This window comes from Chelonia mydas, chromosome 5 (genome assembly GCF_015237465.2).
Source record: "Chelonia mydas isolate rCheMyd1 chromosome 5, rCheMyd1.pri.v2, whole genome shotgun sequence".
NCBI lineage: Eukaryota > Metazoa > Chordata > Testudines > Cheloniidae > Chelonia > Chelonia mydas.
The window spans coordinates 1,432,504-1,713,466 of record NC_051245.2 but is presented as its reverse complement, the minus strand read 5'-3'; the positions used below and the strand labels follow the sequence as shown (position 1 = coordinate 1,713,466).

The window sequence follows — 280,963 nt, the reverse complement described above, 5'->3', positions numbered from 1 at the left end:
TGGCGGAGCTTCCTGTTACATCAGTCCAGAAATCGCCCTGTGTGGCCCTTGCGTTCTCGGGCGTGCGCCCAGCAGAGGGCCTGGCCCCCCGCCATGTGCTCAGAGGACAGCGAACCCCTCCATCCAGACTGCGTACCAGTGGCCTGAAAAGAAGTGTCCAGGCCTCATCACAGCCAGGGGAACAAATCCCCAGCAGCCATCACAGGCCAGAGCCAGCTCCGGGACCGAGAACAAAAGGGCGTCAGCAGAAGAATTGTGTCAGGCCCCTGTATTGCCTGAACGGGTTGACGCAGAGGCAGTTGTCAGTGGCCGTTGCTGGGCGCTCCTGCTTTCTACGGGCCTTTCCTTCCCGAGCTGGGGGTCTGCTGGGCATGGGCACAGATGGCTGAAGGGTTTGCTGCAGAGGCCTGCTGTGTAGATACGGAAAGTCTCTCCCCGGTATGCAGCTGGCCCCCTCCGGAGGCTGCCTGCCCTTCAAACGGTGAACGTGTTTTGCAGCTTTGGCAGGAATCCTGTGGATGTGGCTGCTGTTGGAAAGGCCCGTTAGTGAGGCAGTTTAAAGGGGAACATCTCATGAAGAGAGCTGGCTGCTGGGATGTTTTCCATCGGGGCTGGGGCTCTGGGCTCTCGCTCTAGTTGTGTTCAGTAAGCTTCGTGCAGAATTGCATCATCCGTAACAAAGAAAACTCAGCAGACTTGCACTTAATGGCTCCCTGGCCTAGCTGCCACTGTGCATTGCTCCTGCCAGCTCTTTCCTCTCCATCCAGGGGGGCGCAGCCACCTCGCCCCAGCAGCAAACAGCCAGGCAGGCACAGCAGGAGGGCTGAAAATTACCGCCCTGGCATGAAAAGATCAATCTGGCCTTACTGTAGGCATCGATTCCAGTGCCCCAGCCACGTTCCAGCCTGGGCAATCCGCTGGGGTGGGGTGGAAGTGGGGGGGTATTTCTCCTGTTTCAAGGCCTTCAGCCTCTCTAAAGTCCTTCTCTGTTCTCAGATGGGTACAATATTTATCTTTGCTTCCTGTCCCGAGCATGCAGAGAGTTGCTGTGTGCTGTCAAGCGGCTGCTGTCTCCCACCCCAGATGCAGCTGCCTTTCGGTGGGTGATTCCTGTGGACGTGTAGCTTGCAAAGGGCTGTGGGGTGAATGATACCAGAGGAATGTTTGAATGACGACTGAACACTCCTCTTCTCAGGGTTCCTGATCCAGCTGGCTGCCTTGGCCCCTGGCACTACATCCTAGAGGAAGGCTGCAGCCAGGAATAGATGCTGGGAGCACGCTGCCTTTGGCCCTCTCAAGGTTTAGCTTGACCCTCCTTCCCAGCTTTGTCACCAGTTCGTGGGTATCAAGGCGATAGGAGCCCAAGCGATACCTGAGACTGAGCCCTCTATCCCCTTCCGCAGGTGACCCCGCTCTGTGTCTTCCCCTCGGCCTGGCTGGGGTCGGGGTGGGGACCAGGGCAGGTGGCCTGAAACGTAACTGGGAAGACTGAGCTGGTGGGGGAAGAAACGGGACGGTGTCGCAGGGCTGATTCCTGATCCCGGAGCTGAGAGGTTTGCCCACGCTTTGTCTAAGGCTTGCAGCGTTGGGGTGCGGGGACCCTCGCTGCTCCTGGAGTCTGGGCAGCATCACTGGCCTTTTCCATCCACGTTAGACCCCTGGGGCTCTCCCCACAACCACCCCCAGCTGGCCCCTGGGGGCTTCACCCTGCGAAGAGCATGGGGCGGGGGCTACGCTGCAGCCAGTGAGTCGGCTTTTGGAGGGTGTTCTTGTGATTTTCTAGGCGCTCAAAAGTTACGTGCTGTAACACTCAGCGTTGCAATACCTACGTCCCCTCGTGGATCCCACCCTTTGTGTCCCCGGCCCAGGTCCTCAGAGCTATGTAGGGTCCTAACGTCCCTTGATTTCACTGCACGCTCGGCGTCTCCATGCCTTTGGGCGCCAGCTCCCACCCTTAATGCAGGGATGACTGCCCTGCCCTGCCCTGCCCCACGGGGCTGTGGGAGGAGAAATACACTAGAGCGTGGGAGGCACGCAAATGCCATGGGGATAGTACCAAGGAGCGTTAGAGCAACCAGGCAAGGTCCCGGACGACTGGAAAAGGCTCATGTAGTGCCCATCTTTTAAAAAAAGGAAGAAGAAGGAGCCGGGGAACTACAGGCCAGTCAGCCTCACCTCAGTCCCTGGAAAAATCATGGAGCAGGTCCTCAAGGAATCAATTCTGAAGCACTTAGAGGGGAGGAAAATGATCAGGAACAGTCAGCATGGATTCATCAAGGGAAGGTCATGCCTGACTAATCAAATTGCCTTCTATGACGAGATAACTGGCTCTTTGGACATGAGGAAAGCAGTGGACATGTTGTTCCTTGACTTTAGCAAAGCTTTTGATACGGTCTCCCACAGTATTCTTGCCAGCAAGTTAAAGAAGTATGGGCTGGATGAATGCACTATAAGGTGGATAGAAAGCTGGCTAGATTGTCGGGCTCAACGGATAGTGATCAATGGCTCCATGTCTAGTTGGCAGCCGGTATCAAGTGCAGTGCCCCAAGGATCGGTCCTGGGGCCGGTTTTGTTCAATATCTTCATAAATGATCTGGAGGATGGTGTGGATTGCACCCTCAGCAAGTTTGCAGATGACACTAAACTGGGAGGAGAGGTAGATAGGCTGGAGGGTAGGGATAGGATACAGAGGACCCTAGACAAATTGGAGGATTGGGCCAGAAGAAACCTGATGAGGTTCAACAAGGACAAGTGTAGAGTCCTGCACTTAGGATGGAAGAATCCAATGCACCGCTACAGACTAGGGACCGAATGGCTCGGCAGCAGTTCTGCAGAAAAGGACCTAGGGGTTACAGTGGACGAGAAGCTGGATAGGAGTCAACAGTGTGCCCTTGTTGCCAAGAAGGCTGTATTTTGAGCTGTATAAGTAGGAGCATTGCCAGCAGATCGAGGGACGTGATCATTCCCCTCTATTTGGCATTGGTGAGGCCTCATCTGGAGTACTGTGTCCAGTTTTGGGCCCCACACGACAAGAAGGATGTGGAAAAATTGGAAAGAGTCCAGCGGAGGGCAACGAAAATGATTAGGGGGCTGGGGCACCTGACTTATGAGGAGAGGCTGAGGGAACTGGGATTGTTTAGTCTGCAGAAGAGAAGAATGAGGGGGGATTTGATAGCTGCTTTCAGCTACCTGAGAGGTGGTTCCAAAGAGGATGGTTCTAGACTGTTCTCAGTGGTAGCAGATGACAGGACAAGGAGTAATGGTCTCAAGTTGCAGTGGGGGAGGTCTAGGTTGGATATTAGGAAAAACTTTTTCACTAGGAGGGTGGTGAAACACTGGAATGCGTTACCTAGGGAGGTGGTGGAATCTCCTTCCTTGGAAGTTTTTAAGGTCAGGCTTGACAAAGCCCTGGCTGGGATGATTTGATTGGGGATTGGTCCTGCTTTGAGCAGGGGGTTGGACTAGATGCCCTCCTGAGGTCCCTTCCAACCCTGATATTCTATGATTCTACGAACCAGCTCCTGGATTGAAAGGTCCATGAGAAGCCCTCAGTTCTGGAGTTCACTCCTTGGCGCCTGCTGGTCTCGGGGCCCAGGAGAGAGCCCCTTGCCTGGCTCAGGCTTTGGCCTGGGTCCGTTGGGGCAGTCATGGGCAAGTCCTCACAAGGAAAGCGGGCTCAAGCTGGCCTGCCGATACTCGCTGGCTGAGTGCATTTGCTGAGCCGTGGCTGCAGCTGTACAATCCAAGGCAGAGCTCACACACTAGCAGAGTCAAGGCAGGTAGGTGCTGGGAAGTCCAGGTGCTAGCGGAAGTGCTGTGGACGAGATACTGGCAACATGCTTCCCTCCGAGGCAGTGCGCAGTGCGGCGTTGGGGCGGTGGCCTGATGGAGGTTGCAGCTTTCTGCGGAGGTCTTGCCCGTTTTGAGGATTTTCAAGCTCCCCTGGCAGAGGCGTGCATCTGGGTATAAACTCTGCTGAGCACTGGCATTTGCAGGTTGGATCCTTCAGGGCTTCCTCCCTTAACCAGTTCGTTAGTGTGATTGTGTGTCACCAGACAGCTGGATCCAGGGTTCCGGGAGGTGATGCCCGTTTGGGAGCGCTCTGAGCTCCTGCGGAAATGTCGCTCTGCCCGCTGGGCTATGCGTGTGTTGGTGAGAGAAAGTGGGGCTCGGTGCTCGCCTCCGATGTCAGCCGTCAGTTCAATGAGGCATTAGCCATTAGACAGCCAGTCTCATTCCCCTCCGTGCGGGTTTGCAGAAGCTTTGGGAGCGTGTCTGGGGGGCGGGGTGGGCTGGCGGAGGGTACGAGGAGTGGATTCTATTCGAGGGGTCTGCACTTCAGAGCTCGCGGGGCTGCAGGTGGCTGCCCTTCAGCTTGTGTCCTGTCCTCTGCCTTTGTGGTGGGGAGGGGCATGGACCAGCCCGGGGGGGGGGGGGGCGAGGTGCAGGCTAGTGCTTTTGAGGTGGGGAGGGGCATGGGCCAGCACTCAGGGAGGTGGGGGGAAGGGCATGGACCAGTCCTTGGACCAGCCTGCTGGGTGCCAGGCAGCCCTCTGCTATTGAAGCCCAGGGGGGTGCGGGCCCTCAGAACATCCACAGGGCCATGTGGAAGGGTACGTGGCTCTTCGCTGTAATGCCCGGTCTCTGTTGCCTGAGTGGCAGGACCGGTGGCCACTGAGGGGCGCTGGGGAGGGTCCTGGCAGGCAGATGCCCAGGGAACAGATTCTGGCCCCTCCACAGTGCCAGACGGGGCTCTTCCCACCTGGATTAAAGCGGTTCATTCCTCTGCTGGCACCCATGGGAGGGGTTTGCTGTGTGCGGGGCGGCAGAGCAGCCGGGAGCTGCCACGTGCCTGAGGCATGGGCAAGGGGAGCCCTGGCACCAGTCGCCCTGCCAGAGCAGTGCGTACACAGCTAGTAATGTGACCTCCTGCAGCCCGGCTTCATCACCCCTTAGCTTGCCACACAGGAGCGCTCGATAAAGGGAGCTGCGTGTTCCCGGCAGTGTCCCCTGGACTCAGCGGGGGAGGAAAGGGGAGTTTGACTCATGCCGATAAAACGAACCATTGACTCAGTGAAAAGTGTCCGTGTCCGTCGGGGTGGCATGAGGCCTTCTCCGCTCGGTTCCCAAGAACTCAGCTTGGCTCCGAAGGCGTCACTGAGCTTCCTTTATTGGCATGCAAGGGAACCAAACTTGGGTTGAGCCGGGTACAGGGAACAGTGCCCATCCACTGAACAGACTCCGGAGTCCGCGCTCGTACAGTGAACGACGCTGCTGGTTAAGGCGCATCGCGCCCTGTGTGTGTCTGATTCTTCGACTTGGTTTTGCCCCTGTCTGGCTCAGGAGCGGTTCTCGTGCTGCAGTACGTACGAAGCCGCCGCGGCAAGCGATCACACGTGGCTTACTGCCCACTCTGTTTTGCCAGCTCCAGCTTGGGCAAAGTTCCAGCTTGGCTCATTGTTTCCTGGCCTGGCTCCGAGTGGCCATACAGGGCAATGCCTGCCTGGGTAGCTATACTTCCCTCCTGCCCACGGGGCCAGCGGCCCTTCCAAACACACAGCCCACCACAATCAGCGGCCATGTTTCTCGCCAGCTGCAGGAGAGTGAGGGGGAGCGCCCCGCGCGGGGACAGGGCTGGATGGCACAGCGCTGAGTGGCTGGGGACATCCTCGCGTGGGGAGGGGAATGCTGCAGGGCTAGCGACGCTGCTGGCTGACTGCCACGCCAGCTGCAGCAGGAAGAACCCGTGTCCTATGTCGCCACTGCGGGCTGGGCAGGGGCACGCAGGCGCTCCTGCATGTCTCTGGGGAAGCTGGCGGGTTGGCTGCCGGCAGGAGCTGTCCAGGCCTGCGGGTGACTCCCTGGCAGATGCCTGCGCTGGCAGGAGGGACGCAGCGGAGGGCAGCTGCCCCCAGGAGCCCCTCGGTTCCAGTGTCTGGGCGGGTCAGTGAACCCGAATCACAAGGGAGCCATTGCTGACACTTGGGACCAGGGCAGAGCCGTGTGCTGCTGGGAGACCGCTGGGAGAAGGCTGCAAGTAGTCTGTCTCCCGTGTTTCTCTGGCAGACGTGCAAACTGCACCCTCGCACAACAGGAGCCGTGCAAAGGAGAAGCCCAGGCAGCTCTGCCAGGTTTGCTAGCAACGTCCTACTGGGCCTGGGAGCATCTTCAGAGCAACCTCTTCAAAGGAGGCTATGGGGACGCTTGGCGCCAGGAGGCCGTGGGGGTGCCCTGGTCATGGTCCCTGTTCCCAGACTGACATGGTCACTGCTGCTGTGGCACCTGCCATGGGCTGGGCCCGGGGGGATGGGGGGGTGGAGGGGGGGGGTTCTGCCTTACAGTGAAAGACAAAGCGGGGGAAGGGAAAGGAGAAGGTGACGGCACACAAATGGGGTGATCCTGTGACGGGGTGTATCAACCCCGCACTGGGCAAATGGGGGGGGCGGAGGGCTCGACACGCCAAGCCCCCAGGACCAAGCCCAGGGGTGGGTGGCTCAGGGCTTGGGGGGCCCAGAGGAGTTGGGGGGGGGGGATTTAGTATAAAGTATCTCCTGAAAAATGGTCTTAAATGGAATCTCTTCTGCTGGGCATCCCAGAAGAAATGGGGCTGAAGGAGGGATTGAAACGGGCCGAGGCTAGTGGCCTTGAGGACCTGCCGAGCGATAGGGACCTGCCTGAAGGGAGACAGAGACTCACCAGGATGGGCTGGAGGGGGCAGGGGCACAAGATAAGGGATGGGTCCGGAAGGACGGGCAGAGCTACAGGGCTCGGCAGGCCAGGAGGAGACAGTTAATTTTGATGCCCAGGTAAAGGGGAGCCAGTGGGTGATACGCTCAGTCTGTGAGCCAGGGAATCGGTGCAGTGGGGGGATGTGCTTGGTCTGTGAGCCAGAGCATAGGCGCCGACTTCCCCTCTGCCCAGTGGGTGCTCAATGCCCCCTGCCCCATTGCACCCCTTCCCCCAAGTCCCCGCCGCTGCCCTGCCTTTCTCCACCTCCTCCCCTGAGCGCCCGCATCCCCCTCCTCCCCCTCCCTCAGTCCTAAGCACTGCCAAACAGCTGTTAGGCGGCGGGAGGAGGGGCGGGGACCTGGCACGCTGTGGGGGGGAGAAGGAGGTGAGGGGGGGAGCTTGGCTGCCGGTGGGTGCGGAGCACCCACTAATTTTTCCCCATGGGTGCTCCAACCCCGGAGCACCCACAGAGTCTGCGCCTATGAGCCACAGGATCGTTGTAGTGAGTGCAATGGCGGGATATGCTCAGTCTGTGAGCTGGGGGCTCATTGCAGTGGGGGGATGTACTTGGGGGCTCATTGCAGTGACTGCTCAGGGGATTGGTGCAGTGGGGGGATGGGCTCAGTCTGTGAGCCGGGGACTCATAGCAGTGACTATAGTGGGGGGATGTGCTTGGTGTGTGAGCTGGGGGATCGTTGCAGTGGGGATGTCACGGCGTCCCCAGGCGATGCTCTCGAACTGCTCCCTGCGAAGCCAGGCAGGACTCTGGGGGAGCCTCCTCTCAGGGAGCAGCCTGTCTGCAGGACACACAGCTCACCCGGCTTCCACCTTCCCGGGTCTGACCTCGGAGCATTCAGCATCCTCTGCCCCTCCGTGCGCTTCCCCCAGCGAGTCCGCCCAGGCGGGGTCCTGGGGAAGCCAGAGGGTCCTGCCCCCCAACTCCGCAGTCAGACGGGACTCTCAGCCAGCCAGTAAAACAGAAGGTTTATTAGTCGACAGGAACACAGCGTAGGGCAGAATTTGTTAGCACAGAAATCAGTGACTTTCAGCCAAGTCCATCTTGGGGAGTCCTGGGCCAGGCGGCCTGGACTCCCCCTCTTCCAGTCCCCCAAGCAGACTGCCAGCTTCCAGCGACCCAACCTCAGACACCCCTGTTGCTTCTCCTCCTGGTCTTTGTCTCGCTTCCCGGGCAAAGAGTCACCCGGTCATCACCTGGTTGCATCCCCCTCCTGGATCTCAGGTTACGAAGGGCACCGGTCATAGCCTACATGCAGGCAGCTGGAACAGCCTCACCTGCCCCAGAAGTCTCAGCCAAAGTCTCACACCCCTATTCCCACCACTGAGGCATTGGTGCAGCACACAGGGAAACTGAGGCACACATTATTAATGCAAAACAATAAAACTCACATACGCTCAACAGTAAGACACACATACAACATAACCAGGGAAAATCCCCACGTCGTCACAGTGTGCTCAGTCTGTGAGTCGGAGGATTGTTGCAGTGACTGCAATGGGGGGATGTGCTCAGTCTGTGAGCTGGGGGAGCATTGCAGTGACTGCAATGGGGGGATGTGCTCAGTCTGTGAGCTGGGGGAGCATTGCAGTGACTGCAGCGGGGGGATGTGCTCAGTCTGTGAGCTGGGGGAGCATTGCAGTGACTAGTGGGGGGGGGGGATGTGCCCAGTCTGTGAGCTGGGGGAGCATTGCAGTGACTGCAGCGGGGGGATGTGCTCAGTCTGTGAGCTGGGGGAGCGTTGCAGTGACTGCAGTGGGGGGATGTGCTCAGTCTGTGAGCTGGGGGAGCATTGCAGTGACTGCAGCGGGGGGATGTGCTCAGTCTGTGAGTCGGAGGATTGTTGCAGTGACTGCAGCGGGGGGATGTGCTCAGTCTGTGAGCTGGGGGAGCATTGCAGTGACTAGTGGGGGGATGTGCTCAGTCTGTGAGCTGCGGGAGCATTGCAGTGACTGCAGTGGGGGGATGTGCTCAGTCTGTGAGCTGGGGGAGCATTGCAGTGACTGCAGCGGGGGGATGTGCTCAGTCTGTGAGTCGGAGGATTGTTGCAGTGACTGCAATGGGGGGATGTGCTCAGTCTGTGAGCTGGGGGAGCATTGCAGTGACTAGCGGGGGGATGTGCTCAGTCTGTGAGCTGGGGGAGCATTGCAGTGACTGCAGCGGGGGGATGTGCTCAGTCTGTGAGCTGGGGGAGCATTGCAGTGACTAGTGGGGGGGGATGTGCTCAGTCTGTGAGCTGGGGGAGCATTGCAGTGACTAGTGGGGGGGGGATGTGCTCAGTCTGTGAGCTGGGGAGCATTGCAGTGACTAGTGGGGGGGATGTGCTCAGTCTGTGAGCTGGGGGAGCATTGCAGTGACTGCAGCGGGGGGATGTGCTCAGTCTGTGAGCTGGGGGAGCATTGCAGTGACTGCAGTGGGGGGATGTGCTCAGTCTGTGAGCTGGGGAGCATTGCAGTGACTAATGGGGGGATGTGCTCAGTCTGTGAGCTGGGGAGCATTGCAGTGACTGCAGGGGGGGGAATTGCTCAGTCTGTGAGCTGGGGGAGCATTGCAGTGACTAGTGGGGGGGGATGTGCTCGGTGTGTGAGCTGGGGGAGCATTGCAGTGACTGCAGCGGGGGGATGTGCTCAGTCTGTGAGCTGGGGGAGCATTGCAGTGACTGCAGCGGGGGGATGTGCTCAGTCTGTGAGCTGGGGGAGCATTGCAGTGACTGCAGCGGGGGGATGTGCTCAGTCTGTGAGCCGGGGGAGCATTGCAGTGACTAGTGGGGGGGGATGTGCTCAGTCTGTGAGCTGGGGGAGCATTGCAGTGACTGCAGCGGGGGGATGTGCTCAGTCTGTGAGCTGGGGGAGCATTGCAGTGACTGCAGCGGGGGGATGTGCTCAGTCTGTGAGCTGGGGAGCATTGCAGTGACTAGTGGGGGGGGGGATGTGCTCAGTCTGTGAGCTGGGGGAGCATTGCAGTGACTGCAGTGGGGGGTGTCACGGAGTGTGGGGGCGCCGGGCCCTGCACCCCTCTTCCTGGGGTTCACTGAGACTCTCAGCCAGCCAGTAAAACAGAAGGTTTATTGGACAACAGGAACACAGTCCAAAACAGAGCTTGTGGGTACACCCAGGACCCCTCAGTCAAGTCCTTCTGGGGGAGCAGGGAGCTTAGACCCCAGCCCTGGGGTTCCCTGCGTTCCTCCACCCAGCCCCAACCTGAAACTAAACCCACCGAGCAGGTTCCCTGCTGCAGCCTCCGTCCACATTCCCGGGCAGAGGTGTCACCTCCCCTCCCCCTCCTGGCTCAGGTGACAGGCTCTCAGGTCTCCCGTCCCCAGGGCACATTCCCAGGTCAACACTCCCCCCTCCCTGCTGCCTCACATCGTCACATCTCTCCCCCCTTCGAGACTGAACTGAGCGGGGTCACTGTGACCAGTGACCTGGGGAAGTTCGGGGCCCCCTCTCCGGGACAGCGCATCCGCTATCAGGTTGGCACTTCCCTTCACGTGGACCACGTCCATGTCGTAATCCTGCAGGAGCAGGCTCCACCTCAGGAGTTTGGCGTTGGCTCCTTTCATCTGGTGCAGCCAGGTCAGGGGAGAGTGGTCGGTGTAGACGGTGAAGTGTCGCCCGAAGAGATAGGGCTCTAGTTTCTTGAGGGCCCACACCATGGCCAGGCACTCCTTCTCGATGGCCGCGTAGTGTTGCTCCCGGGGTAGCAACTTCTTGCTCAGGTACACGATGGGGTGTCTCTCCCCCTTTTCGTCTTCCTGCATTAACACCGCCCCCAGTCCCGTGTCGGAGGCGTCGGTGAACACCACAAAGGGCTTGTCAAAGTCTGGGTTTGCCAGAACTGGGCCACTGACCAGAGCCTCCTTCAGCGCCCGGAAAGCCTCCTGGCACTGCTCGGTCCAGACCACCTTGTCTGGCTTCCCCTTCTTGCACAGCTCAGTGATGGGGGTGGCTATGGCGCTAAAGTGGGGCACAAATCTTCGGTAGTATCCTGCCATCCCAATAAAGGCTTGGACCTGCTTTTTGGTGTGGGGAGCGGGCCAGTCTCTGATCACCTCCACCTTGGCCGGTTCCGGCTTTAGGCGGCCGCTCCCCACCCGATGGCCCAGGTAAGATACTTCAGCCATCCCCACCTTGCACTTCTCCGCTTTGACAGTCAGCCCAGCCCCCTGGAGTCGGTCCAGCACTTGTCTAACCTGGGACACGTGGTCCTCCCAGGTCTGGCTAAAGACACAGATGTCGTCAATATACGCCACGGCAAAACTCTCCATCCCCCTCAGGAGCTGGTCCACCAGGCGCTGGAAGGTGGCCGGCGCTCCCTTGAGGCCGAAAGGCAGGGTCAGGAACTCATAGAGCCCCAGAGGGGTGATAAAGGCCGATTTCAGCCGGGCATCTGTATCCAGCGGCACTTGCCAGTAGCCCTTTGTAAGGTCCATGGTGGTAAGGTACCGAGCTCCTCCCAGCTTGTCTAGGAGCTCGTCCGGCCTGGGCATGGGGTAGGCATCAGATACAGTGATGGCATTGAGCTTCCGATAGTCCACACAGAATCGGACCGACCCATCCTTTTTGGGGACCAGCACCACCGGCGAGGCCCAAGGGCTGGCCGATGGCTGGATCACCCCCAAAGCCAGCATGTCCCGGACCTCTCTTTCCAGGTCCTGAGCAGTTTTCCCTGTGACTCGGAAAGGGGAGCATCTTATCGGCGGGTGCGACCCTGTCTGCACCTGGTGGACAGTCAGATTAGTGCGTCCAGGCTGGTTGGAAAACAGCTATCGGTACGGATGCAGCACCCCCTGACCTCAGCTTGCTGGGCAGGGGTGAGCTGATCCGAGAGGGGAATTGTTTCCAGGGGGGAACCAGCTCTGGTCCCAGGGAATAGATCTACTAAAGGGTCATCTCCTTGCTCCTCCCACTGTCCACACACGGCTAACACCACATTCCCCCTGGCATAATATGGCTTCATCATATTCACATGGTACACCCGGCGGTGGTGGGCCCGGTTCGACAGCTCCACCACATAGTTTACCTCATTGAGTTGCTTGACGACCTTGAACGGGCCCTCCCAGGCGGCCTGTAGTTTGTTCTTTGTCACGGGGATGAGAACCATCACCTGATCCCCAGTGGCGTAGGCCCGGGCCCGCGCCGTGCGGTCATACCAGACCTTCTGCTTCCTCTGGGCTCTGGCCAGATTCTCCCTGGCCAGGCCAATGAGTTCAGCCAGTCTCTCTCGGAAGGTCAGGACATACTCCACCACTGACTCTCCATCGGGAGTGGCCTTCCCCTCCCACTCGTCTCTCATCAGGTCCAGGGGGCCCCTCACCCTCCTTCCATATAACAGTTCGAAAGGCGAAAATCCGGTAGACTCCTGGGGCACCTCCCTGTACGCGAACAGCAGGTGAGGTAAGTACTTGTCCCAATCCTGCGGGTGCTGGTTCATAAAGGTTTTCAGCATCATCTTTAGCGTCCCGTTAAACCTCTCCACCAGCCCATTGGACTGGGGGTGATACGCTGAGGCCCAGTCGTGCCGGACCCCACATTTCTCCCACAAGCACCGGAGCAGGGCCGACATGAAGTTGGAGCCTTGGTCTGTCAAGACTTCCCTGGGGAACCCCACTCGGCTGAAAATGGTCAGGAGCGCATCTGCCACGGTGTCTGCTTCCATGGAAGCTAAGGGCACTGCCTCAGGGTAGCGGGTGGCGAAATCTACCACCACCAGAATGTATTTCTTCCCCGACCGGGTCGTCTTGCTGAGAGGCCCCACGATGTCCATGGCCACCTTCTGGAAAGGCTCCTCTATGATCGGCAAAGGTCTCAACGCCGCTTTCCCCTTGTCCCGGGCCTTCCCCACCCTCTGACAGGGGTCACAGGATCGGCAATACTGCCGGACCGTGGTAAAGACCCCGGGCCAGTAAAAGTTCTGTAGCAACCTCTGCCGGGTGCGCCGGATTCCCTGGTGCCCTGCGAGGGGGATGTCATGGGCCAGGGACAGGAGCTTGCGGCGGTACTTCTGGGGGACCACCAGCTGCCTCCTGATCCCACAGGACTCCCCTTCCCCTGGGGGAGCCCATTCTCGGTACAGGAACCCCTTCTCCCACAGGAACCTCTCCTGGCAGCCTCTCCTCATGGTCCGTCCCACCCTGAGGTCGGCCAGGTCCCTGAGCTTCCGCAAGGAGGGATCTTTCCTCAACTCGGCCTGGAACTCAGCGGCTGGGGAAGGGATGGGGCCCGGTTCCCCCTCCGTGGCCAGGTCTGAGGCCTCCGCCTCTCTGAGCCGTGCCCCTCGGCGCTCCCTCCCCACCCGAGTAGGGTCTCGCGCCTCCGGTGTGGTACCCTCCCCAGGGTCAGGTCGCAGTGCCCCTCGCCGGCTCTGGCTACGGATCACAACCAGGGCGGTCTGGGGGTCGCTTGGCCAGTCCTTTAGGTCTCCCCCCATCAAAACTTCAGTGGGCAAATGGTGGTGTACCCCCACATCCTTGGGGCCCTCCTTGGCCCCCCATTTCAGGTGTACCCTTGCCACGGGCACCTTAAATGGGGTCCCGCCCACCCCCATCAGGGTCAGGTAGGTGTTGGGCACCACCCGATCTGGGGCCACCACCTCGGGCCGGGCCAGCGTCCCCTCCGCGCCCGTATCCCAGTATCCATTGACCTTCCTCCCATCCACCTCCAGGGGAACAAGGCACTCTCTCCGGAGGGACAGCCCCGCGCCCACCCTGTAAACTGAGCACCCTGAGTCCAGAGCCTCCAGCCCTCTGGCGGGGCTGGCCGGGGTGCTCTTTCCTCCTGAGCAGGTGGTCAACTGGTAGCCCCCCTTTCCTGGGTCGTCTGCCCCTCGTCCAGCTGAGTCCCTACCCAGTTAACCCTGGGTAGGTTGGGTCTGCTCAGTTTGTCCCTGAGCCCGGGGCACTGGGTCCGTATGTGGCCTCTCTGGCCACAGTGATAGCAGCTCAGGTCACGTTGGTCCCCTCGAGCGGGTCGGAGGGCCCCGATGCCAGGCGTTCCCCTTGGGAGGGAGTTCTCCCTATTTCCCCGCTGGGAGGCCCCATGGTGACTCTCTCTCTGCATCGGGGGGGGGCCTGTTGTTTTGGGACTCCTCCCAGCTACCCCCTGACCGACTGTTCACAAACTCGTCGGCCAGCTGCCCTGCGTGCTGGGGGTTCGCGAGCTTTTTGTCCACCAGCCACAGCCTCAGGTCGGAAGGGCACTGCTCATACAGGTGCTCCAGTACGAACAGGTCAAGCAGGTCCTCTTTAGTTTGGGCCCCCGCTGTCCACTTGCGGGCATATCCCTGCATCCTGTTGACCAGTTGTAGGTAGGTGGCCTCAGGCGTTTTACGCTGACCCCGGAACCTTCTCCGGTACATCTCGGGGGTCAGCCCAAACTCACGGAGCAGGGCCTGTTTGAACAGTTCGTAGTCCCCTGCCTCCGGCCCTGTCATCCGGCTGTAGACCTCCACGGCTTTGGGGTCCAGTAAGGGGGTGAGGAACTGGAGCCTGTCTGCAGGGTCAATCCTGTGCATCTCGCAGGCATTCTCAAAGGCCGTCAGGAAGCTATCGATGTCCTCCCCCTCCTTCCGCTGGGCCAGGAAGCACTGATCAAAGCTCCTTGCAGTCTTGGGTCCCCCCTCACTCACCGCAGCCGGGGCCCCACTGCTCCTCAGCCTGGCCAGCTCCAGTTCATGCTGTCTTTGTTTCTCCTTCTCCTGACGCTCCCTCTCCTTCTCCTGACGTTCCCGCTCCTTCTCCTCCTGCTCATGTTGACGTTGTTTCTCCTCATGTTGACGTTGTTTTTCATGATCCTCCAGCTCCCTCATTTTCATCTCTCTCTCCCATTCCAGCCGCATCCGCTCCAGGGATGGGGAGCTCCGCCGGGAGGATCCCCTGCTGGCTGCTGGGGTCAGGGTGCCGTCGGTATTCGCTGGGCTTCCCCCAACCCCTCCCCCAGGCCTAGGTAGGAAGGGTCTCGGGATGTCCTGGGCAGCAGTCTGACCCCTCCCAGCCTGGTCAGGCCCCAGGGCCCACGCTGCGTCCGCCGGGCGGCTTCCCTCAGGGACAGGGATCGGGTCATCCAAGCGATCCCTCTCCTCCAACTGGGCAATCAGCTGTTCCTTGGTGGACCTCCCAATGCGCAGCCCCCTCTGCCTGCACAGCTCCACCAAGTCGCTCTTCAGGCGTTTAGCGTACATCTCCCTGCTGGCCACTCGCAGGCCGGGCAGCTGTCCACGGTTTCCAGGAAAAGCCCCTAGTGTGCCAGTCCTTCTTGAGGTCACCACCTCTTTGCCAGGGTCGAGCTGCAGACTCCTCCGCCCCTGGGACCGCTTGCTGCAATCCCCCGGGGGACCCTGTTAGTGCAAAAGTCCTTCTCTCTGGTCACACACTCCCAGGGGTTAACTGCCCCCTGGAACAGTCTCTCTCTGAATCTTCAGCACACCTGGTCCCCGTCAATCCCCCTTCGTTTTACTGTTCCCCCGTCACTTACTGCAGGAAGCGCCGTTCACGGGGTGCAGTAGATCCCACCGCTGCCACCAGTTGTCACGGAGTGTGGGGGAGTCCAGGCCCTGCACCCCTCTTCCTGGGATTCACTGAGACTCTCAGCCAGCCAGTAAAACAGAAGGTTTATTGGACAACAGGAACACAGTCCAAAACAGAGCTTGTGGGTACACCCAGGACCCCTCAGTCAAGTCCTTCTGGGGGAGCAGGGAGCTTAGACCCCAGCCCTGGGGTTCCCTGTGTTCCTCCACCCAGCCCCAAACTGAAACTAAACCCACCGAGCAGGTTCCCTGCTGCAGCCTCCGTCCACATTCCTGGGCAGAGGTGTTACCTCCCCCTCCCCCTCCTGGCTCAGGTGACAGGCTCTCAGGTCTCCCGTCCCCAGGGCACATTCCCAGGTCAACACTCCCCCCTCCCTGCTGCGTCACATCGTCACAGGGGGATGTGCTCAGTCTGTGAGCTGGGGAGCATTGCAGTGACTGCAGCGGGGGGATGTGCTCAGTCTGTGAGCTGGGGGAGCATTGCAGTGACTGCAGTGGGGGGATGTGCTCAGTCTGTGAGCTGGGGGAGCATTGCAGTGACTGCAGCGGGGGGATGTGCTCAGTCTGTGAGCCGGGGGAGCATTGCAGTGACTAGTGGGGGGGGATGTGCTCAGTCTGTGAGCTGGGGGAGCATTGCAGTGACTGCAGCGGGGGGATGTGCTCAGTCTGTGAGCTGGGGGAGCATTGCAGTGACTAGTGGGGGGATGTGCTCAGTCTGTGAGCTGGGGGAGCATTGCAGTGACTAGTGGGGGGGGATGTGCTCAGTCTGTGAGCTGGGGGAGCATTGCAGTGACTGCAGCGGGGGGATGTGCTCGGTCTGTGAGCTGGGGGAGCATTGCAGTGACTAGTGGGGGGGGATGTGCTCAGTCTGTGAGCTGGGGGAGCATTGCAGTGACTGCAGCGGGGGGATGTGCTCAGTCTGTGAGCTGGGGGAGCATTGCAGTGACTGCAGCGGGGGGATGTGCTCAGTCTGTGAGCTGGGGGAGCATTGCAGTGACTAGTGGGGGGATGTGCTCAGTCTGTGAGCTGGGGAGCATTGCAGTGACTGCAGTGGGGGATGTGCTCAGTCTGTGAGCTGGGGGAGCATTGCAGTGACTAGTGGGGGGATGTGCTCAGTCTGTGAGCTGGGGAGCATTGCAGTGACTGCAGTGGGGGATGTGCTCAGTCTGTGAGCTGGGGGAGCATTGCAGTGACTAGTGGGGGGATATGCTCAGTCTGTGAGCTGGGGGAGCATTGCAGTGACTAGTGGGGGATGTGCTCAGTCTGTGAGCTGGGGAGCATTGCAGTGACTGCAGCGGGGGGATGTGCTCAGTCTGTGAGCTGGGGAGCATTGCAGTGACTGCAGTGGGGGGATGTGCTCAGTCTGTGAGCTGGGGGAGCATTGCAGTGACTGCAGTGGGGGGATGTGCTCAGTCTGTGAGCTGGGGGAGCATTGCAGTGACTGCAGCGGGGGGATGTGCTCAGTCTGTGAGCCGGGGGAGCATTGCAGTGACTGCAGTGGGGGATGTGCTCAGTCTGTGAGCTGGGGGAGCATTGCAGTGACTAGCGGGGGGATGTGCTCAGTCTGTGAGCTGGGGGAGCATTGCAGTGACTGCAGTGGGGGGATGTGCTCAGTCTGTGAGCTGGGGGAGCATTGCAGTGACTGCAGCGGGGGGATGTGCTCAGTCTGTGAGCTGGGGGAGCATTGCAGTGACTGCAGCGGGGGGATGTGCTCAGTCTGTGAGCCGGGGGAGCATTGCAGTGACTGCAGCGGGGGGATGTGCTCAGTCTGTGAGCTGGGGGAGCATTGCAGTGACTAGTGGGGGGGATGTGCTCAGTCTGTGAGCTGGGGGAGCATTGCAGTGACTGCAGCGGGGGGATGTGCTCAGTCTGTGAGCTGGGGGAGCATTGCAGTGACTGCAGCGGGGGGATGTGCTCAGTCTGTGAGCTGGGGGAGCATTGCAGTGACTGCAGCGGGGGGATGTGCTCAGTCTGTGAGCTGGGGGAGCATTGCAGTGACTGCAGTGGGGGGATGGGCTCAGTCTGTGAGCTGGGGGAGCATTGCAGTGACTAGTGGGGGGGGGATGTGCCCAGTCTGTGAGCTGGGGGAGCATTGCAGTGACTGCAGTGGGGGGATGTGCTCAGTCTGTGAGCTGGGGGAGCATTGCAGTGACTGCAGTGGGGGGATGTGCTCAGTCTGTGAGCTGGGGGAGCATTGCAGTGACTGCAGCGGGGGGATGTGCTCAGTCTGTGAGCTGGGGGAGCATTGCAGTGACTGCAGCGGGGGGTGTGTGCTCAGTCTGTGAGCTGGGGGAGTATTGCAGTGACTGCAGCGGGGGGGATGTGCTCAGTCTGTGAGCTGGGGAGCATTGCAGTGACTGCAGCGGGGGGATGTGCTCAGTCTGTGAGCTGGGGGAGCATTGCAGTGACTGCAGTGGGGGGATGTGCTCAGTCTGTGAGCTGGGGGAGCATTGCAGTGACTGCAGCGGGGGGATGTGCTCGGTCTGTGAGCTGGGGGAGCATTGCAGTGACTAGTGGGGGGGGATGTGCTCAGTCTGTGAGCTGGGGGAGCATTGCAGTGACTGCAGCGGGGGGATGTGCTCAGTCTGTGAGCTGGGGGAGCATTGCAGTGACTGCAGCGGGGGGATGTGCTCAGTCTGTGAGCTGGGGGAGCATTGCAGTGACTAGTGGGGGGATGTGCTCAGTCTGTGAGCTGGGGAGCATTGCAGTGACTGCAGTGGGGGATGTGCTCAGTCTGTGAGCTGGGGGAGCATTGCAGTGACTAGTGGGGGGATGTGCTCAGTCTGTGAGCTGGGGAGCATTGCAGTGACTGCAGTGGGGGATGTGCTCAGTCTGTGAGCTGGGGAGCATTGCAGTGACTGCAGCGGGGGGATGTGCTCAGTCTGTGAGCTGGGGGAGCGTTGCAGTGACTGCAGTGGGGGGATGTGCTCGGTGTGTGAGCTGGGGGAGCATTGCAGTGACTGCAGCGGGGGGATGTGCTCAGTCTGTGAGCTGGGGAGCATTGCAGTGACTGCAGCGGGGGGATGTGCTCAGTCTGTGAGCTGGGGAGCATTGCAGTGACTGCAGTGGGGGGATGTGCTCAGTCTGTGAGCTGGGGGAGCATTGCAGTGACTGCAGTGGGGGGATGTGCTCAGTCTGTGAGCTGGGGGAGCATTGCAGTGACTGCAGTGGGGGGATGTGCTCAGTCTGTGAGCTGGGGGAGCATTGCAGTGACTAGCGGGGGGATGTGCTCAGTCTGTGAGCTGGGGGAGCATTGCAGTGACTAGTGGGGGGGGATGTGCTCGGTGTGTGAGCCAGAGGATCATTGCAGTGGGGGGATGTGGGTGTCAGAGAGGCCAGAGGTGAGAGGAGGTTAGTTACAAAGGAATTGCCAGACTGGATCAACCCCGGGGTCCGTCTAGGCCAGTCTCCTGTCTGTGATGGTGGCCAGTGGCGGATGCCTCAGAGGAAGGTGCAGAAACCCTGCGCTAGCAGATGTGAAAAAATCTGCCCCCCACTTCATTAGGTCTCATCCTGGTTGTGAATGGGGGGCGGTTTAAGCCTTGAAGGAGAAGGTTTAATGACCCTGCCAGAATGTTTGGTATCATTTACTGCTGTAGCGCCAGATATCCTTGCTGTCCCCATAAACATCCAGTCCCTTCACAAGCTTGCTAGACTCTTGGCCGCAGTAGCACACAGGCTAATCATACGTTATGTGAGACAGGAAGAACAGAAGAACCCCGTCTCCCTTCTGTGACCACTTATTAGATTATAGATGTTTACATGTGCTCCCTTACCTGACCCTTCTCTACTGTACAATCCCCAGGCTTTCAGTCTCGCTCCAGAGGGGAGTTTTGCTGGGCCCTGGGTCTCATCTCCCCCCCTGCACCCCTGCTGTCCTACGTACCCTTTCTGAGGCTGCAGTGAGCCAGGGGAGGAGAAGCTGGGCAGTTGGGAGCCAGAGGGAGGCATAGATACTGCAGTGGCTGCTCGGCGTGTGGGGGTGGCAGGATGGAGAAGCCAGTGTGCCCACCATGGGGTCCCGGCGAGGGGCAGGCTGCCTGCTGGGTGGCGGGTGGAACGGCCACGCTGATGGGACATCCAGAGACATGATCGAAATCCGGGAGTTTGGGCTGCTGATGTGCAGAAAACGGAGGGTAAATTACCTGAGTGTAAGGTGCTGGCTTCGCCCTGTAAAGCCCTCAGCTGTGGGACCGGCTCAGGGTACACGGGCTGAGACCTCCCCCTCCGCATGCCACGCTGCCCCAGCTGCACTCCCTGACGGGGCCTGAGCTGGAGCCCCCTGGGTCCGTGAGGAGCCCTCGGCTGTTGAGCTCTGCCCAGCACCAGAGCTGGAATTGGCTGGGATCAGGGCTTGCTTCCTTTCACCCGAGCTTTGGGCAGGGGGAGGGGAGGTCTTGTTCTGAGGGCTACCTGGCCGGCCGTCTGCATGCTCCACGCGGAGGCCTGGCAGCTTTGTCAGGGTTGGGGTGACGTCCCCGGAGCCGAGAGGCAGGGGGAGGGGCTCCCAGAAAGGCGAGTAAATGGAGAATTGCATTGTGGGACGGGCGCGCTTGGAATTGAAGACGGGCAGCCTCACGGGACTGCATGGGCTGTGTTTGGCCCAAGGGCTGCACGGTACCTGGGCCACGTGTGCATCGGGACGGGGCAGCTACCAGCACGGATAGCTAACCGATTGCTCCTGACCCCCTCTGTATTCTGCCTCCCTTCAGGTCTCTGACTCCTCTCCTGTGATGTGTTCTCCCAGCCCTGCCCGCAGCCCACCAACCTTCCATGTAGCGCCAGCCTGGCTGAGTTCCTGAAGAGCACTCTCAAGAATGGATAGTCCACCCAAGCTGGCAGGAGAAACACTGATTGTCCATCACATTCCCCTGGTTCATTGCCAGGTCCCCGACCGACAGTGCTGCAGTGGAAGCAAGAGGACCAATCCCTTCTGCCAGCCAGACCTGGGCATCACGCGGACCGCCTCTCTGCCGGAGCGGGACCTCTTGCAGGCAGACTCCCTGGTGTACAGCAGCTTGCTGCAGGCCTCGGACGCGCCGGCAGAGGCTGCAGAAGACAAAGAGAGCAAAGCGCGAGACTCGGTCATCCCCGGCATCACGACACGGCACAATCCCTTCCTCCTGGGCGACAGTGAGGGGCATGGTCTCCTCAGCGACAGCACGGGCCAGAAGTCCTTCCGCCTACACAGCTCCATGGTGGCCGGCAAGCCGGCCTTCCAGCTGCATGAGCTGCCGCCCTTCCACCTCCATGACGCCGGCCACGTGGTGAAGCCCTGGAGCATGGCCAGCAGGTCCGGCGTGGTGGACGGGCAAGAGGACAAACGCACAAGCGCCGATGTCCAGAAGAGGAACAACGCTGACTACTGCCTGCTGGCCTCGGAGCGCATGGAGCTGGACGAATGCAGCTGCCAGCGCGGGAGCTTCTCCTTCGAGGGCGGCGACCAGGACTGGAACAATGGCTCTGACGAGTCAGGGAGGAACCTGGCCGCCCCGCACAGCCGGACCTGCAGCTGTTCCAGCACGGAGCTGCTGCCCTGCCGGTGCTACAGCACGTCCAGCCAGTCTGAGACCGGGGACCAGCAGATGGGGTACATCAGCGACTCTTCCTGCAACAGCTCGGACGGGGTTCTGGTGAACTTCAGTGCCCTCTACAACAAAATGAACGGCCATTCTCGCTCCAACTTGAACTCTGCCAACTTGTCCTGTGACTCTTCCTTCTGCAGCCACTCGGACGCTGGAGCCTTTTACCTGGATCTGCATTCGTCACCCACGGAATCCAAGATGTCTTGTGAATCACACAACCCGGAGAGCTCGGGAAAAGTGTGTGGGTGCCACCACCCGTCTTCGCCCGTCTTAGATGCCAACTGCAACTCCTACCACCTGCACTGCGAGCCGTGCACTTCAGAGAGCTCAGACCTCACCGCTTGCTTCCAGAGCCAAGCCCGGCTCGTGGTGGCCACCCAGAACTATTATAAACTAGTCACATGTGACTTGTCTTCCCAGTCGTCACCTAGCCCTGCGGGCTCTTCCATAACCAGCTGCTCTGAAGATCACACCAAAGGGAGTCCTGTCCAGCCCTCAGAGTACTACTTGTTTAGAAGGCCTGATGCTAAGCCGGAGGAGAGCGATGGGGAATGCTTCATGGCGGAGACCAAGGGCGAAGCTGTGAAAAACATGATTGAGGGGCAAGTGTATGTCAACATATCCCCGCCTAACCTAAACGCTGGCCGGCCACGCTCCAGGAGCTACGATCGGAACCTGGACCGGAGCCCCACGAGCAGGCTGGGCTCCCTGGAGCGCATGATGAGTTGTCCGGTCAAGCTGAGCGAGAGCCCAGCTCTAACGATCCAGAGCTTGCCCCCGAAGCGGGTGACTTCCTTTGCCGAGCTGGCGAAAGGCAGGAAAAAGAACGGCTCCTCCCCACCGCTCAGAACCAGCGGTGACTCTTCCTTGGAGTTCTCGCCCATCCCCGAGTTCCAGCGGGACTGCCCAGGGCTTCTCGAGGACAGAGCTCGACGCTGCCAGAGTCTCCCGCCCATGCCCTTTGGTCATTGCCTGAACCGGAGCTGCGAGGGCTCCCGTGTGGAGCACAGGCTCGGGGACGGCCCGAGGGCGTGTTCCAGCAAAGACTCAGGCGCCAACGGGCCTGAGGCAGCCGAGCAGGCCTCTCTCTCTCTGCTGATGGAGGCTGGTGCCAGCTTCTCAGGCAGCCCTGCCAGTGGGCACGGACAACGCGATGTTAGAGCCAGAGCGGATGGTAAGGAACCAAATACGAGCTTAAAATAGACCAGCAAATGCCCCCCTTTGGCCCCAGAGGGAGCAGCAGAGAGAGGCTCTGTGGGGAGGGGTGATTTAGGGCTGTGCCATCATTCGAATCCGGGGAGGAAAAGAGCTCCTGTGTGAGGACATGTAACGCCCCCACCCCCAGGCCAGAGCAGGCTCCTTGCCTGCCAGGTATTTCTGGCCCTTGCTGGGTCTTGTTTCAAACCTCCTGTGTGACGGGATTTGCGCAGCCTGCCATGGTGCTTGCAAACTGACATTAACGTCTCGTGTTGCCCAGGGGTCGGTTTGCCCCCTGTCCCTCTGATGGGTGCCCTCATCACCATTGGCTTAATCCCAGGAGGGTCCCAGGACCTTCTGCTCCCCAGATTGTCAGCTCTGTGCAGGCCAGAGCCTTGGTTACCAAGAACAATTCAGTGGCTTAGCCGTTCGCCTCCGGAGCCCCACATTCAAGTCCTACCCAATCGCAGTGAGAAGGGGTGGGGCGGTCACACTACAAAACCATCTCCCTGCGTGGCATGACTGGCAGCGTCTCCTCTGGAGGCAGCCCGGCATGGGCATTGGCCTGGGGCGCTCGCACCGTCCCGCCTGGCTCCTGCCGCTACGGCCCCCTTTTCATAAGCTTCAGTTCGCTGTGATAGAGAGAGGGAGGGTTGAGTGAGCAAACCCCAGCCCCAGCGTTTCGACAGTAAATAGCTCGTGGGGCAGCAGGGAAGCGAGGGTGGGGCCTGAGCCTTTAATGCCTATTAACTTCCCCTTTGCGTTGGCATCGCGTGCCAGCCTGCGTGGTGGCTGCAGTGAGCTTGGGCCAGCGCGAGAAGGATCAACCGGGCATTGGCTAGAGGGGCCTGATGGGTCACACCCACCTCTAAGTTCTACGGCTTGTGGTGTGTGCCCCTCCGAAGTCCAGCTCTGTTCCCCGGGCCCCCGTCTGTGCCCACTCCCCTCCGGCTGCTCTGGCACTGGGATCCCTGGCACTTTATGGTATAGACGGGGCTTGTCTGTGGTTGGGGCGACGTGGCCCTGGCTATGGCCCATTGTGTAAAATCCATCAGCTGTTGCATTTGTACAAAGTTCCTGTCACAGGTTAGTCAGGGAACTGCTCGTTTACCCTGCAGGTAGGTGCCCTCTTACAAACGGGCAGCTTTGAAAACCAGGCTGTCTGGAAAGGACAATACGGCCCTGCGCCCTGTGGGGCAATGGGACCCCCGGGACGGCCGGGAGCAGGGTTCTGGGGGCGCACCCTCGCAGCCCATTGGCCTGGGTACAGGGATCGCTGCCCGGCCCGGCGCGCCAGTCACAGCGTAGATCACGTCCGGGTGTGGGCCCGGCCTGGGTACGGGGATCGCTGCCCGGCCCGGCGCGCCAGTCACAGCGTAGATCACGTCCGGGTGTGGGCCCGGCCTGGGTACGGGGATCGCTGCCCGGCCCGGCGCGCCAGTCACAGCGTAGATCACATCCGGGTGTGGGCCCGGCCTGCGTACGGGGATCGCTGCCCGGCCTGGCGCGCCAGTCACAGCGTAGATCACGTCCGGGTGTGGGCCTGGCCTGGGTACGGGGGATCGCTGCCCGGCCCAGCGCGCCAGTCACAGCGTAGATCACGTCCGGGTGTGGGCCCGGCCTGGGTACGGGGATCACTGCCCGGCCCAGCGCGCCAGTCACAGCGTAGATCACGTCCGGGTGTGGGCCCGGCCTGGGTACGGGGATCGCTGCCCGGCCTGGCGCGCCAGTCACAGCGCAGATCACGTCCGGGTGTGGGCCCGGCCTGGGTACGGGGGGTCGCTGCCCGGCCCGGCGCGCCAGTCACAGCGTAGATCACGTCTGGGTGTGGGCATGGCCTGGGTACGGGGATCGCTGCCCGGCCCAGCGCGCCAGTCACAGCGTAGATCACGTCCGGGTGTGGGCCCGGCCTGGGTACGGGGATCACTGCCCGGCCCGGCGCGCCAGTCACAGCGTAGATCACATCCGGGTGTGGGCCCGGCCTGCGTACGGGGGGTCGCTGCCCGGCCCGGCGCGCCAGTCACAGCGTAGATCACGTCCGGGTGTGGGCCCGGCCTGGGTACGGGGATCGCTGCCCGGCCCGGCGCGCCAGTCACAGCGTAGATCACGTCCGGGTGTGGGCCCGGCCTGGGTACGGGGATCACTGCCCGGCCCGGCGTGCCAGTCACAGGGTAGATCACGTCCGGGTGTGGGCCCGGCCTGGGTACGGGGGGTCGCTGCCCGGCCCGGCGCGCCAGTCACAGCGTAGATCACGTCCGGGTGTGGGTCCGGCCTGGGTACGCGGATCGCTGCCCGGCCCGGCGCGCCAGTCACAGCGTAGATCACGTCCGGGTGTGGGTCCGGCCTGGGTACGGGGATCGCTGCCCGGCCCGGCGCGCCAGTCACAGCGTAGATCACGTCCGGGTGTGGGCCCGGCCTGGGTACGCGGATCGCTGCCCGGCCCGGCGCGCCAGTCACAGCGTAGATCACGTCCGGGTGTGGGCATGGCCTGGGTACGGGGATCGCTGCCCGGCCCGGCGCGCCAGTCACAGCGTAGATCACGTCCGGGTGTGGGCCCGGCCTGGGTACGGGGATCGCTGCCCGGCCCAGCGCGCCAGTCACAGGGTAGATCACGTCCGGGTGTGGGCCTGGCCTGGGTACGGGGATCGCTGCCCGGCCCGGCGCGCCAGTCACAGGGTAGATCACGTCCGGGTGTGGGCCTGGCCTGGGTACGGGGATCGCTGCCCGGCCCGGCGCGCCAGTCACAGCGTAGATCACGTCCGGGTGTGGGCCTGGCCTGGGTACGGGGGGTCGCTGCCCGGCCCGGCGCGCCAGTCACAGCGTAGATCACGTACAGGCACGTACCCAACCGATGCCTCCGAGAGCTACTGCCCAGCTCCGTGTGCTGGAGGGTCCTTGCAGGACCTTTCCAGCTCCCCCTTTTCCCCATGGCTCCCCGCTGACCGCTGCTGCTCTGTGTATGGGCCCCGTGAGAGGGTGGCCCCATGGCCCCTGTAACAGCTGAGGCTAGTGCTGGCAGGGTCGGACCTGTGACTTGCTGTCCCGTGTTCCAGCGACAAGAGTCCTGCCGTCAGTACCTGCGCCCAGCTCAGAGAGAGGAGCAAATCTGCCCCCCTCCAGCGGCTTCAAGGAGGTCGGGGGGGCTCACCCAAGGCTGGGCTCACCAACTGCCTGGCCTCCATCTGAGCGCAGCTCCTGGGATGGCTCCTGGCTAGTTTACGGGGACGGGGGGGGAGGGTGCAGGAGCCAGCCCCTGGGTGTATGGGGCTCTGGCAGCCGCTTGCTGGGCAGCGCTGAGGATGATCTGCCCGCAGGCAGTCCTGCTGCTGGAGGGTCCCCAGAAGCAGATGGAGGGTGGGGGAACCTGGGGCACGAGATCCCACTCGCTAGTGTGCGGTGCTGAGCGTCACGCCGGTGACCCACGCTCTGACTCGGGCCTTAGTCCATGGCGCTAGCTGCCTGCTCGGGCAGCCCGTCGCTCTGCGTTGGAACTGGCCTGGGGAGGCAGAGGAGAGGGCTCTGTGGGACACAGCCAGGCCCCCCGCAGGGCCCCCAGCCCAACCTCATTGGTATTTGGGGCTGGTGGAAGGAGGGTGGAAAATACCAAATGTGCCAGCCCCTCTCCGTTCCTACCCAGAGCCCTTCCAGGGCAGCCTGACCAGCTCGGAGCTCAAGCCCCCTGGGCCGAAGTCTCCTTGGCTGGCAAGAGCCTCGTCTGGCTGGAGCCAGGAACAGCAGTGAACCGGACAGGGCACGGTGTGCCCACAGCCAGCCTTCGCCCAGCCCCTGGCAGGGGAGCTAAGGGATCCCAGCCAGGTCAGTGTCACAGGAGACTTGTTTGTGAGCGGGAAGGCGCACTGCCCCTTCAGAAGGAATGTGTTGTCCGAGCACACGCAGGGGGGTCTCATTACATGAGCCCTGCGATCTGCACCGCTGCTCGGCAAAGCCAGCGGGGGCTGGCCGGCAGGGACAGGGCAGCTGTGGACGGGGAGCGGTGGGCGTGAGCAGCAGTGGCCGAACCCCAGGTTAGTGGTCAGGAGTAAGTGCGGGCAATGGTGCAAGCTGCCAGTCGGGCTGGAGCACGGCCGTGGCTGCGGCTCTCTGGAGCTCAGCTTGGGGCTGGTCCGGATCGGCACTGGGCCAGGCATGCTACGCCTGCTGGAAGGGCTGGAGTCGCTGAGCCGGGTGGCAGCTCCTTACCCCGTCCGGAAGGAGGGAGGCGGCTCTCTTGCATGTGGGTTGAGCCATCCAGGGCTGCCCAGCCTGGGGAGGAGGCTGGCGCTGAACTGCTGGGTGGTGAGTGAATGAGGCCAGGCCCCAGGACAGGGCTGGGTTTGGAGTTTCCCCAGGGCGTGGTTATAGCATAGCACAGATTGGACACGGCACCTGCACACCCCACGGCTCGGGGACTGGGGTGGGGCTAATGCTGCGGGGGGAGCAGGTGGGGGCCCCAGGAGTTGATTATTAAAATGGCTGGCTCTGTGTAATGAGCCGTGGCTCAACCTCGCATGGCGTAGTGGGGTCAGAGCAGAGGGAGTTCGGCAGAGCCCTGTCGGGCCCGGGAGGACGCGCACTCAGGGACGGGGCCCTGCAGCCCGTGGCCGTGCTGGGGAGGGCTGACAAGCTGACATGGGTTTCCTGCAGAACTCAGTGTTAGGGGACCGAGGCTCGCTGAGCACTGCCCCAGGGTGCTGAGCCGGCTGGGGACCTGCGGCACGCATCCTGTTGAGCATGTACGTAAAGTCGAGTTTACATCAAGTACATAAAAGTTTACAAGGAGGAGGGAGAAAAATTGTTCTCGTTAACTTCTGAGGCTAGGTCAAGAAGCAATGGGCCTAAATTGCAGCCAGGGCGGTTTAGGTTGGACATCAGGAGAAACTTCCTGTCAGGGTGGTTAAGCCCTGGAATAAATTGCCCAGGGAGGTGGTGGAATCTCCGTCATTGGGGATTTTTAAGAGCAGGTTGGAGAAACGCCTGTCAGGGATGGGCTGGACCAGTGATCCCCAGCCGGTCGGTAGCAATTGACTGGTCGATCCTGGGGACTCTCCCAGTCGATCGCCATCTCCAGCGGTGCAGCGGGGCTGCCGCTAAGACAGGCTCCCTGCCTGCCCCGGCCTCAGACCGCTCCTGGAAGCGGCCAGCGTGGCCCCACGGGGGCGGTGGGGTGGGCGCAGGGGTCTCCGCGCGCTGCTCCTGCTTACAGGCACCGCCCCTGCAGCTCCCATTGGCCGGGAACGGGGAACTGTGGCCAATGGGAGCTGCGGAGGGTGGTGCCTGCAGAGAGGGGTAGCGCGCGGAGCCACGTGCCCCTCCGCCCAGGGTGCATTGGCCCCTTCTGGGAGCAGCGTGGGGCACGGGTAGGCAGGGAGCCGGCCTCAGCCCCACTGCGTCACCAAGCAGGAGCCGCCTGAGATAAGTGCTGACAGCGGGACGCCACACCCCAGCCCTGAGCCCCCTCCCAGAGCCTGCACCCCCTCCTGCACCCCAACACCCTGCCTGAGCCCTCTCCTGCACCCATCTCCCTCCCAGAGCTTGCACCTGCACCCCAACCCCCTGCCCCAAGCTCAGCCCGGAGCCCCCTCCCACACTGCGAACCCCTCAGCCCCAGGCCAGAGCCCACATCCCCTCCCGAACCCCAACCCTCTGCCCCAGCCCAGTGAAAGTGAGTGAGGGGGTGGGGGCTTGGAGAAGGGGCGGGGCCTTGGAGAAGGGGCGGGGTAGATCCTGGGTTGCCCTTAAATTCAAAAAGTGATCTTGGGCATAAAAAAGTTGGAGACCCCTGGTCTAGAGAATAGTTAGTCCTGCCATGAGTTCAGGGGACTGGACTGGATGACCCCTCGAGGTCCCTGCCAGTCCTACGAGTCTATGTGCAGAGAGAAATAAAACTCACCAGCTGGTGACAGGCCTACGCTAGGCCGTAGCCTGTCTCCAGAGGGCCAGTGACAGGTGCCTCAGGGGCAGTGTTAAACCCCTGCACCTAGCCAGTGCTGCCCCATGGGGGGAGGGGGGTCACTTTCTGCCTGGCCCTAGCTGGTGGGCAGTGAGCAATGCCCTGTAGCGTGTCTGTTCAGAGCCTGGTCCTGGAACTAGCACCCCGTCCCCATGGTGGTGTTGTCAGGCACTGTGGCCTAAATGTGCATGAAAGTGCAACCCCCCGAGGGCGGGATGGTGAACACATGGTCTCTGTGTGTGTGCACATCTCCACCGAGCTTTTGCACACTCCCTTGTGGCAAATCTCTGGTGTAATGCCTGTGGGTTGTGCCTGCCGGTGATTTGCAGGCGTGAACGTCCACACGGCCTCTTGGAAAGCTCCTCTCAGGGAGGCTCTGCCTGCATGTCCAGCCCTGAGTCTAAGTTTCCCGCCCATGTTGTGTGAAGGCAGCAAACGCTGCAAGTCTGGGGGGCGTTTTGGCCGGGAGAGCATCAGTTATTGCTCTGGTGTGTGCCGTGTGGAGTCCTGGAAGTGTGCATGGGGTGGAACAGCCTGAAAGGCAGGCAAAGGCCCTGGAGGGTGGGGGACACGGGGGCCTTTCAGGTGTAACCCTTCTGACAGGTGGAGCCAGCAGCATCCAGGGTCGGGTTCAATATCTGGGGGTTCCTTTCCATCGATCCAACACAGAACTGGCTCGAGCCCCCACCCAGGGACCTGGGACAATTACACCCCAGCGCTGGGCACCTCTGAGAGGCAAAACTTCCCCTCTCGCAGCACAGAGTCTGAGGTAGAAAAGAAACTTTTAATAAAAGGAGGGAAGTAACTCGGAGTGAATTTGGGAAAACACCACACACAGGGTTCATAAACCTAAACCCTGAGTAAAGACCCACCCCCAAGTAGGTCGGGCAGTGCCCTTTTCCCCTCAGGGTCTTAGCTCCAGCAACCTAAAAGTCCCTTTCACATGCCCGGCCTGACCCTTCTCTGCACCCCCCTCACAGTTGCTGTCCTTGGTCAGCGCAGACCCAGAGTTCACCTCTCCCCTGCCTGGGGCAAAGAGGCACCTTACTCGCTCCGCTGGCCGCTCACCGGCCACCTGCTCATTGCGCCTCTCCAGCGCCTCCCTGCTGGCCGCTCGTTCGCCAGCTGGCTCCGTCATCTTCTGCCTCTCGGCTGTGACCTCTGCACATCCGTCTCTCGGTGATTTTCGGTTCTTTTGCAGGCAGGGCAGAAACCCAGTCCTACCACAACTGGTTCCAGCTCTGGATTGAGCAATTAAAATAACAGTGGAAGCTTCTAATGAAGCTTATTTAGCTCTAAGTCCTTGAACAGTGGGAAAGAACAGGTGAAGCCAGTCTAGAAAAAATCTGGGGGCGGGGAGGTTTCAGCTGAGGGTGACAGGTTAAGCACCGTCATTTGGGACAGGGTAAGCACAATCCTGGTTTCCTGTATTCCTACAATAATTACAGCGTTGGTAACCATATTTCACTACCCCGGCGTTCGGTACTAAGGTGATTTGTACCCAACATCAGCCACAGTTGATCACTTTTCGCTGCATATGTAAGCAGAGCAAGAACATAAACACAGCCAAGTCTCCCCCACTCCCAGCTAGCCGTCAGGGAAGCAGTGATTCAGCCCCCGCTTACACAGGGTCCTGGACAGCGGGGCTGGAGGGGTAACGAGTGGCCCCGCTGAGCTGGAGGGAGGGAGGTTCCTACCAGGTAAGGGACGTGGGTGAGTGTTCCCACCAGTTCCTGTCGCCTTGTTCCCACTGCACTGGGGCCTGGCCCCAGCGGGACGGCACGGTGGGAGCTGGGCTTGTTAATTCTGTGGAAAGCTGCTGCCGGGCCTGCCAGCTGAACGCCGCACCCGGGCCTCACAGTGGGACTAAAAGCCCTCTTCAAACCACCCTGGAGGTGAAGGCCTGAGGCCCCCCACAAGCACCAGGGGTCCAGCATGGAGGGGGCTCTTCCTGGGCCTTTGCAGCTGGGCTGCTCTGGGCCATGCAATCCCACCATCCCATTGCACCCATGTGGTGCTTGTGGAGTGCCAGGTCATATGCAGCTCTGGCAGGAGGGCCCTGCCCTAAAGGCCTGGTCCAGTACCTGGGGTTGTCAACGTTTCAGGATTAGCCTGGAGTCTCCCGGAATCGGCATCAATCTCCCGGTGACTAGTGAAAGCAATCCAGAGATTTTAATAGGATATTTTAAGACAATGACATTATGTCCTGTTGGGGAAGAAAATCTCCCGGAATTGTTTCTGTCTGAGTTGGCAACCCCACCAGTAGCAGCAGCCAGAGGGCAGGGGAGGCTGTACAGAGCCCTGGCCTGGTGGGCCCGTTTGCACTTAGAATCATAGAAGATTAGGGTTGGAAGAAACCTCAGAAGGTCATCTAGTCCAACCCCCTGCTCATGACAGGACCAACCCCAACTAAATCATCCCAGCCAGGGCTTTGTCAAGCCTGACCTTAAAAACCTCTAAGGAAGGAGATTCCAGCACCTCCCTAGGTAACGCATTCCAGTGCTTCACCACCCTCCTGGTGAAATAGTGTTTCCTAATGTCCAACCTAAACCTCCCCCATTGCAACTTGAGACCATTACTCCTTGTCCTGTCATCTGCTATCACTGAGAATAGTCTAGAACCATCCTCTTTGGAACCACCTCTCAGGTAGCTGAAAGCAGCTATCAAATCCCCCCTCATTCTTCTCTTCTGCAGACTAAGCCCATTCCCTCAGCCTCTCCTCATAAGTCAGGTGCTCCAGCCCCCTAATCATTTTTGTTGCCCTCCACTGGACGTTTTCCAGTTTTTCCACATCCTTCTTGTAGTGTGGGGCCCAAAACTGGACACAGTACTCCAGATGAGGCCTCATCAATGCCAAATACATGGAAATAATCACTTCCCTCGATGTGCTGGCAATGCTCCAAATAATGCAGCCCAATATGCCTTTAGTCTTCTTGGAAACAAGGGCACACTGCTGACTCATATCCAGCTTCTCATCCACTGTAATCCCCAGGTCCTTTTCTGCAGAACTGCCCCTTAGCCAGTCGGTCCCCAGCCTGTATCAGGACGGAAGAATCCCATGCACTAAGTGCAGGACTGTGCACTTATCCTGGTAGAACCTCATCAGATTTCTTCTGGCTCAGTCCTCCAATTTGTCTAGGTCACTGTGGACCCTCTCCCTACCCTCCAGCGTATCTTCCTCTCCCCGCAGCTTAGTGTCATCCACGAACTTGCTGAGGGTGCAATCCATCCCATCATCCAGATCATTAACGAAGATGTTGAACAAAACCGGCTCCAGGACCGACTCCTGAGGCACTCCCCTTGATACCGGCTGCCAACTAGACATTGAGCCATTGATCACTACCCGTTGAGCCCGACAATCTAGCCAGGTTTCTATCCACCTTATAGTCCAGTCATACAATCCATACTTCTTTAACTTGCTGGCAAGAATACTGTGGGAGACCATGTCAAAAGCTTTGCTTAAGTCAAGGTATATCATGTCCACCACTTTCCCCTCATCCACAGAGCCAGTTATCTCATCATAGAAGGCAATCAGGTTGGTCAGGCATGACTTGCCCTTGGTGAATTCATGTTGACTGTTCCTGATCACCTTCCTCTCCTCCAAGTGCTTCAAAATGGATTCCTTGGGGACTTGCTCCATGATTCTTCCAGAGACTGAGGTGAGGCTGACCAGAATGTACTTCCCTGGGTTCTTCTTCTTCTTCTCTTTTTAAAATATGGGTATTATATTTGCCTTTTTCCAATTGTTCGGGACCGCCCATGATCACCACGAGTTTTCAAAGATAATGGCCAATGGCCCTGCAATCACATCAGCCATTTCCCTCAGCACCCTCGGATGCATTAGATCTGGACCCATGGACTTGTGCATGTTTAGCTTAGCTTTTCTAAATAGTCCTAAACCTGTTCTTTCACCACTGAGGGCTGCTCACCGGCTCCCCATACTGTGTTGCCCAGTGCAGCAGTCTGGGAGCTGACCTTGTCTGTGAAGACTGAGGCAAAAAAAGCATTGAGTACTTCAGCTTTTTCCACATCCTCTGTCACTAGGTTGCCTCCCCCATTCAGTAAGGGGCCCACACTTTCCTTGACTTTCTTCTTGTTGCTAACATAGCTGTAGAAAGCCTTCTTGTTCCCCTTCACATCCCTTGCTAGCTGCAACTCCAGTTGTGCCTTGGCCTTCCTGATTACACCCCTGCGTGCTCAAGCAATATTTTTATACTCCTCTCTGGTCATCTGTCCATGTTTCCACTTCTTGTAAGCTTCTTTTTTGTGTTTAAGATCACCGACGATGTCACTGTTAAGCCAAGCTGGTCGCCTGCCATATTTGCTATTCTTTCTGCACATCAGGATGGTTTGTTCCTGCACTCTCAGTAAGGCTTCTTTAAAATACAGCCAACTTTCCTGGACTCCTTTCCCCCGTCATATTAGCCGCCCAGGGGATCCTGCCCATCAGTTACCTAAGGGAGTCAAAGGGTCCCTTAGCTAACTGAAGTCCAGGGTCCGTATTCTGCTGCTCTCCTTTCTTCCTTGTGTCAGGATCCTGAACTTGACCATCTCATGGTCACTGCCTCCCAGGTTGCCACCCACTTATACTTCCCCCACCAGTTCTTCCCTGTTTGTGAGCAGCAGGTCAAGAGGAGCATGGCCGCTAGTCGGTTCCTCCAGCACTCGCACCAGGAAATTGTCCCCAACACTCTCCAAAAACTTCCTGGATTGTCTGTGCACTGCTGTATTGCTCTCCCAGAAGATATCGGGGTGATTGAGGTCCCCCATGAGAACCAGGGCCTGTTTTCTGGAAACTTCTGTTAGTTGTCTGAAGAAAACCTCGTCTACCTCATCCCCCTGGTCCGGTGGTGTATAGCAGATGCCCAACACGACATCACCCTTGTTCCTCTCACTTCTAAACTTAACCCAAAGACTCGCAACAGGCTGTTCTCCAGTTTCGATACTGGAGCTCTGAGCAATCAGACCTCTCCCTTACATACAGTGCAACTCCCCCACCTTTTCTGCCCTGCCTGTCCTTCCTGAACAGTTTATACCCATCCATGACAGTGCTCCAGTCACGCGAGTTACCCCACCAAGTCTCTGTTATTCCAATCACATCATAGTTCCTTGACTGTGCCAGGACTTCCAGTTCTTCCTGCTTGTTTCCCAGGCTTCTTGCGTTCGTGTACAGACACCTAAGGTAACTAGCCGATTGCCCCACTTTCTCAGTATGAATCAGGAGGCCTCCCCTGTTGCACCCTCCTCCTTGTGTTTCCTCCCGGTATCCCACTTCCCTCTGGGCTTAGGTCATTGTCCCGCAGCGAACCTAGTTTAAAGCCCTCCGTGCTAGGTTAGCCAGCCTGCCTGCGAGGATGCTCTTCCCTCTCTCCATTAGGTGGATCCCTAAAGGTGCCCCCAAGAGGAGGCAACCTTACTTCTTCCACCCCAGAGCTGCGGGCCGGGCACCATGCGGGGAGGCGGGGAGATACCCATGTTCTGGGCCTCCCTACCCTTCACTGGCAAAGTCCTGGCCTTCCACGGTCAGGCCCCTGCCCTGCATTTTCCCTGTTTTCCCTGAGCCTGGGTTGTGTCTCAGCAATTGCACCTGTCTCTACCTCTGCCAGGGGCTTCACTCTGCCTCCCCGGAGCTCTCCGGCCCCCGCCAGCATCTCCCCCCACTATGGCATGCTGGGCAGCAGGCCCTGCCCTGAGGGCTCCCAGGCTGAGGGCACCGATGGTGGCAGAGGGGACGGGCAGGACAGGATCAGGCTCGGGGGGGGGGCAGGGGGTGACTGCTAGATCCTGAGCGCTGCGTGGTGCAGAGGACGGGGTTGTCGTGTCCCGCTGGAGGTGTTGCAGGAGTTTGGGGTGAGGCTCTTCTGGGCCCCAGGCGGGGTGGACGTCGGGTGGTTGGGGGCTTGCAGGGGAGGAGGCAAGCGAGTGGGAGCCCCGTGGGGTGGTGGGGGCTCAGGGCAGGGCTGAGAACGGTGCAGCTGCTGCTGAGGGAGTAGGTCCCCCGCCCCCCACTGACGGCTCTCTCCCCGCAGCCCGGGGGCCCTACATGGCAGCGAATGTCAGCGAGGCGGCTGCCCCGGCCAGCCTAGTGCCAGGAGCCCCACGCGCCCGCCCGCAGCTCCCGCCCTTCCCCTGCTCCCTCGCCGGTGCCGGCTGGGCTGGGCTCCCCTCACGCTCCCCGTCTCTCCCGCAGGTGGCGGTGCGGACAGCAAGGCCGTGGTGCGCTACAGCAAGGAGCAGCGCCCCACCACCCTGCCCATCCAGCCCTTCGTCTTCCAGCACCACTTCAGCAAGCAGCCCAAGGCCCGGGCCCTGCACAGCCACTTCGCTGCCAGCCTGGCCCAGCTCTACGGCGCCTCCAGCAGCCGGCCCGCCAGTCAGCAGCCCTCCTCCAACTCCCGGTCCTCCACCTCGGCGGAGCAGCCCGGGGCCGCGGGGGGCCCCGCGCACGGCGCGCTCCTGGCCCAGCGCTCGGCGGACGGAGCCGCCTCCCTTAGCGATGGCTACGCCAAGAAGCCGGCCCCGGAGAGCACCCGGCCGTCCCCCCTGGGGAGCTACTCTCCGGTGTGCAGCATGGCCCCTTTCTTCCAGAGCCTGGACTCCTCCTCCGGCTCACCCACCCCGGAGAGAGCCGGCGAGAGCCACCCTCCCCGCAGCAGGTCCTGCCCACTCTCTGCCAACCTGCTTCCCACCAGGGCCTCCCCCGCGGCAGGCGCCGCGCTGCCCGCCCAGGCTGATGCCCTGCACCGCCAGGAGAGCCCCCGGCCAGGCCCCAGGAAGGAGGCACCATTGGAGCAGAGCACGCGGGTCTCTGAGTACCGACTCCATGGCGGCTCCCTCCCGCCTCTGGCATCCGAGGGGGCGAGTGCGAGCCGAGCGGGGGGCCCTGCGGAGCTCCACTGGACAGGCACCAGTGAGGCTGGAAGTTCGGGGTCGCTGAGCAGTGTGGGCACGCGGCCCCTCAATGGTACGTCCCTGCTACTGGGCACTGAGTGTGGGTCAGCCCCGGACAGCACGCCCCCCAGGTGCCTTGCGCTGAGCACCCAGGCCGCCCCATTGCTACGGCCTGGCCCTGAGCGACCCCCAGCCCCCCTCCAGCTCTGAGCCCCCCCGGCGCCAGGGCAGCCCGGCAGCGCTGCTCTCTTGCCCCACTCTCTGCAGTCTGTGTGTGCTCGCTGCCCCCCTCAGCGACGGCCTGTCCTGTCCTTGCTGCTCAGCTCTGGCTCCGGTTCCCTCGGCACGCAAACCCTCTAACATCTCTGAAGCGCGGCTGGACTGTAACTAATGTGCTGTGTCTCTGTCTCTGTCCCTTTCCCTGTCTCTCTCCCCCCCACCCCACACTGGTCCCCGTCACCCTCCACCGCTAGCAAACCACCTCTCCCCTCAAGCGCTGAAGTGGCGGGAGTACAGGCGGAGGAACCCCCTGGGCCTGGACCGCGGCTCGGGGGTGGCTGGGTTAGCAGGCAGCCTGGACAGGAGGCAGCAGGAGCCCCAGCTCGCCCGGAGGAACCCCATCTTTGAGTTCCCTGGTTCCCTCAACACCGGCCACGTTCACGGCAGGCTGAATGGTGCGCCTCTACCTCGCTGGTGGGGGGCAACATGGGTCACGCTCCCCCAGCTTCTGCCCCACAGGGCCAGGCCAGGTTAGATGGGCCCCCGCCCCCGCGGGGCTGCTGGCCTGGCCCTGTGGGGCAGGAACACACCGGTGACCGTATGGGAGAAGGGGAGGTGTGAGCTTATCCCCCCGACAGACCCAGCCGGCCACCCCACTCTGCACAGCGGGCAGGGAGCGGCTCTGAGCACACGTCCCCCAGCTCTGGGCAGGCAGAGATGGTCCTAGGGCAGGCGCCCTCTGTTCCCCATCAGAACCAGCCAGGAGCCCCTGGGCCAAAGAGGAGCCTGTGGCAGCCACCTCCATTTTCCCACAGCCCTTGGAGCCGATGGGCCCTGCGTCCCACTGTCCGTCTGCTCAGATCCCGGGGCTGCACTGGCTGCAGGGAGCTCTAGCTTCCCGGGGCACCGCTGGGAAAGTGCGGCTGGTGCTTGGGCTGCCCCACGCTGCAGGGTGTGCCTCAGTCACCGCTGCCCCGTGCCAACAGCCCCCCACAAACACCCTTCAGGGGGGAAGGGACGGGCAGACTGCCCTGTGCCCAGGAGTGTCTGGTCAAAGCAGAACGACTCACCTGCTCAGCGTCCCCGGGGTGCTGTCTGGGCCGGGGCAGAGCTTCCTTGGGGCTCCAGGCTCTAGGGACCGTCCTCCGGCCTGCTTGACAAACATACCCGCACCACCGCCAGGAAAGGGCAGAGGGGTAATACACTAACGAGCCCTGGCATCATTTTCCCCGTGGAGACTCGAGGGGGTGAGAGTGGCATGTGCCACTAGCCGTGGTACGGAGCAGCTGCATGGCCCGGTGGGGACACTATTCTCCGTGTGGCTCTGTCGGGCAGCGAGCTCACATATCCTCCAGGCCAGGGGCTAGGTTGCAGGGTGGCCCTGGAAGTCTGGCCTGGGGCCCTTGACACCCCCCAGTCTGTGAGCAGAGGGGCCAGGTTCAGCATCCCCCGGGGCTGTGGTTGCTGCAGTGTGTGTGTGTGCTGTGTCAGCCGAGGGGGTGACGGACACAGGACAGGAGGCCCATCGAGTCACTGTCTGACTGGGGGCCCGACGGGGCGATTGCCAAGCCAGTAGCCATGCCGCACTGTCCCTGGGCCAGGCCTGGCTGGCTGGCAGGCTCCTGCTGCTGCCAGTTACCTTTGGAGCCAGTCGGCACATTCCCAGCCAGGCCTGGGGCTGCCTTAGCATGCGGGTGTCTGTCTGATTGCGCTTCCTGTCTCCAGGCCCTGCAGGTCAGCCTGTGAAACAGCTCCAGCTGGGCTACGCCGACTTCTTCCCGGAGTACTTCTCGCTGGCAGAGAAGCCGCCGGCTGAGTTCTGCCTCTCCCCGGACGGCAACACGGAGTCCATCTCCATCGACCTGCTGCAGAAGAAAGGTAGGGTCCTGCCTCCCCAGCAGGGGATGGAAAGCGCAGCGCCGGGAGGGGCAGCGCAGCCTCACGGCACAGCCAACCCTGAGCAGAGAGTTGGTGCTTTGAACCTGCCTCCGGGCCCTGAGCCCAGCCCCCTACCTCTGCCCCACTATCTACGCAAAGGCCACCCTAGCTAGGTTCCCGATGGGGCCAGCCCAAGACCTGTTCCCTACTCGACAGCGCTAACGGATCCACAACCTTGGGGTAGTTCCTGCACCTCGTAGTAACGTCACCGCGTTCTAAATAGAGCCCTGCCGCAGGAACAGAGCCCGGCACGGCGTCCTCCCAACCCTCCTCATGGCCCCCAGGGGCAGCACGTCACGCCGGAGCCAACAGCTAGCGCTGATGCCCCGCAACTGTGCGCCGGGTGAACCTTCACCTCCTGTGTCATGCCCCATTCGCCAGCCAGCCGCAGGGCATGGGGCTGAGGGAGCTGATTCTGCTCCTAGCTAGACACGGGACGTCAGCTAGAGTCCTTGGGGACGCCTGAAACAGCGCCCGGCTCCCCCGCCAGCCCCTCTCTGACGCCGTCTCTGTCCTCTAGGGCTGGTGAAGGCCATCAACACGGCCGTGGATCTGATTGTGGCTCACTTCGGATCAAGCCGGGATCCGGGGGTGAAGGTAAAGCAGTGCCCGCCCTGCCCCACTGACCTGCACGGGGCTGCCTTTCCTGGCCCTCCCCACCTCCTCCCAGTGGTGCTGTCAGGCCATGCCTTAGGGCTGGGCGGTCGGGGTCCCAGGTGTAGGTGGGGGCGGGGCAGTGCTGCTGTTGGCCCCGGGGCTCACACCCTTGGGGACTGTAATATTTCCACAGTGCTACAAAATGAGCAATTTGTTGAACCATCGTCGGCCGTGCCGGGTGCCAGAGCTTGGAACTGCGCCTGCCCTGGCTCTGTAACCTGCTGTGTCCTCTGCTGGCCCCAGTCTGCAGCTGGCCCCTCCTGCCCTGCAGTAACCTCGCCCGCTGCCACCGCCCTGGCCCCGGGTACGAATGTGCTGGCGGAGGCGGTGGAGCAGGGAATGGAGTGACTGTGCTGGTCACAGCCACTTGCCTGGTCCCCACCATGACCCCGCGGGCTGCCCCTGCTATTGGCCTTTCCGAGGCTCGCCCGGTCTTTGCAGGCCGCAGCTCCCTGCGTTCCCTTCTGTGACAGGACAGAGCCGTTCTGCACCTGCCCGGTGCCTTCCAGCCAGGGCCGTGCAAAGCCAAGGTGCCGCCCCAGGCCCTGCAAGCCCAGCGGGGTCAGAGGCCAGGCCGCAGTCAGAAGCAGAGCCGAGGCTGGGCATGCAGAATGGCGTCCCCGGCAGCCTTGCCTGCCCTGTGGTGACACCAGCAGCAGGAAGAGAAAAAGCCAGAGGCTTTAGAAATGGTTTGACTGTAATCTAGGTCCCCAGATGCTCTTGGGCCCGGTGGTGATCAATCACGGGGAGTGCAGGCGTCAATGGGGGGCAGAGTCAAGGCTGTTTGGGGCCCTAGCTGCATTGCCAGACCGTTCCCTGCTTGGGCTGTGCCTGTCCTGGCTTTGTCGTGTCCTCTGGGGAGATAATGGCACCGTCCGACCGTGGGTTTGCCCCAGTGATTTCCCGACACCCCCCCTGAATTTCCCCAACCCCCCCAATTCTGTGAACTAGTTACATGCAGTGTTGCCAATTTAGTGACTGTTTGGAAATTTGAATTGAAATTGAAACATTAATACACACTGTAAAAGCATATACAGTGTATGATAAAATACATGTATCTGAAAAAGTATCATAGATTTGAAAAGTATGAACATAGACTAGCTTCCTTGTACAGCTGTTGTTTTTATGACCATGTCAGTGCATTCATGTCGGCGATGTTGGCCAACCTAATCATTTCAAATGATGATTTGTAAGCAAAGTCCAAATGAGCTCTCCCTGACAGCTAGTGACGAGCTGGGGGCTGGGGGGAAAGGCTTCAGGACCAGATTGTATTTACATTCACACCTCATCTACCTAGGTATCCAGCAAACAGAGCTGCCTTGCCAGAGTGATAGATTTTGGCTGGGGTTGGGTTACAAATCACTTGAATTTGTGTATGGGGAGGGGGTGGGGGGGAATTAAATGTTGTTCTTATTGTAGGAGTAAAGGGCACGTAGCCTCTGCTGATTGAGGGCATGGAGAGAGAGGGTGGGGACAGGTGTTTTGCTTGATGGTCTGTCTGAATCACAAGTACTGTTTGACCTGCCCCCTCCACTGTTTAAAGACAGAGCGGATTAGGCTCCATAGAGAGTCTTTTGTTCTGTTAAGTGACCACTACAGCTGAAATCAGGTCTAAGTGCTTAGACCTGCGGTGGGGACAGCGTTTCTGTGGAAGAGACGGCCCAGCCTGCACTAGCAGCGAGGTTCCCCACCCTGAGAGCTCAGCTGAAATCACTGAGACCGATCAGCAAAGCCAATGCTGACAAACTACGTGAAAAGACAGCAAAACACAGGGCCTCTGGAGTGCATCAACATGCAGAAAGCCTCATAAGCCCACTTTCAAAGCCAATTTTAGAAGTACTTAATGAGGCTGTTAAGAATGCTGGAGACACAACACAGTTCACGCGAACAAACATGGCTGTGGCATCCTACTTCCCATTTAAGCAAGAGATACCACACACTACAAACCGGAGGCCAGTGTTAAGTGCATTGTCACTTGTTCATCCTGGAGCTGAACACTGGTTCTGAACAAGCCCAGCAAATGCTCACTGTCTTTCTGCAGGAAACTCAGTTGACTGGCTAGAAGCATGTGGTGCAACAAAGTGAAAGACTCAGTTGAAAAAGTGAAGAACTTTCTCACCACATTCGAAAAATTTGCATACATGGCTGATGAATGCACCGATGCAAATGGGCATCAAGAATTAACTTATTGTGTACGTTATCTTGATGTCAGTGGTAGGCCAGTAGATGCATTTCTAAATTCATAGGCAGGAGGTGTAGACCAAGCTGGATGAGCAAGCATCTCAGAGTGATGATTAAGAAAAAGCAGAAAGCCTGCAAGGAGTGGAAGATGGGAGGGATCAGCAAGGAAAGCTACCTTATTGAGGTCAGAACATGTAGGGATAAAGTGAGAAAGGCTAAAAGTCAAGTAGAGTTGGACCTTGCAAAGGGAATTAAAACCAATAGTAAAAGGTTCTGTAGCCATATAAATAAGAAGAAAAAGAAAGAAGAAGTGGGACCGCTAAACACTGAGGATGGAGTGGAGGTTAAGAATAATCTAGGCATGGCCCAATATCTAAACAAATACTTTGCCTCTGTCTTTAATAAGACTAATGAGGATCTTAGGGATAATGGTAGCATGACAAATGGGAATGAGGAGATGGAGGTAGATATTACCATATCTGAGGTAGAAGCCAAACTCGAACAGTTTAATGGGACTAAGTCGGCGGGCCCAGATCATCTTCATCCAAGAATATTAAAGGAACTGGCACATGAAATTGCAAGCCCATTAGCAAGAATTTTTAATGAATCTGTAAACTCAGGGGTTGTACCATATGATTGGAGGATTGCTAACATAGTTCCTATTTTTAAGAAAGGAAAAAAAAGTGATCCGGTCAACTATAGGCCTGTTAGTTTGACATCTGTAGTATGCAAGTATCTGTAGGTCTGGAAAAACTTTTAAAGAAGAAAGTAGTTAAGGACATTGAGGTCAATGGTAAATGGGACAAAATACAACATGGTTTTACAAAAGGTAGATCGTGTCAAAAACCAACCTGATCTCCTTCTTTGAGAAAGTAACAGATTTTTTAGACAAAGGAAACGCAGTGGATCTAATTTACCTAGATTTCAGTAAGGCGTTTGATACGGTGCCACATGGGGAATTATTAGTTAATTTGGAAAAGATGGGGATCAATATGAAAATTGAAAGGTGGATAAGGAATTGGTTAATAGGGAGACTACAGCGGGTCATACTGAAAGGTGAACTGTCAGGCTGGAGGGAGGTTACCAGTGGAGTTCCTCAGGGATCGGTTTTGGGACCAATCTTATTTAATCTTTTTATTACTGACCTTGGCACAAAATGCGGGAATGTGCTAATAAAATTTGCGGATGACACGAAGCTGGGAGGTATTCCCAATACAGAGAAGGACCGGGATATCATACAGGAAGATCTGGATGACCTTGTAAACTGGAGTAATTGTAATAGGATGAAATTTAATAGTGAGAAGTGTAAAGTCATGCATTTAGGGATTAATAACAAGAATTTTAGTTATAAACTGGGGACGCATCACTTGGAAGTAACGGAGGAGGAAAAGGACCTCGGAATATTGGTTTATCACAGAATGACTATGAGCCGCCAATGTGACATGGCCGTGAAAAAAGCTAATGCGGTCTTAGGATGCATCAGGCGAGGTATTTCCAGTAGAGATAAGGAGGCGTTAGTACCGGTATACAAGGCACTGGGGAGACCTCCCCTGGAATACTGTGTGCAGTTCTGGTCTCCCATGTTTAAGAAAGATGAATTCAAACTGGAACAGGTACAGAGAAGGGCTACTAGGATGATCCGAGGAATGGAAAACCTGTCTTATGAAAGGAGACTCAAAGAGGTTGGCTTGTTTAGCCTAACCAAAAGAAGGTTGAGGGGAGATATGATTGCTCTCTATAAATATACCAGAGGGATAAATACCGGAGAGGGAGAGGAATTATTTAAGCTCAGTACCAATGTGGACACAAGAACAAATGCGTATAAACAGGCCATCGGGAAGTTTAGACTTGAAATTAGACGAAGGTTTCTAACCATCAGAGGAGTGAAGTTCTGGAATAGCCTTCCAAGGGAAGCATTGGGGGCAAAAGACCTATCTGGCTTCAAGATTAAACTCAATAAGTTTATGGAGGAGACGGTATGATGGGAAAACATGATTTTGGCAATTAATTGATCTTTAACTATTCATGGTAAATAGGCCCAATGGCCTGTGATGGGATGTTAGGTGGGGTGGGATCTGAGTTACTACCGAGAATTCTTTCCTGGGTACCTGGCTGTGAATCTTTCCCACATGCTCAGGGTTCAGTTGATGGCCATATTTAGGGTCGGGAAGGAATTTTCCTCCAGGGCAGATTGGAAGAGGCCTTGGGGGTTTTTCACCTTCCTCTGTAGCATGGGGCATGTCACTTACTGGAGGATTATCTGCACCTTGAAGTCTTTAAACCATGATATGAGGACTTCAGTAGCTCAGACATAGGTGAGAGGTTTATCGCAGGAGTGGGTGGGTGAGATTCTGTGGCCTGCGTTGTGCGAAGGGTCGGACTAGGTGATCATAATGATCTCTTCTAACCTTAATATCTATGAATCTAAGTTCATAGAATCATAGAATATCAGGGTTGGAAGGGACCTCAGGAGGTCATCTAGTCCAACCCCCTGCTCAAAGCAGGACCAATCCCAACTAAATCATCCCAGCCAGGGCTTTGTCAAGCCAGGCCTTAAAAACTTCCAAGGAAGGAGATTCTACCACCTCCCTAGGTAATGCATTCCAGTGTTTCACCACCCTCCTAGTGAAAAAGTTTTTCCTAATATCCAACCTAAACCTCCCCCCCTGCAACTTGAGACCATTACTCCTTGTCCTGTCCTCTTCTACCACTGAGAATAGTCTAGAACCATCCTCTCTGGAACCACCTCTCAGGTAGTTGAAAGCAGCTATCAAATCCCCCCTCATTCTTCTCTTCTGCAGACTAAACAATCCCAGTTCCCTCAGCCTCTCCTCATAAGTCATGTGTTCCAGACCCCTAATCATTTTTGTTGCCCTTCGCTGGACTCTCTCCAATTTATCCACATCCTTCTTGTAGTGTGGGGCCCAAAACTGGACACAGTACTCCAGATGAGGCCTCACCAACGTCGAATAGAGGGGAACGATCACGTCCCTCGATCTGCTCGCTATGCCCCTACTTATACATCCCAAAATGCCATTGGCCTTCTTGGCAACAAGGGCACACTGCTGACTCATATCCAGCTTCTCGTCCACTGTCACCCCTAGGTCCTTTTCTGCAGAACTGCTGCCTAGCCATTCGGTCCCTAGTCTGTAGCGGTGCATGGGGTTCTTCCGTCCTAAGTGCAGGACCCTGCACTTATCCTTATTGAACCTCATCAGGTTTCTTTTGGCCTAATCCTCCAATTTGTCTAGGTCCCTCTGTATCCTATCCCTGCCCTCCAGCGTATCTACCACTCCTCCCAAGTTCAAGTTATAGAAGAGAGATTGGCAGCATCTGTGACAAGCCACATCTTAGAAGAGTTAAATGCGTGCCAATTGGACCCGAAACTGATGGCTGCTTGTGCATTTGATGGAGCTGCAAACTTCTCTGGAAGACATGGAAGACATGGTGGAGCACGAGCTTTGCTCAGAGAAAAGTGTAACCCTAATCTCTCCTATACACACTGCAGAGGCCATCTACTCCAACTAGCGCTAGTACGAGCTGCAGAATCTTCAAAAGACATTTAAAAAGCTATAAATTTAATGTCTTCATTATATTCTTTTTTCAGCAAGCGTCTAAAGAGACTGAATATCTTGGAAAATATAGAAGATACACTGGGACTGAAGTTCAAATTAGTCCAACCTGGGAAAACCTCTGGCTTTCTCATGAGCGATCCTTGGCTCTTGTCTTAAAATTACTCCAGCTGTTATTACTGGCTTTGGAAAGTATCTACCAAGATGGGATGGATCTAAGTAGTGAGGCTGGTGGATTACTTTTGCTACTATGTTCAGAGAAGACTATCGCCATTCTCTCTCTCTCGTAAGTCTACTGTGGAAACCGCTTGGGTCATTAAACAATGCCATCCGGGCATCTGCTACAACAGTAGTAGATCTTTGTCCAGCAACAGAAGCTACATTTGGATCGATCAGAGAGCTATCCATTGAAAAAGTACTGGAAGAAGGAAAGACTGCAGTCCAGAAGTTGACTAATGCAGGCTTTTATATTGAATCCTTAAGTGAAAAGGACAAGAAGTGTTTAAGACAACTGAAAAAGTACACAGACTTGATCCTTAAAAATCTACAACAGCGACTTCTAGATTCTACTCAACCTCTACGTAGCTTTTACAGATCCCTGTCCTATAAAACACCAACAGCTGAGTGGAGTGAGGCACTACCAGCAGCGGGGCTGCCGTGTGCTCAGGAGAGAACAGAGAATTTGAACACAGAGTGGTGTCATGGAGTCCCCGGGCGATGCTCTGGAACTGCTCCCTACGAAGCCAGGCAGGACCCTGGGGAAGTCTCCTCTCTGGGAGCAGCCTGTCTGCAGGACACACAGCTCACACAGCTTCCACCTTCCTGGGTCTGACCTTGGAGCATTCAGCCTCCTCTGCCCCTCCGTGCGCTTCCCACAGCGAGTCCGCCCAGGCGGGGCTCCTGGGGAAGCCAGAGGGTCCTGCCCCCCAACTCTGCAGTCAGACGTGACTCTCAGCCAGCCAGGGAAACAGAAGGTTTATTAGACGACCGGAACATGGTCTAAAACAGAGCTTGCAGGTGCAGAGAACAGGACCCCCTCAGCCCGGTCCATTTTGGGGGGCAGTGAGCCAGACAACCACGTCTGCACTTCACTCCAGGTCTCCAGCCAGCCCCAAACTGAAACTCCCTCCAGCCCCTCCTCCTCTGGGCTTTGTTCCTTTCCCGGGCCAGGAGGTCACCTGATTCCTTTGTTCTCCAACCCCTTTAGCTCTCACCTTGCAGGGGGAAGGGCCCAGGCCATCAGTTGCCAGGAAATAGGGTGTCAGCCATTCTCTGTGTCCAGACCCCTGCACACACCTGCCCTCTAGGGCTCTGCAATGATCATACACCCTTACCCCACCACCTAGAGACTTAAGAACTGCCTAGGGGAAACTGAGGCACCCCCACACTATTAAGAGGAACCATTAAGAACAGTCCCACTTCATCACAAGTGGAATATCACATGACGAATGAATGAAGATTTGACTTCAACTTCTTTTTTATCATCGCTCGTGGCTCAACCCGATCTTTGTGCTCTGTTTCCTGGGCTGAGAGAAGTGGGAATTCCTCTCTTGCTACTCCCAGTGAGAACTGCTACAGCTGAGCCTTCTTTTGCCTCATTGAATCGAATTTTGTGTTTGGAAAGAAGTCGCCTCCTGCCTGATCCTGTGAATGATCTAACGAGTCTATCAGTTGAAGGACTGAAGGTACTGGACACATGAGAACCCACTTTAGCGCCATCGCCGCCCCCATCACTGAGCTGTGCAAGAAGGGGAAGCCAGACAAGGTGGTCTGGACCGAGCAGTGCCAGGAGGCTTTCCGGGCGCTGAAGGAGGCTCTGGTCAGTGGCCCAGTTCTGGCAAACCCAGACTTTGACAAGCCCTTTGTGGTGTTCACCGACGCCTCCGACACGGGACTGGGGGCGGTGTTAATGCAGGAGGATGAAAAGGGGGAGAGACACCCCATCGTGTACCTGAGCAAGAAGTTGCTACCCCGGGAGCAACACTACGCGGCCATCGAGAAGGAGTGCCTGGCCATGGTGTGGGCCCTCAAGAAACTAGAGCCCTATCTCTTCGGGCGACACTTCACCGTCTACACCGACCACTCTCCCCTGACCTGGCTGCACCAGATGAAAGGAGCCAACGCCAAGCTCCTGAGGTGGAGCCTGCTCCTGCAGGATTACGACATGGACGTGGTCCACGTGAAGGGAAGTGCCAACCTGATAGCGGATGCGCTGTCCCGGAGAGGGGGCCCCGAACTTCCCCAGGTCACTGGTCACAGTGACCCCGCTCAGTTCAGTCTCGAAGGGGGGAGAGATGTGATGCAGCAGGGAGGGGGGCGGATTTGACCTGGGGATGTTGCAGGGGAGTTTCATTGGGGATGGGAGACTTCCCTTGAGGGAAGATACCTGAGCCTGTAACCTGAGCCAGGAGCGGGGTTGGGGCAAGGTGACACCTTCTTTCCGGGAAGCTGAACAAAGGCTGGAGGAGGAGCTGGGGGAAGGTTGGGGGAGACGGCTGGAGGGGTTTCCAGTTTTGGGGAGTTGGCTGGAGAAGAGGAGGGAACCCCAAGGCTGGGGTCTAATCTCCCTGCCCCCCAGAAGGGCCTGACTAAGGGATCCTGTTTATGCCTGCAAGCTCTGGTTTGAACTGTGTTCCTGTCGTCTCCAATAAACCTTCTGTTCTACTGGCTGGCTGAGAGTCACGGTGAATCGCAGGAAGTGGGGGTGCAGGGCCCTGACTCCCTTCAAGCCATGACAGCTGCCCCGCCAGCGCTGGGCTCTGTGCAGTGCCCCAGCCTGGCCTGCCCGTTTAGAGCCATCCCCAGGACTGAGAGCCGGACCGCGGCGCTGACTTCAGCCTCCCTGAGCCCTTGCGAGCAGGGAGCGCCCGGGTCCCCTGACACTTCGGTGTTTGCGATTTAAACGGCGTTTCCTGCTCCCAGAAGAGGAACAAAAAACGGCCCCTTGGGTCCCCGTCTGCCAGGCCCCATGGCCACGCTGCACCCGCAGGGAGCAGTGCCGCCACACTGCGAGGCCCCGGCTGCCAGCGGGGCTTGGTGGTGTGACGCGGGCTGCTCTGACTCCGTTCATCCCCCATGCCCTGTGCCCTGGCGCCAGCCCGGGGGCCACGGGCAGAGCAACGCGACAGGAAATGCGGGCTCAGGGCCCGGGAGGGGGAGAGCTCGGCTCAGGGCTGGCTTGGGGTATGCCAGCTGCATGGGAGCATGGGGCATAACTAGCAGCAAACAGGCCCCCGGAGAGCTCAGGGTGGGTGTGCGGACTCAGGGCCTCTCCCAGCCGCCAGACGGACGCCCCTCCTGGAAGGGCTGGCAGCTCCGGTGCCTGGGAGAGTGAGTAAGGGCAACGCCTCAGCGAGTAGGCAGCAGGGAGCGCTCCTGCTCTGGGCCTGAGACACACCCACGGTTTGCCTGACCGGCACCTAGGCACCGCGGGGACAGGTGCCTTAGAGACGCCCGCGGAAGTTGGCCTCTTCCAGCGCTAGAATCCCGGGGAGGAGCGTGCGCCGGCCTTGCTCTAGGAAGGGGAAGTGGCTCCACCAACGCCCCAGCTCTGGCTGACGTGGGCCCCACCCCGGCCATTGGGCCCCTGGGTGCAGCATCGGCAGCGGGTGTTTCTCCCAGGACCAGGGGCTGGGCTGGTTTTCCAGTGCCCCAGGAACAGCGAGGCGGGGAGGTGTTTGGGGCCTTGGGAATATGCCTGTGGGGCCAGCTACGCAGAGTAGTTGGAGGCCTGATGCCAGAGAGGGTCGCCCGTACCCAGCATGGTGTAGTAGAGACAGCACTGGCCTTTGCCTGAGGAATAGCCCTTCCTTGGCCCGAGGGGCTGCGAGGGAGGCAGCCTGACTGGGCATGGCCCACTCGCTGTGGGGAGCTGTGGGGGCTGAGCACTGCACATCTCAGAGCTGTTTGCTTCACTCAGCTCCCTGCAGTGACCCAGGCAGGCCAGCCTGCCTGTACAGCCTCCATCCCTCACCCCTGGAACTCCCCGCAGCAGGAGGCAGAGCACTCAGCCTCGCAGTGACTAACTCTCTCCCTCCCATGTGCTTGCTGCCAGGCCAAGCTCGGGAACAGCTCGGTGAGCCCCAACGTGGGGCACCTCATCCTGAAATACCTGTGCCCGGCCATCCGGGACATCCTGAGCGACGGGCTCAAGGCCTACGTCCTGGACGTGATCATCGGCCAGCGGAAGAACACCCCCTGGAGCGTGGTGGAGGCGTCCACCCAGCTAGGTACCGTTCGGCTCAGCCCCGGGCTGAGGTTTGCTCCAATGCGGCAGTCACTCGCTCCTGGGCCAAGAACCCCCCTAGCTCTGCACCCCGCCAGGCAGGGGCCTGGGCTGATGGCAGCCACCCCCTGGGGCAGGTTGCTGGCCTGGTGTAACGATGCTGGCTTTGGTGGGACACTTCTGAGAATATCAATTCAGGACAAATTGCTTAGAGCAGGGCAGTTACAGCCCCAGGCTGGGGTTTCTGTGCACACCAAGGCAAACCGAACCAGCCAGACAGAGAGGAGTTTGGTTTTACCCCACTGGCTAACCACAAGTCACACAAGCAATTCCCTTAGACACTCCAGTTTCCCAGGATCTCCACCAGTGCCACTAGTTATGGGGACAAATGGTTATGAAAACCAACACCCCAGCAAAAGAACAAAGGTTCCCTCGATCCCAAAGGACCAAGCCCCAGACCCAGGTCAATATACAAATCAGATCTTACCCACAAATCATGCTGTTGCCAATCCTTTTGAATCTAAAATCTAAAGGTTTATTCATAAAAGGAAAAAGATAGAGATGGGAGCTAGAATGGGTTAAATGGAATCAGTGACAGACAGTGATGGCCAAGTTCTTGGTTCAGGCTTGTAGCAGTGATGGAATAAACGGAAGGTTCAAATCAAGTCTCTGGAGAACATCCACAGCTGGGATGGGTCATTCAGTCCTTGGTTCAAAGCTTCAGTGTAGCAAAGTCCCTCCAGAGGCAAGAAGCAGGACTGAAGACAAGATGGAGGAGCTGCAGCAGCTTTTGATATTCTCCTGCCATGTCCCAAAGACAAGCTGTTCATCCCATGGCCTGGAAACACCTCAGAGTTCTGTCCATAGGCAGGTCCCTGCACACCTGGCTGAGTCCCAAGGCGTGTCTGCCTTCTCTCAATGGGTCAGGTGTGTCGCTGATGGTCCTTAATGGGCCATCCAGCAGGCTAGGCAGAGCTGACACCAACTTATCTGGGGTGTCCCCCAGAAGCACAGCACAAGTTTGAACTACAGACAGTATCGAGCCAATACTTATATCTTCAACTACAAAAATGATACACACATACAGACAGCATAATCATAACCAGCAAACCATAACCGTGTCTTAGACACCTTATTTGACCCCCTTTATACAAGATTTGGTGCCACGACAAGACCTTGGTTGCAACAATAATCTATACGGTCCCAGTTCCTGTCAATAATGTCACAGCTGGTCAGATGGTGAATTTCACATGGCCAAGGCGCTTTGGGGCGCACCCTGCCCTTTGTGAAGGGGAGTGAGTGAGGCCTGTTGGTCTGTGCATGCCCCAGGGGTGCGAGAGGACCTGCTCACCTGGTCTGACCCTGACCCTGCTCCGGGACTAACCCCCAGCCTGTCCCCGTGTCCCACAGGCCCCTCCACCAAGGTGCTGCACGGCCTCCACAGCAGGATCAGCCAGTTCGCCGAGCTGACCAGCCACAGCATGAGGTTCAACGCATTCATCTTCGGCCTTCTCAAGTAAGCGGGCCCCAGTGCGATGCGCCTCTGTGCTGCCACAGAGCCCCCGCCCGCCTGTCACTGTGCGCTGTCCCGGCTACCCGGAGCACTTGGGGAACAGCCGCCCCACGCGCCAGGGACTCGCCAAAGGGGAACTAGGCAAGCGCCGGAAATGGGAGGGGAAGCCATGGCCCAGACAGCTCAATGCAGCTGCCCGCTGTGCTCCTGCAGCTCCTCAGGGGCTGGCAGATCACAGGCAAACGGGGCTCTCCATCCTGGCACATCCTGGCTCTGGTGCTGCTCTGCACCCAGAATGCCCAGGACCCCTGGGACAAGACCCTCAGCAAAGCAGGCTGGGCCAGGAACACCTGCTGGGCTTGTGAGAGACGTGTTTGTCACAGCAGCCGCTCACCTGTCCTAAACCAAGCGGCCTCTTTAATGCTGGGGCCCCCCCACAGACATGTCTGCAGGCAGAGCTTGCTGCTGGGGAATTAGCCCCTGGCCCTGCATTGCGTTCTGCACCCCTGAACTGCTCCCCACCAGGCTCAGCTGTGAAGATGCCCCCCTCCAGCTGTGCTTCTTCCTACAGAACATCTGGAAGGAACTGGGCTAAACGGGCGTCACGAGTTCTCACCTTCATTGCTTGTGTTTCCTTTCCCGCAGTGTCCGGTCTCTGGAGTTCTGGTTCAATCACCTGTATAACCATGAAGGTAAGTGCCTGGGGAGGCTGGGCAGAGCACAGGGACAGAGCGAGGGGGCTGGGCAGAGCACAGACCGCCCAGCATATGCCCTCCCCTGGGCCAGGGGGATCGGTGCCCAGAGCCCCATGCTCCTGCCACCGGCCCCCAACTGGCCAGACCCCGAAATGCAGCGGGACACACTTCTCCCCTCCCCAGAAGTCTTTCTAATGGAGACGGGGGTGGCCGGAAGCGCCTGTGAGATTCTAAACAACGCCCGTTAATGTTCCTCTGGGCCATGGGCTGCCACTCGCTTGGGGGATTTCAGCAGCGCCCCGGGGATTGGAGATCCCCCCAAACGAGAGGCCCCTTTGTGCTGGCCCCTGGTTTGCAGAGCATCCCAGGTGCCCCCTTGCCGGGCCTACCTCAGCTGTGCTGCAGCCCTGGGTCTCCCGCCCCGTGCTGGGCGGAGGGGCCCCGTGGGGCAGGCCCTGCATTCCCAGCGCCCAGCAGGCAGGCAGGCAGGGCTCACTTCTGGAGGGCACGCAGCAGTGGGGAACCGTGGCACCCTGAGCACGGAGGGGCGGTTGGGGCCCCTTGGTGGTGAGCGTGGCCCTTGCGGTCCCTCGCATGTCAGACGGTGCTGAGTGGAGAAGGGGGCCGTGTCCCAGCTCTGCCAGCCCCCGGGGAAGGGCTGGCTCTGCGGCCAAGGCAGAGGAGTAGGGGGAGGGCATGGAGCTGCATCCCCGTGGCCAAGTGCCAAGCCTCTGTGCCCCTCGTGAGCTGGGAGGGTGACGGCCCCGCGGGGCTGGATTCATTCCTGTTTGCAGAGCACTGAGCCCCTCGCTGGGAGGGGCCTGGCGTGGGCGGCGAGGGGCACATGCAAGTGCTGGGTGAGGAGGACTCTCGCCCCCCTCTGGCCCCTCCAGCCCGCAGCTAACAGGTCACAGCGGTGCCTCTTTCCAGCGGGCGATTTTCATGCCAGACTCGGGGCTGCGCCGGAGACGGGCACGGGCCCAGTGTGATGGGCCGTCCTGGTGCTGGCGCTCGGTCGCCGGGGGCTGGCGAGAGTCTCCCGGGGGTGCTGATCTGTGCTCTCCGTGGGGCAGAGCTGGAGACACAGCACGGCCGGTACAATGGTGCTTGGCTGCTGGGTTGGGACCGTCCGAGTGAGACGCGGGAGCCTGTTGGGGCTCCCCAGAGCCACAGGAGGTTTGCCCAGTGCTGCTGGGCTGCGCACAGCTCCCTGCGCCTGGCCCCCTGCCCCGGGTGGCACCTCCAGGCCATGCCGGCCGCACCTCCCAGCCCTGCCCCCTGGGAAGGGCGTCCCTAGGGACGTGGGGTAACTGGGCGTCGTGGCGGGTGCGCTGGGCTCTCACCGCTTTCCCTCTGCCCTGCAGACATCATCCTGGTGCACTACCAGCCGGTGGGCTTCCTGTGCCTGTCGCACGGCGTGTGCCAGGCCCTGTTTGAGGAGCTGCTGCTCCTGCTCCAGCCTCTGTCCCTGCTGCCCTTCAGCCTGGACCTGCTCTTCGAGCACCACCTGCTGCAGATGGGCAGGGAGCAGCAGCAGCGGAAGGAGCTGCTGCGGGTCAAGCAGGACCTGCTGCTCTCCGTGCACTCCACCCTGCAGCTGATGCGCTCCCGGGGCAGCACCGAGGAGCCGGCCGGCTGGAGCGCCGCCCCGGAGCAGGGCCCGGGGAGCGCCGGGGACGAGCGGCCGTCTGCAGGCCAGGGCCAGGAGGGAGCGGCGTGGGAACGGGTCAAGGGGGTGGGCGCCTCCTGCGGAGACGGCGCCAGGGAGGAGGAGCAGAGGAAGGCGAAGGAGAGCGCCTGGGAGGGGAAAAAGGACAAGCAGGCCGGCTGGTGGTACCAGCTCATGCAGAGCTCCCAGGTTTACATCGAGGGCTCGGCCGAGGGCTCCAAGTTCATCCGCCCCGAGAAGAAGAAGCAGAAGGCGCCAGGAGCTGCGCCCAGGCTGGCCGAGGGCGGGAAGGCGCCCCCTCCCCGCGAGGGCGTGGTGGAGGGGGCGGAGGCCTGCCCTGTCGCCGAGGGGGCTGTGGAGGAGAAGCCCAAAGCTGCGGCAGAGCCCGGGGAGAAGCCAGGCGAGGCCAGCGAGCGGAGCTGGCCCTCCTGGATGGGGAGCCCCCCGGACTCGGTTCTAGCAGAGCTGAAGCGCAGCAAGGAGAAGGAAAATGGGGCTCCCCACAGACAGGAGGTGGTCGCGCCCCCCGTGGCGGAGAGCAGCCCTGGGCCCCCCGACGGCAGCCAGCCCACCAAGTGGGGACACCTGTTCGGGGCTAGGAAAATGCAGAAGGAGGCCAGGCAGCCCAACAGGTAGGGACGTGAGCCCTGGCTGCAGCGAACGGGCAGGGGGCAGTGCTGGGCCCGCTCACCGCCCAGAGCCTCGGGCACAGGCCAGGGGCCGCCCCACAGGAGACGGTTCACCCCAGCCCGTCACCCCCCGAGGTAGCAGGAGGAGCTGAGCTAGTGCGGTCTGGGGCAGAATGGCTCAGGCGAGGGGGCTGTCTGAGCTGGGACGTGCCCCGGGCATCTGCCTTCCCCAGAGGTGGCTGCATTTTGGGGGAGACGTGATTCCTCTGTGGGAGCAGGGCCCGTCGGGGTCTTTCAGGCTAGGAATAGAACCTGTCCCCTCCCCGGCAGGGCCGAGCCGCCCACCAGGTCCAGCTTCTCCTAGCCCCGGGGCCCTGGGACATGTCCCCGCCTGACTCCGCGCCCTTCCTTTCAGGTTACCCTCTGGCTGGCTGACCCTGGACAGGTCCATGTTCCAGCTCATGGCCCAGACGGTGGGGGCAGGAATGTGGAGAGAGGCGGCCCCTGAGCCCGAGCGACCGCAGGCGGAGCTGCCCAACGAGCCCCCTGAACAGGAGCTAGCTGGGGGGCTGCCCCCCCAAATCCCCTGGTGAGTGGCGCTGGCCTGTGGCGGGGGCAGAACCCCGGGGCGGGTGCGGAGCTCAAGCTGACAAGGGATTGGTTGGGCCCCTTCCGTGCAACAGGGCCTAGCACCACCTTCCTCTGGGGGGGGGCGCCCCTTCCTCACCCCCAGCTCCAGGAAATAGGGGAGCTTAGTCCAGTGCCCACTGGGCAGGACCTTCTCCCCGCTGCGCGACCATGGAGCTGGCAGCTGTCCATGCCCCATGAGATGAGCCGCAGGCCTCGCTGCACCCCAAACTCCCCTGGGGGGCTGGGCTGCACTTGGTATGCTCTCCACTCGGTGAGAGACACCCCCAAACCCCACCTCAGCACCCCCTGCCCCGTGGCTGAGAGACACACCCTGCCCCGCCCCCCAAACCGCAGCCCCTGCCCCACAGCTGAGAAATACACAACCAGCCCCAAACCCCACCCCAGCACCCGGTCAGCTCCCTGCCCTGCAGCTGAGAGACACACCCTGCCCCAGCCCCCGAACCCCACCCCAGTGCCCCCTGCCCCCCGGCTGAGAGACACACACCCGGCCCCACACCCCAAACCCCGCCCCAGCACTGCTCCGGGGCAGCCAGGCTGGGAATCATTGCAGTGGGGCTGATGGGGAGGACTGTGATGGGGGCGCTGGCAGGGGAGGAGGGTTCTGGGTGCAGGTGCCCCGGCCTGGGGGGGTGTCTCGTTTGCCTCCCCCGGCCGGCACGGCGCCCGCTCCCCAAGGGGCAGCGCAGAGGGCGCCTGTCCTGCGAGCAGCACCAGCCCTGCCATGCGTGACAGGCCTCCCCTCCGCTCTCCCCGCAGCGAGGTGAAAGCGCTTTGCCATCACATTGCCACCGAGGCGGGCCAGCTGAGCTTCACCAAAGGGGCCGTCCTGCGCGTGCTGGCCAAGGTGGACAGCGACTGGCTGCAGTGTGGGCTGGGCTCGCAGAGCGGGCTGGTGCCCATCATGTACGTCACCCACCCGGCGGACGAGGACTACTGACGGGGCCGGGACGCCGCGCCCAGGACCACGGGGGGGACAGACGCCGCTTCTCGCTAGTCCGTACCGTGCCCGCCCTGCCGGACATCCCGTAACCCCGGGGGCGCCTCGCCCGCCCCAGGCACCTGCCACGGCTGCTGCGTCCCGGGGGACCCCGCGCCAGGCGCCACCGTGCATGCAGCCCCCCCAGGGACTCGCCCGTCACCCCGCTCCGTCTCCGGCCCTGCATGCCCTGGCCCCCTATGTAGCAGGACTCCAGGCGGCGTCGCTCTGCAGCAGGGGCTGCCCAGCCGAGGACCCTGATGGGCTGGGGGCGCGCGGGCTCCCGGCTCCCGGACTGGGCAGGGGCTGGCCGCAGGAGACTACAGCCCCCAGCATGCACTGCTCCGGCTCCGTCAGCGCCCGCTGGCCCACCGCGTGCGGGCAGGGCCTCTGCTCTGCAGGCCGCCCCCTTGTGGCGTCAGGCGGCATTGCCGAGCTCAGGCCCCTTTTGCTCGGGAGCAGGGGCTCTCGGCCCGGGCCCGATCAGCGCACGGCTGCGGCCCCTGTGACATCCTCAGGGCCATACAGGGGGGCTGTATTGTGTGGCGGGGCCCAGGGGGGACACACGGCAGCTCGGCTGTGGAGCCTGTGCGGGTCCCGCAGCATGCATTGTACCCAGCCCGTCGCCAGGGCGGCGCCAGCCCCGGGTCCCGGCCAGCGGCCTGGCACTGCCACGCCACGGGGCCGCCTGCGTCTAGGCCAACGCCAGTCAGTGTTAGAGGGGGATGAGCCCCTAGGGGGTTAGTTCCAGCCCTGTGCAGACACAGCGCTGCGGGGTGCATGCGCCCCCCCCATCTGCTGCTCCAGCCATGGGGCGCTGCCTGGGGAGGGGCAGTGGCACAAGGCCATTCCCAGCAGGTGGGGGGGAGGGGCAGTGCCCCCAGCAGGGGCGGTTGGGGGGCACTCCCAGCATGGCAGGGCAAGGGGCAGGCTGTATGATTCAGGCAGGGCCCTGCCTGCGGCTGAGTTCCCAGCCGTGCCGTGGGGGAGGGAGAGCAGGGCCTGGGCCCCCAGCAGGAGGCGCCACTGTCAGTTAACCCTTGTCTTGCCATGCTCACCCCATTCCCAGGGCGGGCACGTGGGCAGTGCCAGGCAGCAGGCAGTATTAGTGCGAGGCTGTGCCAGTATTTGTTGCCAGGATGGTGCTGGTGTCTGGGCAGCGTGATGCCCGGGCTGGCTCCCCCGGGGCCAGGGGCCCGCGTCTCGCCAGGTTCCCACCTGCTTGTACATCGCTCGCGGCCGCTGCGCCCTGTGTGCCGTGGCCATTCCCGGAGGGGCGGGGCCGACTTTATTTATTTATTTATGAGGCATATTAATAAAAAAGGTGCTGACCCAGCTCTCCCCAGCACCCGCCCCCTGATGTCGCCCCCTGCCCCAGAGCACTGCTCCGGGCCTCGGGGCAATGCTAGCCCTCGCGCCATGCTGGCAGTGCCCCCGCCTTGGCACCAGCCCATGTGCAGTGCAGCATCACACGCCGGGGCTGGTGGCACTCCCTGGCGGGGAGGCTGCCCGTGTTGGGTGGGAAAGATTCAGCCAGGGCTGCGGGGCAGGAGCACTGATTTAAACACCGCCCCCCCCGGCATGTCCCCGCCGACGGTTTGCAGCGCAGCCGGGCAACATGGAAGGGCAACAGAGTTTGCGGCTCCTTCTCTTTATTGCTCCTGTACACGGTGGGGCAGGCTCCAAACAGCTTCGGGAAGGAACCGGCCCAGCCCCGCTGCTAGTCGGCCATCTGCTTCTCCAGGGTGCTCAGCCCCAGGGCGTTGTGGGTCAGCTGGCCGTAGGTGTGGCCAAACTGGAACTTGTAGCCTGCGGACAATGAGAAGGAGCCAGTGAGAGGAGCCCACCTGGGGCAGATGCGGCCCGGTCCCTGGGGCTGCAGCTACGGAAGGCCCAACGTGGGCTGGACCGCACAAGACACCTACCCGGCGGGAGAGCCACCGCCCATGGGCAGGACTGGGCACCCCGTCACTTGGGGCCTTTAGTCTGCATAAAGCCCCTGCCCCAGCGTGGCGCTGCCCCCCATGAGCTGTATGAGCCACTGCCTGCAACCGCCGCTCTCTTGGACTCAGCAGCACCGGAGAAGCCCTGCGGGAGGGGTGCAGGACCTGCCAGCTGGGAGGCTGCCCCCTGGGTTTAACTGCTCGCTCGTTCCAGGCAAAGCGCGGTAAGCTCCAGGTCAGGCTGATGGCAGCTCTCTCCGCGTGCCAGGGATGCTGTGTTAGGAGCCCACCATGGCTCTGGCAAGGCAAACGGTCAGCCCTGCAGAGGCAGAGCCATGGGCAGCGTTAACCGGCAAATGTCAACGCCTGGAAATTCAATCAGGTCCCCAAAGCCCCTTAACTCTGACCAGTATCCCGGCCCACTGTCCCCACCTGGTGGTGTCTAGGGCTCGCTGCATCGTAGCTGAAGGCTATGACCAAGGCTGTATTAATCACCTACCCCATGGACCCCGTGAGCCGGTGCTGAGTGGGGCGCGCGGGGGGTTGATCTGAGGCGACCCTCCACCAGCGATGGTCTTTCCTGCACACTGGGCTGCAGGTGCCGATGCTGGGTTTGTCTGGCAGTACAGTGAGATGGGATGGGGCTGTGGGCCAGGATGGAGCCGTGGAGAGTTTGGGGGTCCAAATTAAGGGGGTTTGTGGGATCTTCTGTGAGTCCTTCCTGGTCTTTCCTTCCATTGGCACTGCAGGAGCCAGCCATGGGTGGGTGCCCACTTTTCTGCAGGGAATGCCTGTCGTGCTGGCTACTTTGTCCCTTCCTAGCTGGCTGCCCTGGGTCCTTCCCCGGGGCCACACCGCTCACCTGGGACGTAGCCTGCATAGTGGGGCAGCAGCCCCATGTCCGTGGGATACGACTTCAGCAGCGGAGGAAGGACCGTGCTGCCTTTCCCGGCCTCAGGCCTGCTCCCTCTGTTCTGGCCAAACTCCACCAGGGCGCGGTGGGTGGTCAGCGGGTAGCCTGCCCCGATCAGGAAGCGGGCGCGGGGCACAAAGCCGGTGAAGCCTGCCCAGGTCACAGGAGGACAACCTGAGCCCTGATGCCTGGAAACGAGCCCAGCCCCACCACCGCCTCCCCACAGCGGACTGGCTCTTCCAGACCCAGCAGCCAACGAAGCAGCTGGGGGGCAGACCGTGTGGGTCGTGCCAGGGCCCCTGCAGGGACAGTGCGTTCCCACCACACCAGCACCCCAATTCGGGGCACCATGTCACCCCCTCCAGCCCCCCAGCACTGTGGGGGCCCCAGAGCTCTCTGCCAGACCCTGGGTGTGACTGGCGCCGCAGAGGCAGGTCCTTGGCTGCTAGGATGGTTGGTCCTTGCAGGACTCTGGATTAAAGGATGAAGAGGGGGGCTCCTCAGGGCTCCCAGGACCCCCCCCCCAATACACTCCCTCCCTTCTGCTCCCCAAATCCCAGCCCACATGCCCGGCCCCAGCCCTGCAGGCTCACCCGAGATGAAGCACTTGTGGGGGTTGTTGTCCTCCATGGAGTAGGGGGAGCCCTGTGGTTGGAAGGCGAAGGGCGATCCATACGGGGCTGCTGCCGGGCCCGGAGTCCTGTACTTGGCGGTGAGGAGCTGGGGGTGCAGAATGGGGGCCGTCACACAGGGGTCCCCGTGGGGGGATGGGTCAGGGAGCGCTGCCCAAGCTGGGTGGGCCGGGCATGCGCCACGTGGCAATGCTCTCGCTGTTAGAGGAACCGGCCAGAGAGCTCCCTGTGCCACCCCAGGCTGGGGCAGACGCTGGCGTAAGAACAGGACCAGCTAAATAAGCCAAACCCATCGGGCTGAGCGCGGCAGAGCCCACAGGCTACGCAGGGCCGCTCTTGGCAGGCAGACGTCCAAGGAAACCCCAGGTGCTGCAGGGAGCAGCATGGGGGGAGTCAGTAGGGGGCGCTCTCCCCTGGCAGTCAGGGCTGGCCCTATTGCCCTGTCCGGGGCTGTACATGGGGGAGGGGCAGAGGGTCCATGGGGTAGGTGCAGGGGGAGTGGACCTGTCCTGGGCTGTGCGTGGGGTAGGTGCAGAGGGATGGGTAGGGTCCGTGCAGAGGGGTGTGTGGTGCCATGGGGTGGGCCTGTCAGGGGCTGCACGTGGGGTAGGTGCAGAGGGTCCATGGGGTAGGTGCAGAGGGGTGCAGGGGGGGTGGGCCTGCCCGGGGCTGTGTGTGGGGTAGGTGCAGAGGGTCCATGGGGTAGGTGCAGGGGGGGTGAAGGGACGTGGGCCTGTCCTGGGCTGTGTGTGGGGTAGGTGCAGGGGTAGTGGGCCTGTCTGGGGCTGTGTGGGGTAGGTGCAGAGGGTCCATGGGGTAGGTGCAGGGGGGGTGAAGGGGCATGGGCCTGTCCGGGGCTGTGTGTGGGGTAGGTGCAGGGGTAGTGGGCCTGTCTGGGGCTGTGTGGGGTAGGTGCAGAGGGTCCATGGGGTAGGTGCAGGGGGGGTGAAGGGGCATGGGCCTGTCCGGGGCTGTGTGTGGGGTAGGTGCAGAGGGTCCATGGGGTAGGTGCAGCGGGGTGGGCCTGGCCGGGGCTGTGCGTGCCGACACTCGCTCCCAGCAGAGCAGCCCGGCGTGTCTGTCGGTGGGGAAGGGGTGTCTCTGTTGCTGGGGGAAAGGGGACAGAGCCGATCAGTAACATCCCCCAAGCTGCCCCGTGAGCCAGAGAGATTCGCCCCCAGAGCGCTGAGCTCCAGTAGCCCGTGCGGCCTCGCGAGGCGCCCGGCTGGGGCCGCAGGATTGATGGTGGCCAAGCTCCCTGCCCAGGCTGCTCCTTGCTCAGTGCCCCACACACCTGCGTTCTCAGACCCTGGAGCAGGCAGGGCACAGCCCCCCCCCCCCAGCATGCTGCCGGCGTGGCGGGTGACGGGCCGTGGGCGCCCTGGGGGCGGGGGGCAGTTCCTGGTGTGGCGGGTGACGGGCCATGGGCGCCCCTGGGGGCGGGGGGCGGTTCCCGGCTTGGCGGGTGACGTGCTGTGGCCCCTGGGGCAGGCAGCAGGGGCAAGCTCCAGGGGGGCAGCAGCAAGATGCCAAGTCGCTCTGGTGACTCACTTTGCCCTTGGTGCCCTGGGGCAGCCGCCCTGCCTTCTGCAGCTCCTGCTCCTGGCCTGCGGCTCTCAGCTGCTGCCTGGCAAAGTCCCTCCTGGCCTCCTTGCAGATCTCGGGGTAGGTCTTGGCGAAGAGGTTCTGGGCCCTGGGAATGAATCCTGGGAGCGGGGCGGCCCCAGTGCCCGGAGACGCAGGCGAGATGAGAGGCAGGTTAGTAGCCCAGAGCCCTGCTGCGTGCGGGAGGGCAGGGGAAATAGGGCAGGGGAGAGCTGGGCTCAGGGGTGGGGGAGTCCTGAGGGCTGAGGTGGGGGGAAAGGGGGTGATGCCAGCTGGAGGGGCGTTCCCCGGGCCCAGCCTCGCAGAGCCCAGCTGTGTCATGCTGGGCACTGAGAACAACCCAAGGGAGAGGCACAAAAACAGAGCTGGAATCCACTAAGCGGGCGCTCCGGAGGGGGGGATCCCCAGGGGGTACGAGAGATTTTCAGGGTGTCGGTGGCTATGAAGCAATTCTCTGAGTGCAATCCGGGCCTTCAGGGGGAAACGGCAGGTCCCCCCTTTCTTTTCACAATAACCAGGGGAAACGCCTAGGGTGCCTGGCTAATGCTGCCAGTGGGGCACTGCCAGGGGGCGGCTTTGCCCCACTAGTGGTGCCACCATGGCAGCGTGGCAGGTGGGGGCATCCTGCAGACAACGTGGTACGGAGGACTGGCCCCTCCGCTGAGCGGCGCCTCCTGTCGGCTGAGCCCAGCCCGGGGCACAGGGAGAGACGCACCAGAGGGGGCTGCTTGCGGCTCCCCCATGCCAACGGCGTGCCCCTGACCCCACTCAGGCTAGCAGGCCGGCCTGGGCTGATCCCGCACGATCCCTCCCGTGGCCCTGGACGGGGAGGGTGCAGCGGCACCAGGTGTGAGCAGAGGCCCTTGGACAGAGCCCCCTGGGTCATGGGCCACACTGAGTCCCCAAGAGGAGGCCCGGCTGCGATTGAGGGAGGATCCCTGGTGCCCAGCATGGTCTCCTGGGCGGGGGGAAGGGGGTGCAGCTCGTGGCATGGATGGAGTCCCTAGGAGAGGCGGGAGCAGTGGCCAGCATGGCTCCCAGGCCCCCACCCCCCTACAGCCGGCCATGGAGCCCAGCGAGCGTCGGGGGCAGCTGCCCCGTCTCCCACCTGTGTAGCCTGGGATCACGCAGCATCCCAGCGGCTGAGCTGCTGACCCCCAGCAGGCCGGCCTCGTCCCCAGCAGCTCCCCTGCCTGCTGCACGGGCTGGGCACCATGGCAGGGCCCAGGGGCGGGCTGCAGCACCAGCTGGCTGGAGCCGGCCACCTCGGGGCTGGTCAGGAGCGGTGAGGTCAGCAGCCCGCAGCTCTCGTTCGGAGGGCAGTACCCGGCGGAGCTGCAAAGGGCACAGGCCGCAGGGCTGAGGCAGCGCCCAGAGCGAACCGCCGCCCCCAACGTCCCGGAGCCACTGAACAAATCCCCAGGGCAGCCGACCCCAGACTCGCCCTGGGGCTGCTGCCCTGTCCCGCGGGGCAGATGCAGCTCCAGGAGCGGGGCCTGCAAGCTCAGATGGCTCCCAGCAGCCGTAAGCCCGGCCCACGGTGGGCTTGGGGCACCTACGGCTGTGCAGGAGGCAGACGTGCCAGCTCAGGGCCGGGGATGCCCATGAGACAGAGCAACGGGGAGCTGGACCGAGGTGCTGGGCACAGCGGGCACGGGGGGCTCTCCCCTGCCTTCTGCCACGGGGCTGGGCCTGGCCCTGGGGGCAGACAGGTTGTCGGGCTCTCCCCCATCTCAAGGCGCCAGCGGCCCTGGAAGTTTGGGTAGGGCCGGGCGCACCCTGCCCAGTGCCTCCGTGCCAGGGGGGTCTGGGTGCCAGGGGCCCAGCTGCGTGGGGAGAGATTGCCTGGGACAGCGATCCTTTCCTGGGAGGGAGGCGGGAGCCGTGGGGGGAAAGCTGTAACCCCCCCTGCACCCCCACTCTGCTCCACTCCCCCTCCTGCCCCTTCCCACCCACTCTGCTCCCCCCGCCCCTCCCCCTTCTGCCCCTCCCCTCCCCCACTCTGCTCTGCTCCCCCTCCCGCCCCTTCCCACCCGCTCTGCTCCCCTGCCCCCCGCTCCCCCCACTCTGCTCCACTCCCCCTCCCGCCCCTTCCCACCCGCTCTGCTCCCCCTGCTCCTCCCCTCCCCCACTCTGCTCCACTCCCCCTCCTGCCCCCTTCTGCCCCTCCCCTCCCCACTCTGCTCCACTCCCCCTCCCGCCCCTTCCCACCCGCTCTGCTCCCCCTGCTCCTCCCCTCCCCCACTCTGCTCCACTCCCCCTCCTGCCCCCTTCTGCCCCTCCCCTCCCCACTCTGCTCCACTCCCCCTCCCGCCCCTTCCCACCCGCTCTGCTCCCCCTGCTCCTCCCCTCCCCCACTCTGCTCCACTCCCCCTCCTGCCCCCTTCTGCCCCTCCCCTCCCCCACTCTGCTCTGCTCCCCCTCCCGCCCCTTCCCACCCGCTCTGCTGCCCCTGCCCCCCGCTCCCCCCACTCTCTTCTGCTCCCCGCGCCCCTCCCGCTCCTGACCCTCCCCCCCCCCCCCGTTGCTCACCCCTCCCCCTCCTGCTGCTCGAGGTTTCTCGCTCCCGCTCCGGCCAGCTGGGCTCGGCGTCCTGTTGCCATGGCAACCCCCGCCCGCAGCGCCGGGGCCGAGCCGGGCAGGCACCAATCGCAGGGCGCGCCGGGCCCCGGCTCCCTGCACCCCCCCCCCGCCGGGACACCCCCCATGCAATGTCCCCCCCCCCCCGGGAGTGCGCCGGGTCCCGGCTCCCTGCCCCCCCCCCCCGCCGGGACACCCCCCATGCAATGCCCCCCCCCCGGAGTGCGCCGGGTCCCGGCTCCCTGCACCCTCCCCCCCGCCGGGACACCCCCCATGCAATGCCCCCCCCCGGGAGTGCGCCGGGTCCCGGCTCCCTGCACCCCCCCACGGGACACCCCCCATGCAATGTCCCCACCCCCCGAACGCGCGCCGGGTCCCGGCTCCCTGCACCCCCCCCCCCCCGGGACACCCCCCCATGCAATGTTCCCCCCCCCCGGGAGTGCGCCGGGTCCCGGCCCCCTGCACACACCCCCCGGGACACCCCCCATGCAATGTCCCCCCCCCCGGGAGTGCGCCGGGTCCCGGCTCCCTGCAGCCCCCCCCCCGGGACACACCCCCTCCAGCCAGCGCCCCCACCCCCCCTCCGCAGGGCGCAGCGCGGGCGGGGCAGATCCTCCCCTTACCCGGGGCCGTGGTGCGGGTCGGGGCTCGCCAGGCTGCGGCCGAGCTTGGGGGCGAAGGCGGCGGCCATGGCCCGCGGGCGGCCGGGTGCTGCGGGCGGCGTCGGGCGGAGCAGCCGGTGCCCCGGGGACAGGAGCCGGGGACAGCGCCCGCCCCCGGTGGGCTGGCCCGGGCCACACGGGCAGGGCGAGGCCCGGCTGCCCGGAGCGGAGGCTGGAGCCGAGCGCCCAGGACAGGCGGCTGGGGGTGGGGGGTGTGCCATGCACGCACCCCCCCCCCCCCGCCCCCCGGAAGGCCAGGCAGGTGGCTCCATGAGGAGCAGGACCTGCAGCCCCAGCTTGCTGCCCCCCAGGGCATGAGGTGGGTGGGGAGAGAAGCCAGCGCTCTCCTGGCCGGGCTGGAAGGTGCCAGCATGGCAGGTGTCACGAAGTGTGGGGGCGTCCAGGCCCTGCACCCCTCTTCCTGGGATTCACTGAGACTCTCAGCCAGCCAGTAAAACAGAAGGTTTATTGGATAATAGGAACACAGTCCAAAACAGAGCTTGTGGGTACACCCAGGACCCCTCAGTCAAGTCCTTCTGGGGGGCAGGGAGCTTAGACCCCAGCCCTGGGGTTCCCTGTGTTCCTCCACCCAGCCCCAAACTGAAACTAAACCCCCCCAGCAGGCTCCCTCCTGCAGCCTTTGTCCAGTTTCCCGGGCAGAGGTGTTACCTCCCCCTCCCCCTCCTGGCTCAGGTGACAGGCTCTCAGGTCTCCCGTCCCCAGGGCACATTCCCAGGCCAACACTCCCCCCTCCCTGCTGCTTCACATCGTCACATCTCTCCCCCCTTCGAGACTGAACTGAGCGGCGTCACTCTGACCAGTGACCTGGGGAAGTTCGGGGCCCCCTCTCCGGGACAGCGCATCCGCTATCAGGTTGGCACTTCCCTTCACGTGGACCACGTCCACGTCGTAATCATGCAGGAGCAGGCTCCATCTCAGGAGTTTGGCGTTGGCTCCTTTCATCTGGTGCAGCCAGGTCAGGGGAGAGTGGTCGGTGTAGACGGTGAAGTGTCGCCCGAAGAGATAGGGCTCCAGTTTCTTGAGGGCCCACACCATGGCCAGGCACTCCTTCTCGATGGCCGCGTAGTGTTGCTCCCGGGGTAGCAACTTCTTGCTCAGATACACGATGGGGTGTCTCTCCCCCTTTTCATCCTCCTGCATTAACACCGCCCCCAGTCCCGTGTCGGAGGCGTCGGTGAACACCACAAAGGGCTTGTCAAAGTCTGGGTTTGCCAGAACTGGGCCACTGACCAGAGCCTCCTTCAGCGCCCGGAAAGCCTCCTGGCACTGCTCGGTCCAGACCACCTTGTCTGGCTTCCCCTTCTTGCATAGCTCAGTGATGGGGGTGGCTATGGCGCTAAAGTGGGGCACAAATCTTCGGTAGCATCCTGCCATCCCAATAAAGGCTTGGACCTGCTTTTTGGTGTGGGGAGCGGGCCAGTCTCTGATCACCTCCACCTTGGCCGGTTCCGGCTTTAGGCGGCCGCTCCCCACCCGATGGCCCAGGTAAGATACTTCAGCCATCCCCACCTTGCACTTCTCCGCTTTGACAGTCAGCCCAGCCCCCTGGAGTCGGTCCAGCACTTGTCTAACCTGGGACACGTGGTCCTCCCAGGTCTGGCTAAAGACACAGATGTCGTCAATATACGCCACGGCAAAACTCTCCATCCCCCTCAGGAGCTGGTCCACCAGGCGCTGGAAGGTGGCCGGCGCTCCCTTGAGGCCGAAAGGCAGGGCCAGGAACTCATAGAGCCCCAGAGGGGTGATAAAGGCCGATTTCAGCCGGGCATCTGCATCCAGCGGCACTTGCCAGTAGCCCTTTGTAAGGTCCATGGTGGTGAGGTACCGAGCTCCTCCCAGCTTGTCTAGGAGCTCGTCAGGCCTGGGCATGGGGTAGGCATCATGGGGTAGGTGCCAGGTGCTGCACAGACACACAGCGAGAGAGAGACAGGCCCTGCCCCGGCTGAGAACAGAGCCCCGGGGGCCAGGCGCTGCACAGACAAACAGCGAGAGACAGGCCCTGCCTCAGAGAACTCCGTCTGCAGCCGCACGTCACACTGAGGGTGGAAGACGGGAAGAGTGGCTGTTATGACCCCATTCCAGGGGTGGGGAATTGAGGCCCAGGGTCCAATACATGACAGCTTGTTCCTCTCCCTCCTCCCCTCCCTATTCTTTGCTCAGCCAATAGGAATGCAGAGGTGTAGCTGGATGAGCCAATAGCAGGGCTGGGAGCCTCCGCAGCACTTTTTCATAGAAGATCAGGGCTGGAAGGGACCTCAGGAGGTTCTAGTCCCACCCCCTGCTCAAAGCAGGACCAACCCCAACTAAATCATCCCAGCCAGGGCTTTGTCAAGCCTGACCTTAAAAACTTCTAAGGAAGGAGATTCCATCACCTCCCTAGGTAACCCATTCCAGTGTTTCACCACCCTCCTAGTGAAATAGTGTTTCCTAATATCCAACCTAGACCTCCCCCACTGCAACTTGAGACCATTACTCCTCGTTCTGTCATCTGCTGCCACTGAGAACAGCCGAGCTCCATCCTCTTTGGAACCCCCTTTCAGGTAGTTGAAGGCTGCTATCAAATCCCCCCTCATTCTTCTCTTCTGCAGACTAAATAACCCCAGTTCCCTCAGCCTCTCCTCATAAATCATGTACCCCAGCCCCCTAATCATTTTCGTTGCCCTCCGCTGGACTCTCTCATGGTCACTGCTGCCCAGGTTGCCACCCACTTATACTTCCCCTACCAGTTCTTCCCTGTTTGTGAGCTGCAGGTCAAGAAGAGCTCTGTCCCTAGTTGGTTCCCCAAGCACTTGCACCAGGAAATTGTCCCCAACATTTTCCAGAAACTTCCTGGATTGTCTGTGCACTGCTGTATTGCTCTCCTAGCAGATATCGGGGTGATTGAAGTCCCTCATGAGAACCAGGGCCTGTGATCTGGAAACTTCTGTTAGTTGTCCGAAGAAAGCCTTGTCCACCTCCTCCCCCCAGTCTGGTGGTCTATAGCAGACGCCCAATACGACATCACCCTTGTTCCTCTCGCCTCTAAACTTAACCCAAAGACTCTCAACAGGCCGTTCTCCAGTTACGTTCCGGAGCTCTGAGCAGTCAGACCGCTCCCTTACATACAGTGCAACTCCCCCACCTTTTCTCCCCAGCCTGTCCTTCCTGAACAGCTTATACCCATCCATGACGGTGCTCCAGTCACGCGAGTTACCCCACCAAGTCTCTTATTCCAATCACATCATAGTGCCTTGACTGTGCCAGGACTTCCAGTTCTTCCTGCTTGTTTTCCAGGCTTCTTGCGTTCGTGTACAGACACCTAAGATAACTAGCCGATCGCCCTACTTTCTCAGTATGAATCAGGAGGCCTCCCCTGCTGCACCCTCCTCCTTGTGCTTTCTCCCAGTATCCCACTTACCTCCGGGCTTAGGTCACTGTCCCCCAGCGAACCTAGTTTAAAGCCCTCCGTGCTAGGTTAGCCAGCCTGCCTGTGACGATGTTCTTCCCTCTCTTCATTAGGTGGATCCCATCTCTTCCTAGTAATCCTTCTTCCTGGAACAACATCCCATGGTCAAAGAATCCAAAGCCTTCTCTCTGACATCACCTGTGCAACCCCGCATTTACCTCCACAATTTGATGGTCCCCACCTGGCCCTTTTCCTTCAACAGGAAGGATGGACGAGAACACCACTTGCACCTGAAACTCCTTTATCCTTCTTCCCAGAGCCATGTAGTCTGCAGTGACCTGCTCAAGGTCATTCTTGGCAGTATCGTTAGTGTCCATGTGGAGAAGTAGGAAGGGGTAGGAGTCCTAGGGCTTTACCAATCCTATTCAATTTATTCATAAATGATCTGGAGAAAGGGGTAAACAGTGAGGTGGCAAAGTTTGCAGATGATCCTAAACTGCTCAAGATAGTTTAAGACCAAAGCAGACTGAAGAACTTCAGAAAGATCTCACAAAACTAAGTGATTGAGCAACAAAATGGCAAATGAAATTTAATGTGGATAAATGTAAAGTTATGCACGTTGGAAAAAATAACCCCAACTATACATACAATATGATGGGGGCTAATTTAGCTACAACTAATCAGGAGAAAGATCTTGGAGTCATCGTGGATAGTTCTCTGAAGGTGTCCATGCAGTGCGCAGCGGCAGTCAAAAAAACAAACAGGATGGTAGGAATCATTAAAAAAGGGATAGAGAATAAGACAGAGAATATCTTATTGTCCTTATATAAATCCATGTTACATCCACATCTTGAATACTGTGTACAGATGTGGTCCCCTCATCTCAAAAAAGATATACTGGCATTAGAAAAGGTTCAGAAAAGGGCAACTAAAATGATGAGGGGTTTGGAACGGGTCCCATCTGAGGAGAGATTAAAGAGGCCAGGACTTTTCAGCTTGGAAAAGAGGAGACTAAGGGGGGATAGGATAGAGGTCTATAAAATCATGAGTGGTGTGGAGAAAGTGAATAAGGAAAAGTTATTTACTATTTCCCATAATATAAGAACTAGGGGCCACCAAATGAAATTAATGGGCAGCAGGTTTAAAACAAATAAAAGGAAGTTCTTCTTCACTCAGCGTACAGTCAACCTGTGGAACTCCCTGCCTGAGGAGGTTGTGAAGGCTAGGACTATAACAGGGTTTAAAAGAGAACTGGATAAATTCATGGAGGTTAAGCCCCATTAATGGCTATTCGCCAGGATGGGTAAGGAAGGGTGTCCCTAGCCTCTGTTTGTCAGAGGTGGAGATGGATGGCAGGAGAGAGATCACTGGATCATTACCTGTTAGGTTCACTCCCTCTGGGGCACCTGGTATTGCCCACTGTCGGTAGACAGGATACTGGGCTGGCTGGACCTTTGGTCTGATCCAGTATGGCCATTCATATGATCAGTCTCAGCAAACACTCCATCATATCATGAATTCTAGCTCCAGGCAAGCAGCACAATTCTTGAGTTTCCCGGTCTGGACGGCAGATGGATGACTCCGTCCCTGTCTCCTCCTCTTGGGAGTGATGGTGGTGGAACCCCCATCCCTAGGACACAACATCCCATGCCTTCCGGTCAATGGGGTCTCCTTCTGATCCCTTCCCTCAGGTGACTCTTCCAAACCATTCTCTGCCGTAGTACCTGTGCAGAGAGCCTGAAAATGGTTTCTTACCTCTATCTGTATTGGGGGTATATGCGTTCTCCTCTTTCTTCTTCTGGAGGTCACATGCTACCAATTTTCTTCCCCGTTCTGCATTGCCCTCTCTGATTCTTCAGCATGCTGTGCCTGCAGTACTAAACACTGACTTCTATCCAGAAAGTCTTCATTTTCTCTGATGCAATGCAGGGTTGATACTTGGGTCTCTAGTCCTTTAACCTTCTCTTTCAGTATGGAGACCACCTTGCACTTCATACAGACGAAGTCGCTTCTATCCTCTGGGAGAAAGACAAACACGGCACATCCTGTTTAGGTCACAACAGCTGATCGCTCACTATCCATATTGTCTTCCTTCTAAGAGCCTCTTCAAATGTTGTATTTACTGCTCACAGAAGCCCAAAAGGCAAAAAACTCTGTGGGAACTTCCCCTAGGCCGGTAGTTCTCAAACTTTTGTACTGGTGACCTCTTTCACATAGGAAGCCTTTATAAATTAAAAAACACTTTTTTATATATTTAACACCATTATAAATGCTGGAGGCAAAGCTGGGTTTGGGGTGGAGGCTGGCAGCTCGTGATCCCCTGTGTAATAACCTCCCAAGCCCAGTCTGAGAACCCCTGCCCTAGACATCCTCCCAGACAAACTCCCTCAGGTTTTGAAACAAACCTGCTCAGGGAGGGAGAGGAGGGGAAAGCTCTGCGCTTAGGTCAGAAGATGCTTGCTGCAGATTTCATCCTGAGCTGCCATTCACCTTCCCATGGCGACATGTCACAAAGGCAGGAGCCAGCCCCTTGTGGCACCAGTAGGCACAGGGCTTCTCAGGCAGGGGAGGGGGCTGCTGCCCTTGGCACATTCGGGGGTAATTACCCCTCAGCCAGCCCCGCTTTGGAAGTTTCAGGCTGCAAGAGCAGCACTGAGGCATGACCACCGGGGATCTTTCCCTGCTGGGAAGAAACAAACGTGCTGTCACACCACAAAGATGGTTCAAATTACACTTAAAACTTTCCCATTTTTCCAGTGCTCTAATTTTGTGTGTGACTGGCAGTACCCCAGTATCAGGGGGTTGCTGTGTCAGTCTGTATCCACAAAAACAACAGGGAGTCCGGTGGCACCTTAAAGACTAACAGATTTATGTGAGCATAAGCTTTTGTGGGTAAATAACCCACTTCTTCGGATGTAAAGCTTATGGCCAAATAAATCTAGTACCCCAGTGTGGTCATTTATTCCAAGATTTAGTCCCACCTGTCTGTGGGAAGCTTTCCTTTGCCTACAAGAGGCTTTGGGTCAGGTCACCAGGCAGGTCCATACAGGCTCTGACACAGAAACACAGATTCCTCTGGGAATGCCTTGATCTTACCAGGTCTCCCCAGGGTTGCACATTTCTATGACCTTTCCCCTAGAATACCTTTTGAGGAGCTGCCGGTCCTTTGCATGTGCAGACACAGGCACCTGCTGCCTTCACGCAGCCATCGTGTAGCTGTAGGTCTGCTGTGCGGTACGGCCACCTCTTCCAGCTGGGGAATCGTCTGAGCTCCTGCTTACTTACTCTGTAATATTTCTGAGGGTGGCGGAGACTCACAAACTCAAGTACCATCCATGAATGTCATGGAGGTGATGTTTACTCTCTCAAATCCTTCCAGCAACACTCTAGAAACCGCCTTCCAACTGAATCCTTTGTATTTATCAGAACCCCTTCAATGCACAGAAACCCAAGCCAATCTGAACACTCTGTAAGATTTGGCTGCCAAAACTTGCTCGTTATGGATCCATGCTGCTAACATCCTCCATTATTTACTTACATTCTAGAGAGTGATTTTTTAAGAGATCTTTTTCCCCAAAGTTTGGTACCTCAGCTACTGAGCCATCACCAATTTCATCCCCCCCCCGACCTTCGTTTGTTAATTAATGCACATACTGTCTCTCTAATACTATTTCCTCCCTCGACAAACTTATAAATCTTCATCTTAACCCCTGTAGTTTAGCATCAGCTCATTTATGTTGGTGGTGAACGACCAGGTTACAACACATAGTCTGAAAATTTCTTTCATGATGCATTAGAAAGATCTCCAAGAATATCATGGCCAAGAATAATCTAGAGATCCTTCTGTCACTGGACTGGCCCTGTATAGGACAGAAACCACTTCAGCCAGGGGGTGCTGTATCCCCGTCCCCCTAGTTCCAGCACCTATAACTTAGTTTTAAAATAAAACTAAGTTATAAAACCCTAGACTACAAGAAAGGTTCCAAACCCCTTTTTAAAAGGCTACGTATCGGACTGAAAATAGTTCTTAGACCAAGATTCCTGGGCCGTGTTTGAAACGCAGACATTGGAGCACCAGGACACTGAAAGTGAAATGAATTAAAAGCAGCAGAACTGATCTTTTCCCCATTGTCTACACTTAGAGAAATGCAGAAAGTGGAGCACAGAAGTAGTTACCAACTACATTTAAAAATTCTTTCATTTGTAGTGGCCTAAATCAGTGTTGTCGTCCTTATTATCTGCTAGTCAGTCGTGCATCGTGGCAAGTGGGCGAAGTATGGTGTGATGAAGTCACAGTGGGACTGTTCTTAAAGTTTTCTCTGAATACTGTGTGGGTGCCTCAGTTTCCCCTATGCCTTTCTTAAGTAACTAGGTGGTGGGATAAGGGTGTGTGATCGTTGCAGAGCCCTAGAGGGCAGGTGTGTGCAGGGGTCTAGACACAGAGAATGGCCGACACCCTGTTTCCTGGCAACTGATGGCCTGGGCCCTTCCCCCCTGCAAAGGTGAGAGCTAAAGGGTTGGAGAACAAAGAGATCAGGTGGCCTCCTGACCCAAGAAAGAGACAAAGGCCAGAGGAGGGGCTGGAGGCGGTTTCAGTTTAGAGCTTGCTGGGGAAATGGAGGGAGGCCCAGAACTGGGCTCCCTAAAACCCCCCATGATGGACCTGACTGAGGGGTCCTGTTCTCTGTACCTACCAGCTCTGTTTTAGACCATGTTCCTGTCGTCTAATAAACCTTCTCTTTTACTGGCTGGCTGAGAGTCCCGTCTGACTGCGGAGTTGGGGGGCAGGACCCTCTTGCTTCCCCAGGAGCCCCGCCTGAGCGGACTCGCTGTGGGAAGCGCATGGAGGGGCAGAGGATGTTGAATGCTCCGAGGTCAGACCCAGGAAGGTGGAGCCGGGTGAGCTTCTTGCCCTGCAGACAGTCTGCTGCCAGAGAGGAGGCTCCCCCAGAGTCCTGACTGGCTTCGTATGGAGCAGATCCAGAGCATCGCCCGGGGACTCCGTGACATACGGAAACAGATTGGGCCAGTTTGGGGCTACTTAAGTGACTTTACGCTATCAATGCAGTAGAAATCTGGCAACTTCAGGCTGCAAGAGCAGCGCTGCAGAATAGAGCACCTGTAACCTTTCCCTGCTGCGAAGAAACAAGCATGAGCTGCCACCACCACAAATATTGTTTAAATTACACTTAAAACTTGGCCATTTTTTCCAACTCTCCAATTTTGCAGTGAACGGCAGTGCCCCAGCGTGGCCATTCATTCTGCCATTTAGTCCCATATGCCTGTGGGAGCCTTTCCTTTGCTTTGGGTCAGGTCCATAGGCTCTGACTCAGCAACACCGATTCCTCTGCGAATGCTGGGATTTCACCAAATCTCCTTTTCCCAGATACCTTTTGAGGAGCTGCTGCCCCTCAACTGCTGCCCTCAAACAGCCATTTTGCAGCTTTCTGCTGTGTCTCCTTCTCTTCCAGCTGGTAAATATTCTTCTCTCTGGTTGTACTTACTGTTTACCATTTCTGAGGCTGGCAGAGTCCCACAGACAGGGGGAACATCCATGAATGTCACTGCGGTGATGTTTACTCTCCCAAATCCTCCCAGCAAAGCTCTAGAAACCTCCTTCCAACTGAATCCTTTGTATTTATCAGAACGATTTGTATAACCCGTCAGTGCACAGAAGCCCAAGGCAACTGGTAAGATTTGGCTGCCAAAATGTGTTTGTTATAGATCTATGCTGTGAACATCCATCGTTTAATTACACTCTAGACAGTGATTCTTTTGAAGGGTATAGACCCTAGTGTTAATAAAAAGATTGTTAAATAAAGAGATTGGGCTATGTGGGGCTAGTTTTTAAGTGACTGGGGACTATTGACGCAGTAGAAAGTAGCACATGAGTAAAGTTCCCCCCTCGACCAAATTCTGAAGTGGCCCCGCTGGGCGGGGAGTCAATAGCAGAGAACTGCCCTCACATTTCTGGGGCCCCTAGGCCAGAGCCTAGCCACCAGCCCAGCTGCCCTTTCTTAGCGGGCGTGTGATTCTTTGCAGGAGGCAGGGTCTGGGCATTGCTGGGGTTAGTTTATTCATTGATTCCCAGGCCTGTTCCTTTGAGCACGGGTTCCTAACTATGCCCCTTCCGTCAGTGTAACCCTATCCTGGTCCCTATAAAGGGTTTGTTTCTTCTCACAACTGGTTGGTCCTTGGTTCCTTTTAAATGTAACATTAATGTAAGCGAGGCTGTAGGGGCTGGATGTTCATTCCCGCGCCTGCTGGTGGAGGCGGTGTGTGTTCAGAACATCAGCGAGCTAAGGGGCGGACCAGCCGTCAGTGCCAAGTGCATAAAGAACCCAGGAGCAGCATTCCCCCTAGTCTCTCCCACCCGCATACCGTGTGACACGCCACCTCCGTATTGGTGCACATAACAAAATTCATGTGGCAGAGGTGGGGCCGAGGGGTTCGGAGTGTGGGAAGGAGCTCAGAGCTGGGGCAGAGGGTTGGGGTGGGGGTGGGGGGGTGAGGGCTCTGGCTGGGGGTGCGGGCTCTGGGGTGGGGCCAGGGATGAGGGGTTTGGGATGCAGGCTGCCATGGGGCTATGGCGGGGAGAGAGGACTCCCCCCAGCTCTCTCTCCCTGCAGCAGCACCTGGGCCGAGGGAGAGGGGCTCCTCTCCCCGGCAGCTCCTGCGGGGCCTGGGCCGGGACACCTGTGCGGCCCTAAATAGCCGGCTGCGAGGCCGTGCAGCTTATAGGGAACCTAGCCCAGGACCCATTGATCCAGGGGCGGGGGGCACTTAGGGGACAGCCCCACGCCTAGGGGTCAGGAGGCTCTGAGAGAGGAGAGGGAAAAAACACACTGAGGGACAGCACGACTCGGACGGCGGCAGGGCGATTTAAAGAGGTGTGTAACGGGGTCCACTCACCACTCTGGCACCTCCTCAGCCTGTCTTGGGAATTAGCTCTGCAGCTGCGTGCGCCCCCTTTGGGTGGTGCCTTGCCGCCGTGACTCCCGCTCTTGGACCCACGTCTCTCCAAGGACCGTGGCGTCCTCTTCAGCGACACAGCCCCCCGGCTGCCACACACTGTGCTCCCCCCTTCCAGGGGACCTGCAGTCCACGGTCTAGCCGCTTCCCGCGTGGCTCCGGCACCCTCTTTACCCTTGTGTCAGGGCCTCAGTCTGCAACCCCCCAGCAGCCAGCCAGGAGCTGTCGCTGGCTCCCTCGGCTCCTGTTTGCAGCACTGCTCGGTCCAGGATGCTGGCAGTTCTCTTAGCCCTCCAGATACACAGTCCGTCCGTCCGTCCGTCCGTCCGTCCGTCCGTCCGTCCGTCCGTCCGTCCGTCCGTCCTTCCTTCCTGGGCTCCTAGCAGAGAACTACCCTCTTCTGCCTTGCAGCTCCCTTTTTATATGGGCCTGCTTGGCCCTGATTGGCAGCTCTTCTCAGCCCTCTTCTGATTGGCTGCCTCTGGCGCAGCTTCCCTAGGGCTGCTCTGAAGCCCTTTTCTGCCAGTGAGGGGCAGCTGCCCCATCACAGGTGCCACCAGTTAAACATCACATTCCCTTCAATTGACCCTGGCACGATGACACCTCCAGCTGGCCCTCAGGGGGCCGTTTCTCTGATTTCACCTCTTTCTTTTGCTTAGGTCAATGAGCCTGGTGAATGGGATGACCTGGGTAATAACAGGCTTGTCAGTCTGACATGGAAGCTGGGCAAAAAACAGCTGGTGTAGCACTCGCTTAACAAAGAATTAAAGAACAGGAGGACTTGTGGCACCTTAGAGACTAACACATTTATTTCAGCATAAATTTCATGGGCTACCGCCCACTTCATCGGATGCATAGAATGGAACATATAGTAAGAAGATATAGATATACATACAGAGAAGGTGGAAGTTGCCATACAAACTGTAAGAGGCTAATTAATTAAGATGAGCTATTATCAGCAGGAGAAAAAAACTTTTGTCGTGATCATAAAGCTGGCCCATTTAGACAGTTGACAAGAAGGTGGGAGGATACTTAACATGGGGAAATAGATTCAATATGTGGAATGACCCGGCCACGCCCAGTCTCTATTCAAACCCAAATTCATGGGATCTAGTTTGCATACTAATTCAAGCTCAGCAGTTTCTCCTTGGAGTCTGTTTTTGAAGCTTTTCTGTTGCAAAATTGCCACCCTTAAATCTGACTTAGGTCTCGTCCCCTAACGCCCCTACTCTACTTGCGCTACATTGATGACATCTTCATCATCTGGACCCATGGAAAAGAAGCTCTTGAGGAATTCCACCATGATTTCAACAATTTCCATCCCACCATCAACCTCAGCCTGGACCAGTCCACACAAGCGGTCCATTTCCTGGACACTACGATGCTAATAAGCAATGGTCACATAAACACCACCCTGTACCGGAAACCTACTGACCGCTATACTTACCTACATGCCTCCAACTTCCATCCAGGACACACCACACGATCCATTGTCTACAGCCAGGCTTTAAGATACAACCGCATTTGCTCATGGCACCTTAGAGACTAACCAATTTATTTGAGCATAAGCTTTTGTGAGCTACAGCTCACTTCATTGGATGCATACTGTGGAAAATACAGAAGATGTTTTTATACACACAAATCATGAAAAAATGGGTGTTAATCACTACAAAAGGTTTTCTCTCCCCCCACCCCACTCTCCTGCTGGTAATAGCTTATCTAAAGTGATCACTCTCCTTACAATGTGTATGATAATCAAGGTGGGCCATTTCAATGCCCCTCTGCCATGTACATTGGTCAAACTGGACAGTCTCTACGTAAAAGAATAAATGGACATAAATCAGATGTCAAGAATTATAACATTCATAACATTCATAAACCAGTCGGAGAACACTTCAATCTCTCTGGTCACGCGATTACAGACATGAAAGTTGCGATATTACAACAGAAAAACTTCAAATCCAGACTCCAGCGAGAGACTGCTGAATTGGAATTCATTTGCAAATTGGATACAATTAACTTAGACTTGAATAGAGACTGGGAGTGGCTAAGTCATTATGCAAGGTAACCTATTTCCCCTTGTTTCCCCCCCCCCCCCCCCATTCCTCAGACATTCTTCTTAAACCCTGGATTTGTGCTGGAAATGGCCCACCTTAATTATCATACACATTGTAAGGAGAGTGATCACTTTAGATAAGCTATTACCAGCAGGAGAGTGGGGTGGGGGGAGAGAAAACCTTTTGTAGTGGTAAACACCCATTTTTTCATGGTTTGTGTGTATAAAAAGGTCTTCTGTACTTTCCACAGTATGCAGCCGATGAAGTGAGCTGTAGCTCACGAAAGCTTATGCTCAAATAAATTGGTTAGTCTCTAAGGTGCCACAAGTCCTCCTTTTCTTTTTGCGAATACAGACTAAACACGGCTGTTACTCTGAAACCCGCATTTGCTCCAATCCCTCAGACAGAGACAAACACCTACAAGATCTCTATCAAGTGTTCTTACAACTACAATACCCACCTGCTGAAGTGAAGAAACAGATTGACAGAGCCAGAAGTCACCTACTACAGGACAGGCCCAACAAAGAAAATAACAGAACGCACTAGCTGTTACCTTCAGCCCCCAACTAAAACCTCTCCAGCACATCACCAAAGATCTACAACCTATCCTGAAAAATGATCCCTCGCTCTCACAGATCTTGGGAGACAGGCCAGTCCTCGCTTAGACAGCCCCCCAACCTGAAGCAAATACTCACCAGCAACCACACACCACACAACAAAAACACTAACCCAGGAACCTATCCTTGCAACAAAGCCCGATGCCAACTGTGTCCACATATCTATTCAAGGGACACCATCACAGGGCCTAATCACATCAGCCACACTATCAGAGGCTCGTTCACCTGCACATCTACCAATGTGATATATGCCATCATGTGCCAGCAATGCCCCTCTGCCATGTACATTGGCCAAACTGGACAATCTCTATGCAAAAGAATAAATGGACACAAATCTGACATCAGGAATCAGAACATTCGAAAACCGGTAGGAGAACACTTCAACCTGTCTGGCCCCTCAGTAAAAGACTTAAGGGTGGCAATTTTGCAACAGAAAAGCTTCAAAAACAGACTCCAAGGAGAAACTGCTGAGCTTGAATTAATATGCAAACTAGATCCCATGAACTTGGGTTTGAATAGAGACTGGGAGTGGCTGGGTCATTCCACATATTGAATCTATTTCCCCATGTTAAATATCCTCCCACCTTCTTGTCAGCTGTCTAAATGGGCCAGCTTGATGATCACGACAAAAGTTTTTTTCTCCTGCTGATAATAGCTCATCTTAACTAATTAGCCTCTCGCAATTTGTATGGTAACTTCCCCCTTCTCTGTATGTAAATATATCTATCTATCTTCTTAGTGTATGTTCCACTCTATGCATCCGATGAAGTGGGCTGTAGCTCACGAAAGCTCATGCTCTAATAAATGTGTTAGTCTCTAAGGTGCCACAAGTCCTCCTGTTCTTTTTGCGGATACAGACTAACACATCTGCTACTCTGAAAAGCATTAAAGGAGAGTAATGGAATTAAAGCCAGTCACCGTGGGTTTATGGACACTAGATCTTGTCAAGATAACTTGTGAGCTCATAAAAATACGTCAGGTCTGGTTGATAAAGATATTAGCACTGATGTAACAGTCTTAGACTCCTGTAAGGCGTTCGCTCTGGTAGCGCAAGACATTTAACTAGAATGATACAAAATGAACACGGCCCACGTTCCATGGATTAAAATCTGGCTAACCGAAGGCCTCACGACGGAAGTGTCGGCAGGGAATCCGCCTCAAGTGGGAGTGCTGGTAGTGGACCTCTTAACCCTACACGATTTAACATTTTTATCCAGGAGCTGGAAGAAAACGTAAAGCCGTCACTGACCAGGCTGGCAGATGATGCAAAGGGTGGGGAGTGGAAAATAATGAAGGGAACATGCCACTCAGACAGAGCGATCGGGGTCCCTGGGTAAGCTGGCCACAAGCAAACAATGTGTATTTCAGTATAGCCAAATGTAGGGTCATACCGCTGGGACCAAAGAATGCCGGCCATGGTTCCTCTGAAGAAGACGACTTGGGGGTCATCAATAATCGTCAGAACTTGCGCTCCCAGTGCGACACTGAGGCCAAAAGGGCTAATATGGGACGTATAAGCAGGGGAATCTTGACGAGGAGTAGGGAAGTTATATTTCCTCTGTATCTGGCACTGGGGCTACCGCTGCTAGGATCCCGTGTCCAGTTCTGGAGTCAGCACTTCCAGAAGGACATTGAAAAACTGGAGCGGGCTCAGAGAAGAGCCATGAGAATGACGAAAGGGTTGGAAAACCGGCCCTGCAGTGCGAGACACCAGGAGTCCACTATATTTAACTTAACAAAGCGAAAGCTAAGGGGTGATTTGAACAGCGTGTGAGTCCCTGAGCACGGAACAGAGATAAGTTAGAGGCTCTTCAGTCTAGCAGACAAAGGTAAAAGAAGATCCCAAGGTAGACGCTGAAGCCAGGCACATTCAGACTGGACATGAGGTGCAATTTTTTAACCGTGCAGGTAATTAACCATAGGAATAATTTATCAAAAGTCCTGGTGGATTCTCCATCACTGGCAATTGTTGTACAATCAAGCCTGGATGTTTCTTCAAAAGAAACTGCCACACGTCACCTCAAACCCGCCCCCCTGGGGAATCACCCTGATACAGGGAGTGAGCGAACTCTAGAGCCCAGCAATTGCCCATCCCCACTGGGCCCACCTCCTGCTGCATGCAGGATTGCCTTCTGCTGCACTTTCCCACGTGCTGCTGAATTTACTCCATGTGCTCAAACCTTCACTAGCCCTGGATCTCATAAGTGGCCCTAGCCGGTGAGTAGGAGGGGGCTGGGTCCTTCACTCAGAGGGACAATGGTCACGTCTGTGGTGTCATAACAGAGCGGATCTCCTCAAGCGGTAGTGCCTTTCTCGCTGCGCCGACAGTTCCCATGGATGGGGGGGGGGTGTTCAGGGGGTATCCCCTACCTCGAAGAATACGCAGTAGAGCCAATGCACTGTACTCTGGAGCAAGCTGGATCCACTCCTCCTCCCTGGGCACGGCCAAGAGCCCAGGAACCCTGCGCTAAGTCCTAGAAATGCTCCTTCCCAGCAGGGCCAAATGAGGGCCGTTAGGAAGATGCTCTGCCTTGGTTGGCCGGAGCCCAGATTTTTAACATTGAGGGCATCTGGCAAAGCTCTCCATGTACGCGGGCTGTGGGGAAGGGCAGGGAAGGCTAGTAACTCTTGTGGGCATTATTTCAGCCAGGCCGGTCTGGTGATGCTGATTCTTTATCCCTGTTCACTGATCGGTTTTAAATGCGTCAAAGTAGCTGGCGTTGCAAGGCCAGGAGTGCAGGGAGACCTGCTAACTGCACACACCCTGTTTGCACTCGGGAAAGTGCTTTCCGAGATAACTAATGCCACTGACAATGCTGACCTGCGAGAGCTGCACCTGGGCCAGCTGTACCCTGTGTCGGCTTGCCGTGCTGCCAGGCTCCGGCAGGAGGAGTGTATCTGGAGAGAGAAGGAAGATTGGAAGTACCCCCAGGGGAGCCCGTTTTGCTGGCCAACTTGCTTTCATTTGGGAGACACTCGTCACTCCATAGTTAAGCTGCTGCTAAGTTTCCATTTAAAGCTGGATTTTGCATCTTCTCTAAACCCACCCGAACTGTCAGATCCACCTGAAAATTGGAAGCTCAGTTTAGGGTCCTGAGTACGGTTAGTGGGGAAATTTGAAGCAACTTCACCAAGGGCTCATTTTTAGGTGTAAAAATTCTTCTTTTCCCACAAAATTCGGGGCATTAGGCTCTATTAGCAGAAATCTATGCTTGGCACCGAAAGGTCCATAATGTAAAATACAGACAGTTATTAGACTCATAGAATCATAGAATATCAGGGTTGGAAGGGACCTCAGGAGGTCATCTAGTCCAACCCCCTGCTCAAAGCAGGACCAATCCCCAATTAAATCATCCCAGCCAAGGCTTTGTCAAGCCTGACCTTAAAAACTTCCAAGGAAGGAGATTCTACCACCTCCCTAGGTAACGCATTCCAGTGTTTCACCACCCTCTTAGTGAAAAAGTTTTTCCTAATATCCAACCTAAACCTCCCCCACTGCAACTTGACTCTCTTTGAAACAATCAAGTGCTACGACACAGTGCTGAGAGTCCACTTGTAGATCACTGGCATGGTGTGCAAATTCCTGAGGGTGTGGGAGAGAGAGAGCCCACCCTAACAAAAAGCCCCTTAAACTAGGGGAAGGTGCATTGGGCTGGGAATCAGGAGACCATGAGTTTTAGAGCTTGTCTGGATGGGGAAAGGGAATTGATCCAAGAGCTGTGTTAGGTGAAAACAGATCCTGAGAACAGTACGTGAGGAGCCCACCCACCAAGGACCTGAAGTACATGAACAGAGAGAGGGTGTCTGAACATCTAGTGACAGGATAGAGGTCAGAGGCGCCTCCTGGACAAGTGAGGGCCCCTAGGCGAACAACCCCCACTTGATGACCAACTTGGTGAAGAGAGGTCCAGCCACAGGAACAGCGAATCAAGAGAGCACTTCCAGCGGGAGAGAAGCAATGAACAGGACAGCAAGAGTGGAGCTGGACATAGAGCCATGAAGAGGCAAAGCTGATTCGTCTCTGAGGTGACACAATAGACTTGTAACCCTTCTGCCCGTCAGAGTTGGCAGCAACAAGGGCCGGGTTCAATATCTAGGGGATCCATTCCAATAACACAATGCAAAACCGGCTCGAGCCCCCCCCCAGTGACCTGGGACAAATATATACCACCCCCGCTGGGCGCCTCCAAGAGGCAATACTTCCCCTCTCGCAAGCACAGAGTCTGAGTGTAGCAAAAAGACTTTTAATAACAGAGAGAAACAATGCGGCATTATGTTGGGGAAACATCACCAACAGGATTCATAACACAACCCATGAGCAAAAAAAACCCACCCCAAGCAAATTGGGGCGTGTCCTTTCCCTTTGGTTCTTGAGTCCAGCAACCCAAAATCACCCAAAGTCCCAAAAGGCCAATGACCCAAAAGTCTCTGTCCCTGTTCAGGGTAGCCCCAGAGTTCGAAAGTTTATCTGCAGAACTTTACCTCCCAACCTGGGTGGAGATGGGGGGGGGGGGGTTTAAGGGGCACCTTATGTGGTCCAACGCTGATGGCCCCACCTCTCCATGGGGCTCCACTCTGCCAGCCGCCCCATGAGCTGCTCTAGGCATCCAACAAACTGCTCTGCTCCACCAGCCGCTCCGCTCGCGTCCTGCAAACTGCTCCACCATATAGCTTCAGGCTCCCCCACTACTTAACACAACACTCAGTGATTTCAGCTCTTAGTCAGTTCAGCTCTTTTGTGATTTCAGCTTGTAGTAGGGGAGCCTCAGTGCTGGGGCACCATTGGCCCAAAGTGAACTCAGCTCAGCAGCCTGTAACTAGACTCCTAATGGAATCAAAATTAGCTCTGACATTCTATAGTGGAGAGAGGAGGAAGTGCAATTAGCATGTAAGGCCCTCACCCAGGGAGGGGCCCATGCCACTAAGTATTAATACCTGTCCCCAACCTCTCTCCATTCACAGAGTTTTGGAACCCATGTCCCTTGCCTAGCGAGTGCTACTTAGTTGATGGCGAGTCCCTCCATCATAACAAAAGGCCAGGTGCAGTTCCACTGTCCTTGATTCCCATACTCAGGGTAATAACAATTTATTCTTCCTGCCCCAATAACAGAGACACTGGGGATCCTACAGCAGCCAAAGTGACCATTTGGGCAGCTACGGGCTCATGCTAGGCAGGGTGGGTGTGCCTATGCAAATGAGATCGGCCCCTGAAGTTCTTTTCCACAACTTGCCACACCTCACCACCAGATGTCAGGGTGGAGCTCATCCTGACTCTGCTCACAGACTGGTAAGTAACTTCCTTTGCTCTTGTTATCAGTGCGTTTGGTACTAAATGCACAGAGTAGCAGGTACAAGCTCCCAAAGGCTAGTGAGGTGGTAACGTATCGTTTCTTTTAAGTAGTGAGTCTTTGGTAATGTTCTCCATTATTTATGCTCCTGGTACAATTTTGGGATTTTCCCTTATAAAGTTCTAAACATTTGAAATGATCCCCGTTGTCTCGGTTTGCCTCGGCATCTCCTGGCAGTTAGCCTCACCCCGCCAGGTCACCACGGTAGCATAACGCACTTTGGAAGTTACATTGCCTGAGGGCACTTTTAGTGCACGGTCTGAGTGTTCACATGGAGAATTAGTTCAGAGTCAGTAGTGTGCTTTCAGTTCCCCGCTAGCTTAGTGTGCACGAGCTTCCCTGTGGAGACAAGCCCCTAGATTCACCTCTTCCACTGAATGGCAGTAATGAGTCCGTGTACTTCACTTCCTGTTTGCAGAGCAAGCCCACACACTCTTGCCCAGGGCTTCTCACAAGACATTTTTTGGTGGCCTCAGAGTGCGGCCACCAACTCTTACTGGTGGCTGCTCTGACAATTTTTCCTAAAATACTCAATTAACTTTAGGAAAAACAAATAAACATGCACATAGCCACGTCCAAATCATTGTAATTTATCTATGTAGGGTTTTCACAGATTCAATAATAAAAATAATGTACAGTTGTCTCTATTCTTTACTGGACCTAAACAGAATAGAAACAAATAAGGTGCTTTGCATGTTCTTGTCCCTTTTTGTTGTTGTTTCTTTTGTTTCTTTTGGTTGCTTTTCTTTTTTAAGACTTGGTAGCTAGTAAGTCTGTTTCTGTGAAAAGTGATATTTGTATTTTGTTAATATCACTTTTCACAGCAGCAGACTTGCTAGCTAGCAGGAGCCTGCCACCCGCCACCCCAGGTCTGAAGCCCAAGCCCCTCCACCTTCCTGCTCCGCCAGCATTTGTGGTTCCAAAGGGAAAGAGGGCCCAACCCCTGCTGGCAGCCAGGCTGGAAGGTGAACTCTGCATTCACACCTCTGGGTCTGCACTGACCAAGGACAGCAACTGTGAGGGGGGGTGCAGAGAAGGGTCGGGCCTGGCATGTGAAAGGGACTTTTAGGTTGCTGGAGCTAAGACCCTGAGGGGAAAAGGGCACTGCCCGACCTACTTGGGGGTGGGTCTTTACTCATGGTTTAGGTTTATGAACCCTGTGTGTGGTGTTTTCCCAAATTAACACCGAGTTACTTCCCTCCTTTTATTAAAAGTTTCTTTTCTACACCCAGACTCAGTGCTTGTCAGAGGCGCCCAGGGGTTGGGTGTAATTGTTCCAGGTCACTGGGTTGGGGCTCGAGCCAGTTCTGTGTTGTATCGATGGAAAGGAATCCGCAGCTATTGAACCCAGCCCTGGTTGCTGCTGGCTCCGCCTGGCAGAAGGGTTACACAGAGATGTGGTAGTTTTGTGTGAGATGATACTTGGGGAAACCGGGTGCCACATTGCAGCTGTCCGTTGTTGTACTGGACACGCAGCTGCAACGTGGGACGCTCATGAAAGGGCCACTGGGCTCTAGCAGTGGCTCGTCTGTGGTTTGCAAGGCTGGCAAAGAATCGGCCTGGGTGTAATTAGTGCAAAGAGAGGAGAGCAAATCTAAAGCCTTTGGACTCTCCCTTTCCATCAGGAGCAGCTGGCATCTCCTATCACCACAGCAGCTTTGGAGCAGGCTCGCACTTTGCCGTCTGGAGCTGGAACAAACGGTGCAAGTTCAGGAGAGCCCCTGGTGTGGGCTGGGAGTGAGCAGCTAGGGGAACCAGGCCTGTTAGTTGAAGTGGTTAACCATGACATTAGGCTGGTGCAGGCTTTTAAGTGAAGGGACCTCCCCCAGCTGCCGAATGCAAAGCCCAGAATCTGACCCCCATCTCCACAGAGGTGTGGTCCACCTGCCGCAGGTGTAACTCACCTGCTGTATCCTGCAGCATTTCACTGTGTGTCTCCCACTGTGGGGCAGAGACATGGGCAGAGGCATGTGTCTTTGCACAGGTGCAGAGGGCAGGGCAGGGCAACTTAGCCAGATGGCCCCAGGAACATCCAGAAGAGGGTGTGACAGTCACTGGCCATGCTGAGTAGCTGTTTCTGAAGCTATAGTGTACAGCCCAGCCCAGGAAATTTTCATTGTGGGCAACCTGCCTGGCAAGTCACCCCCTAGTCACCCTTTGAGAGCTGACTCAATCAGAGCACAAGTGGGAGAAGGCGATAAACGCAGGAGTGGGCTTGACTGACGGATGTAGGATCAATAACTGTGCTTGCTGCTGAGGGCTGGGTCCCAATCTAGCCGGGATACGGGCTCTAGATTCCTGTTGCACCAGCAGCTGAGGTGGGCCCAGCCAGCTGTTAACCCCGGGGCTGCCCTGCGGCTAGCTGCAGAGCCCCAGGCTGTGGGTTTGCTGACACGGTTCTAAAGCACGGGAAGAGACAGAGATGCTGCTGCCCTTGTCACGCCCTGGGTGACACACTACGGCCACGCCCTAGGGCTGCGCAACGATCTCCGAGAGCAGATCAGGGGGGAAGCGGTTCTGATGTGTGCTCTGAAGGACACAATCATGTTGACCCCTCAGGTTTGAATGTATGGAACAGACACAAAGGGAGGGGGTCCGTGCAGGGAACTTTTCTTTAACAGGTTTCAGAGTAACAGCCGTGTTAGTCTGTATTTGCAAAAAGAAAAGGAGGACTTGTGGCACCTTAGAGACTAACCAATTTATTTGAGCATGAGCTTTCGTGAGCTACAGCTCACTTCAGCTGTAGCTCATGAAAGTTTATGCTCAAATAAATTGGTTAGTCTCTAAGGTGCCACAAGTACTCCTTTTCTTTAACAGTTACCCACAGTATTCCCAGTACTACTGCCAGGGTTTCAGACTCTTTCCTGTGTTTTCTGAGGGGATTCAAGGTTTGTTTTCCAAGAAGGCAGACAGTGCTCTCTCCTGGACATCAGTGGGGAGCGATTACCATCTACTTATCAGGGTTTTACACCCAAGAGCCCCAAGGTTTAACTCAGCCTGTCCAGAAAGCATTCCCCAGAGCTCTGGCCTGTGCTGGTGCACAGAGTCAAGGCAACGGGAAGGAGGGGGTGTAATAGGGTGAGACATGACATTGCCTCTGTGTTGCCTGCTCCTGTCACAGATGCTCTCTTAGCCCACCATAAACCAAACCCAGCTACCGCCCACCTTGGATTTCTGATCCACCCAGCTCGAAAATAGCCACTTGTGGACAGCCCAGAGAAATACTTAAGGGGCCACCTGCACTTTAAGTATTTACATGAATGATGTAAATGAGAGGGTCACCTTGTGTGACGTGACTCGTTAGCTGGTTCTTCCCAGGCCCGAGGAGCCAGCCGCGTAGAGCACTCTGCTGATAAACACGTGGCCGGCAAGGGGAGCCGAGCGGCTCCAATAGAAACAAGCCATACAGACCTCTGAGCCCCTGCCCTGATCCCCAGCCAGCCCCCTGCTAGTCCAGCCCGTTCAGGACCCGGAGACGTCACTGGCATGACAAGCGAGACACGCGCAGTGCTGGGCTCCCCAGGTGGTTCGGCTGCTGCTCCTCAATCCCGACCTGCAGCCCCTCTGTTAGGTTCGTCCTGGGTCCTCCAAGCAGCTTACTCCCTGCTGCTGGCCCACCCCTTGGGTAGCCCCCCGCCACTGCACTCCTATCCCTTCCCCAAGCTGCTCATCCTCTGGGTGTCTGTCTGTCAGCTGCCTGCAGGACACTGGCCTCTGGGGGGCAGGACAGCAGGCGCTCCCCGGGAGGTCTGTACAGCGATGAGTCTCGGGTGCTTTATTAGGGCGTGGCTGGAGTTTGGAAAGTTGAAGCCCAGTGTGGACAGCTGCTAGGCTCTGGCCCCGAGGGTTTGGCCCTCTGTGCACCTGACAGCACAGAACCCAATGCTCTGTGGCCCAGCAGCGTCAGAGCAAGAGCAGAAACTACCTGCACCCCCGCAAATAGCTCACAAGGCAACAGTGTCCCGAGCTTTGTGTAGGAGGATGCCCCAGACAGGCGGGTGTAGCCGGACAGGGAGAGAATGCCTGTCACAGGCTCTCTGGGCGATGGCCCCACTGCCACCCTCTTGAGATTATACCCAGAGTGCGCAGATACCAGTCCCGGGACAGCCTGGGGCTCCGTGCCATGGAAGGGGTGACAGAGCCCAGGCATGGCATGGGGCACAGGAGGGTGCCCTTGCCGTTGGGCCGCTGGGCTCTGCAGTAACTGACTCCCCCCCACCGCCCCCCACCGGTTTCTCAGAGGTAACTCCAGCTCCAGTCTAACCCAGCCTAGGAACGCGCTGAAGCAAAGACAGCCCACGTCACTGGGCGTGTTGCTATTGCTTATTGTACGAGCCCGTCACGTGGGATTGCACAACGGGAACACAGCGGGGTGTGCTTGGAAACCGGCGCACGCTGAATGGTTGCAAGTTCCTTTTCAGCTGCTCAGAGAGGAAGGGTGGCCTTGTGGGGCAGGCCCGAGATGGGGCTCAGGAGATCTGGGCTCCACCTCAGGCCCTGCCATGGACTCCCTGGGTGCACTGTCTCAGTGGGGAGCACATGAATTCCTTTCCCTACCCTTCTCCTGCCTTGTCCCTTCCCTCCCCTCAGTTGGGCAGGCTCCGTGCTGTGCCCTGCCCTTTAAACAGTCCCTTGGGAGGAGCCCATCAGTGGGCCACACCCCCAAAGGGTCACACCCTGCCATGTGTCTGAGCCTTGAGCTCCAGCTCTTCTCCCCATGAGCTCCGTCCTGCGAGGCAGATCCCTGCTCAGAGATTTCTACTCCCTCGGGGAGCTTCAGCGACCCCCTGCAGTCTTTTGAGTTGGGTTTTATTCATCAGCTGGTACCCAGCACGGGGAGAGCCATAGGTCAGTACACAGAAGCCAAGCCAGGGCTCCTGTGGGAACCATCTTGGCTCCTCTCCTCTGTCTCTGTCCCTTTGGCTAGTCCCAGGCAAGAGACCAGCTGTGTCCCCAGGCGGTTCCTATCCCGGCCCCCTCTCCTGCGGCATCGCCACACGGAGCTCACCTGCTCAGCCTGCTGGCAGCCTCCCTTGGTGCTGTCCGTTGGTCACTCCATTTCCAAGGTCTCATTGCTGCTCGGTGGTGTGGGTCCCAGCACATCTAAGCAGCCGAAGGCCCTGGGGTGCAGAGCGTGGCGGACAGCTGTGCTCCTCCGACACAAGGGTAAAGCTGGCCTGTGCAGAGCGGGTCAGTCCCAGGATGTGGGACGATTTCCCACAGGAACTAAGGGCAACCACAGACATCACCACCTTCCACTGCACAGGCCATGTTCACTTCTCCCTCGGGCCTGCTGTGTAAACCCAGAGCAAAACCCCCAACCACCCCAGTGCACACACTTCTCCCCGTGGGAGAGGAAGAACAAACCACACATGGTGGATGTTTAGCGCCCTCCTGGAAGGCGCTCGGCTACTTGAGTGACCACCAGGGTAGGCTAAGGCCCTGTATAGGACAAAGTGCCGTGCAGCACCGAGCGCAGTGGGGCCCCGAACTCAGCTGGGCCTCAGGTGCTGCTCATTGTTCAAAGGAGATCTGGGCGATGGGGGAATATTGTGCTGCTCACTCGAGTCCTTCCCCCGACCCCACTGGGCTGGCTCCAGACTCCACTTCCATGGTGTGCTCTGTGACTTACCAGCACCCCTCCGACCCACTGTCTGTGCCGTGCGTCTGGGTGTGACGGCCCCTCAGGGCCCGGGTTAGAAGGAAGGTTAGTTGCACAGACTGCTCAGCAGAGTGCTGGCAGCCGCAGGAAGCTGCTGTACACAGTGGGCAGCGTGCCAAGGCAAAGCATTTCAGGAGCGTGCAAACCAGACCCAGAGAGAACAGACCTACGGCCCCAAGACGAGCCCGCTGAGCTGGAGCAGCAGGGGGCACAGGAGCCTGAGGCGTCCCGCCCCTCCACCACCTCTACTCTTGGCTCCGAGGTGACAGCCGGAGCCCTGCTGTAGAAGGGATTGGGGGGCCCCTCAGAGTCAGGATTTCTCACATTGCAACACTGCTCCTGCCCTCAGGCCTTCTACCCTGCACCACCTCTGTCTTGAGGGGAGTCCCCTGGCTTGCTGGCATCCCACTTGGCTTGCCGTTAGAAGTTTAAGTTAAGTTTGCAACTAGCAAAAGACTCAAAACCTAATAGCAAAAAAATGTAAGTGCATGTGACAGGTTTGCTCTACTCACCGCTGGATGGTGCTGCCTCCTGGGGATTCGCTTGGTCAGGCCAGAGCCCCTTCCAGCGGTTACACCCCGTCAGTTTCCCCCCTGCAGCCCCCCTCTCACTCTCAGGAGCTGCAGCGTCCTCTTCGGGACTCAGCCCTCCGGGCAGGTCACTACTGTGATTTCCCTTTCTGGGGGAGCGTATCAAGGTTCCCGCTCTCCAGCAGTATCGGGCAGTCTTCTGCCTCACAGTGCCGCTCCCACAGGGGAACCTGGGCCCACCTTCTACTCTGGGTCCTGGCTCAGGGACCCTCAACACAGCAGCCAAGATCCGTTCCCTGCACCTTGCTGCCTTTCCCTGAGCTGCTTCTGTACCTCCTGGCCTTCCCCACTCCTCTGGGCTTGCCAGTCTCTTCCCTCCCTCTGCCCAGGGACTAACTTTAGGGACCTCATCTCTGCAGCCTCCAAACACTCTCCCAGGGAGTGACTGCAGCCTTTCCCAGCTGCCTCCTCCTTTGCCAGCCTCCTGGCTTTTGTAGAAACCCCTCCTGTCTCTCGCAGGTGAGCATCTATCTGATTAGCTGCCTACAGCCTAAAGCTCCCCTGTTTGCAGCCTAATTAGCTGATTGGGGCCCCCTGGCCTAATTCAGTTCTTGCATGGCCAGTGTGGAGAGCACACCCCATCACAGTACAGCAGAAGCAGGAAGCCTGCCAAACAATCAGTGGGGCCCCTGGATGATCGAGATGCTACAAGGACGATAAGGCCACTGCAGAGCAGCTAAATCAATTCTTTGCATCAGTCTTCACGGCTGAGGATGTGAGGGAGATTCCCAAAGCTGAGCCATTCTTTTTAGGTGACAGATCTGAGGAACTGTCCCAGATTGTCTCCAAAATCATGTCAATCAGTAGTGGAGAATTTGGAACAAATTGATAAATTAAGCAATAAGAAGTCACCAGGCCCAGATGGTATCACCCAAGAGTTCTGAAGGAACGCAGACATGAAACTGGAGAACCATTAGGTGTGGTATGTAAACCGCCTCTGGACCAGATGACTGGAGGAGAGCTAATGCGACGCCAATTTTTAAAAAGGCTCCAGAGGCGATCCTGGCAATTACAAGCCAGGAAGCCTGACTTCAGTACCAGGCAAATTGGTTGAAATTATGGTAAACAACAGAATTATCTCAACTCATAGATGAACACGATATATTAGGGAAGAGTTGTTAGACAACAAAGATAATTTTCCCCAAGGATCAGGCAGGCACAGACAATACTGAAGGGGGTTTATTCACGGTACCTGGAAGACTGACAAGTAGCTTCAAAAAGTATGGTGTCATAGTGACCAGTTATATACAATTTTTTATTTATACATTTACATTTATTTTGTACTTACAGGGACAAACATTTGTTACCAAAAAACCACAACTCTTAACAAAAATACCAGTAAAAACAATACCTACGTATAGACCCATCCTGATTACATCTGTTATCTGTGACTACTTTCGGGGTGAAGAGACGGGGTGGGGCAGGTAGGGATGAGTGCTTACAGATAGTGGGGGGGCCTTGAGGGTGGCCCGCATTGTTCTTTCTTACCAATAAGCTGAGATAAGGTATCAGGTATTGACAGAAACTATGTCCTTGCTTCTCAGCAGTTTCAGTCTTTTCTGCTGGCTGAATTTTAAACTCCTTTCTGACAGAGTCAACACGGCTTCTGTAAAGGGAACTCAGGCCTCATCAATCTACTGGAATTCTTTGAGGGTGTCAGCAGACGTGGACAAGAGGGATCCAGTGTCCTTAGATTTTCAAAAAGCCTTTGACAAGGTTCCTCACCAAAGGCTCTTAAGCAAAGTAAGCTGCCATGGGATAAGAGGGAAGGTCCTCCCACTGGTTAAAAGATGGGAAAAAAAGGGTAGGAATAAATGGTCAGTTTTTAGAATGGAGAATTAAATAGTGGTGTCCCTCAGGTATCCGTACTGGGGCCAGTCCTATTCAACATATTCATCGACGAGCTGAAAAAGGGGTAAACAGTCAGATGGCAAAATTTGCCGACAATACAAAATTACTCAGGGTAGTTAAGTCCAAAGGAGACTGCGACTAGTTACAAAGGAGTTTCACAAAACTGGGCGACTGGGCAACAAACTGGCAGATGAATTTCAATGTTGATAAATGTGAAGTAATGCAAATTGGAAAACATAATCCCAGCTGTACATATACAATGATGGGTTCTAAATTAGCTGTTACCACTCAAGAAAGAGATCTTGGAGTCATTGTGGAGAGTTCTCTGAAAACATCCACTCGATGTGCAGCGGCCGTTAAAAAAGCGAACAGAATGTTAGGAACCGTTAGGAAAGGGAGAGATAAGACGACAGTAAATATCATAACGGCACTATATGAATCCATGGGAGGTCCACACCTTGAATGCTGCGTGCAGATCTGGTCGCCCCACCTCAAAAAAGATCTGTTGGAATTGGAAAAGGTTCAGAAAAGGGCAACAAAAATGATGAGGGGTTAGAAACGGCTTCCTTATGAGGAGAGATTAATGAGACTGGGACTTTTCAGCTTGGAAAAGAGACGACTAAGGGGGGATATGATCGAGGTCTACAAAATCGTGACTGGTGGGGAGAAAGTAAATAAGGAAGTGTTATTTACTCCTCATAACACAAGAGCCAGGGGTCACCCAATGAAATTAACAGGCAGCAGGTTTAAAGCAAACAAAAGGAAGTATTTCTTAACACAACACACAGTGAACTTGAGGAAATCATTGCCGGGGATGTTGTAAAGTCCACAAGTATAACAGGGTTCAAAAAAGAATTAGATAAATTCATGGAGGATAGGTCCATCAATGGCTATTAGCCAGGTAGAGGATAGGTCCATCAATGGCTATTAGCCAGGATGGGCAGGGATGCAACCCTATGCTCTGGGTGTCGCTAGCTTCTGACTGCCAGAAGCTGGGACTGGACCACTTGATGATTCCCTGTTCTGTTCATTCCCTCTGAAGCATCTGGCATTGGCCACTGTCAGAAGACAGAATACTGGGCTAGATGGACCTTTGGTCTGACCCAGAATGGCCTTTTTTATGTTCTTAATTAACAGCCCAAACATCTATGCATCATTATATGTCTAGGGACAAAGAATGGAGGCCACATTTCCAGGGTGGGGGACTGTATCCTGGAAAGCAATGACTGAAACAGACTGAGGGATCATGGAGGAATCCAAATGAACATGAGCTGCCAGTGGGCTGTTGTGCTTAAGAGAGCTAATGTGATGGGTAAACGAGGGAACGTCAAGCAGGAATAGGGAGGTGACATCACCTCTCTACATGGCAGTGATGAGAGTGCTTCTGGAATAGAGTGCTTCCTTCCAGTGTCCACTCTTCAAAAGGACGTGGACAAATTCAAAAGGGTTCAGAAGAGAGCGACAAGAAGGGCTAGAAACCTGCCTTCCAGTGATAGGTCTAGGAATTTCCATCTATTCAGCTTCTCCAAGAGAAGGTTCTCTGTGGGTTTCCAGTCCAGTGCTGAGTGGAAGCTCCAGGAGGGGGTTGTTGGAGAGTGAGCCTACCCCACAATGGCAGCTCCTGGCCTGCAAGGCCAGGCCCAGTCCCCGGCTCCAGACATTGTGGCGTGGCACATGGGGTTGCAGCACTGCTCGGGTTTGGCCTGGTTGCTCCTCTGCCATGACAGGGGACAGCCGAGCCAAATTTGAGGGAGTGGCGTTGGAACCTGGTGCAGTGCCACTCACTCAAATTGGGCCTGGCCATCCCGTCGTCTCCCCGCCCATCAAGACAGAGGGGTGGCCGGGTCAAACCTGAGCCGTGCTGCGACCCCCAGCACAAAGTCGCAAAGCCAGGATGGGGAACCGGGCCCAGCCCCACGGACAGGAGCCCCCGCTGTGGAGGGAGCTTGCTCTCCAGCACCTCCTTTCTGGGAGCCACCCTGCCCAGGTTTGGATTAGGGCTGATGGGTGGTTGGGCCCCCACGGTGAGACAAGGAGGAGGTGGCAGTGCAGAAGGCCTGCTGGGGGATCCCCTCATGAATTCACACCCAAGACTTCACACACACCCTATCCCTGAAAGCCCCTGACTCCACTCAGTTTACCAGGCCTGAGCTGTGATCTCTGTCACAAACCGGCAGCCCGACCCATGCCTGAGAGGCTGGAGCTGGCTGTAAACATGAGACTCACCAGCTGCTCTACGCCTTGGGCGCCCAACAGCCACTCTGGCCCCTTGCTGATCTGCCTCAGCCAGCTCACCATTAGTCCCCCCCGTCCTGGGAAACCCGAGCCCAGCATGCCACCGGGCCAGCAGCATAGAATACCAGGGTTGGAAGAGACCTCAGGACGTCATCTAGTCCAACCCCCTGCTCAAAGCAGGACCTATCCCCAACTAAATCATCCCAGCCAGGGCTTTGTCAAGCCTGACCTTAAAAATATCTAAGGAAGGAGATTCCACCACCTCCCTAGGTAACCCATTCCAGTGCTTCATCACCCTCCTAGTGAAAAAGAGTTTCCTAATATCCAACCTAAACCTCCTCCACTGCAACTTGAGACCATTACTCCTTGTCCTGTCCTCTTCTACCACTGAGAATAGTCTAGAACCATCCTCTTTAGAACCCCCTTTCAGGTAGTTGAAAGCAGCTATCAAATCCCCCCTCATTCTTCTCTTCTGCAGACTAAACATCCCCAGTTCCCTCAGCCTCTCCTCATAAGTCAGGTGCTCCAGACCCCTAATCATTTTTGTTGCCCTCCGCTGGACTCTCTCCAATTTATCCACATCCTTCTTGTAGTGTGGGGCCCAAAACTGGACACAGTACTCCAGATGAGGCCTCACCAGTGTCGAATAGAGGGGAACGATCATGTCCCTCGATCTGCTGGCAGTGCTCCTACTAATACAGCCCAATATGCCATTAGCCTTCTTGGCAACAAGGGCACACTGTTGACTCATATCCAGCTTCTCATCCACTGTCACCCCTAGGTCCTTTTCTGCAGAACTGCTGCCGAGCCATTCGGTCCCTAGTCTGTAGCGGTGCATGGGATTCTTCCGTCCTAAGTGCTGGACTCTGCACTTGTCCTTCTTGACCCTCATCAGATTTCTTTTGGCCCAATCCTCCAATTTGTCTAGGTCCTTCTGTATCCTATCCCTACCCTCCAGCGTATCTACCTCTCCCCTCAGTTTAGTGTCATCCACAAACTTGCTGAGGGTGCAATTCATCCCATCATCCAGATCATTAATAAAGATGTTGAACAAAACTGGCCCCAGGACCGACCCCTGGGGCACTCCGCTTCATACCAGCTGCCAACTAGACATTGAGCTGTTGATCGCTACCCATTGAGCCCGACGATCTAGCCAGCTTTCTATCCACCTTATCATCCATTCATCCAATCCATACTTTAACTTGCTGTCAAGAATACTGTGGGAGACCGTGTCACAAGCTTTGCTAAAGTCAAGATATGTCATGTACACCCCTTTCCCCATATCCACAGAGCCAGTTATCTCGTCATAGAAGGCTATCAGGTTGGTCAGGCATGACTTGCCCTTGGTGAATCCATGTTGACTGTTCCTGATCACTTCCTCTCCTCCAAGTGCTTCAAAATGGATTCCTTGAGGACCTTCTCCATGATTTTTCCAGGGACTGAGGTGAGGGTGACCAGTCTGTAATTCCCCAGATTCTCCTTCTTCTCTTTCATAAAGATGGGCATTATATTCAGTACCAGGTTTACCATGGCACCAGGCCCAGAGTCAGAAGGGGCCCCAGCCAGCCTGAACCCCTGGCTGGATCAGCCGGCCAGGAAACCTGCCCCTGCCCCACCTCTTCCCACCCCTTCCCACCCCAACACTACCCCTGCTCACCGGGAACCACCCCGCACCTCTTGGGCTGGTGGCCATGGTGTCCATCTGTAGCGTTTCAGGCTCCACTCTGGCCACAGCAGCCATCAGGTGACCCAAGTGAGCCTAGGGCTGGTGGGTGCAGTGGCAGTTTAGGGGGAGGAGAAGCCCTGATCCTGGCAGGAGCTGCGCTGGGTGGGGGGGGAGGAAGGAGGAGAAGCCCCGACCCAGGCAGGAGATGCGGCACTGAGGGCCCCAGCTGCCCTAGTGCAGAAGCTGAGGGGCTGAAGCCCCAACCCCCCTCTGTGCGGAGCTGGCCTGAGCCCCTCTCCCCTGTTCTCACCTATGTGGAGTTGGCTCTCATTCTCAGGCTGTGGAGAAATTCAGCCCAAATCTACCCACATTGGTATGTTCATTTCCCCCATCATCACAGTGCCATGAATGGATTTAGCCTAGGAAGCAGGGTCAGTATTACCCACCTTTGGCAGGTGGGATCTAGGGCACAGAGGTGAAGTGACTTTCCCAAGGCTAAGCAGGGAGTCTGTGGCAGAGCAGAGAACCAAACCCAGAACACCTGGCCCCCAGGCCTTTAGAATCATAGAATATCAGGGTTGGAAGGGACCTCAGGAGGTCATCAAGTCCAACCCCCTGCTCAAAGCAGGACCAATCCCCAATTAAATCATCCCAGCCAGGGCTTTGTCAAGCCTGACCTTAAAAACTTCTAAGGAAGCAGATTCTACCACCTCCCTAGGTAACGCATTCCAGTGTTTCACCACCCTCCTAGTGAAAAAGTTTTTCCTAATATCCAATCTAAACCTCCCCCACTGCAACTTGAGACCATTACTCCTTGTCCTGTCATCTGCTATCACTGAGAATAGTCTAGAACCATCCTCTTTGGAACCACCTCTCAGCTAGCTGAAAGCAGCTATCAAATCCCCCCTCATTCTTCTCTTCTGCAGACTAAACAATCCCAGTTCCCTCAGCCTCTCCTCATAAGTCATGTGCTCCAGCCCCCTAATCATTTTTGTTGCCCTCCGCTGGACTCTTTCCAATTTTTCCACATCCTTCTTGTAGTGTGGGGCCCAAAACTGGACACAGTACTCCAGATGAGGCCTCACCAGTGTCGAATAGAGGGGAACGATCACGTCCCTCGATCTGCTCGCTATGCCCCTACTTATACATCCCAAAATGCCATTGGCCTTCTTGGCAACAAGGGCACACTGCTGACTCATATCCAGCTTCTCGTCCACTGTCACCCCTAGGTCCTTTTCCGCAGAACTGCTGCCTAGCCATTCGGTCCCTAGTCTGTAGCGGTGCATTGGATTCTTCCATCCTAAGTGCAGGACCCTGCACTTATCCTTATTGAACCTCATCAGATTTCTTTTGGCCCAATCCTCCAATTTGTCTAGGTCCCTCTGTATCCTATCCCTACCTGCCACCGTTTCTACCACTCCTCCTAGTTTAGTGTCATCTGCAAACTTGCTGAGGGTGCAATCCACACCATCCTCCAGATCATTTATGAAGATATTGAACAAAACCGGCCCCAGGACCGACCCTTGGGGCACTCCACTTGACACCGGCTGCCAAATAGACATGGAGCCATTGATCACTACCCGTTGAGCCTGACAATCTAGCCAACTTTCTACCCACCTTATAGTCCATTCATCCAGCCCATACTTCTTTAACTTGCTGACAAGAATACTGTGGGAGACCGTGTCAAAAGCTTTGCTAAAGTCAAGAAACAATACATCCACTGCTTTCCCTTCATCCACAGAACCACAGAAGGCGATTAGATTAGTCAGGCATTACCTTCCCTTGGTGAATCCATGCTGACTGTTCCTGATCACTTTCCTCTCGTGTAAGTGCTTCAGGATTGATTCCTTGAGGACCTGCTCCATGATTTTTCCAGGGACTGAGGTGAGGCTGACTGGCCTGTAGTTCCCAGGATCCTCCTTCTTCCCTTTTTTAAAGATGGGCACTACATTAGCCTTTTTCCAGTCGTCTGGGACTTCCCCTGATCGCCATGAGTTTTCAAAGATAATGGCCAATGGCTCTGCAATCACAGCCGCCAACTCCTTTAGCACTCTCGGATGCAACGCATCCGGCCCCATGGACTTGTGCACGTCCAGCTTTTCTAAACAGTTCCTAACCACTTCTTTCTCCACAGAGGGCTGGCCACCTACTCCCCATGCTGTGTTGCCCAGCGCAGCAGTCTGGAAGCTGACCTTGTTTGTGAAGACAGAGGCAAAAAAAGCATTGAGTACATTAGCTTTTTCCACATCCTCTGTCACTAGGTTGCCTCCCTCATTCAGTAAGGGGCCCACACTTTCCTTGACTTTCTTCTTGTTGCTAACATACCTGAAGAAACCCTTCTTGTTACTCTTAACATCTCTTGCTAGCTGCAGCTCCAGGTGCGATTTGGCCCTCCTGATTTCATTCCTACATGCCCGAGCAACATTTTTATACTCTTCCCTGGTCATTTGTCCAATCTTCATTTTTATATGTTTAAGATCCGCAAGCATTTCACTGTTAAGCCAAGCTGGTCGCCTGCCATATTTACTATTCTTTCTACACATCGGGATGGTTTGTCCCTGTAACCTCAATAGGGATTCTTTGAAATACAGGCAGCTCTCCTGGACTCCTTTCCCCCTCATGTTATTCTCCCAGGGGATCTTGCCCATCAGTTCCCTGAGGGAGTCGAAGTCTGCTTTCCTGAAGTCCAGGGTCCATATTCTGCTGCTTACCTTTCTTCCCTGTGTCAGGATCCTGAACTCGACCAACTCATGGTCACTGCCTCCCAGATTCCCATCCACTTTTGCTTCCCCTATTAATTCTTCCCGGTTTGTGAGCAGCAGGTCAAGAAAAGCTCTCCCCCTAGTTGGCTCCTCCAGCACTTGCACCAGGAAATTGTCCCCTACATTTTCCAAAAACTTCGTGGATTGTCTGTGCACCACTGTATTGCTCTCCCAGCAGATATCAGGATGATTAAAGTCGCCCATAAGAACCAGGGCGTGCGATCTAGTAGCTTCTGCGAGTTGCTGGAAGAAAGCCTCATCCACCTCATCCCCCTGGTCCGGTGGTCTATAACAGACTCCCACCACGACATCACTCTTGTTGCTCACACTTCTAAACTTAATCCAGAGACACTCAGGTTTTTCTACAGTTTCATACCGGAGCTCTGAGCAGTCATACTGCTCCCTTACATACAGTGCTACTCCCCCACCTTTTCCGCCCTGCCTGTCCTTCCTGAACAGTTTATATCCATTCATGACAGTACTCCAGTCATGTGAGTTATCCCACCAAGTCTCTGTTATTCCAATCACATCATAATTCCTTGACATCACCAGGACCTCCAGTTCTCCCTGCTTGTTTCCAAGGCTTTGTGCATTTGTATATAGGCACTTGAGATAACCTGCTGATCGCCCCTCATTCTCAGTATGAGGCAGGAGCCTCCCCTCACAGACGTTCCTGCCTGTGCTTCCTCCTGGTATCCCGCTTTCCCACTTACCTCAGGGCTTTGGTCTCCTTCCCCCGGTGAACCTAGTTTAAAGCCCCCCTCACTAGGTTAGCCAGCCTGCTCGCAAAGATGCTCTTCCCTCTCTTCGTTAGGTGGAGCCCGTCTCTGCCCAGCACTCATCCTTCATGGAACACCATCCCATGGTCAAAGAATCCAAAGCCTTCTCTCCGACACCACCTGCGTAGCCATTCGTTGACTTCCACGATTCGACGGTCTCTACCCAGGCCTTTTCCTTCCATGGGGAGGATGGACGAGAAGACCACTTGTGCCTCAAACTCCTTTATCCTTCTTCCCAGAGCCACGTCGTCTGCAGTGATCCGCTCAAGGTCATTCTTGGCAGTATCATTGGTGCCCACTTGGAGAAGCAGGAAGGGGTAGCGATCCGAGGGCTTGATGAGTCTCAGCAGTCTCTCCGTCATATCGCGAATCTTAGCCCCTGGCAAGCAGCAGACTTCTCTGTTTTCCCGGTCAGGGCGACAGATAGATGACTCAGTCCCCCTGAGGAGAGAGTCCCCGACCACCACCACCCGCCTCCTTCTCTTGGGAGCGGTGGTCGTGGAACCCCCAACCCTAGGACAGCGCATCTCATGCCTTCCAACCAGCGGAGTCTCCTTCTGCTTTCTCCCCCCAGACGTATCATCTGGTCCACTCTCCGCAATGGTACCTGTGGAGAGAACATGAAAACGGTTACTTACCTGTGTCTGCGTTGCTGGTACCCGGACATTCCCCCTTCTTCTTCTGGAGGTCACATTTTGCCAAGCTTCTTCACTGGCCTCTTGGCTCCGCTGTGCAACCTGCTCTAAATCTTTAGAGCTTTGTGCCCGTAGAAGCATATTCTGACTTTTGTCCAGGAAATCCTCAGATTCTCGTATGCAACACAGGGTCGATATCTGTTGCTCCAGACCTTCAATCTTCTCTTCCAATATGGAGACCAGCTTGCACTTTGTACAGACAAAGTCGCTTCTGTCCTGTGGAAGAAAGATAAACATGGCACATCCAGTGCAGGTCACAATAGCTGAACGCCCCCCTTCCATATCACCTTCCTACTATGAGCTTCCTCAGAGAAGTTGGCAAGATGTAAGCCTCACTGGGCTCACCCCAGGCGAACTCCCAGGCAAACTCCTGCTGTGTGCTGCTCTGCTGTTCCCCGCTGCTCAGCTGGTCCGCCGCCGCTCAGCTGGTTCACGGAGCTCTGGCTATTTGACTTAACTGGTAGGCCACCCTTCCTACCCCAAGGAGGGGGAGCCTCTTCTGTGCTTTGAGTGCATAGGCAGGCCAGGCACTAGACAAAACCACCAGGATGGGGGAGTAGAGAGAGAGATGGGAAAAGGGACATGGGTGGGAAGAAGGTGCCCGCCCCGAGGCAGGTGTTAAACAACCATTAGCCAGCAGGGGAACTATAAACAAGAGATCTACAAGAGACTCTTATTGCTCAACTGTGTGACTCAGGGAGGCCCACCAGGACAGGCCTGGGCCGGTATCTCTCCAGGAGCAGGGATTGAGAGTATAAAATAAGGAACAGTGGCAGCCTGAGAACATCGTTCTCCTCTCCCACCTATGCTGAGGGCAACAAGAACGCTGCAAGACAAAGACTTGAACTGAGGAGACTGCTCCCAGGCCGAGAAGGAAATTCAGCCCATGCATTAAGAACTGTCACCTACCTGCAACGTCCAGTGCAGTGAGAAAAGCTGTTTGATTCAACACTTGCTTAGTCTAAAAGTTGAGGATTTAGAATGCGTGTTTATGTTTTACTTTAAGGTAACTACCACATATAATCACTTAAAAAAAAAAATCTTTCTGTAGTTAATAAGCTTATTTTGGATGAAGGGGAAGCAGTGGACGTGTTGTTCCTTGACTTTAGCAAAGCTTTTGACACAGGCTCGCACAGTATTCTTGCCAGCAAGTTAAAGAAGTATGGGCTGGATGAATGGACTATAAGGTGGGTAGAAAGCTGGCTAGATTGACGGGCTCAACGGGTAGTGATCAATGGCTCCATGTCTAGTTGGCAGCCAGTATCAAGTGGAATGCCCCAGGGGTTGGTCCTGGGGCCGGTTTTGTTCAATATCTTCATAAATGATCTGGAGGATGGTGTGGATTGCACCCTCAGCAAATTTGCGGATGATACTAAACTGGGAGGAGTGGTAGATACGCTGGAGGGGAGGGATAGGATACAGAAGGACCTAGACAAATTGGAGGATTGGGCCAAAAGAAATCTGATGAGGTTCAATAAGGATAAGTGCAGGGTCCTGCACTTAGGATGGAAGAATCCAATGCACCGCTACAGACTAGGGACCGAATGGCTAGGCAGCAGTTCTGCGGAAAAGGACCTAGGGGTGACAGTGGACGAGAAGCTGGATATGAGTCAGCAGTGTGCCCTTGTTGCCAAGAAGGCCAATGGCATTTTGGGATGTATAAGTAGGGGCATAGCGAGCAGATCGAGGGACGTGATCGTTCCCCTCTATTCGACACTGGTGAGGCCTCATCTGGAGTACTGTGTCCAGTTTTGGGCCCCACACTACAAGAAGGATGTGGAAAAATTGGAAAGAGTCCAGCGAAGGGCAACAAAAATGATTAGGGGTCTGGAACACATAACTTATGAGGAGAGGCTGAGGGAGCTGGGTTTGTTTAGTCTGCAGAAGAGAAGAATGAGGGGGGATTTGATAGCTGCTTTCAACTACCTGAAAGGGGGTTCCAAAGAGGATGGCTCTAGACTGTTCTCAATGGTAGCAGATGACAGAACGAGGAGTAATGGTCTCAGGTTGCAATGGGGGAGGTTTAGATTGGATATTAGGAAAAACTTTTTCACTAGGAGGGTGGTGAAACACTGGAATGCGTTACCTAGGGAGGTGGTAGAATCTCCTTCCTTACAGGTTTTTAAGGTCAGGCTTGACAAAGCCCTGGCTGGGATGATTTAACTGGGAATTGGTCCTGCTTTGAGCAGGGGGTTGGACTAGATGACCTTCTGGGGTCCCTTCCAACCCTGATATTCTATGATTTTAATGTTTTATCTTTACCAGTGAGTTTGTCTAAAATGCTTGGGAAATCTGCTCCAGTTACAAAGGCTGGTACATGTCCATTTTCCTTTGATGAAGTGGTGAGCCAATTAATAAGCCTGCACTGTAAGACAGTATATTACAGTATAGATTTGCTGGGGTTTCCCTGTGTATAGTTCACAGAATCCAGACCCATGAGTGGCTTGGAGAGTATTCATGCGACGTAGTTGGGTGTGCCTCTGCATGCTGGTGGCTGAATGATCACAGCAGTTTGCTGCTGGCATAGCTTTGTGAGAGACAGCCCAGGCTGGAGAGTTAGGGGACACAGGTTGTACCCCAGGGATCCCCTCAGAGTGGCTCAGCAAGCAGGATTGCACAACCTGTCGTGCTGAGCAAGATTTACACTTTATGCACTGGTGTAATGATTTTAAGTGTGGTGGCTGAGAATAGTCAGAGGAGGGGACAAGTGTGTTATTTTCTGTTTGCTTATTTTACGGGAAAGGAAATAGGGACAGAAAGGCATAAAGATGAGTGAGAGCTAAACAGTTGCAATGTTAGAGATGTTGCAATTACAGGCAGCAGAAAAAGAGAGACCATGAGTGGTGGCTGGAAATGAAAGAACTGGAGCTCAAGGAGACAGAGAGGAGGCAGTATATCAGTGGGTCCTAGAGCTGAAAGCCAAAGAAGCTGAGAAACAAAGAGCAAACACACCACCTGGACTTGCTAGAGAAGCAGAACCAGGAACCACCAAGGCCAAAGGTTCCCATCACTGAAGAAGGCACAAATGGGACCAGTTACATACAAGGAAACAGATGATATCACAGAATATTTTGCTACTTTTGTGAGGCTGTGTGTGCAGTACACAAAATTCCTGCTAACTTTGCAATCAGGGACTTTCTTGTTAAGTGGTAAAACAAACTATATTCAGTGAAATGACAATTGAGGATGCTTTAAACCACTAAGTTTAAAAATGCTGTTTTTTGCAAAGGTTTCAAATTACCTCCGATAGGTAGAGTGAAATTTAGAAATCTTAGAGGGGTGCTGGTAGTAGTAATGGTGAGTATGTAAACAGGATGAATGACCTGATAAGAAAATGGGGGGGAGGGGGAATCATTGAAAACCTTGAGCCAGTGACTGATCTCATTGGTCAAGTATATTTCTTAAACTAAGATGATGTAAAACAGTGTTTGTGGGATAGAAATGTGAAGACTGGAGGAAACGGCGTCTCTAGCCGATGCCTTTGAGCAGACCCTGGCCTCTCTGGAAAGTAAACCCCACAAAGGCGTTTGAACCTGGGGGAAGGGAGGTTCCCGTTTTACTCCTGGGAGAAAGGAGGGTGGCTGGGAGGTGGGGCACTCACTGCCCTAGAGCCATTCGTCTAATTCCCATCCCCAACCTACTGTAGGAGCAGAAGAGCCTAAACGGTGCCATCGCTGCAATGCCACTGATCACCTGAGGGATAAATGCCCCATGCAGGAAGGAACCTTACTACGGCTGTCCTCAGCACAGAAGCCTCTGAAACTTGTATTGCTTTTTGTAGGATTGGACTCCACAGAGCCAGACCTGGAGCAAATCAAGCTTGTCAAAATGACTGGCAGGGACTACTTCGGATGGGAAGATAAAGGTGCAGGGATCTCAGTGGTTCAGCAGAGTGTAGTTCAAGAAGGTGACATATTGCCAGGACAAAGCACAGAGCTTTTATTAGTAGGGGATGTAATGATGCTGCCTTTGGTGGGACACTTCTGAGAGGACCAGTTCAGGACAAATGCTCAGAGCAGGGTAGTTACAGACCAAGGCTGGGGTTTCTCCACTTCTAAGGCACCAAACCAGACAGGACTTACAGGTACCCAGTGGAGTAAAAACAGTCACAAGCAATTCCCTCTAGACACTCTAGTTTCCTAGTATCACCACTCATTATGGGGACAAATGGGTATGAAAACCAATACCCCAGTAAAAAAACAAAAAAAGAAAAGGTTCCCTCGATCCCAAAGGCCCAAGCCCCAGACCCAGGTCAATATAAAAATCAGATCTTACCCACAAATCACGCTGTCGCCAATCCTTTAGAATTGGAAATCTAAAGGTTTATTCATAAAAGGAAAAAAAGAGATGAGAGCTAGAATTGGTTCAATGGAATCTGACATACAGTAACGGCAAAGTTCTTGGTTCAGGCTTGTAGCAGGGATGGAATAAACTTCTGTTTCAAATCAAGTCTCTGGAGAACATCCCCAGCTGGGATGGGTCATTCAGTCCTTTGTTCAGAGCTTCAGTCTGTAGCAAGGTTCCTCCAGAGGTAAGATGGAGGGAGCTGCAGCAACCTTTTATAGTCTCTTGCCACATGGCCCCTGCTCTTTGTCCAAAGGACAGGCTATCCAGCACATAGCCTGGAAAAACCTCAGAGTTCTGTCCATTGGCAGGTCCCTGCATGCCTTGCTGAGTCCCAAGGTGTCTGCCTTCTCTCAACGGGTCAGTTGTGTAGCTGATGGTCCTTAATGGGCCATCCAGCAGGCTAGGCAGAGCTGACACCAACATGTCTGGGGTGTCCTCCAGAAGCACAGCACAAGTTTGAACTACAGACAGTATAGAGCCAATACTTACACTTTTAAATACAAAAGTGATACATGCACCCAGATAGCATAATCTTAACCAGCAAATCATAACCTTGTCATAACACTGGTCCTGACACTTGTGGAAAATAACTGTCTAAGTCAAGATGCAGGTCACACCCCTGTAATAGCCAAGAAGTTGAGTCCAGGCGGCTTCCAGGAAGCAGTTGTCTGTAAGCATGCAAATGACCCAGCTGGCAGAGTGGAAGGGGACTTCCCCCAGGCTGGTAAGACACAGAACCCTGCTGAGGGAGAGCTGCTGGGAACAGAAGCATCCAGTGAAAGATCAAGTTCTCTTAACGCAGAGACCACAACCCTCTAGGAAAAGGGGGCAGGAAAGGACCCAGTGCTGGGAGTGGGGAACACAGGGTAACCCCAAGAGAGGAGATGGAGTGTTTGCATATGTGCAGTCCTGGCATTGGGAGACAGCTCCACAAAGTGCCAGCCAATATGTAGGAACCCCTTATCTCACCAGACCCTGAGGTACCAGAATCCCAGAGACAGGACTAGATTAAGAACCCAAACAGAAGGGTACGCTGTAGTGAAAGGAAAGCCAATACATTACATGTAAAGGTTCAAGAAGAAGGAAAAGACACAATGGGTATTGACCTGTAGCGAAGCAAAGCCTCACCAGTGCAGCACCTCCTGCTCGTCATCTTGGAATTAGCTCTTTTCCAATATAGAGAACATCCTCTGCAGGCCGGGCTCTCTCCTGCCACTGGCCCCGTGTCCCTCCCAGACCCCAGTAACCTTTTACCTCAGGCTTCTGCCCCACAGTACCCCCACTCTCTGGGTCTCCCCTCCCAGGGGAACCCCCAACCCTCTAAACCCACCTTGCCTCAGTGGCTACTGCCAGCCATCATCTAGCCACCACTCACAGGGGCAGACTGCAGTCTAATGGCCACTCATCCCTGACAGTGGGGTAGGACCTGCTGCCTTTGCTTATCCCTGGGCTGCCCCTCTGCAGCCCCAGCACCTTTTGTAGGCCTTCAACCAGGCTAGAGCTCCCCAGCTCTGCTCCATTTCAGGGACCTTGCTCTCAGGCAGCTAGCCCTTCTCCCTCCAGGGCTGGAGAAAGACTCTTCCAGCTTCTAGCCCACAGCCCTCTTATCAGGGTCAGCGAGGCCCTAATTGAGCTGGCCGCAGCTGTAGCTGCTTCCCCAATCAGCCTAGCTTGACTGCTTTTAACCCCTGCCTATCGGAGTGGGGCAGTTGCCCAACTACATGACCAAACCAACCTCAAAACCAAACTGCCTGAACAGAAGGTGTGGTATGATAAAGATACTTGTAAAATGCCAACCTGTTATAAAAAAATGGTATTAATATTAAACCTTGTGATAAGACACATTATGTACAATTTTTGGAAAAAGTCTTTGGACATGCTGTGAAGGTAACTCAGAACACATGTAATGTCAAGGAGCCTTATGGTAATGCTGCTTCTCAGCTATCACCTGTAAATGGACTTAAAGCTTGTCAAAACAGAGAAATCATAATAAATGTGGTGTGCTGTGTGGAAGGAGAAACTGAGGCACACCATCTCATTGCTTTGATGGCTGGATGTCAAGATACCTACATACTGGAAAACATTAATATCTACACTGAGTTTATACAAGTTGGGAGAACAGAAGTGTTAACAGGAATGCAGAGGTACAAAGAGATGCTTTCTAAGTACCCAGATAAAACACACTTTTTAACTTATAAGTGTGATGGGATCCCCAGAGTATAACCTGGAACTGTGGAATCACTGTGCCCCCTTAACTGGGCTGTCACTCATAATGTTTTGCCAGTGACAAGCAGCAAAACCTTCCAGGTGCTGTGATCACTCAGCCACCAGCATGCAGAGACAGCTGCCAGAGCTGGCATGTGGGCGGAGGCAGCATGTGCAGCTAGGTGCTGGGGAGGGGAGTTCCTGTTGCTCTTCCGGGGAGCCCCCCTGCAGGTAAGCACTACCCCCACCAACCCCCAGTCCTGAGTCCCCCCACACCCAAACTCCTGCTGCTGGGGAGTTGGGGGGCCCTAGACTGCCCAGCAGCAGCCGGTGCAACTGGCTCAGGGGCTGCCCAAGCTGCTCTGTTGGCTCCCGGGCCAGGCACATGGGCCGCTGCAGAAGTCATGGAAAGTCACGGAATCCGTGACCTTCATGACAAACACAGAGCCTTAATCATGAGACACGCAATATGACTAGGGAGCCCAGCCTATAGAGAAGCATGTGCTATGCAGGAGGTCAGATTAGATGATCACAATGGTCCTTTCTTGCCTTGGAATCCATGAATCTATGAGAACAACTCCCATGAGGCATTGTGGCAGCATGTCCAAATAAAACTATTTTTGTTCAATTTTTTTATGGAAAAGTCGATTTTTGTCAGGCAAGTCGAGTTCCCTCCCCTCCCCGGCCTCGATCATATGGAGGCAGGTGCATGTCAGGGAATGCACAGCAAAGAGGACATGTTAATCAACGGAAAGCAAGGTCAGGCTCCAGGCTGGGGGGTCCCAGGCCAGTCCCAATGGCACAGAAAAGGGGAAGCCAAGTGCAAGGCACAGAATCTGTGCTGGGAATGACAGGGAGGCGATCCAGATGCTGAAGAGTTTCACTTCCTCCCCGAGTCCCAGCTGCACATTGCAGCGGCATGTGAGAGGGAGAGAGGGGGAGGGAGTGCACAACAGACACAGGATGAGTTACTCCACCTCTGGCATAGGTTGGCTCCAAGGGGTCAGGTTTGCCACTGCTTCCAGATCTTACCACCCTGATGAAGACCATCATCCATGCAAGGGGGAAGGAGTATCCTCGGCCCAGCACTTGGTGGCAGTAAAAAGGTGGGGAACTTTGTTCCTGAGTTTGGAGGGCTTTATGCCCCGAAATCATGGGGTTCTCTCTATGAGCTCTAGGGCAGGAGGGAGACACTTTACTCCGAGGGCACCACACCATCTGAGCAGCGACTCCATGGGGCTCTCCAGAGCACCCATCCTAAACCTTCTCCCTATCACAGCCCTAGCACAACCTAGCCATCTCGTCTGATGAGGGGAGGGTTCAAAAACCCTTGTCAGTCCTGCCCTATGAATTCCAGGATTCACGAGCTGTACCATGACCTGACAGCCGCTGGCACCCTGGAAGCCCACATCCTTCCTGGAACTCTGGTCCACGGCTTGCATTATTACGCTAAGGCCCAGCTGCTCTCAAGTTCCCTGACTGCCTGCCACCGCAAGCTGGGCATGGGCCAAAGGGACCCAGGAGTCCTGGCCCAGTGATGAGGGGAAGCAGCAGATTGTGTGTTCCCCTGACAGCTCCCAGAGCAGCGAGGTTACAGAACAGGCCTGGAGCCACATGGTGCCCCAGCAGACCCGGAGAGAAACAAGAGCAGCTCTGACAGGAGTTTCCATCTCCAAGGAGGAAGCTCTTGCACCACATGCAATCTCTGTGTGTCTGGCTGTTTCCTTTCTTCGCTGGTCTCTGCCACGCTGAGCTCACACGGGAGCTGAGCAGAGAGGCAGAGCGCCTGGGGCTGAGTTCTGCCCTGGGGCTGTCTTGGAACATGGCCCTGCAGGTGTCGGCTCTGGCCCTTCTCCTGGCCCTTCCCCCACTGCTGTCTGCCCAGGGAGCAGGACTGCCCAGTCCCAGCCGCCCCAAGACTCCAGGTAGGACCCGACTCAGGCTTTGCTGCTCCCCTGGCTGCAAGTGGCTGCTGGGCTTTGCCCTGTCAGTCTTGCTGCAGTTGTCCCGGGAGGGGGCTGCCCTCTGCGTCCATGCCAGAGCCTGAGGGGCTCAGCGCCAAGCACCGCTCAGAGAGCTGGGGTGAAAGGCAGCTGAGGGTGACGCTGGGGCAGGAAACCATGTTCCTCTGGGGGGGGCCAAGTGAGAGCTGCAGCTGTGCGCCCCTCGGGGAAGCAGGTCCCTCCCCTGGGAGCAGCAGACAGGTCAGCGTCTGTCTCTGGACTGGGGATAAGAAGCCCGGGGAAGTGGCCTTCATGCTACCCTACAAATAGTATCACCAGTTCCCTGCGGGGCAGGTGTGAGTCCCACATGTGGGTGGCGGAGAACCTGTGGGGTTCTGTTTCTTTTCCGGGAACAACTCTGGTACCAGGAGCAGGAGTCCAGCCAGCCACCCTGTGCTCCCTGCTCCCTCTGAGCCATGCAGACCCTCCTGGAGCCCCCAGCACAGTGGGCTCATTCCTGTAACGAGTTCATTGCATTCTCAGTGCCCACTGGAGGGGGGATACCTGGTATGAGTGATGGGACCATGCAGCAGGGATTCGTTTCCATAGCAGATGCACGTTGACACAGGCGCTGTGCTGTGGGGCTGGCAGCTTTCTGTACGGAGCGCCTGGGAGTGCCCCAGTAAGCACCCTTCTCTGCCGGGGGAGCCTGAACTATGAGTCATTGTCTGTGGTGGAAAATGTGGTACAGAGGTGTCTTGCCATAACAATTCCCCTGCATCACATGGCCTACAATACGCATCTCTGTTCACAGTGGGGACCCACCCCTTCTGCCAAGGTGCAACTTTCATCTTCCCCTCAGCAGGGCAGAGTGACTGCAGGCATGAACCCGGGCGAGAGGAAGGTGTGCAGGGAGCGTGGCTTGTGTCCTGCATTGTTTTGCCAGCCCAGTCACTGGTCAGTGGAAACATGGCTCTGAGAGGGTGTTTGGGTTTGAGCAGAGTGGGACTGCCTCAACCTGTTCCTTAGTTGCGTTTGTTTCCATGAAAAAAGAACAGGAGGACTTGTGGCACCTTAGAGATTAACAAATTTATTAGAGCATAAGCTTTCGTGGGCTACAGCTCACTTCATCAGATGCATAGAATAGAACATATAGTAAGAAGATATATATATACATACAGAGAAGGTGGAAGTTGCCATATAAACTGTAAGAGGCTAATTAATTAAGATGAGCTATTATCAGCAGGAGAAAAAAACTTTTGTCGTGATCATCAAGCTGGCCCATTTAGACAGTGGACAAGAAGTTGGGAGGATACTTAACATGGGGAAATAGATTCAATATGTGTAATGACCCAGCCACTCCAATGGAGGCTGTAGCACCCCGCCCTGCAACTCAACGCCTTTTGGCAGGATCTTTCTTAAATCAGTTGTTTCTTGAAATGGATCTGTCTGGAAAGAGCTGACAAGCTCGGTAAATTAGGAGCAGTTTGCATCGTAGTCACCGCTAGCAGAGCTGGCTCTGGGCTGGGCCCGTTTAAAAGCACTGGTGCTCTAAGGGCCCTGCAGGTTGGCTCAGGAGAATGGAGATGGGCCTGTGACCCGCAGGCTGCTGGCTTTCATTCGGCCAAAGAGGAGGCACAGTCCTGACCTGACGGATGTCTCGGACTCATGTGAAACGAGCTGGTGTGTCTCAGTCAGGTTCCGAGTGGACAGGTGCCCACACTACAGCACCCAGCCGTGCTGGCAACCGAAGCAGGGACCCCAACTGGCTGTGCCATGGAGGCTCAGCTCCCCTCCCGCACTGTAGCTTCCACTAGCTCAGGGCAGGCCAGGCAGCGTTCGGGGAAGCTGGCGCTGCCTGGGCTGATGTTGCCCGGAGGAGAAACAGAGGCTTCCTGTCCCTGGGGCTTCAGGCTGGCAGTGCTATATTGAGTAAAACCACTTGCGCAGCCCGTGAGATGGCTCCCAGCCGGGGCCTTGGTACCCCTGGTGGCACCGACTCCCTCAGAGAGGGCAGCAGACTCACGCCAGTGAGCGGGCCAGGAGCCTGAGGGAGCTGGGCAGGTCCCATCTCAGCACCCCAGCAGTCAGGACCATCTCCCTTTGGGTGTGTCATGAGCGGCTGCTGGCATGAATGGTGCCCAGGCAGAAGCGGGAGGGGCTGCCTTGAACCATCACGCTGAGGCTGAACTGAAAGTTGAGCTGTGCGCGGAAAGAGGAACCATGCCATAAACAACCCCCAGCGCCCTCGGAGACACCAACCATCCCCGTCAGGGCCCGGCCGAGAGACGTGGCCAGGCCCCCTCAGAGACATGAACCATCCCCCCCAGGGCCCAGCTGAGAGACGTGGCCAGGCCCCCTCGGAGACACCAACCATCCCCCCCAGGGCCCGGCCGAGAGACGTGGCCAGGCCCCCTCGGAGACATGAACCATCCCCCCCAGGGCCCAGCTGAGAGACGTGGCCAGGCCCCCTCGGAGACACCAACCATCCCCCCCAGGGCCCGGCCAAGAGACGTGGCCAGGCCCCCTCAGAGACATGAACCATCCGCCCCAGGGCCCAGCTGAGAGACGTGGCCAGGCCCTCTCGGAGACACCAACCATCCCCCCCCCCGGGGCCCGGCCGAGAGACGTGGCCAGGCCCCCTCAGAGACACGAACCATCCCCCCCAGGGCCCGGTTGAGAGACGTGGCCAGGCCCCCTCGGAGACACCAACTATCCCCCCCAGGGCCCAGCTGAGAGACGTGGCCAGGCCCCCTCGGGGACACCAACCATCCGCCCCAGGGCCCAGCTGAGAGACGTGGCCAGGCCCTCTCGGAGACACCAACCATCCCCCCCCCGGGGCCCGGCCGAGAGACGTGGCCAGGCCCCCTCGGAGACACCAACTATCCCCCCCAGGGCCTGGCTGAGAGACGTGGCCAGGCCCCCTTGGAGACACCAACCATCTCCCCCGGGACCCAGCTGAGAGACGTGGCCAGGCCCCCTCGGAGACACCAACTATCCCCCCCAGGGCCTCGCTGAGAGACGTGGCCAGGCCCCCTTGGAGACACCAACCATCCCCCCCGGGGCCCGGCCGAGAGATGTGGCCAGGCCCCCTCAGAGACACCAACCATCTCCCCCAGGGCCCAGCTGAGAGAGGTGGCCAGGCCCCCTCGGAGACACCAACCATCCCACCAGGGCCCAGCCGAGAGACGTGGCCAGGCCCCCTCAGAGACACCAACCATCTTCCCCAGGGCCCAGCTGAGAGACGTGGCGAGGCCCCCTCGGAGACACCAACCATCCCCCCCGGGGCCCAGCTGAGAGACGTGGCCAGGCCCCCTCGGAGACACGAACCATCCCCCCCAGGGCCCGGCCGAGAGACGTGGCCAGGCCCCCTCAGAGACACGAACCATCCCCCCAGGGCCCGGTTGAGAGACGTGGCCAGGCCCCCTCGGAGACACCAACTATCCCCCCCAGGGCCCAGCCGAGAGACGTGGCCAGGCCCCCTCGGAGACACCAACCATCCCCCCCGGGGCCCGGCCGAGAGACATGGCCAGGCCCCCTCGGAGACACCAACCATCCCCCCCAGGGCCCAGCCGAGAGACGTGGCCAGGCCCCCTCGGAGACACCAACCATCCCCCCCGGGGCCCGGCTGAGAGACGTGGCCAGGCCCCCTCGGAGACACCAACCATCCCCCCCAGGGCTCGGCTGAGAGACGTGGCCAGGCCCCCTCAGAGACACCAACCATCCCCCCCGGGGCCCGGCTGAGAGACGTGGCCAGGCCCCCTCAGAGACACCAACCATCCCCCCCGGGGCCCAGCCAAGCCCATCCCGAGAGCTGCCCAGGGGCCCAGTGCAGCCCCACCAGAGCCAATGGGGCAGGGGGATTCTGGGGTGAGAAGGCTCCATGGCAGTTGGGCTCCAACGGCCACCCCATAGAATGCTGGGCCCTGTAAGCCCCGCCCCCTTGGTGCAGGAGGAATCTAATTGGTGGGGAGGCCAACCCAGGATCCTGCTCCTCCAATAGGGCCTCAAGGAGGGAAGGCTCTAAGCTGAGGGCAATTTTAAATGGGGTTTCTCCTGAGGAGAAGGAGGAGGAACCCCCGGAGGGATGGGCGAGCAGACAGGGTCCCCCTGCTCAGAGCGGTGGGAGAATGGACAGGGATACCCCCCACCCAGAGGAGTGAGAGAGCAAAGAGGGGCCCCTCACTCAGAGGGGCAAGAGAGCAGACAGGGGCCGCCCCACCCAGAAGGGCAGAGAGCGGACGCGGCCCCGTTGCCCACACACACTTGCAGCATCGCCAGCCCCAAAGGTTCAAAAATCACAAGCCAGACCCAAAAATCATGAGACGTTTTAAGGATGAAGTGGTTGTTTCGTTCGGTCTCTTAACTGGGGACTCCCCCTTCCCCAGTGTGTGGGTGGCAAGTAGTGTCACCAGCGCTCCCAAGTGTATAGAGCGAGGTGACTTGGGCTGTCCTCTCCCAGCGGCTTGATCCCAAACAATTGTTACACCCATGCACTTGTTATTCAAGGAAGCTCACTCGTGCAGAACTAGACTGGAACTCCTGGCGACACAAACCACCTTTGCAGAATGGCAGCACTACCTGGAAGGAGCTCGCGACCCAGTCCAGTTATTCGCTGATCATAAAAAACTGGAATACCTATGTAGGGAAAAAGCCTTCGATCAATGGCAGCTTCAGTGGGCCCTGTTCTTCTGATGATTCGATTTCATTATCACATACTGCCCTGGATCCAAAAATGGCAAGGCCGACGCCCTGCTCCGAAGACACATTAGCAACTCATGAGGCCTCAGCCAGGAACAACCCACATTCTCCAATCCCATAACTTTCTCAGTGCCACTCGTCACCAGGATTTTCTCAGATTGATACACTCAGCCTCCGCCTCAGGAATTCCACCTGATGAGCAAGCTATTATCCACAAGCAACCGCATGATTCCCAGGAAGGGTTCACATACGTGAGGGACCGCGTCTCTGTTCACCCTGGACCCACAAGAGTTGCAGTCTTACATCTTTGCCATGATTTGCCCCTAGCAGGACTGCTTCAAGACCCAACGAATAATATCCTGCTCCTTTTGGTGGCCCCGGATGTGACCGATGATGCAGTCATTCATTGCCTCCTGTGATGTTTGTGCCTGCACCAAGACACCACGCCACAAGTCCTGTGGTCTCCTCCAGCCCTTGGACACCCCATCTTGACCTGGGGGACCATCACATAGACCAGGGGTCCCCAACGTTGTGCCCATGGGCGCAATGGCGCCCGCCGGGGCAGTCATGTGCGCCCCATGACACCGCGCCGCTGAAATGCCGCCGAGACGTGTTGCCGTTTCTCGGCGGCAGTTCGGCAGCAACACTTCTTGTCGCTGCTGCGTCTCGGTGGCATGGTGTGTGGTGCCCACCACAGTCATCTGGGAATAGGAATATGCTATTCCCACAAAAAGGTTGGGGACTACTGATATAGACCTTAGTCTAGTGTAGGATTACCAGCGTCCAACACATTTACAACAGTTTTCCTAGTAGCGGACCACTGTACAAAATGGCCTACTTCATCCCTTGCACAGGCCTCCCCTCAGCTGAAGAGATAGCCCTGCTATGGATAAGCCATACAGACCAGCTCCACAGCCTTCCGGAATGCATCACCTCCAATCAAGGGTCTCAGTTCACAGCCTGGTTCTGCTGGGGGTCGGCACGTCTTTCCTCTGCTTGCCATCGCCCGTCCAAAAGCGAGATGGAGAGGGCCAACAAAATTCTTGAGCAGTATCTGCAATGCTACATCAGTCATCACCAGGACGATTGGTCCTCATTTCCCTTTTACTCACAGTTTGCCTACATCATCGCAGACCATGCGTCTACAGGTCAAAGCCCCTTTTTTACCACCTATGGGCACCACCCCGATTCACCTGCAATTACCCACATCCTTTCCCAACCTGGCCGCCTCAGACCTAGTGCAGCAGATTTGTCTGGCCCAGGAAGAAGTGAATAAGCACCAGGAAAAAGCAAGAGCAGATTATAAGTGGCATGCAGCCAAGCACCAACAGAGAGTTCCCACCTACTCTGTGGGACACAAGGCATGGCTCTCCATGGAGCATCTCCATACCAACAGACCCACTCACAAGCTAGACTTTCAGTTCTTGGCTCTTTTAAGATCCTGCGACAGGTTAATCCAGTCAGGTTTGAACTTCAGCGATCCTGCTCTCTGAAGATACACCCAGTATTTCCCATATTGCTTTTGAAGCCCTACATAAAAAACCTTTCCCCTTATATGACCCAACTGGCTCTTCCAGCAGTACAGGTACAGGGCCATGAAGGGGTACATGCTTCCTAATACCCTGGACTCTAAACAGAACTGTGGCAGGCTTTGGTGTCTTATTGATTGGGAGGGGGATGGTCCTACGGAACACACCTGGGAGCCTGCAGAAAATATACACCTGCCCACACCTGGGCACACACTCACCGGAACAGCCTGGCCCCACATCATCCTGAGGGCGCGGGAAGTGATATTGGGAACTGGGATTCTTGAACCCAAGTCTACATAGCTCTTAAGAGCTAGGCAGCCCCCCTGCCGCCGGCTGGTCTGCTAGCAAGTGCTAGAATCGCAGCTGAGCTCTAGCAGAGGACGCCAGCCTGGGACCTGATCAGTGAACCCCGGTGGGGTCAGAACTGGCCCAGCCTCAATTTAACCCAAGCACAGGAACTGGAAGTTGACGATGCAACTGGATTCTCCCTGCTCAAGCCTGCAGTAGGTGCGTCTGCTCCCCTTGCAGCCTGACCCTGCCCGACTCCCCGTGTGCCCTCTGGCCTGCCTTGGGCCCTGTTCTCCGGTATCTGACCTGGCCTGGTGTAACGAGGCTGGCTCTGGCGGGACCCCATGGAGAGTGCCAATTCAGGACAAATGGCTAAAAGCAGGGCAGTTACAGCCCAAGGCTGGGGTTTCTCTGTGTAAGCAGGGAACAGTCCCGCTCTTCTGCGGAACTTTCCTGGCTTCTGCACGACCGCGGTGAAGTGGGCTAGCGAAAGGATCTGAGTCCTCGCTCCCACTTCCTTTACCCAGTGGCCTCCCTGCCCTTGAGGACTCCCCTTCCACTCTCCTGTCTGGCAGAGTCCTCGTAACCCCAACAAGGCTGGGCCCAGGATTCCTGGGGGGCTCGACCCCCAACCCTGCTGTGGTCACCTAGGGCAGGAGCTAGGGTGTCCCACTGCGGGGTACTCTCTCTGCACTGGACACTTCTCCGACCCACTGATCATTACATACAATTTAAAGCAAATGCAAGTTATTTAATCAACAATTAATTTTTAAAAGAATAAGGGGAAATGGGAAAGGTTAAAGGAAACACATCACCCCGCTCTGTGGCAGGGAACATCACAAACAGTGTCTCTGGAATGTCAGGGCGGTTCACAGTCTGTTCCTTGTAAGTCCCAGGCCTTCTTCTTAGGCCCTGGCTGTGCTGCAGGGATGCTGTGGGTTGGACACTCGCTCTGGTGGTGGTCACACGCTCTCAGGCTCTAGGTGGCAGGGCCCTTCTTCCCAGCGTTGCCCCCGCCCTGATGGGGTTACCAATCCCCCTCCGAGTCTGGCCTGCAGAGCCTCCTGGCTGAGGCATCTCCCTGTGCTGGGCCCACTGCCCAGGGTCCCCCCTCGCTCTCCCCAGCTGCTCACGACACCTGGCTCCGGACTGCTCCAGCCCCAGCCCCAGCTCCAGCTCCCTGGGCTGCTTCTCTGGCCCCTCTGGCTCTGGTTGCTGCAGCTCTGCTCCCAGGGCAAGTCTGCTCTCTCTGGTCTGTGCCTCTGGCTTTGGGGCTGCAGCTCTGCTCCCAGGACAGGGTCTGCGCTCTTTGGATCTGGCCCAGCTCTGCTCCCCAGCTCAGCTCAGCTCAGGCCCCTGCTTTCTCCTTAGCTCGGCCCCACTCTGTCTGACCCAGGCAATTCCAGCTCACACGGCGGACGGGACCTCCCTGGCCTCCTGACTCCCTGATTAGCCTGCCCGCCCTGTCATTCAGGCTGACTTGGAGCATTGGTCTCTCCCCATTGTTCCTGGGGACTATCAATCTCAGGGTCCTGATTTCCCATAGACCCTTCCCCTTTTAGTACTGGGAGCTAGCCAACCAAAACACCCCACTGAATGTTAGTAAGGGGGCAACAGTTCCCTTACATATGCACACCAAGGCAAACCAAACCAGACAGACAGAGAGGACTTTGGTTTTACCCCACTGGCTAACCACACGTCACACAAGCAATTCCCTTAGACACTCCAGTTTCCCAGGATCTCCACCAGTGCCACTAGTTATGGGGACAAATGGTTATGAAAACCAACACCCCAGCAAAAGAGAAAAAGTTCTCTCAATCCCAAAGGACCAAGCCCCAGACTCAGGTCAATATACAAATCAGATCTTACCCACAAATCACGCTGTCGCCAATCCTTTAGAATCTAAAATCTAAAGGGTTATTCATAAAAGGAAAAACATATAGATGAGAGCTAGAATTGGTTAAATAGAATCAATGACATACAGTGATGGCAAAGTTCTTGGTTCAGGCTTGTAGCAGTGATGGAATAAGCTGCAGGTTCAAATCAAGTCTCTGGAGAACATCCACAGCTGGGATGGGTCTTTCAGTCCTTGGTTCAAAGCTTCAGTGTAACAAAGTCCCTCCAGAGGTAAGAAGCAGGATTGAAGACAAGATGGAGATGAGTTATCAGCCTTTTATAGTCTTTTCCAGGTGTAAGAACTCCTCTTTGTTCTCACTGTGGAAAATTACAGCAAAATGGAGTTTGGAGTCACATGGGCAAGTCCCTGCATACTTTACTGAGTCACGAGGCGTATCTGCCTTCTCTCAGTGGGTCAGTTGTATAGGTCCTTAATGGGCCATCCAGCAGGCTAGGCAGAGCTGACACCAACTTGTCTGGGGTGTCACCCAGAAGCACAGCACAGGTTTGAAATACAGACAGTCTAGAGCCAGTATTCATAACTTTAACTACAAAAATGATACACACATACAGACAGCATAATCATAAGCAGCAAACCATAACCTTGTCTTAGACACCTTATTTGACTCCCTTTATACAAGATTTGGTGCCACTGCAAGACCTTGGTTGCAACAATGATCTATACGGTCCCAGATTATGTCAATAACGTCACACCTGGCTCTTGCTCTGACCATTGGGTCAGACTGCCCAAGACCCAGTTGTGACAGTGGGGAGGGGAGGAACAGAGGAGCTGTCCCTATTGCTCATGGGGCAGAGGGGGTAGTGGAGTCATCCCGAGCTGCTGGGCTCTTTCTGCTCCTCCCACCCTTCCTATGAGAACAGTGCTGCCTCCTGTGGGGAAGTGGGGGCAGTTCTGCCTGCCTCCTGCAGCAGCCCTGATTGGCTGCTCTTCCTCAGGAGGCGGGGCAGTGGCGTACCTCCCAACATTTCAGGTGGCCAAAGCGGGATGCAGTGCAATCAAATCCATACAATGATGACATTCCTGGGGAAGGTTTGGTGTAACGCCTGTAACAATGACATGTTCAAAATAATGGAAGAAACTAAGACAGGTAAATGTTTCTTTATCTGTCCTCATGAGTGACAGACAACTTTTGAAAAGACCGTGAGCAATCGGATTTTTTTCATTTTTACCGCTGGTTTTGGAGAGAACAAAAGTAAGTTTTATGTACATAAAAGTGCCTGCGTCCGTTACTCTGCAGAGTGTTTCCTTTTGTCTGAACAAACTGGTATACGTGGCAGACTTTGCCTTTTTGCACAGTTCAGGTGAAGGCTGCCACCGGTGACACTTCATATGGGAAAAGATACTGAGTTTTGCTGCCAGCGTAGCATGTAGTGTGTCCCACTGTTGCCTCGTCATACACATTGGGCACAGGTTGCTGGGTGAGTTGTGTTTTCTCCCCTCCCGCCCCCAAGGAACTTCTCATGCTGGTTATTGTTTTCTGAACTATGCTGAATAGTCTTTAACATAAAGCGTTGCTGTGGGAGATTAAATGTTTGAATGTTACAAGTTTTCAAAGCACAGAGAATCTTTCCTGTCCCTTTACTGTGTTGTTCATTTGAGATCTTGTATGCCAAAACCCATCAGTTCTCATAGGGCTGTCATATTCAGGAAGTGCCTCACAGATTGATAATCCCTAAATTTGGAAAGCAGAGGATCCATTTGTTGCATGCTGATCACATCAGGTCCAGGGAATTAATCGTCAGCTCATATCACAGAAAGATACTGATAAACAACTGGTTGGGTTAACAAAATCAGGCTCTTACGTACAGGGTCTTCTAGACGCATTGCCTTTTTCATGGATGTGACAAAGTGGGAATGTTCTTTATGCTTTCTCTAAATACTGTGTGGGTGCCTCAGTTTCCCCTATGCATTTCTTAAGTATCTAGGTGGTGGGATAAGGGTGTGTGATTGTTGCAGAGCCCCAGAGGGCCAGTGTGATGGCATCTACACAGAGAATGGCCAACACCCTGTCTCCTGGCAACTGATGGCCTGTGCCCCTCCCCTGCAAAGGTGCCGACTGAAGGTGTTGGAGAACAAAGAGATCAGGTGACCTCCTGGCCCAGGAAAGAGACAAAGGCGAGAGGAGGGGCTGGAGAGTTTTCAGTTTTGAGTTTTCAGTTTGGAGCTGGCTGGGGAAATGGAGGGAGGCCAGATGGACTTCTGGCCTCCCTGCCCCCCAAGATGGGCCTGATTGAGGGGTCCTGTTCTCTGTAACTACAAACTCTGTTTTAGACAATGTTCCTGTTGTCTATTAAACCTTCTGTTTTATTGTCTGGCTGAGAATCATGTCTGACTGTGAAGCTGGGGTGCAGGGCCCTCTGGCTTCCCCAGGAGCCATGCCTGGCTGGACTTGCTGTGGGAAATGCATGGTGTGGAAAGGGATGCTGAATGCTCCGAGGTCAGACCCAGGAAGGTTGAAGCTGTGTAAGCTTCTTGCCCTGGGGACAGTCTGCTCACAGAGAGGAGGCTCTCCCAGAGTGCTATCTGGTTTCATACGGAGTAGTTCCAGAGCATCGCCCGGGGGCGCCTTGACAGTGTAATCCAGTGCTTTTTGCAAAAAAAGAAAAAAGAAGAAGAAGAAAAAAAAAGAACGCAAACTCCACAACTTCAGCCAAGAATGTTTTTACATGGCTTTGTGTTCATCATGTTTTCCTGTCTTGCACAGTTACATATCTCAAAGCCTACAAATAGTTCAGGTGCCCCTAACCGCACAGAAGAGTCTTTGACGTTTAGTTCCATAACATTTTCACTTGCAGCTAGCACAGAGGACCACACAAATCTCAAAATAATAACTTTGTGTAGCGTCATCATTGCTGAGTTCAAAAGGTGACTCACTGGTGCTTCAGTTTGGAGTACGTTTAACTTGTTAAACGTGGGCAGCACTGCATGCAAAACCACTAAATACACCTTAGTTCCCATGGTCCAGCAGCAGCTCTTTGCTCTTCCTCGTCAAAACCACTGACAAAGTAGGAGTAGAGCCCATCCCGAGTAGCCAAGGTGCATTCAGCAGATCCCTCCAAAGGCAGCCCGCGCTTTTTCATATGCTTCAGTTTTCTTCACACTAGTACTGCAAAATGCCCTGTGTTCATTCAGGATGTCACTCTTTTGACACTTCTCTGAAAGTGGTAGTAAATGTCAGTATCGTATGCTCGCCACGCATCTGCAGTGATGTTGAGGCATGCTTGGCCATTAGGTGCACAGGGTGGCAGAGGCACCCCTCTGCATACGCACTCCCTCGTTCGTTGTTTGCTTGGCTTTAATTTGAGGCAATATACTGTTGTGCTTACCCTGCATGATTGCAGCATTATCCGCTGAAATGTAGCACGTTTAATCCAGTCAGCATTGTGTTTTGGTAGCACGCTGGTTCCATCAAACAATTCCTGAGATTTATTCAGTGTGCAATAAAGGATTGGGCCAAAAGAAATCTGATGAGGTTCAACAAGGACAAGCGCAGAGTCCTGCACTTAGGACGGAAGAATCCCATGCACTGCTACAGGCTGGGGACTGACTGGCTAAGCAGCAGTTCTGCAGAAAAGGACCTGATGATTACCATGGAGGAGAAGCTGGATATGAGTCAGCAGTGTGCCCTTGTTGCCAAGAAGGCCAATAGATATTGGGCTGTATTAGTAGGAGCATTGCCAGAAGATTGAGGGAAGTGACTATTCCCCTCTACTCGGGACTGGTGAGGCCACACTTGGAGTATTACGTCCAGTTTTGGGGCCCCCACTACAGAAGGGATGTGACAAATTGGAAAGGGTCCAGCGGAGGGCAACGAAAATGATTAGGGGGCTGGGGCACATGACTTACAAGGAGAGGCTGAGGGAACTGGCATTATTTAGTCTGCAGAAGAGAAGAGTGAGGGGGGATTTGATAGCAGCCTTCAACTACCTGAAGGGGGGTTCCAAAGAGGATGGAGCTCAGCTGTTCTCCGTGGTGGCAGATGACAGAACAAGGAGTAATGGTCTCAAGTTGCAGTGGGGGAGGTCTAGGTTGGATATTAGGAAACACTATTTCACTAGGAGGGTGGTAAAGCACTGGAATGGGTTTCCTACGGAGGAGGTGGAATCTCCATCCTTAGAGGTTTTTAAGGCCCAGCTTGACAAAGCCCTGGCTGGGATGATTTAGTTGATGTTGGTCCTGCTTTGAGCAGGGGGTTGGACTAGATACCTCCTGAGGTCTCTTCCAACCCTAATATTCTGTGATTCTAAGAAACTATAGCTAAAAACTCTGTCACTGTACAGCCGATTTCTGGGTGTGTGTATGTAACCAAGAATGGAAAATGTTTCTCAGACTTGTCCGAACCAGCATCCAGTGCCAAACCGACGTTCATGGCCTTCAATCCCACACTGTACATTTTCAGGTGTTAGGTGCGATTTCCCCTTGTGTAACATGAGTTGTTTTGGGGGAAGCATGCTCATAGCTCTTGGCAATTTTGGAGACTGGGAACATTTCTTGACTAAAGGTCTAACATGATCACTGCTAGCACAAGGGATGTTGCACTCCCGAAGAAATCCTCTGAAACTTCAGCTTCGGTTACACCATCACGCACGGTTGACCCAGCGGGTGGGAAAAAAGCTGCTGCTGATTTTGACTGTGGCAGCCGTGGCACAGCTTGCACGTTTCTCTGTAGCAATATAGCGTGAAAGACCCTTGTGTCCGCCAGGACGACCAGCTCACAAAAATCAGTGTGAGCCCTCGCCTTGATTTTTGTAGGAAATGGTCTTGCACCTGCCACGAGTCTTTAAACTGATAAAGACTTTTCATGGGTTTTTTTGGTGGAGCCTGGGTGTCGTCATCCACCATGGCTGCCGTCGAGTCTTTGCTTTTCTTTGTAATCTTTCAATTTCTCAACTATAGGCAACTTGAATTTTTAGTTGTTGGAGACGGCACGGCCACTATGATAGGCCTATGCCTACAGTTCCTCGTTTAACACTCGGGTCTTGTGGCTGATTGCCCCTTCTGAACTACTTCTTGAGTTACAACTCACACAACTACTGCTGGACATGGTGTTCAAGCTGGGTGTGGGGTTTTTAATAACAAGGAAGGTGAGAGTCATTTAAACAGACAGTGAGAGTAATCACCCGAGAGAGACATACGGAGTTGTTACTCTGCACAACAAATGAAATACAATTTTGTGGCTACGTGTGCACACTCAGTTGTAACGGTATTTTTGTTCACCCATGGTAATTGATTTGCCTTTAAGGTAGCAAGGTTAATGTGGGAAATGTTCTTCTTCAACCAAGCCAGGGGGTTTGGGGGCCAAAGCAGGACAGTCCAGCAAAAGTCGGGACTGTTGTGAGGTATGCAGTGGGGCAGGCAGCTGGGGCAGGCAGAGAGGGTTTTCCCCCAGGCCAGACTGACGTTGGCAAGAGGGCTGGACCCATGTAGGGCAGTGGGCGGGCAGACAAGTGCCGTCCCCGCCCACCCAAGCATGATGGGTCCCATGTGGGACATGGCTTCAGAGGGCACTGGGCAGGACCTCTGGCAGCGTGATCGTAGAATGAGGCTCTCACAGCCTTTCTGTAATGGGTGTTGGGCAGTCTGGGGCCAGACCCTTTTCAGCACTGGTGAAGCAGGCGCTGGCCAGGGTCAGCCATGGAAGATGCCGTTTCTCAATCCAGGGGCACTTCCTGAGTGTGGCTGCTGCCTTAGTCTTTCTTGAAGCAAACTGTGCCTAGGATCCCTAGGGGGGACCCTCCCCTGGCTTTGGGGGGTGGAAGTGGGGGGCTTGTAGTCCCACGGGTCTTTCATCCCAGTCCTGGTTGTTATCGATATTGATTCTTGGACAGCCATTCAGGTCACTGTGCCCCCTGGGGTGAGGCTCTGGGGCAGCGTAGCTGGGGCCAGAGGAGCTCTGCTCTCCCTGAAAAGCGCAAGGTGCAGCCCAGCGTGACGTCTGCACAGTGCTGGGGGCGCCATGTGCTGCCTATGCCAAGTGCGGGGAGTTGTTTTGCTCCGAGGGTGAGGCTGCTGGAGAATGAAGAGCAGCTGCAGGGACAGGATGTGGTCTCTGTGCATGATGCATTTGTGAACTGCAGAGGCACTTCTCTGTTCACACTGCCCGGGTGTGTGCACGTGCCCCAGGGGAGGGAAGTACAGGGCATTGCACTTCAGTGATGGGGAGCGTGCTGTGCCAGAAGGGTAAAGGGGGGGGGAAGCAGAGTTTATCTCGACCTGATCCCTTAGGTTAAAGCTACAAATTACCTGGTCTTCACTAGAATTTTCCCTCATGTCAGTTACCATGTGTCAGCTAACACCAGGTAAGAACGCGCCTCTTTTCCTAGTGAGGACAGGGCCCAAGACTCTCAGACACCTAAGATGAGTAGCAAGGACATCCGATTTCTGTTACCCTTCCTTGCCTCCTGGTCTTAGGCTAGGTTAGAGCCTGACTAAGCCCATCATTTAGACTCTATGTTCTTGGGGACAGGGCCCAAAGCTCCATACGTTTTCTGTCAAGTTCTTAGCCCAGCTGAGAGTGCTACAGAATAATAATCATAAAATTACATAAGGGAAAATATAACTGTCTCTGATTGCATCAGGCAAATGTAAAATACATTTTACAATAATCCCTGGCTAGGAATGTAGCAGTCAGCATTTTCAATTTACCTCCCCTACTTCCATATTATAAAATCTGCCTGTTTCACCATATCTAAAACCTGTTTTCAGTGCTGAAAAGCCCTTGGGTCTGACAACCTCTTTCCCACAGCTGGTTGTGGGGGGCTTGGCATGTGCTGCTGAGGATGGTAGGGATTTCTGCTATGGTGCAAGGGTAACCGAAAGAGAGCTGGGGGCAGTTTTCTCCCTCCCCTAGCTTCTGTTAGTCACTGCTGTGCCCAGCCCTGCTGAATGCCTCGTTGTGACTTTCCCTGTTCTGACTGAGCACAGTTCCTGCTCCAGCTACACTGACAGTTGCAGACCAAAGGGAGTCCATCTCCTCTTGCCTGACTGATGAATTCCAGATGGCTGACACTGAGATGACTCTGCCAGTTACAGTCTGACTAACTTAGACCTTGTGTGCACATTTCCCGGCCGTTTACATTGAGTAATCTCCTCTGCAAACACATATTCAGCTACCATCTCTATGCTGACAACTCACAGATCTGCCTCTGTGCTCCAGACCTGTCTCCTTCTCTCCAACCTAGGACCTCAACCTGTCTCTCTGACATCTCCTCGTGGCGGTCGAGCCAGCAGCCTGACCTCAGCATGGCTAAACCCCAGCTCCTAATCTGCCCTCCCTGCTCCCTCTCTTCTCTATCACTGGGGTCAACACCACATCCTGCCTGTCATGCAGGCCTATAACTGGGACGTCATCATTGACTCAGCCTGGATGTGAGGATCTAGGCCCAGGGAGAAAACTTGACAATTCTTTCTGAATAGCATCTCTACGATAGGCCTTCCACCGAGCTACACCTCACCTCAGGGGTCTCATCATCTCAGGATTGCAACATCCTTCTCTCGGACCTTGACAAATGCAGTCTTTGAATCATAGAATCATAGAACTGGAAGGGACCTCGAGAGGTCTCTAGTCCAGTCCCCTGCACTCGAGGAAGGACTAAGTATTATCTAGACTGTCCCTGACAGGTGTTTGTCCAACCTGCTCTTAAAAATCTCCAATGACGGAGATTCCACAACCTCCCTAGGCAATTTATTCCAGTGCTTAACCACCCTGACAGTTAGGAAGTTTTTCCTAATGTCCAACCTAATCCGCCCTTGCTGCAATTTAAGCCCATTGCTTCTTGTCCTGTCTTCAGAGGTTAAGAAGAACAATTTTTCTCCATCCTCCTTGTAACAACCTTTTATGTACTTGAAAACTGTTATCATCTCCTCTCTCAGTCGTCTCTTCTCCAGACTAAACAAACCCAATTTTTTCAATCTTCCCTCACAGGTCATGTTTTCTAGACCTTTCATCATTGTATCCATCCATCCATCCACTGTCACTTGTCGTACAATTTGGACTGGAAGCTCCTTGGCCAGGGACCATCTTTGTGTTCAGTGTTTGTACAGGGACTCACGCGACGGGCTCCTGGTCCGTGACGAAGGGTGCTAGGTGCTGCAGAAATACAAATAATAATAATAATAGACATGGAATCTCGGGTCCAAAGGCAAGTGAGAGGGCCAAAAATGGCATTTCCATTTCCCCAGCTTTAACAATGAATGAAGGGTGGGCCGCCTGGCTCTGTTCAGGGATGCCACTGAGACTCTGAGGCCGGCTACACTGGGGCTGAGGTGTAATTTTCAGCTCAAGCAGACACACCTGTGCTAGATCTGATCAAGCTGGCAGGCTAAAAGTAGCAAAGTAGCAGCAGCAGGAGGAGCTAGCCGCCTGGGTACATGCCCCGGGTCTCAGGCAGGTGGGAGACCACTTGGGGTGGCTCAGCTGTCCCACTGGTTGTGCCACCATGACTACACTCCTGTTTTTAGCCCAGTATGCCATCACACCTAGTGCAGGTACGTCTGCTCAAGCTGAAAATTACTCCAGTGTAGACCTACCCAAAGAGAGACGAAGTCTGAGACCTCCCAGCCCTGCAGCAAGGGAAGCAAGAGATTTCCATAGCCTCTGCCCTCAGTGCCTATCGGAACCATAGCAACACCCATGGGCACCTGGGGGTGAAGGTCGGGTGGTTCGCCTGGCTGCTCTGTGCTACACCAGCTCTCTTCCGGTGCCCAGCAGCACCAAGCGCCCCACAGCGTGGAGGCAAGTGCTGAAGGTGCTTCAGCTGCTGGGCCCCCTGGGAGCTCACCCTGCTGGGTTCCGGTGACCCCTCGGACACCCAGCTAGAGCGAAGAGCCCTTGGCTAGGGCTGGCCCAAAGGAAAGGTTGCCAATCGCCTACACCTCAAGGTCAAGCACTGCAGTTCCCATCTTGGCCCCTAGAGTTGTCCAACAGAGGGGTTCGGCTTCTCCAGCCTCGTGCCTGGGGAGCCCTCGCCGGGTCCCCTATTACAGAACATCAGCTGGCAGCGGGTCTCCTGACTGGGATCAGTCCATGTGTGCACCATTATGGGCCCCCCTGTGTTGTCCCTGCCTAGCTCCGGCTAGCAGGATGCCCCAACTGTGGGAGGCAATTAGGCTGCAAGCCCCCTCACAGTCCCTGCTGGGTGTATATAACCTGTACAGCAGCCCCTTCTCTTGGGCTCAACCCCCGACTGAGGATGCTGCCAACTTCCCAAGCTCATCCCCTGTGTCTGGGGCACCTTAGCTGCAAAAGCCATCAGCAGGCTCCTGCCCCTTAGGCTGGCAGCTGGCTGGGTCCAGAGAATTCCCTCTAGGCCCCTCTCTGTTCAGTCCCCTGCTGGGTCTCTTCAGCATCCCACCAGCTCTGCACAGACCTACAGAACACCTTTCCAACACGCTGTTAGAACACCCCAATAAACCACACGGCTCAGAGAAACGAGAAAGCCGAGGGCTGAGATCCGAACACACCGGCATTATCCTAGCAGTGGTGTCGGAAGAGGTTCTCTCTGCCTTTTTTCTATAGCACCCGTCACTTTACTAGCTCCTGCTGGCAGAGCTCCCTAAGGTCCTAGTGCAGAAATATCACCCCCAAAGCCCCCTTCAAATATCAGAGAAAACGGGAGAGCGCACTCCGGGCGCCATTAGCAGAGGCAAGGACAGCCCAAGTCCGGCTAGCTTCATTAGCGAAGGCAGTCGCACATTGCTCGGGGGCTGGCAGAGAGAGCGGGCTGGAGAAGAAGGAAGATGAGGCCAGTAGAAATGGAGGCGCCATTTCAAAAACTCCATGAAGTTACACGATCACGTTTCGGAGCAGCCTGTGCATAGCAGTGCATGAAAATAGGTGTGTGCATGATTGGCGTCCATGCTTGTTACACCTGCCCGCACGCGTGCAGTCACTGTGCCCGCAGCTGGCAGCTCACGGGACCTAGACCAGGCCTGAGACACTCAGCTCTGAGAGGGGGCAGGGCTTAGCACCCCCACCCGCTCCTTGGCATCGCCCATTGGCTAGCTTTAGTGGCTCGCCACCGCTCGTGCTGGCTTTGTGGATCGCGGGCGCCTGTCTCTGCCCAGTCCCAGTACAGGGAGCCCAGGTGCCCAACTCTGCTCTGTGGATCCCAGGGTGCTCCTGTGATTTTCTAAGCGCCCAAAAGTTAAGTGCGGTGATGCTCAGCGTTGCAGTGCCTACATCCCCTCCTGGTTCCCCCCATGACGCTGTTCCTGTGCTCAGCGGAGCAGAGGTGGGGGTCAGAAAGAGGCAGGGGCGGAGGCAGGGGATCTGCTAACATGGCAGACTTGCCTTGGACTCCACGACATTATTTTTTCATGTGAAGTTTTAGGATCTCTTGTTGCTGCCAATTTTCCAGAGCTCTGGGGCCCCCCACACCCTCCTGCCACTGCCACCCCCACTGGTTTGCTCAGTGTGTGCTGTGGTGGTAGGAGAGAAAGCCCTGCCCCCTGGCCTCGTGTGACTGACAGCAGGCCCTGTGCCAGCCCTGGGGCTCCCTTCTCCTGCCTGGCAGCACAGCTCCAAGGACCCACGCGACTCGGAACTCCCTTGGGTGCGGCAGCCCCCAGCTCCTTCTGAAAGGGGTCCTAGCGCAGCTGGAAACACAGCTAGTGATACACTCCTCAGGGCTGGTGGGGGGCGCTGTGCACCCACCCTGCCCCTGGGCTGTCCCCACCCAGGGCAGGCCCAGCCACACTCTGCTTCCTGCCCACCCAGATCCCACTCCTCCTCACAGGGACCCTTCTGCAGGGTTTGGGGTGGGGAGGGTCCCTGCAGGGAGCTCTGTGCTCAGACACCCCCCTGCACACACATGTCTGGGTGGTGCTCTGGGCCTAGGGTGACCAGATGTCCCGATTTTATAGGGACAGTGCCAATATTTGGGGCTTTTTCTTAGATTGGCACCTATTACCCCCCACCCCCATCCCAATTTTTCACACTTGCTATCTAGTCTCCCTATCTGGGGCAGAGAGATGCAGATAGAGAGGGCTGAATCCTGCTCTTGATTTACCCCCTGCAGCCTCGAGAAGGCAACAGGGGTGCTCTGGGTTTGCCCCTGGCAGCTAACGGAGGGGGACTTTGATAGGAACAAGTGTGGACTGAACTGGGTGCTGCTGTCTGCTCCCTGCACTCACCTGGCTCGGGTGGATTCTCATCCCCTCCCCTACCGGTCTGAGAGGCAGTTCTTGGGGCAGGGACCTGCCTGTGCAGGGCCTCTCCCTGCTGAAGCCGGGCAGTTAATCCCGCCATGTTCAGGACCAATCTAGGGCCAGGGGGCCGGGAAACATCCTGTCCCCGGAGCTTCCACAGGGAACAGCTGAGAATGCCCCCGGCTGGGCTCTGTCACCTCTGGGTGCTGGGGCCCTTCTCTGACCTGACCGGTGCCCCCAACCTGCCACCCTCTGCACCGCTGGGGGCACTGGGAGCAGGTGCTGCTGCTTGGGCCCTTCCCGGGGTGTTTCCTCGGACTCCGGGCAGGCCGCAGCGGCGCTAAGGGGGTGAGCAGGCTCCATCTCCAGCCAGGCCTCAGCCTCTTGTTCCCCCCGTCACAGACACGTGCAGGAAGGAGGGAGCCTGGACCACGAAGGTGACGTTTCCCTCCGAGCCGACGGTGTTTCCGGTCAATGGCACGGTGCAGGTGACATGCACTGAGAAGCCTGAATCCGGGCCGTTCCCTGCAAAATGCACAGAGCTGAAGGACCGCGGGGCAGTCTGGGAAATCAGCGGAGTCCAGTGTCTCAGTGAGTGTGCGGAGCCTGGTACACCCCCCGTGCCCACCCCCCGGGCATGGGGCCAAACCTCCCCAGCCAGCCTGGGCATGGGGCTGCCGCCAGTTCCGGGCAGGAAATGGCCAGGGAAACCGGGCCGGTGATAACCAGCCCCTGGAGATCAGTGACGTGATGCTGGGGCTGGGAGACCTGGGGGTGGGAGATCTGGGAAGCCGTGACAATGGGCAGAGAAAGGGGGACCCCACTCCCTCAGCCTGCTGAGAAACCCCTCTCAGGGCTGTCACCGTGGGCCCTCCCCACAAACACAGGCTTCCCCCTCCTGGTGCACATGGCTCCCCACCAGGCCCTGAGGCGGCTGCTGGCGGCTGTGGCCGCAGCCTGGCAGGAGTCTCCGCTGGGCACTGCTGGGCAGCTCTGCGAGGAGCGAAGCCCTGAGGCCTGGGAACGGATCTCAGCATTTCTCAGGGTGCTTCTTCTAGCACCGCTTCTGAGAGCGGCCAGGCCCGGGCCCCCCAGACACGCGGTCCCCTCCCTGCCCCAGACTCGCTCCTCGAGCCTTCCCCGTGGTCACAGGCTCCTTTGTGCAGGGCCAGCCCCCGCACCTGTGCGATCCTGGGGCCAGCTCCCCAGAGCCAGGGGCTGTCAGACCGTAGGGCAGACGCCCCCATGGCCGCTCTCCTGTTCCTTTCCCAGGGATGTGCAATGATTGGGTGAGGCAGGTAGATTTTGACCCTGCACAGACGGAGTTCGGCGTCGGGGCCGAGGGTCGGGTGACCTGTCGTCAGCAGTTCCTGCAGAACTCGTTCAACGTGACGTGCAGAGAGACGGCGCCGGGGCACTTCGAGTGGGAACTGGGTGCACACAAGTGTGTCAGTGAGTGCGGGGAGCCGGCCCTGGGGCTGGCCGGGCTCCGTCTGGCCAGGGGAGGCTCCAGCCAGGCTGCTGAGAGGCCGTGGGGAGAGTCCTGCTGCAATGAACAGCTTCCCCCCCATGGTGTCCCCGGGGGGGCCGGCGTGTGGGTCTGATGCCGGCTCCTGGCCCTGCTCCCTGTGCAGGAGCAGCAGAGACCAGGAACACCGTTCTCCCCACGGCCCAGTGGGGCTGACTGGTCTGCACTCGCCCTGCCCACGGCGGCCCTGAGCGTGTGAACGGAGTAAATGTACCTGAGCACGTGGGGCCTGATCCTGAGAGGGGCTGATCCTCGCAGCCCCCCATCTCCTGCTCTTGTGGGCGCCCAGCATGGTTCAGGGTCAGCCCATAATAGTCAGTGGAGTCTGCCTGGTTCCAGTGACCCCCAATACTCTGCTCTCATTCCATGCCCATAGGAAAATGTAAGATACTCAAAACCTGGGACTCCAGATTGCAGTTTTCCCCCAAAAGGCAGTTCTACTCCCCGGGTGAATCGGTGACGCTGAGCTGCTCTGAGGGGTATCGGCCATCACCACCTGTGATCAAATGTGTCACAAATGGGAGCCTGCCTGTCTGGAGTGAGACCCCCACCTGCCAGGGTAAGTGTGAGACCCCCCGAGTCACTGTGGTCACAGGGTCTGGGCCGGCAGCCAGACTCTCTATGACACTTTGGTATCTCCGGAGCCAGGTGGATTCTCGCCCCATAAACCCTCTGGTTCATTTTGGCCTCTCAGCCTCTAGTATGGGGACCCTAAATCCTGCTGGAATTGCAGGGGGCCTCAGTCAGACACCCCCCCCCCGCCCCGCCCGCAGGCCAATAATGAAGGGCAGGAACAGCCCAGAGACTCCCTGTCACCAGCGTGTCCATCTTCCTCGCTTCTCCCCCAGCCCTTTGCTGTGCTGGTTTCTCCAGGGCTCCCTTTGGCTCAGCTCTGCCCCGGGATCACCCAGTGGCAGCCAGCTGCACCTTTCACCAGAACAGGATTTGCCAAGACTCGGACATTTCTTTCCCTCCAGGGGTTTGTCCAACGGCAGGAAACTGGCCCCCGTCGGTCTCTGCTGCCTCCGCACAGACAGAGTTTGTCGTTGGCCAGAGGCTTTGGGTGACCTGTCGCCAGGAGCAGTACGAGGGGCCCCCGGCTTGGATGCAGTGTACGGAGACGGCTGGGCGCGTGGAGTGGGACACGAGCAATGTGAGCTGTGTGGGTGAGTTCTGCACAGACGGGCTGCAGGATCCAAACCCTGTGACACCAGGAGCCTCCAAGGAGGCCCCGCGACTTCCTGGGGGCGTATTTATGTCTTGAGTGTTCAGCTGAGACCTTCTGAAGGGTGTGAAGTGACAATGACAGCGAGTGTGTGGGGCAAAGCAGCTGCGTCGGGGGAGTGTGGTGAGGTTATAGGCCTGTGTTGGAGGGGTGTGAGGGGATGTCTGTGGGGTGTATTTGTGTGTGTGTGTGTGTGTAGGGGGTTGTGTGGCCAAGTATTACAGGGGTGCGTCTATGGGGTTGTGGATAGGGTGTCGGGGGGTGTTCTTGTGTGTATAGGGGTTTGAGGACATATTACAGGGGTTGGCAACCTTTCAGAAGTGGTGTGCCATGCCTTCATGTATTCACTCTAATTTAAGGTTTCACGTGCTAGTCAGACATGTTAACATTTTTAGAAGGTCTCTCTCTAGAAGTCTATAATGTATAACTCAACTGTTGTTGTATGTAAAGTAAATAAGGTTTTAAAAATGTTTAAGAAGCTTCATTTAAAACTAAATTAAAATGCAGAGCCCCCCGGACCGGTGGCCAGGACCCGGGCAGTGTGAGTGCCACTGAACATCAGCTCGCATGCCGCCCTTGGCACGCGTGCCATAGGTTGCCAACCCTGATATATCAGGTGTCTGTAATGGTGTGGGAGACGTGTGTTAGCTAGTAACGGTGTGTATTGCTGTGTTGCCGGCACCCAGTGCCGAGAGGCTGAACAACAGCTTGAGTTGGTTCGTTACCCGGTGTGCTACACCCAATAATCACAACGGGGTGGAGAAGCAGAAAAGTTTATTTGAAGCTTCAAATAGGTACAGGGAGATTTGAATCTCAAATCCTGTACACAGAGCAGGAAGTTACACAGGCTTTTATACATCCTTTTTCCCAGCATACTTATCCAATAGCAAGCTGCCCCAAGTATCCATATAGCCAGCCAATCCAGTTCCCAGCTAGTTCCCTGATTCTCTGTATCATTTGTTAAACTATACATAAAGCTGCTTTATTCAGCATTGTTCTTTCATATCTGCCCTGTTTGGCCTTGCTTAGTTTCAGGCAGTCTGACTCTGCAGCATATTGTTGCAGATTCTCAGCAGAACTGCTGTGTGTGCCTCCAGGCAGGGGGGCCAAGGACACTTGGGCCTAGTACGCAGAGCTGCTGTGAGTGCCTCCAGGCGGGAGGGAGGGGCCAAGGACACCTGGGCCTAGTGCGAGGGGGCTTCATCGACACTCGTGGTCTTCCATCCCCTCGAGTTACCTAGTGGCCATGCCCCAGTGTCCCCAACAACTCCCCCCTTTGAGAACACTCAACAACCTTGGCTATGAGTTTTCTCACTTGGGCTACTTATTTCTTTACAATAGGACTTTGCGTAAGCACTTTGTGATAGCCCTGAAGAGAATGACTTATTAACTTTTGCAAAAGGGCCCTAACACATGATACTGCACAGCACCAGTAATACAAGCAATACAGGAAAGAGAAGTTTCAATAGCAGGCTAAATAAACCACCGAGCCAAGACGACAAACCTCAGCCTGAAAACAAGGTTTGCAACCAATCGCTCTCGGGGGCAGTATAGGCAACCTGTGCTCCGGCTCGGGCATGGGCCTCAGCCTGTACCACCTTTTCATAGATCTTATAACTGCTATTATTTATATATACACAACATCGGGGCCCGACGAGGGCACAAACCCTTCCTTGGGATGCCAAGAGATAGTCCAAAGCCAGCCTGTTTTGGAGGGAAAACGTCCTGAGCTGCTGTACCTCTTTATTTAATGTTTTTACTGCTGACCCTCAATCAGTAACCGAGTCCTCTAACTCTAAGGCAACTTTCTCAAGTACCATTTGCAGCCTTACAGTATAGCAGCCTATGAATGCCATGGCTGGTCCGGAAACCAGTGGCGCTATTCCCAGTACAGAGCACCCTACAAGCTTCTCGGTTGTGAGGGGATTCTTCATATTGCCCTCCAATGCTGTAGTCAGTCGCCGCAGGGTCTTTTCTCGTGACTCAACAGAGGTGTCTTGGGCATTTCTAATCTTTCCTTTGGGCAGTGTGGCAGTTATAGAAAGATGAGGAACTCCATGAGCTATATAACAGCTACCTGTCCAGTTGGCTGGCAGCACCTTGTAAGCCTTTCGGCCACATACAAAATAGTGTAGGGCCCAGTAAGGACTGTTTCTTAAGGGGATTTCTGGGATATTTAAGGCTGCTTTTCCAAACAGTTTATATGCCCCTAGGGGGACATCCCATCCTCCTGATTGGGTACAAGTGGGGGCATTTTTAATTGTGCCGTTTAAATTACACTTGCCATAGGGACCACTACAAACCCACCATTGGCTTGCTACATTGGAGATATTAACTGGACGGCAAGTTACATTTCCAAACCCCTTTTTTGTGGTAAGAGTATTTGTAAGAGTTTCCCCAAAAGGGAAGGAACCATTACACCCACACTGCTGGCCTTCCTTTTTGGTCTTTATCCAATACCCATCAGCCCACTGTGTAATAACACAGGAGCTTTTTCCCACAGGACGCCCATAGTGATCAGATTGGTTTTGGGTAAAACATAACACTTCCTTAGTGAGTACTGCAACTGAATACTCCTGGTCCTGATAGGTGGCCTGCTGTAAAGAGGTCTTATTTCAGAACGGCGAGTCCGTTCTTTTCTGCTCTTTGTTGGTGACTAATTTTGCTAGGGTCAAGGGCAGCATGTCAAGGGGCATTCCCGTTTTGGGGGACAGTGGAGTTGGAGCACATACCCAGCAATCAGTCTGATTTGTTAAAGTAGCAACATGGTGCGCAAGCGAAACAAAGGAGTTATGCTCCCGATATGCACAATTTGGAAATACCAATACAGAGAATAACAATGTTACCCAATTAATTATCACCAGAGTCTTCCCAACCCAGGGTCTCCAGTACCTGGGTGGGTCCATTTTAGCATTAAGGTGCCCGCTATTTGTGTCTTTTAAACAGTAGCTTTAGCCCGAGATTGTCACTAGATGAGGAGTCAGCAGGTTGGACGGTCCACTGTTCTGCTGACGAGGGGGCGGGTACTGCCTTCAGACGAGAGTGATGGATCCAGTTTTTGTGTCCCTCGATCTTTGCCGCTGTATGGGAGATCAGCAGGACGGTATAGGGTCCTTTTCACTTTTTCTGGAGAGGCTCGTCTTTCCAGGTGCAAACAAGCACAGAGTCACCAGGCTGTAAGGAGTGGACGGGAGAGTCCAAGGGGAGAGGCTGGGAATCCTTGGTATACCTGTGAAGAGACAAGAGAACAGCAGACAGGGAACACATATACTGTGACAAAAAACCATTACCCAACTCCCATTCCCCTGACAGAACCAGGGTGCCATTCATAGGCCATGCCCTTCCAAACATAATTTTAAAGGGACTGAGCCCTAATTTACCCTTTGGGAGAACACGGATACGGAGTAGGACGAGGGGCAAAGCATCAGGCCACCGCAGTGAGGCTTCTTGACACACTTTTGAGAGATGCCATTTGAGGGTCTGATTGGTACTCTCCACTACCCCACTGGCTTGCGGTCTCCAGGGCGTATGGAGGGGATCTGTAAGGCATGTGAGATGCTTTGAATGATTTTTGACGTGAAGTGTGTCCCGTTGTCAGATTCCATCCACGGGGGAGTCCAAAGCGAGGAATGATTTCCTTAACAAACTTGAGGGCCACTGTTCTGGCAGTGCAATTACGGCATGGGAAGGCTTCTGGCCATCCGCTGAACCGATTCACTATAACAAGGAGATATTTGAACCCTTGGGTCCGGGGAAACTCAGTAAAGTCTATTTGCCACACTCGTCCGGGGCCCGGAGTGGGTTCTAGGGCAGCTGGTGGCACAGGATGTCCCGGTCGGGGGTTATTCTTTTGGCAGACTAAGCAGTCCGCTTGTACCTGGGCAGCCAGGGGTCGGAGTCCGGAAGTGATAAAGTATTTTCCCATTAGTTGGATAAGTGCTTCCCTGCCAGCATGAGTGGTTTGATGTAGTTTCTGCAGCACTGGCCGGATTAGGCCCTTTGGTAAGAGGACCTTTCCTTCTGGGGAATGGAGCCATCCCTCCTTTTCCCGGAGACCGAGTTTGTCAGTTAGCTGTCTCTCCTCCCCAGAGTACTGAGGGGTTGGAAGCTCCCCTACTGATGGGATAAGGGCATGCATATGGGCGTTCTCAGTCTGAGGCGATGGCAGGGTGGCAGCATGCTTAGCCTCTCTATCTGCCCGGGCATTACCTCTGGCCACATCTTGATCCTCCCTTTGATGGGCTTTACAGTGTACCACCGCCACTTCCGAGGGAAGTTGTACGGCTTCTAGGAGCCGGATGATTTGGGGCCCGTACTTGCCTGGGGAGCCTTGGGCTGTCAGCATTCCCCTTTGCTTTCATAGGCCAGCATGAGCATGCAGCACACCAAAAGCATACTTTGAATCAGTAAAAATGTTGACCCGCTTTCCTTTTGACAGTTTAAGTGCACGGGTCAGGGCTATCAGTTTGGCAAGCTGGGCAGAGGTCCCAGCAGGCAAACCTTCAGCTTCCACGGTGTCATGAAGGGTCACAATAGCATAGCCCGCCCTCCTTTGTCCATCTATTACAGTACTGCTACCATCAGTGTACCACTCATAATCTGCATTTGGGAGAGGTACATCCTTTAAATCCGGACGGCTGGAGTACTGGACATCTATGATCTTTAAACAGTCATGTTTCTGTTCCTCTGTTTCTGGCAAGAGAGTGGCTGGGTTAAGGGAGGGGCAAGGCTGTAAGATGACTTCAGAGTTCTCTAACAGCTTAGTCTGATACCGAGCAATCTGAGCCTGGGTGAGCCAAAGCCCTCCCTTTGCATCCAATACGGCTCGGACCATATGGGGAGTATAGATTTGCATAACCCCTCCCAATGTTAGCTTCTCGGCTTCCTCAAGCACAAGGGCAGTAGCTGCGACCGCCCGTAAACATGCCGGCCAACCCTTTGCAACCTGATCCAGTTGCTTAGAAAAATAAGCCACGGGAGGTCTCCATGCTCCTAACAGCTGTGTGAGCACTCCTAGGGCCACCCCCCTTCGTTCATGTACATACAACTGAAACGGCTTAGAGAGATCCGGCAGGCCCAGAGCCGGGGCTTCCATCAGTTTTCTTTTCAGGATTTTAAATGCCCTGTCAGCCTCTGGGGTCCAACAGAAGGGGCCATGATCTGCTTCTTTTACACAGTCGTACAGGGGTTTAGCCCACAGTCCAAACTCTGGGATCCATATCCTGCAAATGCCTGCCATACCCAGAAATGCCCTGAGCCACTTACAATTACTTGGAGAGGAACTTGACAGATAGCTTCCTTTCTTTTGCTTGAAAGCTGACGCTCCCCTTGCCGTATTTGAAACCCGAGGTACCGTACCTCTGGGAGGGCAATTTGAGCCTTACTCCGTGCTACCCGATATCCCTGGAGTCCAATAAAATTCAGGAGGCTCATGGTGGCTTTAAGGCAGGGGGTTTGGCCCACAGTGGCAATTAACAAATCATCTACATACTGCAGAAGGAGGGCCTCCTCATTATCCCACTCCTCTAGGTCCCTGGCCAGAGCCTGGCCAAAGAGGTGGGGGAGTTTTTAAATCCCTGGGCCAACACTGTCCAGCAAAGTTGCTTTTTAACCCTTTTTTCGGTCCTCCCACTCGAAGGAGAAGATCTCCTGTGACGGGGTGGCAACTGGGATGGTAAAGAAAGCATCTTTCAGATCAAGGACTGAAAAATGGGTATACTGTCACCCTATAGAAGCCAATAAGGTATATGGGTTAGGGACAAGAGGGTGCAGAGTCTTAACCCATTCATTGACTGCCCTTAGGTCCTGTACCAGCCGATACGTGCCATCAGGCTTCTGTATGGGTAGAATGGGAGTGTTCCAGGCTGACTGACATTCCCGGAGAATACCATACATTAGGAATCGATCTATAGTTTCCTGTAAACCTTCTCTGGCTTCCCTCTTGATTGGATACTGTTTTACTTGCACTGGGCCTTTCCCTGGTATGAGCTGAATAGTAATGGGGGTCTGGTGGGTGGCCTTTCCTGGAATCCCTGATGCCCACACGAAGGGATACACCTGGTCTTCCCACGGGCTCCATTCTGGGGCTTGCATAGCTGAGGGCCATGATCCATACATTCTCAGGGGGTAAGTAAGGGTTATTTCGTCCTCAGTAAAATGCAGGGTGGCACCGAGGTGACAAAGCAGATCCCGTCCCAGCAGAGGTGTTGGACACTCAGGGAGGTATACCAGCTTGTGGGATATAGTCCTGTTTCCCAAAGCGCATTCCGCTGGGGCATACACTGGGCACTTGGTGTCCCTGCCTGTGGCTCCCACCACAGTAAGGGAATCTGCTACGGGCAACTGAAGAGGCTGATTTACGGCAGTTTGGGCCGCTTCAGAGTCCACTAAAAAATCTATTTCTGAGCTTTCCACCCACATCTTTACTCGGGGTTCCGGGGGTAGGGTGGTCCATCTCCCCTGACACCCCTATTCCTGCTCCGCCATCGCCATCATAGGGGAACCCCCCTTTTCTTTCCTCTTTGGGCACTCATTTTTCCAGTGTCCCTCCTGTCAACACAGGGCACACTGGTTGAGACCCAGTCGTCTCTCCTGTGGGCCCGGACGGTCGCGTCCACGGCCCCTTCCTCCCCGGCCACTTCTCTTAGTGCCGGCCTGTACCGCTGTTACCATCAATCTCACTTGCTTTCTCTCCTTCTCTGTCTCTCTCAGACTATAAGCTCGGTTTGCAGTCTCTAAGATTTGTGCCATGGTCATGCCCATTAAATCCTCCTTTTTTTGTAACTTTCTCTTAATATCAGGGGCTGCTCTGCTCGTAAAAATTCCCTTAATAATTGACTCAGTTGCCTGATCATCGAGGTCTGCATTAGTGTTCTGTAGAATGGTGTCCCAAATAAGCTGTAGAAAGGCCCCTGGGCTTTCTTTTAAATCCTGCATTACTTCATATGGCTTTGCCCAATTATTATGTCGGACAGCCGAGTGACGGAGTCCATGCAAAAGCAACTCCTTATAGGAGGTAAGGCGGGTCATATCCCTTTCATCATTTGGATCCCACCTGTGGTCTGCTCGGGGGACTTACAAGGTGTGGGTGTAGGGGCCGAAGGGGACACCGGCTCTGCCATTACAGTGGGGGTGGGGGTCTGGGGACTAACATTAGCTGCTACCGAACCAATCGGAGTCAGATTACAGTGCTGTAAAATATCTGGTCGAGTACATAAAGTCAGAAACAAATGCACATACATATGTTCATTCCATTTACCCATTCACTGACAAAACAAAACTAATTGGAGGATCGTGTTGTAATTAATTGACCCTCCTGGTGGCCACCACTCCTGGTTCTCTAGTTGATATTGAGGCCAGTCAACTGTACAGAATTGTTTTAATTGGCTCTTAGTCATCGGATCTGCACCAAATACCTTCCAGTTTGCTAGAATGCACTCTAGGGGCGTACACCGTGCCCTAACCCCTGAGCTCTGTCCCTGTCCCATACCTACAGGGTAACTCTGGGCGTCCCCAGGTTCCAACAGAGCGTACAATCCGGATTTTAAAAGGTTCCTACCTTATCCAAGGGACCGGTTCTTCACCGTGGCCTGTAGCTGTTTCTCCCCCATGTCTAAGGGACCGGTTCTTTACCGCCGTCCACAACTGCTTTTCCACTATATGCGTGCGTTGCACCGTTGTGCCCTCCGGGGTCGATCAAATCGCGTCTCCTCCGAGGCCCCGGTGAACTCACCGGTGCGCACTGGGCGTCGGTTCTCGCCGCAATCCTCGACCTCCAGGAGGGGTCCGGGCAAGGCTAAATTGCAGCCTCTGGCCCACCCAGGGACGCCAAAAGCTGTTGCCGGTACCCAGTGCCGAGAGGCTGAACAACAGCTTGAGTTGGTTCGTTACCCGGTGTGCTACACCCAATAATCACAACGGGGTGGAGAAGCAGAAAAGTTTATTTGAAGCTTCAAATAGGTACAGGGAGATTTGAATCTCAAATCCTGTACACAGAGCAGGAAGTTACACAGGCTTTTATACATCCTTTTTCCCAGCATACTTATCCAATAGCAAGCTGCCCCAAGTATCCATATAGCCAGCCAATCCAGTTCCCAGCTAGTTCCCTGATTCTCTGTATCATTTGTTAAACTATACATAAAGCTGCTTTATTCAGCATTGTTCTTTCATATCTGCCCTGTTTGGCCTTGCTTAGTTTCAGGCAGTCTGACTCTGCAGCATATTGTTGCAGATTCTCAGCAGAACTGCTGTGTGTGCCTCCAGGCAGGGGGGCCAAGGACACTTGGGCCTAGTACGCAGAGCTGCTGTGAGTGCCTCCAGGCGGGAGGGAGGGGCCAAGGACACCTGGGCCTAGTGCGAGGGGGCTTCATCGACACTCGTGGTCTTCCATCCCCTCGAGTTACCTAGTGGCCATGCCCCAGTGTCCCCAACAGCTGTGTCTGTGGGATGTAGGAGGTGTTAGTGTGTGTCACTGTGCATCAGGGCATAGGCATCGACTTCCTCAGTTCCCTGGGGGGGTGCTCGACCCCTGCTCCGCCCTAGTCCCCACCCCCACTCCACCGCTTCCCCCATAGCCCCACCCCTGCCCTGCCTCTTCCTGCCCCCGCTGCACCCCTCCCCCGCCTCTTCCAGCGCCTGCTCCTTCCCCTCCCCCGCAGGGCCTCCTGCACACCGCTGAACAGCGGATAGCGGCAGGCGGGAGGCGCTGTGGGGGAGGGAGAGGGGCTGATCACGAGGATGTCGGTGGGTGCTGAGCAGCCCCAGAGTGCCCACGGAGTCGGCGCCTGCACGTGAGGGCGTGTATTAGTGTGTGGGGATGTTGGTGCCTGTACGTGAGGGTGTGTATCAGTGTGTGGGGATGTCAGCGCCTGTACGTGAGGGCGCGTATCAGTGTGTGGGGATGTTGGTGCCTGTACGTGAGGGCGCGTATCAGTGTGTGGGGATGTCGGCGCCTGCACGTGAGGGTGCGTATCAGTGTGTGGGGATGTTGGTGCCTGTACGTGAGGGTGTGTATCAGTGTGTGGGGATGTCAGCGCCTGTACGTGAGGGTGCGTATCAGTGTGTGGGGATGTTGGTGCCTGTACGTGAGGGTGCGTATCAGTGTGTGGGTTCATGGGTAAGGCCTGTTGTGATTATTTATTTGTATTACCAGTCGTCCTTAGGAACCCCAGCCATGGCCCAGGACCCCCTGGCGCTAGGCGCTGTACAAACACTGGACAGACAGACAGCTCCTTGGGGCAGGGACTGACAGTCTAATGTGGGAACTGGAATCTCGCCTTTTTCTACTGACACCAAACCTGATTGTTCTCCCAACAGAAAAGTGCCCCAAACCCAGCTGGGCCTCAGCTCTGCGGTTCGAACCAGACAAGATGTATTATAGCAGGGAGGAACCAGTGACCCTGAGCTGCCCTGAGGGGTTCGAACCCTCGCATCCCGTGATCACATGTACCGGACGGGGGAACCGGAGCGTCTGGAATGAGACTGCTGCCTGCCTGGGTAAGTGTGGGCCCCCTACGTGGGTCACCGTGATTCCAAGGGCCTGGACTGGTGCCGGATGCTCCGCGACCCTTCGATACTGTAGGGAGGAAGGAATTGCCGTCCCAGATCAGAGCAATGGTCCAGCTCAGGCTTTCGGGGATGTGCCGTACAGGGCCCGAGGCAGATAGACAGAGCTCAGGGGGCAGGGGGAGCTGAGGCTCTGTTCTACTGAGACTCCTAGAGCTGCCCCCAGGAGCCGGAGCTGCAGCCTCTGTCACTGTGCCAGTCCCTCGGACACGATGGGGTGGGGCCATTTCTGGTGCAACCTTTTAACAGTGAGGGTCATTCCCCAGGGGAACAGCTGCCCCAGGGACAGGGTGGAGTCTCTGACACATGGAGCGTTTACATCGAGGGTGGCTGCTGCCTTTCTAAAGATTCGCTCTCATTCAACCACCAGTTACTGAGCGCAACAGAGTCACTGGCAGAAGAGGAGAAGATCCCCCCTGCAGGGACCCCAGGGCGGGTCTCTGGCCTGGGCTAGGCAATAGGTCAGACGGGATGGTCAGAATGGGCCCTTCTGGCCTTGATACCTATTGTTGCCAGCACAGAGTGCCCGAGGCAAGCAGCAGCTGGGTTTGTTGCCCGGTATGCGTCGCGCCAATGACCACAACGGGGTGGAGAAGCAGAGAGATTTATTTGAAGCTTTAAATAGGGCGCAGGGAGACTGAGCTGTTTTAAATTTTGCAGCTCTGAATGCAGATTACGGTATACATTTATATTTTTGCTTATTTTATTATATAAGCTTATGCAATTAATTATTTGTTGCCCCGTACAATACCATAGCCAATTAGCTAAAGCAGCCAGTTGTGGTTTTTTTTAGTAGCATTGCCCGAGCCTTGCCTCATTTGGGTTTATTTGTTACTAGTTTTTGCTAAACATTTCTGCCTTATCTAGACGTTTCCCAGGCCGAAGCTGGCCTTGGCTAGTGAGCCGCGTGCAGACCTGTCTGTTTGTGTGCTAGCTTCCTCAGAGTTGGGCAGGGTCTCCGAAAGTTCAAGCAGCAGAGGGGCTTCAGTTTGCCTGGGCCCAGAGCACGAGGGCTTCACTGACACTTGTGGTTTTTATTTTTCCGAGTTACCTAGAGTAGTGCCCAGTGTCACCAGCAACTCCCTTTTCTGAGAACACTCAACAAGCTTGCAACTGAGTTTTTTTTATATTTGAAGGACAATAAGTGATTAGAGGAGTTAGAATCCTCAGCAAGAGGATATAATGGGGTTTTTGTGGAGTGGGAGGCAGATATTTTATATACGAGTGCTTTATAATAGGCAAGCAAGGGGAGAATGATAATACACAACACGGCATCTGTGAGCAGGAGACGAACAATGCCTTCCCCCAGGTCGGGCAGCCATTTTTAGAGTGAGTCAAAAAGAGTGGGCTCTTTTTTGGGGGGGTTTTATTGGTTAAGAGCCTGTTCGGCTGACAGGATGTGCTTGTTAATATTTTGTGCATTTTTTGGGACATACGTACAGCATTTATTTTTAATTAGGGCACACACTTTGCCCTGTGCAGCTAGAAGGTAATTTAAGGCCTGGCGGTTTTGCAGGGACAGCAACCGGAATTGGTAAAGCTCTGAATTAAGGCTTTTTTTTATGGCTAAGGTATTATTGGCGAACTTAGTGAGAAATACAGAAAGCTGACGATAGTGGTTGGCCAATTTACCTATTCCGTAGCCTGGGATAAGAATTATACTGAATTTGTCCCCTTCACTAATGGGTACAGGGGTGGCATACAGAGACCGCCGATGCCTGGGACGGCCAGACGGGAGTTGGGCCATGACCCGAAGGGGAGGGATAAGGTATCCCACATAACAGCTTTCATGCCAGTGGTGGGGTAGCCATTTATAGGCAGAGTTACTACAGATATAAAAGGACTGGCTGTTGGCCACCTGGCCATTAAGACCCGCTTTGATTTGAGAGGCCAGAGAGGGAGGATAATATATTTGTTTTATTTTTTGGTTTTAGGCCGTTTTATTGTACAGGGGAATAGTAACATTGTTACTAGAGGAGAGATAAAATTGACAGGTGCTGTTTTTAGCAAACCAGGTATGGTTAGCAGTGGCTTCCTGGCGTTTATAAAGGAGACTTAAGGGGACGGAGCGTAGTCGGATGAGGAGGGGGTTATGGGTCGAATTTCAGTAGGGTTTTTAGGGATTAATGTTGCTGCTAAACTTGGCCTTTTTAGAACAGTTTTTTATTAAGGTGGGCTGCGTTTGCAACCGAGTGGCGTTTGCTTTTATTTATTTGTTATAGAGGTTTGACCAGTTGTGTGTGTGTGTGGCGGGGGGGGGGGGGGTCACCGTTCATGGGAAGCTGGCCGCATGGTAGGGGATCTGGGAACGTATTTAGCAGTTGGAAAGATTAAATTTCCGGGCAAAGGCTATTTTGAGGCCTTTATAGGTATTTATATAATGGGTTGTTTTTTTTTTTTTAGCGAGAGAGAGATATGGGGACTACTAGGCAAATGACATTTACTATGAGGGACCTTATGGTGTATATGCCCTTGTAGCCCTGCTCCCCACCCCCCCCCAGTGCTTATGTTTTTTTAAATAATAATTTGAGTTTAAGATTGTCGGAGGGTGACGTGGTGACGGGCTGGACGGTTCACTGTTCCGCTGGGGGAGGAGTAGGCACCGCCTTCAGGCGAGAGTGATGGATCCAGTTTTTGTGGTTTTTGACCTTTGCCGCCGTGTGGGAAACCAGCAGGATGGTGTGGGGTCCCTTTTACTTTTTTGGGGGAGGCTTGTTTTTTTAGGTACGAACAAGCACGGAGTTACCTGGCTGCAAGGAGTGGACAGGGGCATCCAATGGAAGAGGCTGGAAGTCTTTGGTATACCTGTGGAGAGAAGAGAGAACAGCAGACAGAGAGCACATATACTGAGACAAAAAACCACACTTTATTTTTTATTTTTTTGTTAGAACCGGTGTCCCATTTATAGGCCATGTCCTTTTAAACATAATTTTAAAGGGACTGAGCCCTAATTTACCCTTTGGGAGAGCGCGGACGCGGAGCAGGACAAGGGGTAGAGCATTGGGCCATCGCAGGGGGGCTTTTTGGCACACTTTTGAGAGGTGTTGCTTAAGGGTTTGATTGGTACGCTTTACCACACCACTGGCCTGCGGTCTTTAGGGCGTATGGAGTTTCCAGGGGATCTGTAAGGCATTTGAGATGTTTTGAACGATTTTTGATGTGAAGTGCGTCTCATTGTTAGATTTTATTTATTGGGGGAGTCTGAAGCGGGGAATAATTTTCTTAATGAACTTGAGGGCCACTGTTTTGGCAGTGCAATTACAGCATGGGAAGGCTTCAGGCCATCCGCTGAATTGGTTTACCAAAACGAGGAGATATTTGAACCCTTGAGTTCGGGGAAACTCAGTAAAATGTATTTGCTACACCAGTTCGGGGCCTGGAGTGGGTTCCAGGGTAGCTGGTGTTATTAGATGTCCTGGCCGGGGGTTATTCTTTTGGCAGACTAAACAGTCAGCTTGTATTTGGGTAGCCAGGGGTCGGAGTCCAGAAGTCAAGAAGTATTTTTTTATTAGCTGGATAAGGGCCTTCCTGCCGGCGTGAGTGGTTTGGTGTAGCTGCTGCAGTATTGGCTGGATCAAGCCCTTCGGTAGGAGGATCTTCCCTTCTGGGGAATGAAGCCTTTTTTTTTTTTTTGAAGACTGAGTTTGTTAGCTAGTTTTTTTTTTTTTTTTTTTTTTTTTTTAAGAGTACTGAGGGGTTGGAAGCTCCCCCACGGATGGGATGAGGGTATGCATGTGGGCATCCTCAGCTTCCGGTGGAGTCAAGGTGGCGGCATGCTTGGCTTTTCTGTCCGCCCTGGCATTGCCCCTGGCCATGTCTTCATTTTTCCTTTGTTGGGCTTTACAGCGCACCACCGCTACTTCCGAGGGGAGTTGTACGGCTTTTAGGAGCCGGAGAATTTGGGGCCCGTACTTGACTGGGGAGCCTTGGGCCGTTAGCATTCCCCTTTGCTTTTACAGGCCAGCATGAGCATGCACCACCCCAAAAGCATACTTTGAATTGGTGAAAATGTTGACCCGCTTCCCCTTTGACAGTTCGAGTGCACGGGTCAGGGCTACTAGCTCAGCCAGCTGGGCAGAGGTCCCGGTGGGCAACCTCTCGGCCTCTACGGTATCACGGAGGGTTACGACAGCATCACCCGCCCTCCTTTGCCTTTTTATGACAATGCTGCTACTATTAGTGTACCCCTCAGAATTCACATTTGGGAGCGGCTGATCCTTTAGGTCCTGGCGGCTGGAGTATTGGGCATCCGTGGTTTTTAAACAGTTGTGTTCTTGTTCCTCTGTTTCTGGCAAGAGGGTGGCTGGGTTAAGGGAGGGGCAAGACTGCAGGGTGACCTCGGGGTTCTCTAACAGCTTAGCCTGATACCGAGCAATCCGAGCCTGGGTGAGCCAGAGCCCACCCTTTGTGTTTAGAAGGGCTCGGACCATATGGGGAGTATAGATTTGCATACTCTTTTTTAATGTTAGCTTTTTAGCTTTTTTTAGTACTAGGGCAGTAGCTGCGACCGCCCGTAAACATGCCGGCCAACCCTTTGCAACCTGATCCAGTTGTTTGGAAAAATAAGCCACGGGATGTTTCCAGGTCCCCAACAACTGGGTTAGCACTTCCAGGGCTATCCCTTTTTGTTTATGTATATACAATTGAAATGGCTTAGAGAGAGCCGGCAGACCCAGGGCTGGAGCTCTTATTAGCTTCCTTTTTCATGTCTCTGCCCTGCCTCCTCCCTTGCCTTAGCTGTAACCTGATTCCGCTCCACCTTAGACAACAAGGTTTTTAGGAGGATATTACAGTTGTCCCAATCCGGTTTGTGACTACTGAGGCACCCCTCAAAGGCTGAAATAAACTGGCTTGGGTTTGTGGAGAATTCCCCAGCCTGTGTTTTAAAAGCTGCTAAGTTTATTGGATTGAAGGGCACATGGGTGTAAACTTGCACGGTGGTAGCCTGGCGTCCCTCTGCCCCTGGGGGAGCCACAACAGTCTTGAAAAAAGAACAGGAGGACTTGTGGCACCTTAGAGACTAACCCATTTATTTGAGCATAAGCTTTCGTGAGCTACAGCTCACTTCATCGGATGCATTCAGTGGAAAATACAGTGAGGAGATTTATATACACACAGAACATGGAAAAATGGGTGAGGCTGGTTCACCTGCACATCTACCAATGTGATATATGCCATCATGTGCCAGCAATGCCCCTCTGCCATGTACATTGGTCAAACTGGACAGTCTCTACACAAAAGAATAAATGGACACAAATCAGATGTCAAGAATTATAACATCAGTCTCTCTGGTCACTCGATTTCTGACCTAAAAGTGGCTATTCTTCAGCGAAAAGACTTCAGAAACAGACTCCAATGAGAGACTGCTGAATTGGAATTAATTTGCAAATTGGATACAATTAACTTAGGCTTGAATAGAGACTGGGAGTGGTTGAGTCATTATACAAAGTAAAACTATTTCCCCTTGTTTATTCCTCCCCCCCCCTCCCCCCCCCCCCCGCCCCACTGTTCCTCAGACGTTCTTGTTAACTGCTGGAAATGGCCCACCTTGATTATCACTACAAAAGGTTTTCTTCCCTCCCCCCACTCTCCTGCTGGTAATAGCTCATCTTAAGTGATCACTCTCCTTACAGTGTGCATGATAAACACCCATTTTTTCATGTTCTATGTGTATATAAATCTCCTCAGTGTATTTTCCACTGAATGCATCCAATGAAGTGAGCTGTAGCTCACAAAAGCTCATGCTCAAATAAATTGGTTAGTCTCTAAGGTGCCACAAGTCCTCCTGTTCTTTTTGCGAATACAGACTGACACGGCTGCTACTCTGACAACGGTCTTGGTAATTAAAGGATAGAGTCCCACTGAGGGGGCAATCTCGGTAACCCGAGGCGTCCTACCCTTATCAGGTGGGGGTGTGGGGGCCGAAGGGGACACCGAATCTGCCATTACAACATTGGGGGGGTTCTGAGGGCTAACATTAGCAACTACCGGTCCTGTTGGAGTTAAATTACAGCTCTGTAGAATGTCTGTTTTATTTTTTAAAGCCATAAATGCTTGTGCATACAGATGTTTATTCCATTTAGTTGTTTGCTGACAAAACAGAACTAATTGGAGGATCGTATTATAATTGATTGACCCTCCCGGTGGCCACCGTTCCTGGTCCTTTAGCCAATATTGAGGCCAGTTTACTATACAAAACCTTTTTAATTTGCTTTTTGTTATTGGATTTGATTTAAACACTTTTTAGTTTGCTAGAATGCATTCTAGGGGCGTGCACTGTGCCCTGCCTATAGTACTCTGTCCCTGTCCTATATTTCTGGACGACTTTGGGCGTTCCCAGGTCTTAACAGAGAAAGTCCAGACCACTGGACTGTTCCTACCTTTTTCAAGGGACTGGTTCCTCACCGTCGCCTGCAGTTGCTTCTCCACGATAAGGGCGCGTTGCACCGTTGTGCCCTCCGGGGTCGAGCAAATCGCGTCTCCTCCGAGGCCTCCCGATGAACTCACCGGTGCGCGCTGGGCGTCGGTTGTCGCTGCAATCCGTCGACCGCCGGGAGGGGTCCGGGCAAGGCTAAATAGCAGCCTCGAGTCCCTTCGTGGTCGTCAAGAACTGTTGCCGGCACAGAGTACCCAAGGCAAGCAGCAGCTGGGTTTGTTGCCCGGTGTGCGTCGCGCCAATGACCACAACGGGGTGGAGAAGCAGAGAGATTTATTTGCCGCTTTAAATAGGGCGCAGGGAGACTGAACTGTCTCAAATCCTGCAGCCCCGAATGCAGATTCCGGTATACATTTATACCTTTGCTTATTTTATTACATAAGCTTATGCAGCTAATTCCCTGTTGCCCCGCACAATACCGTAGCCAATTAGCTAAAGCAGCCAGTTGTGGTTTTTTTTAGTAGCATTGCCCGAGCCTTGCCTCATTTGGGTTTATTTGTTACTAGTTTTTGCTAAACATTTCTGCCTTATCTAGACGTTTCCCAGGCCGAAGCTGGCCTTGGCTAGTGAGCCGCGTGCAGACCTGTCTGTTTGTGTGCTAGCTTCCTCAGGGTTGGGCAGGGTCTCCGAAAGTTCAAGCAGCAGAGGGGCTTCAGCTTGCCTGGGCCCAGAGCACGAGGGCTTCACGGATACTCGTGGTTTTTATTTTTCCGAGTTACCTAGAGTAGTGCCCAGTGTCACCACCTACAGAGAGACTCTGTCACTACCTACAGAGAGAAGCCTGCAGCCGCAGCCCAGACCAGCACTGACTTCTCTGTCGCAGCATCACAGAAATGTGGGCTGGAAGGGACCTCGAGAGGCCGTTTAGTCCAGCCCCCTGTGCTGAGGCAGGGCCAAGTAACCCTGGACCAGCCCTGACAGGGGTTTGTCCAACCTGGTCTTAAAAACCTCCAGTGACGGTGATCTCACACCCTCCCTTGGAAGCCTGTTCCAGAGCTTAACTGCCCTGAGAGTTAGAAAGTTTTTCCTGATAGCTAACCGAAATCTTCCTTCCTGCAGATTACATCCATGACTTCCTGTCCTACCTCCAGTGGCCATGGAGAACACTTGATCACTGTCCTCTTTCTAACAGCCCTTAGCATATCTGAAGGCTGTTACCCCGAGTCTCCTTTCCTGAAGAGTAGCCATGCCCAGTATTTTGACCTCCTCGCAGGTCAGGTTCTCTAACCCTTTATCGCTTTGTTGCTTTCCTCTGGACTCCCTCCAACTTGTGCACATCTTTTCTGAAAGGAAACTGCAAACTTTGCCACCTCACTGTTTACTCCTTTCTCCAGATCATTGATGGGTATGTTGAATAGGACTGGTCCCAGTACAGACCCCTGGGGGACACCACTATTTACCTCTCTCCCTTCTGAAAATGGACCATTTATTCCAACCCTTTGTTTCCTATCTTTTAACTGGAGTGCCTGGGAATGCTTTCAGGATCATCTAGCGATCTTTCATTTAATTTAATGACAAGCTGTCACGGAGTGTGGGGGAGTCCGGGCCCTGCACCCCTCTTCCTGAGATTCACCGTGACTCTCAGCCAGCCAGTAAAACAGAAGGTTTATTGGACAATAGGAACACAGTCTAAAAGAGAGCTTGTGGGTACAACCAGGACCCCTCAGTGAAGTCCTTCTGTGGGGCAGGGAGCTTAGACCCCAGCCCTGGGGTTTCCTGCATTCTACCACCCAGCATCAAAACTGAAACCAAACCCGCCCCCAGCAGGCTCTCTCCTGCAGCCTTTGTCCAGTTTCCCGGGCAGAGGTGTCACCTCCCCCTCCCCGTCCTGGCTCAGGTTACAGGCTCTCAGGTCTCCCATCCCCATGAAACTCCCCTGCCACATTCCCAGGTCAACACTCCCCCCTCCCTGCTGCGTCCCATCTCTCCCCCCTTCGAGTCTGAGCTGAGCGGGGTCACTCTGACCAGTAACCTGGGAAAGTTCAGGGCCCCCTGTCCGGGACAGCGCATCCGCTATCATGTTGGCACTTCCCTTCACGTGGACCACGTCCATGTCGTAATCTTACAGGAGCAGGCTCCACCTCAGGAGCTTGGCGTTGGCTCCTTTCATCTGGTGCAGCCAGGTCAGGGGAGAGTGGTCGGTGTACACGGTGAAGTGTTGCCCGAAGAGCTAGGGCTCTAGTTTCGTGAGGGCCCACACCATGGCCAGGCACTCCTTCTCGATGGCCGTGTAGTGTTGCTCCCGGGGTAGCAACTTCTTGCTCAGGTACACGATGGGGTGTCTCTCCCCCTTTTCATCCTCCTGCATTAACACCGCCCCCGTCCCGTGTCGGAGGCGTCGGTGAACACCATAAAGGGCTTGTCAAAGTCTGGGTTTGCCAGAACCGGGCCACTGACCAGAGCCTCCTTCAGCGCCTGGAAAGCTTCCTGGCACTGCTCGGTCCAGACCACTTTGTCTGGCTTCCCCTTCTTGCACAGCTCAGTGATGGGGGCGGCTATGGCGCTTAAGCAGGGCAGAAACCTTCGATAGTATCCTGCCAACCCAATAAAGGCTTGGACCTGCTTTTTGGTGTGGGGAGCGGGCCAATCTCTGATCACCTCCACCGTAGCTGGTTCCGGCTTTAGATGGCCGCTCCCCACCCGATGGCCCAGGTAAGATACTTCCGCCATCCCCACCTTGCACTTTTCAGCTTTTATGGTCAGCCCAGCCCCCTGGAGTCGGTCCAGCACTTGTTCAGCATGTCCCGGACCTCTCTTTCCAGGTCCTGAGCAGTTTTCCCTGTGACTCGGAAGGGGGAGCATCTTATCGGCAGGTGTGACCCTGTCTGCACCCGGTGGACAGTCAGATTAGTGCCTCCAGGCTGGTTGGAAAACAGCTGTCGGAGCGGATACAGCACCCCCCTGATCTCAGCTTGCTGGGCAGGGGTTAGCTGATCCGAGAGGGGAATTGTTTCCAGGGGGGAACCAGCTCTGGTCCCAGGGAATAGATCTACTAAAGGGTCATCTCCCTGCTCCTCCCACTGTCCACACATGGCCAACACCACATTCCCCCTGGCATAATATGGCTTCATCATATTCACATGGTACACCCGGCGGTGGTGCGCCCGGTTCGACAGCTCCACCACATAGTTTACCTCATTGAGCTGCTTGACAACCTTGAAAGGGCCCTCCCAGGCAGCCTGTAGTTTGTTCTTTCTCACGGGGATGAGAACCATCACCGGATCCCCGGTGGCGTAGGCATGGGCCCGCGCCGTGCTGTCATACCAGACCTTCTGCTTCTTCTAGGCTCTGGCCAGATTCTCCCTGGCCAGGCCCATGAGTTCAGCCAGTGTCTCTCGGAAGATCAGGACATACTCCACCACTGACTCTCCATCGGGAGTGGCCTGCCCCTCCCATTCGTCTCTCATCAGGTCCAGGGGGCCCCTTACCCTCCTTCCATATAACAGTTCGAAAGGCGAAAATCCGGTAGACTCCTGGGGCACCTCCCTTTACGCGAACAGCAGGTGAGGTAAGTACTTGTCCCAATCCTGTGGGTGCTGGTTCATAAAGGTTTTCAGCATCGTCTTTAGCGTCCCGTTAAACCTCTCCACCAGCCCATTGGACTGGGTGTTATAAGCTGAGGCCCAGTTGTGCCGGACCCCACATTTCTCCCACAAGCACCGGAGCAGGGCCGACATGAAGTTGGAGCCTTGGTCTGTCAAGACTTCCTTGGGGAACCCCACTTGGCTGAAAATGGTCAGGAGCACATCTGCCATGGTGTCTGCTTCAATGGAAGCTAAGGGCACTGCCTCGGGGTAGCGGGTGGCAAAATCTACCACCACCAGAATGTATTTCTTCCCCGACCAGGTCGTCTTGCTCAGAGGTCCCACTATGTCCATGGCCACCTTCTGGAAAGGTTCCTCTATGATGGGCAAAGGTCTCAACGCCGCTTTCCCCTTGTCCCGGGCCTTCCCCACCCTCTGACAGGGGTCACAGGATCGGCAATACTGCCGGACGGTGGTAACGACCCCAGGCCAGTAAAAGCTCTGTAGCAACCTCTGCCGGGTGCGCCGGATTCCCTGGTGCCCTGCGAGGGGGATGTCATGGGCCAGGTACAGTAGCTTGCGGCGATACTTCTGGGGGACCACCAGCTGCCTCCTGATCCCACAGGATTCCCCTTCCCCTGGGGGAGCCCATTCTCGGTACAGGAACCCCTTCTCCCACAGGAACCTCTCCTGGCAGCCTCTCCTCATGGTCCGTCCCACACTGAGGTCGGCCAGATCCCTGAGCTTCCGCAAGGAGGGATCTTCCCTCAACTCGGCCTGGAACTCAGCGGCTGGGGAAGGGATGGGTGCCTGCTCTCTCTCGCTGGCCAGGTTTGAGGCCACAGCCTCTCTGAGCCGTGCCCCTCGGCGCTCCCTCCCCACCAGGGTAGGGTCCTGCGCCTCCGGTGTGGTACCCTCCCCAAGGCAGGGCATAATGCCCGTCGCAGGCTCTAGCTACGGGTCACAACCAGGGCGGTCTGGGGGTTGCTTGGCCAGTCCTCTAGGTCTCCCCCCATCAAAACCTCAGTGGGCAAATGGAGGTGTACCCCCACATCCTTGGGGCCCTCCTTGGCCCCCCATTTCAGGTGTACCCTTGCCACGGGCACCTTAAATGGGGTCCCACCCACCCCCGTCAGGGTCAGGTAGGTGTTGGGCACCACCCGATCTGGGGCCACCACCTTGGGCCGGGCCAGCGTCACCTCCGCGCCCATATCCCAGTATCCATTGACCTTCCTCCCATCCACCTTCAGGGGAACAAGGCACTCTCTCCGGAGGGACAGCCCCGCGCCCACCCTGTAAACCGAGCACCCTGAGTCCAGAGCATCCAGCCCTCCAGAGGAGCTGGCCTGGGGTATTCTTCCCTCCTGAGCAGGTGGTAAGCTGGCAGCCCCCCTTTCCTGGGTCGTCTGCCCCTCGCTCAGCTGGGTCCCTACCCAGTTAACCCTGGGTAGGTTGGGTCTGCTCAGTTTGTCCCTAAGCCTGGGGCACTGGGTCCGTACGTGGTCTCTCTGGCCACAGTGATAGCAGCTCAGGTCACGTTGGTCCCCTCGAGCGGGTCGGACGGTCCTGACGCCAGGCGTTCCCCTTGGGAGGGGGTTCTCCATATTTCCCCGCTGTGAGGTCCCATGGTGACTCTCTCTCTGCATCGGGGGGGGGGGGGGGGGGGGGGGGGGGGGGGGGCCTGTTCTTTTGGGACTCCTCCCGGCTACCCCCGACCGACTGTTCACAAACTCGTCGGCCAGCTGCCCTGCGTGCTGGGGGTTCTCGAGCTTTTTGTCCACCAGCCACAGCCTCAGGTCGGAAGGGCACTGTTTATACAGTTGCTCCGGTACGATTAGGTCAAGCAGGTCCTCTTTAGCTTGGGCCCCCGCTGTCCACTTGCGGGCACATCCCTGCATCCTGTTGACCAGTTGTAGGTAGGTGACCTCAGGCGTTTTATACTGACTCTGGAACGTTCTCCGGTACATCTCGGGGGTCAGCCCAAACTCACGGAGCAGGGCCTGTTTGAACAGTTCATAGTCCCCTGCCTCCGCCCCTGTCATTCGGCTGTACACCTCCACGGCTTTGGGGTCCAGTAAGGGGGTGAGGAACTGGAGCCTGTCTGCAGGGTCAACCCTGTGCATCTCGCAGGCATTCTCAAAGGCCGCCAGGAAGCTATCTATGTCCTCCCCCTCCTTCCGCTGGGCCAGGAAGCACTTATCAAAGCTCCTTGCAGTCTTGGGTCCCCCCTCACTCGCCGCAGCCGGGACCCCTCTGCTCCTCAGCCTGGCCAGCTCCAGCTCATGCTGTGTTTGTTTCTCCTTCTCCTGACGTTCATGTTGACATTGTTTTTCATGATCCTCCAGCTCCCTCATTTTCATCTCCCTCTCCCATTCCAGCTGCATCCGCTCCAGGGATGGGGAGCTCTGCCCGTAGGATCCCCCGCTGGCTGCCGGGGTCAGGGTGCCCTTGGTATTTGCCGGGCTTCCCCCAACCCCTCCCCCAGGCATAGGTAGGAAGGGTCTCGGGATGTCCTGGGCAGCAGTCTGACCCCTCCCAGCCCGGTCAGGCCCCAGGGCCCATGCTGCGTCCCCCGGGCGGCTTCCCTCAGGGACAGGGATCGGGTCATCCAAGCGATCCCTCTCCTCCAGCTGGGCAATCAGCTGTTCCTTGGTGGACCTCCCGATGCGCAGCCCCCTCTGCCTGCACAGCTCCACCAGGTCGCTCTTAAGGCGTTTAGCGTACATCTCCCTGCTGGCCACTCGCAGGCCGGGCAGCTGTCCACGGTTTCCAGGAAAAGCCCCTAGTGTGCCAGTCCTTCTTGAGGTCACCACCTCTTTGCCAGGGTCGAGCTGCAGACTCCTCCGCCCCTGGGACCGCTCGCTGCAATCTCCCGGGGAACCCTGTTAGTGCAAAAGTCCTTCTCTCTGGTCACACACTCCCAGGGGTTAACCGCCCCCTGGAACCGTCTCTCTCTGAATCTTCAGCACGCCTGGTCCCCGTCAATCCCCCTTCGTTTTACTGCTCCCCAGTCACTTACTGCAGGAAGCGCCGTTCACGGGGTGCAGTAGATCCCACCGCTGCCACCAGTTGTCACGGAGTGTGGGGGAGTCCAGGCCCTGCACCCCTCTTCCTGGGATTCACTGAGACTCTCAGCCAGCCAGTAAAACAGAAGGTTTATTGGACAATAGGAACACAATCTAAAATAGGGCTTGTGGGCACAACCAGGACCCCACAGTGAAGTCCTTCTGGGGGCAGGGAGCTTAGACCCAGCCCTGGGGCTCCCTGTGTTCCTCCACCCAGCCCCAAACTGAAAGCAAACTCCCCCTCAGCAGGCTCCCTCCTGCAGTCTTTGACCAGTTTCCCAGGCAGAGGTGTTACCTCCCCAGCCCCATCCTGGCTCAGGTTACAAGCTCTCAGGTCTCCCAGTGAAACTCCCCTGCCACATTCCCAGGTCAACACTCCCCCCTCCCTGCTGCGTCACACCCTGTCTTTAGGGAATTTCATCTTGCCGGATTCACAGCAGATCTCCAATGTGTCAGCATTGTTTTGAACTCTAATCCTCTCCTCCAAGGGCTTCCAACCCCTCCCGGCCTGGTGTCATTTACAAACTTTATAAACGTATTTTCCACTCCATTATCCACGTCACTGATGAAAATATTGAGTAGTACCAGACCCAGGACTGACCCCACGGGACCCCACTAGATACAGCTTCCCAGTTTGACAGTGAACCATTGATAACTCCTCTTTGAGTATGCTCTTCCCACCTGTTCTGCACCCACCATATAATAACTTCACGTAGACCACGTTCCCCTAGTTTACATATGAGACTGTCAGGTGGGACTGTATCAAAGCCTTACTAAGTCCAAGATCTATCAAGTCTACTGCTTCCCCCAGCTGTTGTAGGAAGAGAGCCTAAGAGACAAGCCTTTGTATCAGAGGCCTGGTATGAGGCCGGAGCTAAAGTAGTGGCCAAGCTTTGCTGATACAAAGCAAAGTTGGCAAAAGTCGGGCTGTGAGCAAACGCCAGGCTCTGCCTGCGAGCAAGTTCACAGACTGCGGCAAGAACAGGGCTGATCTTGCAGAAACGCACATTCCTAAGACGTGCTCGGCACAGCGCATTCACATAGACACGTTCCAGAAGTGTGGTACCAGAACATTCCAGGATCAAGGATGGTACAAAAATATTCCCCAAGGAGAACAAGAACACACTGACCCCATCCTCCTGGAGCTCTGTGAGATAATTGCTAAGGGTTCGGAGACCGCTTCAGCCAGTTCCTTAGTTACCCCAGGGTGAATCATGCTGAGGTCCTAGGTGTGACGCAGCAGGGAGTGGGGCAGATTTGACCTGGGGATGTGGCAGGGGAGTTTCATTGGGGATGGGAGGCTTCCCTTGAGGGAAGAAACCTGAGCCTGTAACCTGAGCCAGGAGGGGAGTTGGGGCGAGGTGACACCTTTTGCCCGGGAAACTGGACAAAGGCTGGAGGAGGAGCTGGGGGAAGGTTGGGGGAGACGGCTGGAGGGCTTTCTAGTTTTGGGGAGTTGGCTGGGGAAGCGGAGGGAGCCCCAAGGCTGGGGTCTAATCTCCCTGCCCCCCAGAAGGGCCTGACTAAGGGATCCTATTTATGCCTGCAAGCTCTGGTTTGAACTGTGTTCCTGTCGTCTCCAATAAACCTTCTGTTCTACTGGCTGGCTGAGAGTCACGGTGAATCACAGGAAGTGGGGGTGCAGGGTCCTGACTCCCCTCACGCTGTGACACTAGGTCCTAGGGGCTGTTGCCAAGAAGAGGCCCCACCCTGCTCCTCCCAGGGTAGCTGCACTTGGCTGCTGGCTGAAGTGGTCCCTGTGTGTAGGTGGGGTAGAGCCTGGGATCCTGGGGGTGGAAGCTCGATAGAATGATAGAGACCAGGTGGTTGAGGTCCTTTTATTGGGCCAGTAAGAGAGATTACCTCACCCACCTTGTCTCTCTAATCTCCTGGGACCAACACGGCTACAGCAGCACTGCAAACAGAGTACAGAATGAGAGAAATATTAACTCTGTTATTATTTGTCTAACTCCCTTCCTTCCTCCCAGTCCTCCGCCCCCCGGACCTCCAGTGTGAGGTTAGATCATGAGCTGGATCCACATTCAAAGTTAATGCACAGCCAGGCCATGAAGTATTCTCTCTGCCAAGCAGGGAAGTTGTGTCTCAGGGCTGACGACGACACAGTGGGAGCCCGCCAGCCTCCCCCACACACTGCGGTCCCCAGCCGAGCGCGGGGCGTTGAATCCTGGGGTGGGTGATGAATGCACTAGTCAGGATAATAACAGCCCATGGGTGTGAAATCTGTCGGAGACCAGCCGGCCCAGCCCAGGGCCCAGAGCCCTGCGGACGTGACAGCTGGCAGCCTGTGGCGTGGTAACAGCGCACATGGCTCAGCCAAGGTGCCCCAAGAGACCTCTGTTCAAACCGTGTCTCAGACCCCTCACCCCCATCGTCTTACTCCTGTGAACAGAAAAGTGTAAAGCTCCAGAAACCTGGGACACCAGGGTCCAGTTCGCACTTGAGCAGCAGTTTTACAGCCAAGGGGACTTGGTGAAATGGAGCTGCCCTGCGGGGTACCGGCCCTCACAGCCTGTGATCAGATGCACTAGACGGTGGAACCAGAGTGTCTGGAGTGGGATTGCCGCCTGCACTGGTGAGTGTGAGCCCCTGGAGTCACCGCGATCAGAGGGCTCCGGCGTCCCACCCTCTAGCACCTCACAGCTCCCGAGTGACCGGCCTTCGCGCCCCCCTGCCGCTGTCCCGGCACTAGCCCCTGGAGTCCATGTTGGCGTCTCAGCCTGTGTCCTAGTGTCCCGGAGTCCCCGGGCGATGCTCTGGAACTGCTCCCTACAAAGCCAGGCAGGACTCTGGGGAAGTCTCCTCTCGGGGAGCAGCCTGTCTGCAGGACACACAGCTCACCCGGGTCCACCTTCCTGGATCTGACCTCGGAGCATTCAGCATCCTCTGCCCCTCCGTGCGCTTCCCACAGCGAGTCCGCCCAGGCTCCTGCACCCCAACTCCGCAGTCAGACGGGACTCTCAGCCAGCCAGTAAAACAGAGGGTTTATTAGACGACAGGAACATGGTCTAAAACAGAGCTTGTCGGTGCAGAGAACAGGACCCCTCAGCTGGGTCCATTTTGGAGGGCAGTGAGCCAGACAACCCCGTCTGCCCTTCACTCCTTGTCTCCAGCCAGCCCCAGACTGACTCTCTCCAGCCCCTCCTCCTCTGGGCTTTGTCCCTTTCCCGGGCCAGGAGGTCACCGGATTCCTTTGTTCTCCAACCCTTTAGCTCTCACCTTGCAGGGGGGAAGGGCCCAGGCCATCAGTGGCCAGGAAACAGGGTGTCGGCCATTCTCTGTGTCCAGACCCCTGCACACCCCTGCCCTCTAGGGCTCTGCAACGATCATACACCCTTATCCCACCCCCCAGATACTTAAGAACTGCCTAGGGGAAACTGAGGCACCCCCACACTATTCAGAGGAAACATTAAGGAGAGTCCCGCTTCGTCACACCTAGTGACAGGTGACCCCTTGTCTCTGGACCTGGCAGCCTGATATGAGGCTCCCTCTGCGAACACCCCCTGTGGTGTAAACCAAGGGCCAGACCCAGTGAGGTCTGAGCGCAGGATCCGGGGTCACTGGCGGACGAGGGAGGAGGATGAGGGTCCAGACCCAGCGAGGTGTGAGCGCAGGATCCGGGGTCACTGGCGGAGGAGGGAGGTGAGGGCCCAGACCCAGCGGGGTGTGAGCGCAGGATCCGGGGTCACTGGCGGAGGAGGGAGGAGGGTGAGGGCCCAGACCCAGCGGGGTGTGAGTGCAGGATCCGGGGTCACTGGCGGAGGAGGGAGGAGGGGAGGGTCCAGACCCAGCGGGGTGTGACGCAGGATCCGGGGTCACTGGCGGAGGAGGGAGGAGGGTGAGGGCCCAGACCCAGCGAGGTGTGAGCGCAGGATCCGGGGTCACTGGCGGCGGAGGGAGGGAGGGGAGGGTCCAGACCCAGCGGGGTGTGAGCGCAGGATCCGGGGTCACTGGCGGAGGAGGGAGGAGGGGAGGGTCCAGACCCAGCGGGGTGTGAGCGCAGGATCCGGGGTCACTGGCGGAGGAGGGAGGAGGATGAGGGTCCAGACCCAGCGGGGTGTGAGCGCAGGATCCGGGGTCACTGGCGGAGGAGGGAGGCAGGGAGGGTCCAGACCCAGCGGGGTGTGAGCACAGGATCCGGGGCACTGGCGGAGGAGGGAGGGAGGGGAGGGCCCAGACCCAGCGGGGTGTGAGCGCAGGATCCGGGGTCACTGGCGGAGGAGGGAGGGAGGGGAGGGTCCAGACCCAGCGAGGTCTGAGCGCAGGATCTGGGGTCACTGGCGGAGGAGGGAGGAGGGGAGGGTCCAGACCCAGTGGGGTGTGAGCGCAGGATCCGGGGTCACTGGCGGAGGAGGGAGGAGGGTGAGGGCCCAGACCCAGCGGGGTGTGAGCGCAGGATCCGGGGTCACTGGCGGAGGAGGGAGGGAGGGGAGGGTCCAGACCCAGCGAGGTGTGAGCGCAGGATCCGGGGTCACTGGCGAAGGAGGGAGGAGGGTGAGGGTCCAGACCCAGCGGGGTCTGAGCGCAGGATCCGGGGTCACTGGCGGAGGAGGGAGGGAGGGGAGGGCCCAGACCCAGCGGGGTGTGAGCGCAGGATCCGGGGTCACTGGCGGAGGAGGGAGGAGGATGAGGGTCCAGACCCAGCGGGGTGTGAGCGCAGGATCCGGGGTCACTGGCGGAGGAGGGAGGGAGGGGAGGGTCCAGACCCAGCGGGGTGTGAGCACAGGATCCGGGGTCACTGGCGGAGGAGGGAGGAGGGTGAGGGCCCAGACCCAGCAGGGTGTGAGCGCAGGATCCGGGGTCACTGGCGGAGGAGGGAGGAGGGGAGGGCCCAGACCCAGCGGGGTGTGAGCACAGGATCCGGGGTCACTGGCGGAGGAGGGAGGAGGGTGAGGGTCCAGACCCAGCGGGGTGTGAGCGCAGGATCCGGGGTCACTGGCAGAGGAGGGAGGGAGGGGAGGGCCCAGACCCAGCGGGGTGTGAGCGCAGGATCCGGGGTCACTGGCGGAGGAGGGAGGCAGGGAGGGTCCAGACCCAGCGGGGTGTGAGCGCAGGATCCGGGGTCACTGGCGGAGGAGGGAGGAGGGGAGGGCCCAGACCCAGCGGGGTGTGAGCGCAGGATCCGGGGTCACTGGCGGAGGAGGGAGGAGGGGAGGGTCCAGACCCAGCGGGGTGTGAGCGCAGGATCCGGGGTCACTGGCGGAGGGGGGAGGGAGGGGAGGGCCCAGACCCAGCGGGGTGTGAGCGCAGGATCCGGGGTCACTGGCGGAGGAGGGAGGAGGGGAGGGCCCAGACCCAGCGGGGTGTGAGCGCAGGATCCGGGGTCACTGGCGGAGGAGGGAGGAGGGTGAGGGTCCAGACCCAGCGGGGTGTGAGCGCAGGATCCGGGGTCACTGGCGGAGGGGGGAGGGAGGGGAGGGCCCAGACCCAGCGGGGTGTGAGCGCAGGATCCGGGGTCACTGGCGGAGGGGGGAGGGAGGGGAGGGCCCAGACCCAGCGGGGTGTGAGCGCAGGATCCGGGGTCACTGGCGGAGGAGGGAGGAGGGGAGGGTCCAGACCCAGCGGGGTGTGAGCGCAGGATCCGGGGTCACTGGCGGAGGAGGGAGGAGGGGAGGGTCCAGACCCAGCGGGGTCTGAGCGCAGGATCCGGGGTCACTGGCAGAGGAGGGAGGTGAGGGCCCAGACCCAGCGGGGTGTGAGCGCAGGATCCGGGGTCACTGGCGGCGGAGGGAGGCAGGGAGAGTGGCCAGACCCAGCCGGGCTCTGTGGGCCCAGGTGAGAGCATGGCAGGCTCGGGCAAAGGAGGCAGAGGCAAAGCACCGAGAGGCTGGGCCCGGAGGGACGTGGGAGATGAGGCCGAGATGCTCCGGGGCAGGGTTCAGAGAGTGGAGAATCTGAATTCAGCCCTGGTGTGACCGTGACCCCAGCTCCTCGGCCCAAGTGAGGGGCTGCTCAAGGGGGAGGGTTCTCGGGGAGCAGCTCCCAGGAGCGGGCAGAGGGCTGTGGGGAGGGGTGCTCGGGGGGCTGGGATCTGTCTGGGGGACAGAGGTGGCCTTTGCCTCTGAGGGAGCAGATCTTGCCCAGGCAGGTGTGCCGGGGCTGGGTGCCAGGGGCAGGTGGGCGGCTCAGGAGACACTAAGCTGCTATGGGGACACTGGGGCAGGAGCTCAGTTGCCATAGTGATGTGTGCAGCGCGGGGACCCAGACGGGCGTATTGGGGTGTATTGGGGGTGTTCGTGGTCTGGGGTGTGGGGGAGGGACATTGGCTAATGGGGGAAGGAGACGCGGTGGGATATGGGGCACTGGCCAACAGGTGTCAGCATCCCTCAGGTGACGGGGGTGGGGACCGGCCTGGGCAGATGGGCTGACAGCCCCTCTCACAACACTATGGGGCGGGAGCGGTATCAGCACTGGGTGCCCCCCTCCCAGGGTGGGGCGCAGTCCGGGTCGCTCTGCTGGGAGGGGAGGACGCAGTCGTCATGAGGTTGGGATTTGCGGAGACTGGACATTTCTTTCCCTCCAGGGGTTTGTACGACGGCAGGAAACTGGCCCCCGTCGGTCTCTGCTGCCTCCGCACAGACAGAGTTTGTCGTTGGCGAGAGGCTTTGGGTGACCTGTCGCCCGGAGCAGTACGAGGGGCCCCCGGCTTGGATGCAGTGTACGGAGACGGCTGGGCGCGTGGAGTGGGACACGAGCCATGTGAGCTGTGTGGGTGAGTTCTGCACAGACGGGCTGCAGGATGGGCTGAGGGGATTCGAGCCCAGGACCTGAGGTCCCCTGCGAGGCTCTGCGCAGGTGCGAGGCCCATGGAGCTCAGGGAGCTGGATGGGGTGGAGGTCTCTGCTCTCGTGACATTACCCCGCTGTCAGGAGAGCAGCACCCAGGGGCCAGTTCCCATCTCAGGACCCCAACCATCGGGGTGGGCGTTTGCCCTGCCTGACCCCTCGGGCCCTGGTCGCGCCCTGCGGGGGGCGTGTGCCTGAGGCAGGAGAAGCCCCAGGCTGGGCAGAGGGCGATGCCCCAAGGACATAAACCTTCCCAAAGGAGCCTTGTGGCTGAATCGTGCCCTCACCGCCCCCACCATGAGTTGCCTGGGGCAGCCCCGTCCCTGCCGGGCTCTTCCACTGTGTTCAGACCCCTGGTGCTTCCACAAGCGGCTGAGTTCGTTCGTTCACGGCCCTGCCCCACAGAGGGGGCAAGTGAGCCCATGGGTCGGACCAGTGAGAGCCGGGAAAGCCCGGTTAGACCCCCACCCCCGCAGGGCTCCACAGGCCAGGCCTCGTGCTCCGGCCCTCGTTCTAAATGGCCCAGGCGAGGGGGCGCCAGCCCGTCCCGGGGTGATTATCCCCCAGCGTCAGACGTCTCCCAGCCGGGCTGCCCCAGCCCTCACTAACACCACACCCCTTTCCTCTGGCAGAGAAATGCCCCCAGCCCCAGTGGGACCCCAGACTCCGGTTTGTGCCAGACCAGCCGTTTTATGGCCTGAATGAAGAGATGACGCTGAGCTGCCCTTGGGGGTCCCAGCCTTCGCCCTCTGTGATCAGATGTGTGAGATGGGGTCAGACCTGGAGTTACTGGGCTAGGTGGGACCGGGGCACATGGCGCCCTACCCCAGGGAACGTTACCTGTCCGGGTAAGTGAGGACACAGCGGCTCTCGGCCCTGGCCAGCTCCCTGCTCGCGCGGCTGGAAACCCAGCTGGGGCGTGGGGTAACTGAGAACCGTCTGGGCGCACCCAGAGCAGGGGAGCGGGGAAGGCCTGAGGTCAGGGTCAGTGCCTGCGAGAGGAGCCCACGAGGCCAAGCCACACTGGGGGGCGCGGGGGGGGGGGCTTTAAGGGTATTTTTTAAAGACTTGTAGCACTTGAAGCCAGCAAAGCCCCCTTGGGCCCAGCCAGCCCATCCGCCGGCCAGGGTAGGATTGTTCCCAACAGGGAGTTCCCCAGCGTTCTGAGCGGCCCAGTGTTAACTGCTCCCTCCACACCCCCAGAGAGGATGCCACTCCTGGGGGGCGGGGGTGTCCCTGTCAGGACGTCTGTCACAGAAACTGGCAGCGCCAGGCTGGACCGGAGCTGTCCATCCAAACTAGTGGCTTCAGACAGAGACATAGGAACCCCCCAGGAGGGAGCGATGGGGTCACCTGCCCCAGGGAGAGTCCCCACCCCCCAGTCAGAGGTTGGCTCACGCCCTGGAGCAGGAGGGACAGGTCTACTCCCAAACATTTCTCCTGCTGTTCAGTCTAAGCTCTCCTCGTTCCACCCGGTGCGCCCAGCTACAGTCCCCCCAGATCAAGGCTGTCTGCAGACTCAGGCAGACATCACCGCATCACTCACACTCAGGGCACTTTTCAAGTTCTTTGCAGCCCACCGGGCTAGAAGCAGTGTTTTAACGAGCGTTGGGATTGTCGTCATCCGTGACAGGGCCTTAGGCACGCACCTGCAGTGCCTGGGCCATAAACCAGCCCTGCCCCAGGGCATGTCCGGCCCCTCTGACAGGGAGCCGCGCCCTGGGAGCCCAGCAGCACCCCCTGTTTTCAACAGCCCCTCAAGCCACTGTGAGTGGCCTCTCGGGTAATATTTAAAAACCGCACACTCCAGCAGGAGTGCTGGAACCACCCCCGCTCTGCCCCTTCCCCCCAAGACCCAGCCCCCGTTCGCTCGCTGCTGTTCCCCTGTCTCCCCTGCCCGGGTGGGGAGGGACTCGCCTGCGGAGCCACCGCTGGGAGCTGCAGCGCCCGACGCAGGTAGGAGGCAGCCCCGGCTGAGGAGGGGCTGGCGCGGGTGGTGACTCAGCACCTCCCTGCCGCCCCCACCCGCAGTAACTGGACTTTGCGTGTCCGGTCAGCAGGTCTGACAATCCCAGCATGCACTCTGCTGCCGCTCGGGACCGCCTGGCGCAAGGCCTGTAGTCTCCATGGGCTGCGTCCCTGTCCCACTGCAGCCTGCATGTGCCCTGGGGCAGGGAGCTCCAGACTCCCGCTCCCTCAACGGGCTGTGTCCTGCTCGGCTGCCGAGCGACGGAGGTTGCGACGGGAGCACCAGGAGTGTTTGCAAAGGGGGTGAGGTTGCCTGGAAGAAAAGGAAATCAGGCTTGGATCAGAACCCCCCGGGGCTCAGTTAGGCGATACTGATGGTAATCCTGTGTCCTCTGTGGTGCCTTCCACCCGAGGAGCTCAGACGTTGGTGGGTTTGGCCTCTCACCCCGCTGTGGGTGGGGAGCAGGGGCTATTTGACTGGAATGCCTTTGCAGAGCTCTGTGCGTGCGGAAGGGGCAGGAAAGTAACCCTCATGCTGGTGCTTATTCTCTAGTGACCCCCCGGATCATCCCAGGGGCCCTGGAGATTTCACCCGCCACCATCAAACTGCACTGGACTTGTGAACCCCCCGAATCCTGCCAGGGCAGCTGGAAGATACGGGCCCAATGCTTGATGGATGGACCCCTGTCAGGCCCCTGCTGGAGACCACAGCACACCACCAGCGAGCAGCCATTACAGGGACTGGAAGGAACAGTAACGTGCAGCTCCCTGCACCCCTTCACCTCCTACAGAGTCACCATCTCTGGGGGCTACCCAGCAACCGTCCTTTATAGCCAGCAGGTCCACACGAGTGAAACAGGTAGGGGAGGTGGGGGAGTCACCCCGTGGCTGTGAATCCTGGGCTCGCTGCTGAGCGTGGGGGCAGACGGGCCCCTGTCGCTCTGCAACTCAACCCGCCTGTCCGAGCAACTGAGCAGGCTTAGCTGGTGATCGGGGCCCTGCCTGGAGGTTGAAGGGGGGGCTCAGGAGAAAGGGGTGTGGGGCTTATTACAGCAAACAGAGTCCCCCAACCACATCTCCCTCCCCATCTCACCCCACAGGGCTGTCCTGGGGAGCCTGGAACCTGAGGCTCGGTGCGGGGGGATCCCACGGCGTGTTCGGGGCTCTGAAGGCCCAGGAGTGGGACGGTTGGGAGAGGAGCCACTAGCTGCCCTAGCCCAGCTGGTCGGCTGCCCACCTTCCCAGCAGTCCGTCCATCCAGTCCAGTCCCGGTACCACGCCCCTCACCGTGGTGTCTGAGCCCCTCGTGCAGCCAGAGCAGGGGCAGGAGCTCTGTGTCTCTGCTGCCAGGGGCTGTCAGGGAGGAGCTGTAGGACGCTGCCAGCTCCTCATGCCCAGCCAGCCAGCATTGCCCAGGAGAGGTGGCAGGGCCTGGCCCTCGCCCTCCTGCAGCAGGGACCACCCAGAACGGTGATCCCTGTGCCGGGAGCCCCCCGACCCCACAGTGCTCTGCACACGGTGCCTCATCCTTGGGCCCGGTCAGTGAGCTGGGATTCCTTCGCTTTCAGCCCCAGACCAACCCAAGATTGAGCCGCTGGATCCCAGCACCAAAACCTTCAGGTGGAAGCAGCTGCCGCCCTGCAAAGGGGCGATCGTCGGGTACCAGGTAGCGGGGCAAGCGACTCGCTGGGATGCCTCTGGAGGGTGTCTCAGCCCGGGGCACGGTCTGAGTGGGCAGGGACAGCGAGAGAGGGAGAGAGATTCAGGGGGCATCGTCCAGGTGTCATTATCCATCTCTGCTGCCCTTCCCGCAGCACCGAGCCCTGCCCCAGAGCGAGGGGCACCTCGCCCCACTCTCCAGCTGCTCCATGGCCCTCCCTGAGCTTTCCCCCTTTATGGCCAGTTGGGAGTTTAAAACTACCCAATCCCTCCTGTCTCCAGCATTGCATACATCTTGCTGCGTGCTCCTGTGCTGCGGGCTCTGACCCAGATCCTGCGAGTGCAACATGCAGCTCCGTGCCCCTGTGCTGCGGGCTCTCGCCCGTCCCCTGCCTGGCACAGCATGCAGCTCCATGCCCCAGCACTTCCCCGGGGGACACTGACAAATGGGGGACCCCTGTGAGGGGGAGCGGCCCTGGGCATTCCCCCTACCTGAGCAATGCCCGTCTTGCTGCCCAGGTGGCCGTGCTGGCTGCCGCAGAGGAAGAAGAAACTCCCGGTGTTGCTGGGCAGCTCTGCCATGCTGGGGGGGGAGGGAGAGAAGGAGGGTGAAGTCCCTGCTCAGACAATTCCCTGCAGCGTGGGGCTTGTGCCCATTGTCAGGTGGGGCTGGGGGTCAGAACCGCTCCTCTCCAGAGCCGCGTTCCTTTCTGTAGCTGAACATCACGGCCAGGAGAGAGTACAACAGCAGTTTCCTCGAGGTCGAGAAGCTGCGAGTGAATCAGTCGGTCACCAAGTACCTGCTGCACCCCTGGAGACACGGGACCAACTACACGGTGACAATCCAGGGCCTGACGGCTGCCGGCCTTGGGCAGGAGTCGCGCTGGGACTTTGAAACCAACATCTCTGGTAGGGGCCTCCCTGCTCTAGGATGAGTCTGAGGGGGCCGAGGACCAGGGCACGGACCAAAAGCAACTCCCTGAGCTCTCTGGCGTGGCTCCCGGCCCCTCTCCTCTCCCATGGCGCTGTGTCCCAGGGAGAGCACAGGCCCAGCGTGCCCAGCTGAGCAGGGTGCGGCGTTACAGGCTGGGCCCGCATGGTGCACCCCTCCATGCTGGGCACTCCCTTACCCCCAGGGCAGGCACAGCATGGGCAGGAGCAGGGGTGTTTATGCCCAGACAGCCTGGCAGTGTTCCTGAGCCATGCCTGGCAGCACCCCCAAAATGGGTGGTGCAGACTGAGACCCGCCGTTGACTCCAGGGCAGTTCTGTGCTTCTGGCTGTCAGATGGGCCCTTCCTGTCTCCCCAGACAGCATGCGATGCTGCCCGCTGACGCTTTGCCTGTCGGTTAATCCCTGCAGAGCCGGCCATCCCCGCCAGCGTCACCGCCCTGAGCGTCTACAGCATCTCCCCGTCGAGCGGGACGGCTCTGCTCCCACTGCAGCCCCTCCCTGGGCTCCATGGACCCATCAGGTACACGCAGCTCAGGCAGGGAGTATTGCTCCTACCCGCAGGAAACCCGCCCCTGGAATCAGCGAGAGGTCTTCGCAGCCAGAGGCCTCAGCCACACACAGCACGTCACCACGCCCAGGGGGGCGCTTAGACCACCCCGGCCTGGGCGCCAGCAGCGCCTGGCTGCGGCCACATGGCTGGACGGTGTCCGGAAGTGTTGCTGGTCATTATTAGTATGTGTGTGTCTTATAGCGCCCAAAGGGGTGCTGAGCACTTCGTAGAGGGAACGGGACGCCCAGGCCCCTTCCCCAAGGAGCTTTCACCTAAACCTCAGACCAGCCCCCGTGGGTGGGGTGACTAGCAGTAGGGGGATGGGCTGGGGAGGTTTGTTCTCCATGGCTTTGTCCAGTCTGGTGTAAACACCCAGCGATGGCCTCCCCCATTCCCAGAGGGTTCCCCAACCTGGACCAGCCTGCGGCAGGAATTTTCCCTGACAATCACCCTGCGTTTCCCCTGTCACCCCTTGTCACGGCATCCCCAGGCGAAGCTCTGGAACTGCTCCCTACGAAGCCAGGCAGGACTCTGGGGAAGTCTCCTCTTTGTGAGCAGCCTGTCTGCAGGACACACAGCTCACACAGCTTCCACCTTCCTGGGTCCGACCTCGGAGCATTCAGCATCCTCTGCCCCTCCGTGCGCTTCCCCCAGCGAGTCCGCTCAGGCGGGGTCCTGGGGAAGCCAGTGTCACGGAGTGTGGGGGAGTCCAGGCCTTGCACCCCTCTTCCAGGGATTCACTGAGACTCTCAGCCAGCCAGTAAAACAGAAGGTTTATTGGACAACAGGAACACAGTCCAAAACAGAGCTTGTGGGTACAACCAGGACCCCTCAGTCAAGTCCTTCTGGGGGAGCAGGGAGCTTAGAGCCCAGCCCTGGGGTTCCCTGTGTTCCTCCACCGAGCCCCAAACTGAAAACTAAACCCTCCTAGCAGCTCTCTCCTGCAGCCTCTTTTCACATTCCTGGGCAGAGGTGTCACCTCCCCCTCCCCCTCCTGGCTCAGGTGACAGGCTCTCAGGTCTCCCATCCCCAGGGCACATTCCCAGGTCAACACTTCACCCCTCCCTGCTGCGTCACATCTTCACAGCCAGAGGGTCCTGCCCCCCAACTCCGCAGTCAGACGGGACTCTCAGCCAGCCAGTAAAACAGAAGGTTTATTAGACGACAGGAACATGGTCTAATACAGAGCTTATAGGTACAGAGAACAGGACCCTCAGCCAGATCCATTTTGGGGGGCAGTGAGCCAGACAACCACGTCTGCCCTTCACTCCATGTCCCCAGCCAGCCCCAAACTGAAACTCCCTCCAGCCCCTCCTCCTCTGGGGTTTGTCCCTTTCCTGGGCCAGGAGGTCACCTGATTCCTTTGTTCTCCAATCTTTTAGCTCTCACCTTGCAGGAGGGAAGGGCCCAGGCCATCAGTTGCCAGGAAACAGGGTGTCGGCCATTCTTTGTGTCCAGACCCCTGCACACACCTGCCCTCTAGGGCTCTGCAATGATCATACACCCTTACCCCACCACCTAGATACTTAAGAACTGCCTAGGGGAAACTGAGGCACCCCCACAATATTTAGAGGAAACATTAAGAACAGTCCCGCTTCGTCACATCCCTCATCCCCCATCTGGCTAACCCCATTCCCCTGCCCGGTTCAGTTCCCCCATCACCCCTCAGCCCCCATCTGGCAAACCCCATTCCCCTGCCCCGTTCAGTTCCCCCATTCCCCCCTCAGCCTCCATCTGGCTAACCCCTCCTCTGTCCCATTCAGTTCCCCCTCAGCCCCCATCTGGCTAACCCCTCCTCTGCCCCATTCAGTTCCCCCATTACCCCTCAGCCCCCATCTGGCAAACCCCTCCCTGTCCCGTTCAATTCCCCCTCAGCCCCCACCTGGCTAACCCCTCCCCACCCCGTTCAGATCCCCCTCAGCCCCCACCTGGCTAACCCCTCCCTTGCAGGGAGTATCAGATCATTGTGTCTGCGATGCAGAATGGCAGCGAAGCGGACGCCTGCTGCTCACCAGGTCTGCGGCCCTTCAACTCCAGCCTGGAGCGCGACATGTACCTGGCTGCCGTGCTCCCCGCGCACAACCTCACAGGCCCGACTGACTTTGTGCTGGGCGACGGGGCCCATCACTATGGGTACTACAATGCTCCCCTCCGCCCCCACAGGAACTACACGGCTGTCGTCCGTGTCATCAGCCGCTGGAACCAGGTAGCTCTTGATTCCCCTGGCACGCTGACCACTCCTCTGGGATTCCCAGGCCAGGGGCTGCCCATGCTGCAGCGGGCAGGCTGGGAGGTGGCAGCTGAGGGCTGGGGTATCAGAGACGGGGAGGACCTGGCTGGCCACCCCATGCCCGTCTCCAAGCAGTGCAGCGGGATGGCCCCTGTGGGTGGGATACTGCTCCCGCCCCTTCGCACCGTGGAGGCTGGGAACGGTCTGTTGGGCCACATCTAGTCCGTCCTTCGCCCACCCCACAAGCTCCATTGGTCCCTTTTGTTAGGATTTGTCCAGCCCAAAGCCAACACTCCTGAAATGGGGCTTCCAACATTTGCCCTTGCCACAGGCCGAGACATTGCAGGGAGTGTTATCTAATGGTTAGAGGAAGAGGCTGGCACCCAGGACTCCTGGGTTCTATTTCAGGCCATGCTGATGGTTTGCTGTGTGACCTGGGCAAAACTGAAGTAATAGAATTTATTTTCTCTAATTTGAGCTAATCTTTAGGATTTTAGGGCATCAACCCCCATAATATCCAGGTGCAAAGTCATTGAGCCCAGCTCTGCCTCGGTTTCCCCATCTGTAAAGTCAGGACAATATCTTACAGGGAGATGATAAGGGCTGTCAATTAATCGCAGTTAACTCACCCAATTAACTCAAAAAATGAATCATGATTAAAAAAATTAGTCACGATTAATCGCAGTTTTAATCGCACTGTTAAACAGATGTATTAAATAGTTTTGGATGTTTTTCTACATTTTCAAATATATTGATTTCAATTACAACACAGAATACAAAGTGTACACTGCTTACTTTATATTATTATTTTTTATTACAAATATTTGCACTGTAAAATGATAAACAAAAGAAATTGTATTTTTCAGTTCACCTCCTACAAGCACTGTAGTGCAATCTCTTTATCATGAAAACAACTTACAAATGTAGGTTTTTCTGGTTACATAACTGGACTCAAAAACTAAACAATGCAAAACTTTAGAGCCTACAAGTCCACTCAGTCCTACTTCTTGTTCCGCCAATCGCTCAGACAAACAAGTTTGTTTACATTTGCAGGAGATAATGCTGCCTGCTTCTTGTTTACAATGTCACCTGAAAGTGAGAACAGGCGTTCGCATGGCACTTTTGTAGCCGGCATTGTAAGATATTTACATGCCAGATCTGCTAAACATTCGTATGCCCTTCATGCTTCGGCTACCATTCCAGAGGACATGCATCCATGCTGATGACACTTGTTAAAAAAAAAAAAGTTGCGTTAATTAAATTTGTGACTGACCTCTTTGCGGGAGAATTGTATGTTCCCTGCTCTGTTTTATTTGCATTCTGCCACATATTTCGTGTTGTAGCAGTCTGGGATGGTGACCCAGCACACGTTGTTCATTTTAAGAACACTTTCACTGCAGACTTGACAAAACGCAAAGATGGTACCGATGTGAGATTTCTAAAGACAGCTACAGCACTCGACCCAAGGTTTAAGAATCTGAAGTGCCTTCCAAAATCTGAGAGGGACAAGGTGTGGAGCATGCTTTCAGAAGTCTTAAAAGAGCAACACTCTGGTGCAGAAACTACAGAACCCGAACCACCACAAAAGAAAATCAGCCTTCTGCTGGTGGCATCTGACTCAGATGATGAAAATGAACATACGTCAGTCCGCACTGCTTTGGATCGTTATCAAGTAGAACCCATCATCAGCATGGAAGCATGTCCCTGGAATGGTGGTTGAAGCATGAAGAGACATATGAATCTTTAGTGCGTCTGGCACATAAATGTTTGCAATGCCAGCTGTAACAGTGCCATGTGAATGTCTGTTCTCACTTTCAGGGGACATTGTAAACAAGAAGCAGGCAACATTATCTCCTGCAAATGTAAACAAACTTGTTTGTCTGAGCGATTGGCTGAACAAGAAATAGGACTGACTGGACTTGTAGGCTCTAAAGTTTTATATTGTTTTATTTTTGAATGAAGTTATTTTTTGTACATAATTCTACATTTGTAAATTCAACTTTCATGACTACAGTATTTGTATGAGGTGAATTGAAAAATACTATTTCTTTCGTTTTTTTATGTGCAAATATTTGTAATAAAAATAAATCTAAAATGAGCAGTGAACACTTTGTATTCTGTGTTGTAATTGAAATCAATGTATTTGAAAATGTAGAAAACATCCAAAAATATTTAAATAAATGGTATTCTGTTGTTGTTTAACAGCGCGATGAACGGCTTGACAGCCCTAGAAATGATGTTTGTGAAGCACGCAGCGATCCGTGCCTGGAGCCCTTATCTCAGGGGTCACAAGGCATTGATAGAAATGGCTAGTTTGGACTCATCCCTCTCTGTCTCTTCCATAGATGGAGAAATCCAGCTGTGTGCGCTATGACTTCTCCGTCGGTAAGCAGCCCATTGTGGCTTGGCTTTGACCCAGTGCCAGGGAGAAATCACCTCTACACCCTTCCTTTTATTAGGAACTCTTGTTTACAGCTCAGTAGAACTAGTAGAACTAGCTTGGACCCCGACAAACGGGCTCTGCCATGCTGGGGGCAGACGACTCACCCCCGAACCTGAAAGATGAGATCAGCGCCCCAGGGGTGGGTAGAGCCAGCCCCACCGTGACACTTAGCCTGGGCACCCAGCAGTGTGGAAATCACCTGGAACCTGAGGGCCACTCAGCTGGGCACAAGGGGGCCGATTGCAGCCACCCTCACCTCGAACAGGGAGCTTCTGCCCGCAGTGACCAGTTGTTCCAGCATGCTGTGCTCAGGCTTGATCTGACGGTCGTACCACAGAGACCACCCGTCCCAGCACTGGCTTCAGCCTGGCTGTGTGGTCCAAGGTGAAGCATTGCATGCTGGGTCACATGGCACTGGGCGGTCCAGGGGACAGGGCGCTGCACCAGCACGCAGATTGAGCTGGGTTCAGGCCCAGCTCTGCCGTGACCATCTGTGTGACCTCGGGCAAATGACTTCACTTCTCTCCCCCTCCCCCTCGTCGTCCTTGTCTATTCCAGTGCAAGAGCTTCGGGGCAGGGGCTGCCTCCCTGCATGTGTGTTTGCAGCCCGCAGTGCATCGGGGCCCAGAGCCTGGCTGGGGCCTCTGGACACCACCGTCAAATGACACACACGCAGTCGCAAAGGGCTGGGAGTGGCCATATGGGTCACAGCTGGGGTCCCTGCCCTAGCGAGGGTAATGGCAGGTGCCAATGCTGTCCTGGGCACCTGGCTACGCTCTGTGCCTGGCTGATGTCCCATGGCAGCTGTGCACTGTGCGTGCCGTGGTTCTGCCAGGGACCCGCAAGATGCAGGCTGGCTCAGCCAGGAGTCTGCCACATGCCCACTGGTTCTGGTTCTGTTGGTTGCAGGAGAGGCCCAGACGCCCCAGCGCGGGGGCATGGCGGTGGCCGTGGCAGTGCCGGTGGTCCTGGTTCTGCTGGTCGCAGGGGCCCTGCTGCTGTGGCTCGTGCTCTCCAGGTCAGTGTGACTGAGTGGGTCCCAGGGGTCACATCCTGCACCCCTCCTGCTCGACAGCTGGGAACCCGGCTCCTCAAGCTGTAGGGCTGGTAGTGCCAGGCGGCGAATCCCATGGGGTGTGACGGACAGTGCCTGGGGTAGCTTGTCCCTGAGTCCCTCGTGTCCCGGAGTCCCCGGGCGATGCTCTGGAACTACTCCCTACGAAGCCAGGCAGGACTCTGGGGAAGTCTCCTCTCTGGGAGCAGCCTGTCTGCAGGACACACAGCTCACCCGGCTTCCACCTTCCTGGGTCTGACCTCGGAGCATTCAGCCTCCTCTGCCCCTCCCTGCGCTTCCCCCAGCGAGTCCGCCCAGGCGGGGTCCTGGGGAAGCCAGAGTGTCCTGCCCCCCAACTCCGCAGTCAGACGGGACTCTCAGCCAGCCAGTAAAACAGAAGGTTTATTAGACGACAGGAACATGGTCTAACACAGAGCTTGTAGGTGCAGAGAACAGGACCCCTCAGCTGGGTCCATACTGGGGGGCAGGGAGCCAGACAACCACGTCTGCCCTTCACTCCATGTCCCAGCCAGCCCCAAACTGAAACTCTCTCCAGCCCCTCCTCCTCTGGGCTTTGTCCCTTTCCCGGGCCAGGAGGTCACCTGATTCCTTTGTTCTCCAACCCTTCAGCTCTCACCTTGCAGGGGGGAAGGGCCAGGCCATCAGTTGCCAGGAAACAGGGTGTTGGCCATTCTCTGTGTCCAGACCCCTGCACACACCTGCCCTCTAGGGCTCTGCAATGATCATACACCCTTATCCCACCACCTAGATACTTAAGAAAGGCATAGGGGAAACTGAGGCACCCTCACACTATTCAGAGGAAACATTAAGAACAGTCCCACTTCGTCACACCTCGACCCTCTCGCTCACCAGAAAGCAGCTAAGGGGCATCGGGGTCAGTACATTTCTTTTCACCTGGCCCATGGCTGAGCCAGACACGCCTCCTAGTTGGCACCCGGGTCATTGGCCTGGTAACATGCCCTCCGAACTGGCCTTGATGTGCCTGAGGACAGAGCACCCGGCACTGCTGGCTGGGCAGTGGGACAGAGCCTCTGGTATTGAATAAACTCCAGATGCAATCCAGCCACAGATGGAAGTGACTGAGTCACCGGTGTCCCCTGGCCCTGCAGTGACCTCTCCATGGTGTGGGAAACCTAGTGGGGGTGGCAGCCCACTTCCTAGTGCCAGAGTTTAATTTGTAATGAAAGCAGTGCCAGGGCTCAACTGATGGGGCAAACCCAGAGGTGCCGGGGCTCTGAACTGCCAGGCCCGAAGGTGCTGGGGCTCTGAACTGCCAGGCCCAGAGGTGCTGGGGCTCAGTCCTGCCAGGTGCAGATAGAGTGACCAGATGTCCCAATTTTATAGGGACAGTCCTGATATTTGGGCCTTTTTTTTATATGGGCTCCTATTACCCCCCACCTCCTGTCCCGATTTTTCACACTTGCTGTCTGGTCACCCTAGGCCCAGAGGTATGGGGGCCCAGCCCTGCCAGGCCCAGAGGTGCCAGGGCTCTGAACTGCCAGGTGCAGAGGTGCCGGGGCCCAGCCCTCCCAGGCCCAGAGGTGCCAGGGCTCAGCCGTGGCACAAATGAAGCCCTGCCTAATGCACAGACAGCGACATCCCAAACCACATTGGCAGGGACTGTGCGGGATGCATGTCTTGCGGAGCTGGGCATGAACAAGGCTGCCAGTTTGGCTGCAGGGCTGTGAGCTGGCTGCTTTCAGCAGCACCAGAGCGACTGTAATTCACAAAGTACAGCCCCTCCCTGGGCACGGCTCCCCTGCGGTTCCAGACTGCCTGCCCTGCCCACTGGAACGGCCCCTGCCTGGGCAGCAGAGCCGAGCCACCTGAAGGCCCAAGCAACTCCGGGGAGTGTGGCCTAGCCCCGTACGCTGCATAGCGGGGTCTTGGGGGGTGAGGCTTGGGCACCTGCACATCCCAGCGTGCCATGGGCCAGGCTCTTTGGAGCAAGGCAGAGCACTGCATCCTGGGGGCTGAGGTGGACTGGCCAGGCTGATTGACGCCGACGACAGCAGGGGCTGTTACATGGGCTGCCTTTGGCCTGCAGGCCCCAGGAGAAGCCACAGCCAGCTGGGGGGCATTCCCAGGGCGTCAGGGGACATGCTCTCCCCTCTCAGACTCTCCACTGCTCATCCGGGGTCTCACCTTGCTAATCTGCAGGAAGAAGCGGGACGAGCCAAAGGACAAGAGCAACGGGTCAATCCCCCTGAAGAGGAACCGAGGAGGTGTGGGCAGAGCGAGGCCAACCCTGGCCCTGTCTGGATGTGCTGGCAGATCAGTACACAGGCTGAGGGCTCCTAATGCCCTCCCGGGGACGGGGACCTGGCCGGCGGGGAGGGTGATGCCCTTACAGGGGTTGGGTGCCCTGGCTGGCAGGGGATGGGGATGCACTCCCTGGGACCAGGGCCTGCCCTGACCGGCGGGGGGAGGGACACTCTCACAGGGATGGGGGGCCCTGGCCAAAAGGGGATGCTGACACCCTCCCAGGAATGGGGGGCCCTGGCCAGCAGAGTTGGTGACGCCAGCCCAGTTCGAATGGCAGAGCTCCCAGGCCTCAGGGACAGGCTAACTCCTGGTTTCTGGATCCCAGCAGGTGCAAGCAGGCTGCGCACACAGATCCCGGTGGCTGAACTGCTGGAGTCTCTGAAGCGGTTTAAGAGAGCAGAAATGGAGGAGGAGGGGGCAGAGGACGATGCAAATCCTGAACGGCCCCCAGTGGGGCGCGATGCGGAGTACCAGGTCAGTGCCAGAACTCACTGCACATTTCAGTCTCACTGCGCTGCAGTGAGGCTGTAGGGCACGTCTACATGGGGAAATAGCTCCCCTTTGGGACACTCTGATTCCAAAATGGCCCGATGGGGTGCTGTTCCAGAGTGGCCACATTGTTAGACCCACAGCAGGGGCCTCCCTACAGGATGGGGGAGCAGGCAGATACCGGACACAGTGCTGGTATATAATACTTTACGTACTTTTTATTGCTTATAAAATAAACCTTACTTACTTTACATTTATATCCCAAGCATACTACCCCAGAGTTCGTAGTTAGAAGTTAGTTGGTTAGTTGAGGTTTTTTTAATTACAAGGTGCAGGAAGTTCACAAATACTGCACCTTATTTAAACTGGGCTTTGGATTAATAAATGACTTTAAATTGCCAATGTGTGAAGCCTTCATTTATAATTTACTTTGTGATGTCATTAGTTTTTGTTTTTGTTGTTAACACGTAATGCACGTACTTATGTTAAGCATACTTCATTTACACTAGGCCTTAATAGCCTATAACCTATTACGTGGATATATGGAGATACACATCCCAGCAACATGGGGTGCCATTCCAGAATGGCCTCAAGGAGCGCCGTTCCAGAATGGCCTCAAGGAGCGCCATTCCAGAATGGCCTCAGGGGGCGCCGTTCCAGACCAGCTGGAGCTATCAGCTATAGTGCTCAACCCCACCTTATTCTGGAATGACTCCCCGTGTAGACAAGCCGCTATCAGCCATGCTGGCTGAGCTGTGCAGGCCGCTTTGGTCGCGCTCTGGCCCCAGCGCCCAGGCAGGTGTGGTGCCCTCAGGCTGGATCCTGTGCCGATAGGGCTGGCAACTGGGTGTGCCTAACCTAAGTCCCTTCTCTTCCCCTGCAGAAACTGGTCTCAGGTTTGCTGCACCCAAGCCATGCCGGCAAGGAGCCCTGGAACCAGGCCAAGAACCGCTACAAGAGTGTCATCCCATGTGAGCGGAGCCTCTTCTCGCATCTTTGCTGAGCACTCTGTAAACACTTCGTTTTACAAAGGAGAAGCTGCAGCCAGGCCACCTGGGCTGGGATCCCAGCGGAGCTTAGAAGCCAGGCAATGCTGGGCCTGGGTGCTGCTGCAGATGGGAGACTGCCAAGGAAACCTAGGTGCAGCAGAGACTGGGGCGGGTGACTCAGTGGGGTGCTCTCCCTTAGGAGTGAGTGCTGACTGCAATGCCCCGGCATGGTGCTAGGGGGCGCTATGCAGCAGAGACCGGGGCGGGTGACTCAGTGGGGTGCTCTCCCTTAGGAGTGAGTGCTGACTGCAGGGCCCTGGCATGGTGCTAGGGGGCGCTGTGCAGCAGGGACCGGGGCGGGTGACTCAGTGGGGTGCTCTCCCTTAGGAGTGAGTGCTGACTGCAATGCCCCGGCATGGTGCTAGGGGGCGCTGTGCAGCAGGGACTGGGGCGGGTGACTCAGTGGGGTGCTCTCCCTTAGGAGTGAGTGCTGACTGCAATGCCCCGGCATGGTGCTAGGGGGCGCTATGCAGCAGAGACCGGGGCGGGTGACTCAGTGGGGTGCTCTCCCTTAGGAGTGAGTGCTGACTGCAGGGCCCCGGCATGGTGCTAGGGGGCGCTGTGCAGCAGGGACTGGGGCGGGTGACTCAGTGGGGTGCTCTCCCTTAGGAGTGAGTGCTGACTGCAATGCCCCGGCATGGTGCTAGGGGGCGCTGTGCAGCAGGGACCGGGGCGGGTGACTCAGTGGGGTGCTCTCCCTTAGGAGTGAGTGCTGACTGCAATGCCCCGGCATGGTGCTAGGGGGCGCTGTGCAGCAGGGACCGGGGCGGGTGACTCAGTGGGGTGCTCTCCCTTAGGAGTGAGTGCTGTCTGCAATGCCCCGGCATGGTGCTAGGGGCGCTGTGCAGCAGGGACCGGGGCGGGTGACTCAGTGGGGTGCTCTCCCTTAGGAGTGAGTGCTGTCTGCAATGCCCCAGCATGGTGCTAGGGGGCGCTGTGCAGCAGGGACCGGGGCGGGTGACTCAGTGGGGTGCTCTCCCTTAGGAGTGAGTGCTGTCTGCAATGCCCCGGCATGGTGCTAGGGGGCGCTGTGCATCAGGGACCGGGGCGGGTGACTCAGTGGGGTGCTCTCCCTTAGGAGTGAGTGCTGACTGCAGGGCCCCGGCATGGTGCTAGGGGGCGCTGTGCAGCAGGGACCAGGGCGGGTGACTCAGTGGGGTGCTCTCCCTTAGGAGTGAGTGCTGTCTGCAATGCCCCGGCATGGTGCTAGGGGGCGCTGTGCAGCAGAGACTGGGGCGGGTGACTCAGTGGGGTGCTCTCCCTTAGGAGTGAGTGCTGACTGCAATGCCCCGGCATGGTGCTAGGGGGCGCTGTGCAGCAGGGACCGGGGCGGGTGACTCAGTGGGGTGCTCTCCCTTAGGAGTGAGTGCTGTCTGCAATGCCCCGGCATGGTGCTAGGGGGCGCTGTGCAGCAGGGACCGGGGCGGGTGACTCAGTGGGGTGCTCTCCCTTAGGAGTGAGTGCTGACTGCAATGCCCCGGCATGGTGCTAGGGGGCGCTGTGCATCAGGGACCGGGGCGGGTGACTCAGTGGGGTGCTCTCCCTTAGGAGTGAGTGCTGTCTGCAATGCCCCGGCATGGTGCTAGGGGGCGCTGTGCAGCAGGGACCGGGGCGGGTGACTCAGTGGGGTGCTCTCCCTTAGGAGTGAGTGCTGACTGCAATGCCCCGGCATGGTGCTAGGGGGCGCTGTGCAGCAGAGACCGGGGCGGGTGACTCAGTGGGGTGCTCTCCCTTAGGAGTGAGTGCTGACTGCAGGGCCCCGGCATGGTGCTAGGGGGCACTGTGCGGCAGGGACCGGGGCAGGTGACTCAGTGGGGTGCTCTCCCTTAGGAGTGAGTGCTGACTGCAGGGCCCCGGCATGGTGCTAGGGGGCGCTGTGCAGCAGGGACCGGGGCGGGTGACTCAGTGGGGTGCTCTCCCTTAGGAGTGAGTGCTGACTGCAATGCCCCGGCATGGTGCTAGGGGGCGCTGTGCAGCAGGGACCGGGGCGGGTGACTCAGTAGGACTCGCTGTCCCCTCCAAGTCCATGCTGACCGCCAAGTGGCACTGAGGGCCCTGTGTTGCTGGAGGTGCCATCATTTGGCTGCTACGTAAAATGAAGCCCCTCACCTCTCGTGGTCGTTCTAGATCTCATGGCACATTTCTCCAGAGTCGGGGGGTCAACCTGCCGTCCTGATCAAATATCAACTCAGATAATTCTGTTCTGCCTCCCGACATTCCCCTCCTGGCGCCTTTCCTTGCACGTATGAGTCTCTCTTCATTCTCCCCCGGAGCAGATTTGTAATGTAGCTAAGCAGCTGCCACCTCTCCTGCCAGAGGTGGCTGCTCTGTGTGGTGGGGCAGGGCTGCTGTCCCCATTGTGCAGGTGGGGAACTGAGGCACAGAGAGGCTATGGGACTTGCCCAAGATCGCACAGGGAGTCAAAGCAGGGCTGTCCTTCCTCATCTGAGCGCTGTCCTGCGAACTCCAGCGTCATGGTGAAGCTGGGCACGGCACTGCCAGGGGACCAGGCTCGAGGCTGTGGGTCCGGCCATGTCTGTCAGTCTGGAGGAAGCATGGGCAGGAGCATGGGCACAGCCCCTAGACTGGGCTTCTCTGAGCAGTGATCGGCCCCCCTTTGTCTTTCAGATGATCACTGCCGCGTGGTGCTGCAGTCTGCCAACGTGGGCGCTGACTACATCAACGCCAGCTACGTCGATGTAGGTACCCAGGCAGCGACTGGCACGCTGCTGCTGCTCAGTGCGGGGAAAGGGGGCAGGGGAAGCTCCGGGGAACACGGGGCAGCCCCACCCTCCTGGCACCACAGGAACACCCCCCCCCCCCCCCGCTCAAAGCGACAGCCGCCCTCCCTCAGCCCTGCCCCAGGTCCCATAGGTACTGGGCAGAAGCTGCATACACGAGGCCACCGGGGCTGGGCAGCGTCTCTCACAGAGGGTGACCGAGTAGCAAGGGTGAAAAATGGGGATTTTTTTTTCTGGGGGATATGTGTGTGTGTGTGTGGGGGGGGGGCATGTATAGCTGCATATGTAAGACAAAGCCACTGCTATTGCGACAGCCGGTCATCCTACTTGCACACTCTGGTGACACCAGGCCCAGGTGGTTTCCTCTGGGGATGCCAGATACGGCAGGAGCTGGATAGTCTCACACTTGCGCTCTGCCTGAGCGCCTGCGTCCGAGGGGCCCCGGAGCAGAGATCTCCTTGTCAAAGAGGAGCGTATGTGGGCCCAGAGAGCCCTGTGTAGCTCCCAGCGGGCGGAGGGCTTGGCTACCGTGTGGGGGGTGGGTGCTGTGGGAACTGGCCCTGCCCTGTGACCCAGGCACATGGCCCAGCTCATGGCTGGCCCTGGGTATTTCATCTCATACTTCTGATTTGTTAAGTGTTGAGATCAAGTGACTAACGCTGTTGCTGTCTCCCCTCCCTCTCAGAGCTACCGGAGCCCCCGCTTCTTCATTGCTGCTCAGGGTGAGTGCTCCTGGCTGGGGACAATGGGGGGATGCTCTGGGGGGTGGGTAGCTTTGTCCAGCGTGTAGCCCTGTCCAGGGCCAGGGCAGTCAGTCCCACCTCTGGGGCGTGCCCAGTCCAGCCATTCCCAAGACGTGTGGAGCTGACACACGGACTGCAAGCCGGCCTAGCGCAGGGCCCATCTAGCCTGGGCTCCTACCTCTTGCAGTGGACAATGCCTAGTGGCCAGCTCTGGAGTGGCCAGCTGCTGGAGAAGTCTCTTCCTAACCTGCATCCACTGGGGCTGGCTCCTGCCCAAGGCAGCTGGTGTTAGACCCTGCTATTTCATTATCCCCTCTGAGGCAGTGCTGGCGGTTCTCACCCTCCGCGCCGGGCCGAGCCCTGGCGGACTGCTGTTAAGTGCTCCGCTCAGTGACACCTTGTAGCAGTGAGTTCCACATGCTCATTACGTGCTGTGCACAAAAAGGGTTTTCTTTGATCACTTCCAGGGGCCATGGCCCTGCTCCTGGTTCTGAGACAGGGCGAATGGGGGCCTCTGTCTGAGCCCCTCTGTCCCAGTCATTCTCTGCTCAGTGGGGTGACCGGGCATCAGCAGCTACAGCACCTCAGCTGGAAGGCTCCGGAGGAGTTTGGAGGAGAGGGAGGGTGATGCACCAAGCAACAGAGACTGAACCGCTCCTGCCCTGACCGTGCAGTCAGAGCCCTGATCCCTTTTAACAGCAGACAGGCACGCAGACAGGCGCAGACAGAAACACAGACAGGCGCAGACAGGCGCACAGACAGACACAGACAGATACAGACATGCACAGGCAAGTTGTCATGGAGTCCCTGGGCGATGCTCTGGAACTGCTCCCCATGAAGCCAGTCAGGACTCTGGGGAAGTCTCCTCTCTGGGAGCAGCCTGTCTGCAGGACACACACCTCACACAGCTTCCACCTTCCTGGGTCTGACCTCGGAGCATTCAGCATCCTCTGCCCCTCCGTGCGCTTCCCACAGCGAGTCCGCACAGGCGGGGTCCTGGGGAAGCCAGAGGGTCCTGCCCCCCAACTCCGCAGTCAGACGGGACTCTCAGCCAGCCAGTAAAACAGAGGTTTATTAGACGACAGGAACATGGTCTAACACAGAGCTTGCAGGTGCAGACAACCGGACCCCTCAGCTGGGTCCATTTTGGGGTCAGTGAGCCAGACAACCACATCTGTACTTCACTCCATGTCCCAGCTAGCCCCAAACTGAAACTCTCTCCAACCCCTCCTCCTCTGGGCTTTGTCCCTTTCCCGGCCCAGGAGGTCACCGGATTCCTTTGTTCTCCAACCCTTTAGCTCTCACCTGGCAGGGGGGAAGGGCCCAGGCCATCAGTGGCCAGGAAACAGGGTGTTGGCCATTCTCTGTGTCCAGACCCCTGCACACCCCTGCCCTCTAGGGCTCTGCAGTGATCATACACCCTTATCCCACCACCTCGATACTTAAGAACTGCATAGGGGAAACTGAGGCACCCCCACACTATTCAGAGGAAACATTAAGAACAGTTCCGCTTCATCACACAGGCATAGACAGGCACACAGACAGGCACGCAGAGAGACACAGACAGGGGCAGGCAGGCGCACAGACAAGCGCAGGCAGGCACAGACAGGCGCGCAGACAGACACAGGCAGGCATAGACAGGCACGCAGACAGGCGCAGACAGGCATAGATGGGTTCACAGACAGACACAGACAGGCACAGACAGGCACACAGACAGACACAGGCAGGTGCAGACAGGCGCGCAGACAGACACAGACAGGCGCAGGCAGGCACGCAGACAGACACAGACAGGCTTGCAGACAGGCGCAGGCAGGCACAGACAGGCGCAGACAGACACAGGCAGGCACGCAGACAGACACAGACAGGCGTGCAGACAGGCGCAGGCAGGCGCAGACAGGCACGCAGACAGACACAGGCAGGCGCAGACAGGCACGCAGACAGGCGCAGACAGGCACGCAGACAGGCGCAGACAGGCACGCAGACAGACACAGGCAGGCGCGCAGACAGGCACGCAGGCAGGCACAGACAGGCACGCAGACAGGCGCGCAGACAGACGCAGACAGGCGCGCAGACAGACACAGGCAGGCGCAGACAGACACAGACAGACACAGACAGGCACGCAGACAGGCGCAGACAGGTGCAGGCAGGCACAGACAGGTGCGCAGACAGCTCCCATGTGCCCAGGGGCTCACGGCGCTAGTCACTGAAAGTGCTGGGAGCTTCCCCCTCCAGATGCCACCCCCTGCAGCCCCCAGCCCCCTGGCTCTGTGCAGCGCCCGGGTCCTGGTCTCCAGGCTCCCATGCAGATAGGAGATGCCCCAGCATGAGGCCCCCCGGCCCACGGGATCCGCCTGGTAATGAGCTCAGAGCCAAATCACGTGCTACTGCAGAGAACGTACTTACCCCTTTGGTCACTGGACTGTGGGAAACAGCTGAGAGCAGCACCTGCCTTGACCACCCCCGGCTCATCCTCACCCCCACCCTGCCCCCTTGTGCCCAGCGGCTGGGCAGCCCCCACACTGGGCCCTGGCACCTCTGACCTCAGCCACTGTGCTCTCTGGGCTGCCCGGCTGCTGTGCATTGCTCTGAGCTGGAGTCCTCGGGGACAGGCCCATGGGCTGCGTAACTGGGCTTCCTGGTCCATTAGCATGCCAGCTGCCCGGGTCCCGGTGGTGCACTCACTCAGTCCCTCCCTGACCCCTAGGACGGGTGTGGCGCCCCGCCCCCGCCCTGGCTCAGGAGCATGGGGATACTGACGTGGTATGTTCCTCTCCCCCAGGCCCGCTGCCTGGCACCGTGGTGGATTTCTGGCAGATGATCTGGCAGGAGAAGGTCTCGGCCATTGTGATGTTAACGGGCCTGGTGGAGCAGAACAAGGTAGAGAACCCAGCTTCCTTTGGGGCCCAGGTCCTCAAACACCCCAGCCCCTCCCAGCCGGGGTCCACGCTCAGCTGCTGCTTTCCCTTCTGCACAGCTGTCCCCACGCGGGAGGGGAAGGCCAGCCCAGGGTGAGATGCACTCTGGGAGGGGTCCCTGTCCTGGGGCACCAAGGGGGAGCTGAGCAGAGACACGAGAGGGGGAGGCTAAGGGAATGGTGCACTGAGAGGAACCCCGGTCCTGGGTGGAGAGATGGAGACGGGGGTGGAGAAAGAGAGAGTGCCTCCGGCAGCTGCGGGGAGAGGGGAAGAAATTCCAGACCAACTTCCCAGCACATCTGCCTGCCAGTCAGGGGCCAGCGATCCTTGGGCCTGGCATGGGGTGATCCCTGCGCCCGTGGATGGGAAGGGGATGGGGCCATTCCCCTCCCGACTCTCAGCACGGCCGGGGAGCTATTAGGAGGCTGGCCGGCATGCCGGGAGGAGTACGGTGGGATTGCAGGTGTGGGCAGTGTGGGGAGCACCTGTGACACCACGGTGATGCCAGACATTTCCCCTGGCTGGTGTCCTGGGCATGCCCAGCCCAGAGGCCAGACCAGGGTCGTTCCCTGCCAGGGGCACCCGTCCCCACTCACCAGCACAGACCTCGCACAGGGTCGGGGGCGCAGAGTGGGGGTTTGTCAGTGCTCAGGAGTCGTCCGCTGTTAACAGACCAAGTGTGAGCAGTACTGGCCGGAGGGCGAGCAGGTCTGCGGGGACTTCACTGTGACTCTCAGCAACACCTGGACAACCACGAGCCTGGTCACACGCACCTTCCGCCTGCAGAGGGTAAGGCGGGGGCAAGGGGCAGAGCCTCCTTGGGCTTTACCGACAGCCTGGCAGCCCTGCCCCTCCAGGGCCCCAGTGTCTCCGCAGAGCTGTGGGATGGACGGCAATGTGGCGGGGGGGCATGGGGGAAGGTTCCAGGGGCCGGGAGCACCCTCTGCAGGCCCATGATACACTCACAAGCAAACAGAAAAGGAGGACTTGTGGCACCTTAGAGACTAACAAATGTATTTGAGCATGAGCTTTCGTGAGCTACAGCTCACTTCATCGGATGCACAAGCAAACCTAACCCAGAGCAGCTGTTGCAGCATGTATAAACTCAGTGCTGGGGTGCAGGCGTTTCCAGGGGTGCGGGCATTTCCCGGGGCCCAGCAGCCGGCTGGGAGGAGCTGCTGACCCGTCACTCACCTGGGGACCTGGCCCATCCTGGATGCGGGGCATGCCCTGTGTTGCTGTTGTGCCCGGGAGATGCAGGCAGGCCCCTGGAGAATAACACCCTGCGCGTTAGCCCGGCCAGCAGTCAGCTCCAGCTGTTGGCCTGTCTCTAGCCTGCGCAGATGGGAGAGCTGCTTGTGGGCAAATCCCAAAGGCGAGCGCGCAGGCCCCTGCAGTATGGCTGGGCCCTGGTGGCTCTAGATCCAAACAGCCTGAGGAGCGTAGCCTGGCTGGGCCCTGAAACTAGCCTGCACCCGCCAGCCAGCCCCACTCCATCGCCCCAGCCCTCCTGGTGCAGGGACTCCCCTGCAGCTCCATGTTCTCAGGGCTCCGGGGCTCCCAGCAGCCTGGCCTCGGGGGCTGCTGGTGCTGGAGGGAGTTCTGAGTGCTGGGAGCCCCTGCTCAATTCCCCGCCCCCGCTGCCCTTTCACAACCCTCCGTCCTCCCACCTCTCCTGTCTGCCCTCTCCTCAGGCAGGTTCTCCGCTCCCGAGAAACATGCAGCAGTTTCACTACCTGCTGTGGCCAGACCACGGGGTCCCCAGCAACCCAGCCAGGCTTCTGCAGCTGGTGGAGATGGTGAACGAGAGGGTGTCGGAGGCGCCTGCCGGCCCCGTGCTCGTGCACTGCAGGTACTGGGCGGAGAGGGCGGGGGGTGGGGGACAGGCCCAGGGCCCGGCGAGCGCCTCACTCCCTTCCCCTGTCCCCAGCGCGGGGATCGGCCGCACAGGCACCTTCATCGCCCTGGACGTCCTCCTGAAGATGGCGCGGGCCGAGGGCAGCGTGGATGTTTTCCGCTGTGTGCAGCGGCTGCGGGAGCAGCGGGTCGGCATGGTGCAAACAAAGGTGAGCAGCTCAGTCGAGTTCCCTGTGCCACGGGCAGGCCGCCCAAGCAAGGGTTTGCTGCCTGCCGCGCCCGTAGTGCCCAATTCAAAGGGCAGGTACTTTCAGGGTTCCACCCCCTGGCTGCTGAGCTCAGCTCCTGGCTCAGTTGTCACGGAGTCCCTGGGCGATGCTCTGGAACTGCTCCCCTTGAAGCCAGTCAGGACTGTGGGGAAGTCTCCTCTCTGGGAGCAGCCTGTCTGCAGGACACACAGCTCACCCGGCTTCCACCTTCCTGGGTCTGACCTCGGAGCATTCAGCATCCTCTGCCCCTCCGTGCGCTTCCCACAGCGAGTCCACCCAGGCGGGGTCCTGGGGAAGCCAGAGGGTCCTGCCCCCCCAACTTTGCAGTCAGACGTGACTCTCAGCCAGCTAGTAAAACAGAGGTTTATTAGACGACAGGAACATGATCTAAAACAGAGCTCGCAGGTGCAGAGAACGGGACCCCTCCGCTGGGTCCATTTTGGGGGGGCAGTGAGCCAGACAACCACGTCTGCACTTCACTCCATGTCCCAGCCAGCCCCAAACTGAAACTCCCTCCAGCCCCTCCTCCTCTGGGCTTTGTTCCTTTCCCGGGCCAGGAGGTCACCTGATTCCTTTGTTCTCCAACCCTTTAGCTCTCACCTTGCAGGGGAGAAGGGCCCAGGCCATCAGTTGCCAGGAAACAGGGTGTTGGCCATTGTCTGTGTCCAGACCCCTGCACACACCTGCCCTCTAGGGTTCTGCAATGATCATACACCCTTACCCCACCACCTAGATACTTAAGAACTGCATAGGGGAAACTGAGGCACCCCCACACTATTCAGAGGAAACATTAAGAACAGTCCCACTTTGTCACATCTCTCCCCCCTTCAAGATCGAACTGAGCAGGGTCACTTTAGCCGGTGGCCTGGGGAAGTTCGAAGCCACCAATGTTCCTATGGATGCCCCAACATCTCTCCCATTCCTTGGTAGAGTTACACCAGGCCCTTCCAGTTTCACGCCCTCACCTAGGTCGGGGGTGGTCGATAGCACTTGCAGGCTGCATGTGGGAAGGTTTATGCAGCCCGTGCCCTTTGGCCACCCCAAAACCCCAGGGGGTCAAACTGGGATTGGGTCTTCTCCCCAACAAGCTGGCCAAACACTGCCACTTGGTTATAGGACTGTTTAACTTTCTTAACAGCTTTCTTAACAGCTTTCACTTCATGTGTGACCTTCTCAAAGCTATCCACACTGGATCCTTCAACAGGAAAGTCAGTGGATCCATTCACAACAGAAAATGTCCGTTAGGAACTGAAACTTTCTTGATTAAATCACTTTCACACCCTTCAGTTGCAGTAAACTGCTTGCAAAGACTCCATGAGGATTCCTTTCCCGAGGGCTTTTCTGTGCAACAATTCACCCCTCCCAGAAATTCTGCTCTTACCCTCTTCACCGAGGGCTTGCTCTAGAGGAACACTTTCCTGAGCAACAACAGACGCTTTCTGGGTCTCCTTTACATCCAGAATTACCTCTGGCCCATCAGGCGGATTCCTACACAATCCCTTTTCAGGCAAACTCACAGACTTCCTAGATAAAAGGTCAGAAGCCTTCTCCTTCCCTTTGCCACACACAAGTTCAGGAATCTTTTCCTTCTTGCTACAGGTTTCCACACCCTCAGTAGGTAACACAATCAAATCACCTTTCTGCTCTCCTTGTGCCCTGGCTAGGATCTCACCCTGATTAGACAGAGTTGCTACACCCTTTCCCAGCCACACAGTAGCAACAGGCAAAATACAAGCACCAGAATTGTCTGGTCTCTGGGATTTTACATAGACCCTAACTGGATGCGACCTAGTTACAGGGCCATTCTCCTGAGCAGACCCAAACTTAGGACCCTTCCCTTCCTGGGCTTTAGCTGAATCCAGAACCAGCTCTGAGACAACTGCACTACCCTCAACCATCACAGGCTGAAAGGCCCCGTCTGTCTGCTCCACAGACAAAGAAGAGCCGGACAAACTTTCTCCTTTACCAGACACACAGCTTAGGGTCTCATTCCCCTTTTCCCAGCACACAAGGCTGGTCGCAGACAACTGCTTGGAGATCAGGGTAGCTCCCTCCATAGGCAAGTCAATACCCCTGACAGACAGACACATTTCCTTCACTGTCCCAATTCTCCACTCAGCTAACAGGTAAGGTCCAGGGACACTCATCTTCCACTCTCCTCGCCTTTCCATCCTGCTGACTAGACACAGCCATCAGCTCACAAGGCTGCCTAGGCTCATCCAAACTTTCCTTACTAAGCACCTTGCCACTCCCAACAGATCCCCTGCCCTGCCTGTGTCTCCCCCCAGTCAGCTGGGGTCTCAGCTCCCATTGTGCTCAGCGCCGCCCTTGCTGTCCCAGTGGGGGTAGGCAGCGAGCTCGCTGCTTTCCTCAGTGCATCAGAGCCAGCCTGAGCCCCCTCTCCGGTGTGCAAGGGGGGCGGGGAGCATCTCTCTGTCCCACCCAACTCCAGGGGTCTGGTTACAGGCAGGCAGGTAGCCTGAGCCTAGCCGCTCCTCCCCCCTGCCAGCCAGGTCATCTGCATTTTCACTGACCATTTCCCTCTCCACCGATTGGTTTCCTGGATTCAAATTCAAACCCTTGGCAGTTACAGGAGCAAGGCCTGGATCCTGTCCCAAAGAGACACAGTCACCCCACAACAGGGTCTCACAGCCGATATCCCGGAGAACCCCAACGACCAGCCAGCCTGACCCCTCCTGGGTCTGCACAGGGATCTGGGCCATAGGCAGGGCGAGGGGCTTCGTCCCTGAGACCCTCACCCAGCTCACACAGCCCCTCAGCATCTGAGGCTGCACCACCCAGGGCCTGACAACAGTTCTCTCTGTCCCATGATCTCTCCACCCCAGGAATGTCTCCCCATTGACCATCACCTTCCGCTCCTACTGGAGGTCCTAGGGGCCTGGCCTCAGGAAACTCCACACAGACATATAGGTTGGGACCAGGAGTGGGAGCCTGTCCACCTCCCCACCCATCTGGCTGATGGAGTCTATGGCCTTGGGACCCAGCAAGGGAGCTAGACACCGGGTCTTTTCCGCAGGGTCCCCCTGGTTCAAATCTCCCGCCTGCTCAAAGGCAGTGAGGTGGGCATCCACATCCCCCCGCTCCTTAACCAGGGGCAGCAATTTAGTCTCAAGGTTCCCTGCGGAACTGGCCCCCCGGGGTCTATCCCCACTCACCCCTGGGGGGTCCCCTAGGCCTCTCTGCTCCACCACCGCCAGTTCATGCTGCTGCTGCTTCTGCAGCTCTTTCTCGGGCTCTCGCTGTCTCTCACAGTCCTCTTGCTCTCTCGCACTCAGCTCCAATCCCATCCATCTCCGATCCCTGGATGGGGAACCCGATCGTGAAGACCCTAGTCTGGTTGGGGACAGGAGTCTTGGCGATGCCTGGCTCCCACTCCAGCTGCTCCCAGATCCTGCTATAGCCCCATTTGGGTCAGGAATCTGTCCCTTAGAGCGGTCATCCTCCTCCAGCTGCACGATGAACTGTGCCTTGGTGAACTTTCCAATGCTCAACCCTCTCTTTTTGCACAGGGTTACAATGTCCTTCTTAAGGAGATGGTGACAGGCCATCACTCCACTCTTCCCAAGTTGTTGTGGACTCAGGCCTGTGTGCGTTCAGCTCCTCACGGTCTCCAGGGAGAACCCCTAGTGTGCCAGCCCTTCTCGAGGTCACCACCTCTTTGCCAGGGTCGAGCTGCAGACTCCTCCGCCCCTGGGACCGCTCGCTGCAATCCCCCGGGGGACCCTGTTACTGCAAAAGTCATTCTCTCTGGTCACACACTCCCAGGGTTTAACTGGCCCCTGAAACTGTCTCTCTCTGAATCTTCAGCACCCCTGGTCCCCGTCAATCCCCCTTTGTTTTACTGCTTGCCAGTCACTTACTGCAGGAAGCGCCATCCGCGGGGTACAGTAGATCCCACCGCTACCACCAGTTGTCACGGAGTCCCCGGGCGATGCTCTGGAACTGCTCCCCATGAAACCAGTCAGGACTCTGGGGAAGTCTCCTCTCTGGGAGCAGACTGTCTTCAGGACACAAAGCTCACACGGCTTCCACCTTCCTGAGTCTGACCTCGGAGCATTCAGCATCCTCTGCCCCTCTGTGCGCTTCCTACAGCGAGTCCGCTCAGGCCTGGGGAAGCCTGGGGAAGCCAGAGGGTCCTGCACCCCAACTTCGCAGTCAGACGGGACTCTCAGCCAGCCAGTAAAACAGAGGTTTATTAAACGACAGGAACATGCTCTAAAACAGAGCTTGTAGGTGCAGAGAACAGGACCCCTCAGCTGGGTCCATTTTGGGGGGCAGGGAGCCAGACAACCACGTCTGCCCTTCAGTCCATGTCCCAGCCAGCCCCAAACTGAAAACTCCCTCCAGCCCCTCCTCCTCTGGGCTTTGTCCCTTTCCGGGACCAGGAGGTCACCGGATCCCTTTGTTCTCCAACCCTTTAGCTCTCACCTTGCAGGGGGGAAGGGCCCAGGCCATCAGTGGCCAGGAAACAGGGTGTCGGCCATTCTCTGTGTCCAGACCCCTGCACACACCTGCCCTCTAGGGCTCTGCAATGATCATACCCCCTTACCCCACCCCCTAGATACTTAAGAACTGCATAGGGTAAACTGAGGCACCCCCACACTATTCAGAGGAACCATTAAGAACAGTCCCACTTCGTCACACTCCCCCCACAAGGGACCCTCCGCATGGATTTGGCCCTGCAAAGCCAGCCCGACCACGCGGCATGTGGCCCAGCTGCAGGGAGCCAGCACTGAAGCTGCCTAGAGACTAGATTTTGGGACCCTGTCTCTGAGGAGAGGTCTGAGTCCCGGAGGTGCTGGCGGAACCCCCAAGCTGGGATCTGAGAGCATCCTGGGCAGGTACCCAGCTCCCACAGGTTCTCCTGGGATGGGAACCCTCACACATGTGCCTGCAGGGAACTGATCACCCGGCTGGGGTTACGGGGGCCTGCACCCAGGGCAGGATCCAGGGGGATTGTCTCCTTCTGTCATGGCGTGAGGGGGAGTCAGGGCCCTGCACCCCCACTTCCTGCGATTCACCGTGACTCTCAGCCAGCCAGTAGAACAGAAGGTTTATTGGAGACGACAGGAACACAGTTCAAACCAGAGTTTGCAGGCATAAACAGGATCCCTTAGTCAGGCCCTTCTGGGGGGCAGGGAGATTAGACCCCAGCCTTGGGGCTCCCTCCGCTTCCCCAGCCAACTCCCCCAAAACTGGAAAACCCTCCAGCCGTCTCCCCCAACCTTCCCCCAGCTCCTCCTCCAGCCTTTGTCCAGTTTCCCAGGCAGAAGGTGTCACCTCCCCCCAACCCCCGCTCCTGGCTCAGGTTACAGACTCATGTTTCTTCCCTCAAGGGAAGTCTCCCATTCCCAATGAAACTCCCCTGCCACATCCCCAGGTCAATCCTCCCCACTCCCTGCTCCGGCACACCTTCCTCTGGAGCATGAGGATGAGCATGTCCCACGGCTCTGCTGGTACGGCTCCCTGGAGGGGGCATGGCTGCAGGTGGGACTGTCCCCCAGATGGTGTCGCTCTGCAGGGCGCCCTGGCTGCATGTGACCTGGGTGGTGAGAATGTGGCAGAGGGGGTCGCTGGTCCCCAGCTGGGGCAGGGGGCACTAACCCATCCCTGTAACTGCTTTGTCTGGGGCACCCATCACTGTAGGGTCTGTCTGGCACCTGGGGCAGCACTGGCAGGCTCAGGGGGGCTGCGCTCAGGCCACTGGTACCAAAGGGAGGATTTCCACCATGTGGGGCCAAAGGATGGGCTGGGGGTGGGTACAGAAAATGGGGACTCTCCCCCCTCAAGAGAAATGTGCCAAGAGTCTGTTCCGTCGGCGTGAGCGTGCCTGGTGTAGGGGTGAGTCTCCAGCCTGCCCTCGGGGCAGTTGATGGCACATGGTATCTGGGCTCCCCGCAGCACCAGGCATCACCTTCTGGCCCCATGCGCCGGCCCCCTGCGGTGGGCTGGGCTCTGGGGCCGACGCCTGCGTTCTCCTCCCCAGGAGCAGTACACTTTCCTCTACGAGGTGCTGCTGGAGGGGCTGCTGTGCGGGAACACTGGGGTCCTGGTGGAGAGCGTCCCTAGCCACGTCAGCCTCCTGCGCCAGCCCGACGCCCAGACGCAGAGCAACGGGTTCTCTCGGGAGTTCAAGGTACCTGTGGGAGGAACCACGGGGCTGGCCCAGGGTCTGGGACTCTGCCTTCTGCCCTGGTCCAGGAAAGCAGGGGGCTGGGAGCCAGGGCTCCTGGGTCCTGCGCCGCCCTGAACTTGCTTTGTGACATTGGACAAGTCACCCCCCATTTGTGCCTTAGTGCTCCGTGTCGTCCGGGAGCAGCGTTTCCCAGGCCGTGGGACGTGTCGGTTGCTCCGTGTCGTCCGGGAGCAGCGTTTCCCGGGCCCTAGGACGTGTCGGTTGCTCCGTGTCGTCCGGGAGCAGCGTTTCCCGGGCTGTGGGACGTGTCGGTTGCTCCGTGTCGTCCGGGAGCAGCGTTTCCCAGGTCGTGGGACGTGTCGGTTGCTCCGTGTCGTCCGGGAGCAGCGTTTCCTGGGCCGTGGGACGTGTCGGTTGCTCCGTGTCGTCCGGAAGCAGCGTTTCCCGGGCTGTGGGACGTGTCGGTTTCTCCGTGTCGTCCGGGAGCAGCGTTTCCCAGGCCGTGGGACGTGTCGGTTTCTCCGTGTCGTCCGGGAGCAGCGTTTCCCAGGCCGTGGGACGTGTCAGTTGCTCCGTGTCGTCCGGAAGCAGCGTTTCCCGGGCCATGGGACGTGTCGGTTGCTCCGTGTCGTCCGGGAGCAGCGTTTCCCGGGTCGTGGGACGTGTCGGTTGCTCCGTGTCGTCCGGGAGCAGCGTTTCCCGGGCCGTGGGACGTGTTGGTTGCTCCGTGTCGTCCGGGAGCAGCGTTTCCCAGGCCGTGGGACGTGTCGGTTGCTCCGTGTCGTCCGGGAGCAGCGTTTCCCGGGCCGTGGGATGTGTCGGTTGCTCCGTGTCGTCCGGGAGCAGCGTTTCCCGGGCTGTGGGACGTGTCGGTTGCTCCGTGTCGTCCGGGAGCAGCGTTTCCCGGGTTGTGGGACGTGTCGGTTGCTCCGTGTCGTCCGGGAGCAGCGTTTCCCGGGCCGTGGGACGTGTCGGTTGCTCCGTGTCGTCCGGGAGCAGCGTTTCCCGGGTCGTGGGACTCTGTCGGTTGCTCCGTGTCGTCCGGGAGCAGCGTTTCCCGGGCCATGGGACGTGTCGGTTGCTCCGTGTCGTCCGGGAGCAGCGTTTCCTGGGCCGTGGGACGTGTCGGTTGCTCCGTGTCGTCCGGGAGCAGCGTTTCCCGGGCTGTGGGATGTGTCGGTTGCTCCGTGTCGTCCGGAAGCAGCGTTTCCCGGGCTGTGGGACGTGTCGGTTTCTCCGTGTCGTCCGGGAGCAGCGTTTCCCGGGCTGTGGGATGTGTCGGTTTCTCCGTGTCGTCCGGGAGCAGCGTTTCCCGGGCTGTGGGACGTGTCGGTTTCTCCGTGTCGTCCGGGAGCAGCGTTTCCCGGGCAGTGGGACGTGTCGGTTTCTCCGTGTCGTCTGGGAGCAGCGTTTCCCGGGCAGTGGGACGTGTCGGTTTCTCCGTGTCGTCTGGGAGCAGCGTTTCCCGGGCCATGGGACGTGTCGGTTGCTCCGTGTCGTCCGGGAGCAGCGTTTCCCAGGCCGTGGGACGTGTCGGTTGCTCCATGTCGTCCGGGAGCAGCGTTTCCCAGGCCGTGGGACGTGTCGGTTGCTCCGTGTCATCCGGAAGCAGCGTTTCCCGGGCTGTGGGACGTGTTGGTTGCTCCGTGTCGTCCGGGAGCAGCGTTTCCCGGGCCATGGGACGTGTCGGTTGCTCCGTGTCGTCCGGGAGCAGCGTTTCCTGGGCCGTGGGACGTGTCGGTTGCTCCGTGTCGTCCGGGAGCAGCGTTTCCCGGGCCGTGGGACGTGTCGGTTGCTCCGTGTCGTCCGGGAGCAGCGTTTCCCGGGCCGTGGGACGTGTCGGTTGCTCCGTGTCGTCCGGGAGCAGCGTTTCCTGGGCCGTGGGACGTGTCGGTTGCTCCGTGTCGTCCGGGAGCAGCGTTTCCCGGGCCGTGGGATGTGTTGTTTGCTCCGTGTCGTCCGGGAGCAGCGCTTCCCGGGCCGTGGGACGTGTCGGGGGCTCAGCATCCCAGGCTGTTGCTTATTACAAGGATCCTGCAATGGGATTGGTGCTGACGATCCTGGTGCAGGCCAAGCACCGGAACCCAGCTCTGCCTGAGATGGACCTGTCCTGCACTTCTCTGGGCTGCCTGGGAGGCAGCTGTGTGCAGTGAGGAGGGACCACTCTGCCATCCCCTCTCCTGATGTGTTGAACAGCAGAGTCCCCCTCATGCTTGCTGCCCCACGTTGGCCCCCGGGGCCCGGCCCCTGGAGAGTCGAGTGGGATCCACTCCGTGGCATGACCTCTCGGCCTGCCCTGTCAGCCCCGGGGCGGCTGAGTTGTGGCGTGGAGGCAGGCCGTGGGCATGGTGCTATCGGGTCTCGGTTGGGAGCAGGGAGCCACGGCTGGGAGCTGACGCCGCTGCACCCTCCTGCCCTGCAGGCCTTGCAGAAGTTTTCCGAACTGTTCCAGCTCTCCCCATGCAAGGAGGCCCAGCAGCCCAGAAACCAGCCCAAGAACCGCAAGCCGGCGATCCTGCCAGGTAACACGGTGGGGCCGGGCCTAGCCTGGGGCACTGGGTGGGCACCATGGCCCGGGAGCCCTCAGGGACCTGGCTTTCCCGAGGCCCTGGCAGGTGTCTGCGGAGACTCGCGGCCCAGGGAGTGCTGTGCCTCTCAACCCTCCCAGCCCCTGTCTCCGGCCGGGAGAGCTCCCAGGCAGTGCTTTTGCCAAGGGCCCCGGCCAGATCCCTGCGTTCATGGCCCAGTCCCACCCGGCATCCACCAGCTGGGACCCTCGCCCCGTTCCACCAGCATCCCGCCCCTGCACGGTGTGCGGCGAGTGCTGAGGCCGTGGCACTGGAGGCGGAAGGGGTCTGCTCCTCCACAGCGCCGCTGGGCCAGGCCCCAGGCACAGGCCTGTGAGCTCTGGGGGGCTGGGCGCAGCTGCACACGATGCTTCTCGGCCCACGCCAGGGGCTCCCGCCCGGGTGAGGTGCCTGTGTGCAGACCGCCTGGCTCAGACACGCCCTCTCTCCTTCCATCCCCTCCCAGCGGATTGCAGCCGCCCCATCCTGATGTCCTCCCTGAAAGCGGACGGCTCGCCCGGCTACATCAACGCAGTCTTTGTTGGCGTAAGGCTCCGTCTGGCCCGAGCGTGGGCGCGAGCAGCGAGCCCCCGGAACTCCCCAGCCCTTAAGACTGTGTGCCAGGGCGTCACCTGCGCCCGTTGGGGCTGCCGAGCACCAGTCTTCCCTTGGGACTCCCCCACACACCGGGCCTCAGCACCAGGAGATGGTCCCCACGGATCAGCTTCAGTCCCCTGCACCGCATCCCCTCCCCCTTCCCCGCCCCCAGCCCAGCTGTGCGGCATCCCCCCTCTCCCCCACAGCCCAGCTCTGCGGCATCCCCTCGCCCCAGCCCAGCTGTGCCTCATCCCCTCCCCCCCACAGCCCAGCTGTGCCGCATCCACCCCTTTGCCCTTGGCTTCCTGGAGCGGCCCTGCCCCACAGAGTGAGCCCTGCCGCTGTGTCTGGGCTGGGGACCCTGGCGGCTCTGGCTGGGGGCAGGAGGGACTCAGAGCCTGAAGCTGGGCTGGCCCCCTTGGGCTGGGGGGAGATGGTCCGGGGCAGCATGGCAGCCTGCGTGTTCCTGGGTTTGGGTCACGCTTCCTCTCGGCAGAGCCCCTGGCCAGTCCCCTCCATGGCAGGGCTGGGACCAGCAGCATGGCTGGAGGGGTGAAGGCTCTGGGTAGTGCCTGAAGCAGGGGAGATGGCTGGTGGCTCCCACCGGGTCTGTCTGTCTTGCAGACCTACGCGGAAGAAGACAACGTCATCGTCACCCAGCTACCGCTCAGGGAAACGCTGGTGGATTTCTGGGCCCTGCTCTGGGACTACACCTGCACCGCGCTGGTCATGCTGAACCGCATCGAGGAGTTGGACCAGGTCAGCCCTGTGCACCCTGCTGTGATCTCCCCTGCACACACGGGGCCTCATCCAGGCTCTGCCAGCCCTGGGGCATGAGCATCTCAGAGCAGGGCCCTGGCACACCCTGCTGAGGGTTGGGGTAGCCAGCTGAGGGCTTGTAGCACAAACGGGGGTTGGAGGGGTGTCACCGAGTCCCTGGGCGATGCTCTGGAACTGCTCCCTACGAAGCCAGGCAGGACTCTGGGGAAGTCTCCTCTCTGGGAGCAGCCTGTCTTCAGGACACACAGCTCACACAGCTTCCACCTTCCTGGGTCTGACCTCGGAGCATTCAGCATCCTCTGCCCCTCCCTGCGCTTCCCACAGCGAGTCCGCCCAGGTGGGGTTCTGGGGAAGACAGAGGGTCCTGCACCCCAACTCTGCCGTCAGACGGGACTCTCAGCCAGCCAGTAAAAGAGAAGGTTTATTAGACGACAGGAACATGGTCTAACACAGAGCTTGTAGGTGCAGAGAACAGGACCCCTCCGCCGGGTCCATTTTGGGGGGCAGTGAGCCAGACAACCATGTCTGACCTTCACTCCACATCCCCAGCCAGACACAAACTGATTCACCCCTCCAGCCCCTCCTCCTCTGGGCTTTGTCCCTTTTCCGGGCCAGGAGGGCACCTGATTCCTTTGTTCTCCAGCCCTTTAGCTCTCACCTTGCAGGGGGGAAGGGCCAGGCCGTCAGTGGCCAGGAGACAGAGTGTCGGACATTTATGTACCCTGGCCCTTTGCTCTGCAACAATTTCACCCCCTTATCCCACCACCTAGAGACTTAAGAACGGCATAGGGGAAACTGAGGCACCCCTACAGTATTCAGAGGACACATTAAGAACAGTTGCACTTTGTCACAAGGGGTCCTGATCCAAGCAGCTTAGTTGCTGGAGCTTGAAGGAGAACCCCCACCTCCCCTCCTCACCACAGTGACGGGGTTTCCCTCCCTGCCGTGGGGCTGTCTGCTCACACTGTAGCCCCCAGAGCTGCCTTTCTGACTCCCGGTGGGACAGATCCAGGCCAGGCAGCGGAGGGTGCCAGGGATGCTTGGGTGCTTCCAGGAGGGCGGGGGCTGTCGTGTGTGGAGTGGGGTTGGGGATGGTGTCTGTCTGTCTGTCTGGCTCTGGGGCTCTGTTGCTTACTCCCCTCTCACCATCACACACTGGCACCGTCTGCAGAGAGATGGGGATACGCCCGTGTGTCTATGTGTGTCGGGCGGCTGCAGCCTCCCACTTCAGAGGGGGCGCTGTGCTACCTCCCTCTCTGCTCCCCCCTGCCGGCAGGGTGCCTGGCATGGAGCTGTGGCAGCCCAGGCTCCCCCGCCATCCATAGCCCGTGCTGCAGCTCCCCGGCCTGCCAGCCACGTAGAAGAGCCCGGCTCGCCTCCGCGCTGCCCTGTGTAACCTGAGCCCTGCCTGTCGCGCCCGTCTCGCCCGCCAGCCCCAAGTGGAGCTGCCAGCCACGTAGAAGAGCCCGCTCGCCTCCCCGCTGCCCTGTGTAACCTGAGCCCTGCCTGTCGCGCCCGTCTCGCCCGCCAGCCCCAAGTGGAGCTGCCAGCCACGTAGAAGAGCCCGCTCGCCTCCCCGCTGCCCTGTGTAACCTGAGCCCTGCCCGTCGCGCCCAGGGTGTCTGCCAGCCCCCAGCCCCGAGTGGAGCTGCCAGCCACGTAGAAGAGCCCAGCTCGCTTCCCTGCTGCCCTGTGTAACCTGAGCCCCACCCGGGGCGCCCGCCAGTCCCCAGCCCCGAGTGGAGCTGCCAGCCACGTAGAAGAGCCCAGCTCGCCTCCCTGCTGCCCTGTGTAACCTGAGCCCCACCCGGGGCGCCCGCCAGTCCCCAGCCCCGAGTGGAGCTGCGCGGTCCCAGCCCGTGGAGTGGGACCCAGGGCTGGCTGAGACAGGAGATGCAGGCATGGTGGTGCACATCTTGGCCGGATTGCTGAGGTTGCAGTTGCACCCGTGGACCCTGGCTAGAGCCGCCAGTGGTTCCTGTAGCTGTCTGAGTGTACATGCGTGAGGACACCAGGCTGCGTGTGCCCTGTCTCTGGCCCGGCCAGTCTGTGGGCACATGTGGGGGTGGGGATGCTTTGTGCATCAGAACACTGCTCTGTGTGCCGGCGTTAGGCCTGTGTCTGTGCGTGTGCGTGGTCCGTGCGTGCCCTGTGAGCACACGTCTGTGAGCAGGTCCGTGTGTGGGGTCTGAGCATTTCCCCTGTGTGCCGGCATTAGGCGTGTGATTGTGTGTGCATGGTCCGTGCGTGCCCTGTGAGCACACGTCTGTGAGCAGGTCCGTGTGTGGGGTCTGAGCATTTCCCCTGTGTGCCGGCATTAGGCGTGTGACTGTGTGTGCATGGTCCGTGCGTGCCCCGTGAGCACACGTCTGTGAGCGGGTCCGTGTGTGGGGTCTGAGCATTTCCCCTGTGTGCCGGGATTAGGTGTGTGACTGCGTGTGCATGGTCCGTGTGTGCCCCGTGAGCACACGTCTGTGAGCAGGTCCGTGTGTTCACTCCCCAGACATACCTGGCGTTCTGGCCTGCGCACGGAGAGGCCTCTTACGGCCGTTTCCACGTCGAACTGATCTCGGAGGAGCCGGGAGCTGGCTTCACCATCCGCACACTCGCTGTAACCAACAGGCAACAGGTAGGCCCTGCCCCTGGGATGGTCCTGGGTCTTCCTCTGAGATCACCCCTTAGGGCCCTGGTCCCCAGAAGAGCCCGAGGTGGCCAAGCAGGGCTCCCAGGTCAATGGACACCCGGCTCAGAGCTGAGATTCAGGGCTAGCTACTGATCCGACCACCGAGATCAGAGACACTATCGCTGCCTTGAGAGGGTGACCCTCGCATGGCCAGGGCCCTGGGGGACTCCAGATGGGACCCTCGGAGCAGGGCTGGGCCCTTGCCTGCCTAGAGAGCGATCACTGCCCCCCAGAGGATGGGACTGTGCGGGGAGGGTGTTGGGGAGTCCCGCCTTTCAGAACCGTCCTCTGCGAAAGGCAGCCCGGCAGCCAGGCTGGAGAGAAGGCAGGGCCCACAGACAGTATCGTAACTTCCAGCTGTCCTGCTCTACTCGGCCAGGGGAGGCCTCGGCTGCAGTCCTGTGCCCAAGTCTGGGCACCCCACGCTTTGGGAAAGGGGGGGGCAAGCTGGAGAGAGGCCAGAGGAGAGCAACACACATGAGAGACGGTTGAGAAAACCTGACCGGTGGGGGAAGGTTCAAATAACTGGGCATGTTCAGGGCTGGGGAAAGAAGACTGGGGGGACCTGAGAACAGTTTTCAAATGCTGCGGGCTGTTATACAGAGGATGGGGATGAATTGTTCTCCATGGCCACTGGAGGTAGGACAGGAAGTGATGGGCGTGATCTGCAGCAAGGGAGCTGTCCATTAGCTATTAGGAAAATCTTTTGGACTCTCAGGGTAGTTAAGCTCTGGAAGAGGCTCCCAAGGGAGGTTGTGGGATCCCGTCACTGGAGGGTCCTAGGCCAGGTCGGATAAACCCCTCTCAGGGATGGTCTAGGGTTACTCGGCCCTGCCTCAGCGCAGGGGGCTGGACTTGGCGGCCTCTCAAGGTCCCTTCCAGCCCCACATTTCCTGGAGTCTGGCTTGTGGCTCTGTGGTGGGCCGGAGCCAAGCTGTTCAGAGACGCAGGCTGTCACCATTGGGAAGGTCGCTCCCCCAGGTTTGCATGAGGGTCTGACACGACTTAGGCCCTGTCCCAGTCCCATAGCTCGTCCTCGGTCTGGGGGCCAATGGCTGAGTTGTGGAAAGGTCTGTTGGCATGTAGCCCCCTCCCCTCTCTGGGGCTGCCCCCTTTTTGCCCATTAGCCTTCCCTGAATTTCCCACCAGCCCCACTGCGAGGGTTTCCTTTCTGCCCGAGGCTGACTCTGCTGCGGTTCCTCCCCTCCTCACCTGTCTCCTCACTAGCCCAAGAAGGCCGCGCTGGAGATCAGGTTCTGGCAAGTAGACGACTGGCCCATGCAGCAGCGGCTCCCCCCATGCCCTGCCACCATCATCAGCTTGCTGGGGGAGGTGGAGCGGAGCCAGCGGACAAGCCAGGACAGCCACGTTCTCGTCACTTGCTGGTGAGTGAGGGCTCTGGGCCGGGCAGCCCTGGTGCGACAGGCTGGCTCTGCCCGGAGCGGAGTCGGCGAGCGTAGCAGGAGCTCACTCCCAAGCCCTGCAGCAGGAGGTGGCTCAACACAGCGGGCGCTTGGCACGGACTCTCCTGGGGGGAGGCTGGCGTAGACTGGGACCATCGATGGCTGTGGAGCCCTTCTGCCAGGTGCAGCTGGCAGCAACCATAACCAGGGCCGGGTTCAATACCTGGGGGTTCCTTTCCATCGATACAACACAGAACCGGCTCGAGCCCCCACGCAGTGACCTGGGACAATTACACTCCACCCCAGGCGCCTCTGAGAGGCAAAACTTCCCCTCTCGCAAGCACAGAGTCTGAGTGTAGCAAAGAAACTTTTAAAGAAAGGAGGGAAGTCACCCGACATTAATTAGAGAAAATGCCACAAACAAGATTCATAAACATAAACTGTGAGCAGGACGCCCAGCCCAGAGTGCGTGGGGCAGAGCTTCCGCCTCGTGTTCTTGAGATCTACAACCAACAGTTCCCTTTCTGTGCCCCCCTCTGCTCCCTCCCTGTGACGATGTGACGCAGCAGGGAGGGGGGAGTGTTGACCTGGGAATGTGCCCTGGGGACGGGAGACCTGAGAGCCTGTTACCTGAGCCAGGAGGGGGAGGGGGAGGTAACACCTCTGCCCAGGAATGTGGACGGAGGCTGCAGCAGGGAACCTGCTGGGTGGGTTTAGTTTCAGTTTGGGGGGGGGTGGAGGAACACAGGGAACCCCAGGGCTGGGGTCTAAGCTCCCTGCTCCCCCAGAAGGACTGGACTGAGGGGTCCTGGGTGTACCCACAAGCTCTGTTTTGGACTGTGTTCCTGTTGTCCAATAAACCTTCTGTTTTACTGGCTGGCTGAGAGTCTCAGTGAATCCCAGGAAGAGGGGTGCAGGGCCCGGACGCCCCACACTCCGTGACACTCCCCGCACCCCACTCACAGGGGTTGTCCTGGGTCAGTGAGGACCCAGGGTTCAGAGGCGCAGCTGTGTGAGTTCCCCTCCCACCCGGGGGAGAAGGCACCTGGCTTGGTCTGGCCTCTGAGCACATGCTCTAGTTGGCTGCCCTGCCAGCTGCTCATTCTGCTCACCGCTGCACCAGCCACTCGGTCACCAGCTGACTGTCAGTCGCCTTCTGCTGCCACCTGCCTCTTGGCTGTGACCTTGGCACATCCGTCTCTGAGTGATTGCCAGCTCTGTGCAGGCTGCCCCATCTCAAGGGATTCCAGCTCTCAGTGGTTTTAGCTCTTAGCAGGCAGGGCAGAAACACAGTCCGACCGCAACCCGTTCCAGCTCTGACTGGGCATTTAACAGAACAAAGAGGCGCCTACCGAAGCCTATTTAGATCTGTTCTTTGAACAGTGGAGGGAACAGGTTAAACCAGTCTAGGGACCTTTAGGGAGAATCCAAACCCCCCTGGCTGGGACACATGTGCCCACCCCTCTTACTTTCATGGGGATCTGGCATTCGAGCCCCTGGCTTAACAAGGTCCTTTCAGCTGAGGGCGACCCCCTCATTTGGGGCAGGCTGAGCACAGCCCTTCTCCCCTTTACTCATACAACAGACAACAACGTGGATAACAGCATTTCACTCCCCTGCAGTCAGTACTAACGTGATTTGTAACCCAACACTAGCCAACGTTGACCACTTTGAGCAACTTACCTCTGTCTGCTAGTGTAACCATGCGGCCTTTGGCGGGACACTACGGAGAGTATCAATTCAGGACAAGTTGCTTGGAGCAGGGCAGTTACAGCCCCAGGCTGGGGCTTCTCCACCTCTAAGGCACACCAAACAGCCAGACAGAGCGGACTTCAGTTTTACCCCACTGGCTAAGCAAAAGTCATACATGCAGTTCCTTCAGACACTCCAGTTCCCCAGTATCACCACCAGCACCACTTCGTATGGGGATGAATGATTATGAAAACCAATACCCCAGTAAAAGAAAAAAGGATCCTAAAGGACCAAGCCCAAGACCCAGGTCAATATACAAGTCAGATCTTACCCACAAATCACGCTGTTGCCAGTCCTTTAGAATCTAAAATCTAAAGGTTTATTCATAAAAAGAAAGAAATATAGATGAGAGCTAGAATTGGCTAAATGGAATCAATGACATACATTAATGGCAAAGTTCTTGGTTCAGGCTTGTAGCAGTGATGGAATAAATGGCAGGTTCAAATCAAGTCTCTGGAGAACATCCCCAGCTGGGATGGGTCATTCAGTCCTTTGTTCAGAGCTTCAGTTTGTAGCAAGGTTCCTCCAGAGGTAAGAAGCAGGACTGAAGACAAAATGGAGAAGATGCAGCTGCCTTTTATAGTCTCTTGCCATGTGGCCTAAGCTTCCTTTGTTCCAAACACAAGCTGCCCAGCACATGGCTTGAAAGCCTCAGAGTTCTGTCCATAGGCAGGTCCCTGCCTACCTTGCGGAGTCGCAAGGCGTGTCTGCCTTCTCTCAATGGGTCAGTTGTGTAGCTGATGGTCCCTAATGGGCCATCCAGCAGGCCAGGCAGAGCTGATACCAAACTATCTGGGGTGTCCCCCAGAAGCACAGCACAAGTTTGAAATACAGACAGTACAGAGCCAATACTTATAACTTTAAATACAAAAAGGATACCTGCACCCAGATAGCATAATCATAACCAGCAAACCATCACCTCATCTCAGACACCCTTACTTGACCTCCTTTGTACGAGATTTGGTGCCACTACAGGACCTTGGCTGCAACCATGATCTGTACGGCCACGATTCATGTCAATAACATCACAGCTGGATACCTAGGAAGAGTAGGGTGTTCATGTAAATACAGTCTGGTCCTGAAGTCTCTCCCCGCACCCACCCCCAGCCATCTGTCAGGGGAGAATTCATTCAGATCCTCCTTACAGTTGATAGACCCTTGAGCTTCCAGGTCCTCATCAGCTGGAACGGCCTCTCTACAGCAGACCCATCTCTGCTCCCTCCCCTGGGCCTCGCACCCAGACCACCCAGCACAGTGCCCAGGGCTGCCTTCTGCGAGCCCCCTGGCTGGCTGGCTGGCGGGAGCATGCGGACCGGGCACCCCTGTCCGAGATGTGGCAGCCCAGGCTGCCCCGCCCCAGCCACAGCCTGGGCCGCAGCTCCCTGGTGCACCAGCCACAGGTCTGGCCACTGGCAGCTCGGTGCCATTGGGTGACTCCTGGCCTGCACCGATCTGCACTTCCCTTCTCCCCCGCAGGGACGGTGCCAGCCGCTGCGGGCTCTTCTGTGCCGCCACCTTCCTGTGCGAGCAGATCCGCAGCGAGGGGCTGCTGGACGTCTCGCAGGCGGTGAGAATGCTGAAGCGCCGGCGACGGCAGATGATCAAGGACGTGGTAAGTGCCCCAGCCTGGCCCAGAGAGGCCGGTGCTCCTGCTGCCAGCCCCAAGGCCAGGAGCCACAGCTCAGGCAGCCCCGGGGACTGCCCCAATCGGCCCAGGGACAGTCACACAATCAAAGGTCCTGCCGCCCCTGGCGTCCCGTGCGCTGCTCTCAGTCGCTCCCTCCCCGGCTCCTTGGGCCCAGGCTGATTCCAGAGCTCCCAGAGAGGGAAACAAACCCCAGCCCCAGCTGCCTCGGCGTGGCAGGGGGGAGAGAGACCTGCGGCCTCTTGGGATTGTGCTTCACGTCAGAGGCTACGGTGATGGGCTCTGTTAGAGCCAAGACAGCACGGCAGGAGTGGGAGCTCCTGCAGGCTCTGGCTCGGGGAGGCTGCGGCTGGGGGCCGGGCTCCTGCCGCGGCTGGCTCGGGGACGCTGCGGCTGGGGACTGGGCTCCTGATGGAGGCTGGGTTTCTGACCCTAGATCTGGTGGGGGGGACACACCTGAGCATGGGTCACTCAGGAGCTGCGAGACCCGCAGCCCGCCCTGCACGCCGAGAGGTGAGAGCAGGGGCATGTGCGGGTGGGTCTGGGCCTGTCACCTGGGGTGCTGACGTGCAGCCTTCTCTCCCCAGGAGCAGTACACGTTCTGCTACGAGTTAGCCCTGAGCTACCTGGACTCATTCAAAATCTATGGGAATTTCAAATAGAGGCGAGCGAGGGACCTTCTCGAGTCGGGACCTTCTCGAGTCGCAACCTTCTGCTGCTGCTGCTTCTCGTGGCACCTCTGTGCTGCTCTGTGCCCGGGCAGAAGCCCGTGTCCTGGGGAGCGAGCCGGGGCCATGGAAACTGGCAGAGACGAGAAGGGCCCTGGTGGTGCCGGCTGGGACACTCTGGACTCCTGACATGCCGTACCCTGGAGCCCACGCAGCTGGCTGAAGCAGACGGTTTCCTCTGGGGCTCATTTCCAGGGAGTGGGTTGGATGCTCTGAATCTGTTATCCCAGACTTTGTCCAGCCAGGGACTTGGGTGGTAACTTACCTGGAGCCAGAGTGCGTGTGCATTGTGACTTCTCAGGGGTAGCCGAGGTGTCCGGGGGGAATCGGTACCACCGCTCACAGCGGGAGGGAGCCCTGGCCATGCCCACCAGGAAAACTCTCCCAAAGTCCTGGCTGCTGGCAACACGAGCACTCCACTCTGGGCTCCGCGAGCCCTGTGCTTTCCCTCTGCAGGCTGGTAATTTACACACCCTACGCTGTTACACTCACTGGCCTGATCCCGTGTCTCCTGGACACCAGCAACACACACCAATCTGCTGCCCTGTGGAAACGGTGCCCTCGCTTTACCAGCTTCACCTCAGTTCAACCCACATTGTGGGTGTAGCCCAGCCTGTCGTCTTGTAAGCAAGGAACACGGTCCAGTGCTGGGGCAGCAGCTGTTCCAAGGAAAACCCAGTCCCCCAGAGCCCTGTTTCTTGCCTTATTGTCCTTAGTTATCGATTCTGTCAAAGCTCAGACGCATTAATACGCTTCCAGGCCGTGCGAGGGACTAAGGTTGCACTTGTCTTCAGGCACTGCCCAGAGGCTGGGCGCTGCCATTTGAACAACTTGGTATAAATGGGACAAGTTTAAACATCAAAAGCAGCCGATTAAAGCTCAGTTTAAAGCTCTCTTGGGCCACGTTGCCTGGGCTTACAGGGCGAGCCCACACCCAGCTTTAGCTACATCCAGCTTGGGGTCTCGCTAAAGTGTCGCCTGAACAAGTGAACCTTCAGTTATTGCTAGGAACAAGCCAGAGAAATCCAAGTTCTGGCCTGAAATCTCACCACCCGTCCTTTGTCCTTTGTCCTTTGGCCTGTGACCCGGGGTAGGGGAGAGGCTCCCTGCAGGGCGTCAGCAAAGCTCAGAGATCTGCCTAGTGCCAGCAGGGCTCTAGCCTGTCTCCGGGCCGGGAGGAGGCAGCTCTGCACTGGGCACTGACCAGCCGGCGTGCAGCTTTCAGCGCACTGGTTCTCTGCTGCTTTGCGTGGGTGCAGTGGAAGGTGTCGGTGGGTAACGACTCTCCTCACTGTGTCTTGTTGCCGGGAGGGTCAGCTCCTTCCCTGGGCTGTGGGTCAGAATTCGCCCAGACCAGCACCTGGGACCCCCCTTCTCAGCAGTGTCTTTTAATGCTCCAAAGTTCCACCCTGGTTCGGTGCTGAGATTCTTCGATGCTCAGTGAGCCAGAAGGTCCTTTCTAGACCCAGGTAATTGTCTTTTCCCCTCAGGTGCCGAACAATTCCTACCTCTGCTCTTGTGCACCAGTCGCTGCGCGAGACACCAAACACAGATCCCCTCTAGTTCCTACCCCAATTACATCCAGTACCTTTAATTTCACACTCCCGGGGGGCACACAGCACGGGGGAGGACCAAGAGCCGAGCCAGAGGGAGTGCTGGAGCGCTGATTCACAAGACAGCCCGACGCAGGGGTTGAGTGAAGGCGGGGGCGTTGGATTTCTTGGGGTAAGGGGGATTTGCCCCATTTGACCTTCACTTTTCTGGGTCTCACAGCAAGCTCTTGCTAGTTGGGTTAACGCCCACCGCTCCCATGCGCAGCCCTGGCCCCGCGTTCGCGCACGGGAGACAACAGGGCACCCGGCCCAGGAAAAGGGGCAGTTAGCCTTGCCTGGGGCCAGCAGGGCTGCTCAGGAGCTGGCCCAAGAGAGACGGGAGGCTGCCCCACAAGTGACTTATGGAGGCTGTGGAGGGAGGAGCTCACAGCTGGGGGATCCCCAGACAGGACCAGGGAACGGTGTGTTTGAACCTTAGCGCAGTCAACGCTCCCACGTGAGACGCCCGCCTGGCGGGATGGGCCTGTGGAACCTCATGGGCTCGAGCTCCAGGGGCAGCGAAGGGTTTGGGTCGTGCATGGGGGGGGTTGCTGGCAAGCGTCGTCGCTACGGCCAGCCAGATGGGCAGCGGTAGCGGTTCTGACACCTCCCCTTCGCACACGCTGGGTCCATCTCACTCCGTTAGCCATCGCTCCAGCTCCCCGGGCATCTCGCTGCTTCTCCGGACTGCCCCCAGCTCGCCCCAGTAGCCGGTCCCTGCACCGGGCGCCGTAGCCTGGGTGCAGCCACACGAGAGGCCGGCCTCTCGCGCTCGGCAGCGTGACGCTGCAGCAGGCGGCCAGACACGGCCATTGCTGCTGGCAGGGGCGGGAACTGCCCAGCCAGAGCTGGGACCTCCTGCTGCAAGGGCAGCAGCCCTTCCCCACGGGCTGGCTCCGGCACAGCCTCGCGACGCGCCAGAGGGGCCGGGGCCTGCTTCGGCACCGCCTGGGCCCGGGGAGGTGGCAGCGTTTCCCGCCCCTCTGCACAGGGGTGCACAGTGGCGCAAGGGGCTGGCTGGTGAGGAAGTGGGCACACAGCTGGGGCCAGTGCCCTGGAGGGGAAAGGCCCCGTACCCCCTTCCCGGCTCCGCCCGAGCCAGCCCTTCCCCACTGCGCTGGGCAGGGTGGAGCCAGCGCCCTGGAGGGGAAAGGCCCTGTACCCCCTTCCCGGCTCCGCCCGAGCCAGCCCTTCCCCACTGCGCTGGGCAGGATGGAGCCAGCGCCCTGGAGGGGAAAGGCCCCGTACCCCCTTCCCAGATCCCTCAGCTCCTGCATTTCCTCTCTTTACTCAGACGTGTTCCTCGGTGCCCGGCCTGGCGTGAGGAAGCGCCAACACTGAGCTGTGGGCCCTTCAGGGCGAGCAGAACCTCCCCATCGCCCCGAGCTCAGGGGCCTCTGTTCATCCTCCGATCCCCGGGGTGGGCCCCGGCTGCTCTGCCAACGGCGCCGAGGGGAGCGGGGTCCTGGCGCTGCTCTGCAATGGGCAGCCGTGCTGGGGGCCGCATGTGCAGAGCCAGGTCTGGGTGTCACGGAGTCACCGCGGAACGGCTCTGGATGAAGTTAGACGACTCTGGGGCAGCGTCTCCCACCAGGCACCTGTCCTGGTCACCCCAGGAGCTCCCTGCTGCGAGTCCCCCTGGACGGGACTCCTGGGGAGCCTCACACCTGCACAGCCCTCCTCCCCACTACAGCTGTTCAGCTACATACAGGCCCTGGTCTCCACCCCGCGCCCTGCCCTGGCCCCACTCGCGGAGCCCAAAGGGGGGACTCCTTGCAGCATGGCGCTGCGCCATGTCTCTGCCACGTGTGGGGCAGCGGGGGGTGTTCTGGGACTTGGGGCACTTAGTGAGACCAGCAGAGTCGTAGTCGGTGCCCATCCCCCAGCCCCCAACAGCTGGGGACCCTGCAGGCGGGGCCCTGGGTGCAGCATGCCAGCCAGAGGCTGTGCCGGTCCTACCTGCAGCTCCGTGTGCCGGCGTCTGGATCGTGCAGTAAATATCGGCCGTGTCCCGGGGCTGGAGCTCTGGGGGTGGGAGACGCAGAAGCACGCTCACTGCGCTGAGCTGGCAGGAGGGGGCCGGAGCAGGACGCAGACAGGAGAGGCGAGATTTGGTGGCAGCGTGTGGCTGGTGCCCATCCTTGGAGGGGTGGGGGGCATCACCCTGCTCCCCATGGTCCCGGGTGTTCCTGGGAGCTAATACTGGTGGCACTGGGAGAAGCCTGGGGAGAGGAGCTGCCTGGTGTACAGCGACCCTGGCAGCCAGCTCCCGGCCCAGTGGAGACGCCCAGAGCTCCTGTCAGGAGCATCGACCAGCCGCCTGCCCCAGGGAGAGGCGCCGAGGGTGGCCAAGGGCTAGTCAGCGTTCGCCGTGTGCTGCCAGGGCATGCTCCAGCAGGTGCCCTCCAGATGCAGCAGGGTACAGGGGTCTTCAGAGGACCTGTGGCCTGGGTCTGGCCCTTAGCCACCACCCACGCCCAGTAACCCGGCGGACCAGGGCAGACTGTGCCCTGTCGGGGCAGGGGGAGGCCAGGGCCAGCCCGCCCTGCTCCAAGGCCTGGCCCCTAAGCAGGCAGTTCAGGGAAGGATACCCAGACCCAGCTGGCACCGGGGCCAGGCACCGAAGCCAGGGGACCTTGCACTGTGGGTTATAACGCTCAGTCAGGAAGCCTGGAGCAGGGACCTGCAGGGAAGAGCCCGCGATAGACCCTGGGTGAAGCAGGCTGGCGACACCAGCCAGGGCTCAGGGAGGAGGGCTGTGGAGACCCTGGCCCGCGGCAGGAATCTGAGCCCCAGGGCTGGGCAAAGGTCCCTCCAGAGAGGTGTGGGGTGGGAATACCCCTGGCAGAGCTCCCCCCGGGGAGGGGTGGGAACGACCCTGGAAGAGCTCCCCCCGAGGAGCCCCATGTTACTAAATCCTGGGGCAGGGGCCGGGAGAGCTCAGGCAGGCTGACGGAGCCGCACCGCGGCTGACATGCTCCAGGGCTGCTGCTTAGGGCACTGGCCAGCGCCAGATGGCTCAGGGGTAGCTGTAACCTCCCCTGACTCCCCCTCCTTATTGGGGGGCTGGACTCCCTGCCCAGGGCAGATGGGAGGTGTGATGAAGCAGGATTGTTCTCAATGTTTCCTCCAAATATTGTGGGGGTGCCTCAGTTTCCCCTAGGCAGTTCTTAAGTATCTAGGTGGTGGGATAAGGGTGTATGATCCTTGCAGAGCCCTAGAGGGCAGGTATGTGTGGGGCTCTAGACACAGAGAATGGCTGTCATGGAGTGTGGGGGAGTCCAGGCCCTGCACCCCTCTTCCTGGGATTCACTAAGACTCTCAGCCAGCCAGTAAAACGGAAGGTTTATTGGACAACAGGGACACACAGTCTCAAACAGAGCTTGTGGGTACAAGCAGGACCCCTCAGTCAAGTCCTTCTGGGGGAGCAGGGGGCTTAGACCCCAGCCCTGGGGTTCCCTGTGTTCCTCCACCCAGCCCCAAACTGAAACTAAACCCCCCCAGCAGGTTCCCTGCTGCAGCCTCCGTCCACATTCCTGGGCAGAGGTGTTACCTCCCCTCCCCCTCCTGGCTCAGGTGACAGGCTCTCAGGTCTCCCCTCCCCAGGGCACATTCCCAGGTCAACACTCCCCCCTCCCTGCTGCGTCACAATGGCCGACACCCTGTTTCCTGGCAACTGATGGCCTGGGCCCTTCCCCCCCTGCAAGGTGAGAGCTAAAGGGCTGGAGAACAAAGGGATCCGGTGACCTCCTGGCCCGGGAAAGGGACAAAGCCCAGAGGAGGAGGGGCTGGAGGGAGTTTCAGTTTGGGGCTGGCTGGGGACATGGACTGAGGTGCAGACGTGGTTGTCTGGGTCACTGCCCCCAAAATGGACCGGGCTGAGGGGTCCTGTTCTCTGCACCTACAAGCTCTGTGTTAGACCATGTTCCTGTTGTCTAATAAACCTCTGTTTTACTGGCCGGCTGAGAGTCCCGTCTGACTGCGGAGTTGGGGGGCAGGACCCCCTGGCTTCCCCAGGAGCCCACCTGGGCGGACTCGCTGTGGGAAGCGCACGGAGGGGCAGAGGAGGCTGAATGCTCCGAGGTCAGACCCAGGAAGGTGGAAGCCGTGTGAGCTTCTTGCCCTGGGGACAGTCTGTTCCTAGAGAGGAGACTTCCCCAGAGTCCTGACTGGCTTCGAAGGGAGCAGTTCCAGACCATCGTCTGGGGACTCCATGACAACTGGTGGGAGCGGTGGGATCTACTGCACCCCGTGAATGGTGCTTCCTGCAGTAAGTGACTGGGGAGCAGTAAAACGAAGGGGCATTGACAAGGACCAGGCATACTGAAGGCTCAGAGAGGAGCGGTTTCGGAGGGCGGTTAATCCCTGGGAGTGTGTGACCAGTGAGAAGGACTGTGAAGTAATGGGGTCCCCCTGGGGACTGCGGTGAGCAGTCTCAGGGGCGGAGGAGCCTGTGGCTTGGCCCTGGGAGGGAGAAGACTTTTGCACTAACAGGGTCCCCCGGGGGATTGCAGCGAGGGGTCCCAGGGGCAGAGGAGTCTGCAGCTCGACCCTGGCAAAGAGGAGGTGACCTCGAGAAGGGCTGGCACACTAGGGGTTCTCCCTGGAAACCGTGGGGAGCTGAGAACACACAGGCCTGTGAGTCCACAACAACTTGGGAAGAGTGGAGTGATGGCCTGTCACCGTCTCCTTAAGAAGGACATTGTAACCCTGTGCAGAAAGAGAGGGTTGAGCACTGGAAAGTTCACCAAAGCACAGTTAATCGTGCAGCTGGAGGAGGATGACCGCTCTAAGGAACAGATTCCTGACCCCAAGTGGGGCTATAGCAGGATCTGGGAGCAGCTGGAGTGGGAGCCAGGCATCGCCAAGACTCCTGTCCCCGACCAGACGAGGGTCTCCACGATCGGGTTCCCCATCTGGGGATCGGAGACGGACGGGATTGGAGCTGAGTCCGAGAGAGCAAGAGGACTGTGAGAGACAGCGAGAGCCCGAGAAAGAGCTGCAGAAGCAGCAGCAGCATGAACTGGTGGTGGGGGAGCAGAGAGGCCTAGGGGACCCCCCAGGGGTGAGTGGGGATAGATCCTGGGGTGCCAGCTCCACAGGGAACCTTGAGACTAAATTGCTGCCCCTGGTTAAGGAGGGGGGGATGTGGATGCCCACCTCACTGCCTTTGAGCAGGCTGGCGATTTGAACCAGGGGGACCCTGTGGAAAAGCCCCGGTGTCTAGCTCCCTTGCTGGGTCCCAAGATCATAGACTCCGTCAGCCAGATGGGTGGGGAGGTGGACAGGCTCCCACTCCTGGTCCTAACCTATATGTCTGTGTGGAGTTTCCTGGGGCCAGGCCCCTCGGACCCCCAGTGGGAGCGGAAGGTGATGGTCAATGGGGAGACATTCCTGGGGTGGCGAGATCCTGGGACAGAGAGAACTGTTGTCAGGCCCCTGGTGGTGCAGCCTCAGATGCTGAGGGGCTGTGTGAGCTGGGTGAGGGTCCCAGGGATGAAGCCCCTCGCCCTGCCTATGGCCCAGATCCCTGTGCAGACCCAGGAGGGGTGGGGCTGGCTGGTCGTTGGGGTTCTCCAGGATATCAGCTGGGACACCCTGTTGCAGGGCGACTGTGTCTCTTTGGGACAGGATCCAGGCCCTGCTCCTGTAATGGCCAAGGGTTTGAATTTGAATCCAGGGAACCAATGGAGGAGAGGAAAATGGTCAGTGAAAATGCAGATCCTGGCTGGCAGCGGGGAGGAGCTGCTAAGCTCAGGCTACCTGCCTGCCTGTAACCAGACCCCTGGGGCTGGGTGGGACAGAGAGATGCTCCCTGCGCCCTTGCACACCGGAGAGGGGGCTCACGCTGGCTCTGATGCAGTGAGGAAAGCAGCGAGCTTGCTGCCTACCCCCACTGGGACAGCAAGGGCAGCGCTGAGCACAGTGGGAGCTGAGACCCCAGCTGAGGGGGGGGAGACACAGGCAGGGCAGGGGATCTGTTGGGAGTGGCAAGGTGCTTGGTAAGGAAAGTCTGGAGGAGCCTAGGCAGCCTTGTGATCTGATGGCTGTGTCTAGTCAGCAGGGTGGGGAGGCGAGGAGAGTGGAAGATGAGTGTCCCTGGACCTTACCTGTTAGCTGGGTGGAGAATTGGGACAGCGAAGGAAACGTGCCTGTGTCTGTCAGGGGTATTGACTTGCCTATGGAGGGAGCTACCCTGATCTCCAAGCAGTTGTCTGTGACCAGCCTTGTGTGCTGGGACAAGGGGAAAGAGATCCCAAGCTGGGTGTCTGGGAAAGGAGAAAGTGTGTCTGGCTCTTCTGTGTCTGTGGAGCAGACAGAAGGGGCCTTTCAGCCTGTGACGGTTGAGGGGAGTGCAGTTGTCTCAGAGCTGGTTCTGGATTCAGCTAAAGCCCAGGAAGGGAAGGGTCCTAAGTTTGGGTCTGCTCGGGAGAATGGCCCTGTAACTAGGTCGCATCCAGTTAGTGTCTATGTAAAATCCCAGAGCCCAGACAATTCTGGTGCTTGTATTTTGCCTGTTGCTAGTGTGTGGCTGGGAAAGGGTGTCGCAACTCTGTCTAATCAGGGTGAGATCCTAGCCAGGGCACAAGGAGAGCATGAAGGTGTGTGATTGTGTTGCCTACTGAGGGTGTGGAAACCTGTAGCAAGAAGGAAAAGATTCCTGAACTTGTGTGTGGCAAAGGGAAGGAGAATGCTTCTGACCTTTTCTCTAGGAAGTCTGTCAGTTTGCCTGAAAGGGGATTGTGTAGGAATCCGCCGGATGGGCCAGAGGTAATTCTGCATGTAAAGGAGACCCAGAAAGAGTCTGTTGTTGCTCAGGAAAGTGTTCCTCTAGAGCAAGCCCTAGGTGAAGAGGGTAAGAGCAGAATTTCTGTGAGGGGCGAATTGTTGCACAGAAAAGCCCTAGGGAAAGGAATCCTCATGGAGTCTTTGCAAGCAGTTTACTGCCACTGAAGGGTGTAAAAAGAACAGGAGGACTTGTGGCACCTTAGAGACTAACCAATTTATTTGAGCATAAGCTTTCGTGAGCTAAGCTATTACCAGCAGGAGAGTGGGTTTGTGTGTGTGTGCGGGGGCGGGGGGGGCGGGTTTGAGAAAACCTGGATTTGTGCTGGAAATGGCCCAACTTGATGATCACTTTAGATAAGCTGTTACCAGCAGGAGAGTGGGGTGGGGGGAGGTATTTTTTCATGCTTTGTGTGTATAAAAAGATCATCTACACTTTCCACAGTATGCATCCGATGAAGTGAGCTGTAGCTCACGAAAGCTCATGCTCAAATAAATTGGTTAGTCTCTAAGATGCCACAAGTACTCCTTTTCTTTTTGCGAATACAGACTAACACGGCTGTTACTCTAAAAACTGAAGGGTGTGAAAGTGATTTAATCAAGAAAGTTTCAGTTCCTAACAGCCAGAAATTTTCTGTTGTGAATGGATCCACTGACTTTCCTGTTGAAAGACCCAGTGTGGAGAGCTTTGAGAAGGTCTCAGATGAAGTGAAAGCTGTTAAGAAAGTTAAACAGTCCTATAACCAAGTGGCTGTGTTTGGCCAGCTTGTTGGGGAGAAGACCCAATCCCAGTTTGACCCCCTGGGGTTTTGGGGGGCCAAAGGGCACGGGCCGCATAAACCTTCCCACATGCGGCCTGCGAGTGCTATCGACCACGCCCGACCTAAGGGAGGGTGTGAAACTGGAAGGGCCTGGTGTAACTTCCACCCAGGAATGGAAGAGATACTGGGGCATGCATGGGAACGTTGGTGGCTTCGAACTTCCCCAGTTCACCGGCTAAAGTGACCCCGCTCAGTTTAATCTCGAAGGGGGGAGAGATGTAACGAAGTGGGACTGTTCTTAATGTTTCCTCTGAATAGTGTGGGAGTGCCTCAGTTTCCCCTATGCAGTTCTTAAGTCTCTAGGTGGTGGGGTAAGGGTGTGTGATCATTGCAGAGCCCTAGAAGGCAGGTGTGTGCAGGGGTCTGGACACAGAGAATGGCCGACACCCTGTTTCCTGGCAACTGATGGCCTGGGCCCTTCCCCCCTGCAAGGTGAGAGCTAAAGGGTTGGAGAACAAAGGAATCAGGTGCCCTCCTGGCCCGGGAAAGGGTCAAAGCCCAGAGCAGGGAGGGGCTGGAGGGAGTTTCAGTTTGGGGCTGGCTGGGGACATGGGGTGAAGTGCAGACGTGGTTGTCTAGCTCACTGTCCCCCAAAATGGACCCGGCTGAGGGGTCCCGTTCTCTGCACCTACAAGCTCTGTGTTAGACCATGTTCCTGTCGTCTAATAAACCTCTGTTTTACTGGCTGGCTGAGAGTCCCGTCTGACTGCGGAGTTGGGGGGCAGGACCCTCTGGCTTCCCCAGGACCCCGCCTGGGCGGACTCGCTGTGGGAAGCGCCCGGAGGGGCAGAGGATGCTGAATGCTCCGAGGTCAGACCCAGGAAGGTGGAAGCCGGGGGAGCTGTGTGTCCTGCAGACAGGCTGCTCACAGGAAGGCGACTGCCCCAGAGTCCTGCCTGGCTTCGTGGGGAGCAGAGCCAGAGCATCGCCCGGGGACGCCGTGACACCGAGTCCGGCTGGGAGGGACTCGCGCTCCTGCCCCACGCAGCGCAGCCCCGTGGGTGGAGCCCAGGAGCCGGGGACGCGGTGGGTGGGATGGCTCCTACCTGCGTACAGCGCCTCCCCGGTGTCCTTGGCGGGGCAGCTCGCCGAAGCCTGGCGTTTCCTGGGGACAGCGGGAGGGACGTCCTGAGCTGATGGGACGGCCCCGGCGCGGCCCCCCCATGCACCCGGCCGAAAAGGAGCATTGGGGGAGGGGGAGCCTCTGGGCAAAGGGCCCGGCTGGCTTTCTACACCTTGTGACAGCTCCACGCTGGGGCGTCGGGGGTCCCTGTGCTGGGCCGGGCGGCCGGGGGCCCCAGGGGCTGTGGTGGAGGACAGGGACGGACCCTGCCAAGCCCCTTGCTCATCAAATGCCCGTGCTGCAGGTGGGCCCATTGTGCACAGAGCTGGAGGCGTCAGAGGCTGAAATCCCAACACCCGTTTACACCAGGGCTGGCTCCGGCCGGGGGGGAGCTGAGCCGCTAGCCGCGCCTGCAGGGATTCCTCGCCGAGCTCCTCGCACGGGCACAGCCTGCAGGAGACGCGGCCGGCCCCAGAGAGCTCCCAACCCCCGCGGAAACCAGAGGGGCCAGTGGGTGTAACAATGCCCAGGGCAGGCGAGGGGCAGGCTGGGCAGGGGGCAGGGTGGGCAAGGCGGGGGCAGGCTGGGCAGGGTGGGCAGGGTAGGCAAGGCGGGGGCAGGGTGGGCTACACAGATGAGCTGTGGGCACAGTGAGCAGTTTGGGAAAGCCCCTGCCAGGGAGGAAGAAACCCGCAGGCGGGAGGGCTGGGATGGAGCAGTTGTCCGGGCAGGCTGGGACCCACACTGACCTGGAGAGCAGGAACCACAGCAGCAGGGCCCCTGCGGCCACCAGCACCAGGACCATCGGCACTGCCACGGCCACCGCCAGGCCCCCGCGCTGGGGAGTCTGGGCCTCTCCTGCAAGCAGCAGAACCAGAACCAGCGGGGTCAGAAAGAAAATAGGTGCCGGCGGCTGGAGCGGGACAGATGCTCCTTGCCAGGTTGTCGCCAGGCTGGCCGGACTGGCCTCGCTGACACCAGGGCCCCACAGCGGAGAACAGCAGCACGTCCCCCAGACGCAGCCTGCCCTGCGGGGTCGGCCAGGGAGAGCAGCGGAAGGGCACAGGGCCACGCCAGGCTCCTGGGGGTGCACTGGTGGGCACCTCACGTGGCTCTTAGGCCCCTGCGCACCACCAGCAAACGCGGGGCGCTCTCTGAGCCCGGCTGCAAGGCAATGAGGGGGCTCCAAGGCCCCTGGCCGGGGCTCGTGCTCTGCTAGGTATGGCTGGTCAGGTGTCCTATCCGCCGACCGCTCACTGGAACATACTCGGAGACATGGGCTGGGTGGACCCTGTGGAGCCTGGGGGGGCAGGTAGCTCCCAGGGGGTGTGGTCGAGTGGCTCCTGGAGGCCGTGGGCCAGGTGGCTCCTGGGCCCCACTCCTGCAGCTTGAAAATACTCCCACAACCCCCTCAGATCCTTGGGCCCCACGTGCTCAGGTACATTTACTCCGTTCACACGCTCAGGGCCGCCATGGGCAGGGCGAGTGCAGACCAGTCAGCCCCACTGGGCCGTGGGGAGAACGGTGTTCCTGGTCTCTGCTGCTCCTGCACAGGGAGCAGGGCCAGGAGCCGGCATCAGACCCACACGCCTGCCCCCCCCGGGACACCATGGGGGGGAAGCTGTTCATTGCAGCAGGACTCTCCCCACGGCCTCTCAGCAGCCTGGCTGGAGCCTCCCCTGGCCACACGGCGCCCGGCCAGCCCCAGGGCCGGCTCCCCGCACTCACTGACACACTTGTGTGCACCCAGTTCCCACTCGAAGTGCCCCGGCGCCGTCTCTCTGCACGTCACGTTGAACGAGTTCTGCTGGAACTGCTGACGACAGGTCACCCGACCCTCGGCCCCGACGCCGAACTCCGTCTGTGCAGGGTCAAAATCCACCTGCCTCACCCAATCATTGCACATCCCTGGGAAAGGAAGAGGAGAGCGGCCATGGGGGCGTCTGCCCTACGGTCTGACAGCCCCTGGCTCTGGGGAGCTGGCCCCAGGATCGCACAGGTGCGGGGGCTGGCCCTGCACAAAGGAGCCTGTGACCACGGGGAAGGCTCGAGGAGCGAGTCTGGGGCAGGGAGGGGACCGCGTGTCTGGGGGGCCTGGGCCTGGCCGCTCTCAGAAGCGGTGCTGGAAGAAGCACCCTGAGAAATGCTGAGATCCGTTCCCAGGCCTCAGGGCTTCGCTCCTCGCAGAGCTGCCCAGCAGTGCCCAGCGGAGACTCCTGCCAGGCCGCGGCCACAGCCGCCAGCAGCCGCCTCAGGGCCTGGTGGGGAGCCATGTGCACCGGGGGGGGTGGGAAGCCTGTGTTTGTGGGGAGGGCCCACGGTGACAGCCCTGAGAGGGGTTTCTCAGCAGGCTGAGGGAGTGGGGTCCCCCTTTCTCTGCCCATTGTCAAGGCTTCCCAGATCTCCCACCCCCAGGTCTCCCAGCCCCAGCATCACGTCACTGATCTCCAGGGGCTGGTTATCACCGGCCCGGTTTCCCTGGCCATTTCCTGCCCGGAACTGGCGGCAGCCCCATGCCCGGGCTGGCTGGGGAGGTTTGGCCCCATGCCCGGGGGTTGGGCACGGGGGGTGTACCAGGCTCCGCACACTCACTGAGACACTGGACTCCGCTGATATCCCAGACTGCCCCGTGGTCCTTCAGCTCTGTGCATTTTGCAGGGAACGGCCCGGATTCAGGCTTCTCAGTGCATGTCACCTGCACCGTGCCATTGACCGGAAACGCCGTCGGCTCGGAGGGAAACGTCACCTTCGTGGTCCAGGCTCCCTCCTTCCTGCACGTGTCTGAGACGGGGGGGAACGAGAGGCTGAGGCCTGGCTGGAGAGGGAGCCTGCTCACCCCCTTAGCGCCGCCACGGCCTGCCCGGAGCCCGAGGAAGGACCAAGCACTATGTCCCCTGGATAAAAGCATCTGTCCCTTTTCCCAGTCACTTCTCTGTCTGTCTGACGCAGCTTCTTTCCGTCCCCCCGAGCCTGTGGAGACACCTCTACATTCCTTGGACTCCTCCTGCTACTGGGGTCTCTACACCAGGCTGGGCTGCTCCTGCCCTCCCCGCCCGAGTCTGCACGCTCTCTCTGGTGCTGGGTGTCAGGGACCCAAAGCCTCCAGGCCCCAACCAGCAGGGCTGGAGGAGTCTTGCTTAACCACAGACTGCAGGGCAGGACAGCTCTCCCACGCTGAGTGCCTGGCCTCAGTGAGTCACCCGGGAGAAATGCACCTATGGCAGCTGGGAGAAGACTCCAGCTGCAGACCTGGGCAGCAGGCGTGGCGGGGGTGGGGAGATTTGACAGGAGTGCACAGCGGCGCATGGCAGCTAGAAAGGCCAGTGCAATTGGGAGATCTCGCAGAGGCCTCAGGTGTGGACGGGGAGGGGAGGGATCCTTGCCAAGGTGACCATGCCTGCAAGCAGAGGCGCTGACTCCGTGGGCCTGGAGCACCCATGGGAACAAAATAGTGGGTGCTGAGCACCCACCAGCAGCCCCCACCCATCAGCTCCTCCCCTCCCCCCACCGCAGAGCTCCCCTGTTCAGAGCGTGAGGGAGGTGCTGGGGGGGCAGAGCACGCTTGGGGGTGGAATGGGGCGGGAAGAGACAGGGCAGGGCGGGGCCGGCACCTGAGCCTGTAAGAGTGAGTTCGTCCGTGGTGCCTCCGTACAGGAAAGCTGTTACAAAGAGCAGGGGGTTCAGAGGGCTGGGCCAGAGGCCGAGTGCGCTGACGCTGGCTCTGCTCCCAACTGGAGACCACACGTACCCCTTCTCATTTAATGGAGTTACTTTGGGGCTGCATCTACCCTGAGTGTGTAATCACAGGCCGGTAACATCCCCTCGGTCTGTTCCTCCCACTCCCTATTCCTAATGGGGCTAATGACACGGACCCACCCACCTCCCAGGAGGATTAACTACTTAATGCCTGTCCTGAGAGCGTGACAGATCAAACGGTGTATGATGGATGAGCAGGGGCTGGGTTAGGGGAAATATGAAGAGAACTCCCTGTGTTTACTCAGCTGGGGGATGCTGTCATGGTCCCGTCCCAGCTGGGGGCTGGCTACAGAGCCTACTTCTAGGTGGGGTACACACCAGCTCTGATCGGTATCAGATCCGTTGCTGTGCTGCCAGGCTTGGCTGGCGTTAGCTTAACCAAGGTGTTTTCAACACAGCACCTGCTGAACTGTACAATACATCTCCCATCCCATTCCATCTCCCCCTTTAAGTTCTACATTCCTGCCCCTCACAATCGCTATCAGGTATTTACTTGTTCCCACAATATAAGAACTAGGGGCCACCAAATGAAATTAATGGGTAGCAGGTTTACAACAAATAAAAGGAAGTTCTTCTTTACACTGCGCACAGTCAACTTGTGGAACTCCTTGCCTGAGGAGGTTGTGAAGGCTAGGACTATAACAGGATTTAAAAGAGAACTAGATAAATTCATGGAGGTTACGTCCATTAATGGCTATTAGTCAGGATGGGTAAGGAATGGTGTCCCTAGTCTCTGTTTGTCAGAGGGTGGAAATGGATGGCAGGAGAGAGATCACTAGATCATTACCTGTTAGGTTCACTCCCTCTGGGGTACCTGGCATTGGCCACTGTCGGTAGACAGGATACTGGGCTGGATGGACCTTTGGTCTGACCCAGTATGGCCATTCTTATGTTCTTATGTACGATTCAGAGACATTTGTTTTCTAACTAGACACCCAAACACGGAACAACTCGCTTGTCGGGTTGTCCATTAGCTGTGATGCACGGCTATGGTCAGTATGGAATCCTGGAATCTTCTTGTTCTGCATCTGCCAGCTGTAGAGAGTTTAAACCATTAATTGCTCTTTCTGAGGAACAAACTGTAGATGTTGATGGTTTCTGTTGAACTCTCCACTGCTGGTCTCAATCACATAAGAGTGCATTGAATTCTTTGTCTTTGCGACAGCTGGAGTTCTCCATCCTTTTTCTCCATCTGATTTAACACGAACAGTCATCAGGTTCTAGACCTGGCAGTTCTCTGAGTGACTGTGAGCTAGGCACCCTGTATTCACACCCTACACACCATTGTAATAATTGTATAAAATAGGCCTTGTGAGGTGTGGTTGGAAAACTAATAACTCACTGGTCAATAACATCATGGTACAATGTATGTAGCACCATTATTTGTAAAGTTATGGTTACTCCCTGTAGGATGCTATTTGCACATGTTTAAGACCTGCCAGCCTTGCCTAAGTAAAGTTGTTAAACAGGTCTAACCTAAACAAAGGGAAGTGGGTTTGCCTCAATTTGCATATAGGCAGTAAACTGGACCATCGAGACAACAGGGGGAGGAGACTGCAGGAAACTGAACAATTTGCATTTTAGCAAACAGCAGCGCGGGGGGAGGGGGGGGAAGACAGCATGGAGCCTTCATCACCACCTGACTCCACGTCACCTTCCTCGCAGCTTGAGTAAACTTTACTTTGAGGGGGAGCCTTCAGAAGAATCCATTTCACAGTTTCACTGGAGTATAAAAGCAAGGGGCAGAAAACCGCCAGTTCTCCTTCACCTAAGACAACAAAGCAACCACCACTTTTGGGCTTCTGGAGGAGATCCCGGGGGTGGGATGGTCAGCCGTTAGCATACTGAAAGACCGAGGGTGAGAACGGACACCTTAAACAAAACCCTTGTACCTTGCTTGATTAAGTTTTAGACTTTTAGATGCAGATTTTTACTTTTGTTTGCTTGAAACCATTTCTAACTTTATTTCTTATTCCTGAACTCACTTAAAATCCTATCTTCTTTTGTTAATATACTTGTTTTGCTGTTAATCTAAATCAACAGTGCTGTGTTTCAATTCAAGTGAATGTTAACTCCAGTTAATGGGGCAAATGGTTGGGTTTGTCTCTTTAAAGGAATAAACGGAGGACGTTATTTCTCTGAATGTTGCAGCAGAGGTCTGGGCATTGCAGGGCGCACAGGATTGGCAAAGTTGGGGACTCTGGGTGGGGGGGTGGTGGGGGGCCACCTACTAACATTAACCAAGTCTGGTAAAGACAAGAATCTGCCTGTGATAATTGCTGCCAGCTCTGCTGGATCCGCGCGGGGAGGCTTCCACAGCACAAGGCGCATGCCGGCTGCTAGCCGTGTGTGTCCCAGTCTGGGAGCCACAAGAAGCAGAAGCATTTTGGGGCACTCAATAGAAGCTGTGACAGAACCTCTCGCTGGTCTGAATTGCACCTCAAAGCATGACCGTCTCATCTGTTGCAGAAGTGTTCATGAGCTCTTTCTGCCTTTTTAGCCAATTTGGTTACTCTTTTCCTGTCTGGCCACTTTGGAGACAGATTCTTTTCCAAAGCTGGAACAGTCGTTCTGAGTTGTCTTCCTATCCGGAGTTGTGCTGGGCTATATCCAGTAGCTGCTGGTGGTGTTGATCTGAGAGGAGCAAGGAGTGGATCTTCCTGCTGTAGGATTTTCTTGGCTGCCTGTACAGCTCTCTCAGCCTCTCCATTTATTTGTGGGTAATGTGGGTTGCTAGTGATAGGAGTAAAATCAGATTTCATTCAGAATGACTTAATGCTGCTGCAGTGAATTGTGGTCTGTTGTCCGTCACTAGTTCTGGAACACCAAATTGAGCAAAAGTGCACTTCACTTTCCCCAATAACACTGCAATATGTTATGAGTATCAAGTATATTATTTCTATTTACCTGGCAAAATAGTCCACATTGACCAGATAATGAGGTCTTGTGAATTCACATCAATCTGCAGCAAGTCTCTTCCAAGGTCTCTTTGGCAGGGTGTTATTAAAGGTTCTTTGCAGTGTGGTGGTCTGTTAGTCCTGCAGTGTTCACATGCAGATACTTTACACTGACTGGTTGGCCCATTCACGGCATTTAGTTGTTAATCCTTGATGTCCTTCATGGATGAAGTTTAGGATTTCTCCTCTCATATGGTTTGGAATCACAATGCAATTGCCTTTAAATCATGAGTTCATTTGACTGACTTAATTGTCCACACACCACAAAGTAGTCTCTTGTCAGTTCCTTTGTATCCTTTAGACACTTGGGCCAGCCACCCCTAATGTAACTTAGAACTTCCTGAAGTTGTGTGTCTGTCCAGGTTTCTTTTTGTAACTGGAGTAGTCTCCTTCCTGATACTGGTCTGTATGTGTCCACAGCATCCACGTATGCCTTTACGTCATCTTCGAGCTCACAGAGAGTGTGATGCTGGGCTCTGTGACAGAGTGTCTGCTACTGCCAGATTGTTCCCAGGAACATACGGAGCAATTGGGTTAAATCATGTTAACCTTAGCAATGGATGCTGGCATCTCAGCAATGGTTGGTCCAGGTCTTCTCCACTGATGAGCGTTACAAGTGATTTATGATCTGTTATCAGTGCAAACGAATCCAGTCTACACACAGATATCTGTAAAAGTTCTCAAATGCCCATACGCTTTCCTGGCATTCCTTGCCAATCTGTGTGTATCGTTTTTCTGCTTCTGTGAGTGAGCGAGAGCAAAATGCTACTGGTTCCCACTCTGAGCCATGTTGTTGGAACAGTGAACCACTTAGGTCAGAGCTGCTTGTATCTGCACCAACCACTGTGGGTTTGTTCACATCATAGCACTTGAGAACTGGAGCTGCTGAGATCACTTCTTTGATGTTTTTGAAGGCAATTTCTTAATTTGGCCCCCAGAGGTCCAAACTGTTGGACTTTAACAGTTCATTCCATGGTTTTGTCACTGTAGAAAGATTTTGTAGATATCAGCAAAGGTAATTTCCCATCCCCAATAAACGATTCAGTTCTGGTACATTAGCTGATGCATTCAATTCTCAAATTGCTTTATTTTCTCAGGGCTAGGACTGATTCCATCTGTTTACTGTCTGTCCCAGAGACTTGAGTTGGGGTAGGTGGAAAACACATTTGTCCTTGTGTAGCTTCAGTCCAGACTGACTAATTAGGCTTACGACTTCACTGAGGGTTTTGTTGTGTTCTTCCATCAATGATCCATATATCAAAATATCGTTCATGAAAACTAAAACTCCATTTGTGTTTCTTAACCATTCTTCCATCCTCCTCTGAAAAATTTCAAGTGCAGTGGTCATCCCAAAAGGTAATCTTCACAAGCAAAATATCCAAAAGGCTGTGATAAATATTTAGCACTTTCTTTGGCTAAAGGAATTTGCTAGAATCCACTTGATGCATCCACTTGGAGAATACTGTAGCTGTTTTCACTTTGGGAAGGAAGCTGTCCAGTGTTAGGAGATATTTTTCTCCCACAACTGCTTCATTAAGTCTTTTAAGATCCACACAGATGCATATTTTTCCATTTTTCTTTGTAATTGGTACCACTGGGGGACACGTTGCTGTTGGCTCAGAGATTTGCTCAGTTACGCCAATCTGCTCCATGTTTAACTCAGTCTCCACTCTATGAAGTGGGATATGAATATGTGTGATAGGAATCCCGCCAGGTGTATGTACACTATGTGATTCAGCATTGTCCTAGAAGGTGATTTGTACTGGGTCTTCTTTCAAAATCCCAATATCACCAAATATTCCATCGAGTTCTTCCACCTTTCTCACTAGGCCCATCAGGGCTGCCACACTGAGGCTGAGAAGGCTGTTGGCCCATGGTCCTTTGATCATGTACACTCTGGATGCATAGCTTTTGTCTTTGTATAAACAACGAGGAGTCCTTGTGGCACCTTAGAGACTAACAAATTTATTTGGGCATAAGCTTTCGTGGGCTAAATGCATCTGATGAAGTGGGCTATAGCCCATGAAAACTTATGCCCAAATAAATTTGTTAGTCTCTAAGGTGCCACAAGGACTCTTTGTTGTTTTTGCTGATAAGACAAACACAGCTACCACGCTGAATTTTGTCTTTGTATGTTGTTTCTGTGGTAGACTATGCAGTTCAGAATACCTCCAGGGCTAGTTAGAGCTGCATAAGGTGACTTCTGCTCTGGGAGAGGTTGAAGGTGATTGTAAGTCCCTTCTGAGATGACTGTGACATCAGTTCCTGAATCCATTTAAAAGTCAATAGTCTTGCCCTGAATATTCAGTTTCACTCTCCAGGCAGGCTCTGTGTCGTCACAAGTGTTAGATCCCAGAAACAAGGGCTCTTAGAATCATAGAATCATAGAATATCAGGGTTGGAAGGGACCCCAGAAGGTCATCTAGTCCAACCCCCTGCTCGAAGCAGGACCAAGTCCCAGTTAAATCATCCCAGCCAGGGCTTTGTCAAGCCTGACCTTAAAAACCTCTAAGGAAGGAGATTCTACCACCTCCCTAGGTAACGCATTCCAGTGTTTCACCACCCTCTTAGTGAAAAAGTTTTTCCTAATATCCAATCTAAACCTCCCCCATTGCAACTTGAGACCATTACTCCTCGTTCTGTCATCTGCTATCATTGAGAACAGTCTAGAGCCATCCTCTTTGGAACCCCTCTCAGGTAGTTGAAAGCAGCTATCAAATCCCCCCTCATTCTTCTCTTCTGCAGACTAAACAATCCCAGCTCCCTCAGCCTCTCCTCATAAGTCATGTGCTCTAGACCCCTAATCATTTTTGTTGCCCTTCGCTGGACTCTCTCCAATTTATCCACATCCTTCTTGTAGTGTGGGGCCCAAAACTGGACACAGTACTCCAGATGAGGCCTCACCAGTGTCGAATAGAGGGGAACGATCACGTCCCTCGATCTGCTCGCTATGCCCCTACTTATACATCCCAAAATGCCATTGACCTTCTTGGCAACAAAGGCACACTGTTGACTCATATCCAGCTTCTCGTCCACTGTCACCCCTAGGTCCTTTTCCGCAGAACTGCTACCTAGCCATTCGGTCCCTAGTCTGTAGCGGTGCATTGGATTCTTCCATCCTAAGTGTAGGACCCTGCACTTATCCTTATTGAACCTCATCAGATTTCTTTTGGCCCAAACCTCCAATTTGTCTAGGTCCTTCTGTATCCTATCCCTCCCCTCCAGCGTATCTACCACTCCTCCCAGTTTAGTATCATCCGCAAATTTGCTGAGAGTGCAATCCACACCATCCTCCAGATCACATCATAGTTCCTTGACATCACCAGGACCTCCAGTTCTCCCTGCTTGTTTCCAAGGCTTTGTGCATTTGTATATAGGCACTTGAGATAACCTGTTGATCGCCCCTCATTCCCAGTATGAGGCAGGAGCCCTCCCCTCACAGACATTCCTGCCTGTGTTTCCTCCCGGTATCCCGCTTTCCCACTTACCTCAGGGCTTTGGTCTCCTTCCCCCGGTGAACCTAGTTTAAAGCCCTCCTCACTAGGTTAGCCAGCCTGCTGGCAAAGATGCTCTTCCCTCTCTTCGTAAGATGGAGCCCGTCTCTGCCCAGCACTCCTCCTTCATGGAACACCATCCCATGGTCAAAGAATCCAAAGCCTTCTCTCCGACACCAGCTGCGTAGCCATTCGTTGACTTCCACGATTCGACGGTCCCTACCGTCTTGATTGTCTGTAATACGAGTCAACTCCTTCAATGCTTTGGTGCAGCAAACAGCTGCAAAATGTCCATATTTCATGCATTTATTACACCGTGTGCCTCTGGCTGGACATGCATCATCTCTTGGGATATGATTTTTTCCATACCTTGTGCATGTAGACAGGAATTTGTCCCTCTTAGCCTGGGGGTTCTCTCTCCTTTCCTCAGGGGTTTTATGATCATTACTTTTAACAGTCATGCTGAGTCTCTTTACTGCTTCTAAGCTAGTTTCTTGTGTTTCATGTTTGGTCAGTTGTGCTTGGTTTTGCTGTCTCACCAGCTCAGACTGCTTTGCTGTCGGTACAGCTGGGTGTAGGGTTAAGTCTGTGTTTAATTGCAGTTGCTGTGAAACATTATTATCAGCTAACCCAGTTACCAGCCTGTCTCTGCTATTTTCATGTTTTGCATTCCCCCAAATCACAGTTTTCAGCCAATGCACACAGAGCTCTTATTAACATTTAATATTTTCCCCTGGTTCTTGGATTCTCTGATGAAAACACACTCTTTCATAAACCGCATCGCTCTGAAGTATTAAGTATGCATCAAACATAGCCAGGACCCTTTCATAGTCGTCTTTATGAATGTCTTCAGTAAAGTCAAAGCATTTAAAGATATGCTCTGCCTGCTTCCCCATAGCATAAATTAAAGTTGATACCTGTATATCTCCGGTGTCTTTGTGGAGTTTGTTTGCAATTTGAAATCTTGCAAAATACGGCATCCACTCTGTCCGCTGGGAAGATCTGTCAAAGCTGAAGTTTTCTGGGGCATTGAAGAATAGTGTGTTGATGAGATCCTGCAACCTTTGTTGCTTTGTTCCTTCTCTCTGAAACTTTTGTTGTTGTTTTCCTTCTGTTTCTGTTCTCAGTTCACTCCTGACACTTCCCCAGGATTTTTCTGAACCCAAAGCTCTTGGTAACTTTACTCTTTGCAAGGTGGTGTCAAGAAATAAATCAATGGGGACACAACAGACTGTCTGAGAGATGGTTGGCATAAGCAGTACAACACAAGAGTGCTTTCACTTACAACTTCTGCTTTATTTAGTCTCAAGCACATACACACATAAGCAACAAGTTAGAGACCTCCAAACCAACAGTTACCCCAAAAGTCTGGAGGGATCTTCAAGTGGGTCAGTTTAACGGGGTCAGCACCCACCTTTCACAAGCAACCCCTTCTGGTAAGGTGTCAACCTGCTGTTTCTTAGTTCTTGGAATGGGGTGGGACCCACCTCTCATGGGCACCCCCCATCCCTCGGCTGATGGTTTCTTCGGCAGCTCTTCAGTGCCTCAGCCCTCAGTTGCACACACTGTCTATAGGTGGAACAGAACAAACAAACCCGTTCCGTATACAGCCTTTACCCTCCACCAAGGCTTCCTCCCAGGAGACACTGCCTTCTAGAACAGTCCAACGGGGCCCATTGTGGTTCCCTGGACTGGTGAGTCCTATCGGCAGCTCTCCCTAGGCTCAGTCTCTAACCAGGCCAACCGGCACCAATCACAGTATCCTTCACTGGTCTGGCTAGGCTCTGGGCTCAGTCCTTGCTCAGTCCCTGCAGTCAGCCAGGAGCTCCTTCTTCACTACCCCGGTCTTTGGCAGCCTTCCCTGGGCTCAGTCTTGCCTGCACTGAGCTGTCCCTGGTCCTGTTGCTCTTCCAGCCAGCCAGGAACCCGGTTTTCCCTCTTCCAGCTCCAGGCAGGAACTGACTGACTCTGTCTCTTCTGCTCCTTTTTATATGGCTCTCCTGGCCCCTGATTGGTCACTCCTGCAGTCCCTCTGATTGGCTGCTTCCCCTGCAGTAACTCTAGGCTGCTTGGAGGACTTCTCTTCTGCTCCTCTCTGGGACGAGGTGTGGCAGGACCCTAAGGGCCCCAGCAGATGGCCCCTGGCCCTAGTCCACCGCAGAGTCAACAACTGATTTCCCGTGGCCGGCCTTCTGTCTGCTCCTGGGGATCTTGAGATGTGTCCATGAGGAGTCCACGTAACTCAGAACTTTTCCCCTTTTTATGCTTGTGTCACATAGCTTGTCAATCACCAATAACCTCTGAGCAAACAGTTTGTTAAGCAAGAAGTTTCACACTGTTATTTTGCAGAGTCTGCAGTCTCATGGACCCGGCTATACTGTACTGTACTGCTCAGATTGAGAGAGTGAGACGGGTACCCAGAAGTCACCTACTTCAGGACAGGCCCAACAAAGAAAATAACAGAACGCCACTGACCATCACGTACAGTCCCCAGCTAAAATCTCTCCAGCACCTTATCAACGATCTACAACCTATCCTGGAAAACGATCCTTCACTCTCCCAGACCTTGGGAGACAGACCAGTCCTTGCCTACAGACAGCCCCCCAACCTGAAGCAAACACTCACCAGCAACCACACAACAAAAACACTAACCCAGGAACCTATCCTTGCAACAAAGCCCGATGCCAACTCTGTCCACATATTTATTCAGGGGACACCATCATAGGACCTAATCACATTAGCCATGCCATCAGGGGCTCATTCACCTGCACATCTACCAATGTGATATATGCCATCCTGTGCCAGCAATGCCCCTCTGCCATGCACATTGGCCAAGCCGGACTGGGAGTGGGTGGCTCATTACACAAGCAGTTGGGCAGCTGCAGCTCCCAGCGGTGGCTCCGCAGGCGAGTCCCTCCCCACCCGGGCAGGGGAGACAGGGGAACAGCAGCGAGCGAACGGGGGCTGGGTCTTGGGGGGAAGGGGCAGAGCGGGGGTGGTTCCAGCACTCCTGCTGGAGTGTGCGGTTTTTAAATATTACCCGAGAGGCCACTCACAGTGGCTTGAGGGGCTGTTGAAAACAGGGGGTGCTGCTGGGCTCCCAGGGCGCGGCTCCCTGTCAGAGGGGCCGGACATGCCCTGGGGCAGGGCTGGTTTATGGCCCAGGCACTGCAGGCGCGTGCCTAAGGCCCTGTCACGGATGACGACAATCCCAACGCTCGTTAAAACACTGCTTCTAGCCCGGTGGGCTGCAAAGAACTTGAAAAGTGCCCTGAGTGTGAGTGATGAGGTGATATCTGCCTGAGTCTGCAGACAGCCTTGATCCGGGGGGTCTGTAGCTGGGCGCACCGGGTGGAACGAGAAGAGCTTAGACTGAACAGCAGGAGAAATGTTTGGGAGCAGACCTGCCCCTCCTGCTCCAGGGCGTGAGCCAACCTCTGACTGGGGGGTGGGGACCCTCCCTGGGGCAGGTGACCCCATCGCTCCCTCCTGGGGGGTTCCTATGTCTCTGTCTGAAGCCGCTAGTTTGGACCCAGGATCCGGGGCTCGATGGAGCACAGCTCCGGTCCAGCCTGGCGCTGCCAGTTTCTGTGACAGACGTCCTGACAGGGACACCCCCGCCCCCCAGGAGTGGCATCCTCTCTGGGGGTGTGGAGGGAGCAGTTAACACTGGACTGCTCAGAACGCTGGGGAACTCCCTGTTGGGAACAATCCTGCCCTGGCCGGCGGATGGGCTGGCTGGGCCCAAGGGGGCTTTGCTGGCTTCAAGTGCTACAAGTCTTTAAAAAATACCCTTAAAGCCCCCTCCCCCCCCCCCCAGTGTGCCTTGGCCTCGTGGGCTCCTCTCGCAGGCACTGACCCTGACCTCAGGCCTTCCCCGCTCCCCTGCTCTGGGTGCGCCCGGACGGTTCTCAGTTACCCCACGCCCCAGCTGGGTTTCCAGCCGCGCGAGCAGGGAGCTGGCCAGGGCCGAGAGCCGCTGTGTCCTCACTTACCCGGACAGGTAACGTTCCCTGGGGTAGGGCGCCATGTGCCCCGGTCCCACCTAGCCCAGTAACTCCAGGTCTGACCCCGTCTCACACATCTGATCACAGAGGGCGAAGGCTGGGACCCCCAAGGGCAGCTCAGCGTCATCTCTTCATTCAGGCCATAAAACGGCCGGTCTGGCACAAACCGGAGTCTGGGGTCCCACTGGGGCCGGGGGCATTTCTCTGCCAGAGGAAAGGGGTGTGGTGTTAGTGAGGGCTGGGGCAGCCCGGCTGGGAGACGTCTGACGCTGGGGGATAATCACCCCGGGACGGGCTGGCGCCCCCTCGCCTGGGCCATTTAGAACGAGGGCCGGAGCACGAGGCCTGGCCTGTGGAGCCCTGCGGCGGTGGGGGTCTAACCGGGCTTTCCCGGCTCTCACTGGTCCGACCCATGGGCTCACTTGCCCCCTCTGTGGGGCAGGGCCGTGAACGAACGAACTCAGCCGCTTGTGGAAGCACCAGGGGTCTGAACACAGTGGAAGAGCCCGGCAGGGACGGGGGCTGCCCCAGGCAGCTCATGGTGGGGGTGGTGAGGGCACGATTCAGCCACAAGGCTCCTTTGGGAAGGTTTATGTCCTTGGGGCATCACCCTCTGCCCAGCCTGGGGCTTCTCCTGCCTCAGGCAGATGCCCCCCGCAGGGCGCGACCAGGGCCCGAGGGGTCAGGCAGGGCAAACGCCCACCCCGATGGTTGGGGTCCTGAGATGGGAACTGGCCACTGGGTGCTGCTCTCCTGACAGCGGGGTAATGTCACGAGAGCAGAGACCTCCACCCCATCCAGCTCCCTGAGCTCCATGGGCCTCGCACCTGCGCAGAGCCTCGCAGGGGACCTCAGGTCCTGGGTTCGAATCCCCCCAGCCCATCCTGCAGCCCGTCTGTGCAGAACTCACCCACACAGCTCACATGGCTCGTGTCCCACTCCACGCGCCCAGCCGTCTCCGTACACTGCATCCAAGCCGGGGGCCCCTCGTACTGCTCCGGGCGACAGGTCACCCAAACCCTCTCGCCAACGACAAACTCTGTCCGTGAGGAGGCAGCAGAGACCGACGGGGGCAAGTTTCCTGCCGTCGTACAAAACCCTGGAGGGAAAGAAATGTCCAGCCTCCGCAAATCCCAACCTCATGACGACTGCGTCCTCCCCTCCCAGCAGAGCGACCCGGACTGCGCCCCACCCTGGGAGGGGGACACCCAGTGCTGATACCGCTCCCGCCCCACAGTGTTGTGAAAGGGGCTGTCAGCCCATCTGCCCAGGCCGGCCCCACCCCCGTCACCTGAGGGATGCTGACACCTGTTGGCCAGTGCCCCATATCCCACCGCGTCTCCTTCCCCCGTTAGCCAATGTCCCTCCCCCACACCCCAGACCACGAACACCCCCAATACGCCCCAATACGCCCGTCTGGGTCCCCGCGCTGCACACATCACTATGGCAACTGAGCTCCTGCCCCAGTGTCCCCATAGCAGCTTAGTGTCTCCTGAGCCGCCCACCTGCCCCTGGCACCCAGCCCCGGCACACCTGCCTGGGCAACATCTGCTCCCTCAGAGGCAGATGCCACCTCTGTCCCCCAGACAGATCCCAGCCCCCCGAGCGCCCCTCCCCACAGCCCTCTGCCCGCTCCTGGGAGCTGCTCCCCGAGAACCCTCCCCCTTGAGCAGCCCCTCACTTGGTGTGACGAAGTGGGACTGTTCTTAATGTTTCCCCCGAATAGTGTGGGGGTGCCTCAGTTTCCCCTATGGAGTCCTTAAGTATCTAGGTGGTGGGGTAAGGGTGTATGATCATTGCAGAGCCCTAGAGGGCAGGTGTGTGCAGGGGTCTGGACACGGAGAATGGCCGACACCCTGTTTCCTGGCAACTGATGGCCTGGGCCCTTCCCCCCTGCAAGATGAGAGCTAAAGGGTTGGAGAACAAAGGAATCCGGTGACCTCCTGGCCCGGGAAAGGGACAAAGCCCAGAGGAGGAGGGGCTGGAGGGAGTTTCAGTTGGGGGCTGGCTGGGACATGGAGTGAAGTGCAGACGTGGTTGTCTGGCTCACTGACCCCCCAAATGGACCCAGCTGAGGGGTCCCGTTCTCTGCACCTACAAGCTCTGTGTTAGACCATGTTCCTGTCGTCTAATAAACCTCTGTGTTACTGGCTGGCTGAGAGTCCCGTCTGACTGCGGAGTTGGGGTGCAGGACCCTCTGGCTTCCCCAGGACCCCGCCTGGGTGGACTCGCTGTGGGAAGCGCACGGAGGGGCAGAGGAGGCTGAATGCTCCGAGGTCAGACCCAGGAAGGTGGAGCCGGGTGAGCTGTGTGTCCTGCAGGCAGGCTGCTCACAGAGAGGAGACTTCCCCAGAGTCCTGACTGGCTTCATGGGGAGCAGTTCCAGAGCATCGCCCGGGCACTCCGTGACACTTGGGCCAAGGAGCTGGGGTCACGGTCACACCAGGGCTGAATTCAGATTCTCCACTCTCTGAACCCTGCCCCGGAGCATCTCGGCCTCATCTCCCACGTCCCTCCGGGCCCAGCCTCTCGGAGCTTTGCCGCTGCCTCCTTTGCCCGAGCCTGCCATGCTCTCACCTGGGCCCACAGAGCCCGGCTGGGTCTGGCCACTCTCCCTGCCTCCCTCCTCCGCCAGTGACCCCGGATCCTGCGCTCAGACCTTGCTGGGTCTGGACCCTCACCTCCCTCCTCTGCCAGTGACCCCGGATCCTGCGCTCAGACCCCGCTGGGTCTGGACCCTCCCCTCCTCCCTCCTCTGCCAGTGACCCCGGATCCTGCGCTCACACCCCGCTGGGTCTGGGCCCTCCCCTCCCTCCCTCCTCCGCCAGTGACCCCGGATCCTGCGCTCACACCCCGCTGGGTCTGGGCCCTCCCCTCCTCCCTCCGCCGCCAGTGACCCCGGATCCTGCGCTCACACCCCGCTGGGTCTGGGCCCTCCCCTCCTCCCTCCTCCGCCAGTGACCCCGGATCCTGCGCTCACACCCCGCTGGGTCTGGACCCTCACCCTCCTCCCTCCTCCGCCAGTGACCCCGGATCCTGCGCTCACACCCCACTGGGTCTGGACCCTCACCCTCCTCCCTCCTCCGCCAGTGACCCCGGATCCTGCGCTCACACCCCGCTGGGTCTGGGCCCTCCCTGCCTCCCTCCTCCGCCAGTGACCCCGGATCCTGCGCTCACACCCCGCTGGGTCTGGACCCTCCCCTCCTCCCTCCTCCGCCAGTGACCCCAGATCCTGCGCTCACACCCCGCTGGGTCTGGACCCTCCCCTCCCTCCTCCCTCCTCCGCCAGTGACCCCGGATCCTGCTGTCACGGAGTGTGGGGGAGTCCAGGCCCTGCACCCCTCTTCCTGGGATTCACTGAGACTCTCAGCCAGCCAGTAAAACAGCAGGTTTATTGGACAACAGGAACACAGTCCAAAACAGAGCTTGTGGGGACACCCAGGACCCCTCAGTCAAGTCCTTCTGGGGGAGCAGGGAGCTTAGACCCCAGCCCTGGGGTTCCCTGTGTTCCTCCACCCAGCCCCAACCTGAAAACTAAACCCACCGAGCAGGTTCCCTGCTGCAGCCTCCGTCCACATTCCTGGGCAGAGGTGTCACCTCCCCCTCCCCCTCCTGGCTCAGGTAACAGGCTCTCAGGTCTCCCGACCCCAGGGCACATTCCCAGGTCAACACTCCCCCCTCCCTGCTGCGTCACATCGTCACATCTCTCCCCCCTTCGAGACTGAACTGAGCGGGGTCACTGTAACCAGTGACCTGGGGAAGTTCGGGGCCCCCTCTCCGGGACAGCGCATCCGCTATCAGGTTGGCACTTCCCTTCACGTGGACCACGTCCATGTCGTAATCCTGCAGGAGCAGGCTCCACCTCAGGAGCTTGGCGTTGGCTCCTTTCATCTGGTGCAGCCAGGTCAGGGGAGAGTGGTCGGTGTAGACGGTGAAGTGTCGCCCGAAGAGATAGGGCTCTAGTTTCTTGAGGGCCCACACCATGGCCAGGCACTCCTTCTCGATGGCCGCGTAGTGTTGCTCCCGGGGTAGCAACTTCTTGCTCAGGTACACGATGGGGTGTCTCTCCCCCTTTTCATCATCCTGCATTAACACCGCCCCCAGTCCCGTGTCTGAGGCGTCGGTGAACACCACAAAGGGCTTGTCAAAGTCTGGGTTTGCCAGAACTGGGCCACTGACCAGAGCCTCCTTCAGCGCCCGGAAAGCCTCCTGGCACTGCTCGGTCCAGACCACCTTGTCTGGCTTCCCCTTCTTGCATAGCTCAGTGATGGGGGTGGCTATGGCGCTAAAGTGGGGCACAAATCTTCGGTAGTATCCTACCATCCCAATAAAGGCTTGGACCTGCTTTTTGGTGTGGGGAGCGGGCCAGTCTCTGATCACCTCCACCTTGGCTGGTTCCGGCTTTAGGCGGCCGCTCCCCACCCGATGGCCCAGGTAAGGTACTTCAGCCATCCCCACCTTGCACTTCTCCGCTTTGACAGTCAGCCCAGCCCCCTGGAGTCGGTCCAGCACTTGTCTAACCTGGGCCACGTGGTCCTCCCAGGTCTGGCTAAAGACACAGATGTCGTCAATATACGCCACGGCAAAACTCTCCATCCCCCTCAGGAGCTGGTCCACCAGGCGCTGGAAGGTGGCCGGCGCTCCCTTGAGGCCGAAAGGCAGGGTCAGAAACTCATAGAGCCCCAGAGGGGTGATAAAGGCCGATTTCAGCCGGGCATCTGCATCCAGCGGCACTTGCCAGTAGCCCTTTGTAAGGTCCATGGTGGTAAGGTACCGAGCTCCTCCCAGCTTGTCTAGGAGCTCGTCCGGCCTGGGCATGGGGTAGGCATCCGATACAGTGATGGCATTGAGCTTCCGATAGTCCACACAGAACCGGACCGACCCATCCTTTTTGGGGACCAGCACCACTGGCGAGGCCCAAGGGCTGGCCGATGGCTGGATCACCCCCAAAGCCAGCATGTCCCGGACCTCTCTTTCCAGGTCCTGAGCAGTTTTCCCTGTGACTCGGAAGGGGGAGCATCTTATCGGCGGGTGCGACCCTGTCTGCACCCGGTGGACAGTCAGATTAGTGCGTCCAGGCTGGTTGGAAAACAGCTGTCGGTACGGATGCAGCACCCCCCTGACCTCAGCTTGCTGGGCAGGGGTGAGCTGATCCGAGAGGGGAATTGTTTCCAGGGGGGAACCAGCTCTGGTCCCAGGGAACAGGTCTACTAAAGGGTCATCTCCCTGCTCCTCCCACTGACCACACACGGCCAACACCACATTCCCCCTGGCATAATATGGCTTCATCATATTCACATGGTACACCCGGCGGTGGTGGGCCCGGTTCGACAGCTCCACCACATAGTTTACCTCATTGAGCTGCTTGACGACCTTGAACGGGCCCTCCCAGGCGGCCTGTAGTTTGTTCTTTCTCACGGGGATGAGAACCATCACCTGATCCCCGGTGGCGTAGGCACGGGCCCGCGCCGTGCGGTCATACCAGACCTTCTGCTTCCTCTGGGCTCTGGCCAGATTCTCCCTGGCCAGGCCCATGAGTTCAGCCAGTCTCTCTCGGAAGATCAGGACATACTCCACCACTGACTCTCCATCGGGAGTGGCCTTCCCCTCCCACTCGTCTCTCATCAGGTCCAGGGGGCCCCTCACCCTCCTTCCATATAACAGTTCGAAAGGCGAAAATCCGGTAGACTCCTGGGGCACCTCCCTGTACGCGAACAGCAGGTGAGGTAAGTACTTGTCCCAATCCTGCGGGTGCTGGTTCATAAAGGTTTTCAGCATCATCTTTAGCGTCCCGTTAAACCTCTCCACCAGCCCATTGGACTGGGGGTGATACGCTGAGGCCCAGTCGTGCCGGACCCCACATTTCTCCCACAAACACCGGAGCAGGGCCGACATGAAGTTGGAGCCTTAGTCTGTCAAGACTTCCCTGGGGAACCTCACTCGGCTGAAAATGGTCAGGAGCGCATCTGCCACGGTGTCTGCTTCAATGGAAGCTAAGGGCACTGCCTCGGGGTAGCGGGTGGCAAAATCTACCACCACCAGAATGTATTTCTTCCCCGACCGGGTCGTCTTGCTGAGAGGCCCCACGATGTCCATGGCCACCTTCTGGAAAGGCTCCTCTATGATGGGCAAAGGTCTCAAGGCCGCTTTCCCCTTGTCCCGGGCCTTCCCCACCCTCTGACAGGGGTCACAGGATCGGCAATACTGCCGGACGGTGGTAAAGACCCCGGGCCAGTAAAAGTTCTGTAGCAACCTCTGCCGGGTGTGCCGGATTCCCTGGTGCCCTGCGAGGGGGATGTCATGGGCCAGGGACAGGAGCTTGCGGCGGTACTTCTGGGGGACCACCAGCAGCCTCCTGATCCCACAGGACTCCCCTTCCCCTGGGGGAGCCCATTCTCGGTACAGGAACCCCTTCTCCCACAAGAACCTCTCCTGGCAGCCTCTCCTCATGGTCCGTCCCTCACTGAGGTCGGCCAGGTCCCTGAGCTTCCGCAAGGAGGGATCTTTCCTCAACTCAGCCTGGAACTCAGCGGCTGGGGAAGGGATGGGGCCCGGTTCCCCCTCCGTGGCCAGGTCTGAGGCCTCAGCCTCTCTGAGCCGTGCCCCTCGGCGCTCCCTCCCCACCCGAGTAGGGTCTCGCGCCTCCAGTGTGGTACCCTCCCCAGGGTCAGGTCGCAGTGCCCCTCGCCGGCTCTGGCTACGGGTCACAACCAGGGCGGTCTGGGGGTCGCTTGGCCAGTCCTCTAGGTCTCCCCCCATCAAAACTTCAGTGGGCAAATGGTGGTGTACCCCCACATCCTTGGGGCCCTCCTTGGCCCCCCATTTCAGGTGTACCCTTGCCACGGGCACCTTAAATGGGGTCCCGCCCACCCCCGTCAGGGTCAGGTAGGTGTTGGGCACCACCCGATCTGGGGCCACCACCTCGGGCCGGGCCAGCGTCACCTCCGCGCCCGTATCCCAGTATCCATTGACCTTCCTCCCATCCACCTCCAGGGGAACAAGGCACTCTCTCCGGAGGGACAGCCCCGCGCCCACCCTGTAAACTGAGCACCCTGAGTCCGGAGCATCCGGCCCTCTGGCGGGGCTGTCCGGGGGTACTCTTCCCTCCTGAGCAGGTGGCAAACTGGTAGCCCCCCTTTCCTGGGTCGCCTGCCCCTCGTCCAGCTGAGTCCCTACCCAGTTAACCCTGGGTAGGTTTGGTCTGCTCAGTTTGTCCCTGAGCCCGGGGCACTGGGCCCGTACGTGGCCTCTCTGGCCACAGTGATAGCAGCTCAGGTCACGTTGGTCCCCTCGAGCGGGTCGGAGGGGCCCGACACCAGGCGTTCCCCTTTGGAGGGGGTTCTCCCTATTTCCCCGCTGGGAGGCCCCATGGTGACTCTCTCTCTGCATCGGGGGGGGCCTGTTCTTTTGGGACTCCTCCCGGCTACCCCCTGACCGACTGTTCACAAACTCGTCGGCCAGCTGCCCTGCGTGCTGGGGGTTCGCGAGCTTTTTGTCCACCAGCCACAGCCTCAGGTCGGAAGGGCACTGTTCATACAGGTGCTCCAGTACGAACAGGTCAAGCAGGTCCTCTTTAGTTTGGGCCCCCGCTGTCCACTTGCGGGCATATCCCTGCATCCTGTTGACCAGTTGTAGGTAGATGACCTCAGGCGTTTTACGCTGACCCCGGAACCTTCTCCGGTACATCTCGGGGGTCAGCCCAAACTCACGGAGCAGGGCCTGTTTGAACAGTTCATAGTCCCCTGCCTCTGCCCCTGTCATCCGGCTGTAGACCTCTACTGCTTTGGGGTCCAGTAAGGGGGTGAGGAACTGGAGCCTGTCTGCAGGGTCAACCCTGTGCAGCTCGCTGGCATTCTCAAAGGCCGTCAGGAAGCTACCTATGTCCTCCCCCTCCTTCCGCTGGGCCAGGAAGCACTTATCAAAGCTCCTTGCAGTCTTGGGTCCCCCCTCACTCACCGCAGCCGGGGCCCCACTGCTCCTCAGCCTGGCCAGCTCCAGTTCATGCTGTCTTTGTTTCTCCTTCTCCTCCTGCTCATGTTGACGTTCCCTCTCCTTCTCCTGACGCTCCCTCTCCTTCTCCTCCTGCTCATGTTGACGTTGTTTCTCCTTCTCCTCCTGCTCATGTTGACGTTGTTTCTCCTCATGTTGACGTTGTTTTTCATGATCCTCCAGCTCCCTCATTTTCCTCTCCCTCTCCCATTCCAGCCGCATCCGCTCCAGGGATGGGGAGCTCCGCTGGGAGGATCCCCTGCTGACTGCTGGGGTCAGGGTGCCCTCGGTATTCGCTGGGCTTCCCCCAACCCCTCCCCCAGGCATAGGTAGGAAGGGTCTCGGGGTGTCCTGGGCAGCAGTCTGACCCCTCCCAGCCTGGTCAGGTCCCAGGGCCCACGCTGCGTCCGCCGGGCGACTTCCCTCAGGGACAGGGATCGGGTCATCCAAGCGATCCCTCTCTTCCAGCTGGGCAATCAGCTGTTCCTTGGTGGACCTCCCAATGCGCAGCCCCCTCTGCCTGCACAGCTCCACCAGGTCGCTCTTAAGGCGTTTAGCGTACATCTCCCTGCTGGCCACTCACAGGCCGGGCAGCTGTCCACGGTTTCCAGGAAAAGCCCCTAGTGTGCCAGTCCTTCTTGAGGTCACCACCTCTTTGCCAGGGTCAGGCTGCAGACTCCTCCGCCCCTGGGACCGCTTGCTGCAATCCCCCGGGGGACCCTGTTACTGCAAAAGTCCTTCTCTCTGGTCACACACTCCCAGGGGTTAACCGCCCCCTGAAACCGTCTCTCTCTGAATCTTCAGCACACCTGGTCCCCGTCAATCCCCCTTCGTTTTACTGTTCCCCAGTCACTTACTGCAGGAAGCGCCGTTCACGGGGTGCAGTAGATCCCACCGCTGCCACCAGTTGTCACGGAGTGTGGGGGAGTCCAGGCCCTGCACCTCTCTTCCTGGGATTCACTGAGACTCTCAGCCAGCCAGTAAAACAGAAGGTTTATTGGACAACAGGAACACAGTCCAAAACAGAGCTTGTGGGTACACCCAGGACCCCTCAGTGAAGTCCTTCTGGGGGAGCAGGGAGCTTAGACCCCAGCCCTGGGGTTCCCTGTGTTCCTCCACCCAGCCCCAAACTGAAACTAAACCCACCCAGCAGGTTCCCTGCTGCAGCCTCCGTCCACATTCCTGGGCAGAGGTGTTACCTCCCCCTCCCCCTCCTGGCTCAGGTAACAGGCTCTCAGGTCTCCCGTCCCCAGGGCACATTCCCAGGTCAACACTCCCCCCTCCCTGCTGCGTCACATCGTCACAGCGGGACTCTCCTTAATGTTTCCTCTGAATAGTGTGGGGGTGCCTCAGTTTCCCCTATTCAGTTCTTAAGTATCTAGGGGGTGGGGTAAGGGTGTATGATCGTTGCAGAGCCCTAGAGGGCAGGTGTGTGCAGGGGTCTGAACACAGACAATGGCCGACACCCTGTTTCCTGGCAACTGATGGCCTGGGCCCTTCCCCCCTGCAAGGTGAGAGCTAAAGGGTTGGAGAACAAAGGAATCCGGTGACCTCCTGGCCCGGGAAAGGGACAAAGCCCAGAGGAGGAGGGGCTGGAGAGAGTCAGTTTGGGGCTGGCTGGGGACATGGAGTGAAGTGCAGACGGGGTTGTCTGGCTCACTGCCCCCCAAAATGGATCCGGCTGAGGGGTCCTGTTCGCTGCACCTACAAGCTCTGTTTTAGACCATGTTCCTGTCGTCTAATAAACCTCAGTTTTACTGGCTGGCTGAGAGTCCCGTCTGACTGCGGAGCTGGGGGGCAGGACCCTCTGGCTGCCCCAGGAGCCCCGCCTAAGCGGACTCGCTGTGGGAAGCGCACGGAGGGGCAGAGGATGCTGAATGCTCCGAGGTCAGACCCAGGAAGGTGGAGCCGGGTGAGCTGTGTGTCCTGCAGACAGGCTGCTCCCCGAGAGACTTCCCCAGAGTCCTGCCTGGCTTTGTAGGGAGCAGTTCCAGAGCATCGCCCGGGGACTCCGGGACACTAGGACACAGGCTGAGACGCCAACATGGACGCCAGGGGCTAGCGCCGGGACAGCGGCAGGGGGGCGCGAAGGCCGGTCACTCGGGAGCTGTGAGGTGCTAGAGGGTGGGACGCCGGATCCCGGTGATCGCGGTGACTCCAGGGGCTCACATTCACCAGTGCAGGCGGCAATCCCACTCCAGACACTCTGGTTTCTCCGTCTAGTGCATCTGATCACAGGCTGTGAGGGCCGGTACCCCGCAGGGCAGCTCCATTTCACCGAGTCCCCTTGGCTGTAAAACTGCTGCTCAAGTGCGAACTGGACCCTGGTGTCCCAGGTTTCTGGAGCTTTACACTTTTCTGTTCACAGGAGTAAGACGATGGGGGTGAGGGGTCTGAGACACGGTTTGAACAGAGGTCTCTTGGGGCACCTTGGCTGAGCCATGTGCGCTGTTACCACACCACAGGCTGCCAGCTGTCACGTCCGCAGGGCTCTGGGCCCTGGGCTGGGCCGGCTGGTCTCTGACAGATTTCACACCCATGGGCTGTTATTATCCTGACTAGTGCATTCATCACCCACCCCAGGATTCAACGCCCCGCGCTCGGCTGGGGAACTCAGTGTGTGGGGGAGGCTGGCGGGCTCCCACTGTGTCGTCCTCAGCCCTGAGACACAACTTCCCTGCTTGGCAGAGAGAATACTTCATGGCCTGGCTGTGCATTAACTTTGAATGTGGATCCAGCTCATGATCTAACCTCACACTGGAGGTCCGGGGGGCGGAGGACTGGGAGGAAGGAAGGGAGTTAGACAAATAATAACAGAGTTAATATTTCTCTCATTCTGTACTCTGTTTGCAGTGCTGCTGTAGCCGTGTTGGTCCCAGGAGATTAGAGAGACAAGGTGGGTGAGGTAATCTCTCTTATTGGCCCAATAAAAGGACCTCAACCACCTGGTCTCTATCATTCTATCGAGCTTCACTCCCAGGATCCCAGGCTCTACCCCACCTACACACAGGGACCACTTCAGCCAGCAGCCAAGTGCAGCTACCCTGGGAGGAGCAGGGTGGGGCCTCTTCTTGGCAACAGCCCCTAGGACCTAGTGTCACAGCGTGAGGGGAGTCAGGACCCTGCACCCCCACTTCCTGTGATTCACCGTGACTCTCAGCCAGCCAGTAGAACAGAAGGTTTATTGGAGACGACAGGAACACAGTTCAAACCAGAGCTTGCAGGCATAAACAGGATCCCTTAGTCAGGCCCTTCTGGGGGGCAGGGAGATTAGACCCCAGCCTTGGGGCTCCCTCCGCTTCCCCAGCCAACTCCCCAAAACTGGAAACCCCTCCAGCCGTCTCCCCCAACCTTCCCCCAGCTCCTCCTCCAGCCTTTGTCCAGTTTCCCGGGCAGAAGGTGTCACCTCGCCCCAACTCCCCTCCTGGCTCAGGTTACAGGCTCAGGTTTCTTCCCTCAAGGGAAGCCTCCCATCCCCAATGAAACTCCCCTGCCACATCCCCAGGTCAAATCTGCCCCACTCCCTGCTGCGTCACACCTAGGACCTCAGCATGATTCACCCTGGGGTAACTAAGGAACTGGCTGAAGCGGTCTCCGAACCCTTAGCAATTATCTCACAGAGCTCCAGGAGGATGGGGTCAGTGTGTTCCTGTTCTCCTTGGGGAATATTTTTGTACCATCCTTGATCCTGGGATGTTCTGGTACCACACTTCTGGAACGTGTCTGTGTGAATGTGCTGTGCCGAGCACGTCTTAGGAATGTGCGTTTCTGCAAGATCAGCCCTGTTCTTGCCGCAGTCTGTGAACTTGCTCGCAGGCAGAGCCTGGCGTTTGCTCACAGCCCGACTTTTGCCAACTTTGCTTTATATCAGCAAAGCTTGGCCACTACTTTAGCTCCGGCCTCATACCAGGCCTCTGATACAAAGGCTTGTCTCTTAGGCTCTCTTCCTACAACAGCTGGGGGAAGCAGTAGACTTGATAGATCTTGGACTTAGTAAGGCTTTGATACAGTCCCACCTGACAGTCTCATATGTAAACTAGGGGAACGTGGTCTACGTGAAGTTATTATATGGTGGGTGCAGAACAGGTGGGAAGAGCATACTCAAAGAGGAGTTATCAATGGTTCACTGTCAAACTGGGAAGCTGTATCTAGTGGGGTCCCGTGGGGTCAGTCCTGGGTCTGGTACTACTCAATATTTTCATAAATGACGTGGGTAATGGAGTGGAAAATACGTTTATAAAGTTTGTAAATGACACCAGGCCGGGAGGGGTTGGAAGCCCTTGGAGGAGAGGATTAGAGTTCAAAACAATGCTGACACATTGGAGATCTGCTGTGAATCCAGCAAGATGAAGTTCCCTAAAGACAGGGTGTGACGCAGCAGGGAGGGGGGAGTGTTGACCTGGGAATGTGGCAGGGGAGTTTCACTGGGAGACCTGAGAGCTTGTAACCTGAGCCAGGACGGGGAGGGGGAGGTAACACCTCTGCCCGGGAATGTGAACAGAGGCTGCAGGAGGGAGCCTCCTGGGGGGGGGGGGGGGTTTAGTTTCAGTTCGGTGCTGGGTGGTGGAACGCAGGGAACCCCAGGGCTGAGGTCTAAGCTCCCTGCCCCCCAGAAGGACTTGACTGAGGGGTCCTGGTTGTACCCACAAGCTCTGTTTGAGACTGTGTTCCTGTGGTCCAATAAACCTTCCATTTTACTGGCTGGCTGAGAGTCTCAGTGAATCCCAGGAAGAGGGGTGCAGGGCCTGGACTCCCCCACACTCCGTGACACAGGGCAAAACACTTGAAATGGGAAGGAAAAATCAAAACAATGGGGAATACCTGGCTAGGTGGCAGCGCTGCTCAAATGGACCTGGGGGTTATCGTGGATCACAAATTCCATACGAGACAACAGGGTGCTTGTGGCAGAATGTACCGTGCCCACAGGCGCCCACTCCGTAGGTACTGCAGGGCTCAAGCGCCCACAGCAAGAAAATCGGGGGTGCTCAGCCCCGAAGAACCAGAGCTTGAGTGTGCAATTGAGGAGCTCTGTGCCGCTCCCAGCTTCTGCCCTTGGGGCAGGGAGTTTGTGTATAAACACAGAATCCCAGAGTACCAGGGCTGGAAGGGACCTCAGGAGGTATCTAGTCCAACCCCCTGCTCAAAGCAGGACCAACCCCAATGAAATCATCCCCCCCCAGGGCTTTGTCAAACTGGGCCTTAAAAACCCCTAACAGAGGCAAAGTGATTAAGATAAGGAAAGGCTTGTGTGGGCAGCAGGGAGGGGGGAGTGTTGACCTGGGAATGTGGCAGGGGAGTTTCACTGGGGATGGGAGACCTGAGAGCCGGTAATCTGAGCCAGGAGGGGGAGGGGGAGGTAACACCTCTGCCCAGGAATGTGGACGGAGGCTGCAGCAGGGAACCTGCTGGGTGGGTTTAGTTTCAGTTTGGTGCTGGGTGGTGGAACGCAGGGAACCCCAGGGCTGGGGTCTAAGCTCCCTGCCCCACAGAAGGACTTGACTGAGGGGTCCTGGGTGTACCCACAAGCTCTGTTTTGGACTGTGTTCCTGTGGTCCAATAAACCTTCTGTTTTACTGGCTGGCTGAGAGTCTCAGTGAATCCCAGGAAGAGGGGTGCAGGGCCCGGACTCCCTCACACTCCGTGACAACTGGTGTCAGCGGTGGGATCTACTGCACCCCGTGAACGGCGCTTCCTGCAGTAAGTGACTGGGGAACAGTAAAACGAAGGGGGATTGACGGGGACCAGGCATGCTGAAGATTCAGAGAGAGACGGTTTCCGGGGGCGGTTAACCCCTGGGAGTGTGTGACCAGAGAGAAGGACTTTTGCAGTAACAGGCTCCCCCGGGGGATTGTAGCAAGCGGTCCCAGGGGCGAAGGAGTCTGCCGCTCGACCCTAGCAAAGAGGTGGTGACCTCAAGAAGGACTGGCACCCATGGGGTTCTTCCTGGAAACCGTGGAAAGCTGCCCGGCCTGCGAGTGGCCAGCAGGGAGATGTACGCTAAACGCCTTAAGAGCGACCTGGTGGAGCTGTGCAGGCAGAGGGGGCTGCACATTGGGAGGTCCACCAAGGAACAGCTGATTGCCCAGCTGGAGGAGAGGGATCGCTTGGATGACCCGATCCCTGTCCCTGAGGGAAGCCGCCCGGTGGACGCAGCGTGGGCCCTGGGGCCTGACCGGGCTGGGAGGGGTCAGACTGCTGCCCAGGACACCCCGAGACCCTTCCTACCTATGCCTGGGGGAGGGGTTGGGGGAAGCCCAGCGAATACCGAGGGCACCCTGACCCCGGCAGCCAGCAGGGGATCCTCCCGGCGGAGCTCCCCGTCCCTGGAGCGGAGGCTGCTGGAATGGGAGAGGGAGATGAAAATGAGGGAGCTGGAGTATCATGAAAAACAACATAAGCGTGAGCAGGAGGAGAAGGAGAGGGAACGTCAGGAGAAGGAGAAACAAAGACAGCATGAACTGCAGCTGGCCAGGCTGAGGAGCAGTGGGGGCCCAGCTGCGGTGAGTGAGGGGGGACCTAAGACTGCAAGGAGCTTGGATAAGTGCTTCCTGGCCCAGCGGAAGGAGAGGGAGGACATAGATAGCTTCCTGACGGCCTTTGAGCATGCCTGCGAGATGCACAGGGTTGACCCTGCAGACAGGCTCCAGTTTCTCAACCCCTTATTGGACCCCAAAGCCGTGGAGGTGTACAGCCGAATGACAGGGGCGGAGGCAGGGGACTACGAACTGTTCAAAAGGGCCCTGCTCCGTGAGTTTGGGCTGACCCCTGAGATGTACCGGAGAAGGTTCCTGAGTCAGCGTAAAACACCTGAGGTCACCTACCTACAACTGGTCAACGAAATGCAGGGATATGCCCGCAAGTGGACAGCTGGGGCCCAAGCTAAAGAGGACCTGCTTGACCTAATCGTACTGGAGCAACTGTATGAACAGTGCCCCCCCCCCGATGCAGAGAGAGAGTCATCATGGGGCCTCCCAGCGGGGAAATAGGGAGAACCACCTCCCAAGGGGGACGCCTGGCGTCAGGCCCCTCCGACCCGCTCGAGGGGACCAACGTGACCTGAGCTGCTATCACTGTGGCCAGAGAGGCCACGTACGGACCCAGTGCCCCAGGCTCAGGGACAGACTGAGCAGACCCAACCTACCCAGGGTTAACTGGGTAGGGACCCAGCTGGACGAGGGGCAGACGACCCAGGCAAGGGAGGCTACCAGTTTACCACCTGCTCAGGAGGGAAGAGTACCCCAGGCCAGCTCCGCCAGAGGGCTGGAGGCTCTGGACTCAGGGTGCTCGGTTTACAGGGTGGGCGCGGGGCTGTCCCTCCGGAGAGAGTGCCTTGTTCCCCTGGAGGTGGATGGGAGGAAGGTCAATGGATACTGGGATACGGGGGCAGAGGTGACGCTGGCCCGCCCGAGGTGGTGGCCCCAGATCGGGTGGTGCCCAACACCTACCTGACCCTGACAGGGGTGGGCGGGACCCCATTCAAGGTGCCCGTGGCAAGGGTACACCTGAAATGGGGGGGCCACGGAGGGCCCCAAAGGACGTGGGGGTGCACCTCCATTTGCCCACTGAGGTTTTGATGGGAGGAGACCTAGAGGACTGACCAAGCAACCACCAGGCCGCCCTGGTTGTGACCCATAGCCAGAGCCGGCGAGGGGCACTGCGCCCTGACCTTGGGGAGGGTACCACACCGGAGGCACAGGACCCTACCCTGGTGGGGAGGGAGCGCCGAGGGGCACGGCTCAGAGAGGCTGAGGCCTCAGACCTGGCCACTGAGTGGGAACCGGGCCCCATCCCTTCCCCAGCCGCTGAGTTCCAGGCCGAGTTGAGGAAAGATCCCTCCTTGCGGAAGCTCAGGGACCTGGCTGACCTCAGTGTGGTACGGACCATGGGGAGAGGCTGCCAGGAGAGGTTCCTGTGGGAGAAGGGGTTCCTGTACCGAGAATGGGCTCCCCCAGGGGAAGGGGAGTCCTGTGGGATCAGGAGGCAGCTGGTGGTCCCCCAGAAGTATCACCGCAAGCTACTGTACCTGGCCCATGACATCCCCCTCGCAGGGCACCAGGGAATCCGGCGCACCCGGCAGAGGTTGCTACAGAACTTTTACTGGCCCGGGGTCTTTACCACCGTCCGGCAGTATTGCCGATCCTGCGACCCCTGTCAGAGGGTGGGGAAGGCCCGGGACAAGGGGAAAGCGGCGTTGAGACCTTTGCCCATCATAGAGGAGCCTTTCCAGAAGGTGGCCATGGACATCGTGGGGCCTCTCAGCAAGACGACCCGGTCGGGGAAGAAATACATTCTGGGGGTGGTAGATTTCGCCACCCGCTACCCCGAGGCAGTGCCCTTAGCTTCCATTGAAGCCGACACCGTGGCAGATGCGCTCCTGACCATTTTCAGCCGAGTGGGGTTCCCGAAGGAAGTCTTGACAGACCAAGGATCCAACTTCATGTTGGCCCTGCTCCGGTGCTTGTGGGAGAAATGTGGGGTCCGACACAACTGGGCCTCAGCTTATCACCCCCAGTCCAATGGGCTGGTGGAGAGGTTTAACGGGACGCTAAAGATGATGCTGAAAACCTTTATGAACCAGCACCCGCAGGATTGGGACAAGTACTTACCTCACCTGCTGTTCGCGTACAGGGAGGTGCCCCAGGAGTCTACCGGATTTTCGCCTTTTAAACGGTTATATGGAAGGAGGGTGAGGGGCCTCCTGGACCTGATGAGAGACGAGTGGGAGGGGAAGGCCACTCCCGATGGAGAGTCAGTGGTGGAGTATGTCCTGATCTTCCGAGAGAGACTGGCTGAACTCATGGGCCTGGCCAGGGAGAATCTGGCCAGAGCCCAGAGGAAGCAGAAGGTCTGGTATGACCGCACGGCGCGGGCCCGGGCCTACGCCACCGGGGATCAGGTGATGGTTCTCATCCCCGTGAGAAAGAACAAACTACAGGCTGCCTGGGAGGGCCCTTTCAAGGTCGTCAAGCAGCTCAATGAGGTAAACTATGTGGTGGAGCTGTCGAACCAGGCGCACCACCGCCGGGTGTACCATGTGAATATGATGAAGCCATATTATGCCAGGGGGAATGTGGTGTTGGCCGTGTGTGGACAGTGGGAGGAGCAGGGAGATGACCCTTTAGTAGATCTATTCCCTGGGACCAGAGCTGGTTCCCCCCTGGAAACAATTCCCCTCTCGGATCAGCTAACCCCTGCCCAGCAAGCTGAGATCGGGGGGGTGCTGCATCCGTACCGACAGCTGTTTTCCAACCAGGCTGGACGCACTAATCTGACTGTCCACCGGGTGCAGACGGGGTCGCACCCGCCGATAAGATGCTCCCCCTTCCAAGTCACAGGGAAAACTGCTCAGGACCTGGAAAGAGAGGTCTGGGACATGCTGAACAAGTGCTGGACCGACTCCAGGGGGCTGGGCTGACTGTAAAAGCTGAGAAGTGCAAGGTGGGGATGGCGGAAGTATCTTACCTGGGCCATCGGGTGGGGAGCGGCCATCTAAAGCCGGAACCAGCCAAGGTGGAGGTGATCAGAGACTGGCCCGCTCCCCACACCAAAAAGCAGGTCCAAGCCTTTATTGGGATGGCAGGATACTATCGAAGGTTTGTGCCCCGCTTTAGTGCCATCGCCACCCCCATCACTGAGCTATGCAAGAAAGGGAAGCCAGACAAGGTGGTCTGGACCGAGCAGTGCCAGGAGGCTTTCCGGGCTCTGAAGGAGGCTCTGGTCAGTGGTCCGGTTCTGGCAAACCCAGACTTTGACAAGCCCTTTATGGTGTTCACCGACGCCTCAGACACGGGACTGGGGGTGGTGTTAATGCAGGAGGATGAAAAGGGGGAGAGACACCCCATCGTGTACCTGAGCAAGAAGTTGCTACCCGGGAGCAACACTACGCGGCCATCGAGAAGGAGTGCCTGGCCATGGTGTGGGCCCTCAAGAAACTAGAGCCCTATCTCTTCGGGCGACACTTCACCGTCTACACCGACCACTCTCCCCTGACCTGGCTGCACCAGATGAAAGGAGCCAACGCCAAGCTCCTGAGGTGGAGCCTGCTCCTGCAGGATTACGACATGGACGTGGTCCACGTGAAGGGAAGTGCCAACCTGATAGCGGATGCGCTGTCCCGGAGAGGGGGCCCCGAACTTCCCCAGGTCACTGGTTACAGTGACCCCGCTCAGTTCAGTCTCGAAGGGGGGAGAGATGTGACGCAGCAGGGAGGGGGGAGTGTTGACCTGGGAAAGAGGCACGGGATTTTCACTGGGGATGGGAGACCTGAGAGCCTGTAACCTAAGCCAGGACGGGGAGGGGGAGGTGACACTCTGCCCGGGAAACTGGACAAAGGCTGCAGGAGGGAGCCTGCTGGGGGAGGGTTTGGTTTCAGTTTTGATGCTGGGTGGTGGAACGCAGGGAACCCCAGGGCTGGGGTCTGTATTGGGCCCAGTCCTATTCAACATACTCCTCAATGATCTGGAGAAAGGAGTAAACAGTGAGGTAGCAAAGTTTGCAGTTTCCTTTCAGAAAAGATGTGCACAAGTTGGAGGGGGTCCAGAGGAGAGCAACAAAGCGATAAAGGGTTAGAGAACCTGACCTGCGAGGAGGTCAAAATACTGGGCACGGCTACTCTTCAGGAAAGGAGACTGGGGGGACCTGGTAACAGCCTTCAGATATGCTAAGGGCTGTTAGAAAGAGGACAGTGATCAAGTGTTCTCCATGGCCACTGGAGGTAGGACAGGAAGTCATGGATGTAATCTGCAGGAAGGAAGATTTCGGTTAGCTATCAGGAAAAACTTTCTAACTCTCAGGGCAGTTAAGCTCTGGAACAGGCTCCCAAGGGAGGGTGTGAGATTACCGTCACTGGAGGTTTTTAAGACCAGGTTGGACAAACCCCTGTCAGGGCTGGTCCAGGGTTACTTGGCTCTGCCTCAGCACAGGGGGCTGGACTAAACGGCCTCTCGAGGTCCCTTCCAGCCCCACTTTTCTATGATGCTGCGACAGAGAAGTCAGTGCTGGTCTGGGCTGCGGCTGCAGGCTTCTCTCTGTAGGTAGTCCACAGAGTCTCTCTGTAGGTGGTGACACTGGGCACTACTCTAGGTAAGTCGGAAAAATAAAAAACCACGAGTATCCGTGAAGCCCTCGTGCTCTGGGCCCAGGCAAACTGAAGCCCCTCTGCTGCTTGAACTTTCGGAGACCCTGCCCAACTCTGAGGAAGCTAGCACACAAACAGACAGGTCTGCACACGACTCGCTAGCCAAGGCCAGCTTCAGCCTGGGAAACGTCTAGATAAGGCAGAAATGTTTAGCAAAAACTAGTAACAAATAAACCCAAATGAGGCAAGGCTCGGGCAATGCTACTAAAAAAAACCACAGCTGGCTGCTGTAGCTAATTGGCTACGGTATTGTACGGGGCAACAGGGAATTAGCTGCATAAGCTTATGTAATAAAATAAGCAAAGGTATAAATGTACACCGGAATCTGCATTCGGGGCTGCAGGATTGGAGACAGCTCAGTCTCCCTGCGCCCTATTTAAAGCTTCAAATAAATCTCTCTGCTTCTCCACCCCGTTGTGGTCATTGGCGCGACGCACACCGGGCAACAAACTCAGCTGGTGCTTGCCTCGGGCACTCTGTGCCAGCAACAGTTCTTGACGACCACGAAGGGACTCGAGGCTGCTATTTAGCCTTGCCCGGACCCCTCCCGGCGGTCGACGGATTGCAGCGACAACCGACGCCCAGCGCGCACCGGTGAGTTCATCGGGAGGCCTCGGAGGAGACGCGATTTGCTCGACCCCGGAGGGCACAACGGTGCAACACGCCCCTATAGTGGAGAAGCAACTGCAGGCGACGGTGAGGAACCGGTCTCTTGAAAAAGGTAGGAACAGTCCAGTGGTCTGGACTTTCTCTGTTAAGACCTGGGGACGCCCAAAGTCGTCCGGAAATATGGGACAGGGACAGAGTACTATACGCAGGGCACAGTGCACGCCCCTAGAATGCATTCTAGCAAACTAAAAAGTGTTTAAATCATATCCAATAACAAAAAGCAAATTAAAAAGGTTTTGTATAGTAAACTGGCCTCAATATCGGCTAAAGGACCAGGAATGGTGGCCACCGGGAGGGTCAATCAATTATAATACGATCCTCCAATTAGTTCTGTTTTGTCAGCAAACAACTAAATGGAATAAACATCTGTATGCACAAGCATTTATGGCTTTAAAAAATAAAACAGACATTCTACAGAGCTGTAATTTAACTCCAACAGGACCGGTAGTAGCTAATGTTAGCCCTCAGAACCCCCCCCAATGTTGTAATGCCAGATTCGGTGTCCCCTTCGGCCCCCACACCCCCACCTTATAAGGGTAGGACGCCTCGGGTTACAGAGATTGCCCCCTCAGTGGGACTCTATCCTTTAATTACCAAGACTGTTGTCACAGTAGCAGCCGTGTTAGTCTGTATTTGCAAAAAGAAAAGGAGGACTTGTGGCACCTTAGAGACTAACCAATTTATTTGAGCATAAGCTTTCGTGAGCTACAGCTCACTTCATCGGATGCATTCAGTGGAAAATACACGGAGGAGATTTATATACACACAGAACATGAAAAAATGGGTGTTTATCATGCACACTGTAAGGAGAGTGATCACTAAAGATGAGCTATTTCCAGCAGGAGAGTGGGGGGAGGGGGGGGAAGAAAACCTTTTGTAGTGATAATCAAGGTGGGCCATTTCCAGCAGTTAACAAGAACGTCTGAGGAACAGTGGGGGGGAGAGGAATAAACAAGGGGAAATAGTTTTACTTTGTATAATGACTCAACCACTCCCAGTCTCTATTCAAGCCTAAGTTAATTGTATCCAATTTGCAAATTAATTCCAATTCAGCAGTCTCTCGTTGGAGTCTGTTTCTGAGGTCTTTTTGTTGAAGAATAGGCACTTTTAGGTCAGAAATCGAGTGACCAGAGAGATTGAAGTGTTCTCCGACTGGTTTATGAATGTTATAATTCTTGACATCTGATTTGTGTCCATTTATTCTTTTGCATAGAGACTGTCCAGTTTGACCAATGTACATGGCAGAGGGGCATTGCTGGCACATGATGGCATAGATCACATTGGTAGATGTGCAGGTAAACCAGCCTCACCCATTTTTTCATGTTCTGTGTGTATATAAATCTCCTCACTGTATTTTCCACTGAATGCATCCGATGAAGTGGGCTGTAGCTCACGAAAGCTTATGCTCAAATAAATTGGTTAGTCTCTAAGGTGCCACAAGTCCTCCTTTTCTTTTTTCAAGACTGTTGTGGCTCGCCCAGGGGCAGAGGGACGCCAGGCTACCACCGTGCAAGTTTACACCCACGTACCCTTCAATCCAATAAACTTAGCAGCTTTTAAAACACAGGCTGGAAAATTCTCAACGAACCCAAGCCGGTTTATTTCAGCCTTTGAGGGGTGCCTCAGTAGTCACAAGCCGGATTGGGACAACTGTAATATCCTCCTAAAAACCTTGTTGTCTAAGGTGGAGCGGAATCAGGTTACAGCTAAGGCAAGGGAGGAGGCAGGGCAGAGACATGAAAAAGGAAGCTAATAAGAGCTCCAGCCCTGGGTCTGCCGGCTCTCTCTAAGCCATTTCAACTGTATATACATAAACAAAAAGGGATAGCCCTGGAAGTGCTAACCCAGTTCTTGGGGACCTGGAAACGTCCCGTGGCTTATTTTTCCAAACAACTGGATCAGGTTGCAAAGGGTTGGCCGGCATGTTTACGGGCGGTCGCAGCTACTGCCCTAGTACTACAAAAAGCTAAAAAGCTAACATTAAAAAAGAGTATGCAAATCTATACTCCCCATATGGTCTGAGCCCTGCTAAACACAAAGGGTGGGCTCTGGCTCACCCAGGCTCGGATTGCTCGGTATCAGGCTAAGCTGTTAGAGAACCCCGAGGTCACCCTGCAGTCTTGCCCCTCCCTTAACCCAGCCACCCTCTTGCCAGAAACAGAGGAACAAGAACACAACTGTTTAAAAACCATGGATGCCCAATTCTCCAGCCGCCAGGACCTAAAGGATCAGCCGCTCCCAAATGTGAATTCTGAGGGGTACACTAATAGTAGCAGCATTGTCATAAAAAGGCAAAGGAGGGCGGGTTATGCTGTCGTAACCCTCCGTGATACCGTAGAGGCCGAGAGGTTGCCCACCGGGACCTCTGCCCAGCTGGCTGAGCTAGTAGCCCTGACCCGTGCACTCGAACTGTCAAAGGGGAAGCGGGTCAACATTTTCACCAATTCAAAGTATGCTTTTGGGGTGCTGCATGCTCATGCTGGCCTGTAAAAGCAAAGGGGAATGCTAATGGCCCAAGGCTCCCCAGTCAAGTACGGGCCCCAAATTCTCCGGCTCCTAAAAGCCGTACAACTCCCCTCGGAAGTAGCGGTGGTGCACTGTAAAGCCCAACAAAGGAAAAATGAAGACATGGCCAGGGGCAATGCCAGGGCGGACAGAAAAGCCAAGCATGCAGCCACCTTGACTCCACCGGAAGCTGAGGATGCCCACATGCATACCCTCATCCCATCCGTGGGGGAGCTTCCAACCCCTCAGTACTCTAAAAAAAAAAAAAAAAACTAGCTAACAAACTCAGTCTTCAAAAAAAAAAAAAAAAAGGCTTCATTCCCCAGAAGGGAAGATCCTCCTACCGAAGGGCTTGATCCAGCCAATACTGCAGCAGCTACACCAAACCACTCACGCCGGCAGGAAGGCCCTTATCCAGCTAATAAAAAAATACTTCTTGACTTCTGGACTCCGACCCCTGGCTACCCAAATACAAGCTGACTGTTTAGTCTGCCAAAAGAATAACCCCCGGCCAGGACATCCAATAACACCAGCTACCCTGGAACCCACTCCAGGCCCCGAACTGGTGTAGCAAATACATTTTACTGAGTTTCCCCGAACTCAAGGGTTCAAATATCTCCTCGTTTTGGTAAACCAATTCAGCGGATGGCCTGAAGCCTTCCCATGCTGTAATTGCACTGCCAAAACAGTGGCCCTCAAGTTCATTAAGAAAATTATTCCCCGCTTCAGACTCCCCCAATAAATAAAATCTAACAATGAGACGCACTTCACATCAAAAATCGTTCAAAACATCTCAAATGCCTTACAGATCCCCTGGAAACTCCATACGCCCTAAAGACCGCAGGCCAGTGGTATGGTAAAGCGTACCAATCAAACCCTTAAGCAACACCTCTCAAAAGTGTGCCAAAAAGCCCCCTTGCGATGGCCCAATGCTCTACCCCTTGTCCTGCTCCGCGTCCGCGCTCTCCCAAAGGGTAAATTAGGGCTCAGTCCCTTTAAAATTATGTTTAAAAGGACATGGCCTATAAATGGGACACCGGTTCTAACAAAAAAATAAAAAATAAAGTGTGGTTTTTTGTCTCAGTATATGTGCTCTCTGTCTGCTGTTCTCTCTTCTCTCCACAGGTATACCAAAGACTTCCAGCCTCTTCCATTGGATGCCCCTGTCCACTCCTTGCAGCCAGGTAACTCCGTGCTTGTTCGTACCTAAAAAAACAAGCCTCCCCAAAAAAGGTAAAAGGGACCCCACACCATCCTGCTGGTTTCCCACACGGCGGCAAAGGTCAAAAACCACAAAAACTGGATCCATCACTCTTGCCTGAAGGAGGTGCCTACTCCTCCCCCAGCGGAACAGTGAACCGTCCAGCCCGTCACCACGTCACCCTCCGACAATCTTAAACTCAAATTATTATTTAAAAAAACATAAGCACCGGGGGGGGGGGGGGGGGGGGCAGGGCTACAAGGGCATATACACCATAAGGTCCCTCATAGTAAATGTCATTTGCCTAGTAGTCCCCATATCTCTCTCTCTCTAAAAAAAAAAACAAAAAAAACCCCCATTCTCCACGCCCTTCTCTGTACCTTTTCCAACTCTAAAGTGTCTTTTTTGAGATGGGGCAACCAGAACACACAACATTCAAGGTGTGGGAGTACCATGGATTTATATAGTGGCCTTATAATAGTTTCTGTCTTACTGTCTATCCCTTTCCTATAAATACCTATAAAGGCCTCAAAATAGCCTTTGCCCGGAAATTTAATCTTTCCAACTGCTAAATATGTTCCCAGATCCCCTACCATGCGGCCAGCTTCCCATGAAGGGTGACCCCCCCCCCCCCCAACTGGTCAAACCTCTATAACAAATAAATAAAAGCAAACGCCACTCGGTTGCAAACGCAGCCCACCTTAATAAAAAACTGTTCTAAAAAGGCCAAGTTTAGCAGCAACATTAATCCCTAAAAACCCTACTGAAATTCGACCCATAACCTGTACGCTCCGTCCCCTTAAGTCTCCTTTATAAACGCCAGGAAGCCACTGCTAACCATACCTGGTTTGCTAAAAACAGCACCTGTCAATTTTATCTCTCCTCTAGTAACAATGTTACTATTCCCCTGTACAATAAAACGGCCTAAAACCAAAAAATAAAACAAATATATTATCCTCCCTCTCTGGCCTCTCAAATCAAAGCGGGTCTTAATGGCCAGGTGGCCAACAGCCAGTCCTTTTATATCTGTAGTAACTCTGCCTATAAATGGCTACCCCACCACTGGCATGAAAGCTGTTATGTGGGATACCTTATCCCTCCCCTTCGGGTCATGACCCAGCTCCCGTCTGGCCGTCCCCGGCATCGGCGGTCTCTGTATGCCACCCCTGTACCCATTAGTGAAGGGGACAAATTCAGTATAATTCTTATCCCAGGCTACGGAATAGGTAAATTGGCCAACCGCTATCGTCAGCTTTCTGTATTTCTCACTAAGTTTGCCAATAATACCTTAGCCATAAAAAAAAGCCTTAATTCAGAGCTTTACCAATTCCGGTTGCTGTCCCTGCAAAACCGCCAGGCCTTAAATTACCTTCTAGCTGCACAGGGCAAAGTGTGTGCCCTAATTAAAAATAAATGCTGTACGTATGTCCCAAAAAATGCACAAAATATTAACAAGCACATCCTGTCAGCCGAACAGGCTCTTAACCAATAAAAAGCCCCCAAAAAAGAGCCCACTCTTTTTGACTCACTCTAAAAATGGCTGCCCGACCTGGGGGAAGGCATTGTTTGTCTTCTGCTCACAGATGCCGTGCTGTGCATTATCATTCTCCTCTTGCTTGCCTATTATAAAGCACTCATATATAAAATATCTGCCTCCCACTCCACAAAAACCCCATTATATCCTCTTGCTGAGGATTCTAACTCCTCTAATCACTTATTGTCCTTAAAATATAAAAAAACTCAGTTGCAAGCTTGTTGAGCGTTCTCAGAAAAGGGAGTTGCTGGTGACACTGGGCACTACTCTAGGTAACTCGGAAAAATAAAAACCACGAGTGTCCGTGGAGCCCTCGTGCTCTGGGCCCAGGCAAACTGAAGCCCCTCTGCTGCTTGAACTTTCGGAGACCCTGCCCAACTCTGAGGAAGCTAGCACACAAACAGACAGGTCTGCACGCAGCTCGCTAGCCAAGGCCAGCTTCGGCCTGGGAAACGTATAGATAAGGCAGAAATGTTTCGCAAAAACTAGTAACAAATAAACCCAAATAAGGCCAGGCTCGGGCAATGCTACTAAAAAAAAACACAGCTGGCTGCTTTAGCTAATTGGCTACGGTATTGTACAGGACAACAAATAATTAATTGCATAAGCTTGTATAATAAAATAAGCAAAAATATAAATGTATACCGTAATCTGCATTCGGGGCTGCAGGATTGGAGACAGCTCAGTTTCCCTGTGCCCTATTTAAAGCTTCAAATAAATCTCTCTGCTTCTCCACCCCGTTGTGGTCATTGGCGAGACGCACACCGGGCAACAAACCCAGCTGCTGCTTGCCTCGGGCACTCTGTGCCGGCAACAATAGGTATCAAGGCCAGAAGGGCCCATTCTGACCATCCCGTCTGACCTATTGCCTAGCCCAGGCCAGAGACCCGCCCCGGGGTCCCTGCAGGGGGATCTTCTCCCCTTCTGCCAGCGACTCTGTTGCGCTCAGTAACTGGTGGTTGAATTAGAGCGAATCTTTAGAAAGGCAGCAGCCACCATCGATGTAAACGCTCCATGTGTCAGAGACTCCACCCTGTCCCTGGGGCAGCTGTTCCCCTGGGGAATGACCCTCCCTGTTAAAAGGTTGCACCAGAAATGGCCCCACCCCATCGTGTCCGAGGGACTGGCACAGTGACAGAGGCTGCAGCTCCGGCTCCTGGGGGCAGCTCTAGGAGTCTTAGTAGAACAGAGCCTCAGCTCCCCCTGCCCCCTGAGCTCTGTCTGTCTGCCTCGGGCCCTGTACGGCACATTGGTGAAGATTACTGGTTCTGTGGATGAAGGGAAAGCAGTGGATGTATTGTTTCTTGACTTTAGCAAAGCTTTTGACACGGTCTCCCACAGTATTCTTGTCAGCAAGTTAAAGAAGTATGGGCTGGATGAATGCACTATAAGGTGGGTAGAAAGTTGGCTAGATTGTCGGGCTCAACGGGTAGTGATCAATGGCTCCATGTCTAGTTGGCAGCCGGTGTCAAGTGGAGTGCCCCAGGGGTCGGTCCTGGGGCTGCTTTTGTTCAATATCTTCATAAATGATCTGGAGGATGGTGTGGATTGCACCCTCAGCAAATTTGCGGATGATACTAAACTAGGAGGAGTGATAGATATGCTGGAGGGCAGGGATAGGATACAGAGGGACCTAGACAAATTGGAGGATTGGGCCAAAAGAAATCTGATGAGGTTCAATAAGGATAAGTGCAGGGTCCTGCACTTAGGACGGAAGAACCCAATGCACAGCTACAGACTAGGGACCGAATGACTAGGCAGCAGTTCTGCGGAAAAGGACCTAGGGGTGACAGTGGACGAGAAGCTGGATATGAGTCAGCAGTGTGCCCTTATTGCCAAGAAGGCCAATGGCATTTTGGGATGTATAAGTAGGGGCATAGCGGGCAGATCGAGGGACATGATCGTTCCCCTCTATTCGACATTGGTGAGGCCTCATCTGGAGTACTGTGTCCAGTTTTGGGCCCCACGCTACAAGAAGGATGTGGATAAATTGGAGAGAGTCCAGCGAAGGGCAACAAAAATGATTAGGGGTCTGGAACACATGACTTATGAGGAGAGGCTGAGGGAACTGGGATTGTTTAGTCTGCAGAAGAGAAGAATGAGGGGGGATTTGATAGCTACTTTCAACTACCTGAGAGGTGGTTCCAGAGAGGATGGTTCTAGACTATTCTCAGTGGTAGAAGAGGACAGAACGAGGAGTAATGGTCTCAAGTTGCAGTGGGGGAGGTTTAGGTTGGATATTAGGAAAAACTTATTCACCAAGAGGGTGGTGAAACACTGGAATGTGTTACCTAGGGAGGTGGTAGAATCTCCTTCCTTAGAAGTTTTTAAGGTCAGGCTTGACAAAGCCCTGCCTGGGATGATTTAATTGGGGATTGGTCCTGCTTTGAGCAGGGGGTTGGACTAGATGACCTCCTGAGGTCCCTTCCAACCCTGATATTCTATGATTCTATGATCCCCGAAAGCCTGAGCTGGACCATTGCTCTGATCTGGGATGGCAATTCCTTCCTCCCTACAGTATCGAAGGGTCACGGAGTATCTGGCACCAGTCCAGGCGCCTGGAATCACGGTGAGCCACGTAGCGGGCCCACACTTACCCAGGCAGGCAGCAGTCTCATTCCAGACGCTCCGGTTCCCCCGTCCGGTACATGTGATCACGGGATGCGAGGGCTCGAACCCCTCAGGGCAGCTCAGGGTCACTGGTTCCTCCCTGCTATAATACATCTTGTCTGGTTCGAACCGCAGAGCTGAGGCCCAGCTGGGTTTGGGGCACTTTTCTGTTGGGAGAACAATCAGGTTTGGTGTCAGTAGAAAAAGGCGAGATTCCAGTCCCCACATTAGACTGTCAGTCCCTGCCGCAAGGAGCTGTCTGTCTGTCCAGCGTTTGTACAGCGCCTAGCGCCAGGGGGTCCTGGGCCATGGCTGGGGTTCCTAAGGGCGACTGGTAATACAAATAAATAATCACAACAGGCCTTACCCATGAACCCACACACTGATACGCACCCTCACGTGCAGGCACCAACATCCCCACACACTGATACGCGCCCTCACGTGGAGGCGCTGACATCCCCACACACTGATACGCGCCCTCACGTACAGGCTCCGACATCCCCACACACTGATACACGCCCTCACGTGCAGGCACCAACATCCCCACACACTGATACACGCCCTCACGTACAGGCACCAACATCCCCACACACTGATACGCACCCTCACGTGCAGGCGCCGACATCCCCACACACTGATACGCGCCCTCACGTGGAGGCGCTGACATCCCCACACACTGATACACGCCCTCACGTGCAGGCGCCGACATCCCCACACACTGATACGCACCCTCACGTACAGGCACCGACATCCCCACACACTGATACACGCCCTCACGTACAGGCACCGACATCCCCACACACTGATACGCACCCTCACGTGCAGGCGCCGACATCCCCACACACTGATACGCACCCTCACGTACAGGCACCAACATCCCCACACACTGATACGCACCCTCACGTGCAGGCGCCGACATCCCCACACACTGATACGCGCCCTCACGTGGAGGCGCTGACATCCCCACACACTGATACGCGCCCTCACGTGCAGGCGCCGACATCCCCACACACTGATACGCACCCTCACGTACAGGCACCGACATCCCCACACACTGATACACGCCCTCACGTGCAGGCACCGACATCCCCACACACTGATACACGCCCTCACGTGCAGGCACCAACATCCCCACACACTGATACACGCCCTCACGTGCAGGCGCCGACATCCCCACACACTGATACACGCCCTCACGTGCAGGCACCAACATCCCCACACACTGATACACGCCCTCACGTGCAGGTGCCGACATCCCCACACACTGATACACGCCCTCACATACAGGCACCAACATCCCCACACACTGATACACACCCTCATGTACAGGCACCAACATCCCCACACACTGATACACGCCCTCACATACAGGCACCAACATCCCCACACACTGATACACGCCCTCACGTGCAGGCGCCGACATCCCCACACACTGATACGCACCCTCACGTACAGGCGCCGACATCCCCACACACTGATACACGCCCTCACGTGCAGGCGCCGACATCCCCACACACTGATACACACCCTCACGTACAGGCACCAACATCCCCACACACTGATACGCACCCTCACGTGCAGGCGCCGACATCCCCACACACTGATACGCACCCTCACGTGCAGGCGCCGACATCCCCACACACTGATACGCACCCTCACGTACAGGCGCCGACATCCCCACACACTGATACGCACCCTCACGTGCAGGCGCCGACATCCCCACACACTGATACGCACCCTCACGTGCAGGCGCCGACATCCCCACACACTGATACACGCCCTCGCGTACAGGCGCTGACATCCCCACACACTGATACACGCCCTCACGTACAGGCACCGACATCCCCACACACTGATACGCACCCTCACGTACAGGCACCGACATCCCCACACACTGATACGCACCCTCACGTGCAGGCGCCGACATCCCCACACACTGATACGCACCCTCACGTGCAGGCGCCGACATCCCCACACACTGATACGCACCCTCACGTGCAGGCGCTGACATCCCCACACACTGATACGCACCCTCACGTACAGGCACCGACATCCCCACACACTGATACGCACCCTCACGTGCAGGCGCCGACATCCCCACACACTGATACACACCCTCACGTACAGGCACCGACATCCCCACACACTGATACGCACCCTCACGTACAGGCGCCGACATCCCCACACACTGATACACGCCCTCACGTACAGGCACCGACATCCCCACACACTGATACGCACCCTCACGTACAGGCACCGACATCCCCACACACTGATACGCGCCCTCACGTACAGGCACCGACATCCCCACACACTGATACACACCCTCACGTGCAGGCGCTGACATCCCCACACACTGATACGCACCCTCACGTACAGGCACCGACATCCCCACACACTGATACATGCCCTCACGTACAGGCACCGACATCCCCACACACTGATACACGCCCTCACGTGCAGGCACCAACATCCCCACACACTGATACGCGCCCTCACGTACAGGCGCTGACATCCCCACACACTGATACACACCCTCACGTACAGGCACCAACATCCCCACACACTGATACGCACCCTCACGTGCAGGCGCCGACTCCGTGGGCACTCTGGGGCTGCTCAGCACCCACCGACATCCTCGTGATCAGCCCCTCTCCCTTCCCCACAGCGCCTCCCGCCTGCCGCTATCCGCTGTTCAGCGGTGTGCAGGAGGCCCTGCGGGGGAGGGGAAGGAGCAGGCGCTGGAAGAGGCGGGGGAGGGGTGGGGCTATGGGGGAAGCGGTGGAGTGGGGGTGGGGACTAGGGCGGAGCAGGGGTCGAGCACCCCCCCAGGGAACTGAGGAAGTCGATGCCTATGCCCTGATGCACAGTGACACACACTAACACCTCCTACATCCCACAGACACAGCAATACACACCGTTACTAGCTAACACACGTCTCCCACACCATTACAGACACCTGATAGATCAGGGTTGGCAACCTACGGCACGCGTGCCAAGGGCGGCATGCGAGCTGATGTTCAGTGGCACTCACACTGCCCGGGTCCTGGCCACCGGTCCGGGGGGCTCTGCATTTTAATTTAGTTTTAAATGAAGCGTCTTAAACATTTTTAAAACCTTATTTACTTTATATACAACAATAGTTGAGTTATACATTATAGACTTCTAGAGAGAGACCTTCTAAAAATGTTAACATGTCTGACTAGCACGTGAAACCTTAAATTAGAGTGAATATATGAAGGCATGGCACACCACTTCTGGTTGCCAACCCCTGTAATATGTCCTCAAACCCCTATACACACAAGAACACCCCCCGAAACCCTATACACAACCCCATAGACGCACCCCTGTAATACTTGGCCACACAACCCCCTACACACACACACACACACACACAAATACACCCCACAGACATCCCCTCACACCCCTCCAACACAGGCCTATAACCTCACCACACTCCCCCCACGCAGGCTGCTTTGCCCCACACACTCGCTGTCACTGTCACTTCACACCCTTCAGAAGGTCTGAGCTGAACACTCAAGACATAAATATGCCCCCAGGAAGTCGCGGGGCCTCCTTGGAGGCTCCTGGTGTCACAGGGTTTGGATCCTGCAGCCCGTCTGTGCAGAACTCACCCACACAGCTCACATTGCTCGTGTCCCACTCCACGCGCCCAGCCGTCTCCGTACACTGCATCCAAGCCGGGGGCCCCTCGTACTGCTCCGGGCGACAGGTCACCCAAACCCTCTCGCCAACGACAAACTCTGTCTGTGCGGAGGCAGCAGAGACTGACGGGGGCCAGTTTCCTGCCGTCGTACAAACCCCTGGAGGGAAAGAAATGTCCGAGTCTTGGCAAATCCTGTTCTGGTGAAAGGTGCAGCTGGCTGCCACTGGGTGATCCCGGGGCAGAGCTGAGCCAAAGGGAGCCCTGGAGAAACCAGCACAGCAAAGGGCTGGGGGAGAAGCGAGGAAGATGGACACGCTGGTGACAGGGAGTCTCTGGGCTGTTCCTGCCCTTCATTATTGGCCTGCGGGCGGGGCGGGGGGGGGGTGTCTGACTGAGGCCCCCTGCAATTCCAGCAGGATTTAGGGTCCCCATACTAGAGGCTGAGAGGCCAAAATGAACCAGAGGGTTTATGGGGCGAGAATCCACCTGGCTCCGGAGATACCAAAGTGTCATAGAGAGTTTGGCTGCCGGCCCGGACCCCGTGACCACAGTGACTCGGGGGGGTCTCACACTTACCCTGGCAGGTGGGTGTCTCACTCCAGACAGGCAGGCTCCCATTTGTGACACATTTGATCACAGGTGGTGATGGCCGATACCCCTCAGAGCAGCTCAGCGTCACCGATTCACCCGGGGAGTAGAACTGCCCCTTGGGGGAAAACTGCAATCTGGAGTCCCAGGTTTTGAGTATTTTACATTTTCCTATGGGCATGGAATGAGAGCAGAGTATTGGGGGTCACTGGAACCAGGCAGACTCCACTGAGTATTATGGGCTGACCCTGAACCATGCTGGGCGCCCACAAGAGCAGGAGATGGGGGGCTGCGAGGATCAGCCCCTCTCAGGATCAGGCCCCACGTGCTCAGGTACATTTACTCTGTTCACACGCTCAGGGCCGCCGTGGGCAGGGCGAGTGCAGACCAGTCAGCCCCACTGGGCCGTGGGGAGAACGGTGTTCCTGGTCTCTGCTGCTCCTGCACAGGGAGCAGGGCCAGGAGCCGGCATCAGACCCACACGCCAGCCCCCCTGGGGACACCATGGGGGGGAAGCTGTTCATTGCAGCAGGACTCTCCCCACGGCCTCTCAGCAGCCTGGCTGGAGCCTCCCCTGGCCAGACGGCGCCCGGCCAGCCCCAGGGCCGGCACCCCGCACTCACTGACACACTTGTGTGCACCCAGTTCCCACTCGAAGTGCCCCGGCGCCGTCTCTCTGCACGTCACGTTGAACGAGTTCTGCAGGAACTGCTGACGACAGGTCACCCGACCCTCGGCCCCGACGCCGAACTCCGTCTGTGCAGGGTCAAAATCCACCTGCCTCACCCAATCATTGCACATCCCTGGGAAAGGAACAGGAGAGCGGCCATGGGGGCGTCTGCCCTACGGTCTGACAGCCCCTGGCTCTGGGGATTGGCCCCAGGATCGCACAGGTGCGGGGGCTGGCCCTGCACGAAGGGGCCTGTGACCACGGGGAAGGCTTGGGGAGCGAGTCTGGGGCAGGGAGGGGACCGCATGTCCGGGAGGCCCGGGCCTGGCCGCTCTCAGAAGCGGTGCTGGAAGAAGCACCCTGAGAAATGCTGAGATCCGTTCCCAGGCCTCAGGGCTTCGCTCCTCGCAGAGCTGCCCAGCAGTGCCCAGCGGAGACTCCTGCCAGGCTGCGGCCACAGCCGCCAGCAGCCGCCTCAGGGCCTGGTGGAGAGCCATGTGCACCAGGGGGGGGAAGCCTGTGTTTGTGGGGAGGGCCCACGGTGACAGCCCTGAGAGGGGTTCCTCAGCAGGCTGAGGGAGTGGGGTCCCCCTTTCTCTGCCCATTGTCACGGCTTCCCAGATCTCCCACCCCCAGGTCTCCCAGCCCCAGCATCACGTCACTGATCTCCAGGGGCTGGTTATCACCGGCCCGGTTTCCCTGGCCATTTCCTGCCCGGAACTGGCGGCAGCCCCATGCCCGGGCTGGCTGGGGAGGTTTGGCCCCATGCCCGGGGGGTGGGCACGGGGGGTGTACCAGGCTCCGCACACTCACTGAGACACTGAACTCCGCTGATATCCCAGACTGCCCCGCGGTCCTTCAGCTCTCTGCATTTTGCAGGGAACGGCCCGGATTCAGGCTTCTCGGTGCATGTCACCTGCACCGTGCCATTGACCGGAAACGCCGTCGGCTCGGAGGGAAACGTCACCTTCGTGGTCCAGGCTCCCTCCTTCCTGCACGTGTCTGTGACGGGGGGAACAAGAGGCTGAGGCCTGGCTGGAGATGGAGCCTGCTCACCCCCTTAGCGCCGCTGCGGCCTGCCCGGAGTCCGAGGAAACACCCCGGGAAGGGCCCAAGCAGCAGCACCTGCTCCCAGTGCCCCCAGTGGTGCAGAGGGTGGCAGGTTGGGGGCACCGGTCAGGTCAGAGAAGGGCCTCAGCACCCAGAGGTGACAGAGCCCAGCCGGGGGCGTCCTCAGCAGTTCCCTGTGGAAGCTCCGGGGACAGGATGTTTCCTGGCCCCCTGGCCCTAGATTGGTCCTGAACATGGCGGGATTAACTGCCCGGCTTCAGCAGGGAGAGGCCCTGCACAGGCAGGTCCCTGCCCCAAGAGCTGCCTCTCAGACAGGTAGGGGAGGGGATGAGAATCCACCCGAGCCAGGTGAGTGCAGGGAGCAGACAGCAGCACCCAGTTCAGTCCACACTTGTTCCTATCAAAGTCCCCCTCCGTTAGCTGCCAGGGGCAAACCCAGAGCACCCCCGTTGCCTTCTCGAGGCTGCAGGGGGTAAATCAGAGCCTATCTGTCTGCATCTCTCTGGCCCAGAGCCCCTCCCGGACGTGTGTGTGCAGGGGGGTCTCCATGCAGAGAGCTCCCTGACCTGCACAGGAGAGGAGGTACCCTCCCCACCCCGCACCCTGCAGAAGCGTCCCTGGGAGGAGGGGTGGGATCTGGATGGGCAGGGAGCAGAGAGTGGCTGATCTGCCGGGGGTGGGGACGCCCCAGGGGCAGGGTGGGTGCACAGCGTCCCCCACCAGCCCTGCAGAGTGTATCACTAGCTGGGGGTTGCCGTGCCCAAAGGAGGTCCGAGTCACGTGGGTCCTTGGGGCTGTGCTGCCAGGCAGGAGAAGGGAGCCCCAGGGCTGGCTCAGGTCCTCCCCATAAATGGTGCCAGGCTGCAGCTGCTCTGCTGATCCCAAGTTTATTTATCCAAACTCTGCCTCCAAGGGAATGATTCAGACAAGCTCCCATGGCCCTCTTCCCAGGCTGTACCTGACCCCGCCTGTGCCCTGATGGGCCCCAGGGAGATCACACACAAAGCAAGGAGCTCAGCTGGGTGTTGTGTGCCAGCCAGGGCATCCTTGCCCTCAGGACATAGGGGGAAGGGAGGAGTGTCCCCAGTGCCAGGCCTCAGGAGGGTACAGTGCAGGGTACAGTTACTCCTGAACCCCGCATGGCCTGTCCCTGGGGTAGGGGTTGTGACATGGTTTCCCATATTTTTCATAGCAATATCAGGATATGATTGTGTCATAATCATGATAGGTCAGGTGAGATATCATTGGAAAGGTGATGATTTACTGAATATTATTATCCTATTGAATGCACGTATCATTTTTGTATCTAAAGTTAGGAATATGGACGATACATCTGAACTACAAAAGTGTTTGCACCTGGGGAACGCCCACAAGACAGAATGCGATTGTGATGGAGCAGGGAGTGGGGTGAATTGACCTGGGAATCTCACAGGGGAGTTTTACTAGGACTGTCTGCATTGGGGATGGGATAGCAGGGGATGACTTCTGTCACGGAGTGTGGGGGAGTCCAGGCCCTGCACCCCTCTTCCTGGGATTCACTGAGACTCTCAGCCAGCCAGTAAAACAGAAGGTTTATTGGACAACAGGAACACAGTCCAAAACAGAGCTTGTGGGTACACCCAGGACCCCTCAGTCAAGTCCTTCTGGGGGAGCAGGGAGCTTAGACCCCAGCCCTGGGGTTCCCTGAGTTCCTCCACCCAGCCCCAAACTGAAACTAAACCCCCCCAGCAGGCTCCCTCCTGCAGCCTCCGTCCACATTCCCGGACAGAGGTGTTACCTCCCCCTCCCCCTCCTGGCTCAGGTGACAGGCTCTCAGGTCTCCCGTCCCCAGGGCACATCCCCAGGTCAACACTCCCCCCTCCCTGCTGCGTCACATCCTCACAACTTCATTGGAGGGATGATACCTTCACATTGTGAAGAGAGTGGTCACTTTGGATGGGCTATAACCAGCAGGAGAGTGAGTTTGGGGGGGGGGGGGGGCGGAGGGTGAGAAAACCTGGATTTGTGCAGGAAATGGCCCAACTTGATGATCACTTTAGATAAGCTATTACCAGCAGGAGAGTGGGGTGGGAGGAGGTATTGTTTCATGGTCTCTGTGCATATAATGTCTTCTGCAGTTTCCACAGTATGCATCCGATGAAGTGAGCTGTAGCTCACGAAAGCTCATGCTCAAATAAATTGGTTAGTCTCTAAGGTGCCACAAGTACTCTTTTTCTTTTTCCGGATACCTGAGAATGTAACCTGAGCCAGGAGTGGGTGGGGCCAGGTGACACCTTTTGCCCAGGAAGCTGGACAAAGGCTGGAGGAGGAGCCGGGAGAAAGCTGGGTGAGTCGGCTGGAGGGGGTTTTGAGTTGGGAGCGGACTGGGGACATGTAGGGAACCCCAAGGCTGGGGTCTAAGCTCCCTGCCCCCCAGAAGGACCTGTCTGAGGGGTCCTGATTGTACCAACAAGCTCTGTTTGGGACTGTGTTCCTGTCATCCAATAAACCTTCCATTTTACTGCCTGGCTGAGAGTCACGGTGAATCACAGGAAGAGTGGGGTGCAGGGTCCTGGCTCCCCCACACTCCGTAACAACTGGTGGTAGTGGTGGGATGTACTGCACCCCATGGACGGCACTTCCTGCAGTAAGTGACTGGGGAGCAGTAAAACGAAGGGGGGTTGACGGGGACCAGGTGTGCTGAAGAGTTGGAGAGGAGCAGTTTCAGGGAGCGGAGGAGCTACGCTTAACCCCTGAGAGTGTGAGACCAGCGAGAAGGACTGTTGCAGTAACGGGGTCCCCTTGGGGACTATGGCGAGCAGGCTCAGGGGTGGAGGAATCTGCGGCTCGACCCTGGGAGAGAGGTGGTGACCTGGAGAAGGGCTGGCACACTAGGGGGTCCTCCTGGAAACCATGGGGAGCTGTAAGCACACAGGCCTGCAAGTGGCCAGCAGGAATATGTATCATAAGTGCCTTAAGAGCGACCTCATTGAGCTGTGCAGGCAAAGGGGGCTGAGCTTTGGGAAGCTCACCAAAGAACAGCTGATTGTCCAGCTGGAGGAGGAGGATTGCTGAAATGAACCGATCCCTGTCTCTGAGGGAAGCAGCCTGGCAGATGCAGGGCGGGCACCAGTGTCTGTCCCAGCTGGGAGTGGTCAGACGGCTGTCGAGGGCATCCTGGGACATCTCCTACCTATACCTAGGGGAAGGGCTGGGAGGAGCCCAGGGAATACCGAGGGCACTGTGACTCCCACGGCCAGCAGGAGATCCTCCCGGCGGAGCTCCCCATCCCTGGAGCTGAGGCAGCTGGAATGGGAGAGGGAGATAAAACTGAAAGAGCTGGAGCTGAGGCAGGAGGAACTAAAGGAGGAGCAGGAAGAAAGAGAAAAGCAGCAACAGCATCAGCTGGAGGAGCAGGAAAAGCAGCATCAGCACGAGCTGGAGTTGGCCAGGCTGAGGAGCAGCGAACCCCCGGCTGTGGTGAGTGATGGGGGACCCAGGACTGCATGGAGATTTGAAAAGTGCATCCTGGCCCAGAGTAAGGAAGGGGAGGACATAGATAGCTTCCTGAACACCTTTGAGAATGCCTGTGAGCTGCACAGGGTTGACCCTGCAGACAGTTTCCAGTTTCTGATGCCCTTACTGGATCCCAAAGCCGTAGGTATGTACAGCCGAATGAAAGGGGCGGGGCCAGGGGACTATGAACTGTTCAAAAAGGCCCTGCTACGTGAGTTTGGGCTGACCCCCTGTGACAATGTCATGCAGCAGGGATGGGGGAGTGTTGACCTGGGAATGTGCCCTGGGGATGGGAGACCTGAGAGCATTCAGCATCCTCTGCCCCTCCGTGCGCTTCCCACAGCGAGTCCGCCCAGGTCGGGTCCTGGGGAAGCCAGAGGGTCCTGCCCCGCAACTCTGCAGTCAGACGTGACTCTCAGCGACAGCCAGTAAAACAGAGGTTTGTTAGACGACAGGAACATGGTCTAACACAGAGCTTGTAGGTGCAGAGAACAGGACCCCTCAGCCGGGTCCATTTTGGGGGACAGTGAGCCAGACAACCACGTCTGCCCTTCCCTCCATGTCTCCAGCCAGCCCCAAACTGAAACTCCCTCCAGCCCCTCCTCCTCTGGGCTTTGTCGTTTCCCCGGGCCAGGAGGTCACCGGATTCCTTTGTTCTCCAACCCTTTAGCTCTCACCTTGCAGGGGGCAAGGGCCAGGCCATCAGTTGCCAGGAAACAGGGTGTCGGCCATTCTCTGTGTCCAGACCCCTGCACACACCTGCCCTCTAGGGCTCTGCAGTGATCATACACCCTTATCCCACCCCCTAGATACTTAAGAACTGCATAGGGGAAACTGAAGCACCCCCACACTATTCAGAGGAAACATTAAGAACAGTCCCACTTCGTCACATCTCTCCCCCCTTCGACACTGAACTGAGCGGGGTCACTTTAGCTGGTGACCTGGGGAAGTTCGAAGCCACCAACGTTCCCATGGATACCCCAGCATCTCTCCCATTCCTTGGTAGGAGTTACACCAGGCCCTTCCAGTTTCACGCCCTCCCTTAGGTCACTGGTGGTCGATAGCACTTGGAGGCCGCATGTGGGAAGGTTTATGCGGCCCGTGCCCTTTGGCCACCCCAAAACCCCAGGGAGTCAAACTGGGATTGGGTCTTCTCCCCAACAAGCTGGCCAAACACAGCCACTTGGTTATAGGACTGTTTAACTTTCTTAACAGCTTTCACTTCATCTGAGACCTTCTCAAAGCTCTCCACACTGGATCTTTCAACAGGAAAGTCAGTGGATCCATTCACAACAGAAAATTTCTGGCTTTTAGGAACTGAAACTTTCTTGATTAAATCACTTTCATACCCTTCAGTGGCAGTAAACTGCTTGCAAAGACTCCATGAGGATTCCTTTCCCGAGGGCTTTTCTATGCAACAATTCACCCCTCCCAGAAATTCTGCCCTTACCCTCTTCACCTAGGGCTTGCTCCAGAGGAACACTTTCCTGAGCAACAACAGACTCTTTCTGGGTCTCCCTTACATCCAGAATCACCTCTGGCCCATCCGGCGGCTTCCTACACAATCCCTTTTCAGGCAAACTCACAGACTTCCTAGATAAAAGGTCGGAAGCATTCTCCTTCCCTTTGCCACACACAAGTTCAGGAATCTTTTCCTTCTTGCTACAGGTTTCCACACCCTCAGTAGGTAACACAATCACATCACCTTCATGCTCTCCTTGTGCCCTGGCTAGGATCTCACCCTGATTAGTCAGAGTTGCTCCACCCTTTCCCAGCCACACACTGGCAACAGGCAAAATACAAGCACCAGAATTGTCTGGTCTCTGAGATTTTACATAGACACAAACTGGATGCAACCTAGTTACATCTTGATGATCACTTTAGATAAGCTATTAGCAGCAGGAGAGTGGGGTGGGAGGAGGTATTGTTTCATGGTGTCTGTGTATATAATGTCTTCTGCAATTTCCACAGTATGCATCCGATGAAGTGAGCTGTAGCTCACGAAAGCTCATGCTCAAATAAATTGGTTAGTCTCTAAGGTGCCACAAGTCCTCCTTTTCTTTTTGCGAATACAGACTAACACGGCTGTTACTCTGAAACTAGTTACAGGGCCATTCTCCCGAGCAGACACAAACTTAGGACCCTTCCCTTCCTGGGCTTTAGCTGAATCCAGAACCAGCTCTGAGACAACTGCACTACCCTCAACCATCACAGGCTGAAAGGCCCCTTCTGTCTGCTCCACAGACAAAGAAGAGCCGGACACACTTTCTCCTTTACCAGACACACAGCTTGGGATCTCATTCCCCTTGTCCCAGCACACAAGGCTGGTCACAGACAACTGCTTGGAGATCAGGGTAGCTCCCTCCATAGGCAAGTCAATACCCCTGACACACACAGACACATTTCCTTCTCTGTCACAATTCTCCACCTAGCTAACAGGTAAGGTCCAGGGACACTCATCTTCCACTCTCCTCGCCTTCCCACCCTGCTGACTAGACACAGACATCAGCTCACAAGGCTGCCTAGGCTCATCCAGACTTTCCTTACCAAGCACCTTGCCACTCCCCACAGATCCCCTGCCCTGCCTGTGTCTCCCCCCCCTCAGCTGGGGTCTCATCTCCCCCTGTGCTCAGCGCTGCCCTTGCTGTCCCAGTGGGGGTAGGCAGCGAGCTCGCTGCTTTCCTCACTGCATCAGAGCCAGCGTGAGCCCCCTCTCCGGTGTGCAAGGCGGGCGGGGAGCATCTCTCTGTCCCACCCAACCCCAGGGGTCTGGTTACAGGCAGGCAGGTAGCCTGAGCCTAGCCGCTCCTCCCCCCTGCCAGCCAGGTCATCTGCATTTTCACTGACCATTTCCCTCTCCACTGATTGGTTCCCTGGATTCAAATTCAAACCCTTGGCAGTTACAGGAGCAGGGTCTGGATCCTGTCCCAAAGAGACACAGTCACCGCACAACAGGGTCTCACAGCCGATATCCCGGAGAACCCCAACGACCAGCCAGCCTGACCCCTCCTGGGTCTGCACAGGGATCTGTGCCATAGGCAGGGCGAGGGGCTTCGTCCCTGAGACCCTCACCCAGCTCACACAGCCCCTCAGCATCTGAGGCTACACCACCCAGGACCTGACAACAGTTCTCTCTGTCCCATGATCTCTCCACCCCAGGAATGTCTCCCCATTGACCATCACCTTCCGCTCCCACTGGGGGTCCGAGGGGCCTGGCCCCAGGAAACTCCACACAGACACATAGGTTGGGGTCAGGAGTGGGAGCCTGTCCACCTCCCCACCCATCTGGCTGACGGAGTCTGTGGCCTTGGGACCCAGCAAGGGAGCTAGACACCGGGGCTTTTCCGCAGGGTCCCCCTGATTCAAATCGCCAGCCTGCTCAAAGGCAGTGAGGTGGGCATCCACATCTCCCCCCCCCCCTTAATCAGGGGCAGCAATTGAGTCTCGAGGTTCCCTGTGGAACTGGCCCCCCGGGGTCTATCCCCACTCACCCCTGGGGGGTCCCCTAGGCCTCTCCGCTCCCCCACCGCCAGTTCATGCTGCTGCTGCTTCTGCAGCTCTTTCTCGGGCTCTCGCTGTCTCTCACAGTCCTCTTGCTCTCTCGGACTCAGCTCCAATCCCGTCCGTCTCCGATCCCCTGATGGGGAACCCGGTCGTGAAGACCCTCGTCTGGTCGGGGACAGGAGTTTTGGCGATGCCTAGCTACCACTCCAGCTGCTCCCAGATCCTGCTATAGCCCCATTTGGGGTCAGGAATCTGTCCCTTAGAGCGGTCATCCTCCTCCAGCTGCACAATGAACTGTGCTTTGGTGAACTTTCCAACGCTCAACCCTCTCTTTCTGCACAGGGTTACAATGTCCTTCTTAAGGAGATGGTGACAGGCCATCACTCCGCTCTTCCCAAGTTGCTGTGGACTCACAGGCCTGTGTGCTCTCAGCTCCCCACGGTTTCCAGGGAGAACCCCTCGTGTGCCAGCCCTTCTCGAGGTCACCACCTCTTTGCCAGGGTCGAGCTGCAGACTCCTCCGCCCCTGGGGCTGCTCGCTGCAATCCCCAGGGGGACCCTGTTACTGCAAAAGTCCTTCTCTCTCCCAGGGCCAAGCCACAGGCTCCTTTGCCCCTGAGACTGCTCACCGCAGTCCCCAGGGAGACCTCATTACTGCACAGTCCTTCTCGCTGGTCACACACTCCCAGGGATTAACCGCCCTCCGAAACCGCTCCTCTCTGAGCCTTCAGCATGCCTGGTCCTCGTCAATCCCCCTTCGTTTTACTGCTCCCCAGTCACTTACTGCAGGAAGCACCATCCGCGGGGTGCAGTACATCCCACTGCTGCCACCAGTTGTCCCGGAGTCCCCGGGCGATGCTCTGGAACTGCTCCCTTCAAAGCCAGGCAGGACTCTGGAGGAGGCTCCTCTCTAGGAGCAGCCTGTCTGCAGGACACACAGCTCACACAGCTTCCACCTTCCTGGGTCTGACCTCGGAGCATTCAGCCTCCTCTGCCCTTCCGTGCGCTTCCCACAGCGAGTCCGCCCAGGCGGGGTGCTGGGGAAGCCAGAGGGTCCTGCCCCCCAACTCCGCAGTCAGACGTGACTCTCAGCCAGCCAGTAAAACAGAAGGTTTATTAGATGACAGGAACATGGTCTAAAACAGAGCTTGTAGGTGCAGAGAACAGGACCCCTCAGCTGGGTCCATTTTAGGGGGGCAGTGAGCCAGACAACCACGTCTGCACTTCACTCCATGTCCCCAGCCAGCCCCAAACTGAAACTCTCTCCAGCCCCCTCTCCTCTGGGCTTTGTCCCTTTTCCGGGCCAGGAGGGCACCTGATTCCTTTGTTCTCCAACCCTTTAGCTCTCACCTTGCAGGGGGGAAGGGCCAGGCCATCAGTTGCCAGGAAACAGAGTGTTGGCCATTCTCTGTGTCCAGACCCCTGCACACACCTGCCCTCTAGGGCTCTGCAATGATCATACACCCTTACCCCACCCCCTAGATACTTAAGAACTGCCTAGGGGAAACTGAGGCACCCCCACACTATTCAGAGGAAACATTAAGAACAGTCCCGCTTCATCACACCTTACTACCATGGACCTTACAAAGGGCTACTGGCAAGTGCCGCTGGATGCAGATGCCCGGCTGAAATCGGCCTTTATCACCCCTCTGGGGCTCTATGAGTTCCTGACACTGCCTTTTGGCCTCAAGGGAGCACCGGCCACCTTGCAGCGCCTGGTGGACCAGCTACTGAGGGGGATGGAGAGTTTTGCCGTGGCGTATATTGATGACATCTGTGTCTTCAGCCAGTCCTGGGAGGACCATGTGTCCCAGGTTAGACAAGTGCTGGACCGACTCCAGGGGGCTGGGCTGACCGTAAAAGCGGAGAAGTGCAAGGTGGGGATGGCTGAAGTATCTTACCTGGGCCATTGGGTGGGGAGCGGCCTCCTAAATCCAGAACCAGCCAAGGTGGAGGTGATCAGAGACTGGCCCGCTCCCCACACCAAAAAGCAGGTCCAAGCCTTTATTGGGATGGCAGGATACTACCGAAGATTTGTGCCCCACTTTAGCGCCATAGCCACCCCCATCACTGAGCTATGCAAGAAGGGGAAGCCAGACAAGGTGGTCTGGACCGAGCAGTGCCAGGGGGCTTTCCGGGCGCTGAAGGAGGCTCTGGTCAGTGGCCCAGTTCTGGCAAACCCAGACTTTGACAAGCCCTTTGTGGTGTTCACCGACGCCTCCGACACCGGACTGGGGGCGGTGTTAATGCAGGAGGATGAAAAGGGGGAGAGACACCCCATCGTGTACTTGAGGAAGAAGTTGTTATCCCAGGAGCAGAACTACGCGGCCATCGAGAAGGAGTGCCTGGCCATGGTGTGGGCCCTCAAGAAACTCCAGCCATATCTCTTCGGGCGACACTTCACCGTCTACACCGACCACTCTCCCCTGACCTGGCTGCACCAGATGAAAGGAGCCAACGCCAAGCTCCTGAGGTGGAGCCTGCTCCTGCAGGATTACGACATGGACGTGGTCCACGTGAAGGGAAGTGCCAACCTGATAGCGGATGCGCTGTCCTGGAGAGGGGGCCCCGAACTTCCCCAGGTCACTGGTCACAGTGACCCCGCTCAGTTCAGTCTCGAAGCGGGGAGAGATGTGACGGAGCAGGGAGTGGGGTGGATTGACCTGGGAATGCCGCAGGGCAGTTTTACTGGGACTGTCTGCATTGGGGATGGGATAGCAGGGGGTGGCTTCACTGGAGGGATGATACCTGAGCCTGTAACCTGAGCCAGGAGGGGGGTTGAGGTGAGGTGACACCTTTTGCCCGGGAAGCTGGACAAAGGCTAGAGGAGGAGTTGGGAGGAGGCTGGGTGAGTCGGCTGGAGGGGGTTTTGAGTTGGGAGCTGACTGGGGAAATGTAGGGAACCCCAAGACTGGGGTCTAAGCTCCCTGGCCCCCAGAAGGACTTGACTGAGGGGTCCTGGTTGTAGCAACAAGCTCTGTTTGGGCCTGGGTTCCTGTCGTCCAATAAACCTTCCATTTTACTGCCTGGCTGAAAGTCATGATAAATCGCAGGAAGATGGGGGTGCAGGGCCCTGACTCCCCCACACTCTGTGGCAGCAATCAGTCTGCCTGGCTAGCTAGGGACAAGTCACTTTCCTGAGAAGCTTTCCTGGGATGCTACAAACAGCCTCTGGCTCATGGCTGCTTAGACACTGCAGGGTCATGTGATCAAGTCACCTGGTACTGGACTCCATGACAGAACACCAGTATTTTTCCACTGGGGAGGTGGGAATCACTCTGAAAGACAAAGGGTTCCCACTGTGACGATGTGACGCAGCAGGGAGGGGGGAGTGTTGACCTGGGAATGTGCCCTGGGGACGGGAGACCTGAGAGCCTGTCACCTGAGCCAGGAGGGGGAGGGGGAGGTAACACCTCTGCCCAGGAATGTGGACGGAGGCTGCAGCAGGGAACCTGCTGGGTGGGTTTAGTTTCAGTTTGGGGCTGGGTGGAGGAACGCAGGGAACCCCAGGGCTGAAGTCTAAGCTCCCTGCTCCCCCAGAAGGACTTGACTGAGGGGTCCTGGGTGTACCCACGAGCTCTGTTTTGGACTGTGTTCCTGTTGTCCAATAAACCTTCTGTTTTACTGGCTGGCTGAGAGTCTCAGTGAATCCCAGGAAGAGGGGTGCAGGGCCTGGACTCCCCCACACTCCGTGACACCCACCACATGTGAAACCCATTTAAGGCTGGGAAGTGAGTTAATCAGGGTTCATTCTTCACTGAATCCCCACCCAGGATGACTGTGGTGATCATCTAAGAAACAAAGATGAAGGTGGGGAGAAGGACTGAGCCCAGGCTGGGAAGGTGTCTGGCCTGTGAAAGAAATACCTGGAGTTTTGAGCTGCAAGCAAGAGCAGCTTGCCTTAAAGACCCTCGGCAGACTGCCTAAAACAACAGTGAGGGTGAGAAATTACCGCTTGTAACCAGTTTCTTTAGTATCTAAGCTTATATGGCAAAAAGCTGTGCATATCTCTCTCCACATTGAGGGAGGGGTGAATTTCATGAGCTTACGCTGTACAGTTCTCTGTGCAGCGCAAGACGATACAATTTTGGGTTTACATTCCAGAGGGGGTGAGCACTTGGGTGCTGGGCAATTTCTTAGCTGAAGCCTTCCCATGCAGAGCTGATTTGGGTGTCTGTGTCTTTCTGCCGCTGCATGTGTCCCTACCTGTGTGTGTGTGGAGGAGGCTTGAGGGCCTGGCTCAGCAGGACAGTGTACGGGAGCCCAGGCTGGTGGAACAGGAGGGCCCAGTGGTACCCCAGGACATCAGGTGGCACCCTGGGGAGGGGGGTAACTCGTCACAGGGGTGTTGGGCTGATCTTTGTTGTAGCCGTTGGCTGTTGCAGTCACTGTGCCTAGGGTATCGGCAGCACCAGACCCCTCAAAGGGCGCTCTCTATTATGCCAGGAATCACATTTGGCATTTCTCAGGGCAGGTCCCATGTTTCGGTTTCTCAAGCCACCCCACAGCATCCCAGTCTCTCCGTCCTTGCCTGTGCGTGGCTGTGGGCTCTCCCAGGGTGACCTGGGCTGGGATTGAGGGCACAAGTCACCCTGACAGGGATCACAGGATGCGAGCAGCAGGATTTGTTACATCTCTTCTGTCCTTCCCCAGCAGGATAACAGGAGACTTGATCACACCCTGTGGCCCCTGACCCACTGGCCAAGCCAGTCCCTGGCAGCACCCCTCCTGCTGGCGCTCTCCCCTGCTGGCGTCTCCAACCAGCCTTCACTAATCCATCCCCATCAGCATTCTCAGGGCAGCTGCCTGTTTCCATGCCTTCCTCGCTTCTGCTAATCGGCTTCACTTCCCTCCCTGCAAACCCACAGGGTGCCAGGAGCTGATCACTTCTCCCAGACCCATCCCACTGCCGGAATCACCCAGGTGTGGGGTTGGGGGGTTCTGCAGCTTCTCAGACTGCCTTCGTAGCTGCTGCCCAACTCAGGGCTCAAAACACAGAGAATTGCAACTGCCCCGGAGGGGAGAGGCGGGAGCTTACAGGCCCGTGATCCAAACCAAGGTGCAAATCAGCGCTGGGCAGGACAAGCAGGTAACGCATCAAACACACAACAGGAATCGCACCAGCTCACAACCACAACCCCTGGGCTACACAGAGAGACGTCAGACAGCTCTATCCATCTCCTTGTCACTCACACAGGCCCCCCGTCTCTTACCTACACCCCATCCCAGGCAAACCAAGTTCTCAGCCGCAGTCACCCAGGGACTCCCAGAAACCTTAGCTCTGCGTCCCTGGGGATGGCTGGCTCTTCCCGAGATTGTGGGGCTGAGTAGGGCGTTACCGCCCTTTGCACCTATTGCTGTGATGCAGGTTCTGCGAACTGCAGGCTGGTGCTGTCAGCAGGGGGCGCTGTGCACTGGGGGGAGGTTGGAGCCATCAACAGTTAGACAAGGGCAGGGGACAGTGACCTTGGGGTTTTTCTTGCTCCTGCCGGCCACCTCTGCTTGGGCCTGCACAGGCTGGTGTGAGCCACGCCCCCTGCACACCTTCCTCGCCCGGGTTCTTGCCCGCAGTCACTCTGCCCTGCTGAGCGGAGGGTCCCCACCGTGCCCACAGGGTATCGCAGCCGGCCATCTACCAGCAGGACACCGACTCGTAGCTAGGCTTGGAAGGATGCGGTTTTTAATAGGTACTTGTCAGTAGATGTTGATTTCGCCGCACTCACACCGACGGAAGAGCTATTCCCAGCCACGATAGAAATGTACAGCTAGGCAAAGGAAGTAAAACGCTGCTGGAGAACTCACTAAAGTTTGATTGAGGGATATTTAGTCTGTATGTCGACAGTTTGTTTTTAATGGTTATAAAGCTTTAACATTGTGAATCGCAACATCTACTGCCATGAAATAATTATTGTCCAACCCTCCCTCCGTCCCTTCCCAAAACTGTGAAAATTTAAATCAATTTGAAAAAATGCTTAGAAATGAGCATTGCTGTTATCCATGGAAATTATACAAAAATACAAGCTCTGCTGAGGCTACTCATAGTTCAGGCTCCCCCGGCAGAGAAGGGTGCTTACTGGGGCACTCCCAGGCGCTCCGTACAGAAAGCTGCCAGCCCCACAGCACAGCGCCTGTGTCAACGTGCATCTGCTATGGAAACGAATCCCTGCTGCATGGTCCCATCACTCATACCAGGTACACCCCCTCCAGTGGGCACTGAGAATGCAATGAACTCGTTACAGGAATGAGCCCACTGTGCTGGGGGCTCCAGGAGGGTCTGCATGGCTCAGAGGGAGCAGGGAGCACAGGGTGGCTGGCTGGACTCCTGCTCCTGGTACCAGAGTTGTTCCCGGAAAAGAAACAGAACCCCACAGGTTCTCCGCCACCCACGTGTGGGACTCACACCTGCCCCGCAGGGAACTGGTGATACTATTTGTAGGGTAGCATGAAGCCCACTTCCCCGGGCTTCTTATCCCCAGTCCAGAGACAGACGCTGACCTGTCTGCTGCTCCCAGGGGAGGGACCTGCTTCCCCGAGGGGCGCACAGCTGCAGCTCTCACTTGGCCCCCCCCAGAGGAACATGGTTTCCTGCCCCAGCGTCACCCTCAGCTGCCTTTCACCCCAGCTCTCTGAGCGGTGCTTGGCGCTGAGCCCCTCAGGCTCTGGCATGGACGCAGAGGGCAGCCCCCTCCCGGGACAACTGCAGCAAGACTGACAGGGCAAAGCCCAGCAGCCACTTGCAGCCAGGGGAGCAGCAAAGCCTGAGTCAGGTCCTACCTGGAGTCTTGGGGCGGCTGGGACTGGGCAGTCCTGCTCCCTGGGCAGACAGCAGTGGGGGAAGGGCCAGGAGAAGGGCCAGAGCCGACACCTGCAGGGCCATGTTCCAAGACAGCCCCAGGGCAGAACTCAGCCCCAGGCGCTCTGCCTCTCTGCTCAGCTCCCGTGTGAGCTCAGCGTGGCAGAGACCAGCGAAGAAAGGAAACAGCCAGACACACAGAGATTGCATGTGGTGCAAGAGCTTCCTCCTTGGAGATGGAAACTCCTGTCAGAGCTGCTCTTGTTTCTCTCCGGGTCTGCTGGGGCACCATGTGGCTCCAGGCCTGTTCTGTAACCTCGCTGCTCTGGGAGCTGTCAGGGGAACACACAATCTGCTGCTTGCCCTCATCACTGGGCCAGGACTCCTGGGTCCCTTTGGCCCATGCCCAGCTTGCGGGGCCTGGGGGAGGGGAGGCAGTCAGGGGACGTGAGCGCAGCCAGCCCCCGGCACTAACCCAGTGCGCTGCACACGAAGGGGTCTCTTGACACACGGTGTAAAAGGTTTTAAAATCATGTTATGAAAAAGTACAAAGATGCCTTATACGTATTTCTTACAGTACATTTTTCAGCAGCTGAGCGATGGTTCTTCAGAAGACTTGGAGGTTCTGGACACCGACAGCTCCGAAGTGCCGAGCGGATTGGGCCTGATCGGTTTTTGCCCAGACCCAAAACCAGATGCTCAACAAACTTCCTCCTGTTAGAAGACTTAGTAGGGGAAGTAGAAGTAGAAGTGCAACGTAGGCAGCAGTGACCATGAGATGGTCGAGTTCAGGATCCTGACACAAGGAAGAAAGGAGAGCAGCAGAATACGGACCCTGGACTTCAGAAAAGCAGACTTTGACTCCCTCAGGGAGCTGATGGGCAGGATCCCCTGGGAGAATAACATGAGGGGGAAGGAATCCAGGAGAGCTGGCTGTATTTTAAAGAAGCCTTATTGAGGTTACAGGGACAAACCATCCCGATGTGTAGAAAGAATAGCAAATATGGCAGGCGACCAGCTTGGCTTAACAGTGAAATCTTTGGTGAGCTTAAACTCAAAAAGGAAGCTTACAAGAAGTGGAAACATGGACAGATGACTAGAGAGGAGTATAAAAATATTGCTCGAGCATGCAGGGGTGTAATCAGGAAGGCCAAGGCACAATTGGAGTTGCAGCTAGAAAGGGATGTGAAAGGGAACAAGAAGGGTTTCTACAGCTATGTTAGCAACAAGAAGAAGGTCAGGGAAAGTGTGGGCCCCTTACTGAATGGGGGAGGCAACCTAGTGACAGAGGATGTGGAAAAAGCTGAAGTACTCAATGCTTTTTTTGCCTCGGTCTTCACAGACTAGGGGTATGTCTACACTACGAAATTAGGTCGAATGTATAGAAGTCGGTTTTTCAGAAATCGTTTTTATATATTCGAGTGTGTGTGTCCCCACAGAAAATCCTCTAAGTGCATTAAGTGCCTTAACTCGGCGGAGTGCTTCCACAGTACCGAGGCTAGCGTCGACTTCCGGAGCGTTGCACTGTGGGTAGCTATCCCACAGTTCCCGCAGTCTCCCCTGCCCATTGGAATTCTGGGTTGAGATCCCAATGCCTGATGGGGCTAAAACATTGTCGCGGGTGGTTCTGGGTACATATCGTCAGGCCCCCGTTCCCTCCCTCCCTCCCTCCGTGAAAGCAAGGGCAGACAATCGTTTTGCGCCTTTTTTCTTGGGTTACCCGTGCAGACGCCATACCACGGCAAGCATGGAGCCCGCTCAGCTCACCGTCACCGTATGTCTCCTGGGTGCTGGCAGACACGGTACTGCATTGCTACACAGCAGCAGCAACCCCTTGCCTTGTGGCAGCAGACGGTACAGTAGGACTGGTAGCCGTCATCATCATGTCCAAGGTGCTCCTGGCCAAGTCAGCCAGGAGCGTCTGGGCAGACATGGGCGCAGGGACTACATTAGAAGTGACTTGACCAGGTCATTCTCTTTAGTCCTGTGTGACGAAGTGGGACTGTTCTTAATGTTTCCTCTGAATAGTGTGGGGGTGACTCAGTTCCCCTATGCAGTTCTTAAGTCTCTAGGGGGTGGGATGGGGGTGTATGATCCTTGCAGAGCCCTAGAGGGCAGGTGTGTGCAGGGGTCTGGACACAGAGAATGGCCGACACCCTGTTTCCTGGCAACTGATGGCCTGAGCTCTTCCCCCCTGCAAGGTGAGAGCTAAAGGGTTGGAGAACAAAGGAATCAGGTGACCTCCTGGCCCGGGAAAGGAACAAAGCCCAGAGGAGGAGGGGCTGGAGGGACTTTCAGTTTGGGGCTGGCTGGGACATGGAGTGAAGGGCAGACGTGGTTGTCTGGCTCACTGCCCCCCAAAATGGACCCAGCTGAGGGGTCCTGTTCTCTGCACCTCCAAGCTCTGTGTTAGACCATGTTCCTGTCATCTAATAAACCTCTGTTTTACTGGCTGGCTGAGAGTCACGTCTGACTGCGAAGTTGGGGTGCAGGACCCTCTGGCTTCCCCAGGAGCCCGCCTGGGTGGACTCGCTGTGGGAAGCGCACGGAGGGGCAGAGGATGCTGAATGCTCCGAGGTCAGACCCAGGAAGGTGGAAGCTGGGTGAGCTGTGTGTCCTGTCGACAGGCTGCTCCCCGAGAGGAGACTTCCCCAGAGTCCTGACCGGCTTCGTAGGGAGCAGTTCCAGAGCATCGCCCGGGGACTCCGTGACATCCTGCAGTCAGTCCTATTGAACCATCTTATGGTGAGCAGGCAGGCGATACGGATTGCTAGCAGTCCTATTGCATCGTCTTCCGCCGGGCAGGCAAGAGATGAGGATGGCTTGCAGTCCTTTTGCACCGTCTGCTGCCAGCCAAAGATGTAAAAGATAGATGGAGTGGATCAAATCAAGAAATAGACCAGATTTGTTTTGTACTCATTTGCTTCCCCCCCTCCCCCGTCTAGGGGACTCATTCCTCTAGGTCACATGCAGTCACTCACAGAGAAGGTGCAGCGAGGTAAATCTAGCCATGTATCAATCAGAGGCCAGACTAACCTCCTTGTTCCAATAAGAACAATAACTTAGGTGCACCATTTCTTATTGGAACCCTCCGTGAAGTCCTGCCTGAAATACTCCTTGATGTAAAGCCACCCCCTTTGTTGATTTTAGCTCCCTGAAGCCAACCCTGTAAGCCATGTCGTCAGTCGCCCCTCCCTCCGTCAGGGCAACGGCAGACAATCGTTCCGCGCCTTTTTTCTGTGCGGACGCCATACCAAGGCAAGCATGGAGGCTGCTCAGCTCACTTGGGCAATTAGGAGCACATTAAACACCACACGCATTATCCAGCAGTATATGCAGCACCAGAACCTGGCAGAGCAATACCAGGCGAGGAGGCGACGTCAACGCGGTCACGTGAGTGATCAGGACATGGACACAGATTTCTCTGAAACCACGGGCCCTGCCAATGCATGCATCATGGTGCTAATGGGGGAGGTTCATGTGGTGGAACGCCGATTCTGGGCTCGGGAAACAAGCACAGACTGGTGGGACCGCATAGTGTTGCAGGTCTGGGATGATTCCCAGTGGCTGCGAAACTTTCGCATGCGTAAGGGCACTTTCATGGAACTTTGTGACTTGCTTTCCCCTGCCCTGAGGCGCAATAATACCAAGATGAGAGCAGCCCTCACAGTTGAGAAGCGAGTGGCGATAGCCCTGTGGAAACTTGCAACGCCAGACAGCTACCGGTCAGTTGGGAATCAATTTGGAGTGGGCAAATCTACTGTGGGGGCTGCTGTGATGCAAGTAGCCCACGCAATCAAAGATCTGCTGATATCAAGGGTAGTGACCCTGGGAAATGTGCAGGTCATAGTGGATGGCTTTGCTGCAATGGGATTCCCTAACTGTGGTGGGGCCATAGACGGAACCCATATCCCTATCTTGGCACCGGAGCACCAAGCCGGCGAGTACATAAACCGCAAGGGGTACTTTTCAATAGTGCTGCAAGCACTGGTGGATCACAAGGGACGTTTCACCAACATCAACGTGGGATGGCCGGGAAAGGTACATGACGCTCGCATCTTCAGGAACTCTGGTCTGTTTCAAAAGCTGCAGGAAGGGAATTTATTCCCAGACCAGAAAATAACCGTTGGGGACGTTGAAATGCTTATAGTTATCCTTGGGGACCCAGCCTACCCCGTAATGCCATGGCTCATGAAGCTGTACACAGGCAGCCTGGACAGTAGTCAGGAGCTGTTCAACTACAGGCTGAGCAAGTGCAGAATGGTGGTAGAATGTGCATTTGGACGTTTAAAGGCGCGCTGGCGCAGTTTACTGACTCGCTTAGACCTCAGCGAAACCAATATTCCCACTGTTATTACTGCTTGCTGTGCACTCCACAATATCTGTGAGAGTAAGGGGGAGACGTTTATGGCGGGGTGGGAGGTTGAGGCAAATCGCCTGGCTGCTGGTTACGCGCAGCCAGACACCAGGGCGGTTAGAAGAGCACAGGAGGGCGCGGTGCGCATCTGAGAAGCTTTGAAAACCAGTTTCATGACTGGCCAGGCTACGGTGTGAAAGTTCTCTTTGTTTCTCCTTGATGAAACCCCCCCCGCCCCTTGGTTCACTCTACTTCCCTGTAAGCCAACCGCCCGCCCCTCCCCCCTTCGATCACCGCTGTCAGAGGCAATAAAGTCATTGTTGCTTCACATTCATGCATTCTTTATTCATTCATCACAGAAATAGGGGGATGACTACCAAGGTAGCCCAGGAGGGGTGGTGGAGGAGAGAAGCACCAGGAGGGGTGGTGGAGGAGAGAAGCACCAGGAGGGGTGGTGGAGGAGGGAAGGAAAATGCCACACAGCACTTTAAAAGTTTACAACTTTAAAATTTATTGAATGCCAGCCTTCTGTTTTTTGGGCAATCCTCTGTGGCGGAGTGGCTGGTTGGCCGGAGGCCCCCCCACTGCGTTCTTGGGCGTCTGGGTGAGGAGGCTATGGAACTTGGGGAGGAGGGTGGTTGGTTACACAGGGGCTGTAGCGGCGGTCTGTGCTCCAGCTGCCTTTGCTGCAGCTCAACCATACGCTGGAGCATATTAATTTGATCCTCCAGCAGCCTCAGCATTGAATCCTGCCTCCTCTCATCACGCTGCCGCCACCTTTCAGCTTCAGCCCTGTCTTCAGCCCGCCACTCACTCTCTTCAGCCCGCCACCTCTCCTCCCGGTCTTTTGTGCTTTCCTGCACTCTGACATTATTTGCCTCCACGCATTCGTCTGTGCTCTGTCAGTGGCGGAGGACAGCATGAGCTCAGAGAACATTTCATCACGAGTGCGGTTTTTTTTCTTTCTAATCTTCACTAGCCTCTCGGAAGGAGAAGATCCTGTGATCATTGAAACACATGCAGCTGGTGGAGAAAAAAAAAAGGGACAGCGGTATTTTAAAAGACACATTTTATAGAACAATGGCTACACTCTTTCAGGGTAAACCTTGCTGTTAACATTACATACATAGCACATGTGCTTTCGTTACAAGGTCGCATTTTGCCTCCCCCCACCGCGTGGCTACCCCCCTCAACCCTCTTCCCTCCCCGTGGCTAAGAGGGGGGGACATTTCTGTTCAGCCACAGGCAAACAGCCCAGCAGGAACGGGCACCTCTGCATGTCCCCTTAAGAAAAGCACCCTGTTTCAACCAGGTGACCATGAATGATACCTCACTCTCCTGAGGATAACACAGAGAGGTAAAGAACGGATGTTGTTTGAACGCCAGCAAACGTACACTGCAATGCTTTGTTGTACAATGATTCCCGAGTATGTGCTACTGGCCTGGTGTGGTAAAGTGTCCTACCGTGGTGGGTGGAATAAGGCTGCCCTCCCAGAAACCTTTTGCAAAGGCTTTGGGAGTACATCCAGGAGAGCCGCGAATGCCAGGGTAAATTAATCATTAAACAAGCTTGCTTTTAAACCATGTATAGCATTTTAAAAGGTACACTCACTGGAGGTCTCTTCTCCACCTGCCGGGTCCAGGAGGCAGCCTTGGGTGGGTTTCGGGGGCACTGGCTCCAGGTCCAGGGTGAGAAACAGTTCCTGGCTGTCGGGAAAACCGTTTTCTCCGCTTGCTTGCTGTGAGCTATCTACAACCTCATCATCATCATCATCATCTTCTTCTTCCCCAAAACCTGCTTCTGTGTTGCCTCCATCTCCATTGAAGGAGTCAAACAACACGGCTGGGGTAGTGGTGGCTGAACCCCCTAAAATGGCATGCAGCTCATCATAGAAGCGGCATGTTTGGGGCTCTGACCCGGAGCGGCCGTTCGCCTCTCTGGTTTTCTGGTAGGCTTGCCTCTGCTCCTTAAGTTTCACGCGGCACTGCTTCGGGTCCCTGTTATGGCCTCTGTCCTTCATGCCCTGGGAGATTTTGACAAAGGTTTTGGCATTTCGAAAACTGGAACGGAGTTCTGATAGCATGGATTCCTCTGCCCATACAGCGATCAGATCCCGTACCTCCCATTCAGTCCATGCTGGAGCTCTTTTGCGATACTGGGACTCCATCATGGTCACCTCTGCTGATGAGCTCTGCATGGTCACCTGCAGCTTGCCACGCTGGCCAAACAGGAAATGAGATTCAAAAGTTTGCGGTTCTTTTCCTGTCTACCTGGCCAGTGCATCTGAGTTGAGAGTGCTGTCCAGAGCGGTCACAATGGAGCTCTCTAGGATAGCTCCCGGAGGCGAATACCGTCGAATTGTGTCCACAGTACCCCAAATTCGACCCGGCAAGGCCGAATTAAGCACTAATCCACTTGTCAGGGGTGAAGTAAGGAAATCAATTTTAAGAGCCCTTTAAGTCGAAAAAAAGGGCTTCATCGTGTGGATGGGTGCAGGTTTACATCGATTTAACGCTGCTAAATTCGACCTAAAGTCCTAGTGTAGTCCAGGGCTACATCAGCTCCCAGACTGCTGCACTGGGCAGCACAGCATGGGGAGGAGGTGAGCAGCCCTCAGTGGTGAAAGAATAGGTTAAGGACTATTTAGAAAAGCTGGACAGGCACAAGTCCATCGGTCCAGATCTAATGCATCTGAGGGGGCTGAGGGAGTTGGCTGATGTGATTGCAGGGCCATTGGTCATTATCTTTGAAAATTCGTGGTGATCGGGCGAGGTCCCAGACAATTGGAAAAAGGCAAATATTGTGCCCGTATTTCAAAAAGGGAAGAAAGAGAACCCAGGGAACTACAGACCGGTCAGCTTCACCTAAGTCCACAGCAAAATCATGGAGCAGGTCCTCAAAGAATCCATTTTGAAGCACTTGGAGGAGAGGAAGGTGATCAGGAACAGTCAGCATGGATTCATCAAGGGTAAGTCATGCCTGACTAATCTAATTGCCTTCTATGAAGAGATAACTGGCTCTGTGAATATGGGGAAAGTGGTGGACGTGATATATCTTCACTTTAGCAAAGCTTTTGATAGGGTCTCCCACAGAATTCTTGCCAGCAAGTTAAAAAAGTATGGATTGGATGAATGGACTGTAAGGTGGAAAGAAAGCTGGCTTGATTGTCGGGCTCAAAGGGTAGTGATCAATGGCTCGATATCTAGTTGGCAGCTGGTATCAAGTGGAGTGCCCCAGGGGTCGGTCCTGGGGCCGGTTTTGTTCAACATCTTTTTTAATGATCTGGATGATGGGATGGATTGCACCCTCAGCAAGTTTGCAGATGACACAAAGCTGGGGGGAGAGGTAGATATACTGGAGGGTAGGGATAGGGTCTAGAGTGTCCTAGACAAATTGGAGGATTGGGCCAAAAGAAATCTGATGAGGTTCAACAAGGGACAAGTGCAGAGTCCTGCACCTAGGACGGAAGAATCACATGCAGTGCTACAGGCTGGGGACCGACTGGCTAAGCAGCAGTTCTGCAGAAAAGGTCCTGGGGATTACAGTGGACGAGAAGCTGGATATGAGTCAGCAGTGTGCCCTTGTTGCCAAGAAGGCTAATTGCATATTGGGCTGTATTAGTAGGAGCATTGCCAGCAGATCGAGGGAAGTGATTATTCCCCTCTATTCGGGACTGGTGAGGCCACATGTGGAGTATTGTGTCCAGTTTTGGGGCCCCCACTACAGAAGGGATGTGGACAAATTGGAGAGAATCCAGCGGAGGGCAATGAAAATGATTAGGGGGCTGGAGCACATGACTTATGAGGAGAGGCTGAGGGAACTGGGGTTATTTAGTCTGCAGAAGAGAAGAATGAGGGGGGATTTGATTTATAGATATTTATTTAGGTCAGAAGGGACCATTATGATCATCTAGTCTGACCTCCTGCACAACGCAGGCCACAGAATTTCACCCACCACTCCTGCAAAAAACCTCACACCTATATCTGTGCTACTGAAGTCCTCAAATCGTAGTTTAAAGACTTCAAGGAGCAGAGAATCCTCCAGCAAGTGACCCGTGCCCCATGCTACAGAGGAAGGCAAAAAACCTCCAGGGCCTCTTCCAATCTGCCCTGTAGGAAAATTCCTTCCCGACCCCAAATATGGCGATCAGCTAAACCCTGAGCATATGGGCAAGATTCACCAGCCAGATCCTACAGAAAATTCTTTCCTGGGTAACTCAGATCCCACCCCATCTAATATCCCATGACAGGCCATTGGGCCTATTTACCATGAATATTTAATTACCAAAACCATGTTATCCCATCATACCATCTCCTCCATAGCAGACTTCAACTACCTGAAAGGGGGTTCCAAAGAGGATGGAGCTCGGCTGTTCTCAGTGGTAGCAGATGACAGAACAAGGAGTAATGGTCTCAAGTTGCAGTGGGGGAGGTTTAAGTTGGATATTAGGAAACACTATTTCACTAGGAGGGTGGTGAAGCACTGGAATGGGTTACCTAGGGAGGTGGTGGAATCTCCATCGTTGGAGGTTTTTAAGGCCTGGCTTGACAAAACCCTGGCTGGGATGATTTAGTTGGGGATTGGTCCTGCTTTGAGCAGGGCGTTGGACGAGATGACCTCCTGAGGTCTCTTCCAACCCTAATCTTCCATGATTCTATGATTACACGTTGACACCTATTATTGGACCAGCTGCGGCTGGTAAGAGAGACAGGCTTTCAAGCCACACAGCGCTCTTCTTCAGGTCTAGAAAAAGTGTTTCCAGCCTCACAGCTAAATGGAAGGTGGAGCAGATTGTTTAGCGTAAGTAGTTAGCACATGTGGTAAGGGACCATTCGAGGTAATGGCCCATTAACACCTCTGCAGTCATAGGACAGAAAGAGGGGGCTAGGGGTTACAGATTGTTGTAATAAGCCATAAATCCAGTGTTGAATGTCAGATTGTTATTGGTGAGGATGAAATGGAGAAGTTTGGCGATGTAAAAGGAAGCAAAACTTAACAGCGACATCTACTTCCTGAGCAAACGCAAGAAACAAAACATCCTGCTCAGAGGTTTCACCATCTGTAACTCTCTGACCACTACCTACAACTCCAGATATGCCGAACAGCTTGGCAGACGGACTTCAGGGAAACTGAGGAACCACTCACTGCACCTCACACCCTCCCAAAGGGACCACCTCAAACAAGAAATTATCTCATGGTTCCACACACTGGAGGAAAAAAACCAGGAAAGTTACCTGGAAATTATACAAGAAATCCCAAAGAACTATCAAAAAAAAAAAAAAAATCAAAAAATGGTGACAGCCATACAACAACAATAAAAAAAGTGGAACCCACTACAACTACTCCACAACCCACAGAACATCACCTCTGGGAGAAACCATGGCGCCACATGGACACTACATGACGTCCGAACATCATCAGTTTATCAAGATTACCCCTCATGGGAGCTGAATTATTTGTACTCTCCCAGGGACTGACCTTCTGCGCCACCACAGAACCTGATGCCATACTAAAATGTGGAGAACTAGAAGAATTCTTCCTCTGTGTCTCAGCTCAAAGAATCCTTTCACAACTATGGTGACACCACCCACAACTACCACACCCCCGCTGGCAATTGTAAGAAAAAAGAACCCTCTGACTGGAGACCACAGAGTGCACGAAATCATACTTTTGATCATCACCTTGACTGCACAATCCTTAACAAACATCACATCCTCCATAATCTCTCCCCCGCCGAGAGGACAGCCATACAGTCCCTGAAATCTAAGCAGCAGATAGTGATCAAAGCAGCAGAGAGTGATCAAAGCAGCAGAGAGTGATCAAAGCAGCAGACAAAGGGGGCACCACGTAGCCCTCAACCAAGATGACTTTGTTAACAAGGCCAATCCACAACTCTCCAACACCATCTACTATAAAAAACTCAGAGAAGACTCCACACCACAATTTACCCAGGAACTTAAGGCTATCACTAACTCCTTCCCCAAACAACTGCAAGAGAAACTCTACAAGCTCATCCCCCAGGAACACACACCAGAGACCTTCGACATGCTTCCCGAGATACGCACAGGGGAATCCAGGCAGACCCATCGTATCTGGCCCCGGGACTCTGACTGACGGAGTATTGGGACTCATAGAAACCAACCTCAAACCACTTGCCTCACAAAGCG

General features: G+C 56.8%; 4 protein-coding genes across 12 annotated transcripts in view; 2 read left to right on the top strand and 2 right to left on the bottom strand.

Moving 5' to 3' along the window:
* RUSC2 (RUN and SH3 domain containing 2) overlaps nucleotides 1–55,149 on the top strand; it is a 79,137-nt gene extending 23,988 nt beyond the window's left edge. For 2 of the 3 annotated variants that reach the window (XM_037902766.2, XM_037902767.2), the window contains exons 2-12: nucleotides 19,978–22,024; nucleotides 34,188–34,961; nucleotides 35,362–35,562; nucleotides 36,833–36,985; nucleotides 37,566–37,642; nucleotides 47,510–47,684; nucleotides 49,091–49,196; nucleotides 49,839–49,885; nucleotides 51,253–52,189; nucleotides 52,602–52,775; nucleotides 53,594–55,149. In XM_037902766.2, coding sequence (XP_037758694.1) covers nucleotides 20,083–22,024; nucleotides 34,188–34,961; nucleotides 35,362–35,562; nucleotides 36,833–36,985; nucleotides 37,566–37,642; nucleotides 47,510–47,684; nucleotides 49,091–49,196; nucleotides 49,839–49,885; nucleotides 51,253–52,189; nucleotides 52,602–52,775; nucleotides 53,594–53,774 — 4,767 coding nt within the window. In that variant the 5' untranslated portion in view covers nucleotides 19,978–20,082 and the 3' untranslated portion in view covers nucleotides 53,775–55,149. The remainder of the gene's footprint in view (nucleotides 1–19,977; nucleotides 22,025–34,187; nucleotides 34,962–35,361; nucleotides 35,563–36,832; nucleotides 36,986–37,565; nucleotides 37,643–47,509; nucleotides 47,685–49,090; nucleotides 49,197–49,838; nucleotides 49,886–51,252; nucleotides 52,190–52,601; nucleotides 52,776–53,593) is intronic. The other variant, XM_043547283.1, reaches the window with a different exon arrangement.
* A 299-nt stretch (nucleotides 55,150–55,448) lies between these two features.
* FAM166B (family with sequence similarity 166 member B) lies at nucleotides 55,449–62,286 on the bottom strand. Of its 2 annotated transcripts, none has more exons than XM_037902770.2 (6): nucleotides 62,110–62,286; nucleotides 60,015–60,241; nucleotides 58,853–59,007; nucleotides 57,263–57,389; nucleotides 56,619–56,819; nucleotides 55,449–55,622 (listed from the first exon to the last, which is right to left on the bottom strand). In XM_037902770.2, the coding sequence occupies exons 1-6, from the start codon at nucleotides 62,175–62,177 to the stop codon at nucleotides 55,534–55,536; spliced, it is 867 nt and encodes a 288-aa protein (XP_037758698.1). In that variant the 5' UTR covers nucleotides 62,178–62,286; the 3' UTR covers nucleotides 55,449–55,533. The 2 variants fall into 2 exon arrangements, with proteins under 2 accessions (XP_037758698.1, XP_037758697.1); XM_037902769.2 differs by lacking the exon at nucleotides 62,110–62,286 and adding an exon at nucleotides 61,439–61,544.
* Nucleotides 62,287–105,047: 42,761 nt separating this feature from the next.
* LOC102936782 (receptor-type tyrosine-protein phosphatase kappa) lies at nucleotides 105,048–199,423 on the top strand. Of its 6 annotated transcripts, none has more exons than XM_037902598.2 (30): nucleotides 105,048–105,265; nucleotides 125,270–125,458; nucleotides 126,140–126,319; nucleotides 126,772–126,954; nucleotides 156,751–156,939; nucleotides 157,645–157,860; nucleotides 159,534–159,839; nucleotides 160,549–160,646; nucleotides 161,356–161,548; nucleotides 162,001–162,112; nucleotides 164,093–164,348; nucleotides 166,718–166,757; nucleotides 167,725–167,833; nucleotides 170,051–170,115; nucleotides 170,484–170,629; nucleotides 171,528–171,615; nucleotides 174,322–174,392; nucleotides 175,120–175,156; nucleotides 177,957–178,054; nucleotides 178,765–178,881; nucleotides 179,787–179,944; nucleotides 180,023–180,158; nucleotides 186,226–186,375; nucleotides 188,798–188,897; nucleotides 189,409–189,488; nucleotides 190,164–190,298; nucleotides 192,823–192,948; nucleotides 194,230–194,387; nucleotides 197,634–197,769; nucleotides 198,390–199,423. In XM_037902598.2, the coding sequence occupies exons 1-30, from the start codon at nucleotides 105,163–105,165 to the stop codon at nucleotides 198,462–198,464; spliced, it is 4,050 nt and encodes a 1,349-aa protein (XP_037758526.2). In that variant the 5' UTR covers nucleotides 105,048–105,162; the 3' UTR covers nucleotides 198,465–199,423. The 6 variants fall into 6 exon arrangements, with proteins under 6 accessions (XP_037758526.2, XP_043402967.1, XP_043402968.1 ...); XM_043547032.1 differs by having other exon boundaries at nucleotides 105,049–105,265; nucleotides 170,481–170,629; XM_043547033.1 differs by lacking the exon at nucleotides 157,645–157,860 and having other exon boundaries at nucleotides 105,049–105,265; nucleotides 170,481–170,629.
* Nucleotides 199,424–200,756: 1,333 nt separating this feature from the next.
* Nucleotides 200,757–270,657, bottom strand: LOC119566615. Its single transcript, XM_037902447.2, has 14 exons — nucleotides 270,420–270,657; nucleotides 256,390–256,578; nucleotides 255,530–255,709; nucleotides 254,895–255,077; nucleotides 254,287–254,475; nucleotides 250,639–250,818; nucleotides 233,171–233,353; nucleotides 223,917–224,105; nucleotides 222,995–223,210; nucleotides 210,521–210,700; nucleotides 209,542–209,650; nucleotides 208,776–208,834; nucleotides 202,082–202,147; nucleotides 200,757–200,908 (listed from the first exon to the last, which is right to left on the bottom strand). Exons 1-14 carry the CDS (start codon nucleotides 270,646–270,648, stop codon nucleotides 200,757–200,759), a joined length of 2,304 nt encoding a protein of 767 aa, XP_037758375.1. The 5' UTR covers nucleotides 270,649–270,657.
* Nucleotides 270,658–280,963: the final 10,306 nt, after the last annotated feature.

Bases quoted from the DNA above. Each gene is read 5' to 3' on its own strand.
- FAM166B (XM_037902769.2), bottom strand. From the start codon at position 61,509: ATGGCAACAGGACGCCGAGCCCAGCTGGCCGGAGCGGGAGCGAGAAAC. The intron at 57,390-58,852 runs GTGAGTCACCAG...CTGCACCCCCAG, and splicing joins CCCAGGGCACCAAGGGCAAA to CTCCTCACCGCCAAGTACAG. The intron at 55,623-56,618 runs GTGAGCGGTGTG...CATTGTCCGCAG, and splicing joins CTATGCAGGCTACGTCCCAG to GCTACAAGTTCCAGTTTGGC.
- LOC119566615 (XM_037902447.2), bottom strand. From the start codon at position 270,648: ATGCAATCTCTGTGTGTCTGGCTGTTTCCTTTCTTCGCTGGTCTCTGC. The intron at 250,819-254,286 runs GTGAGTTCTGCA...TTCTCCCAACAG, and splicing joins GAGCAATGTGAGCTGTGTGG to AAAAGTGCCCCAAACCCAGC. The intron at 208,835-209,541 runs GTCAGTGTGGGT...CGCTGTCCCCAG, and splicing joins CTGTGGTTCCTGCTCTCCAG to GAAACGCCAGGCTTCGGCGA.
- LOC102936782 (XM_043547032.1), top strand. From the start codon at position 105,163: ATGGCCCTGCAGGTGTCGGCTCTGGCCCTTCTCCTGGCCCTTCCCCCA. The intron at 156,940-157,644 runs GTGAGTTCTGCA...TTCCTCTGGCAG, and splicing joins GAGCCATGTGAGCTGTGTGG to AGAAATGCCCCCAGCCCCAG. The intron at 164,349-166,717 runs GTAGCTCTTGAT...TCTCTTCCATAG, and splicing joins TCATCAGCCGCTGGAACCAG to ATGGAGAAATCCAGCTGTGT.